This window comes from Falco punctatus, assembly GCF_963210335.1.
Source record: "Falco punctatus genome assembly, chromosome: 8".
Taxonomy (NCBI): domain Eukaryota; kingdom Metazoa; phylum Chordata; class Aves; order Falconiformes; family Falconidae; genus Falco; species Falco punctatus.
This window is the reverse complement of record NC_137588.1, coordinates 64,237,008-64,487,385: the sequence shown is the minus strand read 5'-3', so window position 1 is coordinate 64,487,385 and position 250,378 is coordinate 64,237,008. Positions and strand designations below refer to the sequence as shown.

General features: G+C 47.6%; 5 protein-coding genes across 15 annotated transcripts; 3 read left to right on the top strand and 2 right to left on the bottom strand.

Annotated features, from left to right (window-relative positions):
• Nucleotides 1-12,487: 12,487 nt before the first annotated feature.
• Nucleotides 12,488-45,853, bottom strand: LARS1 (leucyl-tRNA synthetase 1). The gene is made up of 32 exons (XM_080400627.1): nt 45,231-45,853; nt 43,747-43,865; nt 40,394-40,481; nt 39,652-39,732; nt 39,081-39,218; nt 37,806-37,967; nt 36,991-37,103; nt 36,526-36,589; nt 35,927-35,994; nt 35,359-35,584; nt 34,253-34,340; nt 34,074-34,150; nt 33,347-33,400; nt 32,218-32,358; nt 31,478-31,555; nt 30,455-30,540; nt 30,300-30,365; nt 30,120-30,202; nt 29,325-29,463; nt 26,990-27,202; nt 25,530-25,587; nt 24,558-24,621; nt 23,765-23,948; nt 23,440-23,530; nt 22,453-22,593; nt 21,757-21,897; nt 21,551-21,661; nt 20,591-20,701; nt 18,370-18,474; nt 16,441-16,536; nt 15,408-15,540; nt 12,488-12,889 (listed from the first exon to the last, which is right to left on the bottom strand). Exons 1-32 carry the CDS (start codon nt 45,234-45,236, stop codon nt 12,684-12,686), a joined length of 3,531 nt encoding a protein of 1,176 aa, XP_080256753.1. The 5' UTR covers nt 45,237-45,853; the 3' UTR covers nt 12,488-12,683.
• Nucleotides 45,854-46,017: 164 nt separating this feature from the next.
• RBM27 (RNA binding motif protein 27) lies at nt 46,018-71,649 on the top strand. Of its 3 annotated transcripts, none has more exons than XM_080400639.1 (21): nt 46,018-46,271; nt 48,950-49,068; nt 49,900-50,024; nt 52,436-52,527; nt 53,091-53,284; nt 54,117-54,374; nt 54,919-55,152; nt 56,324-56,458; nt 58,541-58,690; nt 60,532-60,679; nt 60,966-61,119; nt 62,247-62,510; nt 62,632-62,760; nt 63,630-63,752; nt 64,260-64,334; nt 64,444-64,608; nt 65,025-65,129; nt 65,234-65,425; nt 67,403-67,489; nt 67,957-68,067; nt 68,671-71,649. In XM_080400639.1, the coding sequence occupies exons 1-21, from the start codon at nt 46,213-46,215 to the stop codon at nt 68,755-68,757; spliced, it is 3,006 nt and encodes a 1,001-aa protein (XP_080256765.1). In that variant the 5' UTR covers nt 46,018-46,212; the 3' UTR covers nt 68,758-71,649. The 3 variants fall into 3 exon arrangements, with proteins under 3 accessions (XP_080256765.1, XP_080256764.1, XP_080256766.1); XM_080400638.1 differs by having other exon boundaries at nt 46,020-46,271; nt 52,421-52,527; XM_080400640.1 differs by lacking the exon at nt 58,541-58,690 and having other exon boundaries at nt 46,027-46,271; nt 52,421-52,527.
• Nucleotides 71,650-72,511: 862 nt separating this feature from the next.
• On the top strand, nt 72,512-92,917 carry POU4F3 (POU class 4 homeobox 3). 2 transcript variants are annotated; one of them, XR_013930230.1, is made up of 3 exons: nt 72,512-88,369; nt 88,658-91,418; nt 91,635-92,917. XR_013930230.1 is itself a non-coding variant. In XM_080400647.1 (2 exons), exons 1-2 carry the CDS (start codon nt 88,250-88,252, stop codon nt 89,543-89,545), a joined length of 1,008 nt encoding a protein of 335 aa, XP_080256773.1. In that variant the 5' UTR covers nt 72,512-88,249; the 3' UTR covers nt 89,546-92,917. The 2 variants fall into 2 exon arrangements, 1 of the variants encoding a protein (XP_080256773.1); XM_080400647.1 differs by having other exon boundaries at nt 88,658-92,917.
• A 13,207-nt stretch (nt 92,918-106,124) lies between these two features.
• Nucleotides 106,125-141,060, top strand: TCERG1 (transcription elongation regulator 1). 6 transcript variants are annotated; one of them, XM_080400631.1, is made up of 22 exons: nt 106,235-106,371; nt 106,902-106,993; nt 107,491-107,716; nt 111,525-111,677; nt 111,881-112,130; nt 114,805-115,047; nt 118,844-118,906; nt 120,263-120,463; nt 121,735-121,850; nt 122,995-123,083; nt 124,124-124,284; nt 125,130-125,196; nt 126,277-126,412; nt 127,379-127,468; nt 128,206-128,324; nt 130,388-130,538; nt 134,902-135,066; nt 135,850-136,032; nt 137,188-137,367; nt 138,263-138,346; nt 138,592-138,692; nt 139,901-141,060. In XM_080400631.1, the coding sequence occupies exons 3-22, from the start codon at nt 107,492-107,494 to the stop codon at nt 140,100-140,102; spliced, it is 2,979 nt and encodes a 992-aa protein (XP_080256757.1). In that variant the 5' UTR covers nt 106,235-106,371; nt 106,902-106,993; nt 107,491; the 3' UTR covers nt 140,103-141,060. The 6 variants fall into 6 exon arrangements, with proteins under 6 accessions (XP_080256755.1, XP_080256754.1, XP_080256756.1 ...); XM_080400629.1 differs by lacking the exon at nt 106,902-106,993 and having other exon boundaries at nt 106,125-106,371; nt 122,998-123,083; XM_080400628.1 differs by lacking the exon at nt 106,902-106,993 and having other exon boundaries at nt 106,131-106,371.
• Nucleotides 141,061-148,381: 7,321 nt separating this feature from the next.
• Nucleotides 148,382-250,168, bottom strand: PPP2R2B (protein phosphatase 2 regulatory subunit Bbeta). Of its 3 annotated transcripts, XM_080400644.1 has the most exons (10): nt 250,045-250,168; nt 249,854-249,932; nt 175,293-175,390; nt 173,645-173,810; nt 171,429-171,541; nt 160,308-160,485; nt 158,542-158,706; nt 151,120-151,289; nt 150,526-150,617; nt 148,382-149,800 (listed from the first exon to the last, which is right to left on the bottom strand). In XM_080400644.1, the coding sequence occupies exons 2-10, from the start codon at nt 249,930-249,932 to the stop codon at nt 149,521-149,523; spliced, it is 1,341 nt and encodes a 446-aa protein (XP_080256770.1). In that variant the 5' UTR covers nt 250,045-250,168; the 3' UTR covers nt 148,382-149,520. The 3 variants fall into 3 exon arrangements, with proteins under 3 accessions (XP_080256770.1, XP_080256769.1, XP_080256771.1); XM_080400643.1 differs by lacking the exon at nt 250,045-250,168 and having other exon boundaries at nt 249,854-249,991; XM_080400645.1 differs by lacking the exons at nt 249,854-249,932; nt 250,045-250,168 and adding an exon at nt 217,082-217,268.
• Nucleotides 250,169-250,378: the final 210 nt, after the last annotated feature.

Genomic DNA, 250,378 nt, shown 5'->3' with positions numbered 1-250,378 from the left:
CCAGACTAAAAACATCTGTTCTGGAACAAATACTCTGACCACCTTTACACTGCAGACAGAACCACCACGCTGGGTTCTGGGAGCATGAGCAAACCTTGATTTTTTTGTTTCACCTCTGGGCTGCTGACCTGAAGCACATGGCATCTTCCATGAGGATCTGCTCCAAACCGCTGTCCCTCTCTGGCTGCTGTCATCCAAGTTTTATTTTTGTTAGTTGGGTAGCAACTGAAAAAGAGGCATCACATGTTGGCAGGAGGGTGGTAGCTTCACATGGAGGTGGGTGAGCTCTTCAAGGGTTTCTGTTCTTTTTTGATATATATATATATTTAACTTCCCTCCTGTCTTCCCACCCTCCTGACTCTCTTCAGCCTATTTCCCCAGTGAAGAGAGGTTAGACATCAGCACTGGGACCCTCTTTTGTCATTCCCAAGTTGGCCAGGAGGGCCCACGGGCAAAGGCCACCCCCTTCCCCCCCACAGGGATGTCTCCCCTCTGCACACTCAATAGTCCAGAGAGGCTGCTCTGAGCCCTGGTCCTGCTGAACCCACCATGTGTGCTGTCTTCTGTTTTACCACAAACCAGTGTGTGAAGCACACAGTGCAAAGAAAACATTAGGAAAGGCAAAATACAATTGCAGTTGTACTGCAGCATAATGTATTTCTGTAATGAAAATACATTGTTCTCTGCCTACATGGCTGAAGGTGTGGGCAGGCTGATGCAGGCTCTGGCCACCTGGAGCATCGCCCTTGTCAGCAGAGCGCGGGAAAGCAGCTCTACAAAAGCGCATAAAGCAGCAGACAAGGACAGAGGGACCATTAACAAACCTCTTGCAAGTTCTTGAATTAGCCTTATTTTCTATCTGCTCGTTTCTTATCATTAGTTAATGAATTGGAGCCCGAATCAGATCATTCATCAGCTCAGTTTTAATTGTCTGCCTAGCCTGGCAGAAACCTTGGAGCGCTTCAGTAAGTAACCTGCCCCCTGAGCTTGAACTGCAGTCATGTTTCCTGATAAATTACAAGCAGAGGCAGCGGAGGTAAGAAAACATAACATTAACTAATTCTCTCCAGCATCCTTCATGCGAAGAATGCCTCCCTGCCCCAGCAACTCATCTCGGCCATGGAGGAGGATGCAAAAGGAGCCTCCCAGACCAACCCAGCCCATTCAAGAGCTGGAGCTTTAGGTCCAAAGGGGATTCCTCTACCACTTGCCACAAGGAAGGTCAAATGATGATGTTCAGTCTCAGGAGGGAACTCTGCAAGGCAATTTCAGACAGCAGCTGGCTGCTGCATCGCTGGCAACTCCTCTCCTGAGAACTGTAGCCAGGCTGGAGTCCATAGGAAGTCCCCTGGGATCAGTCCTTGCTCTGTTGTTAAGAGGATCTAACAATCCCTTGGTCGGAAAACATGAGTTATACAAGAGGATGCTGTGATCACATGCAAAGCATTTAGTATCACGTCAGGTCAGGTGCCACCAGAAACTGCACTGCCCGCAGCAGGGGATGGCCAGGCTCAAAGCTTCGCAGGCTGGATTCGGGCATGGGCAGCTCCAGACACCCACAAAGAGGAGAAATGCCAGGGGTGGCTCTGTAACCATGACAAAGTCCTGCCCAGAGTTTTCCTACAGCCATGAGGGCTCCTCTTTTTACATGAAAGTCAAGGGGAAATTTTTTCATCATGACCACATGATTCCAAAACCCTTGGGCTTTAGGTTATCAGGACTGGAATACTTTTTTCCTAGTAAAAGACCAGTGTGCAGAGCACCAGATAATTGCTTCATTCACTCTCCCAACCACCCTGCTTTCCCCTTGGTAAAGGTCCATTTTCTAAAACTAACATTAAAAAGACACCTTTAAGGCTGCAGCGCATTCAGACTTCCAATCCACACTATATTCTTAGTCACGAGGTGTTTTAATGAACACTTATTTCCATGCGTTTAATTTCCTGACTTCACCCTGTTTAATTTTTCATAAGCCACCAAAGCAAATTAAGAACTGTTGAAACACCAAGCATCTCCTCTAGATTCAGAGGACCCAAGAAATGAGCTTGAAGAGAAAAATCTGAGAGAATAAACAGTCCGTACAGAAGAGCCCCCTGCTTCCTGCAGCCCCTCCAGCCCACAGCCAGCTCTGCCACTGCTGAGCCCTCGGCACAGCCCGGGAGCAGCTGGAGGGGTCCCGTCACCCCGTCCCTTCTCTGTCCCTCACTCTAGGAATGCAAACATTGGCCCCAAAACATTTAAGTTGGAAACACCAGAGCAGCCCAGGACTGTGTAAGTTCTTGTGTACATTTATCATTATTTTAGGAGGTTTATTCATTGCCCAATAGTTATTGCAGTTCATTTGTGCAACTACATGTTTTAAGTGTAATAATAGTTACAGACTAAGTTTTTTCAAGTTTTTTGCCTTAAGTCTCAGTATCTCCCCCATTTAAAAAGTAACATTTCAAAATATTCATAAAATTGGTGTTTAGAACCCAAACCCATCCAGGTGAAGTGATGGGCACTTACCAGCAAGGTCAGCGGGAGCTCACGCAAGCTGATCACTACGTACCCGTTTCAAACGAAAAGTTGGGAATGCATCAGAAACCACCCTATGGGCTGGCACACGAGACACCCAGTGGTGGTCGGGCTGGGGAAGACTGTATGTGTAATAAAAGTGGGAAAAAGTTCTATTTATACCAAAGTTCCAACTGAAATTTTAAAGGCAGTAGGGATCAACAAAAGGTGGTTTACCTTGATCCCCTCCATAACAGACCAGGGAATTTTGTTGTCTTCTTTCTGCACTGAGCCCAGGAAACATTATAATGAAATGTTACAGCCACATTACTATAAATGAGAAAACAGAAGTGACTATTTTTACATGTATATGCTTAGAAACAGTAGGCTACATAATCTTACTTGGTGATGGGTAGGAGAAATAAATAAAATATATACATTTAGTTTATTGTTCAGAGACATTTGTACAAATTAAGTGATGCTTAATATTTTTTCCATGACTTGAAGTTCATTTTTTAAAAAGGTTTTTCAATTTAACATACTATTAAGGGAGAAGAGAGAAGTCAATAAATGAAAAGATATTAGTTTTCTGGTTTGTATTAATCTTCGAGATATTTATTTTCTATTTCTGTAACTGAAAAACAATGCTTTAAAAACATTCTAAGTTTTCAGAAGTTTATTCATCTAAGTTTATAGCACTAATGCTTAGATCTGTAGCCTGTAGATTAATTAATTGGAGCTGAATGGATTATGGCACCTTATACACTGGAAGCGTAAGCGGCAGAACTGAGCTGCAGCATGTAAGCACCAAGAGATCCACCGGCTGGCGTGGTGGGGGTCACCCCGGGGAACACGGCTCTTGGGAAAACTTTTGGTGCCCAATGTGTTCGGTATTCCATCCCATGGAAGCTACTGTGTTACCATTAAAACTTTTTGCATGAAAAAACCCAGGAGTGTTTATTTTCACTTTCCTATTTTGGGTTGCTGTTTCACCTGTCAGGAACAAATGGTGAGGAAGAGGAGGGTTACCTGGTGCTGAGGTCGGGAACCAGGGCTTTGCTCTCCAGCTCACCAGCCAGGTTCTGGCTTGAACAGAGTTCCAGCCAGCCTGAGCTTGAGCTCCTGCTTTCTATTTTTTATGTTCTTTGCCCCAGCAGGAACCTACAAACAAATATAACAATAATATTTATCATTGCTTGACCTGTTTTGATTGGTGGGGGTTTTTTTCTTCCTAAAGTGCGTTGAAATTTCCAGCCAGGAGGTGAGCACAGTGCTTTCCTCCATTTCACACAGCAAGAAGCAAGTCCCTGCATGCAGGGAGAGGCAGAGCACAGGGACAGACCCCGGTCCTGCCTGCACCCTCACCGACGCTGTAGCACTACCCCTCTGCCAAGGCTCTTTGGCTGCAGAGCAAGTGGGCCACTGCTGCTCTCCCAAGAGCAGCAAATCAATCTGCATTAAATTTTCAGAGCACAAGTCCCAGCTGAAGATGGCAATTTAGGTTCACCCTCTCGAAGCCACTGCTGTGATACAGCAATCTGGCAGGAGCAGGTTACTGGGCATTACATCCAGGTTTAACTTACCAAAAGGGACAAGAAGCAGCAGAGACTGCTGTAAAATACTCGTGCATTTTATTTTTAAAAACAAGGCATTTCGCATGGTGGGTGGTGAGGAAGAAGGACTGGATGGGTAGAAAGAACCATGACTCAGGCTCCCTCACTGGGAGCTGTTTTAAGGAGGACACCCCCAGCTAAGCGGCAGCGTTCCTGCAGGGTCTGGTGGCAGCCAATGGCTTTGGCTCTTGGGCCACCTGACCAGCAGCCAGGAATGCTGCCCAGCATCCACCCAGGGTCCCCTGCAAGGAGGGAGCAGGATTTACACAAGCAGCACAAGCAAGGACCAGCTTCTCCACCTCACCCTGCACACCCTGCCGAGACCACTCCCCAGCCAGAGTAAGCTCATGGGCCAGATCCAGACCCGATCCAGTGAATCACCCTGTGCTTGGCTGCTGGGATAGCAGAGTGTGTGTATGTTTATATAAAAGAGATATCTTATGCATCCCAGCTTGTGACCTTGAATCCTCTGCCCAGTACACCTTCAACACTGGGAAGACAGATTCTGAGGGGTGCTGGACACCCACAAGTTTCACTGAAAGCAGGATGTGAGGATGCTGGGCGTCTCCTCCCCACTGCCCGATCACACAGCGAAGTATCTTGTAGAGCATCCGCTCCAGGCTGTGCAATGCTACCACAGCTGCACAGACACACACAGTCCTGCTCTTACAAAGTACTTAAAAAATATGAGTCGTTCCTTGGAGCTGCCATTCCATTACAAAACAAATGCTGCTTTTGCCTCCATGCAGGAGACAGGGCAATTCCTTAGATTTAATGGATTAGTTCTGCATTAAAAGCGCATCAAGGTGACAGAACAGATTTTCAGATCAAAAAGGAATCTGGCTACAGGATCTTGCACACACATGCTGGTGCAAACAGCACATGGGGGGCAGTAGGCAGGATCCATCTTCTCCGGCACTGAGCCCCAAATGAACTTCTCACATCCACATCATTTTAACAAGACGACCATTCAGCGCTGCACTCCGGGATGTTGATCCCGGCTGCATGCACTGAGCTACAGTGGTGCCCCTGGGGAAGGGGCACTCGCCGGGGACAGGTGCCCCAACTGACCCCACACACACACACACAAGGGAAGAGCTCTCCCCCTGCAGAGACTGGCCCATGCTCAGCACCCTCTGGGGCTCAGCTTGCAGGGCAGGTACCAGCACTGCCAGCAGCTCCCACCGCCGAGGGGAGGCTGAGCAGTGCAGCTCTGCTCCAACAGCAGGGCAAGCACGTTTGGGTAATAAATCTGCACAACTGCATGTCCCAAAATTCTTAAGGCTGCTAGACAAGAAAAATCTCAGCTGAAGTTCTCAGATCCCCAACAGATTTACACCAAAGAGGGATGTTTTCTAACTGCTCTGTGTGTGTACGCATTTCAAAACCTTGCTTCAATTCCAGTAAATTCCCTGTATTTATGGCAAATTCTATCTCCGGCACTGCACAGAGTCCCACCACACCTGGGGCCCACGTGTCATCATCTCTGCCAGCTGAACTGGTGCTATTAACTGGAAGAATGAAACCCCTTTGCTGGCTATATCCCCAACAGTAGTGAAGACAGACTTCAAAGTCTGTGAAACATCGTTCCAGCAGAAACAAAGGAGAAACGCATACAAACTGCATCATCCTCAGAGCACCTGGGAGGGCAGTACCAACTCCCATTTGGATATCTAGCTTCCTCTCTCATTGCTATTGCCTGAAGTAAATTCAATAGTACTTTGCTATTGCAGCCTGTTTCCATTCATTTGCATTGCCTTTTCTTTGCAGTGCAGGGGCAAATGCACCCAGCACAAGGCACCATCCCCAGCAGAACCAAAGCTCTCAGACCTTTGCGATGGAATCACATTGTTTGAATCTGTTTTCGAACAACAGTAACAGTACTCTACACAATGTACTATTATAATGACATAATGCTTCCTGCTCTGTTAAACTCATCGGTAAGTCCCTGTTTATGAAAAAACCCTGCAGTGCTAAAGTGAGTTCTTTAAAAATGCCAAAAAGCTGGGAAACAAGAGGCCCACAGCTCTCCCACACACTGTGATGAGGACACTGCCTGGATTTGTACCTGTGAGAGCAGCTGGCACAGCGAGAGAATCAAAACCCCCGAAGGAGGGTACTTTGGGCTGTACAAGAAGGATGCTTTAGGCTGCGCGGAGCACTAGTCAGAACTGTGCCCCCAGTTTTAAGTAACTGGCACTTGCAGCACATCCTTCATGACCCAACTGATCCAGCCAAAACAGAAACCAAAAAAGCTAGGAAAACTGATCAAAAGCCTGGGTTTGCCTCCTCTACGTGAGATCCTGGAGCAGGGAAAGGTGTGAGGTAGGAACTGCCGCCCACAGCAGGGTCCGAGGTCCCCCACACCGCTGGGCTCCCTGCCCCAGCACTGCCACTGCCCCAGCTCAGACTGCTCAGCCCTCTCAGCTGTTTCGGGTCTGGCAGGCATCTGCACACCCTGTCTCACATATTCAGCCAAGGAGCATTATAAACCTCCCTCCATCAAATAAACAGCCCAGCTTTTAGAGTGGTGTTGGAACAAAACCCAAAGAACTATTTTCAGAAAGCACTGCTGAAGTGCTCTGTGCCTTTGAATCTAAACTCACATCCTTAATGCAAATTAGTGGTGATGATTTTCTCCTCCTCACACGTTATGAAAGGCATAAAAGAAACCTGGAAGAAAGTGATGTGACCCCCGCCCAAACAAAGAGAAAAAGGGACACGAAAACCCAATCTGCTACTAAAGAAATAAAACATCAAAAGAAATAAAAATTCTTCCTATTTTGTCTCTGCTTAATGGATCAGAAATTACTTTAACAGCCACTGCTTAAAGATCAGAGGAGCAACAGCTGAAACCCCTTTATGCCACAGATAAAATGCAGGTTTATCTCCTCACGGCTTTTTAGCTGTGCTTGGGCACCCAGCCAGGGCACCTGCGCTGCAGGCAGCTGTGCCTCACTGCCCGAGCCCCTCCACGGCAGGGGGCAGCGGGGGGCAGTGCAGACCCCCAGAGCACACAGGGCCACACCGCTGGTTCACAGGGAAGCCATGGCAGATACTGCCCAGCCCTCCTGGGTCACCCCACACAGCAGCTGGTGACTGGCACCGCAGGTGGGACAGGCAACAGGAACAGGTTCGAGCTTGCCATTATCTCGGTGTTGCTGCAGGAGCTACAGGGACATTTTGGGAGTAACAAGCAGCCACACCAACTCGTATAAATTGCCTTGTTGTGGCAAGCATCGAAGGGGCCGGTGGTCTAGCCCCTGCAGCAGTGGCGACAGCAGGACTGGCTGGCTCATCTCAGGCTGCCCTGGTGCTTTGCTGTGCATTGGAGAAAGGAACAAGAACACATAAAATTAAAAGATCCTGTCTATTTTTAATCACACACACTACATATTCGGAGTGACCTTGTGGAGGAGGGAAGAAGAGTCATGGGATTGCTTTACTTTACACCCATTCCCTTTCAAGGATTTGCTTGCTCCTGCATCTTGCCACTGAGCTCCACGCTCATCTCCAGCACTGATCTTCACCACCCTCCACATCTATAGTGAGGCACAAGTGCTTCCTGAGCAAGCTATGATACCCATAAGAACTTCAGCATCCCGCAGCCATGTCACCACACATGGCCTCTCAGATGCTAAAAGCTGTGCTGTGATCAGATCTCTGGCTCTCCAGCTCTTCTTGTAACCCACCAGTCACAACCTCGCTGCAAGGAGCACCAAGGGCCAATACTGATTTTTCCAGGGTAGAAGGTTTTGGTGGGGTGCTGGTGGTGTCACTCCCGAGCCCCAGCAGCACTTTTGACAGGACAGGGGGCAGCAGGGGCCACACAAGGATGGGGGGAGGCTGAGGACACCTTCAGTCCCTTCACGTTAACCAGCTGGAACAGACGTGCTCTGCCACAGCACGGAGGTTTACTGCTGCCACACGGACAGTTCAAAAACAGATCAATATGAATGGTAATCCTCAAAAGTATGGTACAAGTATTAAAAAAAGACCATTCTAAACCAACCTCCCCAGCAACTGTTCCCAGGCAGCTCTCCCCAGCTCAGCAGACTATGGGCATCTCCAGCTCCCTCACGATGATTTCTGTTGCTCCCCACTTCAGTGGAAAATAATTCAAAGGTCACACAAGCCTTCCGACACAATAAGGCACTGTTGAAAAATAACTGTTTCTGCTTTAAACAAAATATAGATTCTGGATACTTTGCTGGTGCCACAGAGTCAATAATTCTCTCTTCTGCCTACAAAGCCTGGAGGGATTAATAAACTGCTTTCAACTGAATTCTTGAGTAACAGAAGCCCTACCCAAGTCTCACTGCAGAGAGATATTTTACAGTGCAATATGCAACAGCGAGCATTCATTTCTCATCAGCTATATGGTTTTTTATATATTTTTTTTCATATACCAGACTATTTATAATGTTAACCAAGGATGGAGCTCCTAACTTTACTCCTTACTTGAGACCAGAAAGAAAAGAAATCCTGTCCTCAGGCACTACCCCAAAAAGAATAAACAGGGATGAGATCTCAGAGACATTTATCCTGCCAGCAGAGCAATGACTTCCAGCCAGGCATGGAACCAGGTGCCTGGGAGCAGCCCCAGCCCATGGGCCAGGTGACACCACCATATTCCATGCCCTGATGTCATACCAGGTCTCAACTGCCAGGACCACTCCTCATCCTCCTCTTCCCCACCACCCAGGCAGGAGGCTCTCAAATTAAAGCATTCAGCTGAATTGCGTTTGCAGGACAGAGCCAAGTCCAGCTGACAAGAAGCACAGCTTTAGCAGGTCTGCCGGACAGCCAGGAGCACCTTCCTCCCATCGAGCTTTCCCTGCCAAAACATAGCAAACCCCCAACCTGCCAGTGGGTGAAAAGTACACCCAGTGCTTTGCTGGTGCCAGGGGAGATCTAACACACCAGGGGGGTGTGTTTCATTTTTGAAGACAAATGTATCAAGTACCTGCAGAACAGGCACAGAGAAGGAACAGGTCTTCATGGTGCCTTGGTTGCCCATTGCTGCCTCCTCCATGATGCCGGGACACATATAGGAGACAACTTGAACCAAACCTGCTGCTTCTCTTGCACATGCTGAGCTGCGCAGCAGAACAGCACCACACAGATTTACTCCTTTCACACACTGGAAAACATCTGCGGAGACAATTAAGTCGCTTTCTGTCTTGAGCAGATTTTCCCACTGCTGATGCTGCTGTGCTGTGCCAGACTGTCCAGCTTGGCATGGCATCAGGTGACGCAGCTGGTAGCACTTGCTGTTCTCCTCTGAATTTTTCCAAATTATTTTAACTTCCTTCTGTAAGAAATGTTATTTATGCACCACAAGATTTTGGAGAAAAGTATCCATACGCTCTCCTGAAGACAGGAAAACTGAAGGGCCCAGGAAACTAAGGAAATAGATCCTATGGTGCTACAGCAGGAAACTGGGAGAGCCAGGAAATAAACACAATAACCCTGGTTCTTTATGGCTGTTAATTTATGCACTTCCAAAACTGGCTCAGTTAAAAAGAAAAAAAAACATTCCCTTTCCAGATTTCTCTAACCAAAATCATACCATGAAGACTACTAGGCAAGGCCAGAATTTTGTCAATAACGTGGGAAATCTAATAGCAAGAAAGCCTCTTTATCTGTTACTATTCTTTATTGGGAAAAAAAAGCACAAGAACCAGCATAGCAGTGACATCTCCTGGATGCCAACAAACCATCACAGAAAAAACCCCAACTTTTTAACTCTATCTTGCTCATTAACAATTAGTTTAGCTGATTCACTTGAACAATGAGACTACAAAACATGCCACTGTTTAACCTACACTTAATGGCAGGAAAAAAAAACAATCAAAAAAACAATAAAAAACCCACCCAAAAAACCATGAACAGCATGCACGCACACACACCCCCCTTTAGAAACCAGCTCTCTCAAACATCTGTAGAAAAGCCTTTGCTCTCTGGACAGCTGCTGAAGGAAAAAAAAACCCACAGATTATGAAAGAGTAAGGAAGCAATATTTATTGTTCTAAAACTCTGACCTAGTTTTTATCTGCTTAGATTATCTGGCTGCTACTTTGTCAAGATATTGGATTTTTATTGCCATAATCACTGCTTCTTGGGACTAATAAAGGTGGTTTTGTACAAGACACAAAGATATCTTTCTGATCAGCTCGCTTCACTCAATCCTTGGCTGCTCTTTGTGAAGCACTGGTGATCAAAATGTGGTAAGAGCACCCACTGACAAGTTACAAGGGTTCCAGTTCCACATGTTGCCTCTGCTTTCATGCATCCAATGTCTGCCCTCCTGCCTGCAGACAAAAGAGCAAGTCTTGCATCCATCTCAAACTATTTGGAAACCCCACAACCTTTGTCTTGTCTTCTGTAAGAGACTTCTGCTCACAGCCTTGGAGCCAAATTTGCCCAAAGGGAGCCAATCCAACAAGAGCAATATTCCAGACGCCTGGTTTTGTGAGCACATCGACCCCTCACCACTTTGAATCTGTCAGACTTTTTAAAGCCCCCTCCCCATGGTGACCCAAGGTGCTGTCACACTGTCTCAGAGCTTACGTACTTCACCACAACAGAGTTGGGTATGAAAGTCTCCCAGCACAGAAGATATTTAAACTTTCTGCTCTGGTGGCTGCAATTTCTTCCCCAGCAAGTGCAGAGTTCAGATCAGGTTCCTGGTCCTGCAACGACAAATGCTCCGCAATCGCAATGCTGAAATACCTCATTTTCCTGCTGCCACGCTGCTGTTGGGGAGATGCTGGGGCAGCCTGGCTGGCTGAAGCAAAAGGGGTCCCTGCACTGGAAAAATGAGGGGACCTGTCAACCCTTTGCACTGCAAAGCAACTGTTACAGAGCAAAAAATGCAGAGATGGTGTCTGGGTGTGAAACAGCCACATACTGAACAGGAAAATGGAGTTCTCAAGGGCACATACCAGAGCAGCACTAGCACAGGCATCTCACCATCACACTCCAAAAACCAGCTCCAAACACCTAATGAAGACAGCCACATATGAGAAGTGGCATCAAATATTTGTGCTGGGGTTTATTTTTCAATTCAGAAGGGAAGTCACTCAGACTACACAAAAGTAAGCCTTCAGCAAAGAACCAAGTCCCGGCTGCGGTGGTGAAGGGTCCCCACGGCCATGCTGCACCCAGGGCTCTTCTCCCCCAAGGCTCCACTCAGAAGGCACCACCAGCTGCCCACCCAGAAGTCCAGTGCACAGAGGGAGCAGCTCTTCTCAACCAGCAAGCAGATACCTCTGCCCATCACAGGCGTTCCCCTTGCCCACTGGTATTCCAGCAACTTAAAAGGCCCATCAGGATTGGGGCCGGCAAAGGTTGGGGTTTTTTCTCCCCCCAAGACCCTGCAGCAGCCCGAATATTTAGGTCAGCCTTTTCACTTGCCGAACCCCAGTGCCCAGGGGCTGCCTTAAGACTATGGAATCACCCTTTTTCTCTTGACAAGCAAACCTTTTTAGAGAACCACATGAGTATTTGCTTAGCGGGACCAGGGAGAAGCAACAGCAAAGGAAAACTCATATTGCGTCTGTGTAACCACAAACAAAACCTGCCTTTACAAAGGAATAATAAAGGGAGGGGCAGAAAACAGCACACTCAGCAGTGCTGGCACTCTCAGTATGGCAGTCTTGGGCTCTTGCACTGCTCTTTCCTCCCACACTGCAACATATTATTAGAGGAAGTTCAAGTGTTAAACTACATGGAGCGTAAAGAATTGTGAAACTGCCAAAGTGCAATGGTGCAGAACGAAGTGTGCTGTTTGTCACCAGCCACCTCCATGCATTTGCAGACAGAAGTCCTGAAGCTGTATGTGATGATTCATAAATCAAAAGGAAAAAAGCAGCCTGTGATAGCCCTGAAATTACCAAAAAAATATCAGTTTAAAAAAAATCTATGAAAAGAACACTTAACCTTTCTCCTTAAAACAGATCTACAAATAGTTTTACGAAAGAATAAGAAAAGAAAAGTCAGTCTTTAACAGTGTTTGCTACAGGCATTCCTGTTTCAAGAGCTGGGAAGCACAGAAACTTTCCTTTCTAATTCTTGCTTAAGAGTTTGTCAGCATCAAATTACTTCTGAACTGCTAGTTCGTGTAAAAATGCCCTAATGGTGTTCAGTTACCTGGGTCATTGAAAAGTAAAACACAGAAGTGTGCAAGCATCTTTTTCCCCTCTATTACAGGAGATTTACAACCAGTTTCTCTACCCAGATCCTAGCCTATTTAGGAGGGAGAGTAACTGAGCGTCATATTCTAGTTTGCGTCAGAAAACACTGGTTCAGCTGAAAAGGAAGATTTGCCAAGTTAACAGTCAGGAAAACTGTTTCTTTTCAAGACATGCCAAAGGGCCAGAGGAAAATAATTTTATTATATCCACGTTTAAAAGAGTAGGGGTGAATTTGCATGCAAAATTAAGGTGTTTTGGGTGGTTTGTTTGTTGTTGTTTTTAAATAGAACAAATTCTCATCTTTGTTCATTACAGATGCTTTCAAAACCACTCTGAGTTGTCTCACTGCCAGGTATCAAGCCAGCTACATGCCAGTTTAATGAACTAGATAAACAATTGTGTCACCAATGTCCTTTTTCAGACCATTCTCAGTAATGTGAACATGTTTCTTTTCCAGGTTGATGTGGAAGATAGCTTGCTCCAGAATAGGCGTTTTCTCTGCTGCTTCTTTGCCAAGGACTGGAACACGGCGGGGCCCAAGCACAGGATCATCAAACCTCATCAGCTTCACTTTAGAGACATCTGCAGTAAAGAGACTGGCTAATTAGGCTACGGGATCTACACACAAGCGCTAATATCAACTGAATTAATCAAAGCAATGCTTAATACTTGGCACTTCTATACCTGCTCCAAGGAAATACATTCTCTCAGGAATAACACTCATGTTAAGACCTACACCAGCTACAAAGATGTCATTCAGTGGTTATGCAGCAAGTTACCAGCAGAAATGGGAATAAAACACATAGAAATACCAACTCCCAGCACCACACTCTAAGCACTAGATTTGCCTTATCAGGCTTTGGAACAGTTATGAGTAACTGAACAGTTATAGTAGCATTTTCTGAGGAACTCATTTCAGAGACTGACAGAAAGAAGGTGAGACGTTTTAAATACAATTCCCTGTTAAAATGCACACTAGTAAAAGACTACTAAGCAGACCAAGAAAAAAGCTCTAGGAAGCCTGGGATCTTTCAGCCAAGCCTTCCTCCAGGTACAACCTTCCAGCCCTTGTGCACCAACAGAACAGTGACACCTCCTGGAAAAGGCAGAGTGACAATGTGGCTATTTAACCTCACTTGCTTTCAATCATTTCTAAATACTCACCTAGCAGAAGGCTAGCACCTATGCATACACATCTACTGTGTAAATCATGCACTTCCCCCTGCCTGTATTTTACTACGTACTTTATCATATATTCCTCTCTGTGTGCACCATCATCAGTATGTAGTTTTCTTTGTTTTACAGATAAACATTAATATAAATACAAGCTGTTGAAAGATACTGAAAGAAATAATTCCTCTCCTGTCACAAGCTTTTGGATGAGGTCCAGTTTTCCCTTTATACCCAAGCTCACAGTGCTTCAGATCTGTTTTATTTTTAATTTCCATATCCTTCAACAAAAACACAGCTGCTGCTCCTTTAAGAAAGCTGTTTTCATTCATTACACTGGCCAGAAACTTAATGCTTGTTTCAACAACATCTGACATGGAATTTTATCACACTACCCTGTGGTTTCCTAAAATATCTTTCCAAGCAGGTGGATAAGTGAGGAATACTGAAATTATCAATATGTAGGCCAGAAAAAAAACATCGCTTATTTCCAAGAAAAAAAAACAAGGAAAAGCACCCTCCCTGAAATATTGCTACCTGCAAAGACCACAAAGACTGTTGAGATACCACAAACATTTAAACTGATCATAGCAGTACTAAGAGGCAGCTTTTATTCCAACTGCAACATGGCAAGAAACAGGAAAGCGCCAAGATTTTCAGTGCCACACAATGAGACTGTGACAAAGATGAAAACCACCTCTCCTCTTCTGTCTTGTCACTGCACATCACCCCAAGAACCTAACGTGGCAGCAGAAAAGCCCTGCATAAAGCTGCTAGACAGAAAGCTATTCAGAAAGCAAACAAGCAAGAGGAGGCAAAGTCATTATTGGCAGCAGTCAGGATTTTCACCCCAAAAAAGGGACCTCGACAGAGTTGGGGTTTTCCCCACCACATGGGGGGGAAAACTCAGGAACACCAGCCACTTCAGAGCACTCAACATGCTCTATGTAGCAAAAGCAGCACCCCTAAGCTCTGCCTGGAGACCTTTGTTGGAGCCATCGCTGCACCACCACCGAAACACCAGCTTCTGTTAAGCAAGCAGTGATGACACTGTCAGACATGGCAGCAAGTTCTGCCCTCTGGCCACTCCGGCCTGGGTCTCCACTACCGGCAACCAGCCAGCACCAAGGGACTGGACAGGCAGCGTTACAATGGCTTAAATGCAAAGTCAGTCCGCAGGTGAGGATTAATACTTTCACACTGGAATACACTATTGCCCAAGGACTGAGCACTTTCAGAGAAATTCTTCCAGTACTTACTGTGTCTCTTAAGACTGCAGAGTTCAATGTTTAACAACAGCTCAAATAAAGTATTAGCACATAAAGAATACAGGAGTAGAGAGGGAAGAAATGGCTCAGAGGACAGAAAAAGAGTATTGAACTCGTTCCTACAGAGGTTGCTAGTTTGAGTTTGGCATAAACAATGGTAATTAATAGGCCATTGAGCAATTCTTCAGTAATACCACTTTTAAGTGAACAGACCATTTTCCACTATGAATTGAGACTGAAATTATTAGGAGCCAACACAGCACTGATAAATTCACCTTCGGCTAAACAGAATCTAGTAATTTATTTTTTTTCCATCCTTGAGGTCCAAAATAGAAGTGGCAGAAGCTGCCTATAAGCAGTTACAGGACTAACCCTTTTTCTTGTAAATTCAAAGCACAAGCTGAAATATCATCCATATTCACCTCTGGCTGAAGCTAGGTTTTTGTGTACCAGTGGCAGAATGGAAGATTAATGAGGAAAACGCATAGCAAAGCCTACTTATTTGCATGTTATCTCTTTTCTTGTTCACTCAGACCCAAAACTTCTTGCTCTTTCCGAAGCATCTATTACAGCAGCACAAACTTCATCAGCTGTTTCCACTTCTCATGGAAATGTTAATCTAATCAGCATGTGATAGCTGTACATCTGTGCTAGTACTCTACCTTTGATCCCTCTGTCCATCTTCATTAAGCGCCTGATCACTGTCTCTCTGCTGTCTCCTTGCCTGATTTCAATTTTTGTAGAGAAGTGGCCATTTGATGGTTGAGGGTTCACCAAAAATACAGACACACTGGGCTGTAAGAAAGTTAATACAAATGTTAAAGGAGAACCTGTACTTGTGATCCAAGCCTCGGAGGAAACGTGAAACTAAAAGAAATATACATCATCTATCACCAAATATTCTGGATGGATAAACTTCATTTAGAAACACTGACTGCCAGTGGCAGAATGCAAGCAGTCCCCCAACTCTAAAATATAAGCCAGAGTATGCACAAGTTTTTAGGATATACTTAGGGAAATCAATGCATTTTTTTACTGTTAAATGTCTTAGAGCTAGAAATTCACACGTGATACCACTATTGTAGAGTTTCACTGATCTCACACATTACTCACTAATCCTTCCAAGAACACAGCTGTAGAAAAACTTCTGAAAGGCTTTGTTTTTATGCAACTGAATGGAATTTATTAGACCATGATGGACTAATGGCTAAGCACAGAATGTTATTAAAAAACACTTTGGGATTCAAGAAACAAGTAATACAAACTTTCACATTGTTTCACTTATACTTGCCATACTTGCACAAGACCGTCTCAATTCTCTATTTTTGGCCTGTGTTCTACCTTATCTAAACAGCAGTCATTGAGGCATATGGCTGAAATGAAGAAGTATAACAGTATGTGAATGTTAGGTCACTTGTTTTTAGCAGTCTTCAGGACAAAGCATTAAATTGTGCTGACTGGACGAGCCTTAAAGCTAAGGTACAACCATAGTCACATTTAGGGCTCTATACAGAGGAAGGAAAAAAGCATAATTGCTTCAGGAAATGTTTCTTGTTTCGAAGGGGTGTGGGGTCAAAGGCAAAATAAATACAACGTTCATGTCTGATTAAAGTCTTAAATGCCATATTTGCTTTTATCTGGGTTTTTTTTTTAATCCAGCTTTCAGACTTCCAGTATCTGAATTGCTGATTTTACCTCAGTTCTGAATGTAGAAAATGGTTTTCCAGGACAGCAGTCTTCTTTTATTTTATCTTCTGCTTCAGAAGCAAACTTCACTTCAATGTGATCCAGCTGTAAAAAAGAAAAAAGGGGGATGAGGGAATAAACAGGAGTTCAGTTGTTTTAGAGGGAACAAGAGGAGTTAAGAACCAGGGCTATCAAACAACTGGTTGTACAGTAAAACGGAAAGTAAATATGCATTGGCATAAGGTAACAAAAGCACACCTGAAATCACAAAATATTGTTTGGAAGGGATCTCTGAGAGTCACCTCTTCCCTGCGTGAAGTGGACTAGTGCCCCCAGGCAGCTCTGAGGACAGAGATCCAGCCCCTCTGGGAGGCCTGCTCAAAGGCTGGTCCTCACGTCCCATCTCACAAGCTGCAGCTCCAGCAGTACCTTCAGGTTTCTGTCCCTTGTTCGACTGGCAGCCCACCACCAAGACAGAGGTTGGCTATATCATCTTTAACTCCCTAAGCTGCAGAAGGTTTCCCTGAAATCTTCCCCTCAGCCAGTCTCAGCCAGCACACCTCCTTCAGCCTCTGGCTGTATGTCACTCACTCTAAGCTCCCCCCAGCCACCACAACTGCAAGCCCCCAAAGCCTTTCTGAACTGGGGATGTGGAGTGGGGGAGGACATGACACTGACACAGCCAAATTCAGGCTCAGCAGAGCAGAGTGGAGAGGGATGACTTCCCTTGACTTGCCAAATCATGTCCTTATATTGGTAACTCCTCCTAATGTAGGTTAACATGCAGCGTGGCTCCTTTGCGGTGACAGCAGACTCGCGTGAAGTTTACATTACTCTTGACAACCCCAGGGTAACCCCAAAGTCCTTTGTAGCAGAGCTGATGGCCACCCAGCACCAACATACAGAAATACAGGGTAATTCTGCCGTGGTACAGAACTTGGCAGGTCCTGTTAAACTACAGGAGATTTGACAGCCCAGTTCTCTAGTTTCTCTAGACTCTCCCACATGAAAGAGACACTGTTTAAACAGATCAGCTGTTTAACTGCTCCCTCCCCAGTTCAGTGGGTTTTGCAGATTTACAAACATTTTAAAATAAAAGTTGTTGCTCACTCTTGACTTCACTGTAATATGGGACAAGTCCAATAAAGCCACATTTGTTTCATACTGTACAGGTTACAAAATGAAGTGTTGCGATATATATACACACACACACACTGCAAATTCTTGAAAGAAATTCCTAAAACAGTTGCTTTTGGTTGGGTTTTTTTGGTTGTTCTTGGGTTTTGGTTGTTTTTTTTTTTTTTTTTTTAAACATAACCTACCTGAGCTATCCCCTCATCAACATATTACCTATTGAACTAAATTCTGATTAGCATATGAAGCAGCATAACTGCTACTAGATTGGCATCCATTTTACTACATGCCATAGTTTTAAAAGCCCTGCCCAGAACCTGCTCCTTGAAGAGGGCAACGCGATCTGCTGCAGTTAACGTGTCGTTGTAAGAGTCCAAGGATACAAGGCTAGGGATCTGATCATTCTTGCTAATAATGCCTTGACACATCTCCTTCGCATTTCTTCAGCTGAAAAAAATGTAAGATACTGGTTGGGTCAGAGGAAAATGTCTCTTTAAAAGCATCACTGGACTTTGATGTTACAGATACAACCAGCACTGCACTAAAAGCCAGCTCTGTTCTGTGGGAAGATGTTTGTATACTACACACCTACCACTGTGTCTCGAGCCTGTATTTAACAGATTTATATAACTATAGTTGACAAATTTAAACAGCAAGATTGAAATACAGAAAGTTGATTAAAAAATATTACTTGATCAACATAGACTCAGAAGTTAATGTAAATAGGCTTAGAGCTTTAGGAAAGGCAGTCCTCCAGCTACCCCAATAAAAAACAAGTAATGAATATGCCAAGAATGTACCAACCTCCAGAGAATTTGTCAAATAGACAATATTCTCCATGAGCACTGCACGTTCATCAAATTCCAGTTCCAGATTAAGAACACGTGAACCATTCTTCTCCAGATTTTCCTGTCAGAGGAAAAAAAAAATTAAAACCCTCTAAACACTGCAAGTAAAATGATGCTTCAAAATGGCAAACTATCTACATTACTCATTAAAAGAATAGGCTTTTGAATATGAGAGCTCTCTGCTGGCACAACATGCTAACATAAGAGCAATAATTTTCTTGTAACAGGGTTTCTTCTACAGGGAGTAAGTGACACTGATGGGAGGAGTAAGAGCAATTAGAACATATTTTTAATACAGAATTGAAAAGGTGTTTGACATTCACAGTTATTTATAATCCCTACTTAATGTGCAGGTTGAGAATTCACAAAATAAGTCAGCATTTCAGTGGTATTTCACAGCAGGAAATTCAGTCTTATGACCTAGTTTAAAATAAAGGACAAGCATACAACAACTGGACATGTTCACAGCAGTCATAAAACAAGTTCTCTGCAGGGAAATAACAACTACTTTATATGTTAACATAAAAGGAACTTAATTAGTCCAGAAAGCCAACAGCAACAGTCACAAGAGACAGAGTATTAAAGGCAATATAAAAAACCACGTTAATTTTTTTTTTTAACACTAAAACAGAACTTCCTCTTCAGAATTTAATCTGTCCCTTTCTTGCTTTCATATGCTGAGCCAGCTGTCTCCTTTAAAGATCTGCTTTGTCAGACTCAGCATGGTTGGGGTTTCCTCGCTTCCTTGTCAGTTTAATGTGAAAGATTCCCTACATTAACACTGAATTGCTTCCCTTTGTAAATCACGAAGTTTCTTCTACATTTAAGCCTTCCTTTCACGAATAGGAAGCGCAAGCAGAAATGCTCCTCATACACTAGAATTGCTGAATAACTGGTTTCAGAGAAAAACATACTGATCCAGGGAGTTTCAGCTCAGATGTTTCTGTCTTTATGTGAAATTGCTTGCTGCTCTTTACAAGTGAAAGGATTGATTATCGAGTAAGCCTCAGCATGCCAACCCATTCCCTGTGTGCACCAGCATCACTGCTATTGCCAGACTAAGGACATCAAAAAACAGGGATGTTTCAGAGCTAACACTTGTAGGACTGAAAGCTTGTCTGACCTTTTACAACTGCATCAGTTGATCTAACACATCACTACATCTCGTTACAAACTTTAACAGGAAGCTTCATAGCCAATTTGTGCTCTGCTCCTCTGAAGGCTTCTGAGCTACCATGAAAAGGAAGAACTAGAATAACCCTAGAGAGAAGGCAAAAGAGCACCTCCATTTATAAAATATGACAGAGCCTATAAACAGAAGACAAATTTTAAAAATCAAGCTAAAGCTTAAGGAGAAAAAGTAGTATTTTTACACTTAAGATTTTTTTCCATTACTAATCCCTCTCAACTTCCACAGACTACGAGTAGAAGTCAAAAAGGTTTTAAATTCTGCTCTGCCCACCTTATTTTTTTATTTAAAATTTTGCTTATATTATACTTCTTGGACCTTCCCAATTGCTGCATTGAATTTTTATGTGCAACACCAAGCACAAAAGTTTCTTCCAAAAAAAAAAATAGGCTTGCATGACTCTGGGAAAATAATAACGAAATATCACGGTATTAGTGATAAAACCATATGAATGATACACAAAATTCGTAATTCCATTCAGGGCTCAGAACAGTCCTTTTTTTCCTCCCTTAACAGTAGTGCAATTAATTATCTCTAGCATTGCTCTTAACTTTCAAATGCTAAGCATTCTTACATTTCCAGACGAACACCTTATGCTCATATCAGCATGAAAAGCTGGAAAAGGCAAATATTATTCATTTCAAATGCAGAGCAATCCACATGTATTTGAAGTGCAGATTATATAACCTGCAAAATACACAAACTACTGAGCCTCAACTAGACCATCAGTTCGCCTGGGCTCATTCATGTAGACACATTTTTATTATACCCTTCTTCCAGAGATGTCAAAGAAGTTTATAAACAAAAACATGAAGAAACCAAATAAGCAAGGGCCAAGATACAGACTGAAGTCAAATGTTACTAGGAGATCCAGGAATGCAATAAAAACACCACCACCCACGCATCAAGTTACAGATTGTTGCCTTTGTCTAACATACTTCATTCACAGAAGCTTTTTCTACACAAGAACCAATCCTCTGACACCTACCTTAATCATGGCAACAAAAGGCATAACCTTCTTTGTATATTTCTTCAGCTCTGGCAAAGCATTAAGCTCACTGGCAATTACTTTATTATCTGGCAGTTGACCTCCACCAACCTAAAGATGAACATCCATTAAAAAGTATAGGTATCATTAAAAAACCTTGCCCTTTAATATCATATACCCTTTGTGCTTTCCCATAAATACCAGGCAAGGTTTGCCATCATCATTGATTCCACATAAAATTATTTTCTCATCCCTTTGAAATGTCAGGCCAAACGGCAGATTTTAACATGGATTCAGGAAGAAGCCTACGGAATGCCAAAACTTTAATACCCCAAAACCAAACACATATTCTTCATGTGAAATTTATCTCAATACCACAATTTGGAATAGTCACACCTCTCTCATCTGTCAGCTACTATAATGTTTGCTCAAGCTGAGAAGGCTGAAGAATCAAGAAAAAGGCCAAAAGCCACTCTCATCAGTTTCTTCATGTCAGAGCAGATTTTTCTGCTTTTGGAAAAGCTTATTTCTTCTACTTATGACCGATGTATTCCATTTCAGTGTATTTCTTGTAACTTCACTGGATCGTATACACCTATTCAAGGACCAAAACAATGCTTCTAAGCCCCCTTGCATAGCAGGGCAGCGTTAATCTGTCAGTCAACAACGCTTCCTCAGAAATATACTTGGGAAAAAAGAGTATTTTAAAAATTAATGACTTAAATGAAAAAAAAATAACAGAACACATGCCATTTTTTACTCAGATTGTAAAAAACAATGAAATCATACTGTCAAATCAATGACATTCCTTAGGACGTTCTTATTAAGCACCAAAATCTATTGCACAGTTGTGAAAGCATAAATATTAAAAGTATCTTGCCTATAAGCTTTTTACAGATAGAAAAGAAAGAGCCCACAAAAAAGCAGATAAGCAGCACAAAAACACAGAAGGATGACCACCTGATAGTGCTTGTGCAGAACTGATAAGGTGATGTGTTGCCAAGGCGGGTAGCTCTTTGCCACATAGATGGTACAGTGAGAAGGCTTCTGGGAAGGTTCTTTAGTACCTTTCTAAAGAAACAAAAAAAAAAAATTAGGAAGGGATCCTGAGGCAATACAGAATTATCAAGTATGCACACTTAAAAAGATGACCTAGCACACTTCACCTTTCCTTTCACAGGTGCCATGTAGTTCTTGAGATGGAGTCGGAGGTCATGAGCTGCTTCCATAAGGTACTGAGAAGAGCGAATTAATACCTCATCTACAGGACCTGCTATCGGCCATGAGGCTCTCATGATGGAATCGGGCTTTGAAGAAAGGAAGATATGACATGCATCAAGATGAAAACACACTAGTACCTGGTGGGTTTTCAACCTGTTATAGCTTGAGTGGAAACTGGAGTTTAGACAGTTTGAATCTCATTGAGCACCCATCTATAACTAGGCTGTAAAGGAGTAAGTGTACAGCCAACAAGCATTTATCTGCAAGTGTGTTAAGGACTATACAATTACACATGCCATATAGCTACATAATCTCATCTACAAGCACAAGGCACTTGAAAAAAAAAACAACCCTAAGTTTCATGCACAAGCATAGGAATATGGCACCATTTGGTTTATTTTAGGTCACTTCTCGGTCAGTAGACAACCAAAACACTTGTATTAAAGTCACATGTATCATCACAACAGACCAACTCTGTACGTTCACTGTCCTACGCATAACAAGCTATTATGACTCTTCATATTATAAGACATGCGTCTTCTACTTCCATATGTAAGACATCTGTAAGCCTGATACGAGCCTTACTAAAAATCAGTAGAAGTTCAGATCCAAATCAAATGACAGAACTGAATCATTAGTACCTTTCCCAGCAGTGACCAGATGTGCTCACATAAGTGCGGACAGATAGGAGCCAACAGCAGAGTCTGAACTTCAATAAACCGAAACACCAACTCTCTGTGCATTCCTTCTATCGCCAGCTCACGGTATTTATCTTTTGCTGCCTGAAACACAGCCAATGCAACCATCATTAACACGCTCCAACTGCCATGGAGAAACACTTAGAAGAACACACACACAATTTTTGTTCTAATACACCTTTAGAATGTAAGCAGCTTGGAACTCAATAAATAGATTATTTCAAGAACTGTATTTTCCTGAAGTACCCAAGTGTGAATCTGTCAGTCATTTGACCATTTTGCATTAATACGGTACTTTCTAAAAGCATTTATTGGCACAGACATAAAAGACAAAAATAACCACAACTGTTTATCAGGTGCTATCATCCCAAATAGCTTGCATGAAGATACTAATAATTATTAATAAAAAGGCAGTGAATATGATCTATCATTATAACTCAGCCCACTTAATCATATTCCTGAATATCATAAAAGAGCCACATAAAGGAGTCTCTATAATTCATTAAGTGAAGTAGCATGGTTCAGCAGACACTCCAGAGACATGGTTTATGGAATACACCAAAAAGTACTCCGCTTTAAAACAATTTTGTTGATATATTATCTGGATTTCTGATTAAGAATTCTTTATTACAAAGGAGCTAAAGAAAGGAAACAATTTTTAATAATGTCCTTTTTTTAAGCAGCTTTTTGGTCGTATTAGATAGCAGGACTATTTGCAGCATCACAGTTGTCTTCCTCTGGACATTTGTAAAATGACTCAAGACTATCTTTTCATTTTAGATTTATTCCATTAAAGTACTCATTTCTTGGCACAATTCTGATGCCAATTCAGCTGTGTAACTAACCATCACAGACATCAGGATCAAAAGAAATCCACAAAGTAACAAACACTAAGTGTTAGTTTCTTACACCTGAAAAAAGACCTCCCACCTGAAATTCAAAGAAGCAAGTTTTCAGAGCTTCTTTAAACATCATCCGCTCATAATTTTGGTCTGTCTTCATTATGCCTGCATTCATTTCACTAGGGAGGATGGGGAAACGAAAACATCAGTATTGCATAGTCTGCCCCACATAATGGCAACACTGTAAAAACAACACTATCAATGTCAACAGTGCAGCACAATCCCGTAACCTATTCTGTAATGTGTTTTGTTTTGTAAAATTCATTAATTTGTAGGGAAAAAGATAACTTCAGAGATGCTCTTTGCAAGGAAAAAAAATGGACCAAACTGTATTATTAGCCTTTGTACAGTACCTGGCAAAGACTCTGTCATTGAAGGTGTTGGCAGGACCACTTCTCAGACTGTCTCTGTTGGCAATCATCTCCTTTACCCACTCCACCCATGTGTAAAGACGAAGAATGCCAGCATCTGCCATAGCTTCCACAAAGTTGGCATCTTCAACAGTGTCTCCAGCATCAGCCAAGGCTAAACGCATGCCTGAAAGAAACTGGATCAGCTGACATGGCTGGCATGCAATTAGCTGGTAGATATAGATACAGAAGGCATGGGACTCAGAATGAAGTGTTAATTGTAATTCATTATGAACTAATAAAATGCAAAGTGAATTTACAAACTGCCTGGCCAACTAGAGAGAGATGTCTCAAAGAGTACACTTTATCCAGGAGAGGTACGCTGCCCTCCTTAGTAAGGAAAACAGACAGACACCAAGAACCAGGAGACTAGCACAGTCACTGTCCAAAAAACAAGGTCATGCAAGAGGGAACACAAATGTGCATGTATACACACCATATGCATCAACAGTACATGTCTTATGGTTTGATCTCTTAAATTAACGTGGAAGAATGAGACAGGCACCCTCTAGAAAGTCTCAACACCAGTACCAGTTCCAGGTTGAAATATGTGTTGTGCTAACATGCTTCCTAGTTTTCTAACTAGAGTTTAGCTTTTCAAACAAGAACAGGTGGTAAGCAGTAGATTTATTGCAATTCCATACTCCAATAAACCCATGGCTCCTCTGAGAGTAAAACACTAATTTTAGTCATTCTGGCACAACTGAAAACCAGATGTAGGTCAGAACATACTTACCATCTGCAGAAAACTTGTCAACAGCTTGAGTTAGGGTAAGAAAGTTGCCTGTAGATTTAGACATCTGAAAAAAAAAAAAAAAAAAAAACAGAAAGAGTCTTTGTTTTCTCACACATCCATTTTGTTGTTCAGTAATTAAGACAGATGCAACAAGAGTTTGGGCAAACCATTGAGAAAGTATTTGCTCATGAATCACAGCAAAAGCAATTTAGTAAATCTGAACTAGATGTCACAGCAAAAGCAGGCTAAATTTTGCAAGCACTTATTCAACTCCTGAATGTCGAACTTGTCTTGAGATTTGCACCAGTTGTTACTACTAAGGTCCATAAAAGCCACACCTGCAGGGAAGTGGCAGCTGCCTTCTGCATCATTTGGGTTCAACCCCAGACCTTGTCAGGCTTTGAAAAACAGGGCAACAGGTACCAAAATTTAATTCCAGGAATCACCTAATTTAAATACTACTTAAAAATTGGCATTTTCAGCTCATCCTGCATTGATTTTTCAAGACAGACTCTGGTGGGGGTTTTTTGATTCACATTAGACAGTCTCCAAGACCCAATTTCTATGTTCAGGCACTTCTAATTAAATTCAATTTCAGAACTCACACACATTAGCAAGTTATTGCCACAAACTTATCTCTCATTGCACCTACCCCAATGCTTGACAAAGCTAAAATTTAGTAAAACAAAAAATAAAATCATTCTATATTACCCTAAAACTTGATAGAAATGTACTGATACCTTTACTAAACTGGTGAAGCTATACAAGAACTAACTTAAGAAAAGCATTACATAAAATTGGATGAAAGGCAGATCTTTGCTTCTGATGAATGAAAAACTGGAGGGCACCAATGAAGACACTAGAATTTTCACTATTTCCTCCTCTTAAATTCTGAGAATTTTTCCAGTCTGGCTGGCAAGTGCCTATTTTGACAACCACCAAAGCCATCTCATACATGAAACTTCACTGTACCTTTTCAGAATTGAGAAGAAGATGTCCATTTGCTCTCACAGCTACTGGCCATTTCTCTCTGTTTCAAGACAAGATATAAAGCCTTTGGTAAAGCAAATACAATTTCTCTTTTAAAAAAAGAACAAAGATTTTACGTTCCAGTTTGGGATAAACACCTTAAGTGGAATCTTCAAAAAATACCTAGGGGGTGTCTTAAAATTAAGGAGTGTCTTTGAAGATGAAAAGAACTACAATGCAAGGACTAAGGATTATCATTGCTGAAATGCAAAGCAGGGAGCACTGCACCTACAATTATACTTCATTTATCCCACCTCCCTCTATTCAGCTACATTTAATTTAAAGGCCAGTGACTGGCATTGCCCAACAGAACTTGATCGAGCTAGGTCCCACATATCTCTAATGGAGGAAGCAGACACCAAATTGCCCACGGTCATCTTTACTACGCATCAGAAAACAGCTTTTCCTATATACAGTTTTATACAATGCTTAAACAGAGGTTGAAGGGAATGCAAACACAGCTTCTTCATGCACAGAACTACATCTTTCTAAAAGCACCACGTGATCAGCAAAGACTCTCAACCTGTACTGCAGTCCATGGCAATATATAAGTGTGGTTCTAATGATCCTTGAGAAGTAATTAAGACAACTTAATAGTAACAGTGTAATTTAAAATCTCAGCGCAGGAATACAATTCCACACTGAAAAAATCCATAGGAGGAGATATTTACAGAAGACATTTGACTCTTACAAAACAGGCCAATGAAAGCTGAAGTTAAAATTTGTTCTCTACTTTTGCACATTTGCTTTTTCAGGTGGCTACTTAACTGATCATTTCATGCTTGCATAGACAGCCAAAACAAATGCAAAATAGCATCAGGCACCACAATTCCAACAGTGGCTGCAATTGGATTTAGCTCTAGATGCTGCTGCTCAGTATTGTCTCCACTCCCAAAGGATGAAAAAACCTGAAGATACACCAACGCTGTCTCAGTATGTTTTCACACGTATCCTCTAAAGAAACACCAAGCCAAGGTACTGTTTAGTTAGGACATATTAATCTTTAGGTTTGCTCTAGAGCTAATTGAAACTGCCAAGTCAATTACGCTGCGTGCTAGAATTTCAGTATTTAGAACACACAGGATTTCAGCAAGTCAACTAAAGTCATATTACACAGATTTCAGTTTTTCTTTAAATAATGTTTTAAAATTTGTACTTAAGAATCTTGCATCCTAAGATCTTCAAAGGATTCCTGAAAATAACTGGGGAAATAATAGTAGAAAGCATTCAATTTCAGTAACTTCTACTATAAACAACTGGAACAAAGCTGCAACATGAAAGAATGCATTTTCAACCTAATTCTGAATGTTGCACACTCCAAAAAAGACATTAGCAAATGAACCAGAACTGCAAACTCCAGCTTTATCTCTTACACAACTATTTTGCATTATCTCCAAACTTACCTTTGATCTGACCACATAGCCACATGATTGTAGAGGTAGTATGACAGATGATTTGGAACAAGATCTTTGCCAGAAACTCTGAGATCCACGGGATACCAAAATTCAAACTCCTCCTTTAGCTTATCCAACTTTTCTTTTGGAATCTCTGTTTTAGGAAATGGAGCTGCCTTGAAGAAGATGTAATCCCAAACCTCTTTGCTCATTTGACATGCCCTGCACAGAATTAATCCCATACTGAGATGTCAGTAAAAGTTCGCTTACACTCCACAGAATTTTGTAGAAGACAGCTTAAAACTGTCGATTCATTCTCACAACACAACAGAGCAAACACGGACAAAGAGTGCACAGGTACTTTGTCTAAGATCAGACGAGGGAGTCCAACATCAGTCACAAAATCAGAACCCAGAATTCCAGAATTGGTCAGGCCATGCCCTGCTTAAATTGCCCTTTGGTATTTCCTAATAAAGTATGAAGTCTTGCATAAAGTAATTAATAATGAAAGCATTATCTTGAATGTTCTGGGAACCTGATAATTTCTTTTCCAAATGCTGCCCCCACCCCACCACCAGCACCACTTGTGACCTTAACTGAATACTGAAAACCTGTTACTAGCACGTATGTTTCTCTGCCCTTCCTTGCACTGGGTCACACAGCCATTCCTTCTGGCTTCCAGAAAAGTGAAAGAGCAGGAGTACAAGAGAGTTACTCTACAATTCAAAGTCACCTCCTACATGGAAAAATCCATGATCTTTTTCCACTTTGAATAGAATTAATCCATTCAAAATTAACATTTACTGTAAGACTTATTTTACCAATTACCAAAGATAGGATCCACAATTTTCAGTGAAAATACTGATGAGATGCAACTCAGACCCACAATTCTGCAGCCACTAGCCTGCATTAAAAAAATATCCTTCTTGTTTCTACAGAGATTTTTATTCCTGGCCCTTCAGAATTTCTCTGGAGTCCACCAGATACTACCTGCACACATTTCAAATTAAATAATTTCAAATCAAAGTTTACTATTTGTTAACATCTACTAAAGTGCTTTGTTGGACTGTTAAATTATGCAGAGAGGAAGAGCATTATGGATCCAAAGCACTTCCAGCACATATTAAACAACTAGTTCAGATGACAGTCAATACCACCAGTCTAGAAAAAAGTCTTACATGCACCAGTTGGCTACTTTAGTTCTGGTAGTTACTGTTCTATGCTCTAAATGGTGTGCTGTGACTTAGCTTCTATGTTTGGTGCCAAAGATTGTTGTAACTGAATGATGACTGACATGATGTGCCATAAATCCCCTTTCACTTTACCTCACAGAGTAAGCCTCAGTAAAAAGTGTTTGCTAACACTGTAAGAAAGATGTTATCTGCTCACATAAGAGTATGCTCCAATTGTATATAGATCTCATGTAATTAAGTATAATTCAATGCTCAGGTTGCTCACTTCAAAGTTTGTTTCCAGATATGACTAGTACATAGGTAGCCTCTATAATTAAGAGAGATTTGAGCTAAAATGAAAGCCTTGCCAAGTCTTTCAGAACTATTTCTGTTTCTAAGAACTGTTACTTTGAAAATGTTTCTCAGATTAATTATAGTATCAAATAAGGTAAGTTCCAGTTCCAACATGTAAACTACTCCAGAAAATAGCTCATAAAACATGCAGAAATAGAACATAAGATTCAAGGCAAGATTAAAGTGATTTTTTTCCAATTCCAGATGAGTTGTACTATCTCATCTCTCTCACTGAAAGTTCACCACCTCTCCCACCCAAAAGGGCACAGAGCAGTCTTAGGTATTTTGGTACAAATGTCTTCTTCTCCCTCTTACTTTAAGGGCTTCTACATAGGAGTTGTGCATAAAAGATCATTTTAAGTTTCTAAGACAGTTACCAACTTTTAATAGTGTCACAAAAACTAAGTGCTAATGTTGCTTGCTTTGAGCACTGAAGCATGCAACTTTTTATAGTTGCAAAGCAGTCTCAATTAGCAGAGACACTTCAGGAGCCACTGAAACCAATCACTCAAAAACACCTGGCAAGGACCATTTCAAAGCAAGTCAAACAACTACTAAAAAAGGTGATTTACTCTGCATATAGTTTGCTTTCAGGGACATTCCTCCTCTCTCTCCAGCCACCATACTCCTTTCTCTTTCTTTATTCCCTTTCTGTAGATTTGCTGTAACTTCGCTAACAGCAGGTTAAGTTTTAATAACAATGCTTTTTAAACACAAAAGCAAAGAAATCAGCCCCCTTGGCAAGTCTGTGTCAAGAGCAATTCAGGAGATAAGCATACCAAATTAAACAAGAAAATTTAACAGCTCGCTCTCCTCACCCGATGCCTAGAGGAGATTCTCCTTGGCCCCTCAGGTTGCCCCCCTGTAACAGATGAGCCACTGTGTAATAGGCCATGTAGATGGTTGAGTCGGAGAGAGATTCTATCAGCCACTGCTCATCCCAAGGCAACCGGGTACCTAAAAGAGACGCAAGCCAGGTATCGGTCCAATCGTAACACCCCTACTAACACGCATGACACTCGAGCATACCTAAGCAGTTTATGACTTTCAGTGGAACACAGATGCACACACACGCGTGCGCAAGTACTCATGTTTATGCTTTTAAAAGTCCTTTTGTTAAAAATTCAACTCAGACATTTGAAAATTTTATTAAAGAGAAAATACTTGCTATTTCTGTAGTCAGCTTCTAAACAAACATATCGAACAAATTTCAGCTCATGATCATTTGCTGTGTATTCTAATGCAGTTATAACAGCTGTCCCATGTCACAAGCTACACAAGAGGAAGGCTAGCCAGAATGTAAGAACAACACCTGAGAAATGGTGTTAGTTTCTTCCTCTGAAGTCCCTTCCAAATCAATGGCCCAGGCAAAAAGCTACAGAGATGCCACACAACACCACTGTAGTAATGCAAAAGTAAAATTACCCCTGGCCACGTGCATTTTCAAGAAAGGGTGTCTTCTCTGGCATGCTGCGTCAAGGTGCAAGTTGGATAAATCTGTTCTACACTTAACTATACCATTTTGGATTCTAGATAGCGCTTAAGTCTTCCAAGTGAAGGGATGAGTACCATTCTCATGAAGCACTGAGTTAGAAAAGGAGTGTTTTGCCTACCTAAACCATATGTCCTGGAGCAGGCATGTTCCTGTAGCCAACCTAAAGTAGCTTCAAAATTTCTCCTCGTCTCTTCACAAAACCTGTAAGAAATAAACTATTACACCTCTCAGCCCTCTTAGACTGCCACCACCACCAGTAAACAATTACTCTGCTTTATTATCTACTTTTACAACTCACGTCTCCAGATGTTTCAAGCACTCAGATGCCTGTTTCTTCCAGGTCACTTCACCATAATCTAAATACCTACAAGGAAAAGTTTACTGTAACAAAGCAATCCACAAGTAGGATATAACTTGGCAGTAACTTTATAACTACAGCTTTACTTCACTTACCACTGATCACAAAGGGCCACAACACATTCATCAGCAGACCTCGATATAACTTGTTTCTCAGGTTCCATATAAATCATGGCTTCACCCTAAGAGTTTAAAGGGCAATAAAAACTAAGATTTAAGTACTTAACAGTCTTGAAAATCCTCACATCTTACTAAAAATTATCCTCTCCATTCTAATCTGTTTTACAGCATTTCTTACATGGCTTTCATCACCGCACAGGCTCTCTGTCTCAGCACTGACTTCAGTAAAATGAGGGCAACACTTGGCTATGTACTTCTCCGAGGTATTGGTTCACATAATTTTGTAAAGAATGTCTCCATGCATGACAAAAAGGAGGACAGAAGCACAAAATATTACTGACTATGCCCCTACTGATTAAAACAGCTTCTAGAAAGCCCTGGGGGACAGAGGGATGGGGAGAATGTAAAGAAAAATAGAATGGTCAGCTTTAACTCTACCTTCACAAACCATGTATTCTTACGCAGGATGAAGTGTATTATAATCTGAACAGAACAATGCTGCAACAGCAAAGGAATATTGACTAAATAACTGAAGCCTCTCCCACTTCCAGTCCTCATGAGGAAAATCTTAATAAAGAGATGACATTATCATGGTTCATGTACTATTCTTCTTTCTCTGCACGATGAACCCCAGAAATGGGGTGTTTGCACACCATGAATAACCTTCATTGGCAGGCTGGAAAAAGACTGTCAATTCAGATCCTACACTTCCAGTATTCTCCCAACTATATCAAAGATTAAATCAAACCATCAAAATATTTCCTAGACAAGGTGATGGGATGAAGCAGGGAGTAAGAGATCTCTAATTAAGCTATTCATCCCACTTAGTCCAAGAGCACAAGGTCTTTCTGCTAGCAGTTATTTTGGACTCTGTCACGATCCAAAGCACCACTGAGAGGACTGCAGAACAAAAACAGAGAGGTTTCTTTAGCAACTCAGCTACTATGAAAAGGACAAAATTGATAGTATGCATGCAGCTGCTTCTAAATTATCACATACACTATCCACCATCATCTTCTGAATAAGCTTCTTGACATCTTGAACTTTTTGTCCTTTGAATCCATCCACCAACATTACCTGTAAAAGACGGGTCACAGAAGTTGCTTTTTAAAAAAAACTAACAATTAATAGGTGCAATAGCTCTTTAGATCAACATAAAGGAGCAGTCACTGCAATCTTTGAAATGCAAAAAACAGCAACAAAGCTTGGCTTTTTTCCATTAAATACAGTCATCTTTACCCAAAATGAGTTTGCATACATGTCAGCATGCACATAGACAATCAAACACAGATAGTCAGAAATAAAAATTGTTGCCAGCTTACAAGAAAACAGCTGAGGAATACATCATAGTAATCCACTACACAAGTAAACACAGGAGGGAAAACAAACAAACAACCCACACCAACACATTGCTCTTCTCATATCAGCTTCCAAAACAATACTTGTAGCAAAATTGATCAACTCCCCAGAAAGTGATCACTTGCTAAGAAATCAGATTACAAATCTCAGTTTGCATTCATACATCCCTCCATTCTCTTTCTTCAATTCTACAAAACTCCTCCAACTGCAGAAACTGATTGTAGAAGTCTAAATGAAATGTGGTCTGGGGAAAAAAGAAAAAAAACCCTCCCTTCTTTCTTACAGTCTTTTTTTAAATTACAATTATTATCTTTAGCCACTTTTTCTCCTAATCAAACTCAGCAAGAAAACACTTATCAAAATCTTTTATTATTACTCACTCCTTCATAAAATCCTTTCATGTACACTCTCTCCTTGGCCTCAGCAAGCTTCTCTCTGTCATTCTGGCTCTGGATTTTGAGCTCATCACAGATGAATGGAGCACAAAGGTTGCCATAGCCAGGGATTTCAATGATGGGCACCTGAGAATTAACAAAACAGCATCAGATATTCAGTTCAAGTTATCACAATGTCTTTAGACATTTATAGTCTACACAAAGTTTTGTTCCCCGGATTTCACAAGCTTCACAAAGTGATGCATTGAATGCAACTGAGAGAAGTACACTTTGCTTGGTTCAGTCCCTAGGCTGATGTGGGAGTTTGAACCAGGGATTACGAAGGTGGGAAAAACCACAGTCATTACTCATTACTTGAAAGAATTTGTGCTACATGGTATCTTGGCCAAAATCACTATTAACCCAAGAACCCCAATAGCAGCAAAAGCAGGTGCTAGGGCATGTCAAAGTCCTACTGTATTGTGCTACTCTGTAAATCTGCAGCATCTAATACTAATCAAGTTACATAGGACTCAAAAAGTATTAGTGCAATTCTACTCATCAAATCAAAAATCCCTGTCAGTCCCCAGTATACTACTGATGTGCCCTGCTGGAAGCAATAACCCAGCTTTATCTCCTGACATGATACTGGTACCAAGCTGTACCAGTACTGAAGCCAGCATGAGGAAGCAATGGTAATGCAGAATATCAGGATGGTCTTACCTGTAACTTATATTTTCCAATGAGAACAGATTCAGCCATGAATCAGCATTAATAGTAAGGGATTTGAGCTCTTTGCACAGAAGAGATACAATAATAATCTGGCTATTAAGGCTGTAAGTTTTATTTGGTTATCAGTATAATCACACAGCCCATTCTCCAAACGAGTAACTCCCACAAAACAGTATTTCCCACAAGTATAGGGCAGAATAACAAATCTTGGTTGCAACCCCTAACAGACCAAATCGTAAAACTATAGCAAAACATGAAAGCTTTACTCTAAACTTTTCAGCTCTTTCTGCTCAGGAAGTTTTAAGTAGAAATTCTGGAAAAGGCAGGCACAGTTCTTGGTACATTTCTCATCATGAATGCAAAGTCACATGTATTGTGGTTGGCCGTGCTTGGGTGTACTTACCGGTTCAAACGGCAGGACCATTTCATCTTTGATGCCATACTTCACCCTCAAAGCCTTTGGAAGTTAGAAGAAAAAATAAAATGCAATATGGATAGAAAAAACCTAGAATTAAAGGTTTTCATCCATTCATAGGGTCTTCCTTGTACATAACATTTTATAAAGCAAAGCCACTTTTTTCCTGCCTTCCCACCATTTCTCACATGAGTTTCATCCTCATCTCATTTTCAGGTGACTCTCTGTCACAATTGTCTAAATTAAGAGCAGAAGAAACAATATTGCTGTACCCTGAAAATGAGTGGGACAAAAATTCAATAGCCAGGGATAGCTGTTTAGATGCTGATGTACTCTTGAAGCTGTAATAGCAACAGCTACTTTAAGTCTCAATTTATTTTTTATCAAATTAAGAAACTGAAATTCATACAGAGGTCTTAATCCCATGTCTGGAAGTCATTTGCACAACAGGAATTTATTTCTGTTTCACTGGTACTCTTCTCTAACATGCAGCAGAAGTTACACGATTCCAAAACTCTCCTTGGAGTCTGAGAAAAAACATCTGTCCCAGCCCACCTGGTTTTAACTTCATTTATTTTTAACTACTTTGATTTCAAGTTAGAGACGGCAAAACTCCAATTAAAGGGAGTTTCATTTTACCCAGCAGATATCCACTTTTGACCCTCCACACTATGAAAGGAAACAGAAACAGAAGCAGTTCAGTTAACAGGCTGACCTGTTTTTTTTTCAAATCTCTCAGGGCTGCAATGTCATCCGGAGAATCAGAGGGAACACTTGTTACCACTCCAGTTCCTTAACAAAGAAAAAGATACAACAGACAAAAGATTAGTCAACACGTACTGAATGCACAGTGCACATCAAACAGTCTTTGGCAAGACACTGCTGTAAAGTTACCTTTATCTTCCTTAATTGTGAGCATGGGAAGAGCATATGTAACTTTGTAGGCGGTGAGAGGTGCTGAAAGTGCAGCGCCAAGAATCTCCTATGTAGAACAAAGGAGTATCATTACATTAAATACCACTTTTTCAGCCTAGCCAAGTAAGCTCTCCTGGCTGATACTCTTTAAATTTGCTGGCATTACTTATATATTACAAACAAATAAATACATATATTTAGTTAGACAAAGAGAAAGTACATATGAAAAGTATGCATATACCATTTGAGATGGTATATGGACTATTTACTGGTAGAAAAGTCAAATACCAGATAATATAGACAAATAATATTGTCAAAACCTAGGTTAGACAAAGGCAGAAAAAGCCTATTTTCAAGACTATTTATGCACTGACAGGACATAGTCTAGATGTTGCAGTTGTCTTCCACCTCCCTAATCTGCTTGAATTCAGATCAAGTCTACCAAGAAAGAAAAAAAACCCAAACCCGTGTATTTTCTACTTCATCCTTCAAAGCAGGATCAAGAAACATAGTGACAAGTTTTAGTGAACCGAGATTGAGCGATGCAAACAGCATGAAAGAACTTTGCATTAGGATGAACAAATGGCACTAACTACCCTTATTCAAAGCACAGAAGTTAAGGAGTTCAGGATACTAAATCTCAAACTCACTAATACTCAGCTACTAAGATAAGAAAGCTTCATTCACAAAGATGTACCAGAAATGTCAGCATCAACAAAAACCCTTTTCCACATAACCCTTTCTAGCTCCTATTTTTTTCTGTCCCTTTCCATTCCTCAGAGAAGTCATCACTCTTCCCAGCATACAGAAAAATGTTACCTAAAACCATTCATTCATCAAGTAATGCTAAGGCAACAGTAATGCCATTCTCCACAGGTAAGTGCATCAGGCTAATCTCTCAGAAGTATCTGTAGCTCAGCTGCCAAGGAAGCTGTCTTCTACTTGCTTTTTTAGTCACTAAACACTCCCAAAATTTTTGTAATAGTTCCTATATTTTCTTTGTAATTAGAATTCTACCATCACCTATGTAAGTGTAAGCTTCGCAGGAACAGGAAAGCCTGACCAGCAAGCTGCAAGATGCTTACTTCTCCCATCAGCTCCTTGACAACAGGTACGACTCCATTATCTCTTGTAAAGCCCTGGTAGGACATGTTCCTGGCAGCTCTTTGGGTACAGATAAAAATATCCCCATTCACAGTTTCAAAGCCGATGTACTTCATATCTGGGCGAACCCAGCAGTTAGTCTGCCCAAACATGGTCTCCGGTCTGAGTGTAGCAGCCACCAAGAAGGTATTTTTTCCTCTTAGGCCACTGAGCGGGGGGAAAGAATTTTATAAGTCACCAAAATAAAAACATTCAGGGTAATACAGAACATGCTTTTAAGATAACATGAACTTTTCAGTAACATTTCCCAACGGATGAAAGTGGGTCATTAAGTTCTTTATTTGATTTTTAAAAAAAAAAAAAAACTCCAATTTGAGTTCCACACAGACTAGGGAATATAGCAGCTCAAAACAGAGATGAAGTCTTTGAAGTGACAGAAATAACAGGGTAGAATTAAGTTCTGCATTAGGCAAAACAAGACTGCTTAATTTAATGGGCACTTCTGGCCATAAGATAGAATTTGCAATGGTGAGTAGGTTCAAGACCTACCTTAATTTTGTGGGATAAGGATCTAACACCTTCATTTTTATTAGCGTATATTCTTGAGGCCCGACACCCTACAATTCACATAAAAAATGCAGCAATCAATATATAACATTGACTCAAGCCTTACAGAAAATAAATCCTATTCTGTAGCAACCTAGTCCAAATGCTGTTTAAGGTACTGTTGCTTTCTTCAAAGTAAATCATATTTCCATTGAAACAAACGGCTGTTTACTAAAATGCAGACTGGAGAGAGAGGTTATTTTATTCCTACATCCAAAAATTTACTTGTTACAGGCGCTATCTCAGCAACACATAAATTAGTAACAGTTTATTTGTTTTATTTCAACAGATAGATAATGATGTGATGTGCCAGCAGCATCAGTACAAATTGCCAAATAATCACAGCAGGCAGCTATCCCAAAAAATACTATCCATAGCTCAAGACAAATATTTTCAATAAAGAAGTTAATTCAATTTTCACACAACTGAGAACTGGTAACTCTATACATACAAAATAAAGTTTGCTCCAAGATACAATTTATTTTTCCATTCAGTACTTAAGATCATAAGCAACACATAAAAATGTCAACTGAAAATACTACCTCTCCTGTTTGCCTGTCATGGTCCATGCAAGGCTGTCCATCTTTTGGAGAATAAATTGTGTATCTGAAAAAAGGCATATACTCATACAGTAGCAAATATAATAATGAGTACACCAAGCTGGGGGTGGGGGTGATGGTGTCACAGGGAAGATCTTTATGAAAAAGACACCTCAATGGTATTTTCATATTTTCCACCAATGTCAACATTCAGGTTTTGTAAGAGCTTTAGTATTGGCCTTATTTTGCTTTGAGTGGGTATCCATGGAAAAACTGAAACAAACTCGATCTCACAGTCTGCGCTAGCGCATGCTGCTTTACTGTGTCCAGTTGAGCATTTGAAATTAAAGGATTCCACTTTAATGTGAGTTATAAGCATATTCTAGAGACATGTCATAGGGTTCCATCTTCGGTAAAGCTAAGCTTATCCATATTCACAATAAACTCAGAGTTGAGCAGCAGGCTTACCGTTTGCCAAACTTGATCTTATTTCTTTCCCTCAATGTAAGAAATTGCCATCGTACAAAGGAATCATAATAAGGATTAACATCTGTAGTAATGAAAGAACGCCTCCAATCCACCTAGAAATGTATACGTGTCTCCAGTAAGTAAATAAAGAAAGAAATTCAAGGAACCTTACAACAGCAAAACTGTTTTAAAAATAAAAAGAAATTTCTCTCCAAAAAGATAATGCAAGTGCATTATCACACAAAGGGTGCATGCATAAGAACGTAACTATGCAATGTACATGGTCTTTCAGAGCCAAGATGCCAAAGATTCAAAGCCCCATCTACTGACTGTGAATTTGAGAGGTTTTATAAGTTTTAACCAGACGCTCAAGTTACATTTCAGCACTACCTTGTTTCATAATCTCTACCTGTATTTAAAAAAAAAAAAAAAAAAAAAAAAAATCTGTTGTCAGAAGGACAAGTATCTTTATTTAGTATCACATCATTACTCTTCCTAATATACTATCAATACTGACTACAGAACAGTTACTTAATCTGGAAACAAGAAGTGAAAGTCATAATTCGTTTATTAGATTCTTTTTTCCAGTTGTGATCACTGCATAGGGTATAAGCACTATGTAAGAAAGCACTTAATCATCACTCAAGTCTATTAAAAGTTTAAAATAATAATTCCATAAATACCAGAAGTATTTCCGGAATATTGTTGGTATTATGCTGAAAATAGTCCCAAAGGAGAAGCCACATATTCATAAATATAGTAACAATACATATATGGCTGCTTCTGTCATTGAGTTTTAGATTTCAAACAGTTACCTTCAATCCCATGCTTTTCAGATCCTGCACAGCAAGGGGAGGGAAATAATCCAGCCAATGCTCAGCTTCAGAAAAACTGACTACTTCTTCATCAGAAAGACCCAAAGACTTCATGATTCCCCACTGGTATTTGGAAGAGCCCGTCTTGGCAGCAGCCTTACTCTGAAAGGACAACTGTGATTAGGAAAAATTGCACGTTCTTGTACCCATGACAGCTTTATATGCTCAAGAGCATTCTTCTCCATTAATCTTATGGTTTCTATTTCAAGGTACACAGATTCCATATATTCAAGATATATTCCAGATGTTACCGATTAGTTTCTGATCTGCACTGTTTCCTAGCTTGTATTCAACTACACACACATTACCCCCTCGTCTTTTCAAGGGTTACATGCTTACATCTACCTGATACATCCGCAGAAAGGGCATCATGACAAATGGGCAAGAAAGTACCAGTTTGCCAACAGCCTAGTCAAACAAATAGGTTTTTTTACCACGAAAAGACAAAGCAGCCCTGCACTATATCCTTGCATCAAAAACTTTTTCTGCTGTTACTTTGCTGGTATTACTTTCTCCAACTTTTGTCCTTCAAATACGTCTCTACCCAACAGCAACTTATTACCTGCAAGAGCAGGCAAGATCACATCTTTGTTGATGTAGAGCAGACAGAATCCCAAATCTAATGCTTCCAGTGTGACAATCTCTTTAGCATACATAAACAACACACCAAAGAACATCTCTAAGCTTTTCATAGACTTGATTCCTCTCTTTGCTTTATGATATCCCAAAATCATAAATCTCATTAAATACCTGATAAGCCAAAATAGATTGGATGATTTTACTTAGCTTATCTAACCAGAATAGGCTAGATACCAATTTACAAGAAAATAATCAAATAGTAGGTATATACATCCCCTACCTCTGACAAAGCAGGGTTATTTCCTACAACTTGTTTGTGAATGCTTTGTGCAGAAAAGAAAAGAAAAGAAAAAGATCAGAGTATCAGTCTGGATGATCTCATTTTTCTCAGGAACCTATTTAACAATGCACCATTTCACCATTAAGATTTCATGCATTAAAATGGTATCTCTGAAACCATGCAGTAGATGCATTTTTTTCCAAGTCTACCTCAAAAGTACCCAGCTACCTTGGAAAGAAACAATCAAAATATTTGTATTGCAGGTTTCTCTAAGTGTGAAGGAGGAAAAACCCTGAATGCATACTTCGAAGCTTTGAGAGCACAGCTACCAATCCAGAAAGTCTTTAAAATCTTACCTTTTTGCCTTTTGCTTTGTCTTTGATGATAATTTCTTCTTTTTTAGCAGAACTGTCTTCCTCTTCTTCCTCCTCATCAGGAAATTCAGGTGGGCAGCCATATAATTCCATTTCTCTCTTCAGCTTATCCGCACAAGCCTGAATAGAGTTATTCATAGTCTATCAGCACTTTTCCTCAATCATAGCTAATGAGTGCTTTTTACTGATAACACTTCGTATTTCACTACAATGCTTTGAACTTTTTCTGGACATGGCATTAACTTCTATGAGATCTTGCAATTTCAAGAATGCCTGCCATGGCAGGAAGAGGCTTATAGCAAGGATCTTCTTGCAAATCCAAAAATACAATAGGTAAACTTATTTTTAAAGCATTTTATTTTCTAGAAACTCATAACATACAGTTCAAGCACAACAGATCTTTACTACAAATTCAGGTTCCAAATCACACTGTCTTGATGAATTTTTTAATAAGTTAGTGTGATGTTCAGGATGGGCAGTAAGTAACACTCAAAGTACTCTTTAGTATAAGAAACATTAGAAAAACCTCTCAGTAAAACTCTGAACACCTTACCTTTATAGGCATCCCAGTGCAGTGTAGACCAAATGGAAACAAGCAGTTCTTTCCCTTTAGCCTCTGGTACCCAACTGCAAACTATGAAGTGGAAAAATGAAACAGATGAAACAAGAACAGCATAAGGCTAAACTAGCACCCTTCTCAAAAAGTAATTGAAATTCTTTAACATGAAACCACTGAGAGAGCGCTGACTGCGGTCAACAGCATCTAGGAAGCTAATTAATGGAAAGAAGGTGAAACTAGACTTGGTTATCAGGTCTGCCACTGCCTGCCTGCTTAAGTACAAGCTTCCCTAATTTTCAAGGGGCTGTTTTTGACTAGAGAAGAATGGGTGCAAAGGAGAGATCAATTTTGTGGAATCCTATCCACTAGCCTAAAACTTGTTAACACCCAGGTATCAGGGCACAGTAATCACAAACAGAAGAGAGAGTAAGTTTTCTTGTGAAGTTTGTGCCATTTAGCAGCACCTCCTGAAAATCTTGGCAAATCTGAACAAATTAATAGAGGAAACACCTGTAGTCTGTGTCTCCTAGAATTAAAAAAAAAAAGTGATCAGTGGCATTTCTCTTCAACCAGCAGTATTTCCACTGAAAATATGGGAAAAAAGGAAAGTCTGAATAAGTCATTACAGAATCTATAAAAAAATTAGCAAGGTATTCTGTTAGCTCAAAATTTAACTACAAAATTAGCATTTGTTCTAGAGTAGTATGTGAAGGTATTAGCAAAGGAAAATGCTTACCTCACATTTAGATAAAGAAAATGTGTGTCCCAGGTGAAGGCGGCCATTCATGTAGGGATATGGAAAGGTAACAAAGTACTTCCCTTTGCTGAGAAGAAATTCAAAGAATTAAAACACACAATTAGCTTTTAAAATAACCATCAGAAGATGTACAGGTAAAACAGTTCACTGATATGTTCAGCTATTATCAGCTCATAGTGGCATTAAAATATTTCCCCTGCCCGTAATGTCTTTGATTTTAAAGAACAGATACACTAACAGGTTTTAGCATCTTAAAAAAAAAAAAAATTAAAAAAACACAAAAGAAAAAGCCCCCATAGGACCAACATCACAAAGAGACTTTGAAATAGGTAGAACATCTCCCCAAAGGTAACAAATTTTAATCCTGGTTCTGTAAATTAATTACTGCAAAGACTTGAAGTCATCTATTTACTCTCCCACTGGCTCAGTTCAGATTTTTTAGGGGCTCACTGTAAATAATTACTCACTTTACAGGATACATTGTTACAGGATGTTTTGAATACATATTGTGTTGCTGTAACCTGGCCTCTCAAAGCAAGTTAAAATAATTTCCAGATCTTCAGGACACTATAAATTTCTACCTCAACCTTTGCATTCTACTTGGTGCCTTGTCTTTTCTCTTCAGACGCTACTGTTGATGTATAAGCATGCATAAATGAAGGCCAAGTCATTTGCTCACTTGCAAAATATTACAATGTAAGCAGCTTCCACCTGTTACACCACTTTAGTTATTTGTTTTGTAGGAAAGTCAATCTAAACCAAGATAATAACTAACCTCATATTGCCAAGGTCACTGCTTTTTCAGTCAGAGACCTACCCAAACAAATAATGCTGTTCCACCAGGAAGCCCCTCTCTACACTGTAAAGAGTATCGATCCTATCGACCCAAGAGGAATCGGGCTCCCAAGCATGCTAAGCGTTCCCGCTTAAGTTTTTCAGGGTTACTCTGGGGCAGAAATAAACCCAAGAGTTAAACAGGCTTTCTTAAACCCACAGCACACTCCCTTCGCCCATGAAACACTTCCTCCTGCCAGCAGCTTTGCTCCATCCCTTCCTCAGGCTGCCACCTGGCCCTGAGCAAGCAGCAGCCATCCCCACATCAGTTCAGTCCAGCAGCACTGCACGTACCACCAGCCAACCCGTCCCCACAAACGAAGGGATGCAACAGAACATTAAAGCTTGCCATCTGCTCAGGCAGCACAGCAGACTATCTGCCACATGGAAAGTGAAGAGTTCAAACTCATGCTACACGTGCCTACTAGTCCAGAAGAATCTATTTCAGAAAGCTGAGAACAATTATGAAGCCAGCCAGGTGGAAGAAAATTTAAACAAAACAATAAACGCCTCCTATAATCAACAGGCAGCAGCTCAGGAATATTGCACCACACAACCAGAAAGCCATTACCAAAGCAAAATATCATGTTGACCAAAACCAACATAGACTAAAAGCAGAATTCTCTATAAACAACAACAACAAAAAATCCTTAACTAGGAAAAACAAGGTAAAATTCACAGCAGTTCAAATTAATTAGAAGTGACAAATACTAAAAAAGAAAGGAAAAAAACCCAGATAAACTTCAGGACTGTTTCTGTGATCCACACACAGTGATGATGTCAACAGGAGTGGTTTTTTTCTTTTATTTTAACAAAATAAAAGACCAAAGGTAATCCTACCAATGGCATTATTATGAGGAAACAGCAGAAAATGAAGAGATGGTTCAGACACAGTCCCTCTAGAAACACAGTAAATTACATCAGCAGAGGAAGCTTCAAGCAAAGAAGCAGAATAGTGCTTCTTTGGTCAATAATAAATGCAGTGACTAGAACTGAAGTTAAGAGAACTTCTTATGTAGATAATAATAGATAATAATAAATAAATAAAATAAAAATCAGATCATTGTTGTTAGCCATTAAAACAACCAAAGAATATCTGTGGTAGAATTCCATTCTTATTTAAATAAAGGTTATTTTTTTCCTAGGGAATCTCCTCTGGTTCAAACCAGAATTATGTCAAAGAATTTATCAAGTTAGCGTTTTGGAAAAGGCCAACCGCGTTATAAGTCATCTCTCCTGGTCCATTTTCTTTGAATAGCTGAATTTTAACAATGATACAGATATTCCTGCTATCACCTCCTAGGACTGAGTTTTGCGTGAACAGCAACAGATCTCTTACAGCAGTTCCATCTACATCATAGTAGAGCTCTATCTCAACATAAGAAAAGACATTTTCTTATATAAAGCCTTTTCCTGCTACAGGATAAAATCCCACTGTGACTATATAAGGCCTGGCCATGGAAACTTTCTGCCAGCATCATCTCTCCCTTCCAGGGTAGCTTTTAGTAGTATTGGCTATTTAACAAACATTGATAGAAGTTTAAGACAAAGCCCTGAAATAAATGTATGGCATTTACCTAGAAGTGTAAGAACATTATTTCAGCAAATCAACTTTTTCTCTATTTAGAAGGTGGTCACATGTTAGCATAATGAACACTGAAATTTCATACTAAATTGCTCTATGTTGTCAAGTAGGGGGTCAGTTTCAAGTCAGAAGTATTAATTGCAGCCTTAAATTTCAACCTGTAAGACAGTGAATACTTAAATCAAAGCCTGCATTTCTTTTAAGTAAAAAAAAAAAAAAAGTGTGAGCAACACACCCCCACACAACAGTTTTTATTACACCTCCTAATTTACCATTCAAATCTTCTGACCCATTTGGGTCCTTCACTCTTTACTCAGTTCTGGGACTATTTTGCTGGAGCTGCACATACAACAGAAGTGCAAACCGAAACTCTTACGACAAACAAGGTATCACAACAAATGTCTGCAATATAGTTTATGCACGAAAAGAAATCACAACACTTCACCTGAGGAGCAGTAACGATCACACACTTGACCCTCATCCACTCCTACACAAAGTAAAACAAGTTGGCCTATACCAAAACCCAAGATACTTGTTTAACTATTTCATCAGCAAAGCAGAACAAGCCCTCCCACAAGTAAGGGCACAGGCATCACATTGAGAAGCCTCCTCCATATCAAACAGTAGAAGTCACCCAAGAGAATCCATTTTTAAAATCTCAGAGGATACTGCAAATACCAAGGAATGCATCCTGCTGGAACTTGGCCAAACATATATACGCCATTGCTTCATGTTGTCAGCTATAGAAATGCCAACTTAATGCATAAGTAAGTACCTCCAGATAATCCAAGAATACTACTCATTCAAAAGAGGCCACTTTTTTCCCTCCTGGGTTTTGAAGAAAAAAGTTCCCTTGAAAAGATACTTCAAGCAGTTAAAGATAAAGCCTGTAAAAAAAAAAAAGTAATAATACCTCTTTTGGTTCTGTCTACCTGAAGCATCAATCTCAAAGACTCTCTCATCATCCCACTTTTGCTGGATCTGTCTTTCAATTTTCTTCAGGAAATCAACTTTTGCCGTCCCTTTACGTTCCTGTTAATAGTAAGAAGAAAAGTTTGACTGAATGGGTCAACAAATACAGAACTGCAATACATTACAGACCACTGCTGAAATGTTTTTGCTATGGGCAAGCATTTCTCTAGACTCTGTAACACTGCAGCATAACATCACAACAGAGCATCATTAAGGCAATCAATGACTGGTCTGTGCAGACCTGTATCCTTGAAATTCAGCTTTCTGAAACAAGATCTAAGATCTGTAAGGAAAGGGTTAAAAACCTCTTTCCAACACAAAGTGCTCTACAGTAGTCAACATAACACACGCTACCAAACCCAATCATCTTAGCAGTAGCTAACAAACCTGGAGGTGCCTGAATTGAGTCAATAGGAGTGGACATTAATCATTAGTGAAAAAAAAAAAAAAAAACAAACCACACAGAATTCCGCTTTTGTTCCAGACTTCATAAACCCCAGGTAGTGTTCCTTCATCTTGCTATACATTTAAGTGGGAATAGCACTCCCTATGCCAGAAGACTGTCACACAACTGTACTCTAACTGTAGTTCACAAAGAGAGTTCTTTAGGTAAGTATGAAGTGTGAAATATTCCTTCTCCTTATTCTTTTATCAGCTAATATACTGCAGGCATTAAAGGATACATGCACTACAGATCCCACAGTGATAAAGCTCAACATGCACAATGTTTTAGGGCGTGGGTTTACTTCCCCAAGATCAAGGCACTACTAAGGTATTTGGGGCAGAAGTTGTGCCTACTTTTACTCATACAGGCAAACAGAAATCTGATTAATAATAAAGGTATTACAGCAAACCTCAAAATGCCTTTAAAAGAAAAACAAAGATACTACAAGAACTTAATGAAAGGCTCTAACTCAGGCCAAGAAGTGTAATCACTAGACTCTTCCTCCCCCATGGTACTGAATCATTCACCTTAGCGCGGCTGTATCATTTTACTCATTATAATGTCACCTATAAAAGCATGAAACCAGCTGCAGAAAGCTCGGGCTTTCAGAGCGCAAGTTTCACACAAACTGTGCCCGCCGACCCCGGCGGCAGGAGGGCTCAGGGACACCCGAGGGGACCGCCAGGCTCCCGCTGCGACCCTCCCAGGGCACCGGGCCCGGGACTCTGCTCCCACAGCCCCGCACACCGCCGAACGGCGCGCTGAAACGGGCCAGGCCGCCCGCCGCTGGATGGGGGGAGCCCAGGCACCGGCACCGGCTAGTAGCCAGCCGCAGGCCAAGAGACGGCGGCCCCCGGACGGCCAGCCCCGGCCCCGCCGCTGAACAGCGGCCCCAAAGCGGGGACCCCGTAGGCAGGGCCGCGCAGCCGGAGCCCTCGCTCGGCCTCGCTGCGCAGGGCCCAGCTGCCGCAGCCACTCACCGCCATGTCGCCGGGCCGCCGCGCCCGACGGGAAGCAGGCCACGCAGCTGCCGGGCCGTACCAAGGCGGCGGGGCGGGGCTGAGCCGGGCCGTACCAAGGCGGCGGGGCGGCGGGTGGGGCAGGCGCGGGCCCTTCGTGGTGCGAAGGCCTCTGTCAACAGCCACCAGTAGCAGGAGTGCGGCCCGGCGGGGGAGCAGCGCGCCCGTCCGCCTCCCGCGGCCCCGCTCCCCGGGCACGGCGGGCGCAGGGCCCTACCCATGCGCCGCCACAGGCCCGCTCTCAGCGCTGGGCCAGCGCGGCCGCCTGGCAGTGGCGGTGCCGAGCAGCGGCAGGGTCTCCGGCCTGCTCGCTGGAAGCGCGCCGTGCCTCGCCGGTCAGACAGCCGGGCCTGCCCGTGCTGTGCGCGCCACCGGCAGAGCCCGCCGAGCCGCTGGGCCCCCCAGCACCGACCCACGTCCGAGGCACCTGGGCGCGTCACTGCGGCTGGGCTCGACAACACAAAGGCCAGGGCCGTCCCCCAGCCCCTGCGAAAACCTCGAAAAAGGGAAAAATAAAATAAATTCCCCTGCCCTAGCCGAGCTGCGCTGCCCCGCGGAGCTCCCGTTGGGGGCGCCACCGTGGCGGGCCACCCGGGCGGCAAGGCGTGCTGCCCCTTTAAGAGCCCCCCCCCAAAGATGTCGCACCGGGGTTCATGTGCTTGCTCGACCTAGCCTGCTAGTTCTCCGCTGACCTTCAGGACGGGCTCTTCGCGACTTCTATTGGCTCGCAGAGAATGAGCTCCGCCTTCTGATTGGTGAGCGGAGGCCCGGACCCGCCCCGGCTAAGCTCAGCAGGTTGCGTTGCGTGCTGGGGGCTAGTTCCTGTACTAGGCCTCGGCGGGGGGGAAGGGGCCGGGGCGAGCAACGGCTGCGGGGAGCGGGCCGGGCCCCGGCGATGGCGGCGGTGGTGTAGGGCAGAGCCGGGCGGAGCAGCGAGGCCATCATGATCATAGAGAACGTGGACGCTCTCAAGTCTTGGCTGGCCAAATTGCTCGAGCCGATGTGAGTGCGGGCGGGGGCAGGGCCAGCCCGGCCGGCGGTGCGGCGGTGGGGCAGGGCTCCCCGCCGTGAGGGAAGGCGGCTGCCCGCTGGGGCGGGGGGCGGGCAGCGCTCGTCCACCGGCCGACGCGGGAGCCGGGCGAGGCGGTGTGGCGCCGGGCCCCGCCGGCAGCCCTCCCTCGCCCCGCCGAGCCGGGGGCAGCCCCGCGTCCGGAGGCCCCGGGAGGCGACAGGCTCCGGCCCGTCAGGGCTGCCCAGCTTGCCAGGGCTTCCGAGCGCTCTCCGTTCACGGGAGACGCCCGTGTGTAGGGCTGGGACCGCGGGATGGGATTTACCGAGGGCCGGTGCGCCGAGCGTGGCCTTTTGTCCCGAAATCTGCGTCTAGGCCTCCATGCGAACGCGCCGCCGAGCGCGCCCGGCGGGGTGCGGGGCCGCGCGCCGCTCCGCCGCCGCGTAGAAGTTCAATGTCCAGCCGCGTAACGTTGGGCTGTAGCGCAGCGCTTACCGCGGCCGCGAGCCGGCGAGCGGGGTGCGGGGCGCCTGCCGGCGGGGTGCGGCGCTGCGGTGGGGCCGGGGGCGCGGGGTCCGTGCGCTAGGCGGGGGCTTGGCGGGGGACAGTGTTCGGGCGAGTTGTGCGCGGGCAGCGGGAGCTGCTGTTCCCGAAAAGCGCCTTGCCCGGGGGGTGCTGGCGGCTGGGGTGTGGCGGGGGGTGCCAGGGTTGGCCTGTAGCGGGGGTCCTCCAAAGGCAGCTCACCGGTCCGTGACCAGCTAGCCTTACAGTTTCCCCGAAGTAAAACTGCTTGAAGTTGCAAGAAATACATTTACAACGTGTAGTTAACTCATTTCCACAGATATTTTTCTGCTTTTCGGTTTTAGATAGGTTTTGGAACTACTCATATGTAGCCATTAAGTAGCAGGCCTTTGAAAATTCTGCATGGCTTTCCTTTTTTCTTAACGGGTCTCTCTGGTACTTGGTCAGATCCTGTCGAAAGTCTCTCTAGACTGGAGCATAAATCTGCTCCTGTGCCTTCACTGCTAATTCCAGCAGACCTCCTGTCTTGCTGTCCAGCATTCCCTGGGTATCTGAGCGGCACTATAGGGATGTGAGTTGGGGCATGAGGGTTCATGGCAGAGGATCATAGAATCTGCTACTGGGTCCTGAGTGGCAAGTTTTCAGCAGTGAAAATACAAAATGGTGAACCTGAAGAAGCGTACACACCTTACGTGTGCTCCTGTAATGCCTAATGTAATACCTAGGAGAAACTAGTATATGAAGAAGGTTATAAAGTCACAAACCATCTCCTTATTTTAAATTGAAGGTTTATAGTAAGTTGCATGGGGGCATTTGAACTGAATACATTACATACAGTTTATTTCTTTTTGTGAGTGCATGTTAGAGTTGTAAAATCTAAATTTGTGGTTTCTTTTTTTTGTCGATAATTTTGTCGATAATTTGTTGTAAGTTGTCATTTAACATGGCTTTCATTGGATGGTGGAAATGGAGCAAACTATTTTGGAGTAGAGCTGCTTGATTGGCTACTCATTGAGGTTTTTTATTTTCTCTAACCAGTTGTGATCTGCATGGCTTTTTGCACTTTGTTTTCTGGAAATTTTTTTTTCACTTGAGATTATTTTGAGGTCTGTATGCTATTTCCTTCTATTTCCATAGTTAGTGTTCTTAGAAAATACACAATTCCCTCTTTAAATGTTAATCTTAAAAGAAAAATCTTCACATCATCCACTGTTAGGTTCCTACCTACCATCTGATAGCTTGCATCTGCCTCTTTTGAGAGGGGCAAAATGAAGAGCTATTGCTTAATCATTTAACGCTGTCAATCTAGTTCATACTTTCAAGTGTTCTTCTAGTAGTTGAATAATGGAATCTCAAGTAATACTCAATTTAAAGATCAGTGGCAGAGTATAGCTGCATGAAGTTGGCTATCTTTGGCCTTCATGAAGCTAGATAAGGGCTTGGGTAGTGAACCTATACAAATATTTGCACCCCTTTAAGACATTTTGCCAGTGTTAAAGGATTATTGTAAAATTTGTAGGCACAGAAGTAGCCCCTGGGGAAGGAAAAGCCCAGTGTGATAGGCACAGTAACTTAAGCTGCAGAATGTATCTGTGTGCATATTTAAAATGTGCTTTTGTGATATATCTCTCTGGACTACTTTCGATGGTGGTAATGCTTTAATTTTAAATCCAGTTTAACTTTTAAACCACTTTAATACTCCACAGTAATTGTACAGTGACTTTCCTCATACTTATTCTTCTCTTCTTGTAGAGTCATACCTGGTGGGGTTGCTGTGCTCACAGAAAGTTAAGAAAAAATAGCATCTGCTCAGTTGCCCTAGAATTGGATCTTTCTGTAAAAAAGAATTATAGTTTTTCCTGCACAAAGCTCAGGAAGGAGCAAAAGAAGGGGAACATTGTCAGGTGGGGGGGAGGTTTGTCACAAGGCAACTAAAATACTGTTCTGTAATTGGAAAAAGAAACCCAACAAACAAAAAAATCCTTTGCTGGCCCAGTCATCCCAGTGCAGCTGTGTTGGTGCTGGATGTCAGAAAAGCATCCAACGTGGTTGCCAGGTTTTCTTCGGTGGCTCTTCTGTAACTGATTGTCTAGCACGGAGGTTTTGGCATACTACAGCAGAATCAAGAATGGTTCTTTCTCTCTAATAGATGTGATGCAGACCCCTCAGCCTTAGCCAACTATGTTGTGGCATTAGTCAAGAAAGACAAACCTGAGAAAGAGCTGAAAGCTTTCTGTGCTGATCAGCTGGATGTCTTTCTGCAAAAAGGTACTGTGCTCTCCACTACCTCATCTGTTCGGTGGTTTTCATTTTGGGGGGTGGAGGGGGAGGGGGGAGAAGGGAGGGTGATGCACCGTTGTTGCCTTCAAAATATTTTTATCCATGAATTGAATATTTCTTACAGAGTATGGAGGAATATAAGCTCTTGTGATTAAAAAAAAATAATAATAATCTTAAGATGAAGTTTTGTAACTTAGACTCATTCATGGTGGGTAGGAGGAGATACTCTGAAACAAAAGGTAGCGATTTCATTTTGAAGTATCAGTTGTGCTGCCAGAATTTTCTCTGACAGATGTTTGGTAAGTTTTTGAAAACCTGGTCTATATTGATCTTTCAGGCTTCTGGTCAGCATTAAACACTTGAAATTCTGACCCTCACTGGGGAAGTTATTGTGCAGGGGGTTTTGTGATCTGATGTTGAACTGATGATTAGTCTTCTGTGAATGATTTACTCAAAATTTGCCATAAAGAGGCTGCAACTGTAGCTAATGGAATAACTGTGGATTTATTCCTTAATCATAAGTTATGATCATTCTTGCCTGTTAGAACACTTCAAAGTTGTAAATGTGATTGAAGGAAAAGTCTCAATTTCTTTCTTTTATATACCTGATGAATTTCTTTGTCTAAACAAACAACCTCAAGTTCCACAAATGTAATCACTGGAACTAATGTTCATTAATCTAAGATGACGATGCTGATGCTGTGAGCAGTCCACCTGGATGACACTTCCCCCCCCCCCCCCCCAGGTACTTCTCTGGTAAATCTAACAATGCCCTTAAATCAATATGTAACAATATTTTCTTGTGTTCTGTATCCTCAGAAACTTCAGGGTTTGTAGATAAACTTTTTGAAAGTCTGTATACAAAGAGTTATCTTCCTTCTCTTGAACCCTCAAAAGTAGAAGCGAAGCCTGCAGGTCAGGAAAAAGAAGAAGTCAAGGAGGAGGTAACATCATTTTTTTTCTGCCTACCTGTATCTGATTTGCAAATTAGCCATCCTCTACATTTGTGAGGCAAAATGTGAAAGAAAAAATCACTTTATTGTGACTATTGATCTTTACAATCTTTGTGCATCTGAAGAAAAATGGAAGATGACTGTTCACATAAGAACATTTTAAAATCCCTTTGTAGAATCTACCTTTAATCTGGATTAATAGCATTCAGAAATCCTATTCAGGCATCCCTGGGATTATGAGCTGGTAATGATTTGGAAGGGTTTAAGAGAGGGGGAAGAAGCAAAAACATTCTAAAACATTTCCTTTTCCAATTTTGTATATTCTGTGAGGCATAGAAATTATTTCAAGGGATTTCTATAATCCTTAAAAATCAGTGAAATATGGTGGCCTCTATAACAAGGGATAATTGCCTTTAAAAGTGAGGTAGCGTTCATTTGCAAACAGTTCTTTTCTCTTGTTTTTAAGTTTTATTGACAGAAATGAAAACAATCAAGTTTTTGGGAAAAGCGAAGTAATATTTCCATAGTTGTCTAAATTACTTGTATATTGTATAATCCTCTGCTATCACTTGTCTAAGATAGGTGTTTTTTTCCTTACGAGTTGCTTGTCCAAGGGAGGAGACCTCTTTGTGTTTGTAGCATCCTAATGTACCAGCTGTGAGTGCGTGCTGGGGAAAAAATTGCTATAAAATTAAATGTTCTTTATTTCCTTATACTCTGATCACAGTTTGCAAATATACTTCAGATCATATATGTGGTTTAATTACTATGAAAAAGATGCAGGTGAAGTTAGAAAGTATATATGAAATTCTAGTCCTTTCCCCTTGCTCCAGGGATGTGTGTGTCATGCAGTGTTAAGAGCAGAACCTTGCTCTCTTTATAAATGGACCATGGGGAACTTTTTTCTGACAAGTACTCTAAATGGTATTCAGATTTGTGCTTTTGTCTGTGAGCCTAAAATAACACCAAGGAAAGACTTAGCTGGAGTTACTTGTTCAGTCTTCACAGTTAAAACTGGCTGATGGTCATGAAGGTGGCAAATGGCTGTAGATCGAAATCTGTCAGTCAGCCAAAACAAGGCTGCGTTACATTATCGTGCAGAACACAGTCATCATTTGGCAGAATGTGATTCATCAGTTGATTTAAATTCAAGTTCTTATTTTTAGTTTTTTTCTTTCTTTTCTGATGTCCTTTTTTTTTTTTTTTGAGGATGAAACCCAGAATTACAACAATTTATGGAAGTAGCTTTGGTGATGGAAGTTCGTAATTTGCAACTATATAGGGCTTTCACTTTAACAGTTCTCCAATCAGTTCTCAAAAGTACTGTTGTAATTTATAAAAAGTGTTTTAGAACTACTTTTGTTGATTTGGTCAGTGCTCCAGTGGGGGGAAAGTGGGAATTTTTGGGTGTATGAGGGGAGGGGCAGGGATGAGGCAAAAGAAGATATGTAGGACAGCTTTGTGGGACAACTTTACAGGATCAGGACATGAATTAGTTATTTCAGCATCAGTAAGGCCTTGATGATTTATCACATGGCTCAGTGTATTACAGGATTCTTGCAAATGGAGGACAGAAACCCGGTGCAGAATCATAGCTAAGTTGAGGTTGGAAGGGACCCCAGATACCATGCGATACAACTTGTGTTGACAGCAGGGCCTTAGGTTAAGCTATCTAGAGCCCTGTCAAGCAAAGTCTTGAATATTTGTAGCAATCTTGCCCAGATAGCCCTAAACAAGGATGCAGGGGGCCCTCCTTTTTAATTGGAAAAAAAATCTTTTAAATATTATTGCAAGTAAACTTTAGCCACTAAAATTTACAGTAACTTCTAAGCAGTGTGAAATGGTAGCAAAGGTAGCAAAAGCACAGAGTAGTTTCAAAGTGATTTACAGCAGTGGTATAGCTGACAGACTTCTAAAACTCTTTTGTTGAGGCTAGCAAGGAGTGTGACTAGTTCAACCGTGTGAACAGTTTTTTGCTTTAAAGCATTCATTTCAAAGTGTAAACTAGTGACATACCTACTTGGAGAAGTAGTTTTCCTTAGTTGTGTTCCAGTTACAAGATTCAGGAAATACTTCATTTGTAGAATTGCTCACTCTAACTAATGAGATAGAGTGGATAGAGAAACTGTCTTTCATTAATCCTGTTTAAAAAAAAAAAAAAATTCAAGTAGTATGGTGTTAGGGCATCCCCTCTGCTGAAAAACCTGGAAGATTTGAAACAAAAAGCCCAACAACCTCTGGTGCTTGATTACTTCTAGTGCTTAACTATTCTGTGCAAGTAATGGTTAAATACTGTTTTTCTATGGGATGCTAACTGTACCTTGAACTAAATTTTGGTCTTGTTTTCTTCATTTATAAAAAAATAAAGTGATACTCTTGATTGGTAGTTGTCTGTTAAACAGAATTTTCAAGAGTCAGTTGAGGAAGAGCGCGATGGCAGGAAAAAGAAGTATTCCAGTCCACAGAAAAGCCGTGGAGATTCCAGTGAACAAAGGTTAGTTTTGAACCAAAATATTAATATATTATTCTGTATTTGCTGGCAATCTATAACGGTGGATTTTTTACTTCATAGGTAGTGATTTTTTCATAAAAATCATGATTTCCTCCCTATTTTCTCTGTCTCAATATATTATCTGTATGCTGGTCATGTGCATGAGAACTCTTCACCACAAGTTGGTCTCTTCCAAAAAATTGACAGTGTTTTTTAATTGTTAGTACCTAGGAATGTCATCAATTGCATTCTTTCCCTTGTGATATAAATGAAAAGCATTGTTCGGGGGATTCACACAGTGTCAGCATCACTTTTAAAACTTATTTTGTTTTGGTTGTCTAACTTCACCTTTCCAATTCTATTTAGTTCTCCCCTTGCTGTTTTCTACAAATAAGTGATTCAGCTTTGAGATTCTGTACTTCTCTTTGTAATTTGGGAAATTCTGGCTCTAATACTTCACAGCCCAGATTGGACGGGAGGGTTGAACAGTATTGTCACTTGTTGCAAGCTTGTTTTTTAATTTGGTTTCTCTTTTCATAAGCACATTCTACATATGTCTTTTCTAGAACCAGAGAGAAGAAGAGAGATGATGGAAAATGGAGGGACTATGACAGATACTATGACAGGAGTGACTTGTACAGAGAGAAGTCTAGCTGGCGACGTGGCAGGAGTAAAAGTCGTAGTAAAAGCAGAGGGTTAAGTCGAAGTCGTAGCCGCAGTAGGGGTAGAAGCAAAGACCGTGATACAAACAGAAGTGCTGGTGAGTACCCAAGGTGCTGCTTTAGGAGAATATCTAACACTAGTGATGTGAGGTGACTCCTACATACTGTATGGTCTAGCAGGCTGTAGATGTCCTTGAGTAGTTGGAGTAAATTCTGAGAACTTTGTGTTCCTGAAATTATTAATTAAGAGGCTGTTCTTCAGAGTAGAACAATTAAGGGGATTGTTTTCTTCTTTGCTAACCTCTTAATTTATCCACAGGTGTATACCAGTGGATATCAGTAGCTGATACGTTTGTGCTGTGTTTGTTGACAAGCTATTGACTCCTTTTCTTTCACACACACACAAACCCTATCTTTTTGGAAAATAGTGTTACCCTCTTTCACTCTGTTACTGTGTATTTTTTAGAGAAGGTTTCTTTGTAATTGATGGTGGTTATTATGTGATTCATTGTTCTTTTAGGGCTCATTCAGGGCTGTTGGATAATTAAGAGATGCAGATTACAACAGATTCCAACATGCGTTGAGACCACCTTAGTTAAGGACATGGAGTAGGTTTGTTGTTTCAGGCTTTCCCCTCCCTCTTCCTACTTTAAAAGAGAAAGAAGCTGTAATCCAGAATGGAATAAGGACTAGAGGAATGAATGCATATTTTGCAAAGAAAAACATTTAGTTTTCTGAAGTTAAAACCTTGTTTACATTATATCTAGGTTTTATTCCGTTGATAAGACTAAGCTCCTTCAAGAACAGTTTAACATGCAGAGTACTGAATATTAAAGGAAATGTTTATACTGTTGTTTATTGTCTTTTTCTCAAAGCTCTGTTACATAGAACGAAGTGTGAAGACTTTACCTAACTTTTTTTTTAAAACAGAGCACCGGGAGAGATCAAAATTCAAGAGTGAAAGAAACGATGTTGAAGGTTCATATAATCCAGTTTCTGTGTCTCCCAGTAAATCTACTGAACAGTATTCATCTGCACAATCTATTCCCAGTGCTGTTACTGTAATTGCACCTGCGCACCATCTTGAAAACACAACAGAGAGCTGGTCAAATTACTATAACAATCATAGCAATCCCAGTTCGTTTGGCAGAAACCCTCCTCCTAAAAGAAGATGTCGAGATTATGATGGTAAACTTTATTAGTTTTCAGTTTCACACCTTGTTTCAATTATTCTGTGACCTTTCATTTTTTAAGGTATTCACTAAATGTAGGCAGCAAGTCAAAATGCAATAGCATGTGGAATATACCTTGTATGTGAAGGATGCATGTATGACCTATATTTTACTGGGGAGGCAACTAGTCTTTCTGGAAGCAGTTTATTTGGTGGATAAGAACATGTGGAGTTTTTTCATAATTGTGTATAAGCTTGGCAAATATCTCAACCACTGGTAGTTCTGATAAAGATTGTAGTATATGTGTTTAATATAAAACAGATGATACTTCTGACTTTTTTCCCATAGCTTTTATGATGGATGTATGTAGGTTTGTATGCTTTTATGGAAGATTATTCAAATTTGAATTACTTTGAAACTTCTTCTGATAATGTCATGTTGGATCAGTGATAGAGTGTTTTCTTTAATAAGAAATTCCAGCAGAAACTGAGATGCTATAAATCACTTGACAATTTATTAATTTTTTTCCTAAAAAGATTATTAAATGTCCTGTTTTGCAGAGCGAGGATTTTGTGTGCTTGGTGACCTTTGCCAGTTTGATCATGGAAACGATCCTTTAGTAGTAGATGAAGTTTCCTTGCCAAGTATGATTCCTTTTCCTCCACCACCTCCGGGACTTCCTCCTCCTCCTGGTATGCTTCTGCCCCCTTTGCCAGGTCCAGCTCGTAACATGAGGTTACCAGTTCCACAAGCTCATCCACAGGCACCACCTCCTGTTGTGCTTCCTGTACCAAGTAAGTAAAAACATTGTTCTTTCTTTGTTACCAAGTTAAAATGATAGCTTTCTGGGAAATCCATGTGTATTCGAAGTAATAAGTTCAAATTTCTTTGCTAGCCATGCTCTATTCAAAATATTGCCAAAGTAAGTCTGTAAAATAGTTTGTAAAATACTATGTTCCCTAGCACTCCAAACTGAATTAGTTAAATTGGATGGGGAAGTGGAGGGGAGTCTCTTTCAGATTATCTCATAACCCTGCTGGTGTTTGGATTGATCACTGACAATTGGATTACTAGCTTTTAACATTGATGCATTAAGAAAAAAAAGATTTAATCTAAAAGTTCTAATAAACTTCTGTGTTTGTGCTATATTATCTGCTACTAAAAAGCAGTACATAATTGATACATCTAAGATCAATTTTAGCTCAACAGTGATCTCTGCGATGTTTAGCCTTTTCTGTTGTCTTACTGTATCTTACAATGTAAATTATATGAAGAAAAAGAGTATTAGAGATGTGGTTACTCTATTCCAGTAACACAATACATGCAGTGATAGTTGCATCAAATAGCAGCAGTAATGGGATGAGAAATAATTTCATGTAGGTTTAACACTAAACTTTGCATGAGCCTTTCAGTGGGCAGAATTGGCTTGCTATGGAGTGAACTGACAGTGCTCCCTCATTGCAGCTGTGCGTTGATAGGTTGAGTAGTAAACTCATCGTCCTTTTTTGGGCATATAGTAAGTAGGAATGTGTGTATTGTATATGGTGTAAGCAAAGCAAAAATAGCTAGATAAATTCCTTGTCTGTAAATGCTTTTTGCCCTGTAGTTCTTGTTTTAAACCGGTAATCTAAATGTTGCTGATACAATCTCTTGCTCTGAGCAAGCCTTGATTCTCCATGGTCTTGCTGAGGGAGGAGGTGTTTTAGTTAATGCAAGCTCTAATAGTAATTAATCTCTGGGGAAGAGGAGACACTTTTTTTTTGTCCTTTCTGGGAAAGAGAAGAGGTGTTGGAATTAGAGTAACTTCTGAACAGGGCTTCTCAATTTATTTTACTGTAGTGGGATTGTAAATATTTGTAATTGACCTTGTTCATAGCAAGTCATAAACAAATTGCATTGAATTGTTTGCATAATTTATCTATGGAGTTCTAAGTCTTAGTGATCTATTCTACTATGTCATTGTAGGACCACCTTTAACACAGTCAAGTTTGATAAATAATCGTGACCAGCCTGGGACGAGTGCAGTGCCCAGTCTTGCACCCGTAGGAGCAAGACTACCTCCTCCTTTACCCCAGAACCTACTGTATACAGTATCAGAACGTAAGCAAATTTTACTTTTTTTTTTAATCTGCTTGAGATATAAATTTTAAAATTCCTCTGTTGATGTGTGATTAGAAGATTAGGCAGATTATCTCAGTCTTCCTCCAGTACATACAAATCTAAAAAGAAGTCTGATGGCTTTCCTTGCGGTCAGTCCATCATCTGCAGTTACTGTGTGAAATAGCAGGAGTGTTCTGTCACTCTCTTAGGAAAGATCATTGTGGGGAGCTTTGGTTGGGTTTCATATGCTCAAAGCAATAAGATTGTTGAATAAGAAAGGGATCCCTTCATCTTCACGTTGTTTAGTAGAATATGGGTAGGCAAAAGATAGATTGGCAAACCTGTAATTACTGTTTAACTTGGTCTTTGTCTGGTTTTGGCTACTACAGATGAGAGATTTTCTTTTTATTTGATTTTTAGCTGTGTATCACAATAGTCTTTACAGTCTTCATATACATTACTGCTTTCTTTCTGTCTTTTTTTCCAGAATCAACTTGGTTCTAGCATTCTAATTTAAAAAAAAAAAAAAGATGGCTTTCAATATGTCCATCTCCTTAAGAGAGCTCAAATTTTTTAGAAGTGGGTTTTTATTAGGGGAAGTAGCAGAACACCTGGAGAGTCCTAGATTGCTTGATTTAAATCAAAGTCTGTATTTCTTTTGATAGTGAGAGGAGTAATGGCATTTCCATGTTTTATATGAGCTAAATAATTAAATCTCGGTGTTTTATAATCTTCCTGTCTGGGTTTTTTTTTACATAAATATTCTGAATTTTATTCAAAGTAGGGCTCTAGTTCATGATCCATGTCACTTCCTTTGTGACTTCCATGCTTTTTGGAACTTCAGTCTCTCAAATATCTTGTTAGATAATCTGTTAAATTATCTCCAAATGCTGTCAGGCATTTAGATGTCACCATCAGATTCTTTCAGCTTCAGAACTTAGCTTCTAATGGGCAACTGTCCATCTTAGCTGGCAGGGCATCACTGACTTCAGTTACACTTCATAATTCAGTTCGCAAGAACATCTGTGGAGATTCTTGTGTCCTGTTCTGGGACTGGTAACAGTAACAACTGCTGGTTGCCCTCTTGCAATCAATTGTATGCCAATCGCGGAGAAGGAACTTGCGGTTCAGCTCATGCAAGGTTAATGAAACTTCTTGGCAGAGTCTGAAACTAAACTGTATAACATCAGCATTGAAATTCTGGGGCGTCTGTTTTAAATTGTAGGGTCTTCATTGTTGTTATGGAATAAGGCGCTGTAAATTTAGAGTGCTTCAAGTCTATCAAGTTCCCTTGTATAGGCATTCATTTCTGTTCCAGGATGTAGTGTGTTTCTGTGGAGGCTTTTCATAGACTTTATTCGTTCTTGTATAGCTTTTCCTTTTTATGGTTGAAAAAATGCATCATCCTTGATTTGGACCTTGGGCTGGAGGAACAATAAGAGTTAATTCTGTCATCTTGTGTTCTCATGGTTACCCCTTTTTAGTTAAAATAATCATTAGTACCTTACTAGTACTGGAGCTAGGCAGCTGATCTCGCTTTTACAAAAATTAGGAGAATTTAATAGTTAAGTATTGGTCAAATTACCTGATTTCTCAGCTTTCGTTGATTGGAATAATTTAAATATGTTCTTCCCCAAAAATCTTTTTCTGAAGTGAACTAGACTGTTGGGCAGCAAAGACTGAAAATCTGTTTGCATCTTAGGCCCTACAGAATAAATGCTCAAACTAAATCTTCTGTTGCTTCCCTTGAAACATTGTCAGACATTGTGAAGGTTGTCATATAGACACCATGTTCCTTCTTCAGGTAGCTCATCAGCAATACTCAATTATTGTGATGTGTGCGCTTTTGACAAACAATAACAGATTAAAAACCCTAAGAGAATATGCCCCCCCGACTTGGGCATAAAGTTCAGTTGAAGATTTTAAATAGCTACACACATTGGCTGTACGACCCCTTTTCTCTCTTCTCTTCATCCAAAACAACTTCTGATTCTTGGACATCATGCATTTCCTTAAAGGAAAATTAACCCTGAGTCTTAAACTCATATGAAAAACTCTTTCATTTCTCTCCTTTTTTTATAGATACATATGAGCCAGATGGCTATAACCCTGAAGCTCCTAGTATTACCAGTGCTGGTAGATCTCAGTATCGACAGTTCTTTACAAGAGCACAAACGCAGCGTCCAAATCTAATTGGCCTAACATCTGGGGAGATGGATACAAATCCAAGAGGTAGGAAGGGTTTCTAGTCATTGCTGTTGCTATTTTTGTCCAAGGCGGTCAACACTTATTTCCCCCTTTTTCAGGCTGAAAGCAATATTTTTTTTCTCACTGTTCTAGTATTTCAGAACAATTTTCAGAGATCTCTACCTTTTTAAAAATGCTAATATGACCATATTAAAGTCAAAGCGGCCTTTTTCTCAAAAATAAACACTTGCTTGGGATAATAATAAACTTACAGGTTGGGGCGGGGGGATTGGTTGGTTGGATTTTTATTCCTCTTTAGCCTGTGAAGGCACTTTTCAGGTGCTGGGTGCTTCTAGAAAGGAAAATGGTGTAGAAACGTGGCTTTAAGTAGTATAGTAGCCAAGGGTATGTTTAGGACCCAGGGCACAGAGGTGATGATCTACAATACATGGCTCAGCAGTTATGATGGCAATAAGGAGGAGAACTATTATGGCATGTTTTTTGTACTTGGTCTGACTCTGTCAGACAGATGTTCTCTCAAAAATGAACATTTTAGGTAGCATTCTAATTCTCCTAGTCGGTTGAAATCCCAGTCTGCATTTAAGTAATTCTGATCCTTAATTGTATGGATGTAGATGTAGTCTCTTAGAGGTGACGTACAAAATATCTTTTAAGGGAGAGAACAAGTCACAGCTCTTTAAAGAAATTTTTGTTCTGTTCGTATAACTTTCTTTCTCCATCCTGCTTTCCCCACCCTGATCCTTAAAAGAAAAAAAATGTTAAATTTCTTTGTTTACTGTTGCACTTCAGTGTTTCTTATTTAGTGGATTTTTTTTTCCAATATTTCCTTCCAGTGACTCATCCTGTAAAGAATGTGTTTAAGTATTATTGCAGAAATTGCTGTTGCTGTTTGCATCTTAACAGACATCATAAAGGCAGGGTTGGGGCTTTGTTGCTGGCCCTCAGATTCTCTGTAAGACCCATTGCTGTTGTAAGGCATGGGTGAATGTTCAGTGGCAATGCTTCAGACCACTTGTTTTACTGTCTTTGTTGTGTGTGTCTAAGGTTTAGTCTAAAATCATCCTCCAAAGTAAGATTAAAACTATGCCCAAAAATGCCCAGTCTTTGTTCTCACCAGTGTAATCAGCAGAACTCTGACATATATAAAAGCCATAGAAAATTAACTTATAACTCAGACTTCTTTTTAGGAGTTAAATGTTTGGCATACACAGGATCCTAACAGCAATAGCATAATCTTAAAAAGGTTGTAAATAAATACTGCAAAAACTGTGATCTAGCACTTCAGCTTTCCGTTTGTAGAAGTTGCTTCAAACTTTAATGTCTCAGAGTATAATTTCGTGCTATAATTGTACTTAATTGACAGTTTGTTTCTGAAAACTGGATGGACGGGTGACAAGAGGATAGCAGTGGGAGGAGTGGGTTCTTGGTTGTTTTTTGACTGTCAAGGGTTAATACAAGGAAAGTTGTTTATTCAGCCCATGCCACATTGCAGAAGTCTGGGAACCTAGCCTTGTTTCTTTTCCTCCCTTTTTTTTAATTTTTTTTTCCCCCCTCTTCCTGCAGAATCTCAATTTTCAGTACCTGAAAGGTGGAGTTCTAGCTTTGTTTCTTCAAGCTAATACTAATGTTAAAAGTCAAAATCTCATCTCTGCTCGCTGGGCTAAATGTTTGTTTTCCCCACATTGTTTAGTTAGGCTAGCAGTGATCTTTGAAGTAACTTTGTAAACAAAACTGACCAACTTGATAAAGTCTTCCTAATTTTTATGGTTCTAAACTCAACCCTATTTTGCTGTTTAAATGACCATTTTTTCCGATGTCTCCATTGATGTGTGGTGAATAACACAGGCCATATTCCTTTCCTCCAGCTGCCAATATTATCATCCAGACTGAACCTCCCATTCCCATTACAAATAATAGCAGCAATGTAACTAGAGTTGTCCTTGAACCAGACAGCAGGAAAAGATCTCCAAGTAGCATGGAATGTCCACCATTAAAGAAACCGTGGCTGGCAAAGTAAGAATTAACAACTGCAGTTGACTAATTGGAACGCAATTTGTTGCTGTCAATGCTGTGAATGTTGCTATTGACCAGTCCCTGTAATTTGAGCTGGTTGGGTCAGAAAATCTGTGTCCCCATAATCTGGTCTACTACTAAATGTTTAATGGTGGGAGGAGGGTTTTTTGTTGATGTCTAGAGCATATACTTTTTATGAGAAAAAGTTAAATGTGCTAACATTTTCTGCCCTACTTAAGTATGTGTATGCCTGTCTAAATTACTATCTTGGTCTCATGTTCTCTAGGCAAGCAAATAACAACCAGAATAAGCCGGGATTTTTGAAAAAGAATCAGTATACTAATACAAAGTTAGAAGTTCGAAAAATTCCACCAGAATTGAACAATATTACACAGCTCAATGAACACTTCAGCAAATTTGGAACTATTGTAAACATTCAGGTAAAAAGAAAAAGTTCGATTTTTATGCCTGAGTGGGGGTACTTTATTTTCCCTGAAGCTTTCTTGAATATTGCAGCAGAACCACATTCATTGAGAAATCTTAGTGGAGGCTGACTGGGAGAGTAGGTAATCAAATTCCAAGAAACCTTTTCTTGATCTGCTCTGTATTATTATCATCTTAATTTTGTACAAGTACATTGGCTTCTGCCTTTGTGAAGTCTTGCTAAATTTGAAAGGCTTACAGGTTTAACAGTATCTAAACCAAATTAGGTTTTGAGCAACTTTTTTACAAGATATCTTCTAACACTTTCTGTCTTGTATGATGATCCTACAGTATTTCATACTCAGGATTTTGACAAAGATGCTACAGGAGAGTGTTATATGCATCAGTTTATTACCACTTTGCATCCTAGAACTGACTCCAGTTCAGTGGTGTTCGTTGCCCTGTAAGAAGGGGAAAAGCACTATGTAAGAAAACACAGGTAGTTACACAGTCAAAACAGCATTTAATTTCCATTTATTTTTCTAGACGAAACAGTTGCCTCAGAAGTCCTCAGGGGTTTAAATAAAAGACAGATACCTGGGAAGCTTCTGAATTTATTGAGTTAATCGTTTTATGTCTTAGCCCAAAAGATACTGTGGTGCTTTCTGCACCTCGATAATGAAGTAATGCATTTAAAACATGCTGTCTCAGTCATTATACTAGAAAGTCCAAAGTTTGTTTTTATTCCTGTGATACATTTTTAGAGAAAAATAGTCTTATTCAGGACTGTTAGATAGTGCTTCTTTCAGAATGTGGTGAAACTTTGCATTGTGTGTCCTCGGACAGCCGTGGTCTCTCAGGAGGCTAGAATAAAGAGCTTTTGAGTCAACACTGTGGTCTCTTCTGCCATACCCCATGGTGGCAGTTCACAGTGCTCTGGATATCTGATGCTATTTTATTGCAAGTACGTGTTATATTTGCCAAAAGGTACTTGGTTTCAGTTATGTAGAATGTTTTACCTGTATTTTGAGCTGTTGATACCACTATATATCCCACTCATTGGAGATCTTTAGATTTGTTTGTTACTGGTTGAAATGTTTTCTTCCTTGAGAATTAATGCATTCTAATGAACTTTTTGATTTAGGTTGCTTTCCAGAATGATCCTGAAGCTGCTCTCATTCAGTACTTAACTAACGATGAAGCTAGGAAGGCAATTTCCAGCACAGAGGCAGTTTTGAACAATCGGTTTATAAGGGTACTGTGGCACAGAGAAAGTGAACAGCAGCCTTCACTGCTGCAGCAGCAACAGCAGCAGACACCCACACAGTCTCTTCATCACCAACTTCACCTTCAGCAGCAAGCCCTGACTGCAACTCCAGCTGTAACCATGCATAGCAATCTGTCAAAGGTACTGTGCTATTGTAAACTAGTGATTGAGCAGTAAAGGTTATCAGTGTTCCTAAATGACTGCTACTTCAAAAAAGCAAAGTATATAATTTTTCATTTTTTTAATGTCTATTAATGCACAGCTGATGAATAAACCACTGGCATCTGGTGCCTATGTGCTTAATAAAGTCCCAGTGAAACGTCGCCTTGGAGCAGCAGGTGGAAACCAGCCTGACTTAAGCCAGTCTGGGGCTGTAGTAGAGGATTCTCAGGTACGTTTGTGAAGGCTGACAGTCTTCATGCTTTCAGTTCAAGCTTTGGCCTGTCAGCAGAGCTGGAACTAGCAAATAGAACTTGCAAATTGTTCCCACTTGGTTCTGTTTCTTTTCACTAATGTTCCATGCACCCATGGTCAGTTGCTGCTTCCTAGTTTTGTTAGCTGTTTATATAAAATGGGTACAATGACTTCAGAAACAAAGTATTAGTATTTTAAGTAGCATAAAGTATTTTTGGCCATACTTCATAGTAAACAAATTTGACAGCCTATATGTGATGTCAACTTTTTGTTGGCGATCTCATTGCTTTCCCAGTGATTTTTCAGTTTATGCTGTGTTTTAACAGTAGTGCTAGAAGCTTATGGAATACTTCTGCATAGAGTTCAGGTTGATACTGCTTGATTCACACTGATACTGTAGTGCAGCATGTGTTCTTGGCCACAGAGAAGTCCTCCTTTTAAGAAAGGAAGTATACAGGTGACTTGCTGCCTTATTTGATCAGAAAGGGTGGTGTTGGACTATGACTGCGAAGCTGAATATAATGCAGATGCAGAAGATCAGCTTCAGTGATCTTCCCAAATGGATATCAGGATGCAGAGGGTGTTTCGGATGAAGAAGGAAAGAAAGTACCTTTTGCAGAAAGCCTTTTAACAAGCATTTAAGCTGATTGCTTCTGAGCAAGTTGACTGCTAGACCAGTGCTTTTATGCGTGTGTTTTAATTACCTTGGTCTTTTTGTCTCGTTGCGCAAATATGGAAGTTTGTGGTCATTTTTCACAGTGTACATTCCTCTAAAATTAATTGGCAGTGTATCGCATTCATTTTATGCTATTACATATTTTTGTTTGTGTGGTTTTATTATTTCAGACGTTTCCTACTTCTACAAGCCACTCAAAAATGGTTTACAGTTCTTCAAATTTAAAGACACCTATGAAGCCTGGTACAGGGTCTAAACCCCACGATGTGCAAGAAGCCCTTAAAAAAAAACAGGTACTTCTACTATTCGTTGGTTGACTGACAGTATAGCGATCAAAGTACATCACAAAGAAGGGTAATTGCAGTGTACTTTTTACATTAGTGTGGGTTTTGTCATCGTTATCAGACTTCTTGCAAATGTACATGTAGGTAAATCATGGGTACTGGAGGTATTCCTTTTTGGGGTGTTTGACTTGACACACTTGGTCACGTGTGTGTTTCTGGCTCCAGGCATTTCTCTGATTTTAATCTCTGCAGGTATGAGACACTTAAATGGCAACATAGGAAACATTTCTTAAGAGGCTTCAGAAAGGGGCAAAAATTTAGCAGAGTACTTCACAACAGGAAGTTAGCAACTTTTTATTGTTTTCATCTGCATTAGATACACTTGTGCATTTTGCAGACTGCTAGTTTTCATTACAGCCTTCACTTCTGTAGCTTTAAGAAGAAAATAAGATATATACAAGTACATATAATGTTAGATTGCTGTTTACTGATTGAAAGGATTTTCTCCTTATACAGGAGGCAATGAAACTCCAACAAGACATGAGGAAAAAGAAGCAGGAGATGTTAGAAAAACAAATAGAATGCCAGAAAGTAAGTCTGGAATGTCTTCTAGTAAATACATTATCAATTTGTAGATACTCTTCTGTTCAGTGTTGGTTTTCCTGGAATTTTACATTTCTGTTCATTTATTAATACACAGATGTTGATATCCAAGCTGGAGAAAAACAAGAGCATGAAACCAGAAGAGAGAGCAGAAATAATGAAGACCTTAAAGGAGCTAGCAGGAAAAATATCTCAGTTAAAGGATGAACTAAAAACATCATCTACAGCCACTACACCGTCAAAATTAAAGTCCAAGACAGAGGTATTGATTGCGCAAGATAACTTACCCACCTGTCTCTTGTAACTATTTCTAATACTGTCTCCTAAAAATGCAGCAACATTAGATCAAAACACTTCCCAGGCAGTGTTTTGAATTTGAGTGATAACCATGGACAAGTGAGCTATGGTTTTAAGGAACTCTGATGACCTAGTTCTGCATGTAGCACATCCAAACTTGTTCCAATTCTGAAGCAGAGAATTCTGGGCCCTTCAAAAAATGGGTTGGAAAAGGGGCATGGTGGCAATTAAACTGAATATAGGGGAAAATATGGATGTTGTGTACTGATTTATGTCATTTACATAAATGTATTGCTGAAGAAGTGGAACAAAACATTAAAAGCACTCATTACAGTTCTGCTTTTCCCTTCTGTTTTCTCTTTCTGCACCTTTTTCTCTAAGGCACAAAAGGAACTTTTAGATGCAGAGCTGGACTTTCATAAGAGGCTTTCATCTGGCGAAGACACAACTGAATTGCGAAAAAAGCTAAATCAGTTACAAGTAGAGGTGAGTTTGTCTGGATTGATGCTTTTAATATATTTATATTTAAGCGTTTTTTAAATCCTTTTAAACAGAGGATGGTTTTGGACATTATTTGCCACCTTTAACAGGCTGCCCGTTTAGGCATTTTGCCTGTTGGTCGAGGAAAGACAGTGCCAGCCCAAGGAAGAGGACGAGGACGGGGTCGTGGTGGGAGAGGAAGAGGCATGTTGAATCATATGGTGGTGGATCATCGTCCCAAAGCACTAACAGTTGGAGGCTTTGTTGAAGAAGAAAAAGATGAATTGTTACAGCACTTCTCTGTAAGTATGAGGTCACATTAAAAAAAGAAAAACCTGAAGAGAAGAATTGTGGCCAAACTTTAAATCTGAGATTAAGTAGGTAACCAATACCCAGGATGTGTGCTTACTTGCGAAGAGAGGCATGCTAAGATCTTTGTAAATAACACTTTCTTTTCCAAAATCTTGAAGATGCAAGTCTGTTTCTGGTAGTGCAAACAAATCAAAGACTTCATCCTGAATTCATGGAACAGGCTGTGGATAAGCAAACGGTTTCAAGAGTTGTCAAGGATGTAAATGTAATGTCTTTGAGCAGCTACTGCAAAGTAGCTATAAATAGATTCTTTTAATGGGTAAAGCTAAAAAGCTTACTCGTATTAATTCTGCATTACAGTAGTTCAAAACAGGTATTTTTCATCCCTCTAACATCTATCAGCCTCTCACTGTTTACAAATTATTTTTCAGATTAGCAATTCCTACCATTTATCTTGTTTCTCTCTAGCTCAAGAAGTAAAGCACTGTTTTGCTAAACAGAGCATCAGTTTCAAAGTAGTTAAATTTCTTCATAAACTCACGGTAGAGCAAGTAGCTTGCTAGTGTGCAAGTTAAGGTAACAAGGGAGTTTAGCATCATAAGTAAGCTACCATAATAAAGGGAAAGCTGATTTTAAATTTCCCTCAGTCGTGCTTTCCAGAATGAAATGTTTTCATATGCAAAGCTAGTAAACTTCTTGGAGAAGTCATGTAATAGTTCATAAATAGACCCAGCATGAAAGCTAAGCTTGATCAAGTCACTTTGATATTTCTGGATGCTCTTTGCAAAGCAAGTGACTGATATGGAAAACTCATTTTGTAGAATCTTACCCTTTAGAGCTGGATCAGAAAAGCAATAGAGTTCTGGAGAGAACTGGTAATCTGAAAGCTTGCTTGTTCCTGGGTTGAGTGGGAAAAGAGAACTTTACAGTTCTTCATACAGTGGGGTAAGCTTTGCTCTTTGGGGAACTGTTACTCTGGCCTCATCGCTTACCAAAAGCTTAGAGGCCACTATTACTGATTTGATTAGGTAATTCAGTGAAAAATGTTGTGTAGTTTGATCAAAAAGAACAACCTGCTTTATGGTGTAATAATAGTGCTATGAACCCTGGGAGAAGTCCTAAGAGGGCACCAGAGTGCCTTTTCTAAAAAGGTCTTTGTTTTAATTCTATTTCTGAGTGACTTCGTGTTTTTAAAAGTTTTAGCTGGTCTTAGCTGCTGAAACCAGTAAAAATTTTTACAAGCAGCTAGTGCTGTTACTAAAGCTATTATCTTACTGGCTTTTAAACTACTTTTCTTCTGTTATTCATATTAAATCCAAAGTTCAATATGGTTTTCTTTTGTACTGCTTGTACTCCATGCATAAATCCTTTTTTTGTTTGTTTTGGGGTGGGTTTTTTTACTATTTAATTATCATTACTGTGGTCATTCCAGTTTTCACCATTATGCCATACATAAATAGCAAAAATGCGAACTTTTTAATTTAACCATACTAGATAATACTTTTTTCCTCCTTCCTATAGTATACTGACAGAAAGTAATCAGGAGCTCTATAGCAAAGTTTGATTTCTGTTACTGAAATCTCTTTGGCAAATTAATGAGCTTTAAAGGACTTGTTTAACAGGTCTAAAGAAGTTCAACAGTGAAAGCAGAAGAGAACAAGGGAAGTAGTAAATTCAAATAATTACTTTCTGAGGTATAAATCAATACGCTTCCCTTTCCTCCTGCAAAATTAAACTCTGCTTATTAGAATAACAAAAAATCTGAGCTTTTGCCCAAAAGTAGAGGTACAAGTGCTGCCATATTGCTGGATGACACAGCTGAGATTCCTCTGGCTCTCACTTTTCTGTCCAAAAAAAAAAAAAAAGACGTTTCAGTGGCACTTCAATACACTGCAACTTTAGCACATGATGATCGTGTTTTCAGAGGAGAATATTACCACTGTTCTTAACAGATTTTTCTCTCATAGAAATTTGGAGATATTGAAGACCTTCAAGAAGAGGATTCCCCATTAAGTGTTGTTCTAACTTTTAAGTCTCGATCAGAAGCTGAGAATGTAAGTAGAATAATGGATATATTTTCTTAACGGTTCTAAAATCAGAATTTTTAACTTCTTGTGTTTGCAAAGCTTTGTGTTTTAAAATTTAGCAGGCTTTGATCCCACTGCTTTGAGCTAGATAGTGTGAGTATTTGTTGCCACTGCATGAAGCATCATTACAGAGGCAAATACCTCCTGTTTACCTTAATAGTAACATTGGTCCTTTGCTGATACGGGCTCTGTCACAAGCAATTTGGAGCCCTGTTAATCTTTCCAGACCACTGATAAATGAGCATTATTTAGCAGATTCAGGTTTGAATGAAGTTGCTCTCAGAAGACCAAAGCAGATGATTGTGGCTTATATGCTTGAGATCTTCAAGTGTGCACCTGCATGATGTTCGCTAGGTCAGGCTTATTGTTGTTGATTTTAAAAGTTCTTTACTTGATGTCTTTTTGAAAATACGTTCATTTAAAATACAATCTAGGCTGCTAACCAAGGATCCCGGTTCAAAGACCGAAGGCTACAGATATCATGGTACAAACCTAAGGTACCTTCTGTGTCCACAGAAATTGAGGAAGAGGAGTCTAAGGAAGAGGTATGAAAATACGTTAATAACTTAAATCACTCTTCTAGGAATCTAACAGCTAAGAGTTCTTTGGGATACAATTTTCTGTTTACTGAAGAATTTTCATGAAAGATGTGTCTGCAAACCAGAAACTTATTTTGAATAGTACATTTTTTAAAAAGGGGAAAAGAGGGGGGGGCGGGAAACCCTAAACTTTCTGGTTGAGTTGTTGATCTGTCAAGTATGAGAATAAACCTAACATCCTCTATATGCAGGCTGCTCATCTTTTTACTTCACAGTATTAATGCTCCACCATAGGATAAGTTACGTATATTCTTTCCTGTAATGATGAACACATTTAAGCTTTTGAAGGTTTTTCTGTGCAGGCATCTAATAGAAAACTGTTGTTTCAGAGGGGGTGGGTCGTTGTTTATTCCTGCTTTCTTTTCCTTTCCTGATGTGTGAGGCTGCTGTTCTTCCTGTAAAAATGAATGTAACTGTGTGCTTTTAAGTGAGATACGTGGTAAATAAGAACCTGATGTAAAGTACAGCTGATGCTGCATTGCATGACAAGTTTCCTAGGATACAGCATGGAACTTACTTGTTTTAAAATTATGTTTTATCTTCATCTAGGAGACTGAAACCTCAGATTTATTTTTGCACGAAGATGATGATGATGATGACGAAGATGAGGATGAATCCCGTTCTTGGAGAAGATGAAACTTGATGTTGGAAATGTATAATTTTAGGAATGTAGTTCAAGCTACATCCTTTAAACATTTATTTAAGGAAGTTGATAAGCCAAAAAAAGCTTTACTTTCTTTTCAAACCACAAGATTTAAAGTGAGCAAAGTTTGTTATAAAAACATTTCGGATATAGAGCTGTGATACTAAGCTAGCCAAAGGCCCAGTAACTTTTTACATAATTATCAAGCTCACCAAGGTGGTGATTTTTTTTCTATTTAAGAAGGATAAAAAAAGAGGAGAGGGGTGGGGGGGAAATACTAGTATTTTCTTGTGTCACCTGTATTACCTTGTTTTGGGTTTTTTATATGTGATTGATTTGTCAGTTTATAATTGAAAAGATATTACAGGTTTTATTTAGCAATATTACGGGGATAGGGGAAAGACGCAAACTTTCATTAAATGTTATGAAAGAAAAAAATTGCCTCATTTGCTAATTGAAAAAGGGTAGCATTTTGTTCCGTGTGGAATCACTTATTGTAGGGATTATTTGTGGCTAGATTCATAAATCATTTATTTCAATATGTTTGAAAGCCACCCAGGTTCTGTGTTCTACTGCCTTTTGTGAGAGGAGATGGAAGAAGCAACTTAACAGGGTATTGTAATATTGTCCAGTTCACTCTGTTTCTTCAAATTCTGCTTCACAGAAAACATCAGCAATGACACGTATTCGAGTGAATTTTCACTCACTGTTGATTTTATTCTGTAGTTTCAGTTTAAGGTGCAAGTTTAAGTTAGACTGTTTACTGCATTTCAGTATTTGTGAGCATGAATGTAATGAGTTTCACACTTCCTCAAAAAGGAAAACAACTAAGCAGGCAACTGCCTACCAGCCAGTAGTAACTCTTCCTCCTCACCCTGTTACCAGCTGTTTATGTTCAAACCAAATCCATGAAGTGTTCAGAGCAAAATGCTTTTTAGCCAATAGAATGTCAGTGTCCTGCTCAAAGACTGGCATCAAACCAGCGCTGTAAGTGATGAGTCTTCAGAGGAGTGTTCAGAGCTGGGTTTGGAAGGTTATTAATTTATCTCAGAGTATAGTTTTGTTGACACATTTAAGATGAACACCATTACATTCTCGGTTGCCTTATTGTTGTACCATTTTAAAAACACACCCGCACCCCATAATGGCGTGTATTATGATAGGAATGAGGATAACAAGTTCAGATACTTGAGCCGTGTATCTTAACTGTTACGCAGCTCTTGCAGTTCATGAACGTGTTACCCAGTAAGCATTTTCCTTGACTGTCCATTTGTACTGTACACTTTTCAGTACATTTTATGTACATTTCTATACAAAATAAACAGAATGTCGGTGCAAAAATGCTCTCCTCTTTTGAATAATTAGTTTACCAGTATATTTCCCAGTGAGTTCCCAACTGAAGAAAAATATACATCAAAAATTTAAATTACAGTGGCTCTGAACCTGGCTAGCGACATGTAGTTGAGCATGCATTTGGGTTTACAGTTCCCCTGACTTTGTTATCCTTTTGCCGTGGTGGTGTATCAAAAGTCAAAACCATATCATTTTCTGTTTCCTTGTCAGTTGAAGGGAATATGTCTTTCAGTATTCTGCCTCTTCGCATTGAAACCTCGGTTCTTTATATAATTAGGACTTCCCTGCTAATACTGAGGCTAAATTACAGACATGGAGAAATGAGGGGAAACCAATCCTACATATTTAGAATGTCTTGCTTTTCTCCCGTCATCTCTAATCGTTTTGGTTTTTTTAAATGTCTGTGGCTCAGACAGTGTATATTTTGAAAAAACCATTGCAGCAAACATATTTGAGTCCTGACAGTTTAACAAAAGATAGAGGGAACAAAAGGATTTATATATTTTTTTGTACAGAGTTTTTTCTTAAACTGTATAATTTTGTAAATATTTTGCCTTTTTGTGTACTAAAACTACCAGCGTATAGATTTCAATAAGAATTGTTGTATTTTTGTATTTGGAAAATTAAAATTACAATGAACGAATGAAGCTGTAGGAAAAATTGCGGTAGTCTGAGACACGTAGAACGGGATTCCTTTTCATATGGTTTTAGCTCTGAAGTGACACCTGACTGGCACACTGTCAGGGACAATTGCCCTTGCCCTCGGTCGTGCTGGCTGTTCAAGTTGAGCGAGACAGGAGGGAGGTGAGTGCGGTAGCTTTATTTAATGATTTTTTGAGAGCTTCATAGGATTTCTTTTTTTTTTTTTTTCCTTATCTCCGCCCCCCCCCCCCTTTAACAGTGCACATAGGCAGGCTTACATAAATCCTCGAGTGACATCCCAAACATGATTTCTAAACGCAGAGCTACAAAAGTGAGTTGTGCCTCTGAACTTGGCTTGCGTATTGAAAGCATGCTATTAAATTATTGGGAATTTAAGTGATGGGCAGTATAGCTGTATCTGACTTCTGGTGTTTAAGAAGGAGGAAAGCTGTTTGAAAGTGACCTTCATTTTCCCAGGCTTGTGGCTCTCCCCATATTGTAGGGTATGACAGGCTGCGTTAAACTGTTTGAGGGGTGGTTTTGTTTTAATAAGTAACATGGCAGTACAACTTGCTTTATTTTTATGGTAACATTTTTTTATTAAATTCATGTGTACTTTCAGGGAGTTAAATTTTTAATCAATACTAACTTGTGTACCCCAGCCAGTGGTTTTACAGGTGATGTGTAACTAGATGTTACCAGTCTGTACCTAGTGTGTAAATGCTGAAAGAGTATCTGATAAGAAAAGAATGTAACTGCTATGAAGAATTACCTCCCTGTTGTTGTTGAATTAGCCTAAGCAAAAAGAACAAAATGAGAGCTAGAAAGATAAATCTGAAAACAATTGCCTTCTTATTGTGAAAACACTTTTATTTTTCCTTTTTTTTTTTTTAACAAAATCATGTGAAAAGGAATGAAGTTCCTCTTGGTGTATAGTAAACTTGTACTATAGTTTTTACAAATTGTGAACTTGTGTAATAGTATAATAGGAGATATTGTTGAATTTCTAACTGTTTATACATCTAAATTCATATATGTAATGTTTTATTGATTACGATCTGAATTTCTAAGATGCATGTTGACTTTTTTGCAATAAAGATATACTGTGGAATGGTTCAAGACTTAGAAAAGACAAAGAAAAATTTAACTTAAATAAATTGGACAGCAGAACCATTCAAAAAAAATTACAACTATCACAAAAAGAGCGTTATCACTTTTTTTGGGGGGGAAGTGTATGCGTGGAGGGGATATTTATTTATGTGGAATGTGTGTGCGAGTTTGTTTTACTTGCTAGCATAGCTAGGAGAAAAATCTTCCAAGTGTATCAGTGCTCTGCGGTAGTACTAATTAATACAGCGGAATTGATGGGGGGAGGATACGGTGGGGGTGGGAGGGATTCCATAAAGGCAATTTTACATTGTTGGGGAGGTTCAACATTTAACAGAAAATTGAAAAATGTTTTACAGACCACGGTGGGTTCTGTGGTCTCTTACAGATTTGCAGCATTGCTGGCTTATTGAAAACTGTGCAAAACATGAAATTAGATACATGCAAATTCTAACCCCTTTGCCATTTGGGCTGAAAAATAATTTATTCTATTATTAACTTTATTCTTGGTCTTCACTTCTTTCACTAGTTTCCATTATTTCCTTCTCTTTCCTGTGTTGTTTTCATGCATGTAAATGTTTGTGATACAAGTGTGTTTTTAAAAGTCTTCTCTTGCACTCCCTTTTCTTACCCGTGTTGTTAGTGTGCTGTGGTAAGATATTTGGGGGGGGCTGGGGGGGGCGGGATGTGGAGCAGAGTAGAAATTTTTCACTGATGGGAATTTTTCCTTTTTCCTTTTGTCACTGCACTCTTGGAGGAATAGGGGGAGGAGAGGAAGAAGCATGCTCATGTATTTAATAACTGTATTTGTGTCACACTCTCCTTCACATCCCTTTGTGATCCCGCAATGTAGAAGTTTTAAAACATGACCTGGCTTTTCTGTGTTGATGAAGAGCCTCTTCGTGGTAAATCTCTGGCTTTTGGATGCTTTCTCAGTGCCAGTAATGGAACTTTAGAATCTTTCCACATTCCACTTCCCTGTCGATAACCACCAAATAATCCTCATTCTGCAAGATGCAACAAGGTCCTTCAAGGAGGTGGGGTCCTGACACAGAGTAGGCCATGTTTGGCATTCGGTTCAAAATACTTGTTTCTTCCTATGTGATCAAAATTAATTTTAATGGCAAAAGGGAATAAAAGGAACTTGAAAAGAGGCTAGTGTTTTCTCTTTGTGTGGCTTTGGATTTATTTTTCTCCCCCCTGCTTGGTGGGGTACAGCAGCTTTTGCTGCAGCAGTGGCTCTGCTGACGGCCCTTGGCAGGGGGTGAGGTGTGCTCAGCAAGTGCTGTAACAGGGCAAGTACACAAAGGTGAATTGTTGCTACAGTTCTCAGGCCAAGAATCTCTTCAGTAGCTACAGTCATAGCTGTATGAAATACAACAATAATTGGATAGAGAGACTTTTCCCAACGGTGGAAATAATTTTAACTCGTCTCTTGAAACTTGGGACCCAGTTCTGTCTTGTGTAGCCCATGGAGCAGGTTGTGTAACACCTATCTGGGTCCTTATTGACGAGATTGCTGACACAAGCGTGTGGTTGAAAACAGAAAAGTAAGTTTGTCTGATGTTTCTCTAAAGATTTTTATGTGTACTTCCACTGCTTTTTTTTGAGACTGGTCTACAATTTGATGATCAAGATGTAAATGGATTAACTAGAGCTTTTTTTCTCTCTTTGTCCCCAGGATTGCTCCACAGACAATTTCCAGTCGCTGCCTGTTAATTTTCAGGTGGGCTTATCTGTGCTAGGTGCTGGATGTGCAGAGCCAGATGTGGAGATCACTGCAAGGCTGACAGTGAGGTGCTGAGGTAAGGTCTTGTCTGTATGTAACCTGGTGCTTGGCAGCCACTTTGGTACAGCTACTGCTGGAGAGGGACTTCTTACAAGGGCATGTAGCAACAGGACAGAGGGGGGAGATTTAGATGTGGTATTAGGAGGAAATCCCTCCCCATGGGGGCGGCGAGGCGCTGGCACGGGCTGCCCAGAGCAGCTGTGGGTGCCCCATCCCTGGCAGTGCCCAAGGCCAGGCTGGACGGGGCTGGGGGCAACCTGGGCTGGTGGCTGGTGTCCCTGCCTGTGGCAGGGGTTGGATTGGATGGTCTTTAAGGTCCCTTCCAACCCAAACCGTTCTACCATACTGGGAAGGTGTGGGGATGGTTCAAATAATGAGAACAGTATCTGGTCTGGAAGAACAAAATAAGTCTTTAAAGCACACCTATAATTCCAGTGGGACGGCCCTCTCTTGTGGTAGGAGCTAAATACAAGGATTGATGAAAAGTGTAGGTTGGAGAAACCATTTGAGCATTTTAAAGGCTGCTCTGTGGAGGGCAGTGGAATGCGGGGGACCCTTCCCAAGCTGGGATCTCTGCACTGCTGCTCCATAGCTGTCGGCATTGCTTCAGCATCTCCCATTTTCTGGCTGTTTGGGGACAGGCTTAATAAAAAGGTAAAAGCATCAGAACCTAATGGTTATCTCAACTTTTTTATTATTATTTGAAATCTGTATCTTTAACCATCTGAATATTTTTAAGGATCTGACCTGTATTAACCAAGTGAAGATTTTCATGTTGCTCCGTTCAAAGGCAGAGTGCTGGGTGAGGTTGCCAAAATATTGGCTTTTATCCTTTAAAACGCTGTCGGGGATTGATTTGCAGGTAGCGCACTGCATGCCACTCAGCTTCCCAACGCCTGCTTTATTTGAAGTGCTGATGTCTTTGCTCCGTAACACGATATGCAGTCCAGGATTTATTTTTAATAGATCTGTCAGCATCTTAAGTTGACATTGGATGCCAGGAGCACAGCACTTTGCGCTTTTTTCCCTTACAAGCAGAGGGACAGTACTGTGTTTCCCAAGTAACTGCTCTAGACCATTTATTTTCAGGAGGGGTCAGAGCAGCAGCAGCAGCAGACGAGGCATCCTTACGCTTCCTGGGCTGCTCCCTGGGTCGCTTGCTGCACATAAACACCAAACTGCATTTGGGGGAATTTTTTGGTTTATGGGGAGAAGCAGTGGCAGTCCGGTAGGTTGAATATACAAACAAATATTTGCCAGATCAAAGTGTGAGGTTATTTTCTCTGCAATAATATTTTTTCATCAGGAGGGGTCATAACGGGACACTCTGGAGATGAGGGACACCTCCACAGTCAGCAAGAACTGGGCTCTGTCCAGTTGTCCTGGAGGGTGCCCTGGGCGTTGGGGTGGGGGCAGGCGTGCCAGTAGGGTCGGCAGCATTGCCCCCCGCAGGCTGCTCCCCACCCAGCTCGAGCCTGCCTGCCCTGCTCCCCGTCCCTGTAGGGGGGTGGGATGCACCTCCAGATAGAAGACATCAGAAAAGTTAATTGGAAACCACGTAGAACAGGATTTATGTTAATCTCCAGATAAATGTCTTTTAAAGCAATATCTGCTGTAACCCTGGCTACGTTCATTCACAAATCTTAACGCATTTTACTGTGATTTGTCTGCTTATTTTATTTTCAATTTGATCTTAAACATTCTTCCACAATGGCAGACTGTTATGATACTGACGATACACTGCTCCCATACTTTTTCAATATTTTCTGCTTGCTGTCTTGCTTTTAACCCTAGTATAAATTGGAAGTTTATAAACTTATTTAGCAATGTTCTTGCAGCTTTCGTGTGACCTGAAAATTACAAATGGAAAAAGCTGACGTTGGGGGTTTTAAACTTGTGATTGCATGAACATTGTGCGTGTGAGGCAAGATCCTTTTGGCAGGGAGCGATTGTCCCCACTCTGGCCATGTTTCGGAAGCAGCATCCATCTTTCATGCTTGGGTCCCTGGTGTGGGGATGGGTAGATCCGTGCTTACTTTGGGTCAACATTGTCTTTGCCATAAGAGAGATTCCACCTGGATACGTGTGACACACAGGCAGTTGGTCCTTGCCCATGGGGGTGACATTGGGCCTTGCGTGATGCGTGGGTCAGTGTTACATGGCATCAGCGGGTGATGCCGGTGGGGCTGAAGCAGATTTTTACTGCTGTTGCTCCCACTTTGCATGCGTCATGTAAACGAGCCGTGGGGTTCTGCTATGAAATACTTCACCTGAAGGGCAGGCGCTGCCAAGGTGCAGCCAGGGCACTGTTTGCTCTGAGCTGGCAGCGGTTACACTCTGCGGAGAAACCTGCCCTGGACCATGGCACAGCCCCCAAAACCGCCACTGCTCCCTGGGCGTGTGGGAGGCGTTGGGCTCTGGGACAGAGCCCGTGTCCCCTCAGGGGACCTGCCCGTCATCCCATCCGGGAGCGATGCAAGAAGGGGGGATCCCTCGGGGAAGACAGGTGGGTGCAGGGACAAGCCAGGGATCCAAACCCGGGGAGCAAAGGACAAGCAAAGGATCCAACTAGACCTGGGGGACCAAGGGATTTCCTTGGCCTTATGCTGTTCCCTCACAGCCAGGTCAAACGGCAGAACCGCCTGTGTCCCTGAGCGCCCTGCTCCACCCGGGCCCTCCCCCTTCTGCCCGCAGAAGATAAATGAGGTTTCTTTCGCTAATTCTTCACAGCATCTGGTGAATATGCTTTTTGTCAGAAACAGCTTTTAGACTTGAACTTCACAAAACATTTTACCTGGTCGATACAGTCCAGCCCCAATGAAGACAGTAACTGTGTCAGTCCCACCGCTCTCTGTGCCTCCTGCTGCAGCAGTGGCAAGTGACAGTGGGGAGGGGGGGGGAATACCTGGCTGAGGCAGTGCTGGCCAGACCCCCCAACCCCAGCAGCGACCCTTGCACCAGCCGCAAGCTGTCTGGGGGGACACGTGCCGGTCAAGGTGGCATTCCCCCTGCAGAGGTTGATGGCTGCAGCGGCTCATGCCAATGGGCAGCACGCAGGCTGCGGCATTGCCGCGACTGCAAGCGTTGGGGAGGGGAAAGCCGGTGTCCCAGCACCCAGGGAAACCCAGCCAGCAACAGGGAGCTGGTGGGGGGAGCCACAAAGCTAGGGAAGCCCCAGTGTCACCCCCAGCTTGGGGGTTTGACCACTGTGTGGTTATTAATCTGATTTTTTTGTGCTTTGTCTTGCTGCGCCTTGATCGTGTTGGTGCGGCACCCCTGAGAGCACTGCACTCAGTGACGTTTTTGAGTTAATTATAGCCTAGTCTGCGGATCTTGCACCGATAACCTTAAAGCACTTCTGTTCTGTGATTTATTTAAATGCTAATAAATTATACATTTCTGGCACTTTAGTAATTCATGTGAAAATTATTTGGAGTCAACTCAACATAACATACCTCCGCGTGTTCTCTGGTGGCTAAAGATGTCAGACAAGAATTTCATCTGCTCTTCCTTTTTGCTTTTTAACATGACTTTGGGTTATCTGTGGGTCAAAGAATAGTGAGGAGGACTTCTTGTACAAGCACGCTTCCAGCTGTTAATGTCTCTGTTACAAAAGATGGAATTAAGTCTAAATCAGGTTAAAAGTATAAAACTGTAAATGTATCTAGGCCTATAAGAAAGCATTTACGGGCTGTATTTGTACGTACTGGAAGCTTTAATGTCAGCATGGGGGATTGACGTGACAGGGAGAATAGTGACAAGACTTGTTAAATTAACTACAAAATACGTTAACGTCTGAGGTTTGCCTGTGGTGGAAGGAACAGATTCTTACAGATTTACAGACACAGAACTGTTTGTGTATTTGGGGAAAAGCCTAATAAAGGGCTGCAAAACTTGATGCCGTGAACTTTAGGGCACTGTGTCCACTAAACCAGGGGAGGAGAGACCTCCAGAACATGATGCGTGTGACTTCAACCAGTAAAATCTGCAAAGCTGTGCAGGATTGTACGCAAAACTCTGCCCTGAGCCCGAGCCTGCACCCACCCGCTGCAGCAAGCAGCCTCACGCCATCGCAGGCAGGTTTGTGGGGCAGAGCAAAGACTCTCACCCTTCCTCTGCCCGGCGGCACCACAAACCCTCACAAGCGGCTGCGCCATTTTCCAGCTCCCCTCGAAGCCCACAGAGCTCCGGGTGGGGGAGAGCCCTCCCAGCCCTGGAGAAAGGGCTGGTGCAACATGTAAGAATCATTGGAGATAGAGCATTGCTCTGACCGGTGTGCAACTATTGCTTAGTGTCCCCTGCAAGCAAAGGTGTAACCTTTGAACCCCTTTCCTGAGCCAGTCTAATTTCATCACAAATTCCTGTGTAGCTGCTGATGGTGGCACCTTTCGGGATGCTGGTAGGAGCAGGGACCTATAACCCTGCCCAGGCAGCCCCAGCCGGTTGCCACTGTTGCTATTGCTGTGCTGGACCAGCTCTCGGACAGCGTGCAGTGTCCCTGCCTGCATCTTAACGTGGCTGCATGGTGCCAGGCTGGCTCTCACCCTGCTGCGGCTCAGGGACTGACTTCAGATGGTTCATTCCATTGTCCGAGCTCTCGCCAGCTTTGGGAGGAGCCAGCACGTTCCCTGCAACACCTGCACTCCCTGGGTCGCCCGTCTCTGGCAGAACCCAACGGTGAGTATCCCCTGGACGTCCTGCAGTTTGTGCAGGCAGCACCGACCTTCCCACGGGAGGGGACATGGTGGCACTGCCGAGTCGGGAGCCTGGGCTGAGTAAGGCGGGTGCAGGGTGGTCAGTGCTGGGCAGAACCGCAGGTCCCGGGACGCGGCCAAGCACCAGGTTAGGCGCCGAGCACGGCATTCCTTCAGGAATACACCCCAGGGATTTCTTTAATGTTTTTAATATAGAAACCTTTCACTCCTTTGGAAATCTTTATTGCCTACAGAGCTTTCTAACTGGGATGTCTAAATGTAAAGCAGGTTCAGAGCTTGAGATTCTTTCCTGATCGCAGCGAGGTGTCTTGGTGTGTCTGATAGGTGAAAAAAGCTGTGCAAGAAGCAGCAACGTGATGCTGAGGCCCTGCCGAGCTGCTCGCACGCCGTGTAACACGTGCAGCCAGCGAGCATCTGCTGTGGCAAGGGGCACTGGGGTGCGGGCAGCCAGTGCGGCACAGCCCCACGTCCTCTGCCACAAACAGAGAGCCACTGGGAACCGTGGCCCATCAGCACTGGCACCAGCACGGCTCCCATGGGCACATCGCTGGTGGCACGCACGCTCTGGCCCATGACCGTTCATTCTCCTTGAGCGCGAGTGCAGCAGTCAGTATGACTTCTTCAATTACAGCCCAAGAAACGTGCCCGTGGAAGGGCTGAGTTCAACATCAGGTGGCAGGACTGGTCCCCACCTGCTTTGACTGTTACATTTTAATTTCAAATTTTAATGAAGATTTCAGGGAACGTTAATGTAACAGGGATGTGAAAGCGGCACAAAGCTGAATAATTTTACAGAGCTACAGGGCACGGTAGCACCCAAGAGCTTCCCGGTGTCTGTGCTCCCTGCGGCACTCGGCCCACAGGGCATCAGTCACCCCTAGGGATGCAGACCTTCCCAGACCTCCCCTCCTGGAGACAGCCCCAAACCCTCGATGCAGGGTCCTGTGGTGCCTCATCAAATTGGAACAAATTCAAAATTAATCCCAAGGCAGATGTGGCAGAAAATTGTTTGTTAGAGCACCTGGAGCAGGAAAACTCTGGGTGCAGTTATTAAACTGGTGATCAGCTTGTTTGGGGATCCAGGGAGGGAAGGGCTTTACCTGCTGCAACTATAGCTGTGATGTAGCTCCAGGATTTAAGCAGCTTCGCCTTATTCCTAGATGAGTTTTAAGATGCAGCAGCTGTAATGGAATTTTGAACCTTGTTGGACAAGTAGAGATTTTGTACTATAGGCAAGTCTTAAAATCCCTTCAATTTGAAAAATTGTTTGGAAAGTTTTTGGCAAAGATTTTTTTTTTAGAACTTTTTTTTTCCAGTTTGAAAGTGGAAAGAGATATGAATCTGCTCTTACTGGTTTATGGATGACCGAAGAATGGTAAATGAGACAAACAGCTATGCTGGGAGCAATGTGTGAGGATGATGACCTGCTTTCTGTGGCACCGTCGCCCTGAGTTTCCTTATTGTTGCATTTTGCTGGGCAGTACAGGGCCGGGGCTGTTTCTGCCCCCCACGCTCTGTGCTCCTTTGGGTGGGTGTGGAGACAATCGCCTCCTGCAGAATTAGGTGGAGGATGTCTAAAAGTCTCTGCTTAAATGCACGCTGAACAGTCCTCACTCTGCTCTAGTTCAAGCAATAAACAATGTCACAGCAACTGAAAAATAGCTTCAGGCCACTGAATTTTGGCACAGCAAGAGGATTGTAGATCCTTTTTTGGCTACATAATCTTTGCCCCTTTGAAGAAAATATTTTTTTTTATTTTCTTTAACATTTCAAGCTCTTGTTTGAAAGCAACTTGTTCTCTAAATTGCTTTGATTTTTCTTAAAAAATAGGTTTTTTTCTAAACAAAGTCATTAATTTTTAAGTGTGTTGTGTTAGGCAAATATCTAAACAGCAATGTTTTTGTAGGTTCAATTCATTATATTCACCCAGATAAAGGCCCAGCATGAAAAGTCGGCCCTAAAGCCTGTCTACAGCTCCTGCTACCCAGCGTCGCCAGCAGCAAACTGCTGGATTCCCACCGGGGCATGAGGGACCAGGCGTGCCAAATGCAGGTTTTATTCAAATACTGGGTCTCTAGTTCAGGCCTAAGCAGCTGAATCCCGGTTCTTCCTTTTTCCTTTGGCCGAATTTTTGTTTTCCCTGTCTCATTCCTTTAGTTTTTTTCTACGGAGGGCTGGAAGCCAGCTGGGGCGCTCCCCACAGCCACTTCACTGGAGTTTTGTCCAGTCTACATCTGACGTTGTGCCGGAGAGTGTCTCAGTTTGACATTCTAACAACGGATGGCATTAAAAAGCAGCAGAAACCCTGGATTCCTGATGGAGAAATGTGCAAACTAAGGGCAAGGCTTTGGGGGCAGTCTGGTACAACACATCAATGTTGTTCCTTCTCCATCCTCCCCAAGATTGCCCTGACAAAGATACAGCTGTTTGACTTGTTGATTAGCAAAAACATTAGCAGACCTACTGTTTCAGGAAATGAATAATTAATGTTTGTTCCTCATTAATTTCTTGTGGAACAGAGTCCTGTTAGACTACATTTAGATGTATTTCTAGAATTAGGAGCAAATATAACGAGAAAGAGATGCCTGACAGATAAGTGCTCTGCTCCACCTCCCTCTGGAAAATATTGTCATGTTGCTCTTATTGTCTCCATCAGGAACAGATCGGGTTTATTTTTAACAAGCACCGATGTGTCCTTTGTTACCATTTTAATTTCAGGGAATGATACAAGAAGCAAGTTCTATAATTCATGCACATTACAAACAAGTACAAGGAAGACCTCCTAGTTAGCAAGAACTGTCTGGCATCTTGCATTCCTGGGACCTCAAATCAAAACCTTGTTTACTGAAAAATTAAAAAATGAGATTGCATCAGCTTTCCAGATGATGCTGCTAGAAGACAGACTGTTTGTTCTGCCTCCATTAAACACGCATTTCAATGCTGCAGTGTAGCTTTGGCGCTTCTGATTTTCTAGTACGGCCACAACACTTTTCTAATACTAAAGGGTTTTTAGTTTTGATGTAGGATTAATAATTGCAAACACAGGCTCAGCGGTGCGGAGCTGCTGGTGCCGGCTGCCTGTGACCAGTAACGTAGCCAAGGCTTTGCTCTCCCAGAGCTCCCCTGCATGCAGCCAGCAAAGCTTCGTTTTCTTCTGCAATGACAGAAGGTGAGGGGAGCACTTCTCATTTCATCTGAAGCAACACCCAGACCCCGGATGCTTCCCCCCTCCTCTCCCTGGAGGGGGGCTCAGCAGCCAGGCTGGCTGCCCTGGCACAGAGGACGCTGGCATGGGGAGCCCTGGCCGAGCGGGGCCGAGCTGTGAGGGACGGAGTCCTGGCAGGGGACCCTCACTGCTGCTTCCAGCACCACGAGCAGGAGGACCTGCGTATAGTTACTCTGCTTTCCACACCCGTGGGTTTCCCCGCCCTGGCCTTATTCAACACCGGCTTTCCAGGTCTTGGCCATGCCAGAGGGCACAGGGTAGGAACACCAAAAGACAAATCATGGAAGAGAAAGATATGGGAGGAAAGGACACGTCACAAGATTGGCACCAAGGTCCACAACTGGAGCAGAAGCTGCGTGGTCACCATGATCCGCACAGGGACTCACAGGGAGAGCCGGTATGTCCAGGGGACCCCGGGCAGAACCGGGGCATGGAGCCGTGCTGGGAAAGCTGGTGCTCACACCAACCCACCTGCATGATGACTGCAGGGCTGCACGGCCTGGGGACAGTTCTTACCAGAGTAGGTTGGTAATGTTGATGAGACAGGTATTTATTGGAAAATTCTGTTTAATTAGAATTGTCTCTTGTCTCAATGAAATGCCGTGTCTCTGTAGTTCTCCCAGATTCCTGTAAGGCAGTCACAGAATGGTCAAGAGATTGTGTCCTTAGCTGCATAACTATATACATTGTGGCTTTCTGACTTTTAATTTATTGCTATTATTCTCTTCTAGGCTCCAGCAGTCTGGGGGGACACAGTCCGTCAGCTCAAGCTTTGTGTCACTGAAGTACCTTCTCCCTGGGTGGATGCTGGGACCCAGCTCCGAGCCCACCCTGCCCTGCCGGCACTGCACGCCCTGGCTCTAGGCAGAGCACAGGCACTGTCCTTGTCCCTCACCGCCCAGGTCCTTACAGCCAGCACAGCTGCCCAGGCCCATGGCTCCCAGTCTTCATCCATTCCTCTGAAAAAAGAATGCCAGCACCGGCAGCCGCCTTTATTTCCCCGAGTTGTGCCAGGTTGGTCAGGCCAGCCCATGCTGCACGGGGGCTGTCTGTCAAACCCTCACTGCAAATTTTTGGTTGTTTTTACTGTTGGCGTGCAGCTTAGCGACGGGAGCCGTGGGGCTTTACCAGGCACTGTGGGAGGCGCTGCAGAATGCGGGCTGGCTCTAACTTCGGTTCACAGCTTGTCCTTGTGACTGTTGGAGACACACACCTTGGGCTCACCCCTGCAGCAGCCAGTGGGCACCCCCCTCCTGTGGCTCCACGCTTCTTTCAGTCTCTGAGTTCGAGTTCATCCCTGCCCACCGGGCTGTGGTGACCCCCAGCAACCTGTTGAGCCCCTCAGTGCCCAGCCCGTTTGCACAGGGAGATGACTCAGGACGGGTGGAAGACATGCTCGTGTCTTAAACTGCCTGTAAGAACCCTCTGCTGCAGGATCTCTGCTGAGTGGTACCTTTGTGGTGATGCCACTTGCTCTCTGAAGTAGTTTCCATCCCACCCTCACTCAAATTAAGGACTTTCCAGAATGACCATAGTCTTTCTCTGGCCCCTCTGGCTTTAACCCTTCAAATTCTTCTTCAAAACACCTTTCATTCTCTCAAGCCTTCTCCTCTGGGTCAGGCCTCAGCTGACCTCTCGCTGGACCCGCATCAAGGAGCAGCTATAACTGGCGCAGTCCTGCCTCTTCCTTTAACCCCGGTGCTTTCAGGCCTGTGGAGGAACAGACTCTAAAACCTGAGTGCCCTGGGTGACACTATCGCCTCGGAGACCTCCTCGCTGTCAGATCCCTTCCCTTTGAAAGCCTGACATGGTGTGGCCCTGCTACTGAGCCGGGCAGCTCCTGTAACTTAGCAACTTTCTTTTTGCTTTGTTAAGTTGGGCTCTTCAATCTCCTTAATGAATAAGAGAATCAAGCCAGGTAATTGATGCTTGGCTATTTAGCTGATGAATAATTGACTGTCTTGGTAATCCTAGATATTTCCTCGATCAGATTGTGCAGTGGAAGAGCCGTATCATACTGGGTGCAGCATGGCTCACGCTTTCAGGGTACTGGAAATGTGCTGTGCAAGCCCAGGTTCTGCAGGAGCCTTCCAAAGTCAGCACTCGCCACTCTTCCTTCACACAGATCAGGCACACAGGCTGGAGAAATGGCCCGTGGGAACCTATGAGGTTTAACAAGGCCAAGCACAAAGCCCTGCACCTGGCTTGGGGCAACCCCCAGTATCAAGCCAGTCTGAGCAGAATGGATTGGGAGCAGCCCTGTAGAGAAGGACCTGGGGGTGCTGGTGCTTGAAAAGCTGGACATGACCCAGCAACGTGCACTCACAGCCCAGCAAGCCAGCCATGTCCTGGTCATCACCAGAAAGACGGCCAGCGGGGTGAGGGAGGGGCTTCTGCCCCTCTGCCCCGCTTTGGTGAGACTCCCCTGCAGCACTGCGCCCAGCTCAGGGGTTACCTCAGCACAGGAGGGACATGGACCTCTTGGTGCAGGTCCAGAGGAGCACAAGAAGGCTCAGAGGGCTGGGGCACCTCTCCGGTGAAGAAGGACAGAGAGCTGGGGTGGTGCAGCCTGGAGCAGAGCAGGCTGCGGGGAGACCTTATTGTGGCCTTTGACTGCTTAATGGGGACCTACAGGAAAGGTGGGGACAGGCTGCATCACAGGGCCTGTTGCAGCAGGGCAAGGGGTGATGGTTTTAAACTAAAAGAGGTCAGATTCAGGCTGGATGTAAGGAAGAAATTTATTACAATGAGGTGACCCATGCTGCCCAGAGAGGTGGTGGATGCTCCACCCCTGGAAAAATTCAAGGCCAGGTTGGATGAGGCTCTGAGCAACCTCATCTAGCTGAAGATGTCCCTGCTTGTCGCAGGGAGGTTGGACTAGGTGAGCTTTAAAGGTCCCTTCCAACTCAAACCATTTGATGATTCTATGATAACAGGCTGCATCTCAGCAACAGAACTTATTTTATCACATGAAACTTGATTGTGAAAAACATGAGTTCTTTTTCAGCTACACAGTGAAGACAAACGTGAGGACATGACAACACAACCCTGCCGGGGCTTGGGGCAGGCAGGGCAGGGGAGCAAAGGCTCTAAAGCAGGAGACAGAAAGCAGGTGCACACAGCTGCGTTCCCCAGTGAGGCAAAGGGAAGCATCTCTGTGTTAGCTGCACATGTTTTAGCTTACAAATCTCACAAGGTAAGTACTGTAGTGATCTGCTCCAGAGGGCCAGATTTGCAGGAAGCACTGTGGTTGTTCCAAATAGCCACTGAAGAAAATGAGGCACGTTATGCTGGCTTTGTGACTGCAGTAGTGCTGCTTACAATCCATGGTAGAGAGGGTGTCAGCATGAATCCTGTGTTAAATAAAATGTTTCTATTTCAGACTCCCCATCAGTCCTGTGTAAAGCACTTACTATGTAACTTTTAAACTAAATTGAATTAATGAAACCAAGAACCTGTCAACAACACTCTGATGGTGATGGCCTTTGAGTTAAATTCTAAATAAGAACAGAATCTTTTGGTGAATGGGTAGATGGGTAGCAAAAAATGCTTTCCATTTTCCAGAATATCAGGAAAACAGATAGCAATTTTTGAATTATGACAAAGAATAAAAATAGCACACACTTTTAATCTGACTCTTACCTTCAGATTTTCAATGAGTCACTAGTGATGTTTTATCAGGGTATGGGTTTTGTGGGTTTGGTTGTGTTCTTTTTTCTTCCAGAATGCCATTAATTATTTACCAGTAGGTGAATGATCTCTGAAATCTATTGCAGTGACACCTTTGAGTCTGCAGATGGTTTGCCATCAGAAACTATCTGGGCTCTTTTAACTTGTTATTGTTTATCCTTTGGACTTCTCTCCTCTGTTTGTAAGGTGTAACATCAGTAGACAGGGCCAGGAACATCAATATTTTACAGCTTTAATTAAAGGGAGCTCAGCAGCTACATTACCCAGTCCGGTTTCTTTCAAAGCAGCTGCCTTCAGGAGGGAAGGAAAGGACTGTGCTTAGAATCGGTGGGCAGGAAGGGTATTCCTGGGGTGGGCTGTGACGGAAGGGTGCTCTGAGCTGCAACATGAGCCCCGAACCCAGCTCTGTATCCGAATGCGTGATGCTCGGCTGCAGGGTGCCCACCGAATGGCGCATGCATGTGTCACACGGGAGCAGGGGAAGGAGGTGTGTGAGGTCTCCGACATCTCCTCCTTGCTGGAAAGGGAAGAAAGCAACAGCAGAGAGATGGAAGAAAAATGACAGCCCAATGCACGTGCTTTTGGAGCCGGGGAGACATGCTCTGACCAACAGACACCACCTCGGGCTTCACCCCCAGCTTTCTGTTTGCATCGTCTTGTTTATTTACGTTAACCAGACAGCACTAAATACAGGGAGGATTAAAAACAAAACACAGGCCTGAAATTTATCCCTCTATTAATTACTTCCAACACAGCAGCACTGCCTATGAATATGGTGGCACTTTAGATAAAACTTTCATGCAGCTATTTAGGCCCTCTGAAATATAAATGATTTCCTTTAAATTTTTTATCATAAATCAGGGCACGGAGCTTGGCGACGACGCGCCGGTTCCCCCCGGTGGGAGGCAGCTGCTTTGCCAGCGTGCTCCTCCGCGCCTCCCCGCGCCCGGCCCCGGCGCCCCTTCCCGGCTGCGCGCCCCGGGCGGGCGGGCCGAGACCGCTGCGCAGCGGAGCCGCCCTGCGCCCCCCGCCCGCGCCCCCCCGGGTCAGCACCACGGACAGTTCCCCTTGCCGGACTCGCGGCGGGCGCTGTCCGCGGTGCTGACGCCGGGAGCGGCCCCGCGCGGCTCAGGGCCCCCCACCCGCGCCCTCGGGGCAGCGCGTGGCGGCCGCGAACCCTCCCCCGCGAGCGAGTCGCCACCGGGCCACTGCTGCTGGCCACGCAGCCCTACCCCGGCCCGCAGGGGCCACAGCCGTTGCCAGCCCCTGTGCTGTGCGTGTCCTAAGGAAACGCGCTTCACCGTAGCGGCACCGCCACCGCGCCGCAGCATATGTGCCGGGAAACCCAGACAGCGGCTCCTTCGGCTCTCGGTCTGCTTTTTTAAAAAACTTATAATTTTTATTATTTATTAAAAGTTGTTTCAAAACGATTTAAAGACTATTTAGCGGTAGGATAAGGGGGAATGGCTTTAGGCTGAAAGAAGGTAGGTTTAGATTAGATATTAGAGGAAATCCTTCCCCGTGAGGGCGGCGAGGCGCTGGCACGGGCTGCCCAGAGCAGCTGTGGGTGCCCCATCCCTGGCAGTGCCCGAGGCCAGGCTGGACGGGGCTGGGGGCAACCTGGGCTGGTGGCTGGTGTCCCTGCCTGTGGCAGTGCACTAGGCTGGATGATCTTTAAGGTCCCTTCCAACCAAACCATTTGATGATTCTATGATTTGTAAAACTCTTTGGAAATTTTAAATCTAGGAGTAGATTTTACTTTTGGTTTAAGAACCTCAAATTTCACACTTGCAAAATACTTTAATCCCTGGACCATCAAAGTGTAGTAGTGTCTGAACATACATGAAGATGAGGAGAGCAAGAATAAAACAACTGCTCAGTAGTAGAGTTATTCCAACTTCAGGACTATTTTTCTCGGGGCGGGTGGGTTCCTGCCTTCTCACACCAAGTCAGGATCAGGTGTTTCCAGCCCGTAACACCGCTGTGACACAGCTCGCTGAGCACTTCCCCGTTGGCTGCACTCTCCTGTCCTTGAGAACGTATTTACGGGATTTATGAAGGCTCGCAGCAGTGGGGGGTGTGTTGGCAGCGCACCCCCCCATGAAGGTACTGCAGCCCCTGGGCCGGGCTCCGCCGCTCTGCCTTCGGCAGCATGAACCCCGTGGGGCGGTGTGGGGGCCGGAGGGGGCCGGCTGCCAGAGAGGGGTGCGGGGCTGGACGGGGAACCCGGCTGGGTGCGGAGCTGGGGCGGAGCTGGAGCCGTGCCTGCCGCTCCGCCGGGGCCGCGCTGCCGGGCTCCGGTCAGCCCTGCGTTTTGCCTTTGACACACCGGGGCTCGCTTGGTTTATCGAGCGGCATCACCCCCGGGCTGGGGGGCGGCAGAGGAGCCCTCCTGCGCGGGCTGCGGGGGGATTTGAGGTTGTTTTGAGTGATGAGCAAGCAGCCCTGGCAGCAGGTCCAGAGGAAGGACGGTCCCTCTGGTCCCAACTTCAGCCCGCGAGGCCTCGCCCGCGAAGAAACGCCCCCTCCTCCCGCCCCTCCCCTCGCGGTCCCCGACGCTCCTCGCCGGCCGAGGGAAGGGCAGGATTCGGGCAGGGGCGGGGGGCAGCTCGGCCGGGGCTGCCCGGGGGCTCGGCTCGGCGATGCCCGGCCCCGGCCCAGACGGCGCGTACCGCCGCCCGGAGCGGGGATGGCGGTGGGGCGGCGGCGGGGCCGGGGGGGCCGAAAGGTCCCACTGCCCGCACGGTGCCCGCGCTGCCCTCGTCCCCCCGCGGCGCAGCACGCCTGCGCGGGGCCCGTTCCTGGCAGGCAGCGTGTAAGATGAGTGAAGAAGCAGGGGGGGGGGGGCGAGCGGGCGCGCAGGGGAAGCTCTGCCATCGAAAATCGCTCACTTGGGCAGTGGCGAGGCAGAGAGACAACCCCGAGCCGATGTCAGGGGCTGCCTACCTGCGAGGCGCGCCAAGATGATGGCCATGAACGCCAAGCAGCCGTTCGCCATGCACGCCGCCCTCCAGGAGCCCAAGTTCTCCAGCCTGCACTCCAGCGCGGAGGCAATGCGCAGAGTTTGCCTCCCGGCCCCGCAGGTATGTAGATGAAGCGTAATTACCGCTTTAAGGCACATTTTCTGACAGGCACCGGCTTAATGTTTTTTTCATGTCGCCAGAACAATCGCGCGTCTCGGAACCTCTCTCCCCCCCTCTCCCGCTCCCGCTCCTGTCTCTGATCCACACGTCTGCGCGAGCAGGGCTGCTGCCTTCATATTAATTTTTATGACCTGAGCTCTGAGGAGGAATCGCGGTGCCGGGGCAGGTTTTTCATCCGGAGATGACAGTATTCCCCACTGACTCCACCATGCGCGTTCTTGCTCGCAGCTGCAGGGCAATATATTCGGGAGCTTTGATGAGAGCCTGCTGGCCCGCGCCGAGGCTCTGGCCGCCGTCGACATCGTCCCCCACGCCAAGGGCCACCACCACCACCACCCCCCGCCCCCCTTCAAGCCGGACGCCACCTACCACGCCATGAGCGGCGTCCCCTGCGCCGCCGCCGCCGCCCTCCCGCACCCCGCCGCCCTCGCCGCCCACCCGCACCCGCTCCCGCACCCGGCGCTGGACGGCGGCGACCTGCTGGAGCACCTCTCGCCCTCGCTGGCCGTCGGCGGGCTGCCCGAGCCCCCCGCCCTGCCCGCCCCGCTGCCGCCGCACCCGCTGGCCGCCGCGGGCCCCTTGGCCGTGGGCGTGGGCCCCCCGGGGGGCCCGGCGCCGCCGCCCGCCGCGCCCGAGGCGGACTCGGACCCGCGGGAGCTGGAGGCTTTCGCCGAGCGCTTCAAGCAGCGCCGGGTGCGGCTGGGGGTCACCCAGGCCGACGTGGGGGCGGCGCTGGCGGCGCTGAAGCTGCCAGGGGTGGGCTCGCTCAGCCAGAGCACGATCTGCCGCTTCGAGTCGCTGACGCTGTCGCACAACAACATGACGGCGCTGCGGCCGGTGCTGCAGGCCTGGCTGGAGGGCGCCGAGGCCGCCCACCGCGACCGCGCCGCCGGCCCCGAGCTTCTGGCCGGCGCCGAGCGCAAGCGCAAGCGGACCTCCATCGCCGCCCCCGAGAAGCGCTCTCTGGAGGCCTACTTCGCCCTGCAGCCCCGGCCCTCCTCCGAGAAGATCGCCGCCATCGCCGAGAAGCTGGACCTCAAGAAGAACGTGGTGCGCGTCTGGTTCTGCAACCAGCGCCAGAAGCAGAAGCGCATGAAGTACTCGGCAGTGCACTGACGGCGCCCGGCCCCGACGGCGCGGCCCCCGCGGTGGGACGCGCCCCCCAACCCCCGCCCCGCCGCCGGCCAGCCCGCCCCGGCAGCGGGGGCCAGCGCGGCAGTGGGGGTCCGCGGGCCGCCTTCCGCGCCGGGAGGAGCGCGCCTCCCCCGCCGGACCCCCGCCCCGTCCCGGAATAAAGCTTTATTTTTCAACCCGAAGGGACGCGTCTTTCCTCGCCGCCCCGCGCCGGCAGCAGCGGACGGAACGCCTGCAAGCGCAAAACCAACGAACACCCGTCGGCGGGGCGGACCCCCGGCGGCACGGAACGGGGCTTGACCCCGCAGGACCCCCCGGTGCCGCCCGCGCCGCCGCTGTGGAGGGTGACCCGGCGGCAGCCACCTGCGCCGCGCCTCCCGCCCGTCGGGTGAAGCACCCTCCCCCCGACCAAACCTATGGAGGGTTCACGTCTAACGCTGTTTAGAAGGGGAAAAGGCTTTTATTTACGATTCCCAGAAGCACCTTAACGATTAAAAATTAATGCCCGAAGCGCGAGCCTCCTCTGAATCTCTCGCTTCAGCATTTCAATGAGTGACAAACATCAAACCCGAGAACCGGGTCTCCCCCGCCCCCCCCATCAGGGAAGGACCTTACAAATTTCGCCTTTTAATTGCAGCTCGCCGAGAAGCCAGAACGCTCCCTCGCTCCGCGCTTTTCCAATCGGCCCCAATGATTTTCCCCCAATCAAATGTTCTTTAATAATAAATGCCCTTATGCCATTACATTATATTGCGGGTTCTGAAAATTTAAAATACGGGTGATGCAATATTAATCGCCTACCGCAGCATAAAAGGGGCAGGAGGCAGCTCAGACGGCATCCCGCTGCCCAGCAGGCAGCCGCTCCCTGCCGCCCCGCTCCTGGGGCCGCCGCCCGCGGGGGCTTCGGCCGGGGCTTTTCACCCAAACCCAGGTAAGGGGCGTTCTTCTCTCTTCCCTCGGCACCGTGCGTGGCCGCCTCCCCCGCTCGTCCCGGCTCATGCCGGGGACCGGCTCCGCGGCCGTCGGGGCTCCGGGCTAGCGGGCACGGCCGGGCCACTGCTGGACGGGGCAGGAGCGGGGCTCGGCTCCGGCGTGGCAGCTCGTTCGACTTCCGGGGTGGCGAGCGGGCGGGACCCACCGGGACAGCACCTTCGGGTGAGAGGGAGGCATTCAGCCTGCAACTGCTGCAGGGCACCGCAAGCCCTCGCCGTTTCAAGAGCCTTTTGTTTTCCAGCGCGCAGCAGAAATAACGTAAAGCCCCTAACCCTGCCCTCGAGCGGGACCGCTAGCCTGCCTGCCCGGCGGGACCCTGGCGTGAGCCTCACCCGGCCCCGGCCCCTGCCCACCGCTGCAGGGCACCTCACGGGGTGCTGGCCGCGGCCGCCTGCTCGCCGCTGGAAGGGGAGCGGGAGCGTGCTGGTTCCTACGGTGGCAAAGATGCCACCGCAGTTTTACCTTTTATGACTGTTCCGGGTTTGCCCAGATTTGCTATGTTTTTGTGACAATGCTGCATTTGTCCCTTTTGCGTAGGTCCAGAGATGGGCTTAAAGGTGTAAAACAAGTCCTAAACGGACCTTCCCAAACCTGCAGTTACTGTCCCAGCTCCTTCTCCCCCTCAAATACACTGACCGGGGAGATCTGAAGCACCTGGTCCTTCTTGCTCGCCCTCCTTTATACCCGGCTGCTCTCTGCAGGGAGGCAGAGCTGCAGGGAGCACTGCATCTGCACCCAGATTTTACTCTTTGCAAATTCTAGCTTTATTTTCACTCTGCATGTGCAGGTTTATGCCTTGCTCTGCCCAGTTATCGCACACAGGACCTGATCACTTCAATTGGGTTTTTACTTTGGAGGTCAGGTATGTGATGTTTTAATTGTCATTGATGCCTTAGTCTTTCCCTGGGTTTGGTTCCCAAAGCTCTGGTGCCAGATAAATACACTGTGACACAGGAAACTCGTCTAATCTTCCTGGAGCTGGGGAATCAATTTCAGTGGGAATAGTTCAGAACCAGTATTTATTGCCAAGAATGCACAAAGAAGCAAGCCCACGTTTTCTTCTTGGTATAACAAGTAGCACCCTAAAGGCAGAAGTCAGTGCCCGGGGTGGTGGAAAGCAGGCAGGAGTCTGTGCTCGGCAGGATCCCTGGCTGGCGGCAGCATCAGGCCCGGGTGTGCAGCGCTCGTCTCCAGTCACCTTCTCTCTGCTACCACAAGCACAGTCACCTCTGGCTTCTCTGTCCCCCACCCCGTCCCTGGGAAGCCAAGGCACCCATGTTTTGGCTGCAGCTGGGAACTGCAAATAAGAGTTTTACTGGCTGCTGCTCTTAAACGGTAAGGTTTGTATTTCTGATCCCGCACTCAGTGCCCTGGGATGCATGCAGATGCATTACGCGCATGAGGCACTGCTCACATTTTGGTATCTGTTGTGCTGTTGAAAGGCTTCATGTGAAGCTCTGTCTTCTGGCCAAGCAGCCAGATAAATCTGGTGAGAAGTGTCACCAGGAGAAGCCTGGTCGGGAGGTGCAGCCCCTCACCAGCAGCCTGCCTGGCCTCATCCTGCCTGGCCTCCCCCCATCCCCACACACCTGGGCTTCCATTGCTGCCTAGGGGCCAGGGGCTGCTGCCATAACTGTGACCCTGGATGGTGGCCAGTGCTGGCCCTGGCTCTGTCAGCTGCAGTCAGGCTATGCTGGCATCACCCTCACAGGGCACCAGTTTTGTGAGAAGCTGCCACCAAAACCCAAACCCCAGCTCCCTCGTGCCCTGTTGTTCCCTCCAGGTGTGTGGGGATCAGGACCCTCAGTTTTCTTGGAGGGCTGGGGATCCTTGTCCTGGTCAGCAGGTCTGTGAGACCTACCCTGGGACACTTAATTCCTCAACACCCCCCCAACACACACACGCAAGCCCACCTCCCACAGGTAAAATAAAAACTGTAGGCCAAACCTGCTGAGAAACGGAATCCCCTTTCAGTGACAGCCTGGGGAAAGGGAATGGGAAACCTGCTGAACTGGGAGGGGGGCAGGGAAATGCCCAGTGAAGCCCGTGTGTGTATGAGACAAAGGTTCAGCAGGCAAACCCCTGTCTATGGTTTCTGAACCACTAACAATTGATTTATTATTTTTTTCCCCATTCCGCACTTGTTCCTTAATATCCTGCTTTCTGTATCCTGGGGACTGCGCACAAGAGATGAAAGCACAGAAAACCAAACAAGCCATTGGCGGTGCTCACTCAATTGATTTTTACACAAAATTTGCCTTCATGCACGAAGGATGGAAAAATGATCCCATTAATAATGAATAACAAAAACAAATGCAGGGAGGAAATCAATAGAAGCACATCTGATATCATGGGATTTGCGGGGGGGGGGGGGGGGGGGGCAGGGGGCAGCCCCCAGATGCACCAAAGCAGGTGCAGGAGGGGAGGGGCAGAGGGGGGAGAGGGAGGCCAGGGAGGCCAGGGCCTCGGGACGGGGCACACAGGGACAGCCAGCACTGGGGGGTTTGGGGCTGGGGGGTGCGGCGGTGGGGGTGCAGGGGTCTTGGGGTGTGTGGGAGCAAGGCAGCAGCTGCTGCTACAGTGCAGATGTGAATGGGGGGGATGTGGGGTGTGTGTGCCCGTGTGCCCGTGTGCCTGTGTCCCGTGGGAGCTGCAGGGCCCCGCTGAGGGTCCCAGCTCCCAGCTGCTCCTGAGAGCGGGCACAGAGCAGCTCACGCACCGGGGCAGCACCAGGCACAGGTGAAAGGAGGCAGCCGCTGGCACGGGGAACCAAGGCTGGAGCTGGGGCCATGTTTATTTCCTGGAGAACTGACGATTTTCAGCTGCAAAAGTCCTAATGTCCAGGCTCTTTCTTCTCAGCACTTCCCCTCCCCAAGGTTTCACTTCTCCCGAGTTTGTAAGGAGGATGTTCGCCCTGCCTGGGAAACACATTCAGTGTGGAATGAAAAATGTTCCTTAGAAAAGCAGTTTCTGCTGGAAGGGATCTGTGCCGAGCGCCCAGCCTCCGCTCCAGACCCCTGTGCTCAGGGCTGTGCCCCACATGTCTGGAGTGAGGATCAGCACCTGCACCCCAGAGGTGTGGGACTCTGGGGGGCTACCCCCACCGCGCTGGGGCCAGAGGATTGGAGTCCCGGCGCCCTGGGCAGCCCAGCCCAGCCTGGCTCAGCCCAGCTACACCCAGTTCGGTGAGGGAGCAGCGGTCAGAACAGCCCCAGGACATCCACCTGCCTTCGAGAGGGGTTTCCAGGGTGAGCTGGGGACCCTGAGAGTGGAGCTGTCCCCTGCAGTCCCCAGCAGCCCACACTACTGCTGGCTCGTCATCGCCCAAACCAGCCCCAGTGCTCAGCCCCGCACAGAGATGGGACTGCATCCCCCATCACCTGCCAGTTCAACTGGACCAGCTTAGGGGTGCTAAGAGCCTGTGGCCGTAGGCTTGAGGTGGGCATTCACAGCGAAGAGACGGGAGGTCCGTGGAGACTCACTGACTCAGGAGAAAGTGCCACCTTACACCAACACAAAGCAGAAGGAACTCCTTCCAGTAGTACCACTTCACTAGTTATTTTCAGAACAGTGTTTTAAAGCAATTAAGCAAATTTGTCTGTAATGACACTAGTTGTGCTTTGCAGTTTGCCAGGAAATGTTAGGAACAAATTTATTGCATCATCAAGACATGGTTTAGACTTTGTTTCTTTAAGCCAATTTAGAACTATACATGTCACAACATTCTCAATAGAATTTTATATGGAAGAGCAAAACAATACACAGAGGAAAATGAAATGCTTTGACTGTTTTTTAAATCCAAAGAGAATTAAAAATGTACAATAACACTACATAAATGTAGATCAGCTATCGTAAAATGGTACTGACATATGGTAAACATCTTCAACCTACCCAGTGAAAATGAAGCTCCTAAATGCAGTGTAAAGTAGAGGTGGTCTCAAAACTGCTGAACGCCCAGATCCCCCTCTCAGGCAGCGGGGTGTGTGGGTGCTCAGGGCCAGCTCAGGGTCTGACACTTTTTTTCACTGTACATGGATCCAGAAGGCCAGCACCGGGGTCAGAGCAGGGACTCTTGGCCATAGCATACTGCCAAAATTAAACCGGCTGCATGGAAAACAACATTTTGTCTCCTCTGCGGATGTGCTCTTTTCTGTCAGGGGGTGCTGAGGATTAATTAAATGTTTCTGGGAACATTCTGGGAAGCTCAGGAATAAGTAACAGTTACCCAGTGCCCTGTTGTATGGTTCCCCTAGCCTGACGTTTAACAATGTATGAGACAATAGAATTAATAGGGAGCTAAAGAATGGGGCTATGTGACAGGCTCCACAAGCCTTGTGCATAGAAGGAAATGCCAAGCTGCTGGATGCCAAGTGCTGAAGGGTCTGGACCTGCGCCAGGCAGTGATGGGGCTGTGGCTGAGACCCCCAGGCTCTGACCCCCACACTGGGGTTACTCCTTCCCTTGGTGCTTTCAGTCCATGCCTTCGAGGTTTACAGTGCTACATGCTCCCATTCTCCCAGGGTGCACAAGGGGAGCGGGGAGGCACTTGCCTGCACCAGCCATGCCTACCAGCCCCGGCCGGCGGCTGCATGGGGACCCCGCGGCGGGGGCCATCCCTGCCACTGCTTGCCAGCGCCAGTGCTGCGCTGCCCCTGGCACCCCGCACCCTGCCTGGTTCACAGTGCCACAGCCCGATCCTGACATGGGTTATTATTTATAAATGTTTGAAGAGCGCGGTATCTCTCCATTTACTCACTGTCATAACAGAAAAGCTGGGGGGGAACCAAGGCATCATCCACCAAAAGAGCAAAGCATTTGGGTAGAGCAAGGGCGCTAAATAATTCAGCGCCTATTTAGAAGTGTCGTGTTTTGTACTTTCAGTGGAACCATCTTGGTTTGACTCCCTGTATCCTCACACTGGAAGGAGATGCTCCCACCAGGCAGGTGAGCTGAGCCTCTCTTTCCAGGGGAGAGAGAAGCAGGGAGCAGGTGGGGAGGTTAATCACACTGGCAGCATTTACTTGCTTTTTAAACTTGCATGAGTTTGGAGATCAAAATGGAGAGGAGATGTAGGGCAGATGGATTTACAGGGAAACCTTTGATTTTCCTCTTCCTGAGGCTGGTGTGCCTAACACATGCCTTCCACAAGTTTACTGGGGCCCTTGTTTGCAGAGAGCAAGCCCTGCTGCTGGATCCTGGGAGCACTGGGGGTGTTGCTGGAGGGAGGATCACGGTGCAGGGGACAGATCCCCCCCGGTACCCCCCTCAGCAGGATCTGAGAGGCAGTGCCCTGGGCTGCCTGGGGGAGAAGCAGCTTCCAGTGCTGCTGCCACCTGGCTCAGCTGAGAGCTGCCCCAGCGCCCCGCAGCCCCAGCTGAGAGCTGCCCCAGTGCCCCGCAGCCCCAGCCAGGTGGACGTGAGAGCTGGGGCCACTTCGGCAGGACCCCATCACCAGCACCCTCCAAGCCACCTTTGCTCGTGCAAGTGAGACTTAAGCACCCTCCTGTAGAGGAATGAAGGCAGTGGGTTAATTAGCATTGACAATATGCAGCTGTGGCCTTGCCACAAAGGCAGTGGTTGATTGACATGGATGATGTGCAGCTGTAGCTCGTTCTGCTAAGTAGTTAAATGGCACTGAGGAGTGTGGGAGAGGGAGTTGGATGGATGGGTAGTGTGGTCTGACCTTTGGAGGAAGGAGAAACAGCACAGACAGTAGAATCTGACTGATGGCAAAAGCCTTGTTGCAGCCTACTAGTTTGTGCTGCAACACCCTCCCAACCAGACTTCTGCTGATCGGTGTGTGTGTAAAATAAGGCGCTTCCCAGGGTGAGAGGAGAGCACAAGCCCCAGAGCCGGTGCCCAGCTCTGCTGCACTGGTCCCTGTGGGGCGGCAAGGGATGCTGCCCTGCGATGCTCTGCACCAACGGGACAGTCCAAGGGAGCTGGGTCTGGTGCCGCTGGAGGTGATGCTCCTTTGCCTCGGCCTCATAGCAAAGGGTCCCACAGCCTCTGTTTGCATCTGGAAGTTGCTTCTGAACAGGAACAGCAGCTGAAGCTGTTCTTTGGGCTGAGGAAAGGTGGGAGAGGGCTGGCAGGGGGAGCACACGGCCAGGGTCCAGCTCAAGTGGACACCTGCTCCCTGGGGCTCCCCTGCAGCACGCAGTCGGGGGGGAGATGGGGACTGGGGAGGCCGCAATGTGTTTGGGCTTGCCTGTGCGACTGGTGGTGGGGAGCAGAGACCGGGAAGGATTGGAGCCCATCACGCTCTTCAGGCGTGCCGAGACCAGGGCCATATGCGGGAGCTGTGGTATTTATGGCATGCAGAGAACATCCCTTTCATCTCCTGTGTTTGAAATCCTCCTTCGGAGCTACCTGTGGGACAGGGCTTCACAGAGTGTGCCCAAATACATTATATAATTCACACAACAAAAGATACATAAAAGGATGTTAGGCCTAGAAGACAAACCCACTAAAAAATTAGGAAATTATTTTGGGAGGATTAAATTTTCAAGACCTCAGCAGGATGCCTAGCTAAGGAAGCTTCAGCTGAGCACCCCATGGTCACCCATCATTTGCCAGAGCCTAAACTAATTTTTGCAAGTCACCTGGCTACCTATAGCTCCCTGCAAGCCAGCGTGACCAGATAGGCTCCCCCAGAGCTGCCCGGAGCTTGCACCAATGTGCCCCTGGGCTGGAGCCCGAGCCCCGCATTGGGGTCTGCACCAGCTCCTGTGAGACCTGCCAGCACCTGCCCGGAGGGTCCTGTGTGCCGCAGCCTGCCACAGAGGCGGCCAGGTTGTTTCCCACTGAACCCCCATGCCGGTGGGGTGCCAGCTGTGCTGCTCCACTCTGAGGGACTGAGCTGGCCCCTGAGCTCACCAGCCCCCTGTGCTGCTCTGGTGGAGCCCAGCGCTTATGTGTTCCCTCAGCAGCTCTGTGAGCAGGAGCAAAACATGTCAAGGATGTGAGTCAGAATTGTAGTTAAAGTTTAATAACTCTGTTACTTCAGAGTGCATCTGTTTTTCCCCAAATGCCAAAACTGCTTAGGCTACAACAGTTATCATATTATGGCCTGAGTGCAGTTTTCTGCCTAAATAAAAAAGAAAAAGCAAAACTCAGAGATCCTTCTTTAAGTAATGTAATGAGAACATATAAAAGCATCTGAAAAAAATCTGAACTTCTGTTGGTTGCTTGGTTGGGTTTGTGCTCTGCAGCTCCCCAGCCGGCCGATGGCCGTGCCTCTGGGGACTCACCGAGGGACAGGCAGCACGCAGGTGCTTTTTTTGCAGTATGTGTCCAGTCTGCTCCAGCTGTGCCTCGCTGCTAGCAGGGAGGATCTCCTTCCATCCCCAGCATGGCCATTGCTGCTGGCTGGCTCCCACCCCTCCACCCCTCATCATGCTCTGTCCTGCCCCTTCCTCCTCAGCTGGCCTCTCCTCCTGGAGCATCATGTTCCTGAGGAGCAGAGGAAGGAGTGTGGGGGTCTCTTTGGGGTAGCAATGGGACAGGAGGTTGAGGGATGGTGATTCTGGGTAGACAACAAGGATGGGCTCTGGTGGATGCCTTTGCTGGGAGGGGAACCTCAGAGGCAGCTGCCAGTGGGATGGGGGTGGGGGGGAGCTGGGGGCCAGCTCTAAGGGGATGTTTTGACCAAGTACTGCTGCTGCCATCAGGGTTGAAATGCCTCACCACTAAAAATAACTCTAAAGACAGAAGGAAATAATTAGGAAAAATGTTGATATTTCTTTAAATGCTGGTCTTTCCAAAGACAGTTTTTGTACTTTTTCCCAGTAGCTTTCTGGGGTTGGGGGGGAGAACAGTGAAGAGACCTGAAATATTTTGTATAGAGCAAGTTTTTTCATTGTCAGAGGCACTGGGGTGGCAGGAGGCATTTGCTTCCTGCTTTAATGAGGAAACTGAACTACTGTAAATCTGGGGTCGGTCCAGGCCAAAGCTTTGGAGGAGCAGAGCAGCAGCAATGCGCACAGCCCCTGTCCCCCTGCAAATGGGGCACGTGAGCCAGTCATATAGCATTAACGGCTCCATGTTGCAGTCGGGTTGGATGCCACGTGCAGGCACGTTAACATGGAAAACACATTAGCCCCCACCAAGGAAACCTGAGCAAATTGGCCATGAGACGCAGTGTCCTGGGATTTAACATCGATGCTGTTCCCCGGAACAGCACAGCAGCGCTGAGGCAGAGCCTGAGGAGCAGGTTTGCTCCAATTCACCACAGTCCTGAGCAACCAAATGAACACCAGATCGGGAGCAGCCTTCTTGACCAGCATGGATCCCATCACCCTGCTGCAGCCCCCCCACCTCCTTGCACTTGAGCCCCTGAGCAGGGGTTGTGGTGGGCAGCTGCGGGTGCCATAGCCCCTGGGCTGCTGCAACTCCCACCCCACTGCCTCCGCCAGCCTCATTCCCCCAGGAGCAGCCCCATGGACACCGTCCCAGCAGTGCTGTCACCCTTCCATACTGCCACATGAGCAGGAAAGCATGTCTGCCCTGTCCCTCAGCAAACAGCTTCTATCCTAAAACCACCTCATTAAATATTAACCCCAGAGACGGAGTGTTTCTGGTCTCTCAGGGAAAGAGGCACATTTTCAATGCTCCACGGAAGATCTCCTTTCCCTGATACCCTGTCACGCGCACTTACACAAGGCTGGCGCACAGCCACCCCCACCTGCGTTTCCCACCAGGAAGGGACATGGAGCCGTCACTGGGCTGTCCCCTTAGCTGACCCTGTGGTGATTCCCCACAGCCACCCCGACCCCACTCTCCTGGGGTGACACTGGTATGGGGCTTTGTATGGGCACATCTGGGGTCGAGCAGCCCCCAGGCAGCAGGCTCTGCCAAATCACATCTGCAACATGAGCCCTGCACAGTGTGCCTTGTACCACGGGTCCTGTGCTTTGAGGGAGAGAGCTGGGACAGCCTGTAGAAGCCCCTGACGGTGTGGGCTGGAGAAGGGACCTGGGGACGAGTAGAAGTTGTGGTCAGGAGCTGGAGAAGAGCTTCATACAAGCAGAGAAGCACACAGGGCATCTCTACATCTGTGTAAAGGCCCCACCAGTGCCAACCAGGAGCCCAGGTCTGCGGCCCAGCACGGGGACTGAGCTGCTCGGCGGTGGGGATACGCCGGAGACTGAGCCCCTCCTGCCGCCTCCCAGGGCATCGCCTGATGGCAGCCTGGCCCCGGGACAGTGTGGGTCCGGTACGGCTGCGGCAGCAGAAGCAGCAGCAGAGGAAACGGGAGAGCAGCAGCACCTAGGCACATCAATAATTCATAAAATGCCAGCAGCAACAAAGGGAAAGAGGGACCAGAAGCAGGAGAACAGAGTATCACAGAGCTTTTTAATGGTCTTTTTCTATTAGTGTCAGCTCTGTGGCTGGTTTCAGGCAGGAGACGTTTCCCTGGGTGCCCCAGAATTTCAGGACGGGGCTGAGCATGCCATCCCCAGCCAGACCAGCTCCCGGGTCCGCAGCGGTGGGCAGCTGACAGAGTCAGGGGCTCAAGTGCTTTCAGAAGGCCTCGCATGCTGGGGTGGCACGGTCTGGGCACAGTCCATCCTGGCCAAGGAGCTGCAAGAGATGATCGTGCTGCAAACAGCAAGTGGAGAGGCTGGGTTTGGCTTTGTTAGCTACACTCCATCTACAAGCTCCAAACAAGGTCGAGTTTGAGCAAAACCCTCTGCTCTGGCTGGCTCTGGGCACTGCCATGAACCCCTGCCTGTCTCTGCAGCCCTTGCCACAGCTAAGCTCCACAGCCCTCTTCGCCATGTTGGGAAGAATCTATGGACTTCCCTCATACAGAAAAAACAGGATTTTTTCATATAAATGCAGGAAAAGCATTAGCCCAGATTGGGGCCTAATGCATCATGCCATTTGGCAGCTGATGTGACAGATGGGGACATGCCCTATTAAAATTTGACAACACCCAGACCCCTCTGCTCCCCTACAGCACCTGGCCAGTGCCTCCCCACGGCCGCCGGCACGGGCCAGCCCCAGCCCAACACATACAGGGGCACAGCCAGTGCACAGGCACCTCGAGCACATGCTGCACCTGGGGAGGTGGGTGGCCAGCCCTACCATTTCAGCCCCAACCCCCCCCTCTGGAGCCCCATCACAGGGTTACCGAAGGGCTGCAACAACACCATCTCCTTTCAGGGCTGCAGAAACAGAGGGGTGGGCAGCAAGCGGTGTGCCACGGTGCAATGCAGTGCGGTGCAATGCAGTGCAGCACAGTGCAATGCGGTACAGTGCAGTGTGGCAGGTACCACCACTGCAGTGTGGGCATCGAGGGGCTAGTCACCCCATTGCTGGCTCCCCAGGCTTCCATAGGACCACTCCTTCCTCTGCATTTCCAAAGTATGGTTTCCAAAACCAATAATTATTTAAACCTCACAGAAAAGCACAACCATAAATTCTTTTTTCTGCCCTTAGTTTAATAGCCTAGCAGTCAGAAAATATGAGGATTGTTCTACAGATAGGTATGCTGTGAAATGCAGTTAGCCAGAGTGAAGCCAATTACCATTTTAAGCATCGCTATTCTATGTAAAAAAATATACCAGCAGAAAAAATGGATATGTTACCGAAACAGTGAGGACCAGACCCCGATCAGAACTACAGTCTAAGACCTTTCTGTTTATCTTACCCTATGCAGCAAGTGTCTGCCATAGCCATAGCCAAGCCCCCAGGGAGCCCCCACTGCCCCCCACAGGGCTGCAAGATGGGGCCCCAGGGCTCGGACAGAGGTGGTGTGTGGGTGGCTGCTCCCTTCTCCCTCCCCGTGAGCCTGCACACCTCCCAGCCCCACCAGTTCACCCCATACTGGACGTGTCTGGGTTGCTGAGGGTGCTGGCCAAGGGTGGTGCTGCAGTGGCTGCCTGTGGCGTTGGGAGGTCTGCCCTTCCTGGGGAAAAGCATCTTCAAGGGATGCCCAGAGCCAGTGCGGCATTCCCCTTTGCCAAAGCTGTGCCGTGCTTTTGCTCGCTGACTGCTGGCAGCCGGGACAGGCTGAAGTCAAGCAGACCCTACAGGGACCTTCCCTCCCCATGGACCTGCCCCAGGCAGCGGTGACATGCCAGGCTGAGCAGGGAGCTGGGAAAGCAAGTGCCGCCTTCACCTGCACCAGTGGGATCCCCCCACTGCCGCCCGGGGCTGCTGCCCTCTGACACGGGACCTGGGGGTCTCCCTGGCAGATGCTGGCACTGCAGCAGCCAAGAGGCCCTGCAGACAGCCCAGGGCAAAATTTTTAATTCGGCATCACACTTCAACCTGAAATCTGAAAAAAATTAAAAAAGAATGACAAGATGTCAGCAGCTGCGAGCCTGCACAACCGAACAGTTGATCATGGCTCCACAGATGGGAGGCACTTCTCAGTGGCAGTGTGGGGTGCCAGCCCTCGTGGGAGCCCACCGCAGCTTGAGGGCTGTGACACTCTCTGCCAGAGGAAACCAAAGTGCTGAAAATCACCTCATGTCACATAGCTGCAATGAGGAAGAAAAAGGCCGCTCGCTTTGAACCTAGGAAGCTTGGGAAACAGGGCAGCTTTGAGCGGCAGTATCCAAAACTGGAAATTTCAAGCATCCTTTCCTTATGCCTGGCAGAGAAGTCAGACCATGTAAGAAACAGTCCTTTTCAAATTACAGAGATCTAAATATTTGGAAAGGTTTGCAGATTCAAATTCTCCGTGGAGAATGCTCTTTCTTGGCAGCGGCAGCCGCGCTGTGCTGTTCTGTGGCAGACAGAGCCAGCAGCTTCCGAGCCGGGGAGTGGGGAACCCAGGCTGCTGCGGGCACCCTGGCCACCAGCTTTCCCAAAGAACCCGGCTTGCCTAACAGACCTCAGCACCATCACAGCAGCAGAAGCGCTGCAGTTGGTTTATGTTTGGGTTTTCCCCCGAAGGGATCTATACCCCGAGCCAGTGCCTGCTGCAGCCCTGTTCCCCCACGCAGCACGGCCAGTGCTGCCACCAGCCCAGCAGCAGCGCCGAGACTTTCTGCCCAGATAGATGAGCTAGTACCAGCAAGGTCCTGGTCTGCAGCAGCCTTGGTGCCACCTGAGTGCATCCAGGGGCTGTGGCTCATCAGTCCCCCCTTGTATCTGCACTCCTGGAGACTTATCTGCTGGTTAATTAGTGAGGGTGTCCCTACAAGCAGCAAACTGTGTTATTAGAGTTCAGATTTTTAATGAAATCTAAGGGAAAGTACATATTAGTGCAATAAACTGTACTATTTCCAAAAGCCACATCCTGCTGGACAGGTAGCTGCCATCAAATTTTTGAAAATTACTTGCATTTTGCAGCTCACAATTAATTGCTCCTGAAAAAGCTGCAGTCTGAGAATTACTGGCTGAAATGTTTTGAGAAAATAAAGCTGAGCAGTAAGGGGGGATGTGGAACGGGGACAGCTCTCCCCGAACATGGGAAAGGGCCTTGCAGATGCTCCTATCTGCCAGCCTGTAATTAATAAATTATTGAGACAATCCTGAAACACGAAGATGAAAAGGGGGATGAAAGGCACTAGTGGAAGACAGACAGCTCCACTGTTTGGGGAGGATCTAAGCTATCATGTCCAAAACCTGTTTTAATCTCCTGCCGTTAGAAAGCTCTGATTACTGGCGGTGCTGGCAAGGGGGAGGCAGGGTGGGGACTCCCGGCTCCATCTCCCCTGCACACAGAGATCAGAGCCAGGCTCTCCACATCTCGCCGGTTGGGCAGAGCCAGCCAAGGTCACCCCCAGCTCCTTCCCATGGCTCCTTGGAGGGGCCAAGGCAATGGGGAGGACCCCTGGCTTCTGGAGCTGCTGCCACCTGGGCTCGTGGCCAGGCCATGCTGGGAACGTGGAGTGGGGCATGCAGGCCCGGGGAGCCCCAGCCGCCTGCTCAACTGTCAAAAAGTCCTCACAGCAGCAGCGACTTCCAGCAAAACAGAATGAATAAAAAACCCAAGCAGCAAAATCAAAGTATGTGAGTCTCTTTATCACAGCACCACCAAAAGGTCCCTCAGTAATTCTGATTATTTTTATTATTTGACAGCTTTTTTGACACAAAGAGAGGAATGGGAAAAGGGGGATCACAAAATCAAAGCAGTTAGAGATGGAAAGACCCAATAGCTCAGTGGGGGCTTCCGGCATCCTCCCCGCAGCCGGGAGAGGTGGCAATGTCCCTTGGCACACGAAATGCAGCCTTGTGGGGGGAAAGATCTGCTTCCCTGTTGTTCAGGGCTTTTTCTTTTGTAACGTGTAACTCAGCTGCATGAGGCCTTCCAACAGAATATTTTATGGCTCATTACAGCTCAAATGCAACATCAGTGCCACAGCTGAGCTCCCAGTTCCTGCAGCAGGCTATTGCAGGCTTTATCTGTAAATTTAGTTTTCTCAGCCCTCACCTGATGAGTCAGGGCTGGCAAGCGTTTCACAGCAATACCTATTTTCCCGTGTGTGTCAAGTGTTTCAATTACAGGAGCCATAAAAGAAACACAGGACTGGGTGTCTGAACTGGAAGTGCATTTCCTTCACTGACTGCACAACTTCTCACGTATGTTACTTGGATATAATGGGTCCTCAGCTTGTTACCCACCTGTAACATGTCCCAAGACCTGGACCTCCTGCTGGCACCTCCCCAGGGGTCCTCTCCCACCCTGATGGGGCTCACCATCTCCCCAGGGCAGCAGGGATCTGCTTATGTCTCCTTGAGCCCCACAGTAAACACAGCACAGCATGAGCCCTCATTTCCAAGTCCACGGGACACCTTGGGGCAGTGCAGCAGCAGGGACTAGCCACGCACTTCACGCCTCTCGGCTCCATCCCAGCCCTGCACCCTCACAAGCCATGTCACCCCAACGTCTACCGGTGGCTTTGTTTGCCACAGCCTGCACCCAAGCCCCTTCCACTGGCTTCAGGGAGGAGATGGCTCAGGCCAGCAGCTCCCACACAAGGGTCTCACTGCCCCAGCCAAGCCCCTGCAGCACACTGCAGAGCTGCTGGTTTCCCAGGGGAACTCTGGGGCCTGGGCAGGGCTTGGGCAAGATCTAGCAGCTTTCTGCAGACTTGGCTGCCTGCCCTGGTCAGGGAGCCCCAGCAGCAGCTCCACGCATGCCCGGCACACTGGCAGTTTTTTTTACTACAAATGCAACCATGTGCCATTACGGTAAATCAAACTACAGCAGGAGAAATGAGCTACCCCAATCAAAACAAGGCTTTACTGGCAAAATTGCATCTTCAAGGAGCTTCTGCCAGTGCAGCCGTGTCTACATTAGGACTTTTGCCAGCAGTTATGTCAATTAGGGACTCGGGGATCACGAGGCAGAGCAGGATGCAGCTGCAGTGTCCCGTTATCAAGGTGGTGCTAATGGGGGCAGAGGGAAGCAGCAACAGCCACCCACACTCTGCATCTCTGTCCCTGCTGGGGCCAGCCCTGAAGCCTCCAGCACAGGAGATGTCCCCTTGGTGCAGGGAGCAGGCACGCAGCTTCTTCCAGCACCCCTCTGGCCTCTGGGGAGGTGGGTGCGGTGCCCTGTAGCCTGCACCAGGCCACCAGCTGCCTCATGCTGCCTTCTCCTGCTGCCACAGCATGTTCTGAGCCACTTCTGCCTCCAGCACCTGGTGCACACTCTCTGTTCCTTTTTATTCCCTTCTAAAACCGACGCAGCCATGGGGGCAGCCCTCCAGCTGCCCTGAGGCGCTGGCAGCAGGTGAGAGGGGCCACGCTCTGCCAGGGCCCAGCCCGTGTGGCTCCTCAAACACCTTGTGGCCCAGCCGCTCGCCCGCAGGGATGACGCCTCTGGCCCGGGGCGTCGGCACCGCCGCCAGCGGGGAGCACGCTGGGCAGAGCCAGGCACCAGCAGGCCCTGACCGCACCACTGGGCTGCGGGGACAGGCGCTGGGCGGGCAGCTGTCACACCGCCTCTGTCCCGCGGTTCTGCCGGCCGGGCAGGCGCCCCCGTCCCGCCGGGCCCCGCCAGCCGCAAGGCCAAGGCCTGGGCCGCATCTGAGGCCGGAGCAGGGCCACGACAGGGGCAGGGCCTAGGCCGGAGCTGGGGCCGCAGCTGAAGCGGGGGCAGGACAAGGGGGAGGGAGGGGGGGAGGCGGGCTGAAACCGAGAGCTGGCCGCTGACCGGCCGCTGACCGGCCGCCGCGGCGCCCCGCCGCGCCAGGCCGATAGCACACCCCGCCGCCCGCGGGACGCTGGACCAGAGCTCGCGCCAGCTCCCATTGGCCGCCGCCTACCCGCTCCGTGCCGGCTCATTGGCTGCCGCTCGGTAACTGTGTCCCCGAGTGTTGCCCCACCCTCGTGCCCCGCCATTGGCTGCTGCCCGAACTCCGCCTATGTGGGGCGGGGCGGGACTCTTCCGCTCCGGCTGTTCTGGTTGGCAGCGAGCAGCCGCCTGCGGGATGTGATTGGTGCTCGGGGTTCCGCCTGCTGATTGGATGTAGATCCCGTCCCTTCTTTCCCCACGGCCTGTTCCGCCTTGCGTGAGGCCAGTTCCGGTCCTCTCCCCGGGTCACGCCTCACGTGATCCGCGCCGCCAGCGAAGCGGGACACCCGCGCGCAGCCAATCCCGGCGCGCCTGGCTTCCCCCATTCAAAGTCGGCGGGCGTGGCAACCAATCGCAGGGCGCCCACGCCCCCGCGCGCGCTGACGGGCGTGGGGGGCAGCCAATGGGACGCGGCGGGGCCTGGCCGGGGCGGCAGCGGCTAGGCTCGGCGGCGCTGCGAGGCGGCGATGGCGGAGCGGGGCGGCGGCGGTGGCGCGGGGGCCGGCGGTGGCGAGGGGGAGGCGGCGGCGGAGCGGTACGGCAGCGAGCTCAGGTACCGCGCGGCGGCGGTTGTGGGGGCGCACTCTGGCGGGTGGGCCGCGGCCTGGCCCGGCCTGCGCCCGCTGCGGCCTTCCGGTGGTGCCGCCCGCGGGCCCGGCCTGCACCCGGCGCGCGGCCGGCGGGGGAGCGGGCTGGGGGCCCGGGCTGGGCGCGGCCGGTGGGCGGGGCCGGGCCGGGGCGGGCGGCCCGGCGGGAGCCGGTCTCGCCGCCTCCATTTTCTGTCCCCGCGTGCGGCCGGCGCCGGGCCGGGCCCCGCGGGGGGCGGCCGGGCTCTTCCCGCCGGGCCAGGACCGCTTGGCAGAGTTCCGTACTCGGGCCTGGGGCCAGGCCGCCGGGGGGCGGCGGCGGGGGTGCCCGGTGGAGTCCGCCTTGCCCGCGGCCGGCGGGCAGCGCCTGCCCCAGCGCCCCCGCGCCTAATGCAGGGCAGGTTAGCAGGAGCGGGGCTGCCCCGCCGCCCGGGTGTTGAGCTGCGGGTGTGTCGCCGTTCACCTTCTCATAACCTTTGTTTTTTTCAATTTTGAGTCATCATGCCAACATTGGTATTGCACTGGCACTAAATGGTGGGCAAAATTGTTTTCCTGAGAGCAGCAGAAGAGCGTTTGTTGGTTCGAAAGGTGAACGTTTTTTTCTATATATATGTTTCCAGGGCTCCCCGAGTAGAGGGTTGGGTGGCACAGCGGGTTTAGCACGACGGCCAGAGTTCACATCCTGCTGTAGGTAGCCCTGACAGACACTTGTGGTACAGAATACTTAAAGCACGATTGACAGCCGTTACTGAGAAGGCTGGGGTGTATGTGCAGTCAGGAGTTGGGAGTTGCAGGTCATTTTGAAAGAGCTTTGGTAGATCTGGATGCACTTCTGCAGTGCCTGCCTGCCCTGATCCCAGCTCTAGGTTATTCGTTTCCATGAGTAAAAATTCGAAGTTGAGGACTAGTAAACTTGAATTGTGAAGGAGAAGAAACTATTGAAGTAGTTGCACGCTTAACTTTATTCAAACTTGGCATTTTTTCTGCACCCTTCTGATTTTTCCTTGTTTATTTTAAGAATTGATTTTCCTGCAGCTAAGCAGCAAATGAAAATAACCTTTGTTTCCTTCTGGCCTTATCCACAGAATGGCTCAGCAGCAAGCACTGAGATTTCGTGGCCCAGCTCCCCCACCAAACGCAGTCATGAGAGGCCCACCACCTCTCATGCGACCACCTCCACCTTTTGGTATGATGCGAGGTCCTCCTCCGCCACCTCGCCCCCCTTTTGGACGTCCTCCATTTGATCCAAACATGCCTCCAATGCCACCTCCAGGAGGGATTCCTCCCCCAATGGGACCTCCACATTTACAGGTAAAGGATGGGGCATCCTCTTGGTTTGTGGAGTTGGGATTTAGGGATTTAGTTTGTTTAATTTCACATGTGGAAATGAGACAAAACGTTAAAATGAATGAAAAAAGTAGCAGGGCACAACAAAAACAGAAGGCTTGCGTGTGGTATTATAAGACTAATGCATACCTGTGGCATGTAAATGCACTCCTGTTTAGCTCCTTGAGGCTAAATTAATCAATTACATGGTTAGGATGCGCTTACCAACAGAGTCTTTGCTAAAACCTGACCTCGTGTTGGTGCCCTGTGGCCGTGCAGAATGCAGTATTCTGCTGTGCTCAGATTTCGGAATGCTTCAGAACAGGCACTTGAAGTACACATCAGCCTTCTAGGGTTGTCTTAATTCTGCCTGTATTCACTCAGTGAGGTAACGGTGGATGTGCACAGAGACTGAGAGAGAAGGTGCAGCTGAATTCCATCTGGATTCCAGCATGAGCCACACCTGCCGCTGCTGTGGTAGTTTATTATTATGGATCACTGGGGGATTGGTTAGTGGGCAGATAGCAATACTGAGAGGCAGGCATATAATCAGTGTCAAGGTGTGTTTTGTTTCAGTGCTATGTTCAGGAGGGTGTGTTGTTAGTGATGTACCAGAAGTTGTCGACACACAGACAAAGAAAAATTTAACGTTTGGAAAAAAAACTTAAGAGCAGGCTCAGTGTTTGACTGGAGCAGCTGCAGGTGACCCTTGCCCTAACATAAGTTTACTCTTGGAAGAGATAGAATGCTTTCACTTTATGTATATTATTGTCATGTTTTGGTTTTTCTAAAGACTTAGAATGTTCCTAGCACCTACAGGGGTAGTATGGGCTCAAGTAAGGTAGATTTGTGTCTGCATTTCACGGTGAGGTATGTTTAAGCTCTTTTGCCTTCTTTTCAGAGACTCAGATGGTTTGAAATGTACAATACATTTGTGAATAAGAAATGTGTTGCTTTAATAGCATTGTAGGAGTACAGTGCTATTAGGGCAGTGTGATTACTATGTGGGACTGCAGGCAGGCCTGGAAGGAGGTGAATAGTACTATGTGGCTTATAAATAATGGTTTAAATCCACTATTTGTAATAGAATAGTGAAAACTTTAGTACTGTGAAATTTATTTTAAAATGTAGGGATGTGGGCAAGGTGGAAAGAGAATGTGTTGACATGGGTTATTTTGTGGTATTTTAGGCCCTGCCTTGCATATGTTTTTTGGCAGCAGGGCTATGGGAGCTTTTTTCCATGTTGCTCTTAATGCAAATTGGTTCACTGTATAGCTCTGCAGACTGCTTTGTGTGAAGTGGAGAGAGTGGCAGGAGAGGAAGCAAAGCAGCAGTGAGAGCAGGAAGAAGAACTTAGGCTGGGTTTCATCTGAAATTTGACTTCATCAAACTAGTCTAATTTTGTGGGCCATTGTTGTCCTGAGCACAAGAGTTCAAAAAGAAACTGGTGCATCTTTTCCAGCTTTCTCTCTATCTTTTCAAACATAAAGTGTGTTGTTAGAACTTGAACTGTTCAGGGAGGTGTGAGGTAGCTGTTCATTTCATTGAAATGTTCTCAGCTGAACGCCAGTCCTGTGGAACTGAAGACTAACTAAATCTGAGGGATGTGGACAGCCCCACTCACCTCACTGAATGTCATCTTTTTCTCTTCCTGTCATTCCGTACTAGGGGCCTTGTTCTATGGTATGTTTTCATGCTCAGCTTAAGTTTATTTAAGGCTATTTTCACCTGCTGCACCTTTCTTCTGGTGCTTTTTGATCCCATTTTACCTCTTGGTGTTCATGTTCATGTGCCCATGCACTATCTTGAAAGCAATGAAGAGTGTCGGGGTGTGCAGCAGAACTCAGACTGAGGGGGGAGAACAGGACCTTGCTTCCTTCCTGTAGTTTCAAGAATCAGCCTGAGTTAATTTGAAGCCCCAAGCCTAGCTGTCTCCTTGATTTTTGTGTTTTATTTATATGTGGGATGGGCTTCAGCTCTCAGCTGTTTACATCATACCTGTTTTATCATGCCATGCAGCAAGCATGTCTTGTACAACTTGTTGCCATACATGGAATCCATGTGCCAGGCATGTCTGAATTTTTCATGCCACATCAGCACTGTGCTCTGCTTTGCATCGAATGTTTTTAGCTTCTCACCCTGCTTCTGGTGCAAGGGGAGATAGGATGTTGAAAGATCCTGTGGTAGAAACAAGGGGAGAGGGTGTGCTTGGAATGGAGCTGAAGGGCGATCTGGCTACCCTGGCTGTACAGCTGGCATCCCCTCCTCGCTCCCAGGACTGCCCTGGAACCATCTAACTCCTCTTTTTTGGGAAAGCAGAGACAGCAGGCAAGAAGTGAGCTATACTGCATTCTTCTTCCAGGTTGTAGAGCAGTGAAGGATCACCTTGTGGCCAGATGGAGGAGCTGTGGAGAAGAAATAAGGAAGGAAAGAAAGGCTATAGTTACCTTAATGGCTTTTTTGTTTGTTTTGAATTCTGTCCATATACTCGTGACTTCCTTTATAATAGTATTTAACAAAAGTCAGAGTTGGTACATTAATTTTAAAAGCAGTTTAAAATACCACTCTTACATCAGAAATTTTGATCTTGGGGAAACTTCTAAAAGAAGCCGAAAGCAGACAGAAACCAAGGACACGGCACACACTGAAAACTGCCAAGGGTAGCGCTCCAGTTCTCAGTGCAGGGGTGCAGCTCAGGGTCTGTGTTTGTGGCATGTCGTACCAAGCCACCCAGTCGCTGTGACACTGGATTTCCCGTGCACATCCTGGCTTCAGCAGAGCCCGTGTCTGGCTGCATGTGTGTGTTTCACTCTCGGGCCTGTCAGTCATGAGTACAGAGCTCGAAGGCTTTTACCAGTGAGCTGTCTTGGCATTGCCTTTGTGAAGAGGAAATCTTTGGAATCACAAGTTCAGTTAGAGCTGGAGTGATGGAGATAATTAGGTCAGCTGTAGGTGTATGCAGAATAAGTTAAAGAACTTGGTGTGTTTTCTTGACTCTTTTTACAGGGAAGTATTCACTGTACTTGTTATGCACAGGAAATTTCAGAGCAGGCTGGATAAACATGTAGAATAAAAGAATTTCGAATTAGAAAGCATGCATTCAGGCTTTCAGGTTACAGTGATATGCAGGGCAGTTCTGGATTTCTTATGATGATGTGATAACAAAAATTAATTTGATTTTTTTTTAATTAGCACTATTTAGAATTTGAGTTAATGGGAAATTGAGAAGTATAATGAATTGTAGTGAAATCTGCTGCTCTGCTATGCTAACAAATCAGATGCTTACTTGTAATTTAAATTTTTTTTCATATTTGTTCACTGGGAGGGTCACTGTTTAGCTGTTTAGCAGTAGATTTGATTCACAGCTGGGCCTGTCTGAGTGGCAGTTATTCAGGAACAGGTCTTCCATTCTTTCTTGCACTGGGAAATTTTCTCCTTTTCAGGAGAGGAATTTTCTTTCACCTCACTTCCTTTTGTGCCACTTTTTTTGACACTTTGTGTTTACGTTAGCATCTCAGAAGCTAAATGCTTACTGCAGCTGTTCTGCCATAGGTGGTGGCTTGTCAGGAAGCGCATTCTCTGAGCTGGTAGCATTAGGTTGTTAAAAAAGCTCTCAAGACAGACGGAGTTAATCTTACTATAGTTGTACTGCCTGTTGGTGCTCTAATAAAGGAAAACTCTGATAGAAAATTGTTATTTAAAAATATTTTTAATAACAATTTTTATAACAATTAATTGTTATAAAATAATTATTGTTATTATAATCATCATCATCGTTATTATATGCCTTTAGAGACCACCATTTATGCCTCCTCCCATGGGTAGTATGCCACCGCCTCCTGGTATGATGTTCCCTCCAGGAATGCCGCCTGTCACTGCCCCTGGGACACCAGCAATGCCCCCAGCTGAAGAGATATGGGTAGAAAACAAAACTCCAGATGGCAAGGTAAGATGGTTACTAGAAACAATAAAGTAATGGGTGTTTACTGCTGTTATGAGCATGTTGTCATACCCAGTCTGGCACTGTGGTAAAATCCTACGCTTTTGCCTCTTCTCTTCCTATTTTTTAAAACAGGAGGAACCGGACCATTTATAAATGCTCCTCCTCCAGATACGCAGTTGTTTGATGTTGACATTCTTAAATTGTAGGTCTATTTCTATAACGCGCGCACACGTGAGTCTGCGTGGACTAAGCCAGATGGGGTCAAAGTTATTCAGCAGTCGGAGCTGACACCGATGCTGGCTGCACAGGCCCAAGCCCAGGCCCAAGCAGTAGGTGCCTCCACACCAACCACCAGTAGTCCTGCATCTACAGCATCTCCCTCCACGTCCTCGAGTACTCAGTCCTCCACAACCTCTACTACAACCACAGCCACTTCAGTTTCACAGACAATTTCCAGTGAGTAACTGAGGGTTTCTCAAGTTTTACAGTGGTGGGGCTCCTGCACTGGGGTATTACTGCAGCAAAAACTTGGTATCCAGGAGGAAGCTGTTTCAGCATAAAGTGGAGTATGAGTTTAAAGTGCAGTATTTAATCCAGAAGAACCTTGCATGCAATTTCCCCCCCCCCCCCCAATCTGAAAGGTCTTTGTATAGTTTTCTTCTGCTGTTATCACATCATCTCAAAGCTATTATGCATCCATTTCCTTTTGACTATAGATAAAGCTAAATGGTTTTTAAAAGTATTTTTTAAGAAAAGTTAATCTGGAGTAGCAATTACAGCTGTAGCCATTTCCTCTTTGTTTCCAAAATGGCATCTATTGCTCTAAGAGGCTCAGTCTTTTGAGTGCTACTCCTGGGCTGCAGAGAATTGGTTGATTGCAGAATAGAGCTTCTTCTGGTGTATTAATTAGCGTTGTTACTCTGACTAAGCCTTATAAGTTCCCATTTGCTGGAGTTGCACAAAAGAGGAAAAAGGAAGTCTTTGAAGCCATTATTTTTCACTCGTGACCTTTGAATTGTAGGCTGAAGAGTACTGCCGTTGATGTGGGTGGGCCTTTGATTTTAAGGGTTTTCCAACTGAGGGAACCTCAGGAGGAAAGGGGACTGAATTTATGCAGCATGCACATAATGCATGTTTAAACATAGTATCTGCATATAATATAAATAGCATGATTTATACCATACTTTGCCATATATATGCTAATAAAGTGCCTGCAGTGCAGAGCATCTATATAGAGATGTATGTTATGCACTGTAGACCTATTTGCACATGAGTGTGTCAGCAGCAAACAATAAGATCAGCTAGCATGAAGGCAGCAAGGTGTGCTCGTTAAGGAAGTGTTTGGTCAGAGTTACTGTCTACGCACAGGGCTACTGAAAGCACAACATTTACGCTGATCAGGAATCCTATTGTTTGACAGTCTTGATCATTGTAGCTGCGCTGGCAAAAATGTGTGTGCTGAGTCAGGCTAAAGTGCAGAAGATGAAGAATTGCTGCACTGTTCTGACTCCAGCTGTAGTGTGTAGTTGCTTCTTCTAGAATTACTTCGTCTTTTTCCTGTAACAGGTGAGACAAGTCAAGCTCAACTCACCATTTAACCCAAACTTCAGACGTGTGTATGAAAGGGAGTCAGATTTAGGTAACCCTCAAATTATGCTTTCAGTTAACACCAGAGGGAGGACAGATCATTAGAGTAGCAAATAATTTGTATTGCTGAAAGCATTTTGTGGCTTTTATTTAATTTGAAAGGTAACTAGTACTGTGTTCAGCTGTGTTGAAATATAGTCTATTCTAACCATTTTGCTGAGTAACAAGAATCAGGTAGGAGGTGAGTGTTAGCTTCTCGCCTAATGCCAGGCCTTTTAAGAACTGATTCTACTTTTGGAATAGTACTTTATGCATCTTCTCTGAAGTTAAATATCCTAATATCAAATGCTGAGAATCTGTTCCTCTTCTACCTGTTCTACCTGCTAAACTTTGTCTTTGCTTTCAAGAACTGTTACTGTTGGTGTCTGTGCCTCGGTGATAAAAATTTTATCATTTAAAACAATTTGGTAACTCTCAGACTTGGCCTGTAAAAACCCCCTGGGACTTCTGGCTGAGTCTCATTTTTGTCTGGTACTGATTTGACTTAGGTCTTAAAACAAATTACATGCTGACTGTCTGCTCTGTTTCCCTAAATTTTAGGCAGCAGTAAGAACTTTTACCCTTTCTGAAACACTTAACAACAGATCCAAAATCTTTATTTAGATACACTGATACTGGTGTGTTATTGGGAGTGCTTCTGGTAGTCACTAAATATTGAATGAAATGCACAGTATGCCCATATGTAATATGGTCATAAGTTGGTGTGGTGTTTGTTTGGTTTTTTTTAATTAGCTCATTTTTACAACAGATCCTTCTCCTTTCCACCAAATCTTACAGTGTAAATTTGCAAGGCTGGTCAATGAGTTTAATCAGTGTTGTCTCGAGTTCCTGTTTGCTAGTGCTTTAATATATAACACTATTCTCACTTAAGTGCTGATTTTTGTCATGCTGCAAGGATTATGGAATTGAATGCTAGTAGTGTATTTCCCCACTGGGAGGCACTGAAGACCAAGAAAGTTTTTGCAGCTTCTGAACAAGTACTTTCCTTTACCTTGCTTATTTACACTTTTTTTTATTTGACATTTTTCTATTCTTGAATCACAGCTTAGTAAGTGTAGTTTTAGACAGATGGTTGTGCTGCTGCCATTATTGTTAGAAAACAGAACCTGTTTCATTTACCGTAGAGAGCAGCCTTTTTCCACTTGAAACTCTGTAATGTTCCCTTTCTGTTTCTCTGAACAGGGATGCAGAGTAGAATTTTATTTTGGGCTGTATTTGTCCTTTGATACACCCATTCTACTGCTATAGAGACTTGTTAGGCGTAAAGAATGGGACAAAGTAAAATATGAAATTGACTTTCTTTGTGAATATTTAATGTTACAGAGAAGGCAAAGGGTTTTTTTGTCCAAGAGTGTCTTCCTGCTGATTATATCTAAGCATATCTGCTTATATAACGTCTGTTGGGAAACAGAGTGCCAGTATGTTTGCAGCAAATATATTGTAGTGTCTAAGATACAAGGTGTTCTTTGTTTTTTTTTATCAGCACCTACCACACAAGACCAGACCCCGAGTTCGGGTGTTTCAGTTGCCACACCATCAGTCAGTGTTTCAACCTCTGCTCCTTCTGCTACACCTGTGCAGACTGTACCCCAGCCAGTCCCACAGACATTGCCTCCTGCAGTTCCTCATGCAGTACCTCAACCAACTGCAGCAATTCCTGCTTTTCCACCAGTAATGGTACCTCCATTTCGTGTCCCCCTTCCTGGCATGCCTATTCCACTTCCAGGTAAATTGGCAAACTGTAATTGTTTTGTCCGCTACATGTCCATGTTGTCAATTTGTTTGCACTCATGTGTCCACTGTGTACGGAACTTGCCTGAATCCTCTCCACTCAGAGTATTTTTGAAAGAATTCAGGGTTAGCAGACAGACTTTTTAATTAACAAAGAACATAAAATTTTTTGACTTCTAGTTCTTTGATATAATGTATCAGAAAACAGCTGCATTTAAACATGTAAACCTTTTCCTTTTAGATAACAGGAAAATGTAAGAATTGCAGTAAACACTTTTTAATCTCATGGCACATGTCTATCTTGTAATCCTATTAAAAAAAAGTGAACTTTTAGACAGAATCCATATGTGACTATGAGAATATTGTAGCACTGTATTTTGCAAACTGCAGTATTGCTAAAAATTTTTTCTACTTGCTTTTTAGTCTTGTGCATAAATATTTGTTAGGATGTGGATTATAGCCATAAGAAAATAGTATATTTATAAGCAGGAAAAATTACCGTTCGAATGCATTTACCCTGAATGATGTTAGGTATTTCCAGTTCTCTTGGTTTGCAGCTATCAGGTATGATGCTGAATGTGATGCAAAATGTTGAGGTTTAAACTGAGGACTGTAATGAAGGCATTCAGGCTGCTAGGGTAGTATTTGTAGGCTTTAGATGTAAAGGCCATTGAGAAGAAATAGTAGATGGCAGCCCAGGGCTTCCTGGGTAAATAATATTTTCTGAAGTGAAGTAATTTTAGGCCGACAAAATTTTGGACTCAACTGCTGTTTGTAATTGCTGCATAGCTCCACTTAAAAGGTTGCTAAAGCTACTCCTTGCTTAAATACCATGTTGCAGTTTGCATGGGTATGGCTGAACTCCTGTTCTAGTACAAAAGTAATTAGTGTTTTTTCATTGTGCGGTAACAATAAATACATACCAAGAGCTGATGATTTTCTGTTGCAAAGGAAGGTTTGAGACTGCAGTTGTATTGGATACAAGTTAGTTTCTGATTAAGAGTTACAAAGAGGCAGCTCTGAGCAAAGAGTTTCTGACTCCTGTACAAGCTGAGGTGTCTTCTTCCCTGCTGTCTTTCTAACACATTGATCCAGCACATATGGAGGCCTTTACCTTCCATCAAATAGGAAGAAATTGGATGAAAAAGTAATCCTTTCGAAGTTTTGATGCAGAGTGTAACCATCAAAGTAGTTAAAATGAGTATTAGTTCTGCTAACTAGAAGAGAGGATCAACTTTTAGTTGCCTCATGCTTTTAGCAGAGTCTTCTAAAATAAGGAGATGAAGCTGCTTTAATCTGTTAACTTGCTTGAAAAGGAAATTGCAGTGTAGTACAGGAAGCAGATACTATTCTGAACATAATATTCAAGACTGGAAAAAATATGGGTAAAGGGTAGAGAGAGAATTCTGGTGTCTGTATATTTGTGAGGTTTGAAAGAACAATAGAAAGGGTTAAGCCTTAAAGGTGGTCAGCTGAATGTTCTTAGCTGCAATTTCTGACACTGCCAGGTACCTCTGAAGGGTATAATCCTCTACTCAAGTGTCAGCTGTTAGGTAAATGTTAATGGTCAAAGCAGTAGAGTGCCAGTGAAAACAGGTACACTAGGGTGTGTGCTTGGGTTGGGTTTTTTTGTAAGCTCTCAGTCAAAAAGTTTTGTGAGTAGTGTAATACAGAGGGAAAGACAGCAAGAACATCGATCTTCTTAAGCTTATTTTTGAAAATTATTTTTTTTTAGAACTTTCCTGCTAGCAAGCCTTATATCTGGCCTCTTCTGTTCCCATGGTGAGATGACCCTTTTGGGTGGAACCCATAATACATAGGAAGGAATATCTAGCAGTAAAGTGTGTGCTTCCACTAACAAGTCTGACTTGTCATTTTGCCTGATTACAGAATAAAATCGGCCTACTACTTTCAGCCAGTTCTGGCTTGAGTTGGTTGTAGTGGTTAATAAACACTGTAAAAAAAAAAAGGGAAGACTTTAAAATTTTTTGTAGTAACAAGAAACAAAAGAGAAGTCAAAATTTCTTCATGGCAGTATAAAGTGAAGTCAAAAAAGGCTTACAAAGTTTTAATGTGTAGATATTTGAGGCTTTCAGCACTAGATATAGTATCAGCCAGATTTCTTTCAAGTTAGAGACAGAGCTGAACAATACCATTGTCAAGTGTGATTTCAAAGTTAATCTCTGTATTATACTGTAGTAAGACGGAACAATGGAAGAGTTGATTAGTGGTATCTCGTAATCTCAGATCTTAAAAAGTAAGTCTGCTTTCTCTTAATTCATATGTTAAAAGTTAGTTGTGTGTTTGAGAATTAACTTGACAGAGGAAATGGCTTGGGTATTTGCTAAGTCTTATCTGCGCTGCAGTATCTCTAATTTCAGTGATCTCGCAGATGACATTATTTATACTGACCCAGTTTTAAGACATGCTGTAACTTCCTTAACAAAACGAATTTTCAGATTAATTTTCAAGTACATAGTGTAAACCTCCCACCCCCAAAAATTTAGACAAACACTTCATTCAATGCTGTTCAAGTCAATGTTTTTGTGTCTCAATTCATACCTTTATTTTTTTTTTACAAAACTAGTTTTGGATTCTTTCATTGAAATTATTATTAAAAAACATTACAATTCTGTGTTCTCACAAATACTTTAAAAATAAATTGGCAGTATTTTTATATGCTTTCCATACTAGATCCCTCATGAATAAAACCAGAAATTACTTCGGTTATAAACACAGGGGTTTAATTTCACATTGTGCCAGAGGATTTCCAACTTCAGATGATGAATTGAAACCATTTAAGGAAGTGTCTGAAGTATTTCAGTTTCCCGAGCGTCCAGACCAATGTAGAAAGAACTTCTACAGTTTCCTTCCACACCTTAAAATGAAAGTTTTTGGAAACATTTTCACCATATCCCTATCTAATTTCCTACTGGATTTTGCATCTAATTGAAGAGGATGAGATGCTTTCTTCTCTGCGGCATTTCTACATAATTTCTTAATGAGCTGGAGAGCAGAACAGTGCATGATGCTACCTTTTTGAAAGCTAGTCATGCTGCTTTTAGAGCATTTTTCAGCTCATGACTTTCTTGATAATGAAAAATAAAGAAAATGTTTGCTGCCACTGCCCTAGTGCAGCTTTGTGTACCTCTGCAGCTTCATTGCTTTTATTTCTTCCCCCTCCACCCCCTCTTCTTCCACCTCCAGCCTCTCTGTAATGACCCTCATAACCTCAGCTTTCCCTCTGGGTTGAATTTGGCTTTTGCCCCGCCACACCTTGCTAGTCTGACTAGTTTAAATCTGTCCTTCAACTCTTACTGCTGCTTCCTAAATGCAGCAGCAGCCTGAAAATCGCAGGGACCGTTAATTTCACTTTGTTGCTGCTCCCCGATGGATCTGGCTGAGCAGAGGCTGTCAGTAGAACACAGCGCCATCAACAGTATTTTCCCGTGGTTACTGCCCTACAAGGAGAGCAGTTCCCCCTTGAATGAACTTAAACCCCTGAGTCTTCATTGAAACACCTTTTTTCTTTTTAATGACATCCCACTAATGTGCTAAACAGCTGGTTTAATGTAGGCAGAATGTTGCTGCAGCTTAAAATTAGTTTTATATTTGATCCGGCATAAAATGTTGGAGGAAAAATAATTCACATTTTCTTGCCGGGAGGCTTTCTCTTTGCCAGCTGGAAATGGCATTCTAAATTGTAGCAGGAAATCTGTAGCATCCAGACTCCCAGTGGTAGCTGACATACAATGGCAGCTTTCCAACATGCTTGCTTATCCATTTTACAGGTGTAGCAATGATGCAAATAGTCAGCTGCCCGTATGTAAAGACAGTCGCTACCACCAAGACCGGTAATTTTCAAAACCATCTTAGTTCGTTTTGTCTGTAAGTTGGCATGGTAGTGAATGTTGTTGTTTATCTTTTATTTATTTATTTGCTTCCCCAATTGAATGAATATATATACTTTATTTTCAAAACAGTATAAATGCAAATATCATATTTGGCCAGGAAATAACTTTCCCAAATAACTGTTAGTGTTAGCTTCTTTTATACAAAAATTCAGTACAGTTTCCTGTAATCATTGAGTTCTGTAATAACTGTGAATCTCTTCATGCCCATACTTCTTAGTTATTAGTTTCTTGTGTGTGGATTTTTGTTTTTCCTACTTCCACATGTATAGTGACATGATTGTGCTCGCATGTTGGTGTGCGTGTATGTGCGTCTTAGTATAAATTTTCATTTTCCACATTGTGGATTTAAGAAGTCACTTACTGAGAATACTTTACAGCAATGCGTAATGTGTGCTTTTCCATTATTTGAAAAGATAGACTTTTTCATAGAAGTGTTAAAGGCTCAAAATTACGATGTTTTAGTTCTGGTCCTATTAAATTTGTTTTTCTAGAACTTGTCATTCAAAATATGTTCAGTATATCCATTTTGTTGGGAAGTAGAGAAATAATAGATTAATACACCATTCTGGCTTTCTTACCTTTGGATATTTGCTTGCCATTTTGCTTTAGGACGTCAATAAAATGTTTGGTTTTTTTTCCAATCAGTCTGCAGTATTAAACAAAACCATCACATAATCTCAAATTACTTCATTCTCATCAGTTTTTATCCAAGGCTGTGAATTAATGTTAACTTCCATTAAGTCAGGATTTAAGATTTGTCAAGAATCTTAAGATTCTTTGTCAAGAATCCATATTGCATGGCTCAAATTCAAGCCACTGTTGTCTTTTTTTTTCAAGAGCAATAGGAATATGTCTTAAAATGACAGCATAATTAAACAGTGGTGCAGATTTTTTTTAAAAAAGTAATTATTTTCTATAAAGATCTAAAATACTTTTTTAATAAATACAGCACTTAATTTTAAAGTATTAAAGCAAATGTCTGAAAATTAACAAGCTTTGTGCTTGATTTGTGCAGAATTACACATTAATCAAAACAAAAAGCTATCTAATCTGCCTGCTAATATGGGCATTATTGGTTATAAAACATGGGAAGGAAATATAGTAACAGGGTGTTGCTTTCCAATTTAATTTTGAAAACTATCTTTATATTTATTTATATAGGTTGATTATTTGTAAACTAAGTCAGTAAAGCCCTAGGTATTGGTTCTTGGGTACTTCATTGTCACTTACTGTTTTCTTTCCTTTCTTCCTTTCTTTTTTCTTTTTTTTTCTTTTTTTTTTTTCTTTTTTATGCAGGTGTCTTGCCAGGCATGGCCCCTCCCATTGTACCTATGATCCATCCTCAGGTTGCTATTGCTGCTTCACCTGCTACGTTGGCTGGAGCAACAGCAGTCTCTGAGTGGACAGAGTACAAAACAGCAGATGGAAAGACTTACTATTATAACAATAGGACTTTGGAGTCGACATGGGAAAAACCCCAGGAACTGAAAGAAAAAGGTACTCTTCTTGGGTTTTTGTTGGTTTTTTTCTTCTCTTTTAATACAGCTGTATACTACGCAACACTGCTTAGACCATTAATGATTGCGTTTGAAAATGTGAATGGGCATGTTTTTAATCCCTAATCATTTGGGAATATTTCTAATCCCTTATCTCCTTTAAGAATATTTTGAAATCCTAATTATAAGTATCCTTTCAAGTTGGTCTCAAGTCTGAAAGTTATAGTTTCTTTGTATTGTGAGAGTATTTGGTTCTAGAGTTGCTTCTGAATCCTGACATGCTTGGGTAAATGTGTATTATCACTCCAGTAGAACGTACGTACTTTACATACTCACATGTTTGAGAAGGTCCCAGTTGCAGAAAGATGGACAGTGAGGGGAAAATTCAGTTGTTCTAAAAACTATAAACAAGGAAAGGATGAACATCATTGAAATGCTAGATTTCAGATCTTTAAAAGTCAAGTATATAAACAAATTTGGAATATGAGTAAAAATAAATTACCTCCCCCGTCCACATCCCTAGGTTTTATTCTGGTCATATTCCGTGACTTTTTATTTGAATTCACATTATATTCATGGGTGATTGGAGGGAAATTAGTCTTGTATCATAAATAAGATGGAAGGGGCAAAAATCCTGTGGCTTTTATGCAATTTATAAATTTGTTTTAGGAAAACAAATCCAGTGAGAATCTCGTTTTATTGGCTGCTGGACTCTTTATTTACAAGAAATCTTTGTTTAGGTACATTCAGAACACTTACACAGTTAGCTAGTTTAATACCCATTTTTCTAATAATTTACATTTAAATAGTAGGTCTTTTTACTGAGGTGAAAACATCTAAGACGGCAAATACCAATTTTGCTGAGTAAAGATGATACTTATTTTTTTTAATGGGTGCAGAGCAATCCTAAGATGAGTCTTTATCAATTTTCTCTGATTTCCATGGTTTTTTGTCAACAGGATTTCAAATCTGCAAGTGTTCTTTGGTGTTGTGCTGTTGGTTGATACGTTTATTGGTGTTTCAGCTGCTTCTGTTGGTACTCTTTAGTTAGCTTTTTAGAATGATGGGCTGCCTTATGCTATTTCGTTTTCCAGTCCCAAGTGGATCTTGGTACAGAAGGTAACGATGTCGTCATAAGCAGACAATGTAAAGCCCAAGAAGGACAGAAAGTGGTGAAAATGCATTAAAAATACATTGGTTGGTGGTTGTGCTTGGAAAATACTGATAAAAATTTGTTGTGGCTCTATAACAGTTTCTTAATACTTTATTCAGAAAAAATGGAAGAGAAGATTAAAGAGCCAATTAAAGAACCGACGGAGGAGCCTTTACCAATGGAGACAGAAGAAGAAGAGCCAAAAGAAGAACCTATAAAAGAACTTATAAAGGAGGTAAAAGACCTTGCAACCAATAGTCAGTATTGCCATTTTGAATCCTACATCCTACAGGTGTGGATGTATATGTAGACCAGGCATATTGACAGGAGACATGGTTAGTAATTTGAGTTCTTAAATTCCTGGGGTGACTTTGAAAGCCTTCCTTTTGGACTCATAGCTTTTTTTTTTTTGTAATTGTCTTTCTTTGTTGTTGTTGTTACAATAAGGAAAAAAGGACATTTAAAAGAAAAATACAGACTTTGTGAGTTAAGAAATTATTAAGAACACGGAAAAGAAGTTGGCTAATTATGCAGACATGATGTTCTCTCGCTGATTTTAAGGTGTTCAGAAAAATGAAACTTGTCCTGAATGTCTGAAATCTTTAAATGAATAGCTTTTTCTCTATTCCTTTACTTCTTTATTTTGAACAGTTCTGAAACAAAGGTTACACATTCTCCACCTGCTATAACTGATCAGTTTGGTCTGGTAGGAGCACATGGCCTAGCAATTGTCTGTAGTGTTTACATTGCAGTAAACAAAATTAACTTTTTTCTTGTAAGCCATTCTGTCGTGCTGAGAAAGCATAGTTCTTGAAGGTGCTAAGGTGTTTAAATAAAAATTAAAGCTTTTATACTGATTTTTGTGGACTTCAACACAGCTTAGTAGGCAAAAAACCAGAATTCAGTTGATGTTTTTTATTACCGCTCTACCCTGTTTGCTTTTGAGGTAGTTGCTACTTTGTTTATTTCTGCTACAAAGGTTATTGTGGATTTTTGACTGTTCTGTACTACATGTCTCATTTTCAAGTAAATTTTAAAGAATAAATCAGAATCTCTTTGTGAGAAACTACACCCTTGTTCCTGTATTCAGGCCTTGACTCAAGGATTCATGCAGATCTCGGAAGGCGTTTAAATAAGGTTGCATTGAAGTCGGAAGTTAAGTAAACACTGAAGAGGTTTTCTGAATTGAGATTTTTGAATAGCAGTTACTGTTGAAATTCCAGTGCTTCTGTTTTAAGCTTGGATGAAGTGTAATTGCGAACTCTTTGTTAGCATTGTTTCAGAATACATTTGCTTGTTTAAAACAAGTAAGTTAGTTCATAATAAATAATTAGCTAGCTGTCATTGCCTGAATCCTGTAACTTGTTTTCTCGCTTGAGGAGCCAAAAGAGGAAGAAATGACTGAAGAAGAAAAAGCAGCTCAGAAGGCCAAGCCGGTGGCAACCACTCCTATTCCAGGAACCCCGTGGTAGGTAATGGTTTTCCCCATGGCCCGCTACCGCGGGACTGAAACGTCAGTCCCTGAAGCCACCAGGAAGGTTACTGGGTAGTTAAAACCAGTAATAGTATGTGAGGATGCTGTTCTTCTATGCTTCTGGCTCAAATAATGTTGGATTTCTCCAGCCAACACTGTTCAGGCTGTCCCACAGCTCACGATGTTCAGTGGTGTGTGTGTAGCCTTTGTACCACACACTAACTGCAGTCCTGTGAGGTGTGTTACCAGTATAGATTTCATATCCCAGTTTCCTTCATCTGCCACTGATTCCTTCTGATCTGGTATGAAATACTGGCCAAAAAAATAAAATAATTAAAAAAAAAAATAGTCTTGGACTTCTTTTGCCTTGGGGAATTAATAGGTGCTGGCCAAAACAATCCTTTATTTTTTTTTAATTTTTTTTTTTACTTGGCATAGATACTCAGCAGGTGCCTGTGTGTATAATGTCATGATGAGGTTACTCTTGCTGTAATGTATGTAAATCATCTTGGTGTGCTTGGATGACCAAGGTAGAAATCTTACTGATGGAGGAATAATGTCTTAATATTTGCAATTCAGCCATTGATGCTTTTTTATTAATGTTTGATGTTTAAAACTGCCTCCCTTCAAATTATCTCTGTGATTCTTTCATCCCATCATTTATCCAGTTCTGGCACGATCATTAGGTTGCTTTTTGACGTCTTTTGCAGGGCATTGAAGCGATGAGGTACATTTTATCCCAAAATCAAATTCATCTGTCTGAAACATTTTTCTAGAGAACTGAGTATACTGCAGTTCCTGATAAAAAGCATTTCTAAAATTGCATTTCAGATCTGCTAGCAAAGAACAGCAATAATTCAGTGTCCTGTTCAGACAGTAGGAATGTCTGGTAGTTGTGCAGTGAGTGTAACCTGGGTCTGTCTGTGACCGTTGTGCTTGTGAACAGTCTTTGAGTGTGGTAACAGAATGAATGAAACAGAATGAATGAAACCAACAGTCATACGAGACTCCCTGTCTGACTGTTCGATTTCTAGGTGTGTGGTGTGGACCGGCGATGAGCGTGTTTTCTTCTATAACCCTACCACTCGCCTTTCGATGTGGGATCGACCAGATGACCTAATTGGAAGAGCTGATGTGGACAAAATTATTCAAGAACCTCCTCACAAAAAAGGAATGGAAGAAGGAAAAAAACTTAGTAAGAGCAATCGTACTGCCTTCTTGAGAAGTCTGTATATCATTTATTGCTTATTTTGTGTTGATTTCCAAAGCTAGCAATATTTGAAATAAATGAGAGAAATGTAAGGACATACTGAAAAATTTATATAGCTTTGGAATTGAAGAAGGCTGGTGGGAATGCAGGTTTATAGAGTCCTTTGGGGAGAAAATAGTCCATTGAAGAAAGTAGATACTAACAAGGTTAACTTTTCTCTAAATGCCAACAGGCTGAAAAAAACTCCACGTTTTTACTGACTTAAAAAAAGGGACTGTGTTTGTTTTATAAGCAGGAGGAATTCAGGGGCCAGAAAAGATTAATCATAATATATGAAGGGCTCTCACAGAAGAGGATTTAACTTAGAGAACATCAACTGGAATACAGTTTTGGAAACAGCTGCCAAGAGCAGAGAAACATTCAAGAAGCTGCTGAGATGAGACTTGTCTCTGGCATGAGTTCTAGTAAATAGTCCTGGGATGACACATGGCTTGGTAGTTGGAGGAGAGCAAAGTGCATGTACGTAATCAGCAGGTCCAGATGTGCTTCATTAGACTGTTTAGCCTAATTAAGGGTTTTTTCCCTTAATTCCCCTGGGAATAAGAGGTCAGTGTTTGCCATTTTAAATGCAAAGTTGGCCACAAGTCTGTTAGTCCTGCTGCCACATTCAGATAGTGTTATTCTGAAAGTGACTGAAAACTGTATGTCTGTCTTTGTCAGAATACATTCTTGCTGCATGTGTTGTCCTCTGTTTTTGCACAAGGCTTCATTTGTAAATTACAAACTTTGCATAAATACAAAATCTAAAGTATTATTGAAATCTGTTACAGTTAGAGAAGAGCATGAATCTACAGAGGACGCAAATGAAGACGAGCCTATTAAAATTAAAAAGCGCAAGTAAGTTTGTGTTTTTGATACTAAGTGGTCTGTGTTGATAAAGTTTTTCATCTGAGCAGTGTGTATTCCTGTCGTATTCGGCAGAATACAGTTACTGTATCCAGCGGTAACTGATAGGATCGCTGAACACACTCATCAGCTTTCTGCTATTTTACTTTAGTAGCTCAAGTATTTGATATCTCTCTGAGATAGCTGAAATTCATGTGTAGCAGAAATAGCATCTCCTTTGGAAATCATTTGAAATGGAAATAAATGGTGTAAGTTGGTGAATCCAAGGAATATTTTGAGTGCAGTTTATCTTAAATAGTTTGCTTCTGTAGCTTGCTTATCTAGCTTGTTGATTTCTGTGCACAAGATTTTGTTGCCAAAAATGCAGCCCTATAGACTTTTCATAGTGATTACTGTTTTCACTCTGTTATAAAGGTTTGACAATTTTGCATAAGTCTTTTGGTCTGTATTGCCTATTGGAAGTGATACATGTCACTTCACTATTAAGTTATGTACACAGAGTGTTCTAAAAGTAGTTTTACCATTTTATTTGGTTTTGCATACTTTTAGGGATGATCATAAAGTTGTTGGCAGTTAGAGCTTTGAGTGTGTTTGGCATGAAGTGTCTTTGCTCTCTTAGTAAACGTAGATCAACAAGCAGCACACTTTTTTCCAGAAATGCTTTGATGGATGAATGTATCACTCTCTTTACGGCACTTTCTGTTGCTCAGTTTGAACAACTCCCTTAGCCATAGCCTTCTCACGGACCTCATGGTCTTGAGTGGGAGATAAGAAGATTTGTGCGGTTAACGGAAAATCTGTTGCACATCTGGCAAGACTGCTAAATACAACCAGAATGTGCCAACTTCCTGGAGTCATTTGGCACCGAAGTTATTGAGAATATTTTGGTTCTTGAGCTCTTTCAGTATGAAAGCATTCATAGCCAAGCCTCAAAGAATGGCTTTCATGACCTCTGAGCCTGCGCTTCTGAGGTAACGGGTTATGTCCATCTTGTGCTGGTGCAGTTCAGTTTCTAACCTCCAGGATTAACACATTACTTCTCAAGTTATACTGTATGTTTGATTTTTTCAGGAAAGACGATAACAAAGACATTGATTCAGAGAAGGAGGCTGCTATGGAAGCTGAAATTAAAGCCGCTCGAGAGAGAGCCATTGTCCCTCTGGAGGCTCGGATGAAGCAATTCAAGGACATGCTTCTAGAAAGAGGGGTCAGAGAAATCTGTGTGTGTGAGAGATGGAGGGGGAGGGAAGGAGGGTTTTGGGCAGAGGCCTCAATTCTTAGCAAATTCAGAACCTGCAGTGCTTTATGTAAGGAAAACAATCTCACCCTTCCTCTGAATAATGGATGCATTTGGCACACAACTCCATATTTCAAAGAATATTACAATTATAGCAAAATTTTGATTTCGAAGTAACTGAAATTAAACAGTATCAAGACAGATTTTTGTTTTTACTTTTTTGTAAGTAATTACCTAATTGAAAGCTGCCATTGCAAATAAATAAGATACACAAACTGTACACATCCTTAATGTTTTTGGAAATGTTCCTACATGAGAAAAGCAGTAAATTCCACTGTAGCCTGTATGCTCTTATCGTTAAATGGGAGACTTCTTGCTTTTAGTTAACAAAATTTGAACTCTGCTTGATACCAGTCAGTTTTGATGGATAAGTTAGGCTATTAAAATGTAAGTTTATATAGTAACTTTAAAAAATGGAAGTGGTTCCAGCTGCCTGTGCAGCTTTTGTTTGGTTTCAATAGCTGGATTTTATGGGGTAGTTTTAATAAAACTTGTTTCAGATGAGCTCAAATGTGTTTAAATCTGTTTCTTTTGTAGCAGAACTGTTTACACTCATAACACTTAGAAAAAGTGTAAAGCAGGCATGGGATATGAGAACATAGAATCTCAAGGCTTTCTTCTGATGTACTTTTTTTTACCCTAATTGTCATACATAGTAGTAATTACATGTGTGTTACTATTTAATGTTCACAGCCAATTAGTGTTGAAACTTGGTATGGCAGCCTCCATCATCTATTAGCGATGAAAGCTTCAGAATGAGTTTGTTCCCCTCTCCATCAGATGTCCTGTAGTTTTCAAGCAAAACTGTACAACTTCTGTATATTTGAGGAAACTTAATTGTTAGTTAAAATCTGACTTTTTTTTTTTTAATTGAAGGTCTCTGCTTTTTCAACATGGGAGAAAGAGCTACACAAGATAGTTTTTGATCCTCGTTACTTACTTCTCAACCCAAAAGAAAGGAAACAGGTAAAAGAGAAGTCAGATTTACTCCCCATCTAGACACAGCTACTACAGGCTTTATCTAAATCCTCAGTCTGCTATTTTTGTTCTTCCTGACCTTCCAGACTAATCAGTGTTGCAAGGGATTTTTGTTATAATTAGGGTTTGTCCGGAAATGGAAGAAGCCAGCAAGAAAAGAAGTGAGTTTCTAGTTTTTATTTTTCCTGTGGTTGGAAGATCTAATATTTTAACACAGTGAAATTGTTGCTTACCTAGCTCACAAAACCTAAACATAACTATGATAATCATCAGTATCTCTTCAAAATATTGGCACAATGAATAAACTATTTTTTAATAAAAAAGGGGTGGGTGGGCTAAAGCACATATTTATTGTTAAGCAAGTTCTCCCTCCAGAAGCTTTTCTTCAAATGGATGTAGGCAAATGGAAAACTTGAAGACTACATGAGGTGTCTGCGGTCCTAAGCATACAACCCAGAAAAATTTTAACATAACACAAATGTGTAAGAAACTTCTTCATAGGTTTCAGGTTATGATACAGTACACTATACGTTCAGAGATTGGAGTAATTTGCATATTCAAATGCAAAGAGTCCCTAACCCTTCTTTCTGCCTTGTTTGTGTTGGCTCTCTGCTGAAAGGAAAGGAAATAGGAGAAAAGGAAAGAAATGGGATTTTTCCTCCCTCTTGCCTAGAGCTTATTGGTTTCAGGTTTGTGTTTTATGTCGGTGACTGGTGTTTCTGTAGGTATTTGATCAGTATGTGAAAACCCGAGCAGAAGAAGAGCGCAAGGAGAAGAAAAACAAAATAATGCAAGCCAAGGAGGATTTCAAGAAAATGATGGAAGAAGCAAAGATTAATCCAAGGTAGGAGCTTCTTTCTAGTTCATATCATAAGCTGTATTAGAATGAATTATGTTGGGTGGTATTAGGTAGATTAACCTCTTTCAAAATGGGCAGAGAGGAACCATCAGATATTGTTGAAATCTTCTTTTGCCTGCTTGCATTCGCCTAACCCATGAAATGATAGAGCTTGTGATTTATAACTATTTACATACTTTAAAGCATTTTGAAGAAGTCTCCAGCATGCTGTCCAGATTGTGAGAAAAGCCTCATGATCCACCACAAGTTTTCTTCAATAACCCTGTTTCTTCTCAAGAGTATTAGTAGTCTCTGAGAGGTACTAGGGAGATTTCTTCGGTTTGAAGGGGGCTGAAGGGATGTTTTTCTGGTTACAAAGTATGTTAATAGTAATATGGTAGAATGTTTGGGTTGCTTTAATATAGAAATTACTATGTACCCCTCACAGTCAGACCTACCTGCAGTGATAATAGTGAGGTGAGGACAGCGAATGTGCTAACGTTCCAGACTCTACTGCTAGAATTGTTTGTTTCACAGGCTTCTCGCACAGAGTTCATGAAACGTGCTTATGTCACCAGATGAGCTCTAAATCATTCTCTTTCAGCATCTCTTGGCTTATCTGGCGTTAATTCTTTTACAGCGAAGTAACAACTCATTTGTTAAGCTTAATTTTTTTTTCAGTGACCCATTTTGGAAATCTGGTGGAAGCCAGTGTTATCTTAACTTCTAAATTACATCAAATCTGATTAATAACTTAAAACACCTGTCTGCTCACTTTATAAGGGTAACAGTTTCGACAGTAGTAGGCTGGGAAGAATGGAGGCATGGAAATGTTTTAAGAAAATGTTCATCAGTAATAAGTTTAACATACAATTTGGAGACTAACATGGACTATTATGTTAGCCTTGGTGTCCTCAGCTTCCAAGGTATCTCTGGCGTGACATATTGGGACTGACTCTTGTCTGATTATGGGTTGGGGTGGGAAAGAGAGTTCCAGCTGAAATACTGTCTTGTTTAATCTTATCCTTTGTCTTCTGGTTTCAGTGTTTGTCTAAAGATATTGCTGTACTTCTGTGAGTGCCAGACTGTGTTTTTTATCATCTCAGTCCAACATGCTCAAGAGTTTGTGTTCCACTTCACTTAAACAACTCTTGTTCTTCAATATAGCTGTACATACATTCACTTTCTAATCTTTTTGAATAAGCTACCAAATTATCTTCTTGTTTCAATTTACCCTACAGCAACAGTAGGCTGGATTTTCCAAGTCTAATTATTTCCATGCTGTGATGAAAACATTCGTATGATTATAAGTGTCTCACGTATTCTTGGGGCCAGATTTGCATCAGAGCTTGGAAAAAGCACAGTAGTGGTTTTTTTCGAGGTAAGTGGCAGTACTATATCTACTGCACAGATTGGAATCTGGCCCTGGAGGTGAGAGAACGGTCAGGGAAATGCTATGGAGATAATGGGTTGAAAGCCCAGTGTGGCTGCATCTGCCCATGGTGCTTAAAATATTTCAGCTCTGTGTTTGAAGATGAGGCAATGCAGTGTTCACTGTAGAAGGAAAAATCGATTCAGCCAGTGTCTTTTGTGACTCATACCAAAAGGTGATTTTCTTGGTGAACTCTTAGCATGGTTTGGCTGCAAGTGAATGCACATAAAATCTTCAGTTTCACAGCTGTGAAATAACCTGGACAGACTGGTGGCTGAACTGTTAACCCAGTCATGAAGATTTTTGTAGACAACTGAGGGGTTTTTTTATTTCTTCTTGGGTTGCATTGTAGGCTCTCTTCCTACACCTGCACTTTCTGCAGATAGCTGTATTCAAACAAACCAACCGACCAACCCCTGTAATCTCTAACAGTACCTTTCACGTGTGTGCCTAAACCTGACTCCTTTCTATATAGTTCATTGATCAAGCATCTCTATAGTGAGACCATAGGATGTTGTCTTCTTTTTTTTAAATTGTGCTTTGGCATGTACTCTAGCAGAAGAAATATTTCTCTGCTGAACCTGCTTCCCAGCAAAGACAGCTCTGCCAAATGAGTTCACTTGCCATTTTGTTGCAGAACTACTTTTAGTGAATTTGCAGCCAAGCATGCTAAAGACTCGAGATTCAAGGCAATTGAAAAGATGAAAGATCGAGAGGCCTTGTTTAATGAGTTTATCACAGCGGCAAGAAAGAAGGAAAAAGAAGATTCGAAGACCAGAGGTGAGAAGGTAAGGTGACTTTTTTTAGTTCCAGCAGTGTGAATGGTGCGAGTCTGAGTGAGGTGGGACAAAGCCAGTGCTTGGTTTCCAGCAAGCATTCTCTGAGACACAGTCCTTCTCTTTCCGTAGAGGTTTTAGACTGCAGACACTTCACAGGTGTCCCTTTGGTCCTTCTGAACTGATCGTTTTTAAGTTTGCAGGTACACTGACTTTTAGAGTATGTAGAATTCAACTTTACATTTATTTGTGAAGCTGAGTTTACTTAAATAATGACACTTTTTTTTCCTTTACCTAAGCATTATAAGTAACATTATATTTTTAACTGGAATAGTGCCTGATTACTATGTATTTCTTTTAAAGTTATATTATCGTGAAACATTAAAAGGAAAAAGATTCTTGTCCTGTTTGGCTGGAAACCCCAGATCTGGCTACTACCTACCTCTCTGTTCTCCAGTGGAGGCAGTAAGAATTTGAAATTCTCTGCAGGATACTCGGTTTAGATTTCAAACAGCTTCCTTATCTTCTCTTTCCATCTAAAAGCTAGCACTTTAGTGACTTTTTAATCTTTCAGTAAATATATCTTATGTATAAACTGCTGCTTATTAGAATTAAAGGTCAGCTATTAAAGATTAATGAATTCCAAATGTCACTTGACCGTATTGTCAATAGCAGGGAGCAGGCTTTCACTGCTGGGGAAACAGGCTGCTATGGAGGTGGCATCAGACATTACCATCAAAATATGCAGCCACTTACTTAAATGTCCCTGTGTGTTGTGTGAATGGAGAAAATAACCTCTAAAGCCTAATCATGTTTGACATTTTGAAGTCTGCAATGTTTATTTTGTAGTATTAAGTTATTGCAAATTTCACCTATTGAGAATGCATAAAGAAGAGAAAAATGCTGAATAACAGGTTGGGTGTAGGACAATTTCGTTATTAATAAAGTTTTGCATATTTTTTTTAATCTAGGTACTCTGGTCTAATTAGATTCTGTATTCAGTTTTTTTCAAATGTTGACTTATTGCTGATATTTTCAATAAATGTGATTTCAGAGAAGAACTGATGTAGTTCAAAATTAAGACTTACATACTGCATTTCGATTATGAATATGGAATTTTAAAGCATTCTTGCAGCTTAATAGTGTAGTTAAAGACTTTAAAAAAAGTAAATATTTGCTTTGTTGTTGCATGATCTAAAGTTGAAAATTTAGAAGGAGAGATTGTGTTTGTTTGCTTTTGAAATAATGTTTTTTCTCCAAAAGCCTTTTGTAACCATTTTATGTATTCTGTTTTATAACAAGTGGATAGACTTTACAGTTATGTGCTGTGCGGCCTGTCAATCAGTTCAGTCTGACAGCTGTCAATCACTGACACGCAAATATTATGGGATTCCCTAGTGAGGAAAGAATTGGTATCTCTGTGTGGTGACTTTAGCCTCCCGCAGTTCCGGTACTTTACATTTTTTTAGTTTTTTTCCTTGTGAAGTGATGAGAGTTGTACCTGCAATGTGTTAACTGCCAAAAAAAAAAAAAAAAAAAAAAAAAAAAAAGACTTCTAAATACTCCTGAAATACTTTCAGTCTTATTTTCCTTTGATTTTGAAAGTGCTTAAAACATAAAAGAAAATTTAAGGCATTTAACCTGAAGCTTTCTCAGTCTGTTTTAAAAGTCCAAAAATCTTTATTTAAGGAAGATCAACTTTACAGAAATCTTTAATGTAAGGGTGTTAAATTATATAATGTTTTTGATTTTGCTTCATTGAGTTATGGCCTATCGGATGGTGATAGAGTAGCCAGCTTCCCAGATGGTTGTTTTTATTCACGTAGCTAATTTTACTTAGTAAGTACAATGCTAATACTTCAGGTGACAGACCTGAGGAGGTACACGTGGGTTTGAGGATACCGGGGAAGGGACTATGAGCTGGCAGTGTCGACCAGGCTGCAAGGACGCCACCTTGTTCCATGTCCTTGAGATGAGCCATGCCAGCCGATGAGCCTGATGTCCCGTTTTACATAGACTTAATGAAATATTCAGCTGCAAACATGCTGCAGCCCACTGTGCTGATGGCTGTCTCATCTGTCCTGTATCAAGACCTCTTAACAGTTTCCTTGCTTAATAGTCTGCTCAGTGGAGCTAGTTACTTCGTATAGCTATACCTAACTTGCAGTGTCATAGTGCTACGGTCTTAAAAGATTATTCCTTGGTAAGATGTTTTTGACTCCATTTTTTGAGACCTTTTTGCTTTTTTTTTTTTTTTTTTTTTTTTTAATTGAAAACCAAATTGCAATACTTGTGCTTTGTGTTGCAGATGACTGAAGTTAAACCCATGCTCTAAGAGCATTAAAGGTTTGGAGATGTCATTTGTTTTTCTCAGGAGGGAATTGGCTGTACCCTCCTGGTTTTCTGCTAGGTCAGCTGCTGGTGAAGCAGTGGATCCCTCTGGCACCTCCTTCCAGCAGTGCAGGAGCCCAGGGGGAGGGAGGCGCACCAGGCAGGGTGTTGCTGGTGGCTCTGGCAGGAGCATCTTCCTGCAGATCGTGGTGGTGGTCTTGGGTCTGGTTTGGTGTTGCAGCAGGTAGCACGGTGCTTCCAGCAGTGTTGTGGGTATGCAGGCTTCATCCTGTGGAATAGATACATACATATATATGATTTGTGCAGAAACTTTGAAATACCCTTACTTTATAGACTTCTGTAGTAATGTCTGGGAATTTTTTAATTTTTAACCAATATTTCTAATGCCATGGCTTAGAAAGCTTCATATTTTTGATACTGCATGCATGTTTTAAGATGTTTTGAAACAACATTCTTAATATTACAATGAATAAACGGTTTGCTTAGCATTTTATTCATCTACTTTAAGAAAAAGTGATAGTGCTGTAGATCTAGAGCAGCTTCCCACTGGCACTAACCAGTTGTTTTCTAATCTCTGCTTGCTTACTATATTAGTATCTCCGCTGAGATAGTAAAGAAAAAAGCCTATAAAGCCTTTTATGTTTATGTGTTAATGTTGTGAAGAACTAAAATTATTGGTGGGCAAGGCTGCAGAATGTTGGTTCTGATCTTCATTTCATTCTTGCATTCTGCAACAAACCACATTTTTAGAGAACCAGGGTGTGACAGTTCTCTGGCAAGCCAGAGTTTGTTCGCCTGTCCCTCTGCTCGCTTCCCGTATGAACCTCCGTGTTTTGCAGCTAAACTGCTTTTGGTGGTTTTCTTTTTTTAAAGGGATGAAGAGGAGAGAGAAGTAGCAAAAAATGAATGGTCATCCCTTCTCCTAGGTTTTTGGCGTTTTGAATTAGTGTGCCATAAAGAGGGATTTTCGTTTTGCAGACCAGCAGGGTTTGGAATGCTGCGAAGGCAGCATGCTTGGCCTTGCCTGTGGAGTCCCTGGGGTCATTCCCTGGCACTTGGCGAGTGAGGTGAACCAGCCCTCGCCTCTCTGCTTCAGAGAAATGGAGGCTTAAATGCCAGACCAGACTTCTAAGGCGTAAAGTGGTAGAAATATGAAGGAGGAAATACCTAGGACCTAAAGTGCAGCAGGAACAGGGACATTGTCTACCCCAGGAAAAAAAAAAAAAAAAAAAAAAAAGATAAAGGCATAGTAGTTGCTCTTGCAGCTGCTGGTTCTGGGAGTTTGGATGAAAGCATGTTGGTAGTTGTCTCAAAATAAAAAAAACCTAACATGATTGATCCTCTGCCAGCCCTTTGTGATGGCTGTTATGGACAGAGTGCTGACACGTCATTTCCAATTGACAAAGTAGACTACATTTTCTTAAACTTTTATATAAATGTGCATATCAGTCTTAAATATAATTTACTTAATTATCACACATGGGTAATTCTTTATTGGTTAGATCCATCTTAAGATATTGCTCTTTATCAGCAGATCCAAGTATTTACCTCTGTTCATTGTACACTTGCAGGATGAATCCATAAATATTCATTGATTTGTCTAGAGCCTTGTTTAAAACTGCATAGCTTCTATGGTATTGATATGCAAAATGCTATAATGTAGAATCAGTAACTTGTTACTTTGATGTATATATATATAAAAGCTCAAAAAATAAGCTTAAATTGGAGTAAATTAATAAAAACTATTGGTGAATAATTTTCTAAATAATATAGTTCGTCTTAGATGTAGCAGATGTTCTTAATTTATCTGCTTTAGCAAAATTGTCCCAAGGGGAAGTGAATTTTAGATGTGGTTATGCCTAAATTCAGAGTTTTAGTGATTTCTCTAAATTGTAATGGTATGTAATATTAATATGCTTCCCTCTGTTGGAGGTAAGTTGACTCCTTTTTTCGTAAGAGCAAACTGTTGGGTATCAGACTATTTTTCTCAAGTATTGTCTTTCTGGTTTTGTCTGTAAAACAGATCAAAATGGACTTCTTTGAACTACTGGCTAATCACCACCTGGACAGTCAGTCTCGCTGGAGCAAAGTGAAGGACAAAGTAGAGACTGACCCCCGTTACAAAGCAGTGGATAGCTCTTCACAGAGGGAAGATCTTTTCAAACAGTACATAGAAAAAATAGCTAAGGTATGCATGGTGCATCCAAAAGTATAACTTCGGATGTTCTTTGGTCACATTCTGTTAACATGTGAAGTTACTAACTAGAATATATGCTTTAGTTCAATACTAAAGAGAATTCTATACTGTAGTTATTTGTAGAAGTACCCCAGAATGACAGCTTGAAACTTACGAGTTCTGGTGGTGCTGCTGTTGCAGGTGTTCATGGTATACGTGTGCATACACACACATGGTAATTGGGAGAATTTATCCAGCAGAGCAAGAAAGGCAGAGACTCCTGTGAAGCTGTTGGTTGTAAAAATGGCTGTAAAAGTCCAGAAGATGGGTACCATATTGATTACCTACCAGGGTGGGCAGTTTCCTTTGCTGTTAAGCTCAGCTGATATAAAAATTTCCTTCAGGGATATAGATGGCTTATACATAGTTCCTTCACTGGTGGTTCTGTCTTAATCCAGGATTCTTTTCTCTTCCAGGTGATTAATATCTGAGAATGTATCACTATGTTAGCCCAGTTTTACTGCTCTCCCCCTCTCCCCCTTGTATTTGGAGTTTGTCAGTGTACACAAACAATGTGCTCGTGAGGAATAGTTGTTCTGTGATCAGTGTTGTGAGCAAACATCTTTTCCCCCACGCAAAACCTGTTTTCTAATCCATAGATCTCAAATCACTTTTGAAGTATTCTGTTCCAAGGTGCCTTTAGTTTGGTAACCCTTTAATTTACTTACCTGTCTGATGAAAATATGAAAGGTGTTGTATTGTTCTTATTGAGAAAAATTTGTTCTTACATTTCAGAACTTAGATTCTGAAAAAGAAAAGGAGCTGGAAAGACAAGCTCGCATTGAGGCAAGTTTGCGTGAACGGGAAAGGGAAGTCCAGAAAGCTCGTTCGGAGCAAACCAAGGAAATTGATAGAGAACGTGAGCAGCACAAACGGGAAGAAGCTATACAAAACTTCAAAGCGCTTCTGTCTGACATGGTGAGATATGGACAGGCTTTCTCAGCTTCTCCGTGCGTTCTTCTTCCAATTATTGTACTACGTAACAGTTTTTTGGCATATGTGATTAAGTTTATGTAGCAATAGAATCCTGTTGTCTTCTCCCCACTGCCCTCCCCTCGCTGCTGGGAGTTCTGCATTGGTGGGAAGAGAATGCTTTGCCTTTGGCGTTCATGTTAAGGCATCTTGCCCAGGGAGTTAGTGGATAGCATTATTCCTGCTCTCTGTCTCTGGAGTCTCACGGGCGATGGCAGATTTTCGGTCACGCTACTGTAAATTTTGGTACGTCTGTTGGAAAACTATATAAAGTTGAGCATTAGGAAGAGTCCCCTTATTTGTGCGTTGTCTCTCCATGCTCCAAACGCAGCAACTTTGTCTTACCGTTTCTGTGCTTAGGTTGTGTGTTTACTTTGTTCTGCTGGTCAGGCTGATCGGTGAGAGAGCGTTTCCTGTATGGCCAATGTCCTATTAAGGGGACAGTATTAGCAAAATAAGTTTTCGCTTCTGTGTGTACTATGCCCTTGCTCCCTGGTGTAAGATATGAAATACAAATGTGTTACTAGTGCTCGGCTCCACGTTGCAGCAGTGAATTCTTTATAAGAGGGCAGGACTTAAGTGGCTCATCACTCTGGCCTGGTGGTATAGCTAGTAAAGAAAGCCACAGCTCCTTGAGGATGCTCTCTGGGCTAGAAGCACAGCACTGCAAAGTTCCTAGTGTTTCTTTGGAAATAATTATCTCTGAGGCTGCCTTTCCTGACCACTCACAGCTAATATAGTATGTTATGCATAGAAGAGCGCGCTGGATTTTTCTTTTTGAGAAAGTACTCAACCAAGTCAGTGGGGTATCTCCATCTGCATTTGAACTGATGCAAAGTAATTCCTTCTGCCGCTGCCTGTTTAATATTTGTGGGGAAGCTACTACAGTCTTTTTAACTTAAAAACAGCTTGGTTTTTGGTTGGTGGTTTGTTTTGGTTTTTTTTTTCAAGTTGAACCCTAACTTAAAACAAGAAAAATTATTAAAAAAACCTCACCAAAATAAACCACAACCAAACCCAAAAAAACAATACTAAGTAGTACATAAAAAGTATGAGTAAACTGTAGAAAAAATTATTTAAAAAAATCATCTTTTGGCTCAGGTGCGTTCTTCAGATGTGTCATGGTCCGATACCAGGAGGACTCTACGCAAAGATCATCGATGGGAATCTGGCTCCTTGCTAGAAAGAGAAGAGAAGGAGAAGCTCTTTAATGAACACATTGAAGCACTTACCAAAAAGAAGAGGGAACACTTTAGGCAACTTCTGGATGAAACTTCAGCAGTAAGAGTTGTATATATTCAAAGAGATTTGTCTTTTTCTGGTTTTCCATCAAACATTCTGATTTGTTTATTTTTATTTCCAGGGCCCCTTTGCTTCACTGCTGTCTTTTCTTCTTCATAACAAAATTTGTGCATTGAGTTTCCTTACCTGTTTATCTTGAGTGTTATTTTAGTTTAACATACAGTTAATTTGCATTTAAACTTCTAATCAGTGATCTTTTTATCTCCTGCAGGACGTTACTTGTCTTCAACACTGAATTATTTGATGCTCTTTATAATATGGCATCTTGCTCTTTCAGATATCTAGTGTGTTTGTCTTAATCTGTTTTGATGTTCTGCTTTATCTTGTGCTACTGAATCTGAACTTGTATTCTGTTTAATACTCTGGAAATCTATCATCTGCTTTGTGTATTGTGGGGTTTTAGTGAGTCTTGCTCTTTTTTAGTTACATGCCAATTTCAGTCAGCTTTCTTTTAACCCAAAAGATTTTACCTCATTTTTTTAATGCATTAGTTAAAAGTCCTCAGAATATTAGGCAGACTTTCGGTGTGCTAGACTAAGATGACAGACATGTAACTCTCAAGCAAGCTCTCTGCAGGTAATTTTAAACAACATATTCATATACGATACCAGAAAAAGACTTTGGGGTGTAAGTTATATTTGTGAGGATGTTGATCTGAAAATGCCATCTCAAAATAATAAAGAAAAGAAAATCAACTAATTAAAAAAGACAAACATAGTTGGGTTTTGATTATCTATACTACACTTAAAAACAGCAACAACTTTGTTAGCAGACTTGGGAGATAGTTAAAAGCTTCAGATGTAGTAATATTTACATTCTGTATTCTTAGAATCTAATTTTCTTTTAATTTAACTATTTTTGCTTCTTTTGAAAGATAACTTTAACATCAACATGGAAAGAAGTGAAAAAAATCATTAAAGAAGATCCAAGGTGCATTAAATTTTCTTCAAGTGACAGGGTAAGTGGTTTGCATCACTGTGGCTAACTGAGTATAGTGCAGGGTACAGAGGAGGGAAGGTAGGAGCTGCTGAAATGGTTTCCGCTTTATGTGAACAGTGGTATTACTGTTTGAATAAGATCTTTTTAAAAGTAAAAAGGTAAAAGATGAGGAAAAATGTCATTAACATGTAATTGTTGCTTAGGTTCAGTATGTTGGATACTTAATCTGCATTCAGTGTTTTAAGCTTACCTTTTTTATTTCAGAAAAAACAAAGGGAGTTTGAGGAATACATTAGAGACAAATACATTACTGCCAAAGCCGACTTCCGAACACTATTGAAAGAGACCAAATTTATAACATACAGGTGTGTACCATAATGTCAACAAGGGAGTCCTCTTTTTATTGTGCTTTTCCATGTTAATGGCAACAAACTGATGTATTTTTTTTTCCTATCATAAGTTGATGTCTGAGTTTTACACATTTATAACCTTTCATAACCTATCAAAAAAAAGAAGAAAAGTCTGCGGCAGCTGGAGACCTCTTTCTGCTTTGTTTTGACATTGCTGCTGCTGGCCAACAAGTAATGAAAATGAGACTAGCACAGGTGTGAGGTTCTTTTTGGCTTTGGGATGGTATTCTGTGAATACTACTTTGAGCTGTCAGGCATTAAATTTATTTTGTGGCGACAGCCATCTTTCATGTTTGTATTAGTCCTTGGTTTACACTCAGGAGGGATCAGTACTGGAATGAGGACTCTGTTTAAGGACTTTGGAGTAGACAGCAAAGAAATATTTGCTCTATTGAAATTTTATTTACAAAAATCATAATTTGCCTGGTTTCTGTGGGAGGGAGGATTTCGTTGAAAGGGTGTGCCTTGCAGGTGGATAGATTTACAAAGCAGTTGGCTGATACAGAGTCTTTGAGTATGGACCAAAACATGTTTCCTATCAGAAATGGGAGTTCACTTAAAAAAGAGAAAATGAAATTAAGGTCTTCAGAACCCAACGACCCAGATGGTTCCTTTGCTGTCAGCATTGTAGTGTGCTGGGTTTCTGGGTTGAGGTGGGGCTGCTGCCAGCGAGCTGAGTAGCAGTGCTCTAAGCTGGTGCTGTGGGCACAGTCGGTCAAGCTCGACTGTAGTGGAGACTTCTTCATCCAGATTCTGTGTTTGCTTCTTTCAGATCTGGTTTTGGGTTTTTGTCCCCTCTAGGTTTTAGCATTTGTATAGTTCGTGTAGTGCTGTACTAGGCTATGTCCACAGCCAGACACAAGCCTTTCGTGGTGCTTAATTAATGTAGCACAAATGTAGGCAACAAGCCTTTATTTCCTGTGCATAGAGTACTGTTGATGTGCCTAGTCCTGACCTAAAGCAGCATCTTTCTAGCTAAGAAGATACCCAGCTCTTTGTACCCTTTCCCTGCTTTGCCTTTCCGTTGACTCACCGGTGTTTCCTTATGGTGAGGGCAGCTCCTCTGAGGTCACAGCAGCCGCCGCTGGGAGCAGGGTGAGTTCCTGGTGTGTTCTGTGCATCCTGGACAGCTGTCGGGTGGTAATTCTTATGCTTGCTTTCAGATCCAAAAAGTTGATCCAGGAGTCAGATCAGCATCTGAAAGACGTAGAGAAGATACTACAAAACGACAAGCGGTATCTGGTACTTGACTGCGTACCAGAAGAGAGACGCAAACTCATAGTCTCCTATGTAGATGACCTGGACCGTCGAGGCCCACCTCCACCACCCACAGCTTCAGAGCCTACAAGACGAACAACAAAATAGTTATGAAATACTCTTAAGCCAAGGGTATCTGTTAAATCAAAAAGCTTGCATGAGCCATCTGTCAGGTTTATACATATACATTACCGTGAATATATTGCAAAACCATCTGAGGAGCAGAGGAAGAAGCAGCATTTGTGAACGTAAAATGGTCTCTGGGGGGGAAAAACCAACAACAAAAAAACCCACGCTAAAGGTATTTATGAATTTCTTTGGGACATGACTGACAAAATCCGAACATGTGGGCTGTGTTTGGTAACTTCAGATCTCAGAGCAATGCAGTATCTGTATATGAGGTGTGGATGTCTGATATTTGGAGACATTCTTCTCAGCAGTGTCATACATGTGAGTCTGAAGGATGATCACACTTGTGGTTTGAACTTGCACTACGTGTGTGCCACCAGCTTCCTAATGGTTACCCGCGGTCCCTGGCTGAGGAGGTGAAATGCTGTCCGATAGCTTAAATTATTGATTACTGAAGACAGTGTTCTGGAAACACAAGTCCCAGTCCTCTGCTTGCTTTCACCCTTGTAAATGGAACTAAATCCATTAAAGCCAGAGTTAGAACTGAGAGAGGAGAATTAGAACTAAGAGACCAAATTAAATTTGTTCACAGGTCTGCTTTGTTCCTTACCCTATCCATGAATTAGAAGCAAAATGAGGTTGCTCTGCCCAAGTGAAGATTTATCTGATAGTTTTTACTCAAAGTTGGAAACACTTGCTAAATAACAGTGGTTACTGGAGCAGAACAGGACGGTTGTATAAACACATTTTTATTTACGATAAAGTGATCTTTACATACTTCTGGATTAGACTGTGGATTTCCCCTCTGGGCAATTCTTGTAAACTATACTCCTGTTTTGAATGTTAAACTTGTGTTTCTAAAGTTTAATTTTGAAATGTTGGGATTGTTCAGTTTATGTATTTGAACTACAATAAACCAACCCTTTTTATATATGGATTGTACAGGCCTAATACCAATTTTTGTTGGATTTTGGTGGACTTGTGAATTTATGAGTAAAGCAAACAACTGAAGTCATACTGCCTAAATTCTTGGCTGTGTTTGGCAAAACAGCACCTGTGGCACTGCGCGATATTGCATTAAACTTCAGCAGCAGCATTCAGGTTGGCATACATCCAATAGGGTGCAAAGCAAAATGGTTTTCTGGTTTAATTCTTTAGTCCTTTGCTTAAATATTAGGTGGTAGGAGTGGCAGTGTCAAAAGTATTTCCTTCTCTCTCTTCTGTGTTTGGCATGGATCTCTTCCTCTGAGTTGGGGGCTGGGGAAAGATTGATTCTTCCGTGAGAAATTGTTTCCCAGCAATTGCTGTTTTGGTAGCCAGCCATTGGGACTTGCAGTCTGAGCACCAAGACAGAAGGTTGTTCACAAAGATCTGGACAGCTTGGGAGGGATTTTTGCTGCTAACATTTGAAACATTTCTCCCTAAGTTCAGGGCAAGCATCCCTCGTCTTCTCCCGATGCCCGCCTGCTCCATCAGCGTGGCGGTACCCCAGCCATCGGAAACCAGTGTCAGGTAATGCCATTGCTGGGTACTTAAAGTGGGATAAGGAGGATTGTAGCTTGCCTAAGGCCAAAAATGTGACACCCTGCGGGAAGTGTAGTTCCTGCCTGGAAAGAACAACAGTTACTGTACACCCACCGTGGGAGTGGGGGGGCTGCGGGGTGATTGGCCAGGGCTGAGGGGAACCCTGCCTGCCTCTGCTGTGCAGGGGTGGCAGAGCTGCCCACGGGTCTGCAGTCACTGTCAGAGCTGCCCACGGGTCTGCAGTCACTGTCAGACCTCGAGAAATCCCATCCTGTGGCTGCTGCTGATAAACTTGGGTTAGCAAGTCTAGACCCTCAGCGGTTTTAAGTTTTACAGAATTCTTCATGTTGTATTTGAATGTCGGATGTCTTAAGCAGATTGCCAGGTGTTTGTTCACTTCTAAGAACAGGAGTGAGGGGCACGAGGGGGACACGAGGAACTGGCGTGGGAACATGGTACAAGGGGAGCCAAGGACAAAACTCAGTTTGCTGCTTAACAGCAATTCAGGATAAAAAATCATTGGTTCACTGGGCTGCCCTGGGCCATGCGTGGGGAGGGTTTCACAGCCCACCCCCCCACCACGGGGGTCCCTCATTGCCCCTTTCAGGCCAAACTGCCACAGCTTCTCCCAAGGACCCTTTGCCAGGCCGGTGCTGATGGAGCTGCCTGGCCATGCCCCAGCCTTGGCCCAGTACCTGCCGCTGGCCATCATCCCCTGCTGGCTTGGGGTCCATGTTGTATTTTCCCTGCCTCTGTTATTGTCACCACTATTGTCGTCACTCTCAATTTCCTGGCTGTTTTTGCTGCCTTTCCTTAATCTTGCGCTCTTAACATATTTGTTTTAAAAGCCACTGTTGGTTCCTGTGCTTCTCTGGCAATCACAGTCTTGCCAGCCAGATCCCTGCTGGGCAAACAGAACAGCAGGAGTGTTTTTAATTTTTAATTTCTTTAAAATCTTTTTTTTTTTTTTTTGTATGAACAAACTAAGTCTACTAAGCCACAGCATGGGCAGGCTTTGGTAGTGAAGGGTCAGATGACTCCAGCAGACAGCAGTGATGCTAACAGACAGGTCAGCTTGTTTTGGTGCTCAGCTGCTAATAGTGCAGAGTCCTCTGAACCCCCTGGGCGCAGGGTGGGTGCAGGGGGGACCCCGCAGCAGCCCTTGCACCCAGCATGGCCTGTCTATGCCTGCCAGCTGTGCAGAGCCCTTGTGTCCCCTTGAGTGCCCTCTGGGCAATGATGCCGTGGCTGGGACACGGAAGGTGCCCAGAGTCAAGACGCTGGTGGTGGGGATTGTGGCGATGTGCCCGCTCGCTGTGAGAGCACCACATCGCCCTGCTCTGGCAGTAAATAAATATCTTTTCACTCAGCTTAGTGCATCCCTGGAGGAAGCCATGCATTTTTTATGGATGTTTTAAAATATGGTTAACTTGCTCACTAAATAAATAAGATTGCTATTAATTTTATCTTGTTTATGGAGACCAGATGTTCATTAACATTTATTTATCATCTTATTCTGTGGATAAAGCAATTATGCTTAACATACCGGGCCCCCCCAGTGCAGGGGGTGCTGCCATGGCAGCCGCAATGATGCAGCTGGAAGACACACTGGTGATGCATGACATGGTGGAGCTGGTCCCCTGGCCCTGCAGCACCTCGGGCATGGTCCCCTGTGTCCCCCAGAAGCAGATCCTTGTCTGTGGGATCCTTGTCCAGAGAGATGGTTGGGCATAACAGATGCTGATAACTTTTCTAGCACCTTTTTTGCCGCAGGCCTGCAGCTCCCCCAGTACATCCCTGCTGTCATGCTGCTGCTGTGGCTGAGCGCTCACATGGGCTGGCAGGGCAGGAATTAAAATTAAGCGAGCTTGGGAAAGGGAAAGAAACTCAGATTTTGAAAAGCCAGACTCCTTTTTGTGGGTTACAGAGCTGCAGTCTGTCACTGGCAGTAGTTTCAGTTTCCCGGGTTTCAGTTTCTTTCGGGGCCATGTTGCTGTTTCCAGCTGCTAAGCAGAGACCCAGCGCTGCTCTGCAGTTTGTTCTTTGGTTTCCTGCTTTGGGAGCTGGCGCTCAACCCAGGGCTTCCCAAGGGATCTCAGCCAGTCTTGTGATGAGCAATTGACGGGGCACCGTATCCCTGTTTCTTCCCCAGACAAGGGGCTGGCAGCACAGGGGATCCCTGGATGGCCGCTGCAGCTCCAGGGCTGCACCACCCACGCAGCCAATGCCGCCTGCACTCTCACCGCTCCTGTCCCAGCTGCTGGGGATGGTGCCAGCCGGTGCCCTGCCCTACAGCACAGTGCTGATGGCCCTAAGGGAGGCCAGGCCACCAGCTCTGTAACCCTGCTGTCCACCCACACCGCTCTCAGCTGCCCTGGGCCGTGATACACCATGGTAGGATGCCTGACTCCTGTTCTTGTTATCAACGGTAAGTAGGTATCAACTCTGCAGCGCTATTCCTTGTTGCTTTCTTCATGTTCGTTCCACAAGCTTTTGAAATAAGTTATTATTCCCATGTGTGAGGTGGCTGCTGCGTGAGTCAGTGCCTTCACAACAGCATTTCGCACTCGTACCCCACCAGAGCCAAGCTGTGCTCAAGTGCCATGTGGGAGCAAGCCAGGGAGTTGCAACAAAGTAATGGTGAGACAGGTCCTTCCAGAAAAGTGAGAAGAAAAGACTATTTATTATAAACCTTGTGATTTTATTTCGATGGCACAGCTCCCTGCGCTGCGGGAAGGTGGCTGTCACTGAGCAGTGGTTATGCCCAGTGGCTAACAACAGTCACAGGAGCCTAATTTTATCCCATTCCATCTTCGCTTGTGGGAGTGAATAAGGACTCCCAGTCTCAAATAATCTGTTTTAAATTTAATTTTGATATGCACTGGTTTTCTAATGATACTTCACGGATGTGCCATTGCTTCCTTGGTGCAGGCGTGCCGGCAGAGCGGGGTGCTAGGCTGCACGGAGCAGTGAGCGTGGCCGGGGGGACAGGTCTCGGCTCAGGCGCAGCCCCAAGCGGGCTCTGCAGCAGTGCAGGAGAGCCCTGGGTCAGGGAAGGGAGGATGGATTTGGTGGACTCTGACACAGGACCTTTGGAGTGCTGTCCCAAAGGACTTTAAGGACATGGGGGACTTTAGCTGCCATGAAGAGAGGCATATTTTAAAATGCTTGGAAATGAGAGCCGCGTGCTTTGGACATCCCCTGCCACCCCTTGTAACCCTGTCAACAGCAGCGCAGCCTCAGCTGTGACCAGTCCGTTCCACAAGCTGGCTCGGCAGTGCTATACATGTTTTCCACAGAGGTAAGAACAAACGTGGCTTTTTTAAATGTCAAAAGCTTTGGTGGAAATTGCGAAGAGCTATCTGAGTATCCGGGAGTCACCCAGAGGCTCTTTGGAAGAAACTGCTCATGGAGCCGCCCCAGCTGCCCCACACTGATACGCACAGTACACCGAGGAATAAATCCAAGGCTCGGATCCGTGCACATTCTAGTAAATTAAGGTCACGCAGTTAATGCGAAGGTAAATGAGTGTCTGTTTGAATAACATTTCCTTGACAGTATAATCCATGCCCTGCAGCTTCTAATTAGGTGCCGCTGTTTAAATTCATCATCAAGAACAACAGAGAATTAGCACCCAACTGCAGAGGAACTGACAGGTCCTTTTAATGCGTTATCAAATAATGAGATTTGTCCTGCTGAAGAGGGTGAGCTGCTGGATGCTCCCTGTGACTTACTATCAACCACAGCCCTCCCACGGTCACCCCACGTGCCCTCTCCTGCCCCGTACAGCAGGTTGGGCCAGCACAGCATGGCACAGGCAGCGTGGGGCTCTCCTTTGCCGTGCCACACGTGGTGCACCAGCCCTTTGCACGGGGCAGGGCAGGCAGTGCGGTGGGAGCCACTGACCTGCGGCTCACCCAGGCAAGCTGTTCTGCATCAGATCCTGCTTTAGGCTTATTGTAAAGCCGACTCAGCTATCAGCAGTGATTTCAAAGGGAAAACAAAAACAGATTCTTCCTGAAAAGCACTGCAGGAGCTGCTGTTCCCTGTGCCAGGCAGTGGAGGGTGAGCCCTGGCCTCAGTCCCTGTGATGGGTCGGAGGCATCGGCACAGGGTCCAGGCAGGGAGAAGGGCTCAGCCCCCACCTCGTACCACTGACCTGTCAGCTTCAGCTGAAACGCTGCTCAGGGCCAGGAGGATGCTAGGATCAGTAAATATATATGTATTTACTAAGCCTGTGTGAGGAGCTAAAGCTGTGTTTGGTTTCCATGAGATACGGTGTTTGATCAGGCTGCTGAGAGTAAGGGCTCAACAGCTCACCCAGAGCAGCTGGCTTACGGGCACAAATGCCCCCGTGGTCCTGCAAGTGCCGTGCGAAGGGGAGCCCTGCGCCCATTAGCTGGTGCCCATGGCTTCGGCAGAGGGACCCTGGGGAGATGGAAGTGCTCACTGCTGGCCTTGCGCAGCCGAGCCAGCCCGAGCCAGGAGTCTTGATGGGGTCTGACTCGTCCCCCAGGCACTGCCACCACCGAGGAGGGTCCAGCAGCTCCTTTTTCAGAGGCTGGGCTGCAGGGCAAGAGTAATAGCCCTCGTCACGCCACACAGCCCTGTTATTGGAGATATTTAGTGCTGAGCCTGGGCTACGGGGCTCGTATCTGGGATGTGATAATGTTGCTCCCTGCACGAGTGAGCAGGACATCGTCTGTGGACTGTCAGCTGGCAGGCTGCCCCTGAGACATAGTGCAGCATTGCGCACCCAGCACCAACACTGCTTGCACAGCACGCACGCTGCCCCTCAACAGCATCCCTAAGGACCTCAAATGCCCCTCTACAGATGCAGGAAGTGTTCACGATTGCGGCTGGATGGATTTCTGCATGTGAGCATCAAGGGCCAGCTGAAGTACCAACCACACTGGGTGACTGGTTCACCAACTGAGGTAAGGCTCGCTGCAGCAGGTGAGTATACCAGTTCCCAGCCTGGTTGTGGGCATCTCCCTTCCTCAGTGCCTCTCAGGGTCCCTGTTAGTTCTGCCTTGCTGCTGCATGCTGAAAGTGACCTGAAGGGACTTATAAAAGAAAGCAATACCTTAATGCTACGCACCCTACTGCATTTGGTTAAGCTAAGAAAAAGGAATTAATGCAACAAGTTGTGAGATGGCAGCTGACCCACCAGGAAGCCCCCTGGGATGAAGCACAGGCATGGCCAGTCATGGTGGCTCCTCCCCCATCAGCATGGCATCGGCACTGGCCCTGGCATGCACTTGACTACCTCCCTTCACCCCAGCGTCTTCAGGAACTACTGTGCCCTGCCACCAGGTAACATGGGGTGTGTGCAGAAGTGAGGCAAACGGCACCTTCCCCTCATGGGAAAGGCCCCCCACACCGCCAGGCTGTGAGTGGGGGGGAACAGAAACCACCTGCGACAGACGGGTACCAGGCTGAGCATCCCTCCTTCGGGGCGGGCACCCTGCAGTTTGTAGCCATTGCTGCTGGGCCAGCGCGGTGCAGGATGCTGTTGGACAGTGTGGCTTCCAAAAGCAGCTGTTCCTCCCGGCTGGGGCTGGTGACGGTCACTCTGGCACAGCTGTCAGTTCCCTGTGCCAGCAGCACTAGCCCTCCCCACACACAAATGCGTCCTCAGTGGGATGGGGTCATGTGTGACCAAGCCATGGGAATGTCTGCCTTCCGCAAGTCCTTAAACCACTGGCCAAGCAGGGCACATCCCACTTTCTGCACCCTCCCACACCCACCCGCAGCGGATGCGGGACCGGTGGGACATCTGCTCCACCCCGCTGCAGCCCCTGCACCAAGGACTGACCCTCGCCAGGCTGCGCCAAGCTGCGGGGGGAGGCTCTGTCCCAGATATTCCACTGCCCTGACATCCTGTACCCTCAGCAGGGATGCAGGACCCCTGGGATCTCTGGGGCGCCCCCCAGCCCCCCTTCATCAGCACAGCCCTGACAGCCAACCTCTGACCAGGGGCCTGCAGACACGGTCTGGGTGCCGCAGAGCTACCGCCCAGCATGGAGAGGCACAAGCAGCGATGCCACACAAAGACACATTTGGGACAACTTTACTTCTGATGCTAGAGTGCAGGCTTTCTTTACAGGAACCAAAAAAGAACATTTACTTTTTTTAAATGGTTCATTTACTCTTGCTGGTTTTTTTTACCATTTCATTTTTTTTTTAAAAAAAAAGGTACTCCTGAAAGCCATCGCTTGTAATAAATATTTAAGCCAGTGCACTTCGTTTTTTCCCTTGTGGTCACTCCCCTGAAGGCAGCAAGCTCTCCTTGCTGCTGCCCTGCGCCGGTGCACGAGGTGGGGAAGGTGGGCAGGGGCTTCGCCTGCCTGGGGCACGGTTGGGGGTCCTCGCTGCTGTGCAGCTCCTGGTTTTCCACGCGGTCCCTGTGCTCCTTGGGTAAGTGGCAGTTAGTCTCCCTTGCCGGGTGCCAGAGCTGGGAGGCCGTGGTGGGACACGCTGGGGATCCTCATGGTGCCTCGCGGAGAGCCTGGCCCAAAGGGCACTTTGCCCTGCGAGAGGCGTGAAAACATCCCTGCAGCGGGGCAGGTACTGGTGGGATGCCTGTGGCCCCAGCGGAAGGGATGCACGGCAGGGCCACTCTTACAGAGCCACTTCTAAAGTGACAGTGTTGAATTTTTTTAATTGACTTTATTAATTTGCTTTTTGTTGCAGGAGCAGTTTTTAGATTGACTGAAAATTCAGTGGGTTTATTGTTTTATTATTGAACAGTTGCTCAAGTATAAGAGGGACCTGAACAATCTTTAGAGTAGAAAGGGGCAGCCTTGCCATGCAAAGAGGAAGAATTATTGTTTTGATTACTATTATTATCATTATTATTATGACGTAGGACCACAGACAGCCTCTCTCTGAAGCAGTCAGGTGCTAACAGCAATATATGGTTGGTTTCTTTTTTAGAAGGTCATAAGTTAGCAACTTATACTTTATCTTTTAAAAAATTGAATAAATAAATAAATAAATTTAAAAAGAAAGAGAGAGAGACAGTCACAACATGCAAGAGCTTACAACAGAACAAGTAGAAATGACCAAAGCAAAAGACAAGAAATGCAGAAGGAAAGCCCGGGTTCAATTTGGTTTGCAGTCAATGCAGTTTGGAAGCATTATTTATAAAGGTATTTCATATACCAAAAAAGGCACCACAGTATCTACAAAGCCAAATCCTCGGGAGAGTGTCTGGGGGTGGGGGAAGGCAGCAGCCTGGCTAGAGCAGACACGTCTCGGTGCGCAGCAGATCCCCCCCTTTAAGCTTGTCCATTGCAAATCTGAACTTTTCCATTTTATGTTTGGTTTTGCTGTCTCTGTTGGTAAAAACACAAAATGATAATAATAAAAAGACAAACGTGAAAACCAGCAAAGGGGATGATGTTCTGATCTCACAGCATGACAGGTGGAATATTTCTAGGATCAAGTTTAATAGGATGAGCGTGGGGTGACTGTGGCCAGAACCGCTCAAGGGCCTGCGGCCACTGTCCCCACACGCCCCCATCCCCCTGCTCCACAGCCAGCTGCCGCCACCCCAGGGACACCGGGGTGGCAGCACAAGCCTCACACACACACACCCCCCCACACTCACCCCCCATCTGCCATCGCTCCCAACACATAAATGAAAGAGAACTAGGGTGTCTGCTGGGGGTGCCCCCGCTGCCCCCGGCGCTGGGGCACGGGTGCATGTGCCTCCGCACAGCCGCCGTCTGCAGGGCGGCAACGGAACAAAGGGATAGGAAGGAAGAAGGGGGGAGGGAAACAAAAAAGAAAGAAAGAAAAGAAACATTTGAAATCTTGTGTTTACTAGTATTCAGTACATGAGATTCCTAAAGAACAACTTGTCCTCCTAGTTAACCTTGTCCTGGAATATATACAGGTTATTTGTTGCTGCCACGGCAATGATATTCTCAGAGGGGTGCCAAGCTGTGTGCAGGATCTTTTTGCTAAAGTCCAGACTGTCCACGCTAATTTCGTCTTTCCTCCGCTTGCCGCCCACGCAGACCTTGCGGGGCTTGAGGATGGCGCGGGGTTTGCTGTTCTCCCGCGAGGCCTCCAGCGTCACGTCGCGCTTGGTGTTGCGGTCGAACATGCGGAAGAAGTTGTTGTAGGAGCCGGTCATGATGACGCTGCCAGGAGGGATGAAGGATGGGTCACCCTGTGCAGCCCACCCGGCCGTGGTACCCCGGAGCTGCCCAGCATGGGGGGGTGGTGTGTTCCTGTGTCCCCCTCAACCCAGGGAATGCACATGGGGGAGGCAATTCCTTTCAGGATAACAACGCATATGGATATGATTCTTTATGGCAAAGAACTAGCTGACCTGAACCGAATGATTTTCACATGTTTTTAGAAGCAAACCTCCTCGTAACTGGGGGCAGACTGAATATCCAGGGGCATAATGAGATCGCATTAGATTTGGAATTTGGGCTTTAGGTCCAGTTGTGCCTCGGTAACTCACCCTGATGGTTCAGAGAAAAAAAATGTGGCAATCCTGACAGGTCAACCGGTCTTGCCACCTTCTGCCACCTGCTTCAGTGTGAATCGTTTTGAAATATGGGTGGACAGCTGCCACTCCCCGAGTCTGGCAATCTGGAGCTAAATGCATCAACCACCCTCCTGCAGGATGATGCAGGACAGGACTGGAACCCATCCAGGAGAGAGCCAGGACCCCACAAGACACCCCCTGCAGTGCCTGGGCATGGGGCCGTGGGTTTAGGTGATCCCAGCGATCCCACAGGGAAGCTCTGCAGAGCCCGCACCCAGCCGAGGGCCGGGGAAGGGACCGCAGGGGATGAGGGAGCCCCGTGGGGCTGGGTGCCAGGGTGCAGCTGCCACTGAACAGCTCACAGCTCACCTGTCGGACCCGTTCCAGACGCACTCAAACTTGTCGAAGATGCAGTCATTCTCATAGAGCGAGCAGAGCTTGCTCCGCAGGTAGTCGTGAACCTGCCGGCAGGGAGGGATGGGGCATGAGATCCCTGCACCAGCTGGCACGGCACAGCAGTGCCAGCCCAGTGCTCGCTGGGGGTGAGCCCTGGCTCTCCCATGGCCGTGCCAGCAGCACTGGCCACGGCCCGTTATTGTATGCCCTTGACCATGGCCACCCTTCTGCTGTAAGCAGCAGCAGTACCACCGCTCCACATGCAGCTCAGGCAGTGCCAGGCCACATCCCCAGGCAGAGGGTAGCAAGGACCTGTCACTTGCCTGCCAGGCAGCCCTCCTGGCCACCAGCACCTGAGCTTCCCCTCCTCACCACCACCCAACCTGGGGATGTGGGTTACACTTCACCAGGCCACTCCAGCCCGCACTTAACTGTTCTTCATTTGCTTTCCATGATTTAATGGCACAATGCTGCCATCCATCAGGTTTGTACCCATCCCCCCTGCCACTGGCCCGGGAACACGGCTCGGGCAGGAGCACTGTGGGTGCCTGACCATGCCACACTCACTTGGTAGGTCTCGATGGGCCGGTTCTCCATGTTCAGGTCCCACACTTTGACCGTGAGATAGTCCCGGGTCATGATATACCTCCCACTGTGGCTGAATTTGACATCAGAGATTGAGGAGATGATCTCGGAAAAAAACGACCGGTTACTTGGGTCTTCGGGCTCTTCAAAAACTGTGGAAGAGGAAAGGATAAGTGCTGGCACCAGCCGAGGCAGGAGCTCCCTGTCCCCAGGCCAGGGACCTGCCACCCTGCCCTGGCACCGCAGGATGTGGGCAGTGAGCACCCCTGGAGCCACGCTGCTGCACGGCAAAGGAGGCTCTGCTTTGGCCGGGGAGACCTATAGGCGGCACCTACCTATAGGCGGCACCTAGCTGGCGTCCCAGGGCACCCCTGGCCCCGGAGCCGAGCAGGGAAACCTGCATCCCTGTGGGACATCACCACAGCAGGCTTCTGGGTTTGGCCTAGACCAGACAAATGCCCGTGTTTTAAGGACTTGACTTGGCACAATTGAAACTCCTTTGTTTTTAACACATGCAATAAGCAAGAAAGACCATTGGTGACCAATCTATCACAGCACCACAGAAGCCCAGAAGATTTAGAGCCTTGCGTGTCACTTCTGCTCTCTAGAAATCAATGTGCAGCGTAACCAAAAGTCATGTAAATATTTTATAGCCCCTGCAACCTACAGATTTAACCTGATCAGTCTTTGAATAAATCACAGTGTGAACAGTTTGAAGGAGACCGATGAAGCTCCAGATTAAATGTATTTACAAATCTGATTTCGTAGTAACATCAGCTGGGCAAGTATGGCTTTAAAAACGCATCACAGAGATGCATCAAGAGAGACGCTGCCACCGCAGGGACATCTGCCCAGCCTCCTCTTTCCACCTCTGCAGACAGCTCTCCAGCACAGCACTAAGGGATACTGCTGGGGAGCACTGAGAAGCTCACAGCGCTTCACTTCTCTGCTGGAGAATAATGCTGTTGCCAGCTGCATTTCTTTGACCCTTGTCCCCAGCACCGAGGCAGCTCTACAAACCCTCTGCCATGGTGGCTGCTGGCTCCATCCTGGCAGTGGCCAGAGCAGGGGACATGCCACAGCCGGCTTGGCCACTCCATGCCTCGGAGGCGGAGGCAGCGTGCCCTGCACAACGCCACCCGAGGAGCACCGGCATGTGCTCACATTTATCATCCCCTCACTGAGCCCTGTGGTACTGACACCTGAATTCCTGAGCATTGTGGAAAAAATGCCTGAAGTGCCAGTATTAATGACCTCTCTACAAATCTGAAATGGCATTGCCCACAGCAGGACCCAGCTCTGGGTCCTTTAATCACCAGCAGGAAATCTGATGACACGTCAGGTTTTTTAAATAAGAAAAGCGACAGCAACAAGAGAAAATAAAGATCTGAGGCAGTCTGTGGAGAGCATCGGAATGCCATGACTTGTCTTCCCTGTAATCACCACAGGTTTGCTCACATCAGGTCGGCTGGCTCCGTGAGGTTTGATTTAAGGGCTGCAGCGTTTGTCACGGATGCGTGTATGTGAGCTTATGCCAAGGCTGAGGTGCTCTCCAGTTTATAGTACAGGGGCACGAGGAAATTGTTGCCGGTACTGTAGAAGTAGAAAATGTTAAATTGCAGATCAACTATCAAACAGGAAAGGCCCCACAGAACATACCCAAGAGCTGTGGCAGCACCAAGGCAAGTCAGCAAGGGTGAGATGTCCGTGGTACGAAGAGGGCTGAGAACGGCCCTCCGGCACCAGGCACCGCATCCCCCGGCATGGCTGTGGGAGCCTTCCTGCTGGCAGAGCACCACAGCTGCCCTGCCCCTGCCAGCGCCCTGCTGCTCCCTTCCCCGGCGATGCCGGAGCAGCAGTGCAGCGAGGGCTCCTCTGTCCCTTGTGCCCAGCACTGACGAGGAGCCAGGGCTACGGCCGTTCCCAGGGTCAGGGTGGGAGCGTCAGCCCCAGCCCCCTGGGACAGCAAGGGCAGCACCCCTGCTGTGCCCAGGATTGTGCCCAGGGCGAGAAGGCAGGAGCCGAGCGTGGGATCCAGCTGTGCACAGCGGAGCCTGGCGCAGGACCCGCTCCCCTCTGCAGTCCGGGGTGCAGGAGCTGTCGACTGTTTAAAACGCAGAACATTTAACACGCACAAGTCTGGTACGGGCTAAATGCATTTTCCCTGTGCTGGTCTCCTTGCCTGCTGCACTATGGCTCTGATACTGCGACACAAAGCCCAGAGGTACCAAACGCAGAGAACAATCGTTCAAGTGGCACTGCTGAAGACGACCCCCCCAAGCTGCTGCCTCTGCAGCCGCCCTGCACCCGAGCACCCCCTGCCCAGAGGGACCCTCTCAGGGCAGCTTCAAAGAAAATGGGTTTTTTCACTCATCCATAAATTTAACCGCTCAACAATAAATTTAACCCCAATTCAAGCCCTGTCTTTTCTTTCTCAGTCCTCATTTAAACTCTAATCATGACAACTAGCAAGTCAGAATGGAAAACCAAAAGCTGCACTGGGCCATCACCAAGCTTGGGCTGGGCTGTGACTGCCACTCAGGTCCCCTCTGCGCTCGGTGTCACCCCCTCAGCTCAGCCCCAACACCTGCCCTGTCAGAAGTGAATGATCTGCTGGGTGGAAACTCTGATTCCAGATGAAGACAGGAGAGCGCTGCAAAGACAAAGAGGTTTCCCACTTTGCTAAATGAGCTCAGGGTGACACAAGAGGCTTGTTCTTCACCCCCCTGGTGATTTTGCACAACTGACTAGTTAATTCTTAGTCTGAGGTCTTGCCAGGCCTGTTACTGCGTGCAGCAGGACATGGTCAGCTCCTGCGAGGGGTTGGAGGAAGGAGATGGTGAGTTTCTAGGGGCGACACTACCTGCCCAGCTCTGCTGCAGCTGGAACCTGGGACACAGAGCTCAGCCCAGCTCAGCCCAGCTCGCCCTGCAGCTTCCCAGCGCTGCGCACAACTGGCTTTCTCTACACACAGAGTTTTCTAACAGGGAATCAGATCTCCATACTCTACTTATAGAACCTTTTTCCTCTATAAAAGGCTTACCTGAAAAAATAGGTAAAGAGAACGTGCCGTCACCAGGAACACGGGAGCAAAGGTGTTTTGCTGGAGCCTGGTGTGGCTTTGCAGAGCTGGCATCTTTAGTTTCATCCCCGCCAGTGCCAATGGCATGTGGCAGCCCATGGATCCGTGTCCCTCCCTCTGAGCTGACAAAGGTGATTCCAGGGGTGAGACCAGGCCTCTCCCAGCCTTTAGAGGACACCTGCTCACCAAGCAGCAGGGTCACCAACCAGCAAGGCCAGACCATCGCCCGTGGGACACGGGCATCTCAAGTCAGGGCAGGCAGCTGCTGAAGGAACAGTGCCACAGCACATGGCAGGCAGCAGCAGCCCTAGGCATCACCCCAAACCCACACCCCTAGGTGGGAGAAGTTAATTTCCTCCAGATGTGGCTATTTTAACCCTTCACTCTCCCTTCTTTGGAAAGACACAGCTAGCAGAGCCCAGCTCTACACTCTCTCCTCCTCCTCCTCTCCCCACTCCTTCGTGCACCCCGAGTCTCAGGTCACACCAGATGACTGGTGGCATTAACTGACCTGTCAGGTAAAAGGACTTTGGATCCATCAGTCCAAGTTCTGTCTGAGCAGGCAACTCCCATGTAGCAGTTACTCCCTGACAAGCTTTTGAGGTGTTACTGGTGGCCACCAGCAAGCACACCATGGGTTTAACTGGCGGCTGTGTTTCAGGACAGGTCCACATTACCTCTGTTAACAAAACAAACCTCCTATGGCAGCGCACCTGCACACGCCATCTCTGCCAGCTCCTGGTTCGCCTGCTTGCTCCCTCGCCCACCCCGCATGGTGCCCACCCTTGGGCAGCACCCGTGGGTCAAGGAGCAGGGTGATGCTGGCCCAGGGGCCACGTGCCACTCACATGTGCAAGATGGCCCATCTGGCCTGTGCACTAAAAGCGGTGGAGCCACCAAGTGCATAAGCCCCGGGCAGGGCAGCTGACCCCTCTGGATTGCAGCTGAGGCTCCAGTTAATCTGGTAATAAATGGCCCCGTGGAAAGCTGGAAGCACAGCAGAGCAGCACTCACATGGGCAAATACATTAACCCTCTGCTGCTTCTCTTGCTTCCAATAAAAAGATGAAACTCCACCAACAGTTCACCTATGCAGAAAATAAATCATGAACACCACTGAGGAAGACCTAAGCCAGCACAAGCAGAACAGAGCTTTGCTTTATATCAGAAAAATCAACTCTGCAATCCGCCCCCAGCCCAGCGGCGCAGGAGCCTCGCCACCACGGGCTAAGGAGCAGAAATTACGCGTCTGGTGCCAATTTCCCCCCGAACGCGAGTGATTTGCCTTTCTGCCTCATTCTTCCTATCTGTAGCAAGGCAACAGAACATGTTCCTCTTCCTCACAGATGAGGTACCGATGCTTTTGGCAGGGTGCTCCAAGCACCAGCCCAGGCGCTGGCAGGACGGGGGCAAGCTGCTGTCCTGCGGGGTGGCTGGACCCTGCTGTCCCCAGCCCCAGCTGGCACCGTCCCCATGGCCACTGGGCAGCAGGACCACAGCCACGAGATGCCCAGGCCCTCGCCGGTGCCGGCGCTGGCAGCAGCAAGGGCTCTGCCAGCACTGGGGTCCCAGCACACAGGCAGAGGGTCTGAGCCACAGCACTGGGCTGGGCAGGGCAGGGGCTCACAGGAGCTATTTTTGCTTCGCAGCTGAAGGCTTTTGTGTGGCTTTGCTCCTTCTGCAGAAGCAGATCTGGGCTGCTGAGCTCATGGAAAGGATTTCTGAACACTAATTCTCTGTTACACAACAAACCTATTTTTCTCCGACACGGACCAGGAGCTGCTCTCCTGGTGCCAGCCCCCTTTGCCTGCCCTCCTTCCCCAGCAGCCTCCCGGGGGGGATGCGGACCCTGAGATGGCCGAGAAGGGCTGCACAGCCCATGGCATGATCCTGCTCCTCGCAGGGAAAGCAGCAGCGATGCAGAGTCTGGCTGGGGCTTGCCCAAAAGGCAGCAGCGCCTGCCCAAATAGAAGGGGTGGGGGTGGGGGGTGGCTTGTATTAGAAACAATCTGCATTAGCGGAGGGTCAAATCTGCATGCTGTCGGTTACCTGATCAAAGCAGCTTTGTGTGCTTCTGATTTCTAACCAAAGCTGAAACTGTTTTCGGCAAAGAATATGTTTGGTAGTGGTGCTGTAGGCCGCCAGCAGTGAAAAGACCAGAAGGTAAAGGTCCCCTCTGGGGAACAGGCTGTGCTCTGAGCCTTTTGGTTCAGGGGTTCAGTAGGGACAATCACAGGTGGCTCCTTAAAAAAAAAAAGGGGAAAGCCCAATGCCTTTTGCTATGGGGAAATAACTGCAGTAACCCCCAGCGGGGTTTTTTCCTCACTTTCCCAATGTTTTTCAAACAGGATGATTTTTGCTGGCATTACCAGCCACTCCGGGAATCCTGATCTCCCCTCTGGCTTCTCGTGGGGCTTCAGACAACACACGCGATTTCTTTGTGCATGGTGTGCCCAGGCAGGCATCCCCTTGAGGACCACCAACCCTCAGCGCGGCAGCACGCCGGCCCTCCAGCCCTCTGCAGCCCTGTGGGGCAGGCACCTCTGTGTGGCAGCTGATGCTCTTAGGAAGCTACACGGCTGGGGGTGACACATACAACGTCACAGATCGCAGGATCCTCAAATAAAATGGGCAAACCAAATTTAATAAGAGAAGCACATAAGTAAAAGCTGGCCGCCAGCAGCAAACTGCATCTATCTAAATAAACATGACTGGGATGTGCAGTGCCATCTTCTGCATTTTTATTAAATATTGACGGTTATTAAATGTCTCCGTTGGAGGATTTGCCTCCGAAAGCCAATGTTGCTTTTCATTTTGAACTTTGATGAACTGTCTCAATTTTGACTTACACATCTGCTGAACTGCAACTGACTGAGGCTGATGCTTCTGAGGGAGGGAAATCAATAAGGAAATGCCACAGGAGAGGTCAAACCAAGCTGGGATTCACCGCTGGCCAGTGTGCTGGCTGAGGGCTGGAGGGACGCAGCAGCACCTAAACAAAGGGAAAAGCCAGCGGGATGCTTCTGCTGCTGAAGTGTCAGGAAAATGAATTTTGTTTGCTCCTTAATTGTATTCTGATTCTCAGCTGGGAGCTGTCACTGTGGGACTGCAAGACATGGTCAGGAAATGTAAGAGAAAAGTGTATTTTGCTCAGGATTTGGGAAAAACGCCTGTTGGTATTTCTGAATCTCCAGCCAGCAATGCAAGCTGCCCTCTCCACCCACTGTACTCCAGCTTAAAAACAGGTATCAGACCACGACCGCAGCTTGAAAGCCCAGAAGCATTAGGTGGTGTGTGATTCCCTGTCGCCTCTAGGAAAGCTATGCCTGACACACACCCGGGTGCTCTCTGGAGGTAGATTATGAGCACGGGACTCCAATATGTTGCACCAGGTTTGTGCATCTTGTTCTCATAACATGATCACACTTAGAATACCAAAAATCTCCTTCATTTCCCACAAGAAATTGCCATTTTCTGATGAAAATTCAAACAAGAACAGGAGACACAGGGGTTCAGCTGTCCAGTCACACTGGCCCTTGTTTCTGCCCTATTTCGCTGCCTTTCAGGCAGATACTAAACCCATTCAGGTCTGTCCCACATTTGCATCTTACTTACAGTGCTGCACTCAGCACAGAGCTGCCTTCCAGGGACTGCTAGGGCACAAGGAACAGCAGCAGGCATTTGCCAGCACACCCATAAGTGCTGTAGGTATTTGTGCCACTATTTTACCAAGCAGTTGCTGATAAAGATGATTTTTCCCAGTAACAACCTCCTGACATGTACAGGCTGGGCAGGAGCTCAGCTGCCTCAGCAGCACCTCACTCATCGCATCAGCCTGGTGAGGACCAAGGACCAGGTCCCTACCTGACCAGCTCACTCCAGATTCTGAGGGGGCTCTTCTGCACATCCTGACCCCTGCGGCAACCACAGCTGACAACAGGACATGGGGCTGTTCAGACAAACAGCCTGAAGAAACACAGCACTCCCTGCCTTCTGGCACTAACAGCTCTTAGCGGCTGTGCGCCAGCATCCAGTGACCCCTCAGATCCGCTACTGCTGAAACATTGCTGGGGGGTTTAACATGCTCCCACAAAGGGCAGGGGGCTGGGACACGGGGGAAGATGCTCCTTTTGGGGCTGGGCAGGGCTGGGGGCAGGTGGCCATGGGAGCACCCAGGGGCAGGCAGGACCACAGCCTGGCACATCCGCAGGAGGTGGAAGGGCAGACCTGAGCCCAGGTGCGTCTCCGCACTCCCTTTTTTGGGCTCTTTTCACCCAAAGGGGACCCCGACGCAGCCATCGTGATGGCAGGGGCTGTACTCACACTTGGCGTGGCGGTCGCAGAGGGCGGAGGTGCGCATGTCACACAGGCGGATGGTGCCTTTGCTGCTGCTGTAGACGAAGGTGTTGCAGTGGTGCGGGTGGAACTCGGCGGCCGTGATCACCTCCGTCAGCTCCTCCATGTTGGCTGGCTTGATGTCCACAATGTCTGGCAGGGCGAGTCAAGGAGCCCCAGGTAGCCTGGGCTAGACCCCGCTCCTCCTGGGGGGTCCCCTCTCGCTGCCCCTCCAGCTGATGCTTCTGGGCACCTGGGCTTCCCCTTGCCCTGTGCAAACCAGGTGCTCCCGGGGGAGCAGCACCACCCTGGGGCAGAACCGCAGTGCCCAGCTGGCCCTATACCGTGCAGGGGAAGCCAGCATCCATCACGTTTGCTGTGCAGCTGGGGACCACAGCTCCGGCACCACAGCCCAGAGCCCCTCTGCGTGCCACAAGACCCGACTCTGACCATTCACCCCATGCCACAGTAAACATCTCGTATGGCAGTGCCGGGGCATGGTGAGTAACTGCACCAAAATCAACAGGGGCAAAAAATCCCAGAGCACAATGACCAACAGAAAACTACCACAGCCCAGGAGTGGCTGCCCAGGTACACATAATTTCAAAAATATTTCATGTGCTTGAGGTCACTGAAATGCTGGGTTGAAAACTGCCCGGTGGTGATGTTTCTCCATTAATTCTTAGCAAGCATTTTGGGCGCTGCACTTGCACCTTGGCCAGTCTCCCCCAGGCCATCTAAACTCCCTGAGGTTTTACCCAAATTTAGCACTCCTCATCTTCCTCCCTGAAACCCAGCACATGTTGCAGCCCTGCTCAAACATACCCACTTTGAGCTCCCACCAGCCTGTGACTGCTGAAATTCTCTCCAGCTGCCTAAATCTAGCACATGCCCTGAGGATTTTTCAGTAGGAAATACTATATAAATATCACCAATGATTAGTGCCCCGTTATTATTTCTGATGCGGCTGTTACAAGGGTGACTGGCACAACCTCATTTGTACAGCTGTGACTGGCAGCCTGTCACCCTGCTGCAGGGTATGACGGAGACTGCACCATTAATATTTCTTCTCTCCGTCTTCCCCAAGGCATCTGTCTTCTCCATCACCTGTGGACACCCGCCCCCTCCCACCCGCCCCATGCAGACCCTACAGGCAGAATTCAAAAACGCATCACCCGCACCAGGCGGCAGCAGTCGCGACGGTGCCAGCTGAGCCCTGCGCGGCACAGGAGGCGGCTCAGTGTGATGCTGGAACATGCCTGCGCAGACAGCCCGGTGCCCCGCCGGTGGCACGGGCAGAGACAAGAGGGAGGTGCCTTGGTAATGACACCTGGGGACTGGGGATTTCAGACGTTCTGCAGTCAGGTGCACAGCGGGCAGCTATTCTGTACCCCTGAGCCCCTGCCAGCCTCTGCCGCAGGGTGAAGCTCCTGTACCAAGGAACCGATGGGGGTGCAGGCATGGGGCCAGGCGAGATGCTGCAGTACTTGCTTGGTCAGCATCACGGCAGACATGGGCACAGCTCTGCTGCTCCCCACAGAGCCGGACCCCACAGGTCCCCCCTCCGCCGCTCTCCTTCGGCAGGGACCCGTCTCCCCTGTCCAGTTTTCTCATTCTCTCACTGACACTTGCTCATGTCTGGGCTCCCTGGGCTTTCGCACCCCACTTGCCAGCCGAGGCACCCCCCTCACTGCTGCTCTTGGCCAGGCTGGGACCGTCCCAGGATCTGCTGGGCAGTGTGCACCAAAGGATACTAAAACTTTGATTTGTGATTTCAAAGTTCCACAGGTTTATCCTCAGGTCATCCGCTGACATGTAGGTCTCGTAGTCGCTGTTGACAGAGATGGAGTTGATGTGGTAGGTATGGGCATTGGCAAATACCCGCCGGGGGGTGGCCTCCACCATCAGGTCCATGGGCCGCAGCACGGGTACCTGCAGGAGGGGAAGCACAGCGTGAGCACAGTGTCAGCTCCCAGGGACACGGTCTGGACGTCCCACCCGACCCCTGCCAGCACCCGGCATGGGGGGATCCTCCACAGCCACAGCAGGTGCCTGCAGAGCACTGGCTGCTGGTGCTCCATCCCACCCACCTCTCCACACACCCCCACCAAGGAAACCTAACGCTTTTCTAAGTGTATGAACAGAAGGACAAGCAAACTCAAGCACCTTCTACTTTTGAAAGAGGCACCCGTATGGTTAGACTGCAGTGAGAGCCCAGTAAACCAGGCTTGGATCTCTGCTGCAGCAACCATTTCTGCTTTTGAAAAAAAAAACAAGAAAGCCACTTCTGCCTTGTTTTGTCACTGTTAGCCAGAATCGGAAATTCCTGGAGCATTTCAAACAGAAATGTATTTCTTGAGAGAGCCAGGTCAGCACCGATTTTTCTTTTTTGCCTTTGCTTCAGATCAGAGTGACAGAGGCAAGAGATGAGAAGAGACAGGGAAAGGGAATGTGCAGGGCAGAGACAGATGGAGGGACTAGAAATGGAGCTACACACATTTGCCTTTAGATTAATAAGCATAACTCATGTAAACATTGGGGGATGGAGAAATGCGGTAAGAATAGTGTATGCAAGGAGCAGTGTAAGTAATAACTTCAGACATAATGCTCTCAAGGCAACTTAATACTCTAGAAAGGTGTCACTCTGTGCTCCCGTTTGCCAGCAAGCTACTCCCTCAAGCTACTTCATTACTGTGTATATTATCTGTGTGCTGCCCAAAGAGATTTCCCATGGCTGCAGAGGTGGGGACGGGAGTGTGACAGCCAGCTCGAGTGACACTAGAGCACAGGGACTGCCAGCTCAGAGCCTGAGCTTAATGTGACGAGCCTGCCTGCTAATTCAGCCTGACACAGGCAATGATGCATCGTTTGCTGCTGAAGGACCTTGCTCAGCCATCTGGGGATGGAGGCTCGCGTTTTGCTCAGGGATTACATGGACCGGGCTGTCATTCAGACCGTCGGAAACATGACGGTTGTCCAAAGGGAAAGGGATCAACGGTTACACCCGGCCTCACCGGGCACAAGAATAAGTACAGGAAAGGCTTTGGCAGAGGATTTCACTTGGCGAGATGATGCTGTGTGGCCTGACCACAGCTTGCGGTCCGACCCCAGGCCAGCCCCCGTCCCTGGCAGCAGCCCAGCAGCGTGCACTGCAGTGCGAAGCAGCCAGGGCGAGCTGGGTCTGCCGGAACAGCGTGGCCAGCTGCAGCTCCAGCGCCGTTCCCTACCCCAGCCTCATACAGCAGCTACTCACAATCACAGAGCTAAAATAAACTCTTCAGCCATGAAAAACCTCCACATGCTACTTCAGAGCCAAATTCTGGGGAGTGTTGTACACCTGGAACTTGGTCCATCACCAGGTAAAACCCCGCAAGGGGAGCAAACCTGGTCATCCGTGAGTATTTTGTTAAGGCAGGACTTTTTATCTATTGCAGTGGCAAGAATCTGCACTGAAATATGGAAAACAGCAAGTGCCCATGCCCCTTCTCACCACGTGCCGTGAGCTTCTGCTTAAGGGTATCAACGATAAGTACTTAAACCTGAAAGCGCCAACATTTTGAGGCAGGAGCAGCCAGGGATGCGCTGGGAGCACACACCGGCTTCGGGATCTTGTCCCACAACAGTAGAATTCCCAGGGTGAAAGGCAACCCCCGACTCGGGACAGCCAAGGGGAGAGCTGCTGGGTGCAGGCTGGGTGCCTGTCTGGGTTTGATCTCTTCTCCACTTAAGTCTGGCCTGAAGCCAGCTGGAAGCGCAGCCACCATGCGGGAGCCTGAGGCGCATCCCTGCGACAGCTCAACCTTGTGCCAGCACTGGCACGGAAACCCCCGGCAGAGGAGATCCTCCAAACCCCTCTCCCCGTTCATCCCGCTCGCCACCACAGGACTGCTCTCGGCTGCACCTTCCCTAGTGCGCTGCCTGCCCCAGCAGCGTCCCTCCCGTGCCGTGGGGTCTGTCCCAGTGGCCCACAGGCACCCATGCTGCAGTGCTGCATTGCTGCTTAACATACAATAAAGGAAAAGACTGAGTGGTCCGAGGGAGGACCCCACAGGCTGCCCTGGTGCTGCAGCCACGGGGTCCCCAGCCCAGCTGGGCGGGCAGGGGGCTGCTCGGGGTGGTCAGTGACGGCGAAGAGAAAGCGCCCAACAAATGGGGCAACGTGACAGAAATTGAAACTTGGTTTGGTTTTTTTTTTCCTTTTGAAGCATGCAGAGTCCAAGCTGGTGTCTGCCTAAACCACCCGGCTCCCACTAGCATTGCCATGGCAATCCTCAACAGCACAGAGCCCTCCTCAGCACATCCCGTCTTCAATTACGGAGCCAACCTGCAGGGCAGGCTCTGGTATTATATATACCCATTATTAAAGGGTAATTCAGTGTAACAAACCGCATCAAGTACATAGAGAGGCTGTCAAATAAAGTAAACCACTAATAAATTAAATTACTTTTCGTTTTCAGGAAGGGGGGGGGGAATGCCAGTCATTTTTCATTTAAAACAAAATATGTCTTAATTTTTCTCTCTGCCTCTAGCAGGCACCCCCTGCAAAAGAGCTGGTCCCACTCACTCAAAGTGCACACAACACTCGATTCCTCTCCTTGCCTGCAAAGGCTTCCCCTCTCCTGAGTTAACGAGGCACTAATCCTCCCTTGGGCTGTAAAATTCATGCTCTCCATGGTTGGGGGGCGGAGGGAGCCGGCGTGCCCTGGCCCCTTCCCACCGCCAGCGCCGCACATCCTCCTGCCACCCGCAGCTGCTGAGCAAAGGACCACGGCGCACGTAACGCCGTGTCCGTCATCGCTGTGCTTCACTACGTGCCCCATGTTCTCACCAGGTTTCCCCCATCACTGTCTATGTCCACTGTCATCAAATGCTCCCTGCTCCCAGGGGGAAGAACTTCACCTGGCAGAGCTTCTCCTCAGCATTTACGGTGCTGTGATGGATGTGGCCCAAAGAGATACAGAGATTTGGTGTTCCTCAGGACAACCTCCTCCCCTGCCCAGAGGTGGTCTGCGGCGTGCCGCGTTTTCAAAACACGAGTCAATATACAGGGGAAAATGCTTAATGCCTCAGCTCCTGGGATGGTGTGGTCACACAGCCTCTCGCAAGCCCAAGTCCAACGCATGCCAGCTCTGAGCTGCCCCAGGGGCCAGACCAGTGACATGAAGCCCCCAGCACAGCCCTGCAGCAAGATGGGACTCAACAACCTACAGGCAAGGCAAAAGCGCTGCTGGGAATCCTCCTCACGGGGCACGCGGGAGGACAAAAATTCCTCAAGGGTGTGAATATGAGAGGGCTGGCTCATGAAGGGCAAGCCCAGCATGGACAAGCAAAGCAGCAAGACCACCTCTGCCCCAGGAAGCTGCTGCAGCAGCCTGGCATCACCCTGGTGCGGGTCCCATGGAGTGCTCCTGCACAGCGGTCCCGGCCATGGGTGGTGGGAGTGAGGGCAACCACAGACATGTCAGCACTGGGACCATGCACCCATTTCTGTGTAACGGAGAACGAGGTTTTGCTCTCAGTTACCTCCATGGAAATCCTCTTGGCACAATAGAGCTCTACCGGACTTAGGCTGAGATCCAGACATGACCCTAAGTAGTAGCCATTAAAAAAAAATAAAATTAATAAATAATCCATTAAGATATCTATCTGGTTCCCACCTCATGAGGGGTCACCATGCCTCAGCACCACCTGCAGTGGAAGCTCTGCGATGACCTGCTGCGTGCAGCGGGACCGGCAGCAGCCCAGCGCAGCAGCTGTAATGCCTGCAGTGCCACCTGCGCCTAACTGCAACTCTGTGCACCAGCCCACAGGGCAGATCTTCCCTCTCTCCTTCGGCACGTACAGCAGGACAAACTGCCCTTTCTGGGGTAGCCCCCCACCGCCAGCCCACCCCCTGTGCTCCACACAAGCGCTGCCTGGGGTGCAGCTGCCTCCGCCACCTGGGCAGCAGGTAGGATTTGGCCAAGTGGGATTAGTCGCAGCCGAAGCTCAGATTAACCCCAGCCTTGCATTTGCAAGTAGGAAAATGTAATCCAGTTCCTGGCAAATCCGAGCGCAGAGCTAGCAGCTTGGGGATAAATCCAGCAAGGTTCCTCACCTGCTTCAGCTGCTGAGCTCCTCTGGATGTGCTCCCTGATGTTTCTTTCTTACCTACAAAAGGCATATTCTGTAACTGCCAGCCAGCGCTGCCTGCAGATCAATATTTTGCAGACAAAATGCGCATCAAACACCATTTTTGTGGTAGACTGGCAATTTCATGCTCTTCAGGATTTTGACTTACTGGACCTTCCCTGTGAAGTGTGGAAGGATAAACCCACTGTCTCATTACCAGTCCATGTAGCTGATAAAGCTTCTGGTTTCATCTCTTCTCCGTGGAGACGTCCCTCCCTGCTCAGCACTGTGCCAGCACTGGCTCCTCGGTCGGCAGCTCCTGAGCCTTTCTGCATACAGTGAAACACAGGCACAGACCTGCTGCCAGCTGAGCATCCACCTTCACGTGTGCAGGTCCAAAAGGGTCTGGGTCCCAGCTGGGGATCGGGAGGAGGGAAAAGACCACGGACACCAGGTCTGCAGGGAAGATGGTGCAGCCAGAACTGCAGTGCCAGAGCAGGAGCATGCGCTGCCCAGCAGACCTGCCCTCCAGAGCAGTGTCCAGCTTCCCAGTTTCCCAGTGGGGACTGAGACTCAGGAGCATCTGCTGGGCTGTGCTCGATCGGCACCGAGGTGCAGAGTTCAAAGCCTGAAGTCAGTCCATGTGGGCCAACCGTTCAGGCCACCGACACAAATACCCCTCCCAAAACCAGGGCCAGTTCACCAAGGGTTTCTACTGCAAGGAAACTGAGCACTGACTGCAAGTGGCGTTCCACACACAGCCCAAACCATCCCAGTTTTCCCATTCTTTGTGTATTTTTATACCATGATAGGATATTTATTGTTGCTTGTAACTGAGAATTCATCCTAGTTCACCTGTTACACTCCAGGATTACTTTCACCTAAATTCTGAAATAAGTTTGGGAAAACCTCAAAGAACTAACAGAATGTTTTTCTTAATCTAAGGTTAAAAATCGTAAACTCTCACACCAATCTCATTAGAACTGCATCCCTGTTAAGGATGTGATTGTTTGAAAAGATACTTTTAAACTTATTTCTCCTGCTGAAGAAGAGCCAGTGTCAGTAAAATCCCATCAAGCAGTTTTCCTACTTTTACCAAGAGGAGCATGCAGAACCACAGCAATGTTACCAAACACGCATTCAAAGCAATCCAAGCCCGTTTGATAATTCTGCCTGGCACGTTGTTTTTACAGTTTGTCTAGACACAGATACCAGCAGTGTAATAGCTGTGGAAAAAAAAAGAGATGAAAAAAAAATATCTGAAAGGTCAATTCTGGTCGTTGGCATTTCAAGGTGAGTTTACAAGTATTAAAAGGATGAATGAGTTTTCACCAGAAAAGAAAGAATTCAACTCATGACCTCAGAAAAACAAAAAAATGACAAAAGCAGCAGCAAAATGGGCTCCTTCGTTTCTTTTCAAGCATCTGCGGAATGAAGCAGGCAGAGGTGCAGGCAGCGCACACTGGTGGGTTGAGTGCTGCTGTGACACAGCCGTTACTTGCATGGTGGCTTCAGAGCCCTGCACACTGGCTGTGCCTCACTGCGAGACTGAGCCAAGCTCGTCTTCATTCAGGGCACTGCTTCAAGAGTGACAAAAATCAAGCACCTCCAAGCCAGGATACGCCACAGGTCCCCAGCATGTCCTGGACCAGCATGGTGGCTTCCCAGGGATGGCACCATGTGGCAGCGAGCCCAGTGCTGCCCAGCTCAGAGGGGCCAGGCTACCAAAGGGCAGTCAAGCATGCAAAGGGTACCCGTTGAGCAGCTTTAGAGCAATGTAAGCCACTAATGAAAAGGGGAAAATCCTTTTTTTAAAAAAAATTCTGTGGCAAAGGTTTGATGACGATCATTTGAAATTGATTAGTTCTGCCATGTGCATTTTACAGCCAAAAAAAGCCAAATGTTTCACATTACCTTGTCATTTAAATGATAATGCTTTGGAGAATGTATAAAAGGAAAAGACAGACAGATCTCTTTGCTGAGGTGGAAAACCAGCAGCACAGCTTCTCCAAAGCATTGTCCACCCCTTCCCCTCTCCCATCGCACAGCCCCGCTCCAGGGCTGCCCGTGGGGTGCCTGGGATGCAGAGGGAATACAGCACAACCTCCCCAGGGAACTGTGCCCAGGGGCCCAGAAATCTGAGTGCTTTGGCAAAGTGGGACATATGAAACAGAATTTATGATGGATTTTGCTGGAATTGAGAGTGAAGTGGCAGCTCTTAACCAAGAGCACGCTTTGCAACAGCTACAAACACCAAGAACCAGACACATCCACGCACCTGTGCATTGCACCCACATCGTGCTCGGCCTCGGAGGATCACTCCTCCCCCAGGGAGGTGTCCAGAGGAGACCACAGGACACCACTCTGCAGCACAGCAATCCCGAGTCCTTAATAACCTGGGTGAGACTTGACCCTGCTACCAGAGCAACTGGCCCCTGGGCTCCTGAGCACCAGCCCGTTTGCAGGGTGCTTCTTTACTTACCAGCATTTTAAAATGCTTGGGGCAGAGATCTGTGACCTCTGGGGCAGGGAAAGCTGTTACCAACTAGTATCTGAGCTCCCCTGGGTTCCCCTGGGACAGAGGAGGGGAGGCAGCAGCAGCCCCTCCTGGGAGCCCCCAGCCGGAGCCCCTGCCAGCCCTGGGGAGCCCTGGCTGCTCTCCCCACTGCCAGTGTGGCTCAGGAGCAGGGGACTTGGTGGACTAAGAAATCCCAGCCTGGTTTCAGAACACATAGTGGCCCGACACAAGAACACCCTTCAGTCACAGCCCCCCGGCACATCGGGGAGGCAGACAGCTGTCCCTGTGGTGCTCGGAGCTTGGGCAGTATGTGCCAAGGCAGCACGGGCAGCACAGCTGGCTGCTGCTGCTGCTCTTTAAACAAACGCAAAGATCAGCCCCTCTCTACAGTAAAGGGAGGCCTGGGAATGGTCTCTCCTGGCTGGTTGCCCCAGTTTTGCTCACCAGAGGCACAGAGAGCATCTTCCCACACATAGCACCCAAGTGCCCACAGCCACCACCTCCTGCAGTGGGGACGGTACCGGTGGGAGATGCACACCACTGTTTCACCACAGTCTGATTTGCACTGTGAGGGATCAAAGCAACCATGTTCTCTATTTAAAAAAAATTAAGCCCTGGATATTATTTGTGTTAATTATTTCCTGCACACATCCCACAGTGCAGGTGTGGCTGTACACCGAGCGGCATGGGAGAGCTTGCCAAGGCAGCTAAATGAGGCCACAGGGCTGTAGCCATTAGACTGGGGGCTAGCCAAACAAGCAGAGCTTTTTTAATGACAGCACAAGCCTTACTTTACAGCCTGAGCAGAGTTAAATATTCCTTTTGCACTATGCAGGTTAGAACTCCCTCAGAGAACAATGCTCATCAAGTACATTTAAAGCCTTAAGAGAAATGGGTGAGAGACAATTGCAGCAAGGTGGTTTTAAAACCCTTTTTCACTCGCCTGTGGTTGAAAATTAAACTGTGGATGGATGTGGCTTTACTCCAAAGCGCGAGCATCACAGGACAATTAAATGTCAAAGATATGCCAAGCTGCAGCAAAATGGTTACAGCTATGTAAATATCTGTCTAAGTAAAATCATCAAAACATTAGATCAAACCAGGGCTGGCGGAAGACTCCACAGTCTTCCATCCTCAGGGACAGCAGGCGCTGTGCTGGCAGACGCTAATAACCATAATACCAAGCGCTTACATCGTGCTTTACCTCTCCTCATTCCTGTGAAGCAGGAGCTGTACGCTCCCGTGGGGCTGCTTGCCAGGGAGCGGGGGGTCGCAGTGCCTGACCCCACAGCACAAGGGAGACACCCAAGTAGCAAACTCCCCCAGTCGTACGGCACCGCGCTGCTACCAGGAGTAAACAGACTGAAAGCAAAACGAAGGCAGAAACTTTGGGGGTAGACAACAAACAGCATCCACTTCTCTGGTATTTCAGTGTGACTTTCTACAGGGAAAAAAGATAAATATCACAATGCCCTCCTTCCCTGGGGTGAGCAGGGACAGGGCAGGTGGGTGCCCGGTGGGGTGGGCGGGCTGCCCCCACCCTGAACACGCACTGCCCAGGGCTGCACCCAGTACCGGCCACGCTGGCAGCATCTCTGCATCCCTGCCCCTCCTTGGCTACGCCCCACTGGGCACCAGCAGTGACAGATGGGCTGGATGGTGTGACTTCAGGCCGAGCACTTGCAAAAACACCCAGGTTGATTTTTGGCTCCACTTCCAACCCTGTGGTCGCCCATTCAGGCACCAGGAAGCGGTCAAATGCAATCAACTCATGCCAGCAATCAGTAGCAAAGCATGACAATTATTTATTTATTTTCATAACCACATCGCTCGTGCACCCCACTGAGGCATCATCACCCTCATCGCGGGCTCCAATCGATCCACAACCACATCCTGCCGGCACGGCAGGGGCAGGCGGTGGGGCGCAGAGGCAGGTCTGGGGTGGGAGCCTGAGCCACCAGCTCGGCACTGCTATGCCCCCCCTGTACCCACCCCTGGCAAACACACACAGGCTGTCCGCTCTTCCCCACCCCAGCCTCTGTAACACAGGGAAGAGAAGGAGGAGCAGCTAAATGATAGTGTTAAGCCCCCGGGCACACACAGCACTGCAAAGCCAACGTGAGCAGTGCTGTGGGCATCCCATGCAGGAGAGGACACAGTGCCACACAGCCAGGGCCACCTGCCATGCTCCTCATGGGCTCCCCTCACCCAGGCAAGGGGGGACCCACCAGCGGCTCTGGGCAGACGGGACTGCAGCTCACGTCCCTGCATGCTCCCCATGCCTGCTGTTGCACGTCTGACCAGCCAGCGGCCATGGCCGGTGGGATGGACGACAAGGCACCTACGGAGCTGACAGCCGGGTCAATCCAAAAGATAAAAAATCATTGTCAAAAAGTTAAAAATCTCCATTTCAAAATGTCAGAACTCAGTGTTCCCACAACAAAGCATTTTAGCAACTTTAAAACAGTTTCTGTTGGAAAAGAAATATGCCTCAACATTTATCCTGGACTCTTGAGTTGCTATAATTACTCCAGAAATTCAATGTTCCTAAAGAATACACTGGAAATAAAAAAAAATAAATCAATATTCAAACATTGCTCCCTTGAGAACGCTGACCTTGCATTTGCTGTGTTGCATGGTCTCCAGCAGCGTGCTGGGGTGCTCAGGACACCCCTGGCCACGGCACTGCCGCCGACAGCCACCTGCCACAGAGCTCGGCACAGGCACCAAGACAGCAATTTAGGCGAAATGGTGACCGGTGTTTCCTCAGTAAGCCCAGGGCTTTTCCAGCGCATTTAGCCAGAGAAGAAAGCACTAACTGGAATAACACCCCTTAACACTGCTGCCTTTTTAAAACCTGCCTCCCAGCCCTGCAGAGGGTCGGTAACCCCGGCTCCCACACCCAGATGCAGAGCAAACTCCTCCAACGGGCGGTCTAGTAACAGCGCAACAGGCTGGCAATGCTGCCTGAAACATAACAGCTGATACACATGCAATAAACTGTTTTCTTGCTCTGTAAAGAAAAATGCCTGCCAGCCACCAGGAGCAGCACAGCACGGGGATGAGAATTAACTACCTGTCTGGGGTCCTCAATGGCTTTGTCTGCAATGGAACTGGAAGCCATAAAAGTGAGCCAAGGGTAATCATAGCAACGATTATATATATATATATATAAATATAACCCCCCCAAGTACTCAAAATGCAAATTCTGACAGGATGTTAATAAATTACAAGCTGGTCTGGTCTGATTAACATCATGACAAAATTCCTGCATACTTGGCATTTCTAGGTCTATGGGTTATGGGTTAAACGAGTTAATGTCTGTTTCTGCTCTAACGTCATGTGGGGGGGAGCACAGCTTCTCCCCGTTGGCAGAGGGGCACCCCGCTCACTGCTGTAGCCCACACACCAGGGGTCTCCAGCGCTGCCTGCCCCCACTGCCAGAGCTCCCGGGGCCCAGGGTGGGCTCTGATTCAATTAAGGGGGCGTGCACTGCCTTGGGCCAGAGCTGACTCTTTATATGCAAATTAAAGATCATAAACAGCTATCCCAGGGCAGTGCTGGGGGAAGAACCAACCTGCTGGCACTGCCGGCCGGGTTCAGGCAGCTCCCAGGTGGCAGAGCCATGCCCAGCAGCCAGGCGCTGCTGTGCCCGCACACCCTGCCTTGCCAGGCTTCCCAGCGATGCTCGATGCTCCCGGGGCACAGGGGCGGCTGCTTTAATGGGGTCTGTGCATCCGGCCCCCTCGAAGTAAATGGAAAACATAGCCTTAGGTGTTTACATTCAATTTGGGAGGCTGGATTTAATCTCCTTAGGCTGGGAGGAAAACTCATTTAGAGAAAGTACTTCTGTTCCCAAAGCAGAAGTTGGGCGGTGGCGAATGCACTGAGAAGGGAGAGCGCATTAACTGCCTCCTCGCCGGGATGGGCACGGCATGCAGGGCCCTGCAGCAGCAGCCCTGTGGCACCGGGGTACCCAACATGAGACAAAACACGGTGCTTCGCAGCACACGTGCCCAGAGCTGGCACAGCCCCGCCACTGCTCCAGCGACAGCTCCCTCCTCCGCTCCTGCACCCACACACCCGACAAAGCACCGGCCTCCGACACAAGGAGCCCTCGGACACAGACCTACCGCGTCAGGACAGTGTTACCAGTACTGTGGCACGCAGGTGACACCGGCAGCGATTTTCACCCAAGACCCTGAAGAGAAAGGCTCCTCGACAGCCTTGGTCTCCCCACACTCACCCGTAGCATGGTGATCATGGAGGGGTCTCGGAGACGACCGTCCTCATCCTTGAGATTGTATCCCTCTGGCCTCTTGTCCCGCTCACTGACCTTCCATAGCTTCACAGTCTTATCTGGGGGCAGGAGAGAGGAGAGTGTTACAGCCGGCTGCCCCCCGAGCAGCCACCGCTGGACATGCCAAGGGCACAGTTGGTTCAGACCGGTGACCAGCCCACTGTGTGCCCGGCGTGGCTGCAGAGGTACCTGTCACTACAGCATCCCCAGAGCCCTGGTTCACCTGGTCCTGCTGGACAGCTCCTGGCATGTTTACTCCAGAGATAAGGAGACGGTTGAACAACAGAACAGAACTATTGGATTAATGGAGAAATAACAGGCGAAGTAATTTCCCAGGGCTCAGTGCCTCAGAGGTCATGCTCTGAATGTTGGCGTTCAATATATTGAGTGGTGGGGCTGAGTCACCCTCGAGGTGCTGGCACCAGGATGGGGCAGCTCAGGCAGTGCTGGGAGTGCTGGGGGGCTGAACCCACTGTCCCAGCACCACACACGGCTGCTCCTCCAACACGCACGTTGCACGCCTGTGCACACAGACACCCCCTTCCCCACGCCTGCACACCCGCTGAACAGCCAGCCAACAGCAGGCTCCACACAACACCTTTCCTCCCGCATTTCCGTATCTCATACGGCAGTTATCCAGGGGCCACCTGTTACTTTTCAAGAGTAATTTCCAAATTCCTTTAGCTTCGAGTAATGTGTTAAACACCAAGGATGCACCAGCTCTCCTAATTCTGTCCCCAATAGCTCTATTTCCCATCCTCTTCGAACACCGCCAGCCATCCCTGCTGACTGCCTTCCATGCTCCAGCCCCACGCTGCCCCTTTGGAAGGTGAGAGGAAGGATGGGACCCCCGAGGGTGGCTCTGGCTGGGTGTCACCCACCCACAGCTGTGGGGTGGCAGCCACAGCAGCACCCATGCCGGCAGCAGGCACTGGAGGCTGTGCACAGCTTTAAAGCCCATCAGACACAGGGTGCCACATGGTAACTAATTCTGCTTCCAGCGGAGTCCGCACAGAACTCCAGCGCACAGCAAGCTGAGCAGAGCCACAGGCAACCTGAGGTTCCAGCAAGCAACAGCACTGTGCGGCGGCAAAGCACGACTGGAGGCAACCGTGCCTGGAAGCTGCTCAGAGGAGGTAAAGTCTTAGAAGGGGCTGCAGGCAGCTCCACGCTGCCCCGCCACAGCTCCTGAGCCACAGAGCCACTGGGGAAGGAGCCCCAGAACATGTGGGTTTATTCTGAGTAATGGTGTTTTCTTTCCTCCCTCCTGGCAGAGACTATCAGTAGTTTATCATCACTTCCACCAGGTTTCATACACAACCGTATCATCCATCTTCATTTTCTCCTTTACACAGCAATTCCAATAGAGCACCATTAATTTTTTTATTAAGCCGGTTCACTTTAGGGGGGTTATATATATAATGTTAGTTTAACTGTAAGAACAAAAAGAAACAGCATAACACGGGAGTATTTCTAAAAGAATAATTTTGATAACCTGCTAGCATATGAAACATCATCCCAAATGGAAAGATAATATCCCTGTTAATCAAAATACTATTTAAAAACTCAATTAACAGAACATTATGCTCTATAATTAATCTTCATTGCATTTCAACGATTCTCCCCCCAAATAAGTTTAGTAAGTCTTTGAATTTTATTACAATGATCAATAGAGGCAATTCTATAACACAAAGTAAGTTGGTTATGAAAGATAATTAGACCCCTCCTTTTCCCCTGAAGTAATTAAGTCACATCCATCTTAAGGTCCCATTCATCCCAAGTAATATTCCTGGATCCTCCTGATATTTATCTGAACATAACATGGAACTGCTGAGCTGAACACAGCTGCAAATTGAAACAAACCAGCTGCGGTTTTTCTTTAAAAAAAAAAAAAAAAAGAAATTGTCAGCAGGGGGAGAAGACTCAGAACGGCTGCCCTGAAATAAGGACAAAACCTGGTGCACCGGCATCGCACTCCGCCAGACAGATTTGGACCTGTTCCTGCTCCCCCGTGACATCCCTGTCACACCAAAAGGAGTCTCCGTATTTTTGTTAGCATACGTTTTTCCCAAAGAAGCGCTACAGGGTGGGCCCCGCCTGGCTGCAGGGGGCCAGGGACCCGTGGTGGTGGGACAGCAGCTGCTGTGGCCGCAGCCACGTACCATTGGTGGAGAGCAGGAAATAGGCTGCGTTCTGCTGCGGGAGCCATCGTATCTTATTGATCTTCTCCTCTATCTCCAAACTCTTCAGGTAATCGAACTCCGGCTCGTGGCTCTGGAAGGTGCTGTAGACATTGTACTCTCCCCGGCGATGGGGCTGGTTTTTGCTCTGCAGGAAGGGGAGCGGAGAGGAGTTTAAGGCACAGAGAGCAGGGGAACATTTTCTGTTGACTCTTTCGTTCTCTAAGGTTTGTTAAGTGCCGGCGAGCGCCTGGTCGCGGTGACGCAGCGCAGGTCTGAAAGCCAAGGCTCGGCATCCCCGGGCATGGCAGTGCTGGTGTGCTCAGCAGGAATGGCGTGGGAACAGAGCCCACCACACCGTGCCAGCCACCCCTGGTGAACGGCTGGGACCAAGGATTGGCTCCTGCCAGGCACCCACACCAGCCCCAGAGGAGCTGCAGGCAGCACCCCGCCACCTGCACAGGATAAGCAGCATTTGCCCCGCAGGGGCACAAATACAAAGCAAGGACAACGCAGCCACGAAAAGGGCAGTGTCTCTGCAAGAACTGATGCTGCGTGCCATGGCTCAGCGCTCAGACCTGTCAGGGACCCTGGACCTGCAAATCCCACGCAGTGAACCACCCAGTACCAGGCTCTGAGTGGGGCTGAAGTAATTAAATGAAAACTATCATGGAGATGGAACTTCCCACATACAAACAAAGCGTTTGGGTCAGTAAAGCCCTGCTTGTCCCCTGGAGCACAGCACTGCTCCAAAGCAGGAGCTGAACAGAATACACCTGGTGCAATGCTAAGAAGCTTAACGTTCAGGAAAAGCAGTAGAATAATAAAATGAGAGGAAAATAAGAAATGAAATAGTGCTAGAAAGGTTGATGAAGCATCTATGCCTGTAACCTTTAACCGTTTGGTTCTCTCCAGCGTATACAGAAATAATTTCGAGGCTATAACATTGAGAAAAGATTAAAAACTTCATCAGACCATGACATTTTTCATAGCCAGGCCTGACTCATCCCTTCCACCATCGGCAAACACACCCACAGGGGAGGATGGCTCCCACCCGCTCAGACCATGCGATGCTGTGCGTGCCGTGCCAGACCAGCTATGTGGGATGGCTTTGGGAAGGGCAGGGAATCTCCTGGGTGGTGGGGTCCTGCGCAGCCCCCCGGCCGTGCTGGTGCAGGCGGCTGTGCTGGAGGCTGAGCGCTCACCACAGCTGCAGGAGGCTGGGCAGACCGTGACTCAGGGTTTCAACAAGGAGTTTGTTCAAATTTCCTGGGACAAAGTGTTTCAGAAGGGAAACACAATTGTTTCATCCGGATATTTTGGCGGTGTGAGAGGTTTTTGGGGGGTGGCCAGATGGACACCTGCAGCACGCTCAAATGCACCGGTCTGATCCCAGTTACACCCGGCTGCAGGGAGCTGCAACCAGAGCAAAAGAATGCAGGAAATGCAACGTGGTTTTGGAGGGCGTTTTACAAGCTGAAATCTGGTCCTGCTTATGCTAATAGTTGCTTTTCAGTTTGGAGTCTGCCAGGAGGGACCTGAGGTTAGGAGTGACACAGACAGATTAGGAAACAGCAGGAAGCTTCTCTTAAAAGGATAAAATGGGCATTTTGTATTCACTGGCACTTACCTCCTGCTCACGTTGAAATATTACAACACGGCCCCCCTTGTCCCCTGTTGCTAGTAATTCTCCAGTGTGGTTGAATTCTACTGTAGAGATGATGTCAGCTGGAAAGAAGAAGACAAAGACAATTTAAGTTAACTGCAGACTGGCTTTCACAGGCCTCTAGAAAGCACCGTTCCCTGTACAGCTACGTGCCTTGTCAGCGCTTCGTCTCCTGTGGGATCTCCACAAATCTCCGTTTTTCTATTGTCTATAATAATAATGGCCACAGCATTCTGGAATTCTGCTGCTATGGACCTGCTCAGCCCCCCTGCTCTCCTGCCCAGGTCTGCGCCCCAGCAGCCCAGTTGAGGGATATTTCCATCCCCATGCTGTGCTTGTGTCCAACACAGCCTGGGGACTGCTGCTGGCAGTGGGGCATGGCACGGTACCGCATGGCACACTCCTCTCATGCCTTGGGGCGCTGCCCCACCACTTTGGGTGATGTGATCGATTCCTGGGACCCAGGGAGAGCTCAGCGCTACCTGGCACACCAGCACCTTGCCCCAGCAGCCAGACAAGGGGTTGGCTTCACTCCTGCCCAGCTCTTCTGCTTCATCGCTCCCCTCCGACGCATGGGGAGGCAGTTTGCCTTCAGCCTTGGAGGAGAGGGAGCAGACGGATGAAGACACCTTTGTGTTCTTCACCTGAACTCACCAGGCAGAGCAGCCTGGGCAACCACATCAACTCTGCCCTCCCATTGTCTATCAAGGTAAATTAAAGTGCCACCTTTCAGCCCTCTGTGGCCCCAAAAGCCACTGTGCTTGCACCGCTCCCCTGCCCCACAAACCGAAGTGCTGTCACCAGGAGGTGAAAGCCCTGAGCAGGGACTGCTGCTCAGCTGCAGTAACTAGAGAATCAAGGAAACACTCATGGACCTGTAACTTGTAAACGCGTTAATCTGCAGTGTTTACCCTTGAGGCAAAGCAAGCAGGAGAGCTGCTAATGATTGGATTTATTTGGCCTATTTTTAGGAGAATGTCAGAGGTTAATTCCATGGCAATTACTGCCCAACTGGTGTTCACCCACTGCCTGGAGTGCAGCTCTCCGCCGGCACAAAGCTGGGGAAGGGGAAGAAGGAACACAGCCTCGGAGACCCAGTGCTGGGTGCAAGATTGATTTTGCAATGAATGGCACTTAGCTATGATAACAGTCGGCTTGTTCCTGCCACAACGGCTGACAGCATTTGCATTTTTTCCCCTCTCCTCTCTGCAGTCCACCAGTACCAAGCACTGTGCAGCCCACGGCTGCAGCCTCCGGGGCTCTGGGCAGGGGCAGACCCCCTGTGCCGGTTGTGGCTGCAAGCATCAGCTGAGCACATGGGCCACAACCCTCGGAGCCCTCCGAGCACCGCGATGACTCCTCCTGCTCATTAGCTCTGTTGTCATGTGCCAGCAGAGAAAGCATCAGAATCACGTAACCTGAATTCTTCCTTCCCCCTCCTATGATTTGTATCTGCCTCAGATACACACTAGAAAGTTACCACCACAGTTAGAAAAGACAGAATTCAGAGAACAGCACATGCTTCCGCAGCTGCTGGGAACGCTTCTGGCGGTCTGTCTTCCAGGATGCCAGACAAGCCAGCATCCACTGAACACATGCCCCGTGCCGCTCCAGGGCATCCCAGAGACCCTTCCACAGCCATGGGCTCCCCCAAAACAACACCCCGCCACCCCGAGATGGTGTCTCAGCTGCGTGAGGGGCTCCAGACCTGGGGCTTAGGACAGCCACCCGCAGCAGACAGCGCAGGTGGCTGCAGGCAGGTGAGTGATGAACTCTGGGCTGCTCCTATTAAAGTTCATGTATCTTCCCTGCATTGTCCCACCACTCCAGCATGAAGCACATCTGTAGTGCCCCATGCATGCATTCTGAAGCTCATCTTCACGCATATATAACCCTTGGCTCATGTTAACAAATTTAGGGAGACAATCTCACCGCAGACAGAGCTGGCAATGCAGAAGCAAAACCCAAGAGGCTAACGGTAACACCCCAGTCTGGCCAAGGAAGTGGAAAGGTGGGGGTGCCGGGGGCCGGACTGGCCTGCCCTGATCTGGAAAGCCTAAGGCAAAGCACCTTATTCCCTCGCATGGAACCCTTCTGCCTCAGACTGCCTCTGCAGGCAGCAAAGCCTGCCAGAAAGGTTTTAACCATCTGCTATGAACATTAATAAAATGGCTGAAAAGCGATGCAGAAGGGCCAAGCTCTGCTCTGGCTTTCACCAGTGAAGAGCCAGGCTGACTGTGGCAGAGCTGGCTGCGGCATGGGGCACAGACCGTGCCTGCTAGGGATTCCTGTCTACTGGGATCAGTTCCTGAACGGATCTTGAACTTCTTCGGATTACCTGTTCCTCCTCTCTTGGCTGGGTTTGAACTATTGGTTAAATATTGTTCCCATTTAGCAACTGGGAAAACATGTTGTGGGAGGTTGTCAGGTCTGGGGTTTTTCTGTTTTGCCTTAGGCGACGTCATCTACGCATACTTCTTGTGTCTGTTCCTGCACACTCTTTAAACGCTCTTTTAACGGACCACCAGCCTGCTGACAGGTTTGCATCAGATACTGTGATGCACAGCCCCTGACCTCTAGATCACCATTCTGCATCCAATAGGGACCGGGGGCAGCCAGGTGCCATCCCTGGTGTGCCCCAGACTTCCCTCCGGCGCTTCCCTCCACGCAGCTCCTGAGCCCAGCCGCAACACACAGCCAGGGCACTTGGTTTTGGCAGAATGAAAAACGAGATCAACAACCTGCTCCCACAGTACAGGCACGTTTTTGATGCTGCTGTTAAACCAGCACCTACTATGAAAAACAAAACTCTCTCATACCCACCCGGTTCTTTAACCTTGGATTTGATTGACCGATGAGCCAGAATGGCAAGGACCCACAAAGCTCTTTGCATGAGGGAAACCTTCGCAAAGAGGCTGCGCTGAAGCTAGAACTTCAGAAATTAAATTAGCAAAACATCAGTGAACAAATCATCCACATGACACAGCTGTCTTCCCTACAATCACCATATTCAGCAAATGCCTCCCAAAGGGCTGGACAGGTATTCCTAAATACCAGTTAAAGGTCGGCAAGGAACCTAGGCACGGCAGATCCCCCCCCGTGCTGCTGCGAGCCTGCCACACTCGCTACAGCACTTGAGGATCCTGCAGAATCAGAAACCAATTTGCAATTTCAAGGAAAGGACATTGGGTCTAACAAATACAAGAAAAAAAACTTATATCCCTGAAAAGTTAAGCCAAAACCCAGCTCCCATTCTCACAGGTAACTGCATCCTCAGCTGCAGACAGATGCCACAGCCAAAACCGAACATGCTCAAGCACTAAGAAACTTTGTGTTTGGAACCAAATCAGGCTCAGCAGCTTGAGCTAAGCCCCAGTTCAAGCAGAGCTTTTCATCCCTGTAGCAGATGACCTCCACTCTGGTGAACACCACTGCGGTGTCCTCGGCCGAGCCTGGCATCAGCAGGAGTGTCACATGGAGAACGCACCGGGGATGGACTTGGAAGAGAAGCTGCAGCAGCAACTGAAGAACTACTGAGGCCATGGCCAGGCAGTGTTAATGTGCACCTCGTACCAAGCAGTATTTTCTCCTTCTAAAATTACTTAGTTGAAAATGTATCTGTTTTGTACTATTTAACCTTCTCCATCACCAGCTGCTGGTTTTAGGTCATTCACTTTTCAATGAATTAAAAATATCTTTCCGTGCTGCAGTGAGACATTTTTCAGACAGCGCTGGCTACCTAATGCACCACCTTGTCAGCAGAGCTATCATCTGAAACACCAGGGCCGGGCACCACGAGGACCCTTGCGCCACCTCAGGCCCTGTGCCTGTGGGGAAGGGGGATGCGGGTTCACTGAATGTCCTGGACCCACCGTTTGCTCATGCCTACCATCGGGGTTTCAGACCAGAATAATAACAGAGCCTGACTAACACACTTTCATACCTTAAAAAACCCCTTAAGAATTAAAAAAACCCTCTCGTGAGCCCACTTCGGCCCAACTTCAATACCAACTCAGTGGTACTCAGCCCAACCCGAACCCCACCATGGCTGACAAGAGCATCACCCCCAGCCACCCTCGTCTGAGCGCTGGCTCTTCCCTGCGACGTCTCTGGCTAGTAACAACCGTCTGTCATCGCACATTGCACGGGAAAACATCCCCGAGGGGCGAAATGGAGGAGTCTTGAGGAGGTTATGAGTCAGGAGCACAGCACAGCACCAGATCCTTTTCAAAGATGTCCCTCGACAAACTTGGGCCCCTCCAGCACCAGCTGGTCGGTCATGGGCTGCTGCCTGCTCATCCCCCACCACTGCACTTGAGAGACACGACAGGGCGATTATTAATTAAAATTCATATATATTCACATTGAAATGATCAATAATTTATGCCCATTTCTCCTAAGGTTCCTACAGCAGTTTTGTGACAACAGAAAAGAAAAAAGCTTCTCTCTTTTTTTTGCTTTTTCATTTCCTTCATCACCTCCTACACACTCAGTGCCCCGAATGCGGGAATTTAAAGAAAACAGTTTCCATGGAGACCCTCCCCTCTGCCAGCACCCGCCCGTCCTCCCTTCCCTCAGTATCAGTGCTCCTTCACGCTTTCATGCTAAAAATATCGAAGACGGGATTTGATTTCCGCCATAGCGATACAGTTTTATCAGAAAAATAGGAAATTTATAATACACACCCTCCCCTCCCCCTCTCCCAGTGCGGGGGGGAAGGCGTGCTCTCCACGAGGAATGGGAAAACAAACCCGTTATTAAAAAGAAAGAAGACACAACCAGGGGAGCTGCAGTCGGTGCTAAGACCTGCATACCTGGAGCAGCCTGACCTGCTGCCACCCCTCTCCTCTTGCCCATCAGTGCAGGGGCCTGGATGCCCCATTCCTGCTCCCAGTGCATCCCAGGTACCTCGTATCCCCTGTTGGCACATCCCAGGCACCTCATCCCCCCTCCTGGAGCATCCCGGACACCTTGTCCCCACTCCCGGTGCATGCCAGGCAGCTTATCCCCACTGCTGGTGCATCCCAGGCACATTGACCCCGCTCCTGGAGTATCCCAGGCACCTCACCCATGCTCCCAGCACAACCTGCCTGCCCCACCATTCAGCAGAAGGGCCCTGACACCATCTGTCCCAGTGAGGAGGCCATGGGGACACCCCACATGTCCCACCACATGTGCCAGGAGTGCCTGCCCCCATTCACACAGGATGACACCCACGTCCAGCCTGTGAGGTCCAGGGCGCAGCAGGACAGCCATTAGCCTGGTGGCAGGGGCATGGCTGGGCTCAAAGCCGCAGGGCAGGGGGGTGCCCACTGCACACCGCCGGATCACATTGCCAGCTGATCCCACAGGCTGGAAGGACAGAGAAGCGCTCTGCAATGCCTTCACAGTGCAGCAAGCCAGAAAGAGGTTCAAAGTAGGGAAAGCCAGGGAAAACTCTGTCTGCAGGCAAGAATATCCCTTCCAGCTGAGGTATGTGTGTTACAGCAACCAGTAACACCCAGAGCTTAAAAATGCAGTTTTTAATTAGCTTTTCAGAAATGTACTTGCACTGTCCTCCCAGTGACTACATAAGGTGTTGGGTGAGGTGGCTGGGCAGGCTGGTGGGTACCAGCTATAAGTGCTGCCCGGCACAGCCCCTCCATGCGCTGCTGGTGGGACCCAGTTGCTGCCCAGAGCGGCGCTACTGGTGCCGGAGGGGTGTCAGCAGGGGCTCATGTCATGGGCTGGCGGCACGTCGCTGGCACCGGCCTCATGCTAACTGCCAGAAGGTGTGCTGGAGCGCTGTCAGCTTAAAGCAGAGGATGCCTGAGTCACTGCGTGACAGCGTCTTCCCCGGTTGCCTCTACTCCCATGCCTTCTGCACCCTCGAGAGCCACGCAGCCTTACTGCGCACCATCTCCTCCTCTGCAGGGCAGGACCATGGCATCCGCACAAAGATTCCCGCAAAGCTTTGCTCTCTGCGAGCCCCAGAGAAAACCCTTCAGAGGCAGGGAGAGGATTACTGTAAGCACCATTACGATAAATTGTCTACAGTGGGAGGATCGCAAACAGCAAACTTAGTGTCTGAGGTCCACAAATGAGTCAGTCATACAGCTGCAAAATTAGCAGCTTCCAACCCAACAAGGTGCAGAGCTGACACCTCCATGCTGCTATGCATGGTTTCACCCTGGGGCTCGTCTGTTCCCATAAATATCTCACACAGCCTGCTCGTTCGCCCTGGGCGCCGGTATCAGAGACCTGGGGTGTTCTCCAACTCCTGGTGCTCAGTCACCATTGCTCAGACCCTCATGCATAAAATGACCTTAGATTTTTCACTGCCCCCAAAAAAGTGACAAGTAGGTGTCCTTGCTGCTACTGTGTAGGACAGACACCACGCTGGTGGAGCCCTGCTGAAGTCAAGAGGATATTTCTATTTACAGTCACAGAAAGTCTATGGGAAGAGCATTATATAGCAGTAACTGGGAAAGAGGCAAAATTTCCCCTGATTTTTAGGATTGTTCCCAGCTCACTGGCGTGCTCCTGCTGGCTCAGCCCTGCCAGCCGGGGCCAGGTGCCGTGGGCCCCAGGAAGGCTGTGGAGGGGACTCGTGACCGTGGCTTGGCTCTGGGTGGCCCATTCTTTTTATTATTTGTATAAATCACTTGGCGGATGGCACCACACACAAAGCCTCCAACTCTGCAGATGATAATAAATTGGGAAGCACCATAAATAACAGCAAACCAGGCTGCCAAATGAAGAAGGATTTAGATCATTCAAATCCCAGGCTATGAATTGTCAAATCCAGTTTAATGCTGATAAGTGTGGGATAATAACTCACCCTCCTCCCCCCCACGTCAGTCCCTCAAACAGGCTGAAGGCACATGGGGATTTGCCGAGTGGACAGGGATGCTGCCTCCGAGCAGGAACATAACTGAGTTGTGGCACGGCGACCCCCCCAGCCCACTGCTCGGCTATGATGGAGAAAGCAAATGGGATGCTGACAGGTCCTGTGAACTGGAGAACATAATTTACATCTGAAACCATTCAGGTGGATGAAGAAAGCACAAGGAGGTCATGAAAAATTAAAGGGCTTAGGGAGGGAAGTGAAGGACATAGCCATGTCTGTTAAGGGGAGAGCCAGATCACGAACCCACCCATGGATCCTCTGCGGGGGTCTCGGTGTAGGAGAAGCACCGTCTCAGCATCCCGCCATGCCATGGCAGGAGGTGGACCCCAAGCTCAAGGGGGTTTTGAGGAGAACGCAAACCTTCACATTTCCACTGAATAATGCAGCACAATGCTCAGCCTCCCAAGGAGGACTCCTGGCTCTGAACCTCAGTGACAGCCTGCAGGTCTTATCTTGCTCAGGAAATTGTGAGGCTTTTTGCATTTTGCTGTTTAAAAGAGATCCTTTGGTTTCCCTTTCTGTCTGCCTCTCTTAACAAAAGAGGAAAAAAAAGAGAGATAGCAGTGGGGGCGTGTTTAATAACTCTGAAATGCACACACCGTCAGCAAGGAGGAATTCTCTCTGCATGTCAGAGCTTTAAATGCAGACTTGTGGAGTTTTGATGAAGAGTTATGGAAATACCAATGTGCGGTCCTGAACACTGCAAGGCGTTGCATGACCTGCTCTCACTTTGGCAAGTTCAGATTTGATTTACAAAAGAAAAAAAACCACACCCCAAATGCAACCCAACCAACCAACTCCAGTCCCAAATGCAAACAGGCCAACTGCGACGACAAACGGAGAGTGGGGACCTCTGCACCGAGCTGTCCTGGCCGCTTCAGGGACTCAGAAGCTTTACAGGTTTGCCTCTTGAGTGGACAGCCAGGGCACCCTGGAAACACGTCCCATGCCATGAAGCACCCCAGCAGCTCCCAGCATGGCAGCGGCAGTGCCGGCTGCAGGAGGAGTAGGACCCAGCCCTGTGCCCCCCAGCACAGGCGGCAGCCTGCGGCAGAGTCAGACGTCCCGACCCCCACCCCAGCAGGCAGAGCAAAAAGCTCATCCAAAGGCCTGAATGCAACTTTCTTCCCTGACTGCCAAAAAAAGTGTTGGTGAGGAACCAAAATGAGGAGGACCTCAGGGCCCCTCAGCTACAAAAAAGGCTACAGAGGAAAGCCTGGGCAAGGCTACGGGGCTGGAAGGGGACAGGGAAGTGCCATCCCAGTCCCACCAGAATGGGACAGTTGCAGTTCACAGTGTGATGCAGGGCTGAGCCCAGGCCACCCATCCTCCCGCAGACTGTGTGGTCCAGGGCGAGGGCAAGCGGGGCAGGAGGGGAAGAGGACAGCAGAGGTTAAACTGGATCTAATGGCATGCAAAATCACATGTGATTGATCCGCATTGATTTTTCCCTGCTGAGATGAATGATAACCTGGCAAACCGAAATCAATTCCACTGCATTAAGCCCAGTAAGAATCTGGTATCATCAGCAAAACGCCCTGCAACACCTCTGCTCACCAACACCACGAAGCGCGGCACGGCACCTGCGCCTGCCCGACCCCTCCATCCCAGCTGGGCCAGGGCTGCAGCGAAGGAGGGAAAACAGGCTTTGTGGAAAAACACCACTCCCGAGCAACTCCAAGCCCTGGCAAAGCTCAGGCCTCTTCCTCTGCCCCATCATGAGTCCTGCAAGGGATTGGACTGGGGTCACAGCTCGGAGTTGGACCACCCAGCAGCTTTGGGGAGGGCTGGACATGCTGCTGAATCCTGCTGTCTGGGTACAGCTTCTCGTTGTGATGATGCGATGCTGCAGAGCTAGCAGCAGCTGCTACTCTTCCCCAAAATGGAAGAGCTCTCCTAGATTTAAGTGCTAAAAATACTGGCACATTCAAAATTTCTTTGCCCTTGTTACAGCAAAGAATAATTTAGTGCTACCGACCTAGACTAAAGAAACTTCCATCTGGTAGCTCCCCCAGCGCATCTCTGCAGCATCCCCCGCTGCAGTGCCTGTTTCAGAGTGCCTACATGGAAGAACGTGAATTTACATCTCTCCCACCATCCTCGCAAGGTTTAATTCACTGGAACTGCTGGCAATGAGAGTTCAGGAGGAAATAATGCCATGGAAGTGTTTAGCATGAAGGCACACGGAGAGCAGTGGCTCTCACAGTCCCAGGTGCCCAGGTGTGCAGGGCAGCCGCCTGTCCTTGTCACATGGACGCAATCAGCAGAAACCATGCAGCTTCAAAATGCGACGGGTCAGTTCATCAAAAGAGGCAGAATAATAAAATAGAAAAGAAATCCAGCAACAGCTTTCATACAGAACCATGACTTAACAAAGCACCTGACAGATACACTTCTTTTTCACCCCAACACATCTTGACTTCAGAGGGTCCCACCACAGCCGATCACAACAGGCAGAGGTGGCGAACCAAAGGGCAGGAGCCCCCATCTCAAGGGAGCTCCAGGACCTCTCCTAGTGTGGAGCAGAAACATGCTCGCTCTCCTCCTTCCTATGGAAGGGAGACCTGGGAGTTGCCAGGCTCCACTCCCCGCTGCTCGGCCACGCAGGTGGCCACTGCTCTGCATTCGGAGTGACAAACTGCACCCTGTGGCAATAGATGGCTCTCCCCATGTGGCGGGGCTCAGCTGCACCTTGCCCCCCCAGCCATGCGGGCACGAGCAAGGAGCACAGCAGAGAGGGAAGCAAGGAGGTGAAAGGGAGAAGTGCAGGGGGACCACTCTGTGTGACAGCTGGGCCAAACCACCGACCCCAACCAGGATACTGATGTGCCACAGGGGTGGGTGGGGAAGCCCTCCTGCACTCTGTGCTTGACACCCAGATCCCAACAAGCCCAGCAAAAACCTGTCTGACGGGGAAGAACCTGGCCCTCCAGCCACCAAGGCTGCACCGGAGCGAACCACATGCATCGCCCTGCAGCAGCCCCATGCCATGTCCCGCATGGCGCGCAGCAGTCACTGCTCTCAGGGCAGAAAAGCTCGTTTCAGAAAATGCTGGTGTGTTTTGGTGGTAGCTCTGGGCGAGAAGCAGAAGAGGCAGAGGCCAAGGACAGAAAGCAGCAAGGCGAAGGCTGGCGTGCGTATGCAGTGAATCCGCCTGGGCTGTTGTGTCCCCCTTCTTCTGGCCAGAGGTGAATCCCTTCACTAACCAGAGACGCTTGCTGCGAGGGTCATCAGAGCAGGGGGCAAAGCCACGGGGCCAGTTCCAGCCAGGCTACCCCAGCTCCCCCGGCCCCAGCAGCACCCGCAGGTGCCTCTGCCTGCGCCATGAACCCTCGCCGGCCGTGGACTTGCACATGCAACACAAAACTCTTCTGGCATTAAGATGCACGGCTTGTTAGCTCTTGGATTAATGACAATTTTTAATTGGTCAGGCTATGAAAACCTTATAGAGCTGTTATACATTACACCTGTGAAGGTGGAACAGCATGTTAACCAAGACAATTAGCGTGGGACCCAGAGAATCTCTCTACCCGTGCAAATAATCCTCCTCACTCTGACAGGAAAATTAGCAGCTGCTTTACAGTGTCCCTGAGCACCGAGACCTGGCTCAGCCCTCTACCAGGCAGGTGGGTGCTCCCCGGCCAGGATGGCAGAGCCTCTGCTGCAGGGACCGGCTCTCGTCCCCGAGAGGACCCCCCAGCCCTGGCCGAACAGCAGGACTGGCTGTGCCCCATGCAAGTGCCCGCAGCCCCTCCTGGCGCCTGGAAACAGCGAGAGCCCTTCCTGGTACCTGTCCACCTGGCACCAGGCTGGCACCTTCCTCCTCCGCAATATGAACTTAGATACACACGTCGGTAGGGGAGGGGGCTGCGCTGCCAGCTGCCCGCTCTTGGAAGGCAAAGGTGCGCATGGCTCTGTGCACAATGGAGAAGATTTAAAGATGCCGCCTTCACAATCCTGGCTGTGGTGGGACAGACAGACTTTGAGCACACTTAAGATAATGATAAAACCTGCTCTACACAGCACGATAATTTCAAAGCAAACGAAACCTATCGTGGATCGTGCCATTACTAAAACCCACCATTTCCTGTATTAGTGCTCTTCTCTTTCTACTATTCTTTCCTGCATTATTCCTCTTGCACACACACACGCCTAAGTACAGCCTTCCGCTACATGCCGACATTTCTACGGTTACAGGGGATCCCAGGGCCCGTGCTGGGAAGCGATACAGTCTGACAGTGGTTTGTCACCCGTGCCCGCTCCCTGGTGCCTGCGCCTCCCCGCAGACTGTGCCTGTCCCCGCCAGCGCCTGCGCCCCAGCTGGACGCTGCACCGACAGTGCTGCTCAGCACGCTCATGCTGCCAGAAGCATCCCCAGGCGACTCATCCAACTGTACCCTGTGCCTTGGCTCACTGCAGAATTTATGTTGCCATCCTTTTGCCAAGAGACCGAGAGGCACACTAGACAGAAAACCTCCTCAGTATGGTTGATTTGGGCTTAGGAATAGTAATAGAAAACCCCAACTCTGCCTGCAAAAATATGCTCTTAAAATAAATTAGACCTTGTAAAAAGCACCCGAGCATCGATCAAGTACTCCACTTCACTGTTCCACACAAACACCTTTAAAAACTCAGGATTTATACAAACCTCGGGCTCTCTACCCGGTCTGCCACGAGACTGGGCACTTCCCATTCATGGGAAAGCAGCCGCGTTTCCAAACACCTTACAAAAGCCTGTAGTTTCCAGTGGCATCACCAGTTGCTGAAACCTGAACAGCTGCCCCAGGAAACACAGATTCACGGATATTAACAATACCTAGCTCTTTGTATTTAAAAGATCTTTATCTTCAGCAGGAATACAAAGATTGCTTTTCCGGCAAGATCAGCATCATGGTGACTGCTACTACAGCAACCGGCTCTGACCCTCAGGACACACATGTATTCTCAAGATGTTGCTTTGAAAACCCAGGAAGCTCTAATACATGTATACCACTGTTAAATTATTATTACAGCAAAAGAGTTGGTGTACAGACACCAGGATGGATGTTTTGCCAAAGCGCTCAGTGTGCCACACATTCTGTCTTTCTGGTCATCTTGCTGAAGCCATCTGTTAGCTTATCAGCAAAACCTATCGATTTTTAAAAAATTGTAATTAGAAGTACCCAAATGTCAGCTAAGCAAGTAAAATTTGGAAGCAGCCAGCTCTCCTCTCATCTACAGCAGCTGTTTTCAGCTTACGACCAAAATTTATTATCATCTTGCACTGATGTCACACTCTGTCTCATTATTCCAGCTTGGTGCCCCTGGAACAAGCACCTCGGCTGAACACGGGCAGTCCAGCACACCATGACCGCTGCAGAGATCTCCTCTTGCCCCTGGAATTTCCAACAGGCCCCTGATACTGAGCATTCACTAACGAGCCTGCTTACAGAGACTTACTTGGTGAAGGATCACAAAATGCTTTACAAACGTGGAGACGCATGGTAACAATTTTACCAGTGGGCAAACCTGGGCATGGGATGGCTAAATGAGCTGCCTGACTCCCCTAAGCCATACCCACCATCTGGGCTGCTCAGCTCACAGTTTCCCCCAGTGGAGTTTTCTTCTGTCTCCTCCTTCCCCATTTTCTGACATCTCAGTGAAGCCAAGAGCTGCAGCCAGGCACGGGGCAGCCGGCGTGAGGCTGCTCACGGGGTCCCCCCTCACCAGCCCAGGACTCTGCCTGCCTGCAGCTACCCTCGAAGTCTGTCAGCACGGGGTTCCCCTTGCCACAGGGTCTGAAGCCCACCTGGCCAGCCAGCTCCGTAGTGCTTCAGGCTCTACAGAAAGTTTCTGTAGCAGCTGCCCCAGGCAGCGCAGTGCTGGAGGCACCACAGCCCTCGCGTGCGTGCACAGGCACGCTTCCCATCTTGAGAGCCCCAGGTGAGACACAGACAGGATGGACATCACAACTGTTCACTCTCAGCTCCTCTGAAGCTCCCGAGATCAGACTCTCACCAAAATACCACGGCTGGCCAGACACGCAAGCTTGCCTTTCAGCAGTGCTTCAACTACACACTGGAGATGGCAGCCCTTGCAGCCCACACGGAGTACAGCCCCGGGATACTCCCTCTCCAAAGCTGAAAAGCTGTCATGTGGCTGACACGGCTTAGAAGATGCTTTAGAAAGCTAACAGAGCAAAGAACAAAATGGGAAAAGGACAGTCTATTGTAAGGGGGTACCTTGTGTAAACAGGGTGCACCCCTTGCAGAGTTTTCATAAAGACACCTGAAAACAAGAGCATCTCCCGGGCTGCCTGTGTGTGGGGCAGCAGAGGCACTAGTGGGGAGGGAGAAACACCAGTGGGTCAGCAGTGAGACACGGGTGGGCCTGGCAGACCCCGGGGAACGGGAGAAGGCAAACAGGGAATGCAGGCAATGGAAGGTAAACATCTTCCGCACGGAGCAGCCATAATTTACCTTTAAAAAAAGCACACGTGGAAGCCACAGCCTTCAGAGTGCGGTGATATTTGAAAGAATGTGATTAATATCCCAATTCTATATTTAGGGGAAAGCAAACACACCAAAGCTATGTACCAACAGTCCCTGGCATTTGTTGCATAGATTTGAATTTAATCAGCTGAAGATGGCTTAATCCAGCATCTGGGGCCATATTAAGTAGGAAGCATCACAAAAAGATTCCTTTCGTGTTAGGCTGAAGCAGCTGCAGCTCAGTGGTGCTGAGTGATGCTCCCCGAAGCACAGTGCTGTACCTACTCTGCCTGAGCCACCCCATGTCCCAGCAAACGCGGCATTTCAAATTGACACCGGCCACCAGAATTCCCCACCGAGAGCATTTCCCCTGCATCCATCCCAGTCAAGTCCCATCACCTGTAGGTCCTTGCACTCGTCCTCCAGCCCATGGCCCCCACCACCGCCCGCCCCAGTGCCTTCAGAGGCTGGTGCTGCCCAGGGTCCTCCCTCGGGACACATGCCCTGTTCCTGCAGAAGCTGCACCCTGGCGGGCAGCCGTCGGGCTCTGCCACCACACAGGGCTCAGTGACGACACCCTCACTGCTCCTCGCTGGGGGGAACCAACCTCTCACCAAGCAGTGCAAAACCTCACGTTAACCCAGAGAAGTCTGACAAAGCCCCTGCATGGGGCCAGTCCACGACACACATTTTGTCTGCTCGGTTTAAAACTCATCATGAACTAGATTTTCTGCCTACTTTAACATTTCTTTCAAAGGAAGCTGTATGTCTGTGCCAGCACGTTCAATCTGCCCCTGGAAGAGCTTGTCTCAAGACATTTTCCATGCAGTATTTTAATTAAACTTACTTTCTTTCAATTTAGCGTCAGGTTCATTAAGTGATGTTCTGAGCCACTGAAATGAATTGCTTAAAAGTAATTTGTGCAGCAGCCGAAGGAGCAGATTATAGCTATAAACGAGCCCATCTTTTGAACTTTGCTTTTTTTGCTGGTACCAGTTTGCAGTGTGTGTATGCACATTTCTGTACCTAGCAGCATTCAGCATCATCTGAGGTAATGGTTTGGAAAATGTACCAGGCACCAGCCCCTGCAGTCTGCCCAATTTGAAGGCGAAGCAGGTGGCAGCTGTCCGAAAGGGGCCCCTGCTGCCGCACTGCCCACCGCCCAGCACCGACAGCGATCCCGAAGCCACCCGCCTGGGGAGCAGAATGCTCCATGCCACCTTCACCCTGGAGATGGCCTGGGATCTGTCCGCGAGAGAAAGTGTTCTGTCTCTTGCTGGTAAATATCGGAGAGTAAAAGATACTTAGTTTATAAATTGAAAGTGTAAATAACAAATATTTCTTTTTGAAACTGACCAGGAATTTCACATGCACACCTGGTTGGACTGCTCTTCTCCCACTTGGCTAAGGATCTAATACACAGCTGGAATGCCTCCTCCTGCCTGCCCAGCAGAGAACTAACCTTGCTTACTTCCCTGAGCGATAAATCACTGCTTGATCTGTATCTGAAATTGAGAGGTCATGGTCATGCTATTTTTAGGATCTGCTAGGCTAGGATAACAAGAATTAATCTTTAACATGGGAGAACTACTATCTTTAAGTTTAAAGATGCCCACAGTCGAATCCTAGCCAGGCTGCTAATCATTACCATCACCTGCAAGAACCCATGCAGCAGAACACTGAAGGACCCTTCCATCAGACAAGACAAGAGGTACTGGCCGGTCACCCTCCAGCAAAGCCTCTTCATCAGCACCCACCAGCTTGGCAATTGTTACTGTGAGTGTGCAGACGGCCAGGATTGCGGAGAGTTGAGCAGTCCCGCTGCTCGGGAGCAGCCCGGGGAGCTGAGGAGGTTCCCCTGCTCTCCTGCTGATGCGCATCACAAGAACTTTCCTCCGGGCCATGGTCGGGGCAGGCGCAGTGCAAGCTGGAACCTGAGCTGCCACCGCCCAGGGTGCTGAGCCCCTGCCCCTGCGGCACCCAGCCACCCCAAGCACCACATGCGTTTGAGGACACCCCAACACAAATGTGCTCGTGCCCATTCTGCCGGTGACCGGGTCGGACCAACCCCTGGCTGCCAGGCAGCTTGCCCGCCCGGCACCCCAGCCCACCGCAGTGTGTCATGCATGCCAGCAAACCCCTTGCTTTTAATTTCTAATTAACCATTCTACCATGGATTTTGTCCTCTTGGAAGGAAAATTTATTTGGATTTATTTTAATCTATCTTTAGTGGAAACAGGCAGACAAACCTTGCTTGCTATCAGGGAATAAACTCTGGGATGTAATATGCTTCCAAATAGAAGCACAGACATCCATTAGATCAAATGAAAAACCTCTCCCAGTCAGACAGGATTTAATTAAGTTGATTCTGACAGGGAATTAGAGGTCTTTGCTGGGAGCTCTGTTTCTGGTGTCGGTGCTGTATCACTGAAGCTAAACATAGAGCTTCCCGAGGCGGTATTAGTACAAAATATTTTGGACAAAATTGTTAGACTGAGATAATCTTGACATTGTTCATCCACCACAGTGCAGGAACCAGAGTTGGAGCTGAACCTGGTCCCTTCTAGTGAGGTCATGGCAGAATTAATTAGAGTGCATGGAAAACCGACCTGTTTATTTTAAAACGAGCAACAAATGCAGAGACAAATACAGAAAATGATTCTGCAACAAGACAGGGCCGAACAGCAGCAGAAAGTTATCGCCCCCCTGGACGTGGCGACTGCTATTTCAGAAGATCCACGTGCAACCAAACAGCAACACCGACATGCTTTTAGTAAACATCCCATCCTCAGGTCCACCCATTTTCTACCAAACCATGAGTAATTCTGCTTAAAGAGACTGCCTGCCCGGTCCTGCCACTGCGGTCAGTCTCGGCCCCTGCACCGGGGGTACAGCAGCTCCCCAAGGGGCCATAGGCGAGGCACTGGGCTGGGGGCATGGCCGCCACTGGGAAGCACTGGACCCGGCAGCCCCAGCCAAGGATGGCTGAAGCCGGTACAGGGAACTGGCCCATCCTGCCCCAGCAATGCATCTGGAGCATCACCGTGGCAGACGGACGCGATGTCCTGCAGGAGCTGGGACGGGTGGGATGGGGTGTCAGCACCTGCCAGAAGATGGGGACAATCCCCCCAAGTGCCACACCTCTGCCTCACACCAGCACACGGTGCCCCTCCTGACTCTCAGCTGACTCCCTCCTGCATTGCTCTGCAGGGACCCCGCGATGCAGCCAAAACCCTCCTCCTGCTCCTCCGCTGGCTCCGGGCTGCCACAGGGGCCAGGGTGGGCAGCAGCCTCTGCCAGCACCCTGCTGCCTGATGGGCTGCTCAGGTCTGCAGGGTCACACCAGCCAGCTTCAGGCGTGCCGAGGAAGAGTTAATTAATAATTTCCAGGAGGCCTGAGCCTATTAGGAGTACGGCCCTTGCCGCTCCCCGCGTGACCTACGGCTCAGGGACACCGCAGACCTTGGCCGCTTGCTGGCTCACAGCAATCTCTGATTTATGGCACAGGCTGCAAGGCAAAATCACCTGGATTTAACCAGCCTTTCGCAGCGCTGCCATTGAAAACACTGGGCTTTACATATGTGGTTGGTTTTTTTTTTTAACAGCTATGTAATTTCCCAAGAGTTAGGACCTTGTCACAGGAGGAGGTGGAGAACGGTTTTTCTTCTATTGTCTGCACTTGAACAGAGCTCTGGTCAGCGGTGAAGAGCACAACTCCACATATATCACAGGTGAACGGCAGGCACAAGGGTCTCACACACAAGCCAGCTGCAGCAGGAGGAGCGGGGCGAGCGCGGCAGGTGGCTCTGGCCCAGCGGGAGGAGGGTTATCGAGTGCATCTTGAGCACCCACAGTCACACCGAACAGTGTAATTATAAAACGTCCAACAATTTCCACTGCAAACCCGCAGTGATCAACAATATGTTCTCTTACAGACCATCTTCTAGAAACGATTTCAAGGCTTTGCAAGTATTAATCACCACCACACCTCCGTGAGATCAGAGCTAGGTACGCTGCCTCTATTCCTCCCTGTGCCGTCGATGACAAAGCAGGCTACCAGATGTTACCAGATGTTAGGCAACGCTGTTTTTATGTGCCATCCGTGGTCTGCCTGATGCTTATCCAAAGACATGGCACTGGGCTTCCCTCTCCTCACGCTGCTGCCCGCTGAGGTTCACCAACAGGGGAATTACAATTTCTGAGTGTAGAGCACGTAGGAGAGGTTTAAACCCTGCCCTGCGCCTGAGTCACTGTAGTTCAGAGCTCCCCACCCAAACACCGCAGCGTCACCCGCCTCCGGTGACTCCGAGCATCGCTGCCAGCCCAGGCAAGCCTTTTCAGGTTTGGCAGCACCCCGTAACGCTAACGACTCTGGGACAATCTGCTACAGAGAGGGATGGGTACCATGGCAGCTTGCCCGCGCCCACCTCGGGTGGATGATGCAGCGTCCAAACACAGCACTGCCATCGGCTCCTGGCAGGAAGGAGGAGCAGCAGCTCCCAGTGACAGATGACATGCTGTCAGCGCAACAGCCTCCTTGGCTGGTTTGTTGCCTGCCTGGTACAGCCTGCATCAGGCGTAATTGTTTGTGCAGGCTTCCTCTGTGGTGGCGACGGGAGAGCTGGGGAATCAACAAATGTTTTGATATTCTGGAGCGATGCTCTGGGCAGATGAGGGGCTGCTGCTGTGGCTGCCTGCATGCCAGGCGAGACAGTGATCCATCCCAGGGACGGGGGACACTGTCAAATGGGGGGCAAGGAGCAGCATCGCTCCCCCAAAGTGGCCATCGCAGCAAAAGCCACGGCAGGGCACCTGGCGGCTGACGTGGCCCCTTCCCTTATGCCCAGTCCCTTATGCCCAGGTACAAGCCGGGGTCATGATGTGGATTTGAGCAATAGTGCTGGGAAGCTGCTCTCCACCCTAATGAAAATCCGAGGATTACTTAATTCAAAATGGAAAATGCAAACTGCACTGTGGGTTGTGAGCACATTCAGGCTCCTTTCAGAAGGGGAGAAAGTGAAAATACTAATTAACCTCAGTTGTTGGAAGAAGGCCCTGCAGAAACATGACTCAGAATGGGTCACAAATCATAAAAAAATAATAAAAAAAAGCCACAATGCTCTGGGGACATTAAGCGATTACAGAGAGTTGTTATTTGGCTGATTTTCACACTTCATTAGCATATGCATAATTTAACAAGTGAACGTGCTGAGGGCTGACAAGACGTAAGAGCCACTTTCTTGAAACACGAACTGTAAATTGGGACGGCCACAGTTAGGTTTTATTTTATTTTTTTCTTAATCATGACGGAAAAGTAACAGCCGTCAGTTCTAGGCCTTCAGCAGAAGGAGCCAATTCCCAGGGCCCGGGGCCAGCACAGCGCTGTGCGAGGAGGCAGCCTTGCCGCCTGAGCCTGGCCCTAATGTGGCCCAGGGCGCCCAGTGTTACACGGCCGGGAGCCATGTAAAGCAGTTTAACGTAGAATTAGATAAATCTAGGTGAAAACAACACACAAATCTGTGACTTTCTACAAAAAACAGTATGCATTCTGCAAGTTAAAGAGGGATTTAGTGCTTAAGGGCTGTGCCAAACCAGCCCGTGTCAGAGGGTCTGGCTGCTCTAATGCAACAGCAAAACAGACTGATGCCGACTGTCCCGGTTTCCCCCACGGATTAATTGCTACTAGTAATTAATGGTGCATCACTCCCCTGGTGAAACCCGGGAGCGCTTTGGGTAGAGCCAGAGCTCCTCCTGGGGCTGCTGGGCCCCCTGCCCAGCACACCCCACCACATAGCATCACCCTTCCAGGGTGCCAGGTGGTGGAGAGCCCCCGAAACGCCACATGGCCGTAAGGGTGGGCAGAGCTGCGGGTGACCAAGGAAGTGCCACCCCCAGGCAGCTGCTTTGGAAGGGCAGCAGGGCTACAGCTTGTGCAGCGCAGCCTGGGGGGGCAAGCCCCCCATGCAGGGGCGCCCCGGGGGGCACGAACTGGGACAAGGGGGCTCGGTACAAGGAAACTCTCCAGTCAACCTCAAGCATTTTCTTTTCCTTTTTTCATTCTGTGGCTGAACAGCCCAGCCCTGGTTTTTTAAATCACACCATTTCTAAAAAAGGTTTTTTAAAAACACCTGTTTTTTAATCCTCTGCTTCACCAAACCCTTTCTTTGGGGCTTGGTTTCTCTGCCTTTGATCTGCTAATTGGTTTTTCACCCTCTCCAGTTCATTTTACGCTGCTGCCACATGCAAATGCACTCCACTGCCCACTCTGCCCCACCTGCCAGGCCCCCACTGCTCCCCGCTCTCCCCCAGCCCACCAGCACCCAGCCGCAGGCAAGCACCCCAGTGCCAGCACACGGGTCACCGCCGGCAAGAGCCTCTCTGGCACAAATTGGGGCTCCCACCTCTAGTCTAAAATGGGCAGGGGGAGGGAAGGGGCCTGCAGCCCCAGCTCCCAGGAACAGGGTCCATGCAGCTGCCCACACCAGGGCAAAACAGCTCGCACTGCCCAGCAGCAGCAGCAGAGACAGCGCTTAAGCAGAGAAGCAGACAGAATTTGGGGAGTTATCATCAAAGCAGGAGACCTTCCAGCATGCTTATTCTCCTTCCAGTGGAGGAGAAATGAGGGCAGGAAACAAAGATGATTCATCTGTGCCACGACCGCCGCATTGACATGGAAGGGGCAATGCCAAGATGTACCAGACTGCGCAGGGTGCTGGGCTGCTGCCAGCCCCTGTTGGCGCTGCGGTGGCAGGCAGCCCGTTCCATCAGCTGTGGCACTGGGGGACCAACACCGCACCAAAGGTCGTGCAGCCATCAGGCCCATAGGACGGGCAGCCCAGGGCACGCATTGCCCAATGTGGCAGTGCCCAAGCAAGCGCAGACCCCACGGAGGGGGGTCCTGCAGCACCTGAGCAGGGCCGTGCAGGCACAGGGAGAATAGGAGACCTGCAAGTTAAAGGCAAAAGGACTGATCCAACAGTGGAGAGACGAGCCTTTTGCAAAAAAAATAAATCTCTCACTCCTTTTCCCCCTCAGCAGCAGCCACATTTCTTACGACCGTTCCAGACTGTAATTTCTCCGTATTTTAGCAGATGCTCTGTTTATGAAACTGCAAGAGGATTTAGGACTTATGAATAATGCCATGAGGTCTGGGAGATGTTTCTTTATATGATTAACTGAACACAGGCCATTTGTTTTACAACAAAGATGCTCAATGATCCATGTACACTGATTTATTCAGACCCTGTCTATCGTAATGGTTGACATCTCCCTGGTACCCTTCATTAGCATCCACACAACGATAGGAGGGATGCAGATCATGAGAGCAAATCCCCACTGCTCTCCATGATAGCCCATTAGCTAGGGCAGAATCGATTGGCAGGAAACCCAAGATCATGATGAGGCGAACCTCACAACTGGGGAACCAGGTTTGGTGGAGTTCCACTTTCAGGGTGCCCCTGGCACTCTGCCTGCTGGGGCACTTCTGCATGTTTCACCTGCATTTCTGACTTTAGACATAATAGTATTTGCTGCAGAGGTAACAGGTATTGCAAATAAACCGGGGGAAGCAAATAATAATCTTGTTGTACTGGAACACTCCTTGACATCATTTGCAGCTGAAATATTGCTGCACCGAGGCAGTGTGTGAGAACTGGCAAGTGGTTCTCGCTCTAAATAAAAGTGGAACTGACAAATACATTTTAATTGTCCAAATTAAAACAGCTGATGGCGAGTACCTGGCATCATCCAGGTCACACATATTTGCTTTCCATAAGCACTTAATTTTGATCAGTCTAAGTTCCAGCAAAGGCAAATCTTAATGGCTGCTGGAAAGGTTATTTTTTTTCTGACTTCAGCTCTTAATAAATGAATGTGAAATTTTACGACTACGAAAGAACTTTGCGTTTCTCCATCAAATGAAACACAGCAATGCTTGGATGGCACTTAATGTTGTTTTGTTTTGTTTTGCTGCACATAAATAATTACGAATGAGGATGCAGTACTTTGAAGTTGAACTTACGAGTATGAGCAAAGCTACAGTGAGAGTAATAAATTATGCAAAACTATTTGTGCTTGGAATGTCAATGTTTCAAGATGATGCAAATAGGCACTTTTTGAACCTCTCCTAAAAACCCAAAGAAGCCTTGGGACCAAACCATATGGTTCAAGTCAGCTACCCATAGCAAGCTTAATGCCTCCGCCAGCCAGCAAGGATTTGGTCAATTAGTTTATTAATGTGTTTATGCAAACACAAAAGAGTTGGGGATGGTCTCCTCGATTTCTCACTGTCAAACTTATTGAGCACCACAGACCTGAGAAACTGTTAACCTAAAAAATATTTTTTAAAAAAAGGCACACACCCCCCCACCATCAGTCCCAAGCACTCTGACAGGCAGAACCGCTGACCCTACCAGGTGGATGGGGCTTGAGCAGGGCTGTGTCTTACCCAAGGCCAAAGGGAACAGGCAAAAAGGTCCCTTCTGACCTCAAAAATCTAGGGAAACCAGCGGAAAGCTGCTGCATCAGAGTTTATTATTACACATCCTTAGCTTGGGACAAGGAATACGTAATTATACTAATTGTTTCTGGTTTGGGAACAGACCCTTTACACTCAGATGAGGGAGCCTATAAACAACAGCGTTTCTGCCTGCTTAGGCTGTGGGTCAGGTTTTATATGCTCTGAGAAGATTAACTTTATTCCTAGTGAAGAATTTAATTACAGGAAGTGATTAGCCAAGTGCTCCCAGTCAATACAGCTGCAGCACGAGCTGCGCGGGGCGTACACATATTCCATTGCTCAGGAAGCCCAAGAATGGTAAAATTGTAGCGAAGCCATTTGGGTTTTAAGTGGATACCGGCAAGACCTGGATCTCCACAGGCCAATTACAACATGCTGACTCAAGCAACATTCACCAGGGCTGGAAAGGGGGGAAACCAATAAAAAGACAGCAGGCGACTGAAACTCCATTTTAAAACACAGGAATAACATCATTTTATAGGCTTCTTGTTTTCTAATTGCAGCGCTGCAAAAATCAATGGCTTTTGGAAAGTAAAAGAAACACACAAAGTAACCTGCTTGCAAACCCCGATAGCCAGAAAACAATGCCTGCCAGTACACATAAATATTGGTTTCCCCATCTTTTGGAGGAGCATGGGACAAAAGAATGCCTTGAATATTTCCCATCTGCATTAACATTTTTCACTACAGGTTAATAATTGTACCAGCAGCTATTCGCTAAGCAAGAAAAAACTGTAATTAAATATACCTAAAATAGACTTCCAGCCTCCAAATAGCACTGCCAAGAGTGTAACAAAAGCTAAATCTGACAACCTAGCCAAGCTGTCTATTAGCATTCTCACACTGGAGGTAACCGCGTGCAACGGTTAAAACAAGCTTCTATTTTAACGTACTGTCATATAGAGAGACTATTTACACCGCACCAGGAAAATGCAGCCCCTGCTCCTGTTGGCAGGGCCGGAGCAGGAGCCCCGAAGGAGCCGCTGCTGCAGCTGCGGGCCGTGCTGCTGGGGGGTGACCCGGTGTCCCAGCTCCGGCTGGCAGAAAGGCATCCCTGCAAGGACAACCACAGGCAACACCACCGCTGAGAACAAATGCCACCCAAACCCAAACATTAACACTGCAGAATTAAAGTCCTTTCAAGCACTCTGCCAAGACAGGATTTTCCCCAACAAACTATCCCCAAAAGCTTCATCTGGATGAGGTAGTATCACAGTCCATTGCGAGCGTCTTCCCATTTAATGAGTCTGGCCGTATCGGTGTGCTCTCACACCAACCTCCCTGAAGAAGCCAAGTCACCAGCACAGGAGACAGCACTTGTGGAGCCCAGCTGGGTGCTCACTGCCAAAGGTGCATCTGTGCTACCGTCGCTGACCACCTCAGTGACCCTGCCCATGCCACCTGCTGCCACACAAAGCTCCTGGACACAGGGCAGATAGGAAGGAGATGTATCTCAAGACTGACTTTGTAAAACAGCTCTGGAAATTACTCCTCTTTCCAGGTAATAATACTGCTGCAGGTTTATCCCAACTAGGCAGAAGGGGCGGGGTTTGGTGAGCAGCATCCAGCACCCGATGGAGGAAAACTTGTAAGGACAATATAACAGTGTGTTTTTCTTGTGCTAATTTATTATCACTTGCATCTCTTCCAAGGCCTTCATGTGCACTGAGAAGGTACTGCTGGACCCATGGGCCACAAGACCATCAGCTCGGTGGTCACTGCCTGCAGCCGCTGCCCTGGACCCAGCACACTGTGCAGCGGCACATGGGTTTTCCAGGGGGATGGTTTCATTTAAGGTCTGAGACTGCATATGCAGTGGAGAAAAGCCTTCTTTTTCTGGCAAATCCTCGTCCACCAAATTTCATCACCTTGTCAATAACTTCGCAAATTGTCAGAAACAGATTGCAAGGAAAGAAAGAGGTTCGGCGAGGCAGTAGCTCTCAGAAGATAGAGAACGAAGTGCCACAAAAGTCAGGAATTCAGCTGTACAGTAGTACTTCAAACCAGGGCACGTCTTCTGTCTGGAGTCATGACAATCATTTCAAGCCAGAGAAGTGAACAGCTACATATTCCTCAGCCTAGCTGCATCATCCCCTTGCAGACAGAAAAAGCCACAAAGCAGAGCTGGCAGCTGTGGTGCCCCTGTTTGGAGAGGGACACTGGCACTGGCCATATTCACCGTGGTAATCGCTCCCTGTGGCTGAGCCATGGTATACAAACACACCAAAGACTTTGGTCAGGATGCTTTGCCCATCCCCAAAGGCAGGACCCCTGGCCCAACAGGACGGACACCTCCCACACAGGGGAACATGAGCATCCCTAAGGATACGCATCCCTTTAGAAAGTGCAAGGGGAGGTAAAATGAATCTAAAAGCAACCTTGCAGTTTTAACAGCAGGCTTCCCTCTTCAAAAGAAAGCAGAGTTCTCTCTTAATTACAGAAACAAAGCCTTTAAGAATAAAACTCCAAAGCCTCACTAGTTCCCAGGGCTGTATGGGTCCCTGGCAAGGGGAGGCGCGCCAGACGTGAACACAATTTGGAGCAATTTCTGGCAGTTTCTCTCCAAATACAGCTCTGTGCAGAGTCTCTCCTGCCTCTGAAGGAGGACTCTGCCTCATCCTGCACCGCTGTCTTGCTGCTCCATCATTGGCAGGTCTGTCGCTGGATGCGCCTGCCCTGCAAGGAGCTGGAGGGCCGGGAAAGGGCAGGTTTGAGCGAAGGAAAAGGGCAGGAGTCGGGTTTGGTGCCCCAGCAGCAGGAACTGCCCCTGACTTTCTGCCGGGGACAGGGCTTGGCCCCTCAGAGAAAGTCAGATAATAAACTGGGAGGACGCAGCCCGACAACAGCAAGCCTGCAGCGCCTGCAGGGAACAGCAGCTCTCGGAGGAGGAATGGCGTAGCCCTTGCTTGCATCCATGAGGACGCAACACCAAGACCCCACAATCCGGGCGCATGGTCAGCTCTGCCAGCAAGGTGCCATCGTCCCATCTGCCGCCTCCCGGCACGGCCGCCAACACCCCCCATGCCACCTGTGGTTCAAGCTCGGCTGCCAGGCTCCCCAACTCCCTGCCATGTCCCCCAGCTCCCTGCCGTGCCAGCCGCATGCCCAGCACCGTGGGGCCACCGCAGGCACCAGCTCCAGCACCAGCCGGCACAGCCACAATGGCAAAGGCAGGGGCCGGCGCTGGCGGGTGAGGTGGGGGCCCGCGGTGGGACACAGCCTGCACTGGTCTGGGCTCCCCTGCCACCCGGGAGGATCCACACAAACGCGGAGGCCTCCCACCAGCTCCACACTGGGAGGTTTTGCCAAACCAAACGTAGGCGATGAGCTCAGCCAGTCCTCTGCTATTCATTTCAAAACAAAACTCATTTTGGTTTATATTGTTCCCATACCTACAGAAGATTTTATTCTCACACATGGCAGAAGAGAAGCTTGCTATTTCGGTTAGGAAAGCAGTAAAATACGCAGGCTGCCATTTGAGAAGGCAGAGCAGAATTTGTAGCAAAACTCTCAGCTCTCAGTCTGGGATGAGACACCTCAAGCCCTGCAGGCCAGCCACCCAAACCACAAACTGACTTTTTATCTTCTGCCCAGACCACATTTGTGTTTTAAGCTACTCCTGTTTGCCATGAATATTACACCACAGAAACTCTGCACAGCTCTCAGGCACAGTAGGTTAAACCCTGATGAAATATGCATTATCAGTTACTTTGCAAAGTTCTCGACTCCCCTTCAGGAAGGATTTCCACAGATTTGATAGATTTTTCCATGTTTTCATAGAAATACTTTAAGGAACTTGTTCACAAGTGCCCCACCTCTCCTGCTTTTGCAACTCAGGACTGTTGTACTGGACCCATGAACTTGTTATACACCAGGCAGGGGAGGAGGAGGGTTGGGGGTGTTGCCTGGCAGTGGATGTGAGGACAGACCCCAGTCATAGACAGCAAGGGCAGAGTCACATCATTGTTCACTCCATTTGATGGTGCTGTGGAAGTAAATGGCCTAATCCTGCCATTGGGTCAGTTGAGGAGATGCTCACCACTGCCTTGGGCGGGCCAGAGCCCCCTCAGAAGAAACAGCCATGGAGGTGCCTTTGTGCGAGGATGCCCTCCAGGCTCCTGAGCAGCTCAGGGAGGGGTGAAAGTCAAGCAAGCAATGGATCCATGAATGATCTATAGAATAATGCCACAGGTTTGTAACTTCAGCAACAGATTGGCACAGTTATGTAAAGGCGAGGCAAAATGCAATCTGGGGAATAAAATTAACTAGAGTTCCCAAGACTCCAAGCAGAACAACGATAAATGCAGAAGTCCACAGCTTTGACTCTGCCACATTACCAGCCACTGGTGCTTGAAACAGATACTGCTGCTGTCCTGCTGTGCCCTCCATGCACATCTCTGCAAGCTGCCTGCAGCTGCACGCCCAGCCGCGGGGATGGAGTCCTGCCTGGGAACCTGCCACGGGGGTTAGAATCACAGAATTGGTTGCAAAAGACCTTTAAGATCATTGAGTCCAACTGTTAACGAAGCACTGTCAGGTCTATGACTAAACCATGTCCCTCAGCACCACATCTACACAGCTTTTAAACACCTCCAAGGACGGTGACCCCACCACTCCCCAGGCAGCCGGGTCCAGCACTGGACAACCCTTTCCGTGAAGAAATTCTTCCTGCTCCCCCATCTGAACCTCCCCTGGCGCAACTTGAGGCCGTTTCCTCTTGTCCTGTCGCTGGTTACCTGGGAGAAGAGACCGACCCCCCCTGCCCAACCCCCCTGTCAGGTGGCCGTAGGGAGCCGCCCCCTCCCCAGGCCGAGCTCCCCCAGCCGCCCCCCATCAGACCGGAGCCCCAGCCCCTTCCCCAGCCCCCTGCCCGTCCCTGGACACGCTCCAGCCCCCCAGCGTCCCCCCTGCAGTGAGGGGCCCAAACCCGAACCCAGGGTTCATGGTGCAGCCCCCCCAGTGCCCAGCACAGGGGACGGTCACTGCCCTGGGCCGGCTGGCCACACCGTTTCAGGTACCAGCCAGGATGCTGTTGGCCTCCTCCGCCACCTGCTTCACCTCAGGTGTCCTAAGCACACTTCGCACAGCCTCCTGCCTCCTCCCAGGCCAGCGCGGTTTATCTTTGCTCTCCCCTTCTCCCACCACCAAGCACGGAGCCCGGCAGGCAGGGGCAGGTTCACTAGCGGCAGTGAGGAGCACGTGTGTGTGCAGTCAAGCAGATGGGTATGCAAGGTGACAAGTGAAGACACAACCAACTGCCTTCAGCCATACAGGCTGTTGGATTCACAGCTGCTCGTCCCTCAAGAAAGGGGGTCCCAGAAATGTTTGTGAATGTTCCCCTGCCCTTCTGCCACTTCCTGCAGGTGAAATGCCCCCACCAGGAAGGGAGAATTGGCTTCTACCTGCCACCCAGAAAACCCTTGTGCCATGAGGGCAACTTGTGCTTTGACTGGTCTCAGGTGTTGAAGGAGATGGCTGTAAAGGTGACAACTCGGGGCCCTCAACAGCCATCATCCTCGAGCAACACGGACAAGCTGTGGAGCAACAGTTCTCCTGTCCTGGTGCCACAAACCACATGGGACATTAGGGCTGCCCAGCCAGAGGTGTCAGCACCAGGGGTGCCCAGCTGTGTGTAACGGGCAGCCGGTGCCAAAGCACGCAGCTGCATTGCCAGCTTCGTGAGGACGAGGGGGCATGCCAGCCGGGACCTGCGGGTCAGGGCACTAACAGGGCCAGGGCACTAATGGGCAGCAGAAACTGAGGGTGGCATTTGGCCCTGAGAACCTAACTTATAGCAAGCCTAATTGCATTAAGGACCACACAGTGTATTGCTTTATTTGTAATGAGTTTTAGGCTTCAGAAGCTGAGAATCCCATCTGCAAGAGCAGACTGTTGCAGGATTCAGCTATTAATAGCCACTGGTACGCACTTACTTCCAGCTGAGGGACACGAGGGGGGAGGAGACAACCAGATGGAGATAATGCATTAGGGTGACACAAAGCCAGAATAAGGATGATCCACTTCCCCACATCCTCACACACATCTCGGGCTTGCAGCAGGGAGCAAACAAAGTGTCACATGTAATTAACTCATAGACATCCTAATTAGAAAGTTCTTACATTGGATCCAACGTCCAAACAGGGCAAGACTTCACTGTCCCCTCCTAAGAGCCCCATACAGATGCAATAACACTGCAGATTTCAGCTCCAGTTTTGGAGCAGCATCACCCAAAACCAGTGCCAATCCTGGACATGCCCTAACGGGTAAGAACCAGTAGATATATCTGTAAAATACGAGCACGAAGCCTCATCTTATTCACGAAGCGCTTTGCGGCCTGTCTGTGAAGGAGTGCTGGATGAGAACCAGGAGCTGCTGTGCTCTTGTCAAGCATTGCAGCCGGGTGCGGATTCCCAAGCACCCGCTTGGGCCGGAGCCCCATACCAGTCTGGCAGCTGGAGTGTCACCACCCACCAGGCACCGCACCGACGGTGAACATCGGTCATCCCTGCGGGGAGAAAAGGATCTGGCTCCACTGCCACCGGAGACAGCCCCCACTACGAGGTGATCTCTGCGTGGCATCACAAACACAATCTTGGGTGAACTAAACCAGTTAGTGTGGCAAGCATTGACCCTTGACTTTATTTTTATGCCCGGTGACTAACAAAGGATGTGTCTTCATTACCTCCGTGGCTGAAAAAAGCTTAATAACCTGTTATGAGCTGGAGGCGCTTCACCAGTAACACCAAGTTGCTGCATTTTGCAGGACTCCTAATGAAAATATTACATCAAGGTGTCAAACAACAGTATGAAACAGGATCCATAACCAAAATGCTCTGGCTGCAGGGAAACTCAGACCTAGCTGGTACCGGGGAGAGGGGCTTCCAGCCCACTTTGTTGGATGTGACAAACCAGTAGATACCTTCAGGGTGCCAGCAACGTGACAGCCCACCTGGTGCTGGGCTAGGCTGGCTGAGAGGTGGCTTCTCTCTGGCTTTCTCACTCACCACAGCCTAACACGGTTGCTAATAACAGTCCAGAGACTCCCCACAGCAACCGAGCCTCCAGCTCTCTCCCACTGCCCCACCCCAGGCTGCTTGCTACTCCCACACAAAGAGCACAGCAGGTGCAAAAATGCTCAGAGCATCCTTCAGTGCGCTTTCCAGCCTAGCAAAACTCCTGGGACCCGCAGGCACTGCCAGGGTTGGGCAGGGTCCCATCGCTGCACGGCTCCAGCCATGCTCCACACGTGACCACGTCTCAGTAGACTGAAATAGTGCTGGGTCTGGGGGCTGCATGAACCCCCAGCCCAGAGTTCACAACTAAGGCTGGGGTGGAGGGACACCTGCTTCAGAACTTAGCTGAAATTCAGCAGTATGTCACTGCCTGGAGACATGCAGATCCCCGTTCACTCCAGTGCCTCCTAACATAATGACTTTTTGCAGAAGGCAATTGCTGCAGGGATGCTTGCAAAGATTTTTGACGGGGCTATGCAATCGGACTCTGGCTTCTGCCCAGAAACCAGGCAAACACAGCACGCCTCCCCCAGATACCTGCATTATTTGTATCTTCCAGCTGAGCGCGTTACCCCTAACCGATCTTCAGAACCAGCGGCAATCAGGAGCAGACATCTGGCACACTCCTGCTAGCCAGATATTTTCAGTGGGGAGCCAGTTACAAAGCAGCACTGCTCATGCTGTTATTATAATTAAGGGTCTGTCAGCCTACCGCAAGCAAGGCCAAGTTTATTTAGGGATTGTGAAGGAGGGCTCCCAGAAACCACCTCTCTAATTCTCCCTCTTCCATTCCCCGCTCCCACACAGACGTGCCTGTGTTTCCATGGACAGCTTGCCAGCCGAGGTCGGAGCAGTTTCTACCGCTGCCCACACCTACCCGCCGGCAGCGGAGCGCACCTCCTGCTCCAAAACAGCAAGTGAAGGGTCCTGAGTCAGGAGTCACGAAATAATCCACTCATGATGGAGGATTCCTCTACCTGCCAGACAGGTGGAAATCAGTTGATACACACAGGGTCGGAAAGGAATTCATTTTATGTGTATCCACCTCTAAGTGTTCAGAAAAATTCAGATTAAGGGTGTGAAATGTTTAGCTCCCTTTTGTTATGGCTCATGTGAATTACGCACCCCTCTAAACCACTCTGCTTATGATCATCTCCTGCTGCAGGTGACTGGGTGACAACCCTCCCCATCCCCTGGACAACCCTGTTGTCTCAGTGGAACAAAGACCAACAGCGGGTGCGAGAGCAATTTCACTCACTCAGGAAACCTCAAGCATCCCTCATTTTCCCAGCACAGAGCTCTCACCCTGACACTCAGAGAGCTCACCCAAGCTGTGCAGCTCAGCTACCTGCACCCAGGACCCACAACAGTATTTTACGACAGAACATTATGAAGCATTTCCCTTAAAATTAAGTGGCTAAAGAGGAGAAAGAAATTTTCTGAGCCCCACACAAGGGAGCTGGGGATGTGCCTGAAGGGCTGCAGGGACATCTGGGTTGTTTATTGCTCTATCACAATTTTATCACAACCTTTGAACCAGAGGAATCGCCACAGCTGAACACCAGCAACATGACCTCCCCACAGATTCCTAAGCACCCAGAAAGCAGGATGGTGACAAAACCACGTAAAAAGGAGGTTGGGCTCTCCGATTAGCCCCCCCACCCCCAGCCATTATAGAGGTTTCCAGTGAGACTGGGAGCAGCAGGCAGATGCCCCGTCTGGAGGCAGGTGTGCAGCGGGAGAGCTGTCACCACTGCTCCCCTCGCACCAGCACGCCGCTCACCCGACTTCCCAGACACCACCTCCGGCAGCAGCAGGGCCAGGGCCCCAGGGAAGCAAAGCTCATTTTCCTGCAGGCAGTTTCATGCTGGCTGAACAGCCCTACACCTGCACACCGCAGCTCTTGAGGCATTTTCCGTAGGGCTACCATGCCCCTGCAATGCCATGCTTAGAGACAGGCACTCTTCCTGGCAGCAGATTTTTGCGGGAGCCGCACCATGAACTCCAGAGTACAAGCACTCCACGTTCTGCACCGTGCATCCAAGCAAGTTTAATGGGTAGGAGCCAGGTGTTAAACAAGCTACAGCCTCCTCCCAAAACAGTCGGCATCTGGCGCCCATCAGTCTGAGCTCCACAGTGAGAGATTCATCAGTGTGCGCCGTAAACAATGCAAGGTGCAAGGACTGGCTCTTCTGCTCCCCTGACCTCCCTCCCCTTCTCACTTGGTAAAATTTACTCAGCCTGCAAGTGAATCAATCTTTCATCCCCAGCCAACGTTGCTCATCAGCTGCTAACTGCTATGAGACTGGTGGCAGAAATTAATTGTCAATAGCCAGTACTCAATATTTGGTCAAACGCCTGCGTCCATCAGACAGGTTGCTTTTCATCACAGTCAGATCGCTTCTCCTTTACTCACAGAGCTAACAAAGGGAGCGCGAAGAAATGCCTCATGACTCACCACTGAGGCTGTGTTGCTCATTTCAGGGCTGCCTGGTGACACAGTGGCACATGGGCAGGGTCCCGAAGGCTGCCCTCGGCTCTGCCAAGGCTGGCGAGGCAGGTGGCACCAGCACCTGACACAGCCGGGGGCTGCCAAGGGACACCCCGGCACCCTGCACCGGGCACGCAGTGCCACTCCAAAGCCACTGTCCCCGTGTGCTGCTGCCGCAGGGCATCGCTCCATCCCCGGCGAGGCTGGTGCCAGGGCTGGGCGAGGGCATGGCCTGAAGAGATGCTGACCGCCAGGTGCACCCGCTTAGGGCACACCTTAAATAACGACTGAAACAGGGTTATCCTGCTATCAAAGTGCACACAACCGAGGGCTTCTGTATATCAAGAATGAAAACACCGAGATGAAGCTTAAAAAGACACAGTGGTCTTCCAAAGTCTACGAAACCTTGGAAAAAAGCACACTTGGGAAGGCACACGTGCAGGGCTGGGTGCACTGATGCTGCAGCTGACAGTGGCTGTTTCAGGACCGGGGGCTTCTCCCATAGCCATACTTCTTGGGGAGCTTGTTAGCAGCATTTTGGAGTTTCCACTTCGATACCTCTGCACTAAAATGAGATGCAGATCAAACCAGGCAGCCAACAGAATTTTTAAATTAAACTACAAAATTATTTGAAATTCCCTTTGAGGATGTTATCACAGGGTTAACACCCACTCTGGCTTCAGATAATATAGCAGCAATAAATGGTAATGTGCGCTATAGAACATGATCTATTTTTGCAGAGCAGGCTTGGCATGTATAAATCTTAGCACTCTTAACATTTAAAGTTGTTATTCCAGTGACAAAATAGACATGAGGGAGATAACAGTCTTTATCTCCATTAACGTTTTATTGTTATTCAGAGAATATGGATACGGACGGATCCAAGAGTAGGAAAATCACAGCAATTTGTTTGCATACTCAGAAAGCTGAGGTAATGGTCGTGTTTTATGACTGCACTAGGGAATCAACTGAAATGCAGGACAGAGGAGATCGAAATGGGAGATTAGAAACCAGAAACCAAAATAGGCAACTATTTCAGTTACCTTTCCATTCACAGGAGCTGCTTTAGAATGGCATTAGGAGAGATGGTCCATCGCGTGCTGCTGAACAGCTGACTCGCTGCACACCAGCAAGCGAGGAAACAGTTTTTAAAGGAAACAAAAAGGCTGCAGAACAATTCTGTGCAATGCAGACAAACAGCTTTGCAAAGGAGGTAGGATCTTTCTGGATACGCCAGATGCCTGGAAACAACTCTCCGCTCTCCCCCAGCCTGGCTGCCCAGACTCCTGTGATGTATTACAGCCTCATGGGGGGCTGCAGAAAAAGCTCCTAACCTGTCTGGCATTTCTCTTCCTTCCCAAGGTACGTATCACACCTCAAAGTACTGACCCCAAAACAAAGTGAGCTGAAGCTGCGGTGAGGGCTTGATCACAGGAGGCTGAAGCAGTTGAAAGACTGAAAACAAAACCAAATCAGAAAAACCACACAAATCACACAGCCACCTGTCTGGTCCCGGGACCCACTCTGCTTCTGGCTCCAAAGGGTCGTCTCCTGCACAGAAACAGCCTGGGGGTCACAGCCCCGTCCCCCTCCCTCCCAGCAGCTGTCACCCACCTTTGCTGCACACAGAAAGGCAATGGAAGTAGTGTAGGCCACCCCTCAGCAGGGCTGCTCCAGCTTCAAACCGTGGGCCCAGCACTGCTCGGGGGGTCTCACACTGACCCGGAGCAGCTACGACACCGAGGAGGGGCAGCTGCTGTGGGCTTCCTCTCACAGATGCCTGGCAGCGCTCCAGGCAGAGCCTCTATTGCAGAGACAAGGCACGGGCGGGTGGCTGCTGGGGGCATCCCCCAGCACGAGCAGGGACACTCCTCCACCAGCCAACACCAGCACTTGCAACAAAAACCCACGTCCTCACAATAAAACTGGGGTCCAAGACGGGCCAGCCTTGCCTAGGCAACACTGAGCCACTGGGCAGATGCACAGGACCAAAGAGCTTAGGACAAGCTTGCACTGGGAGCACTGCATCGCTCATGGAAAACACCCAGGTTAAAAGCCTCCACAAAAATGCAAACATCCTGATGGGTGTTACCTCAGATTGTTTCACCTGCCTGTCACCTTGCTGTGCTCACACACACTGTGCCTAGCGGGCAGAGGGGCAGCAGCTCATTCGGGTCAGGAGCTGTCTGCGGCACTGGGTCGTCAAGGGCAAAGCAAAAGATATCCCAGCTCACTTAACTGCTGGATGCAACTGGAAACCTGACAGGGAATGACACAAAGACGTCGGGGATGATAAGGGCACCCAGGTCTCCCTTCGCTCACTGCCACCCTGAGCGAGGTCCCTCTGATCTCTGCCTGTGCCTCCAGAGCGATGCAAAGGCCAGCAGCACAGTGCAAGAGGCAACAGCACCATTCCCTGCCCCTTCCCTGCCCTGTCCGCAACTGCAGCTGCTACAGGAGAACAAAACCCCTCAATCAAAGACCCTTCAAATGTTTTCCCTCAAGAAATGAGGCTCACAATGCATCAGGAGAAAAATAACAACCAGTGCTGGAACAACTGCTCTGAATGGAGACATTGACTCTAATGGCTCAATTATGCCTTTATTGGGGAGGGCGGCAGGGACGCAAGCTGTGCACAGCATTTCTGACAACGTACGAACAACGCGCCGACTGTCTGCACACCTGGGCTCCAATGCCCAGGCGCAGGGGCAGGACGGCTGTGGTTGCAACTCACCCTTCCCAGAGCACTGGGGCAAGGCCGGGCTGCTCCCAGGTTTGCTCTGCCCCAGCTCCCCAGACCCAGGGCAGGGCAGTCACCAGTCCTCCAACTCCTGGGGACTTCGGGAGGGCCACAAGGAGCTCAGGTGCCGCCATACAGGGCTGCCAGGTATCCGGGAGCCATGGCAGCACTAGGCAGAGATGCCAAGATGAGAAGTCAGTGGTGTTTTGGTGTTTACCCACCAGCTGCAGACAGACCTGCCATGCAGCACTATCGCTGGGCACCCCAGATGCCCACTCCAGCCCCGTGGTGGCAGGCGCCTGCATGGCACTGCCTGGCGTGCACCCTGCGGTACCCGAGCTCCGTGCTGGCCCCGACTGCAACTGGGGCTTTGTGCCTGCTCAGCACATCGGCATAAGCGATTCCAGCTCCCGGTTGCAGCCGCACAGCCGAGATCGGGAGGAGTGGGGAGGAAGCAGCTGCTATTTTTAACCTGCTTGATCAGCATCCTGCCACATCAACACACCTCGGCTCTGCTATGTGTGCGTGGCTCTGCGGGCCTCACCTCTGCGCGAGCCAGCACACCTCACACAGCGGTTACCGGAGTCCCCAGTCCACACCAGTGGCACTTCCAGCAACCCCAGCAGCTGGGACTTACATTCTCAAAGGATCTCTTCCACAACCTTTATTCCCACAGCTGACCACCACCGAGCCCGCTGGCAGGGCTGTGCCTCTGCCCTGACTCCCAGAGTTTAGGGCAGCTGATGATGACCTGGTCTGCCATGGCGTTTACCATTAAGCTCTGCTGCTTACTGACTTCCCAGGATCTTGCCAGCACTTTGGGGAGGAGTTGTTAGGGGTCTAGCAGAGCCCTGCAGAGTCTTGTTCACACAAGTGACCCACCACAAGAACCCTGCCCAGGAGCAAGGCTATACTGGATCAAACCCAGAACACATTCAGCCCAGTATCCCATCTCCAGCAAACAGGAGATGCACACAAGCAGGGCAACCACTAACGTGTTTGCACTTAAATTCTCCCACCCTCTAACAACGCCCAGCTCGGGGGTCTCCTGAGGCAGAAGCAGTCCCTCTTGCCTTTAGTAAACCTTGACATCTTTCATGACCTTGTCCAGGCTCCTCTTGCAGATGCTGGAAGATCACAAGGGTCAACTAACCCCTGGGAAAGTTTCCCGAGTGTGCTCCCCTTCACAGAACTGCTGCTCCCCCAGACCTTCAGCAGTTTCCCTGCCAGAGCTCCCTGCGCCTCTGCCCACGTGGCCCAAGGCAGAGCCCTGCCACAACACGCAGCCCCACGCACATGCCAATGGCTGCAGGACAGCACAAACCGCTTTGCATCACCTGCCAGCTTCCTCGCGGCTGCAGCACAAGTGCAGCAAGGTTGCTCTGACCCAGGGAGATCACTCCAACTGCCCAATGAGCCCCTGATGAGACACAGTGGTCTACAAAGACTGGACATCACTGCAGGAGCTGGCTGAGGAGCAAGCAAGGCCAAGGGCAGGCACAAAAGTGAGGTAGGCACAGAGGGGACGGGGCAGAATGGTCATGGGGAACCCTGTTGTGTTACCCCTGGGGCCTCCACCACCACTTCACTGAGTCCCACAGTCCCACTTGGAAACCTGAGGATGGGGCTGTCCTCTGCTGGCACGCTGAGACTCACCATGCGAGCGCCCACCGTGTGCCCCAGGGCTGCAGGCTTGAGGGAAGGACTGGTGGCTGGGTTTTGACCTGATGCAGCTGGTCCCCAGAGCAGACAGACCCCTACAGCAACAGGGACGTGGGCAACGCTGGGCTTTAAGCACAGACCAGCCCACATTGCTGTTGATGCCTGCTGGGAGCAACCTGGCTTTCCCCAGCATCAGAGAGGGAACAGCTCCCGAAACGGTCCTTGACAGAGATGGGGAGGGGGAGATGCTGAGCCCCATCCCCTGCAGATAGGTGCGACCCCGCGGATGCCATCATCACTGACTCACTCTCACGGCCCATCTGCAGGGGGTCAGAGTCGCATCATTACCTGTTCCCGGTCCTCTCAGTAATCCCTAGATTACAGAGTCCCCAGGCGCATCTATTCTCTCATTAATTGGTGGATTTAAGTAACCCCAAGTTGGCTTTTACGCAGTGCACTACGAACAGCTGGGTTACACTGCTCTCCTCCCAGTGATCTCCGGATTAGACAGCAGGCATGTCTGTGCGTCCTTCCGACCCGGCTGGAGCTCAGGCTCAGGGAGAGGAAGGGATCTCTAAACATAGTACATCTATACAAATAAAAAGTGTAAAGGATGGGACTGTGTTTTGTAATCAAAGTACTTAAGTGATGAAACAATAACTTCAAGGAAGTTCCCGGATTAATTAAATCCCAATCCAGATGATCCCCAAACAGCAACTCACAGCATTCACAACAACAAAATACACAAGAGCTCTCACCCTGAACCCAGCACTGGGAGAAAACACCTCACTTTGTGCTTTTCTGGGGACTACACATAGATTTAAAAAAAAAAAAAAAAAAGTCACTGTAGCTGCCACAGAGAGCTCTTAGCAAACTGACCCAGAAAATGAAAAAGCTTTTAGGGACCCAGTACTGCACAACCAAGGCTGTAGGTTAGGTGCAGCCCCTGGCTTTTTCTGAAACTCTGCCTGTGTAAGGACAAGTCAGGAATGTGCTCCCTGCAGAAAGCCTGGAAGTGTCACCAAAATCGGGAATAAGAAAACTCCTTAACAGCAGCATAGTGTGGAGAAGCAGGCACTCCTTTATTGCAGTGCAATATTTATATACACATTAGGTGCAACAATCCCCCGTGCATCCAGCACTGCAATAAAGGAGTGCCTGATTCTCCACACTGCGCTGGGGTTATTCCCAGTTTTGGTGACAGAAGGGCTGTGGTGCTCTTCAGCCCAGACAAGCAGAGGGAGAGAAGGATGGGAAGGCCCCTGGGGAACAGGTGTGCACCCAGCTACCCAGGGTAAGGTTTTAATTGCACAGATTGCTTCTCTCTCCCCAAAACAGAACAGAAGAGCCTGAACTTGTCCTCTGCTGGACATGGAGACTGCTTACGCATCCCACAGCTCTGGGGTACCCAAAGGCCCTGCTGAGGTGCCAGTGGGCACACTCACGAGGCCACATTCTTGGTGTCAGGGCGGTGGAGGGGGACCGGCGTCGGGCTCCTTCCCATGGCACAGCAGCAAGGCAGGGATAAAGGAAGTATGGGAATGACTGAGAGGGGTAAGTGGGTTACAGCTGGAAGTAACAAGATTAATCTAGGAAAAGGAAATGAAGGCTTAAGGACAGATTTCTCAACAGCGAAATTATTCAGTTTGGGAAACACTCCTCAAGGAGATCAAAAACTCACCGGGGCATCAACCAGTGCCCAGGAAAAGGGGTGTGGGGTACAGCTGAGTGGCCACAGGGTGCCATGGCCTTCCTGCTCTGGGGCTTGGCGAGTCCTCAGGTTCGTGCAGCCCCAGTCTGCTATGCCCCACGCCTGCCAGGCAGACATTGCCTTGGCAGAGCCATTGGGAGACAGGGATGTCCCTCTGCAGGGGGCCGGGATGGCCCCAGGACACGGCTGGCTCCACAGCGGGCTCACACCATGGCTGTGGGATAAGGGTCCTACCAAGGGTCCTCCTCCAACAGCACAACCACCTGGCCATGGGCCACCTCCCCAGGCAGCCCCAGGTGAGGCCACCGCTCCTCCTCCAGGTGTGCTGCTGGGAACTGCAGGTCCCAGGGCAGCACCCACATCACCTACAGCCATCACTGGGCCTGGGGGCATTTGCACATGTACCCCCCGAATGCACACCCTGAAACCTCACACACTCCACCCAGAGACTCTTCCCGGTGCTTGCCACGGGGCAGGGGTGGGAGAGAACCCTCCCGGAGCAGTCCGATGATGCCTGGGGCACAGGGCATCCATCACACCCCGTAAGATTTCCATGCCTGCTGTACCGAACCAGCGGGAAGGGACACGTTTCCATGCCAAAGGGTCACCCAGCCATGTCTATGGCAGGTCCAAACCCTCCACACCAGAGCCCAGGACATCCTGCAGCATCAGGAGAGGGCCGGAACAGAGCTGGAGAGGAGAAGCCCCCTGACCCAGGCACCCGAGGGGAGACATACACAGGGGCTGCACTCCCAGCTGCACTCGTGTGTGGCGTAGGGGCAGTGCCAGGCTGGCCATGGCCGCAGGCCAGCCCTGCTCTCACACCCCCTGTTCCCAGAGAGACCCACCTCCCCCAGGCTGACACGGCGCTCAGCACCCCTCCTCCATCGAAGACCCTGGCCTGCAACAGGGTGTCTACGGACATGAACACCCTCGTTGGTTAGGTGTTGTCCCGCTGGGCTGAGCATGGTGGCCACTGCTCCTGTCCCACCCAAACCGGCTGAGCACACGGGCTTGGCTGTGACTGTTGCCCTCATCAGGGCAGGGAACGCTGAAAGGGGCGTTCATGCCATTCCTCCTCCAACTGTAAGCCAGCAAGAGGACTCAGCAACTTGCCAGGCGGACAGCAATGCTACACAAAAAAGGTGACACACAGCTTGAAGACTTCAGGGGATGGGCGTTTTGGGTCAAGCTACTGGAAATGGGCCAGCTTTGGGGGGAGGGGGGTCCTTCAACATCTTTAGCAAGCCTGTCTAAAAGTGGAAGATACTCAAACGGTTTGTTTGTATTCAAATAGTCTCAATTTGTCCTACTTTTGGCTGGGCGCTCAGCAGAATTGTGAATGAAGACTGATTTATGCAGCAGAACAAACCAAGCATATTTTCTGAACATTTTTCATGCGAGACCTGCCATTCCAGGGCAGTACTGCGAGGTCTGGGTTGGCAAACAACCTGGCTGGCATCACCCTGGCACCAGCGCACCGTGCTGGGGCGAACCCTGCCACATCAGCTCCGGGGATGTGCACTGCATCTCAGCAACTTAATATTCCTTGGCAACTAAAGTGGAATTAGCACAATGGCTGTGTTTCCTTCATTAGCAGTACTTCTGAGCACCACACAAGAACAAGGCATTCAAGTGTGTGCTTTTGAAATACCATCCTCACCCTACATTTGCATAAAAATACCAGACCTATTAAAGTGACAACAACACTTCACTAAACCGAATTACATAACCTGGTTTGTTCCCTCAGTTGACACACCAGAGACACCTTCGTTTCCAAAGCAAGCCTTCACCTTCTGAACACAATTTGGAAGGTTTGTGGGGTTTTTAAACAGAAGACGGGTTACTAGCCACATCATTTTAGGCATATGCTGCTTTCACATGTTGAAAAATTGAAACTGAATTACCTTCCTTGATTTTTTTTCCACAGTAGCATGATCTACCGTTTTGAAGCGCATTCAGCCCTCTTCTAGCAGAACAACCACACGAGGAATCAGAATTCCTAAACAGCACGAGGTGCAGAGAAACTCCCAGCTGATGCGCAGCCATTAAGCACCATCAGGGACCTCCTCCAGGACCACCCCAGCTCCATGAACCTGCTGCACACACACTCCTGGCTATTTCATTCCTATGGAGAGGTTTGCTATAGTTCCCCAGTATGATGCACAAGGCTCTCCTGAAAACACCAGCATACAACTTGGGGAAATTCACCATGGATTACTAGACAGGCTGGATTTTATCACTAAGACCTTGGGTTGGAAAATCCCCAGACCTCCCAGTGTCATGGGATGAAATCACTGCAGGCTCACCCCAGCCCTCCATCCTTCCCGAGCAGGAAAACAGTTCTCAGCAGGTCACAACAGGGCAGCTGCAGTCCCATTTTTGATTTGCTGGCTGCTCCAGCTGCCTTTTATAACACAGCAACGGCAAATTCACCCTTCCCCAGACCACAGCACAAGGAGATGTGAGCTGGATGGCTGGGAAGTGCAGGAGCTTAGCCCCATCCTGGCCACACCACCTTCCTGGAAGCACCGGCTCGCTCCATCCCTCCCAGCAGGCATGTCCCTCCACCGCTGTGCAGCAAACGGGCTGTGGGGAGGCCAGCATGGCCTCGGTGTAGCCACCTGCCACCCAGCCCACAGCACAGGGCACCCCGAAGGGAGTGCAGGGCACGGGCTGCCCCGAGCATCCCCTCCCCTGCTCTGCAGGCTGCCAGCGCCCAGGCACTTCGGTTCAGCTCCACACAAGCTGCGTGAAATTGCGTATGATCATTTTCTGTGGCTCGCCAAGGTACACAAAGCTTTCCATTACTGTATTAAGCCAAAGATTTTCCCGCTAGATGAACCCTCCCTTAGCCATGTGCTGTGGTCATAAAATTCCCAAAGGCTGGTCCTATGTCGGCTTCCTCTAGAGCCTTAGGAGAATAAAACAGTAGAGGAAAGCCTCTTCAGCTCCTAATTAAGCTATTAATAAGCCCGTTCCAGTGTGAGGTCTGGTTTTTGAAGTTTCACGTGAGGGGTCAGTGCTGCTGGGAGGGATGGGGATGGCGGGGGGGGTTGGTTTTGCTTTACAGCAGCTACATTTCCCTCCCAAAGCGAGGGAGCAGAAGATGCCGTGAGGGAGCCGGTGTGAAGCCAACGCTCCCCGGCTGTGGGGAAGGGCAGCAGCGGAGCCGCAGCTCTGGCCCGGTCCCTCCCTCGCCCCCCCGGCGGGGGCCGCCTCCCGTCTCCCGGCGGCGGCGCAATGTGCGGGCCGCGGCGCATCGCCCCAGCCGGGCCGGGCCCGGCCCCCTGGCCCCTCCGCTCCCGGCGCTATGGGAAGTCGCGCTCAGAGCCACCCATACGCTCGGCCGCGGCGATGACATTATCCGTGTCTAACAGTTTTGGCATCTCTTCGCCTCTGCAACACGCAAGTCAGAATACGTATTCCTTCCTGCAGAGGCTTGTAGGAAAATAGCCCCGAGACAACTATTTAATTTCTGTAACAAGAATTGCATTAGCATCCGCCGTGTTTCCTAACCTGACGAACCCAGCTCCGGTGACAGGCTGCCTGCGGAACCCGCTAACGCAGTCATAACCCCGTGAAGCGTATTTTGAAACCCCGGCCGCCCGCATCCCTCCGGCTCCGTGAGCCTGACAGCCCCCGGCAGCGCTCAGCCCTGCCCGGGGGGCTCCGCTCCGGCGGGGAAGGGGCTGGCGGAGGGGCCCGGGCCCCCCCCGCTCCCGCCGGCCGCCCCAGGCGTGGGAGCAGCCCCGCGCCGGGGCGAAGGCGCGGGGGCTGCCCGGGCGGGGAAGGCGGGGCTCAGCCCCGACCCGCTCGGTTGCCCAGGGAGAGGCGCGGGGCTCCGGGGCGGTTCCCGATACCCCGGCTCGGCAGCGGCCGCGGCCCCTGCAGCGCACCGGGGGCCCATCCCGGCTGGCTCCGGCGTGCGAGGGCTCGGAGCCCCGCGAGCCCGGCTCGGGGGAGCGCAGCCCGGCGGGAAGGCGGGGGGAGCCCGGCGGGTCCGGCGCTGCTGAGTCACCGGGGCCGGTGAGCCGCACGGCGCAGCCCGCACGGACCCGCCGGCACCGCCGCTGGTACCCGCCGCCGCGGGGCTGCCCGGCACGGCCCGGCGCGGTGCCCCGGCCCCTGGCTCCAGCGGCGGCCCCGAGGGTCGCGGGGAGCGGCGGGGAGCGGCGGGGGCGGCGGCCGGGGGCCGCGGGGTGGCCCCACCTGCTGCAGGCGGGCCGGGGCCGCCCCCGCCCGCGGGACGCGCTCACCTTCAGTGGCATAGCTGTGGTCTCGCAGGAAACTGCTGCTGATCTTGCGGGTCTCAACGTCCTCCTCCATTGACGGCGGGCTGGCGGGCGCGGGGCTTCAGCAGCCGCAGCCGCGGATCCATCATCCCCCCCGCGCCCTGCTCCGCGGCGGCCGGCCGCGAAATGCGGCGGCGGTGGAGGGGGGGGGGGCGCAGGGGCGGCGGAGCCCGCTGGCTCCTCCCATACGGCACGGCACGGCACGGCTGGGCTGGACTCGGCTCGGCACGCCACGGCACAGCACTGACCGGCGAGGCGAGGCTTGGCACGGCGCGGCGCGGCGCCCATCCTGTCGGGCACGGCGCGTCCCGGGCGGGCGCAGCGCGGCGCTGCCCATGCCTCGGGATGCTCTTGTCCGGGGGACGCTCCTGTCCCGGGGGGAAGCTCCTTCCCGAAGGAGTGCTGCTCCCTGACTTGCCCGCCCCAAACAACACAGCCAGGGTCCAACACGAGGCCCTTTTTTGGCAGAGAAGGACCTACAGCAGGTAGATGCCGGGGTTCCCGGGACAGGGGTGCCGTGGGGGCAGCCGTGCCAGCGGTGGTAAGGAGGCGGGTGCCCACGGGTGCCTTGCCCAGGCTCGGCTCGACCCGCCCCGGCTACGGGAGGGGGCAGGGATGCTCGGTCGTTTGTGGCTGTGAAGGTCAGTGCAGGTGCGGGGGTCGGTGGCAGCGGGGGAAGAGCCACGAGCACAGGGGCTGCGGGAGAAGGGAGCGCTCCTGAGAGCACACCTCTGAAAGGGATGGCTGGATTCTGGACATGTCACCTGGCACACGCTGCCGGCAACAATTGCTCCCTGTGAGCGTTTTCTGTCTTGATACAGGTCAGGAAGAAATACGCCTCTGCACTAACTGAGCCACTGGCAGACACAGAGAAGAAATTCGTGGGGGGCAGGTTCCTCCGACTCCACAGCACAGCTCTGCCACGGCACAGGAGCGTTCTTGATAGCCCAGCGGCACATCAGTGGGGAGCATTATTGTTACTGGGAGCGGAGGGAAAATAAGGAATGCAGAGGGAACGGACAAAGATGCTGGGTAACATTGCAAATACAGTGGTGCACTGCAGCTCAATTTCCCCTCCAAACTGTAGTATCATAATTAGTATCTCATTGAGAAGGTGCAAGATTTTACAGCCTACATTATTGTTCTGCTGAGATCGCACTGCCTCCTTGGGAGCAGCTTTTGTCAGGGGACATATGGTAGATAGCATCTCTGAGCAAGAAGGCTCAAGGACTCCAGTCCATCCGCTATGCACATCTTGTGGATTGGGCACTCCACGCCACCACTGCACTGCTGCATGCCTTTTGGAGGAGCATATGGATCCCCTCAGATGAGAGGGAAGGCTCCTTCTGGCCCATGTCGTGACCTTGTGAGAAAGGTGGATCCCCAGGCTCTCCGCTGCCTGCCTCCCCAGGACACTTTCTGACATGCTGTCACATGGAGGTTGATATAAGGCATTGTTGAAGTGTACCTTGGAGAACTCTGGCACTTACTCATATGCATATATAACTTCAAGGATTTGTCAGTCAGCAACATCACATCACAGGCCACTCATTAATACAGGGATTACTGATGTGACAAGCCAGAAGCATTCATCAGACAGGCATGAGCCTGAAGTCTCCATTCCCAAAGCCCTCACTGAATTATTCTGGAATGTGAGTTCCTTGCAATAATCACCAGCCACATGCCTGAGTTAAGCAAACACACTGTATTTGTGGCTGACACTGCTCTCAGTTGCAGTGTGCAAGATCCACAAGTTAGTCTGAATTTACCCACTGTAGCAAGGCACAGGAGCTGGCCACGGCTTCACGGCAAAGCACAAAGATGCAGTTACCAAAGCTCTCTTGCAGGCCAGAGTCACCACAGTAACGTTATGCTTTAAAAACATTTGCATTGCCGGTAGCTCCTTGTAGACACTACAGTGCAGGGGAGCGGACCCGAACATGGCACAGCAAGACTCAGAACTGCTGCTGGCTGTGGACAAGCCAACTGACACCTCCATGCTTGTAGCCTCCTGACACCAAAGGGAAGGGAAGGGTGCAGACCTCACGCAGGGAAAGGGAGAAATAAGAAGAAAGGAAAAAGGTTAAAACCAACCCAAAACACTACACCCAGGAATGAGATTGCTTCTGTCTACAATGTGCGTTTTCCTGCAGGTGTGCACTTGCATACGTCACGTAAGGCATGGGAGCAATCTATCTTGAACAATCCCAACTCCAGAAAAGTAAAATAAAGACAGAGTTGTAATAAGCAAACGTTACCGTATTGCATCCTGCCTTCAGATCTCAGATGGCAAACCTCAGCCAAAAAGGCAATGCCCGGCTGAGTAACAAGCCTCTGCAATGCTTGTGAATATTATTTAAGAAACATAAAGACAAATCAGCAGCCTCCTTCCCTTTCTTTTCAGCAGGCTCCATCTTCAGTGTATTTCCATTTTAACGGGTGCCAAGTCCTTTTGCCTTTATTAACCAGAAAAATTATTATTCTCATTGTGCATGAATTATAATTATGTATTCATAAGTCCTGCAGAGTTTTTCAATACACCGTATCATTTAAATACATCCACAAGCCACCTGTTTGTTATGCAATGTGCATAGGAGCTGCATCATGAAATCCATTTATTCTCAGCTTTTTAAAATCCAGGAACAAGCCTTTACAGTAACTAAAAGCATTAGCTGTCCTAAGCAGGAATCCATTTGCAGATTAAATTCGCCAAAGGTCAGCTTGTAGCTGTCACTGTTTTCCAAACCCCCAGGTGTCTACCATGTTATATACTTTTGACATCTCTTGAAGAGCCAGGACACTTTCCACTCTGCTGATTTTTGCTTCAATTAGAATAGGTTTAAGAGCCCCTGTGCACAGGTTTCTGTGGGACCTAAGCAGTGTGTTAAGAATAATTGAATCAAACCTCCGATTTTATGCTCAGCACAAAACTTCCTTCACCTCGTTTATTTTACCTTCATGTCCCTGAGCATTAAATATGTTTTCCTATTTACTGGTCTGGGTTAGAACACTAGCTTCATTTTTTTAGCTGTTAAACACAGAATCATAGAATCGTTTAGGTTGGAAAAGGGCTTTAAGATCACCAAGCCCAACCATTAACGCAGCACTGCCAAGCCCACCACTAAACCATGTCCCTAAGCACCACATCTACACATCTTTTAAATGCCCCCAGGGATGGCAAACATTGGTAGATAACAACATTTCTTTTAAACTTCTAAGAATAATTTCTATTGATTAACCAATAACCCAAGGCCATGGGCACACACTGCTAGCCCCGTACTGCCCCTTCATACCGGTGGAACATCATCCTGTTCCAGGGCAGGATGGGGAACCGTTCCCTGGGAGCAGAATGGTTCCCACACTACAGCATCTTCAACTGCTGCTGCCACGTGGAGGAAGATGCCTCTTCGGAGACTTGAGTCACTGAGCAGCTTCTCTGCATGCCATGATCTGTGTTTTATAGGAACGGACTTCTCAGTGCTGCAGATGCTCCCCCAAGGAACCCGGCACATGGTGGGAGCAGGGTGCTGGGGGGAGGCACTAACTATGCCTAGAGGAGATTGCAATGGGGAGAAATATTTAATTGCATGTGTTTGAAAGAAAAATACCATCTTTCTCAACAGTGCACTTTAATGCCTATGTAAATTGATTAGAATTCCTTATAGCTGTTGTGCTAATCATTACTTTGTAAAGTGAAGCAATCCCTTAGACCTTGTTGGCTTTGGAAAGGCCACTGTCACTCTGAAAACACAGCTTACTCCACATTGCTGTTTTCTTGTGTGGGAAAGAAGTTTTCTCCCAAGGAATGCTTGTAGACTTACCGAACTAAGGACAGGAGGCAATCGGTGGCTACCACTATCTGCACTAACCAGGTTTCCGTAACTTCAGTGTATGAGAGCACGCCTTAACCAAAAGCCCATCTCTGTGCGGGACAGGAAACCAGTGTGAGTGTGACACCATTCTGTGGCTGGCACCTCAGTCAGCACCTAATTTTTGATCTCAGTGAAGGTCATGTCATAAAATTACTATTCCTAGAGGGAGAGCACTTAAAGCTCTTGCACAATTACTCTTATCATGTCCAGTTCCCCATACATTTACAAACATGCTCCAAGTCCTTTGGCTTGCAGATTCCAGTAGACACAGCACTTCAAATCTGGGAAGCTAATTAAGCAGCAAAAATGGGGTAATTACACTCCTATTATCCCACATGTAATTGGTGTCAGCCCATCAGGTTGGTGGCTGGCTGGCTGATACTTAAGGGGGGAGCCCAGAGGGAAAGGGCCTGCCCCAGGGCAGAGACCCCTGTGCTGCAGGTGCTGAAAGAGCCACATTACAGGAACCCAGAGCTCCTCATCATCCCCAGCGCTGAACACATCCAGTGCCACAGCCAAGATGTCCCTGGGTTGGCCACATCTGGTGGGAAGCCTTGGCCACTGCTGCAGGGAGCAGCACCTCTAAGCAACCACAGCAGACACTCAGGTGTCCAGCTCCTGCTGAAACCAGAGGTCTGGGTGCTGGTGGCTCCCACCTCTATGCCAGAGCTGAGCCACAAGCCAGGCTTCCCGCCAGAGATGCAAACGTGGGACTGCCTGGGATGTTCAGTGCAGGACTGGCAGCATTCATTGCCTGGCAGTGTGCTGGGAAGAAGTGGTTGCATGTGGTTCTGCCTTCAGGCACAGCCCCGAACCCACAGGCATCACTGAGCCCTCAGTCCCTGCACTCGCCCAGCTGCAGGGCTCAGGCAGCATGTGCCCCCTGCATGAAAACACGCTGTTTCCAGCCATGCAAGGGGAACAGAACCTGGCAGGGCAAGTCCTTGTCTCAGGCACCAGTGGGAAAAGATAAGCGAATCAGGAATTACAGCCTTTCTCTGGAAATGCATTGCCAACAGTAACTGGGTGATTACACCAGTTCAAGCTCCCTGCATGGAGTCTGGAGAAACAGCCTCCTTCAGCAGCCTTTGGGGGCTTCGTCACTCACTCAGTGCCTCTGACCCCGCTCCCAAGCATACCTCAGAGACCCCTGCTTGTCCCTGCCATGCTGGGACCCATGCTGCCCAACACTCCCAAAGCTGCCTCAAAGCAGCACCCAGTCCTGCCCACCAGTGGTTCGCTCCACAGCCAGAGACATGGGCACCAGGTCAGGGACATCTTCCCAGAGGACAACGGACACTCAATTGCTTCACAGCAAGTGGATAAATATTATCCGCGCCATATAGCTGAGCACACAGAGAGGGCAGTGCTGCTTGTTTACAGCCCAGGGAGCCTGGGGAAGGCTCAGGAGGGGCACCAGCTCGCCATGACCAGCAAAGACCATTCCCATGCAGTCATCAAGGGACATGCAGTGCAGGTGAACGTGCTCTGAATGAGCATCCTCCCAGAGAACATGCAGGACCATCCTCTTCACCCACAGACGGAGAGCTCAGCTGTTGCACCATCACTGGAGAATGTCCGTGAGTCTCACCACACATTAACAGACACACTGAGCCCCCTGTACATCCCCCAGCTCGTGCCTTGGAACTGTGCCCCTCTGCTTCTCCTGTAGCACACCAAAAATTGATGTGATTTCACTACACTAAGTCAGTTTGTTTCTCACATTTTCAACTATAAGTCACATAAGAAAGTCGGGGAAGCCGTCACCCATATCTGGGATGAAGTCCCCATAACGAAAACTTTAATTAGCATGACTTCAGGAAGACCAATAAATTACTGAATTAAATCAAGATCAAGAAAATTGAGCAGTCAGGTCACACACAGAGGGCAAGCTGCAGCCGTCTCCTTCACCAGTGCCGGAGAACAAGGGTCAGGACCTCGGGGCAGAAAAGGGAAGAACCAGTTCATCGGATGCAAAGCAGGCAAAGACTTCTGTCTCCCAAAGGTCATATGATAAATTGATCTACTTGGCCTTCAGCCCTGCTATGCACTGTTACTGTTACTGGTACAAGCTGTACATGATTAACAACACACCAGTAACGAGCGCTGCCACACACCCAGCCTGGCTCAGGGAACAGCTGCTCTCCAAGTGCTCTCTCACCTATCTTCAACTAGTCTGACTGACTTCTGCGGCATTTTAGCAGGCCTTACCTCATTTTTACTCTTTTCCTACTAAGCATTTTATGTCAGAGTCTGAAAACAGCCTCCCTTTGCCTATCTACTGCTTTTGCCCTTTCTTTAAGCACCCCCCCCCCCACCAGCACCCATTGCCAGCAGTTGTCACTTGTTTTCTCCTGAGCCAAACCTTTGCTCTCCCTTCACACAAGCCGCAAGAGCCACAAATGAGCTAGTGGGACCTGTTTTTTCAGTGCAACACCAGATGGATTTTGCTCAGGCAGTGTCAGGGTGTCTGTGTGTGACTGTGCACAGCCTGCATGTGCGGTACGGAAGAGCTGTGCCAGCACGGAGCTCCCCGTGTGCTGGCAGGGCCGGGCACTTCCACATCATCAAGTGCAACCATCAGACCTTGGCATCTTTGGTCACAGCAGAACCATTTGGAAGAAGGAACATTCTTGTGCTAAATGACCAGGGTTGCACAATTTGTTCTCTGCTCTCCTGAGAGCAGTGATGACTGATGACCATTGCAATTATCAGGGCTAATAATCAGTAGGAACTCTTCCTGCAAGCTCAGACTGCATGAGACAGAGAGATGTGTGTATGGATCTCTCTCAGGTAGGAAATAACTTTCCTCAGCCATGTTTTTTGATATTTCCTTTGTATTATCCTACCATGTACTTTGGGTACACTGTTTACTGGTACTTTTATCTATATAAAAACTTTATATATATAAGGAAATACTTATCTTACGGATTGCAAAGGTGACATGACAAATCAGGGAGAAATAACAATGGACTACATTGAAATTAGAAAAGAGAGGTGTCTTATTTCTATGTCTCTTAAGCAGCAGACCTGAATTATCTCCTGGCTATTCCTCAACGAGTTGACTCATTTTTCTGCAGTTTGCCACCCTGCCGTTCTCCCAAGAGCGGGGTGATGCCGCCGAGCACTGCAGCAACCCCACCGCCAGTGCTGCGGCTTCCTGGGGCTCCCACTGGACCCACGGGTGCCTTGGAGGCAGTGACTTGCTCGAGCCCAGCACACAGCCAGCAGCCTCAGCAACACGGCTGCTGGGCAGCACATGCTCACGCACGTCCTTCCCCCAGCAGGGCTTCAGGAGGGCAGGGATGAACCCACCACTGAGAAAGGGACTTTCTCAGGCCATCGCTTGTCCAGGTGGATGCTGCTCTATACCCAGAGCCTCTCAAGGTACCAGCACCCACCGCATTCCCTGTACACAGACCTTCCCCTTACCAGACCTTGCCCAAAACCAGCACCAAGGTAAGGGCTCTGATCTTGCCCACATCTGTGACAGCCTGCAGAAACACTCCTGAAGCCAGGCAACGTCCATGGGAAGCGGGTGTCCTGCTCTCTGAGGTCATACTTTAACTGTAGGATCCTCACCCCGGTGCTAAACAGAGCCGGAAAGCAAGGCGAGGGGCAGCCCTCGGTGCTGCGGGCCCAGCACCACACAAAGCCCCGCACCACTCCCAGGAAGCCTCAGGGGACACATCGATACCTTGCAAAGAGCCGGCTGGGCTTTTGCCTCCTTTGCCAGTGGTGCATCCCCGCTGAGGGCTCAGTGGCTCAGCCACACCACTGCAGCCACAGGTGGCTCACAACTGCCGCTGCTGCTGCCGACCCCTCACCCCTCCACCAACACCAGCCTTCTCGTCCCCCGGCACCTCTGCCACTACTGCAAAGCCTGTTTAGACCTTCATGCGGCATTCTCACCTGAGAAACAACATTGTTCTTAAGGCATCAGCACAGGAGTTTAATCTCAAATGCAGCATTTCTAAAGCCAAAACATCTGTTTACCAAATCACTCCTGTAATGCAACAGATACCGTAACTCTGCAACTGCAATGCAAACACGGCGCTTCCAGGAAAAACTTGTTATGCATTATTTCTTCCTTTACCCTGCGGACAACCTAGCCATAACATACTCATTTTCTCTATATTATTACTAAATTATATTATTGCTAAATGCACAGCAGAACACATATGAGACCCCAAAAATGGAATGAGGCACATAATATTTCATGAGGGTCCAAGATGTCAATGTCCTTTAAAGGATACAGAGTGAACTGTTAGTCACATGTTCCTCACATCAGAGATATAATTAGCTTAAATACTTACATAGCAAATAGGATTTGCCATTTCTGAAGATTAAGGCCACATGTTACAGCATCAGTGCATCTAAACTAGTGGAGCACAGTCTATGCTAGGGAGTAAGTTTTTGCTTAAAAACAGCTGCTCTGAGCAGCGCTGCAAATGACACCTTCTGTCGGTGTTGGGGTTTTGTTTGGTCCTTTGGTTTAGTTTTTAACCGGAGCAACCAGCTCCACTGCACTGTGACAACGGGAAGCCAAAACCTGGCTGGAGTCAGTTAGGTACCCAGGTCTGAGACACCACCGCCGCAAGACACCGATGCAGGAGGTCTCCTGGGGACTCGGAGCACTATATATAGAGCATACAGCCCCTGGACATGGCACCCTGTCACACATAAATACTGGCTCCTTGCTCCAAAGTGCTTACAGCCTACTGCAGCGAAATGTGACACAAGGAATAGGGGAGATGCAGGATGACACTGGCACGTTGTTCATGAGATAACCATTATAGGAAGTCTAAGGCTAACTACATCTAGTGAGCACAGAATGGAAAAATAAAGGCAATATTCTGTTTTGTCCATTTCCCTGTTGATTTATTTTCAGTTGGTGCAGAAACTCACCATGTTATTTCCACTATTTCATATAGGGATACAACTCCCCAGATGATTTCTGTGAGGTTAGGTCACCGCATAGGAGGGGAACATGTCAACTCGCACATCCATTTGAGTGGAACTGATACTGTAAAATCATACTGAAGGTCATCTGCTTATCCTCATCTGGCTGCACACCTCAGCCGTGCACACCCCTTTTCATCTGCTGTTCACAAAACTAACGCACACAGGCTGGGCTCTTCCCATCATCTCAGGGACAGGCTGTCGCTGGCGGGTACGCCTGTGTGAGCCGGCTTCCAAAAACTGCTTCTCGTTCATCCCTCTCCTACTTAAAAATTTTGAGTCTCCAAGCCAAAGGCAAAAAAACAGTCCCGTGGAGCAAAGATGGCAATCGCACAATACAGTAATAATGAAAAACCAAACCAAACCAAACCTGTAAAACTATCAACCAACCAACAGACTGCAAACTGTTTACCCATCAGCTGCATGATCAGAAGAAGAAACAAAAAGAGAAACTGGGATCAGTTTGAGTGCAGAAAAAAAGCAAAGTTTGTCACATAATGTATTTCTACCCAGCACTCAGACGCTTCCCCACATATCCTGGGATGAGATACTATTTCTGAGAATGACTGGTTAGCCTTTATTGCTGTTAAATTAGCATTTAATATGCAAAATTTTTTATGGCCCCAAAGGTGGATTTTATTTGAAAGGATGTATGCCGATATGAGTCACCAACACATCTAGGTCATTTTGAATCATATATCCAAAACTGCAATTACTCCACTGTCTTCATTTAATTTGAACATGGACTACATCAAAAAGTAATGAAATCACGTTATAAGTTAAACTAGGGCTGCCCACAGCTTGTAACACAAGCACAGTAAGTTTTACAGCACTGCTAACTTGGCACTGGGATTATTACTCTGTAAAAATCATTCTGCTTGTCCTCAAATGTCATCTAGCAGCAGAAGAGAGAAGAACACCCAGATGCAGCTTGGCCATCCTTGTAAAATGGAAAGCACAAAGGCTAATCAGTCAGACAGGATTAATTCCCCAAAGAAAAGGAAACCGCACGTCTGGCAGAGCAGCAATCTTGACCTGCACCAGGATTAGCTGAAGTTGCGCAAGCATCAGAAGGATGGATGGGGTCTCAAAACCAGGCTGGCAGATAATGTGAAAATGGGTAAGGCAAAATAAAATGCTTGTTGGCTGCAACAGGGAAAGCCGAACAACCGAGAGAAGCCTGTAAGTAGTGATCTACTTGCTGACTGTTCCCTATATTCACAGGGGTTTTGAATTTTTAGTGATACCTCACGCAGCAACAGCCAACGCAGGCAAAGGGCTGCCCCGATAACCATGCTTGGTCCCTAGCTGCCCTGGCAGAAGGACACAGTCTGTTGGCAGTGTATCGCAGTAAAAGCCTGATGTTTGGCCAAGCACTGGAAAACCAGCCCAGCCCCAGGCACGCTTCAGTTAGCACAGAACAGATCTTAAGTGTGAAACTGTTCTGGTATGGGAAAAATCACAAGAAGCCATCACCACACGCTCTGATTCACCCGCCTCTTTGGTACTGCATGGCCCCAGGCAGGGCTGAGCTGCCACAGGGGCTGAAGGGCGAAGAGGGGGGGCGAGCCCCGAGGGGAAGCGTGGGCAGGCGGGTGGCTGCACCCCCCGGGCCGCATGCTGGTGGGGTGATGCTGCACTGCGCTCATGTCATGTCCGCGTTTGCATATTGTCATTATATGATGATATCATGTGTTACACCATCCTATAAAATGAAGCCCTGTAGAAGGGAATCTTTCAGCTTAAATTGTGGTCGTGTTCAAAGCATCTTAGCATTAACGGAGGGTTGGGGGTGTTAACGCTTTTCCTGTTTAACATTTCTTACGTGCATGTGGTCCTACATTCAGCCGGTAATGGTGTCTCTCCATGACTCCGAGCCACAAACAGGGAGCGGCAAATGGCAGCAAATGGAGCGTCTGTGGCTCCAGCCCTGCGGGTAGGCGCTGCCGGCGGCACAGCCCTTCCCTCCCACATCATCCCCATTTCACGCACTCCTAGGAACGCCTGAAATTCAGCACCCAAACTTGACCAGTCACTCCTGGGGCTATGCCCCCTCCTCCACGGGACCTCCCCTCAACGTGGCAGCTTGGGGAGGCGCAGCGCTGGGGCAGGCGCAGGTCCCCAGCCCTAGCAAGGGCCCTGGTACCTGCCAGGCAACACAAGGGGCTGCTCCCTCACAGAATAAAAATAACTCTCCCGCTTTCGGAGTGCCAGCACCAGACAGACCTTGGGGTGCCCTGCCCTGCACTGCCAACCTCTCGCTATTTCCCAGGACAACCAAACTTGTTTTTCCATCCTCCTCTTCAGCCGCTGTGCAGCAACAGCTCCCAGAAACGTCTGCACCCCAGGGTGGGAGTTTTCTCTCCTGTGTGGTACGGAGTCTTCATACTCATACCACATAAGCAGGATAAGCACAGAGAGTGGCTTAGGGCATCAGCCAGGTCCATGCTTTCCTTACAATATGGAGAGACCAGCCTGTAACAAAACACAAAACCAGTCGTGCTACTAGAGAATAATTATGAAGTATAGCTCAGGGGAGGGGGGGGGGAAGGAAAAAAAGAAAAAAAAAGACAGACACCATGGGGAGCCTTAAAAGCACGCACAACTTCTCAAAACACTAACATTGTAAAACTAATATTTATATGTCACTAACATTTACATACAATCTACCTCATGTCATTCAGAAAAACAAACCTGGAAAACTGTTAATTAATAAAAGATATCATGTCTTATTAACGTTCACGTAATAATTACAAAAACCACAAATCCATCTGTTAAGTATTCAGCAAACAAGACAAATGACTGTGTTATGTTAAACAGATTATAAAATGCCTCAGGGAAGGAAATCTAATAGCCCCGACCAAACCATGCATCAAGCAGCAGCCCAGTCTCACGCAGGGGTTACACACGACCATAAGCACATGCATGTGCTCACACACACCTGCCTGGCCCAAAGCCTTATGCTGGACTATGTATAGTAACAATACAAGCAATGAGGTCAGTATGACATTAAGTATAGAAGCCTACATTGAAATGTGACGATTTGATCACTAAGATTTTATTATCCTTTAAAAAATATCTCCTCAAACACCAAGATGAGACTGGAACAATATGCAAAGTAACGTTAAATCCAATTGCCCCCGTCCACATGGGAATCCAGTTACCCTAATCTGATTCAATAAACAAAACTGATTTCATTCTTGTTACGTTTTTGAATGATTTCTGAACACTTAAAGGAAGAAACATTTGTGCATGGAGAGTACTTGATTCATTAGCATGAACATCACCGATCCATCAGTACATTCTCTGGACGTTCAGTGTAGTATTGAGGCATTAAACACTGCACACCCCATTCTTCGGGCAATATATGTGCACAACTGGGTGCCAACTTGTATGCAGTCCTACCATGATTAATCACCTAAAAAAAGTAATCGTGATAACTAAAAATGGCATTTGAACAGTACATCTCACAAGATTATCCTGAGTTCATGCATATTGGTGACCCACTCCACTCTGTAGCAGTATGCACCCGTACTGCTGCGGGAGGATGTCCTGGGATTAAAGACCACAAGGGACCCCCCAAACCAACCGCAGGTGTCAGTGCCTGCAGCCCTGGCCCCCACCAGCTCATCCCAAGCACTTCCCACATTTCATCTCTCTTAGCCCTTCTACTCCAACTTGCCACAACTGACCAAGGAGTCCATCATAATCCTGCTGACAACAGAGTCTAGCTGAGATCTATCCACACACCATCCTACATAACTTCTGCCAACGGGCTATGGTGAAGAGGTTGCAGTGCTCCGTTTTCCTGAGACCCAAATTTACGGGAACAAAATGTCAAGGGTATAACAGCAATGTTCCCCTCATTCCTGCCCCCAAATAGTTTGTGTGAGAAAAATATGGCCATGACATTCTATCAGAAACATTCTCCATGGTCTTCCCAGTCTTACACACATGAAATTTCATCAGTGTGAATTTTATGGCTTTTAAGTTTAGACAACACAGAGAGCGATGCCAAGCACAGCAAACCTGCAATGCCTTTCCTCTCAAGGACAGCTACCCTTGAAAAATGACAAAGCCAGCACAAAAAGCAGAAGGTAAAAGTTTGAGGGCAGCCCAAGCAGTGGAGGATTGTAAATGGACACATCTGCAGGCCAGGCGTTTGCCACGTAGTTGTGTGTGTGCCCACGTTCAGGTCCCCAGAAGAAGACGGAGGGCTATTTGACTCCCAGCGAGAGGAGGATGGGGAAGGCTCAGGAAGCCCCAGGGCCAGGCAGAGGGTCCAGACAGCCCCTGCTCAACCACACAGGGCTGAGCTTTGCCCCTTGCTCTGCACCAGGCATCCCTGGGGCTGGTCCTGCTCATGCACCAGGAATTGTCACCACAGTCCTGCATCTCTCCTGAAAATGAGCATCTCTCAGCGACTCCTGACCCTCTCCCCCTGTCGCAGCACTCTCCAAACTATTAAGCTGCAACAAGGTCTTTTACCATCTCATACCAACATACTCTTCATGCCAGTCCGTCTTCTCCTAGTCTCTCTTCATCCAGGGCACATGCTCTCTCTTCTCTCTGCTTCTTCCTCCTCTCTCTTCACTGGCTGCCCAACCTCTTCACAGAACCAGCCACAGCTGCACCTTATCTACATCAGCCAACCCACCGCCCCTGAAGCCAACCACAGCTGGATATTATCAATGTTAATTAACCCAGCTTCATCCCTCTACAACTCCCCCCCTTTTTTTCTTTTTTTTTTTTTCTTAACATTTCATACCTTATGTTTTTAACAATCATCACAACCTTTTTACAAATAAAATTTTCATACAGCCCTCTATAATTCATCTACATCCTCCCCAAGCTGTAGGGCCCCAGACCCTCAGGCTGGAACCTCCCTGGAGCATTCCCAGGGCCCCACCGGGGATGCCGGCTGCCCCAGCCATGGGGAGACTCCAGCATGGTAGTTGTCCTTGAGAGGCAGTGCCCATGCCAATGGGGACACTATGGACAAGAACCGTACAGGGAACATGGCTGCCTCTTGTTTCCCCAAGCTACAAATGCTTTTGCCTCTTGCTCTTAGGCTGCTCTTGTTTTTAATCAATTGGATTATTTGTTTTCTTCTCCAATTATGCTGTCGCCTAAGACTTCAGATTAACAGCGTGGATGTAGAGAAGCCTAAGCTGCTATTAGGTTAAACAGTCAAGTCAATTAGCCTCTTTCAAGGGAATAACATCTAACTATGTGGCAGTGGGTCAAAAACGCACCTTGATGGTTTTTCTTCATGGTTTAGGGTGGTGGCTTTGTTGCCATCTGCTTGTGAGTTGCTTACTCTTTCATTTTAGCTGAGAAACATTGAATTTAAATGCAGAATCAAGGCAAAAATAAAAGGGAAATCTTCTTATCAGCTCCTGTCTTTGAACGCATTGGTTTTGTTGTGAAATTTCCACTTTAGGTGGGTTACTAAGAAACCAGATTAAAGAGAAGTAGCGCCAGCATGCAAGCTTGTAATGACAGGATCCGCACATGTGCGCCTGCCCATCTGTGTGGATCTGTGCATGCACGGATGTCCTGCAGCTCTAACAAGGAGCATCCAACACAAATGGCCCCAGATTTAGAGCTGGTTGAGATCTGATCCAGCCCAGACTAAGGGACAAAATTCAATAAAATCAAGCACCACACTTTTCTGCTTGCTCTGGCTCAGTGACCCGGGTCACACCCCACGCCAGCAGATGCAGGGCCGGTGTGTCAGCGGACCTCTCCCCTTGGGCAGGGACGCAGAAAAGATGGGCACAAGCCATGAAGGTGGGCACACACCCCCAGCCTCCGCCAGACCTCGGCACAGCCGCACTGCCTGTGATGCATCCTCAGCGCTCAGTGCGCCCAAGCCTCCTGCGGGGTCAATGCATTTTGCATTGCCACCATGTGCTGCCATTAATCAGTGCTCAATGACAGCCCAAAGTCATTTCAGTTTTCATAGCTCCCAGTAAAAACAAACCGTAGCTCAAACCTTACAGCATAAACCTTGCTCAGACAGTCCCTGGTTTAATAGGACCGTGGTACTGACTGGTTCCTATTTACCTACAAAAAGCAAGATGCTCCAGCAGCTATGTCATGTCAGCCCAGACCCACAGACGAGGTATCCAGGTAACAGAGGCAGTGGGGTCCCCGAGCAGAAGAAAGAAGAAAATAGACCAATTTCATTAATTGTTAGAAGAATTCAGAAGAGAATTTGCAGCTAGCCAAAAGAAGAAGAAAAGTATGTAAAATCAAGAAAGCCCTCAGAAACCCAAGACTACCTCTGAACACTTGCAGGACAGACAGCCTGACAGGAATTCCCTGATCCCCTCATCCATCACACCTTCTCCTGGAGCGTGCAAAGCCCAGCACTGCTCCGCTACGGCGCCAGCTCCTTACTGCACTATTCTCAGACAGCCGATCCTTCATCCTCGTGCGTGTAAGAAACACGTCAGCACACTCGCAGAGGGGCAGGTGATGGAGGTTTCCTTCCCCCAGGTGAACAGGTTGTGGCCGGTACAGCTGGAGATGTTATTTTCATCTTGTGGCTCCTTTACAGTAACACCAAGGAGGTGGGTTTCATGGGGTTTCATTGGGTTTCTCATGGGGAGAGAACACAGAAAAACCGAGCACTGCAATTTCTGCGCTAGACAGTGATGCCGTGTCAAGGATGGCCCCGGTCACACCTAGTGTGCTTCCTTTTCAGTCACCGCAGTGACTCCCCCAGCTGTGCTCCAAGCCAGCTGTGTAATGTGAGGCTCACCCTCAGCAGACTCCCCATTGCAATGCCATCCAGCAGACGCCTAATTTCCTCCCCAGAGCGCACGCTGCAGCCACACATCCCTCTGGGAGAAGGGAGGAGGGTCACCCTTGGTGCCCCCCACGGGGGCTGCACAGGTGGGTGCGGGGTGGCAGTCCCCAGGGCACAGCCACCACCTCCACTGCACCGCTGCGGATGTGGAGCAAGGGCTCCAAGCCAGCGGGAAGCCACATTTGGTGTAGTTATGCTGCCAAACACACGGACAGGGATGGGGAACTACCACCCTACCATTCTCTTGGCTGTTCCTGTGGCTTTCTCGCCATTTCCACAAATTTCTAAGGGAAAAGCAGAGGCCATTGGGTGTATCCATTACCAAATCTTTTTAAATAAATGATCCCAACAGCCAAATGTGTTTCTCTGTGAAAAACTGGGATATAAGCAGCATGGTTTTATGCTGACTCCTGTCTCTCTGTACGCAGCCCTTCCCCAGGGCTGCAGCTGCCAGAAAGCTTCTCCCACCATGCCCAGGGGAGAGCAAGGAGAGATATCTGACTAATTATCACACACCAGGTTCCCCAAGGGACTGAGGGGTCCACAGCAAGGGCCATCTTCAGCCTCCTCCCCCTCTCCCCCTGCTCGTGCATACGTTGCCAAAACAGCAGCAAGCATTAGACAGCAGATGGTGGGGTAAGTGCAGCACACGAGCACCAGGAACAGCAGAGAGCGTGACCCAGCAGGTTGGCCCAGGCAGGTCCTGGGGACCCCGTTTTTCCGTTGTAGGGTACGCACTTCCCAACACCTCCAAAGTCCACTTGAGGCTTCGCTGTCAATAGGCACCTTACCGGCACTGGGAGATGCATGCAGGAAAGCATAAGATTGCAGGAGGGTAAACACACATACACACACACGGGACTGATCTGTTTTGCTCGTGCATGCGGTCATGGAAGCTTTCAGGCATCTGCTTCAGAGAAACACGTAGAAATGCAGGTCCCTGAGCCACTGCCACCTCCTGTTTCAGCTGTGGACGGCAATCCAGTGTGCTGTGTCTCTGGGCAGGAGGTGTGTCAACGGACAGAATAAGGAGCTTTTGAGCCCAATAAAGGGTCTCACCTGGTTACAAATCAAAGGAGTAAACTTGTGTTCCCTGGTTAGTGGAGAGCAGAGAATAAGACTGATAAGCCCCTTGCTTTTGTGTTAGAAAGATAGGATTTTATAATGCATTATTATGAAAATATATATTCTGTTAAAAGGAATAAATAGGCTGATAGAGCAGCTCAGCATTTAGGTAAAAAGCACGCCTCCATCAGAGGAACCAAGTCCTGCACTCAGCAGTTCCTTTCTGTTCTCCTGCCTTCCTTAAATGATGCATAGCTTCTTCACAAAGATGTTGTGTAGATTCATTAGTTAATGTTTAAAAGGCCTTTTTGAAGCTATTTAGTGCTAAGTGCCATCATTACACAGGTGGGCAGAGCAGCTGGAAGAGGCACCAGGGAAAGATTCGTAGCCAAGATCAACCACAATGCAGCGAGACAAGCAGGCTGGGATCTGCTGAGCTCTGATATGCAGCAACAATCCCAAGGGAAGTCCCAAGGCAGGGATTGAGTCCCGTAGGGAAGAGGAGCTGAGCAGCCTCTGCTCCCTGCCCAGCCAGTGAGGTGGCAGGCGTTCACCAGGGAAAGCCGAGATTCCCAGTACCCACACAGACCCAGCCCGCAGCAGAAGTCACCTCTAGGTGTCAGTGAATAGTTCTACTGGGAGAAGGACCTACCAGGAGGAGACCCAGGAGTCGCACCTCAGGTCCATCCCTCTCTGACCAGCGCTGCATCCCACTGCTTGCAGCACTCTAAACCCACCGGGTCCGTGATGGGACTGACTGCATCTCAGCCAGATGCTGAGTGCACCCCTGTGCGCACACAGACCCTACTCAGCAGCACCAGGGCTCCAGCGCCCAGCATCCCTGGCATCAGCTCTGGACACAGAGCCCCCTCCCTCCAGACAAGACCATTCCCCCACCAAAGGGCAGGAAGAGGATCATCTCCCTCTGCCCAGTCCCCACAGCACTGGTACCTCCAAGACCCCTAGCCCTCAGCCAGATCTGGTGGAGCAGAAACGCCCGAAGTAATGGAGGAGAGCGGGTCCGATGGCCACACAGACACATGCTCCAAGCATGGTCTTACAAGCCCTGTTTCCAGAGGATACCGAGCCAGAAAGTCACACTGTTGTGCAACTCCACACAGAAAGGAAAAAAAGCAGCCAGCAGCACTGGAAACAAATCCGTGCCAGGACAAAAACTGATGATGAAGTACACAGGAGTTTGTAAGAACTTACTAATGTAAGTGATTAATTATACTGCTGAATATGCATTGCCCAGACAAGAGGTAGCCTACAAGCACAGCCAGCTGACCACTCTCAAATCATATGCTGGAAAAGGAAAAAGTAAAACAAAACAAAAAAAAAAAGAGTGCTGAGCTGTATAGCGGAAAATGTATTACTAAATGCCATGAACTTGCATTTGAAAGGAATTGCTGATGGTGAATAAATCCACCATATGGCTTTACAAAGCTGATAGTGCATTTATTTCCCAAATATAGCGACATCAGCCTATGACAGCTCGTTTTTCTTCTATAATCCACATTAGAAAATTATTTAGAGTATAGTATCAAACACAATCTATTGGGTCACTGTCAAATAGTCACTGGTGTAATACAAGGCTTTCATGGCAAGAACAGGGTCTCACGTATAGCAATTACGGCTGCACAGTTTCACCACAATATCACAATATTTAAGGAATTTCTGAGACTTTTTTTTGGTGACCTTGCTTTAGCACAGCTGCCTGCAGAGAAGAGAAAGGTTAAACCTCAGACTATTGCTTTTGCGAGCATTTTCACTGAATTGACACACACGGACTTGTGGCCCTTTGTGCCCTCTGCTCGCACAGGAATTTGTGACATTCCTGGGTGGGCTCAGTGGAGAGAGCACACAAAACCCAAGAAGCTGCAGGCTATCGCTGGGTATTTACCATCTGGTCTGCCAAGCCAGGATAGCAGCTAAGCATGCCCCTAGGGCTGATGAGAGGCACTGAGCTGTGCCCGTGGTTTGTGCCAAACGCAGCCACGGCGCTAGGGGAAACTCGTGCCCTCGCCCCCGGCCTCGAGCAGAACAGACACATGGGCAAAGTTGTCTGGGGGGGACGATAAAGAGAGACAATTTCCCTGTTTTTTCTTTTAGATAGGTCACCCTGACCATGCTCACCATCCTGCCTCCCCAAAAGTGCTTAAAATAACCGCATCTCAAGCCAGCCGCAGCCCAAGAGATCGGCTCAGGAGCTCAGCCTCCCAGCCAGCTGCTCTCCCTCTCCCACTCGGAAGCATTCTGAGCTGTCCAACCCTGCAACCTCAATCAGGTCTCTTCCGAGTGGGAGGGCTGACAGAAGGTACCTTTGTGCTGATTTAAGCACTAACTAAATATAGATGACACGGGAACACTGGAAAGCTACAGCTGAACCCATCTGTAGCGAGCAACATACAGGCACATAACGGCAATATCTCCAGAGCTTTGGAAACACGCTCCTGGTGTGGCTCTTTCTGCTGCTGGCGCTGGTGCGACTCGCAGAGCGGTGGGGAGCCCGAGCCCCAGGCGGCCTGGGGACCAGGGGCACCCCGAGGGCACCGCGCAGGGTGGGCAGCCACGTCCCGACACGGGCCAGGGGAACAGAAAAAGCAATTTTCAAAACTCCTCTGACCACAGGATGGAGCGGCCACAGTTAAATGGATTTTTTACAAACCGCACACACACCTACACACCCCAGCTGCGTGTTTAGGTACAAGCAAGCAGCCTGGACCGCCCACTGGGGGCTCGGGGGGCAGCGGGGCTGTTCCCACACGCCCCAGCCCCGGCTGCGGACCCGCCGGTGCTGCACGCCCGGTTCTGAGGCCGGTCCGTGTCACCGGGAGCGAGGGTCCCGCCGTGCTGCCCCGAGCTGGCTCCAGGCTCGCCCCCCGCCCCGTCCCGCGGCGCTCTGCCCGGTCTGAGACCACCGGTACAGGCTGGGTCGCACCGGACAGCTCCGCAGGGAGCCAGACTGCGGGGGGGCTCAGAGGGGCCGTGACCCCAAAACCGCCCAGCGCACCCCGAGACGCCGGGCGCAGGAGGCGGCGGGGGGACCCTGCCTCAGTGGGACCCCTCGGAGCGGCCGCCGCTGCGCCCCGCGCGACCGGCACGGGCACCGGCACCTAGAGCATCAGCGGCTCCGGCACCGGCACGGGCATCGGCACCTACAGCGGTACCGGCGCCGGTGGCGCCCCCTGCCGGCAGCAGTCGGCACTCGCGGCGGGCAGGGCGGAGCCGCCGCAGACCCCGGGCAGGGCACCCGCCGCCCGCAGCGGGCACCTGCCCCGACGGCACCGGCAGGACGAGCCGGCCCGGCCTGGCGGCGGGCGGCCCAGGGTCCCGCCGTTCGCACCGCTGCCCCCTGGGCAGGGGCCTCCCACCGGGCACCGCAAGTCCCACCGGCGCGGCCGCCCCTCGCCGCACTGACGCGTCTGTTAAACACTACCAAGGACGGTGCCTCCCCCCTCCCGGGAGGCCCGGTCTAGCGCTGATCAACCCTTTCAGCGAAGAAATTTCTTCCTTCTCCCCCTTCTCAACCCCTCCTGGCGCAACTTGAGGCCGTTTCCCTGACGCTGGTTACTTGGGAGAAGAGCCTACCCCCCCATGCCCACACCCCCCTGTCAGGTGGCCGTAGGGAGCCGTCAGGGCCCCCCGAGCCGCCCCCTCCCCAGGCCGAGCTCCCCCAGCCGCTCCCGTCGGACCCGTCACTCACTGCTGACACCATCTCCCCAGGGCGCTGCCCCGGACAAGGGGCTTCCCAACCCACCCACACTGTGTGCGGTCACGGGCGAGCTGGGCGCTCCCCTGGAACCCTCCACTGCCCTGCGCCCCCCCGAGCGGCACAGGGGGCTGCTGAGCCTTACCAGCATCCAGGGCGGCTTCTGTCCCTCCCCAGCTTCTCCAGTCCTCACCCTGTTGTCACCCAGTAACACATCCTGAACAGAACCCGTGCTGCTGGAAGGTCTCAGTGAGAGAGGGAATAAAGACTCAGTTGGGGGGGGGGGGGGGGGGGGCGGGGGGGGCGGGGGGGTGTCTGTGTGGAAATCCGTTTGTCTCCAGCAAATAAGTAATATCTCTTTTCATCTTTTTTAACAAGAGGAAATATGCAGCTACAAAGCTTCAGAAGAAATCCTGTGCAAAATTTATGAGCTGTTTAAGAAAACAGCATGCAACTCTACCAACCACCTTGCCTGGCAGTGCTAATCTAGATCCACAGTCTCAATTGCATTTTAATTACAACTTTAAAAACTCCAAACTCAGCAGAATCACCTCCTGCTCAACATTCCTTCCCACTTACTATAATGAACTTCGTGGTCAGGGATTTTCCCATTCTTGGCCCTCTGGAATGAAAAGGGCATTGCTAAAAAGCAAAACTTGAATGGACAGACTGGTCCCCATTTACTTCACCCGAGACGCACGGCCCCATGAGCCTCCCACACAGCACCCTTATTCTGCACTGATAATCACCAAAGTTTGATCAAAGATAACCTCGGGGTCTCAGCACGAATCCTGTGGGACTGCCCGCAGCCCATCCAAAGGGAACCACAGGCAAAACCTGAACAACCTCCTCAACTGTGTTTATTCAGATAGCTCAGAAGGGTCCCAGTAGGATATCAAGATTAATTCATTTCAAATAGCAGCTTAATGTCATGCCCATGAGAATTTAAAACCAAATTCAATCCCACTCTCTACCCAATAGCTTTGAGAGAATACAAATGAGGTCATGTTTCAGCCTGGGAAATTAGTGCAAATGCATGTATTTTTGTAATAATAAAGCCAACCTCCAGCTTGGGCCTTGTCTGAGCCTAGGAGCTACTAGGCTTTTTTTTTTTTCTTCTAAAAAAGAAAAATACTACTTCAGCATAGTCATATCATTTATGGCTGTAAACTTACAGTAGTGTAAGGTCATGTGAGGAATCATGACCTTGATATAGAAATGCTTATATATCAGGGCTTATTTACAGATACAAAGCACTTACATTGCATTAAGAGGTTTAGAAATGCCACTGGCTAGAATGAAAAAATTCCACCCTTAACTGAGGAGAGCATCGTGTGCAGCTTAGACCTCTGTCCTCGTTTACACCGGCTTTCTGCAAGGCCTGCAATTAGCTCCCGGCTTGGAGCACGGCATACCCAGAGGCAGGGAGCACTTCCACCGGGAGCGGCCAGCCTGCTCCTGCGGCCAGGGCAGCAGCTCATGGTGGGGAAGGCGGGCAGGGGGTCTCTCCCAGTCGAGGTGTAGTTACTGTCTGCAGGACACCAAGCCAGCTGCTTACACAGATGTGGCAAGGGTCTGCGGGGTCCTGAGGAGCCCCGACCATAGTGGAGCTGAGACAAGAGGAGGGAGGATGGGCTGTGGGGAAGCTGAGGACGGCGGTGCGGTGCAGCCGGGGGCTGTCGGCGTTGCGGGAAGAGGCTCCCCGCTGCTGCCCACCGACCAGCATGGCTCCACCAGCCCGCTGCCCTCTGAGCCAGCCCAGCTGGCCGCCACCACAGCAGCATCCCTGACCCACAGGCTGTGCCTGGGCTTTTCCGGAGCAGAGACCATAAAAGGCAGGTTTTGATTTTCTCCAACATCTGTTTTTGCAGTCTCCAGGGCCCGCAGCGCCTTGGCACTGGGGTAGGTACCATTTAGAAGCACAAGACATGAGATCATCTGCAGGTACCCCACGAGCTGCCCTCCCCGTGAGAGGCTGAGGAACGACGGCCACAGCTGCTGGTCTCACGTGCCTGAGCACCCAGCAGTGGAAAGCCACAGCGCAACCACCCTCCCTGGGCTGCAGGGTGCCACACTGCTCCCCCAGCCTCCTCCCACCACAGTCCCCAGGCGAGCGGCCCCTGCCGCGGGCAGCCTGGGCCAGGGGCTGCCCACCTGCCTGGGCACCTCTCACCGCCGCAGGGGAGGCAGCGAGGGGGCTCAGGGAGGGATCGCCACTTCTCCCCTTGCCGCCACAGGGCATCGCCGCTCCCCAGAGCCGGAGCCATCCCTCCTAGGCACACCAAGAGCTGGAGCTCGTGATCGAGTAACAAAGCAGAGGCATCATCCACAGTGAGTTTTCCCTCTCATCTTTGACTCTCTGCCCCTTAAAGGACACGATTTAGCATATCATGAAGGACAGAGACTTCAAGCGGAGTTCTTAATGAAACAGTAACATCTTTCAAGGTGGCTTATATACTTCCCCCCCCAAGTGAAAGTGCTCCTAGGGCATCACCCCTCAGACAAAAAACACGGATCTTATTATTACTGTATTCTGTGGCAAAAAAATTATACTGAAAGAGTATAATCACAAGAAGAAAGCTCTGTGACAGCTGAAAAAAGCTTTCTTCCTCTTTTATAAATTCCTGAAGCTAGTAGAGAGCAAAATAAAACCCTGTAAGTGTGTATGTATATACATATGAATAACGAAAACGTTATTTTTTACTAAAAGGCCTTGAAATGGACAGAGTAAGACAAAATGCAAAGGAAATGCAATGAGTACAGCCAAGGGAAGCTATTTCCAGCTCCTGAGCTACCACAACAAAAATGCAGGTGCACCAGTCATCCTTAATGAAGAAAACAGACCCATCTGCACCACCGAGATGCCTAAATACCAGCACCCGAATCTGGCAGCTGGAGGGCTGGGCATCGTGCCACCCTGCAAGCGGCAGCCTGCGGCCAGAGCTCACCCATCACACTGGCCAGGACAAAGTCCCTGGCATTAAAGCAGCACCGAGGTGTGCCTGCAGCTCTCCGGACGGACGGACGGGGGGGGGCAGGGCCCTCTGACTCTGCAATGCCTCCATCACCTCCTCTGAGCAACCAGGAACAAACAAAGAGAAACGGGTATAGCAGAAGTAAGACCCTGAGCTCACTGGGAGGAGAAACACCATGCTTCATTTGGACATTCTGCCTCGTATTTTGGGCAGGGAATTTGCCTCTTTTTTTCCCCCAGCAACAACCCATTCCTTTGTGGCCGCACAATGTCAGCCTCGTTTGCTGTGAGGGAAAGAACAAACCAGGCGGCTGGATTCCTGCACATGGTGCAGGTTCTGATAAATGCAAGAACTGAGATTAGGCAGAGCAAGCCTGGTGTTCTTCACTAAAAAGCAAGGGCTGATATGGCATTCAGACTGACAAATTAAAGAACAGCTAAATCAGGAAATGCAATTACCGTAGAAAGCTCAATCTTAACTCGGTGTTCTCCTCCACCAGCCTTAAACTAATGGCCTCTCTTCATGTAATTATAGACTATTAGTTACACCAAACCATATTTGCATACTTACACAATCTTACTGTACCCCTAATGCACATAACATTCTGTAGTATTAGCGCTGCCTCAAATTTAATTTATGTGGGCTTTACTCCAGGGTAATTCAGGACTTTAGTGAAGCTCCCAACTGCCAGTGCCTGATTAACTCAGGTCGAAGCCGATGGAATGACTCACCAGAAAAATAAACCCACTTGCAGTCCACACAGCAGGGACAAAACTGACAGGCTGATGGTAAGTATACGGGTCATCATAAAACAAAGTTAAAGTCTTCAAAAAACAACGCGCAATAAATTGGCAGGCCTAGGTTCACGCCAGGCCAAGGATCTCGGCTGTGGGGTGCTGCCACCCCAAGAGCTCCCCAGCACCCAGCCTGGGGATTGCTCCGCAAAGCAGCGTGCAGACCAAGCGCAGCAGGTCAGCCCCAGCCAGCTGCTCCCCACAGCTGCTCGGGTCTGTGGGCAGCTTAATGCCCGGGATCAGGGGCCTTAAGACATATTTTAAACGGTTCCCAAGCGGACTTTCCTTCACTTCGTTAATTGGCCTATTCCACTGATCCAAATACACTAAGAGGCAAAACCTGAACATACTTTCTGTGGTCACCCATAGAACAACCCACTGTCTGAAGCGTATGATATATAAATAATTATATTTTTTATAATATAAATATATATTATATAATGTGTAATATATTTGTAATATAAATAATTTTATCTGGTTTTTTTACATGCATCACTCAAAATTATTCCAAAGGCCAAAAGCTTAGCCTAGAGGAGCCCCTAAGGTAAAGAGATTAGTTTTAAGGTGCCTCTGGCTGAGCTTTCATGTTAAAGACCCCTAAAAAGCTAACCGTCTAGCTTAAAGGCATCTTTGAGCTAAGCTTTAAAATCAGCCCAAAGGTAAGCGATTAAACATCCCAGCCTTCATGTCACCTCTGCTGGAACCTCCAAAAATGCTAGTGCAAAGCTTGGGCACAAACTGGGGAACATGTGAAAACAGAAAACAGTGAAAGGCTCCAGGGAACACAAGCAGAGAGTTATCTCGGGGCTACTTACACACAGGAACTGCTCCACTCCTTGGGCAGCCTTTCTGAGCCAGGGAGCTATTCATACAGATACCCTGGGAATTATCACAACTTCAAAATCCTTTGTTTTAAAGGAAAGTCACATTTTGGTCTTTAAAGAACCCCAAATCTTATGAGTATTGAGCTATTCAGGAAATCATCGGTCTGATTAAAGATAGGTTTCATTACTTACTGTACTTTTCCCCCCCCACTAAACCAGTATTTAAGTTTGAGCTAAAAGTTGGTTTCGCTAACAGCACCGATTCTGAGTGGTGCTTGTTGCTTACCTTGCCGCTGAGAATTTTCTAAATCAGGCACTAGACTGTCTGAACACTTAGCATTAATAAACTAAAGGTGAAGGTATTACTTAAAGCAATACATTAACTTCCTTAGAGTAATCGCATTAAATGAACCAAGTTAGCTCCAGGCCTCGCACACCAAAGCAGACACTGTATGACCTTTCCTAGCTCAGCCTTTGGCAAAACACTGATGCCGACCAGAGCGCACAGGATCCACATTTGGAACACATATTTGCATAGGCTTGTACAAACCTGAGCGAGGAGCAGAGCCCACGTACACCCGAGGACAAGATGGTTCACAAGGACTTGCCATGTGCTCCAGGCTGGAGCAGCATTACAGTGCAAGTGTGTTCAGCAACAGGCTCGTAACAAGCAGTTGTGCTTTTTGCATGACTCCCACTGCCCCACAGAGGCAACGAGGCCAAAGTGGGGACGTCCCGGGGTCAGGGCAACCCAGGAGCTACTTAACAAAAGACAGAGGCGTTGCTGTGACTTATCAAGCAGCAGAGATCATGCCGTCTCCTGCTCTCTGCATGTGCACTCGGTAATTTGGTAGTACAGGTAATCTCTGCAGATCAAATGTAGATACACTTTCTGCTTAACCCCCCTGCGGGACAGACCCAAACTTCTGCAGGAGGAGAGCTCTCGGCGGCTGACCAAGCTCCCCGCACAGTCATGGCTGGTACAGCAGCAGCAGTGGGCACCACGCTGGCACCGGGCTGGGAGCCACTGGTCATCCCGAGTCCCCTTGGGATAATGCCAGCAGGCTCTGCCTTCTCTCGCGACATGATGGGGACAAGGGCTTTCTGTGCCCGGTGGCTGGGTGGAGCTGGTGCCCACCCTCGCCGCAGACAGTCGCTGCCCTGTGCCTCTGCTGCAGCTGCAGCCCCTGCAGAGCCCCCAGGCACCAGTGCCAGCCATTCTTCAGAGGCCTTGAAAGAAACATTCATTTTCAAATATGTAATATTTACCCCACTGATTTTTAAAAATCTATTTATTAAACTGCCTTCCCATTTCTCTTCCTCCGCTCAGCAGTACAGCTGCCCGCACTCAGCACGGCTCCCCAGGGAATGCAGCCAGGCCAGGGCGGCAGGGGCGGTGTGACCAGTGTCACCAGGGCAGCTGCCACCAATAGCAGCGCTGGCAGCACAACACACAGGGCACCCATGGAGGCCCTTCAAAGCCAGGTAACCTGTCCCACTGCCAGGGGCTCTGCCCACGACACAGGAGGGTCCCAGCGCGTCAGCTCAGCACGAGGGTCCCAAAATACCCATTTGGCATGAGGGTCCCAGTGCACTGGCTTGGCACAAGGACCCCGACATACCAGCTCAGCATGAGGGTCCCAGCACACCAGCTGGGCACAAGGGCTGCATGGCTCCTGCCTGCCCAGCCCCTGCGGGAGCCCTGAGCACTTCCCCGGCAGCCCAGCCCGCACGGGCACCACTGGGCTCAGCTCCACTCCCGCTGGGAAAGCAGCGGCTCCAGTGACTGCCTGCAACTGCAGCCTGCAGCAGTTTTACGTACCCACAGAGCCAACCCAGCCACGTCAGAGAGAATTCCTTGTTCTGGGCATGCTTTTTAATTAATCTTACCCTACACATTAACAATAAAAGGTGTGCTGAGGATCGAAGATTCTCCCCAGAGGAAAAGAAGGGAGGGAAAACAACAAACAGCTTGGCTTTAAAACAACGTTTTCAGGAGGGTGGAGGTGAGGAAGGCTGAAAGCTTAACCCTTAACAGATCTTCATTTTTCAGTCTAGGGTGTTAACAGCCACAGCCACAACCGACTATCTTCAGCAATACAGAAACCCACAACTTAAGCCAGAATTCCTCTACTGTGCATAGAAAACTCATTGCAGCAAAGGCCACAGACGCACTGAAGGGCACAAACTGCATTTCAGTGAACGCCACCGTTGGCTCCAAGGTCATTCAGAGCCGACAGATCAGCAGCTGCCACTCAGTAAATACACAAAACACATTCTCCACTAAGGATGGATGACTTTCTTAGTTACCTTACTGGTTTTCTTCCTGGCTATTCCACATTAAGGGAAAATAAAAGGGCCCAACAAGAGTAATAAGAGGTTCAGAAAGCTTCATGTGTAAGGATAGGCTCAGACAGGGAATTTAACTGAATGAGACTAGATACAGCATCACAATAAGGCCAATGCCGAGCAATTCTTCTGCAGGCTACATAGTAGAGACTGAGAATCATTTTAACTTGCAGATAGTTTTGTTAGAGATAAATGAACACAAGCCATGAAGACAGCTCAGCAAGAAAACTGATTACCAGCAGAGATACCAATTTGGCATCCTTTGAGGACCGAGTCAAGTTTGACAAGAACCTGTTAAGAACCTGCTTTATTAGATCCTGCAGCAAACAGAAAGGTGATCTAAGAGACCTCCCTAGGTAAGGTCTTAGCAGCCCTCCAGCCACTCATCGCTTCTCTGACTGTGTTTCCATGCTAACTGTAATAACTACCACTTAAAATCACTTTAATGTTGTCACGTAAATCTTGGGAGAAGCAATACAGCATGATGGCTTTCTCCTGTATATCTCTTCCCATCCAAAAATCTCAAGTCTTAATTCATTTATTGCTAAATTATAAGAGCCTAGAGAGCAGCTGGATGGGAGGAAGATTCCAGGCCAAACCTGGGATGGATGAAGAGCTTTTGTAAGAATCCCTGTACTATGTCAATACTGCCAATAAGTACAGTTAATCCCTCTAGACGACTCCCAAGGGACTTTTCAGTGCTTTTTTTTTTTTTTTTATTATTCCTTCCAAAATGCCGCCAAGACATCTACCCATATTTTCTTCCAACCTTGACCTAATACTTTGATTTTGGAGGAACGTGTGCAATCCCAGGCAGCTCTACCAGGGAGCACAGATCCGAACAGGTGAAATACCAACAGCACCCTCTCCCAGGAGGGCTCCCCGGAGCCACCCCAGCGGCACAGCTGGGAGGGCAGCAACCGCAGCTACCTCGATAACAATAATGTAAGAAAGGCCGCTGAGACGCTAACGAGACACAGAGCCAGGGCACAGCCAGCGGTAACTGCCCGGCCAGCCCATTGTTTTTCAGTCCTGCAGCTGGGACTCAAGACCCTCCCGCACTCCCCCCACACTTGTTGTTCTCCGGCGTGAGTCACATCCAAGCAGCATTGCTCCTTGCACATCTGCCTCTGGCAGCAGCTAGGGTGAAGCAGGGCATGGTTTCAAAGCCCTTGGCCACCACCAGCAGCTCCTCCCCGTCCGTATGGCACACGCAGACCCACTGTACCTGTCATGCACTCTCTCGGTTGTGGGTGCATTGGCTGTACAGAGTTTTATTTCTGTGTTTTCTATTTCCCAAGCAAATAGGAATCTATCCACAGTACAGTGTGAAGCTGTTTTTTTTCCCACATGAAAAAGACCAGCCAGCATCAGAATTCCACACCAATGATTACAAACCTTGTGCTTGGCCCCTACTACTGCTCATACTGCACTACTGCCAGAACTTTAAGCTACTGATTTAGTCATTCTAACTTATTTGCATGAATACTGAATGTGCAGGAATGAACTGCAAAGTAATAGCAAGCTCCTGGTGGGCTCTTCAAAGCAAGTAGTACTGAGACTTGCTGGTGCAGAACAAACAGTGAGTTTATTCCTTCTATCAGTACGGCTTGAGCCCACTCATAGCAACGACCGAACTACAGACCTTTGCCCTAACGTGGCTTACACTCAGCCAACACTTTCTTTTGATCCTCACAAAAGTGGTAAGTATAAAAGAAGTGCTAAAGGTTCTTATTACATTGTTATGGTGATTAGACAATAAAATAGTACAAAACCTACAGCCTATATTTGTTTTGAATGTAGCTCAAGTAGCAGCACTGCTTCTTTGACAGGTACCTCTTAGGTGTTTTCATTGTATTGTCCGGATTTTTGTGTGGCAGTATCAAATGTGCATCATTGTTTTTCTGTTACAATTAAAAAAGCGTATCTAGACCTTAGCAGAAAATTCAGATATCGGATAAAGTATTAAATAAATATTCATATTTAAATGATCCCTATGAATTGCAATAGGAGTGAACTGAAAGCAGATGCATTTTCATTGTTGGCGGGTTTGTATCTGCACCAGACCAACATATGATTGCACAGAGATCCCACAACTGCGGCAATGAACGGCTGAAGTGATTCAAGACCTTCAGCCAACTCAACATCAACCAGATTTGGAAGACTTTGGAAGTTACTGAAAATGTACTGAAGTTGTTGGCCTGTCAAATTAATAAAGTGGTTAAAGATCTCCTAAGCATGATAACAGATCTTAAGGATAGGAAATAACCATTACACATCTAAACATTAATTAAAATAGCCAAAAGAATTAATGCTTCTGCAGAACAACCAGAATTTCAAACCCTGCTCAGGCAAGTGCACAAAAATGCATTTCTGTTTAAATTCTGGATGAAAAACATATGCATGACTCAAAGTTTGGTGACTGTATGACCTCAGAGAACTCACTTCCCACCTTTGTGCGGCTTCCTCATCTGCAGGAAAGGATATTGTTTTCTTAATTCAAAGGCTTTTTTTTTTTTTTGATGGTTACTTAGCTAAGGATTTACACGATCTTTGATATCCTTGAGTCCAGCACATTGTAGAACTAAAAAAAAAAAATTTTACATTTGAAAAACCAGGCAGTTGTTTTGATTAGCATATATGTATCCATTCTGAAGTGGTTTATTTTGTAATGTATTTGTATTTGTAAACATACTTGGCAAGTCTGCCAGCTACTGCAGCTCATCCACAGTTCTCAGCAAGCCTGACACTGACACAGACACATACTTGTTATGGCACCTCGGTCATTTAACCCTTTTCCAGCAAATAACAAATGATAGAAAGCCCACAGTGCACATTCCACATGGAAAGATGTATTTGGATCAATTTTCAGTGCACACCACACCACAAGAACATGGCAGACCCAAATACCCATTTTGTATCTTAAGTAATAGATAAGATAAGTAATAGATAAGAAACATTCAAACGCAGTTCAAGAGTAGCAATCAGGCTGCAAAGGATAGAGTCATGAGCTCAACTTCTGTCAAACTGCTGCCGTGCAGCCAGGCTACAGGCATACCTTTAAGGCCAACGGGACAGCACTGACGTGCTGCTGAGTGGGACTGAATACAACTGTGAGATGCCAACCCCGCGTCCCACTGTGCCACGGAGCTGGGCCAGGATCTCAAGGCGCACGAGCTATCCTGCACCCTTAGCCACACGCCTCGGGACGAGGAGGGATGGCGTTTCTGGACCACAACAAGTGCGATGGCAACAAGGGAAGCCGACAGGTTGCCTGCTCAGCCACACCGCATCCACCACCTACGGCACTGCACCCGCGCCAGCTTGCTCCAGTTGCACCCCCTCCTTCCCATTCATTACCATGATCCCGCACCTCCACAGTAAGCATAACGACACTGGATCATTTCCATGGGCACTGCCACTCAAGGACTGTAACTTCACAGCAAAGCAGAGCCGAACAACAAACCGGTCTGTGATGAAATCAATGAAAGCTCAGCTGCAACCGTCTAGAACCATTTCTGGCAGTGCCAGAAGAGGATAAACAAGCGTACTTGAATTTCAGGTTTATTACACCTTGGTGCACAGTCTTTGTTCTCTGTTCCAGCAGTCAGGCTCTTGCCCGAGTTCTCCTCTCAGTTCTGCTAGTGATTTAGCCTATAACAGGGTCATCTAAACTCTCCGGAGCTCAGTTTCACCCCAAATTAATGATATGCAGATAGTAACTGGTCTGAGAAACAGTTCTGTACAAGTTTCATTCTTTATATGTTGTTTGCAGTGGAAAAGAATAAACAGCACACCGGTGGGGCATTCTTTCTTTGTTTTTTTTTCCCCTCAGCAGCCTCATATGACCTCCCCTAAAATGGCGAGAACTGCTTCTCCATTCAATTACTTATTCCAGTAGAACAATCCAAAAGTTACTTGTTCAGCATATCTTAAGGATCTGTGCCTTTGGACAAAGTCAACATGAAAACAAAAGAATCTTCGAAGAAATTTTCAAAGAAAGGACTCCAGAGTTAGTCTGATTTATCTGTTGGGATAATTTTCTCCACTTAGAACTTGAGACATTAAATAACAATTTTTAAAAGTCCATAGTGTCTGCTTGACTAAAAAATAGCAATTATATTGTGTGTGCTAACATATATTAGATATAACAATTTAGCCTGGAGCGTCATCATTGCCCAGTCCTTCCTGCTTGACTCTTCCACTCCAGACCTTCAGCCTTATGACTTTCTTGGTCAGGCTGCGGGGAGCTGCAAGGGGCTCCCCACGGTGCTTCTCTTTGCCAGCCACGTGCAGTGGGCAGAGCCTGAAGCCGTTCATCTCCCAAACAGCTGTAAGCACGCTTCCCTGCATCGTGCCTGGATTCCCCCATGGCTCCCGGCTGGTCACTCAGCCCGTGCACACCAGTTGGATGCAGGAGTCTGCAGAAAGCCAGGTCACTGGGAGGGGGTTTTCCTCATTGACTAACTCTGGTTAGGGCACATGAGGAAAACCACTGTGGTCCCACATGGGACAGAGCAGTGGTGTGAAATTTTGATCACGTGCAGCTGTTTGGACTGCAGAGGACTGACAGAACCGCCTGACAGCTCACACACAGCAAACGTGTGTGCAATCGCACCACATGGGTTGTAAACCAGCACGAACAAGTGCTCCCTGTGAGAACAGTCCCACCAAAACCTCCGCGACCACAGACCCACCCAGACAACACAAACACTCCTGAGAAGAACATTTCATTTTTTCCCAAATAGCTGCAGAGCTGTTTTGCCAGGACCTGACAACAGGCTTCACTGAACAAGGGAAAGGGCACAGACAACCAAGCGTGGGCACTGCCCGACAGCATCTCCGCATTTTCTTGGGAACATTCAGATGACCTAAGGCCACATTCACAAACTACATAAACCTGAGAACCGTGTGACACCACAGCGAGAAAGCCTTCCTTCAGCCGGTCCTGCTGCTTGCTTATTTGCACAATAAGTGCAGAGTTAACAGTAAAGCAAGAAGCATCGCCAGGAATAAACAAACTCATTTTCTCCTAACGCTTCGCACGCCCTCCCAGACGGTTTCCTGCCTCCGCCGCCTGGGGCACGGTGCAGCCTCCCACCCCGCTGTCCGGCCCGGGGGGCTTTGCCCGGCTGGAGGGGTTCAGCCCGGCTAGGAGGAGCTCTGCTCGGCCGAGGGGGGGGCTGTGCCAGGCTAGAGGGGCTCTGCCCGGCCTGGGGGGGAGGGCTGTGCCCGGCCCCGAGGGGAGGCTGTGCCGGGCTGGAGCGGCTCAGCCCAGCCGGGGGGGCTCAGCCCGACCGGAGGGGAGCTATACCAGGCTGGAGGGGCTCAGCCCGGTGCCCGCGTCCCCGCCCGCCGCCGCGTACCTTCCGCGTGGCAGCTGGAGGAGAGGATGGCGCTCGGCGGTCTGAAGATGTACGGCAGATAGCGCGAGAAGCATTTCATCTTCCGTGATTAAAAAAAAAAAATATAGAGAGTAAAAGGGAAACAAACCCGTACAAAGCTAAAACAAACAAACAAAGCTAAAAAAAAACATTAAAGAAGAAAATAACGCAACCTCTCCTCAATCCATGAGGCTCCGCCGGCACCCGGGCAGCCTACAGGGCAGGGGCGGCGGGGGCTCGCTGCGGGGGCTGCCCGGGGGGAACCGGCCGGCCGGCCTCCATGCTGCCGGCACGGCGGCCCCGGCCCCGGCGGCAGAGCGGAGCGCCCCGGCCCAGCCGGCACCGCCGCTGCAGCGGCCGAGGCGCGGCCGGCCCTGCTGACTAAGCCCGTCCTGCCGCGAACACACCCCCGGAGCTCCGCGCCCCGGCCCCGGCGCGGCCCCGCGGGGAGGCGCAGACCCGCGGCCCAGCGGCGCCCCGAGCCCCGGGCACCGGGCGGGGAGGGCG

Bases quoted from the DNA above. Each gene is read 5' to 3' on its own strand.
- LARS1 (XM_080400627.1), bottom strand. The intron at 21,898-22,452 runs GTACTAATGATT...CTTTCTTCAAAG, and splicing joins TCTGGTCACTGCTGGGAAAG to CCCGATTCCATCATGAGAGC. The intron at 12,890-15,407 runs GTAGAGTACTAG...TCTTTACTGCAG, and splicing joins GATGGACAGAGGGATCAAAG to ATGTCTCTAAAGTGAAGCTG.
- RBM27 (XM_080400638.1), top strand. From the start codon at position 46,213: ATGATCATAGAGAACGTGGACGCTCTCAAGTCTTGGCTGGCCAAATTG. The intron at 61,120-62,246 runs GTAAAAAGAAAA...TTTTTGATTTAG, and splicing joins GAACTATTGTAAACATTCAG to GTTGCTTTCCAGAATGATCC. The intron at 64,609-65,024 runs GTATTGATTGCG...TTTTTCTCTAAG, and splicing joins AATTAAAGTCCAAGACAGAG to GCACAAAAGGAACTTTTAGA.
- POU4F3 (XM_080400647.1), top strand. From the start codon at position 88,250: ATGATGGCCATGAACGCCAAGCAGCCGTTCGCCATGCACGCCGCCCTC. The intron at 88,370-88,657 runs GTATGTAGATGA...TCTTGCTCGCAG, and splicing joins TTTGCCTCCCGGCCCCGCAG to CTGCAGGGCAATATATTCGG.
- TCERG1 (XM_080400628.1), top strand. From the start codon at position 106,286: ATGGCGGAGCGGGGCGGCGGCGGTGGCGCGGGGGCCGGCGGTGGCGAG. The intron at 120,464-121,734 runs GTACTCTTCTTG...TACTTTATTCAG, and splicing joins CCAGGAACTGAAAGAAAAAG to AAAAAATGGAAGAGAAGATT. The intron at 130,539-134,901 runs GTAAGGTGACTT...TCTGTAAAACAG, and splicing joins CGAAGACCAGAGGTGAGAAG to ATCAAAATGGACTTCTTTGA.
- PPP2R2B (XM_080400644.1), bottom strand. From the start codon at position 249,932: ATGAAATGCTTCTCGCGCTATCTGCCGTACATCTTCAGACCGCCGAGC. The intron at 175,391-249,853 runs GTACGCGGCGGC...TCTTCTTTCCAG, and splicing joins CTCCAGCTGCCACGCGGAAG to CTGACATCATCTCTACAGTA. The intron at 149,801-150,525 runs GTGAGCTGTGAG...CCCTCCTGGCAG, and splicing joins GTCTGGAACGGGTCCGACAG to CGTCATCATGACCGGCTCCT.